Here is a 247,963-nt window from a genome sequence, read left to right on the forward strand (position 1 = left end):
ATCTAAATTTAAGTCAGCACTGCCTCTGAGTGGTCAAGACTTCACATTGCAGCTGAATTAAGCATCCAAGGCTCAACCAAAGATGGACAGACATGAAGGGGGTGTGGGGATGATCTATTAATATTATATTAAACATACTGTACAAGGGAGAGTGCACTCACTGGTGTACTCATTACAAAAAAATCAAGGCAGAAGCGCACTCCCCTGTGGTCGAAAAACACGATAAAGTAGTGCAATAAAATGTTTTAATGTTCCCAAGAGTTAAAAAGAGAGTTGCTTTTTGTTTTTGTTTATTCAAAATGACATACCGATATCTATGACTATTTTATCTTTGCAGAAGCACAGTATTATTTCTACTACAAGAAACATTTAAATTATGAAAACAATGCTATGCCAGTAATATCTTTCGGCTTTAAGCTCATATAGTACATTAATTTAAGTGTCACAATTGTTCCATGCTTGATTATTACAGTATTCAAGGCCATTATTCTTTCTTTTTTTAAGCAAATGACAATTAGCTTTAGCAACATTGTTATTAGCCATTAGCTCTTTTTAGTTAGCCGCTGTTTTACAGTAGCAGCGGGCTAGCCTCACTAGCATCCAAGCTAGTGAATTTCGGATGAGAAAAATCTTATCAGTTTAATGTTTTAAGCATACTTTAAGGAGATTGAGCATTTTAAATGAGGGTTTTTAAAACTATAAATCTTGTATGGTTCTTTTGAGAACATGCGGTTTTTATTTCTGTGTTTTGACTGTATGAGAGATTAATTTGTCCCTGTCATTTTAATATTGTAATACTGTAAAGCCTGCCGGTTTTTATAAGAATGAGAAAAAAGGAAAGATAAAAGAATGATTTTGTCCTTAAATATAATTTAATCATAAAATGTAAACATGATGATTGTCAGGGTTGAGTGCAGCAGGCAGGACCCAAATGTAGATTTCCAAGAATATTCCTTTAATCCAAGGTACAAAGTAGACAATAGAACACTTCCCTGTGACACACAGTCAAATACAAACAAGGAACCAACCATGACAGACAGAAAAACCAGAACTAAAATACACACAAGACCAATCACACAAACAAGACACAGGTGAGGAGGGAGGAGAAAACACAGGGGCACCAGGTGAACACAATCGGGCAATCAGGCAGGAGGGAACACAGAGACAGGAAGCAACAGGCAAGACGGGGGTGAACACTTTTCAAAACAAAACAGGAAACCAAAGACAGAAAAAGACAAGACAAAACACAACACAGACAGACAGATCGTGACAGTACCCCCCCCTCAAGGGACGGATCCCAGACGTCCCAAAAAGTCCCCAAAAGTCCAAAAAATTCCAGCAGGGTGGGTGGAGGGGGTCTGGAGGACGGGTTTGGGCTGACAGCCCAGGGGCACAGCGGAGGACCCGGAAGGGGTCTCGGGCGGACGGCCCGGGGGCAAGGCAGAGATCAAGGAGGGGGTCTCGGGCGGACGGCCCGGGGGCAAGGCAGAGTTCAAAAAAGGGCGAAGACCACAGCGGGCGAACTCAGGGGGCCGGGCATGAGAGCAAAGGCAGCGGCTGAAAAAGTCAGGAGGCCGGACTCGAGGGCGAAGGCCACGGCTGGGGAAATCAGGGGGCCGGGCTCGAGGGCGAACAAGAAGGCGCCGACGGGACAGCTCCGGAGGCCGGACAGGAAGGCGCCGACGGGACAGCTCCGGAGGACGGGCAGGAAGGCGCCGACGGGACAGCTCCGGAGGACGGGCAGGAAGGCGCCGACGGGACAGCTCCGGAGGCCGGGCAGGAAGGCGCCGACGGGACAGCTCCGGAGGCCGGGCAGGAAGGCGCCGACGGGACAGCTCCGGAGGCCAGGCAGGACCCAGTATCGGCCGGACAGGAACCGGAGCCGACGGGACAGGTGTAGACGGGATCCTGAACATGACATGGGCTGGTGTCAATGGGACCCCGGATGGAGCAAGGGCTGGTGTCGACTGGACCCCCAACGGAACAGGACACAGAGTTGGCAGGACCCCCGGTGGAACAGGTGTCGGCGGGACCCCCAACAGAACAGAACATGGAGCTGGCAGGACCCCCGGCGTAGCACGTGTCGGCGGAACCCCCAACAGGACAGGATATGGTGTTGGAAAGACCCCCGGCAGGAGAGTAGTCGGCGGGACCTCCAACGGCACAGGAAATAGGGTTGGCAGGACCCCCGGCAGAAGAGTAGTCGGCGGGACCCCCAATGGGACAGGACATGGAGTTGGCAAGACCCCCGGCAGAAGAGTAGTCGGCGGGACCTCCAACGGCACAGGAAATAGGGTTGGCAGGACCCCCGGCAGAAGAGTAGTCGGCGGGACCCCCAATGGGACAGGACATGGAGTTGGCAAGACCCCCGGCAGAAGAGTAGTCGGCGGGACCTCCAACGGCACAGGACATAGGGTTGGCAGGACCCCCGGCAGAAGAGTAGTAGGCGGGACCCCCAATGGGACAGGACATGGAGTTGGCAAGACCCCCGGCAGGAGAGTAGTCGGCGGGACCCCCAACAGAACAGGACATAGGATTGGCAAGACCCCCGGCAGAAGAGTAGTCGGCGGGACCCCCAATGGGACAGGACATAGGGTTGGCAGGACCCCCGGCAGAAGAGTAGTCGGCGGGACCCCCAACGGGACAGGACATGGAGTTGGCAAGACCCCCGGCAGAAGAGTAGTCGGCGGGACCTCCAACGGCACAGGACATAGGGTTGGCAGGACCCCCGGCAGAAGAGTAGTCGGCGGGACCCCCAATGGGACAGGACATGGAGTTGGCAAGACCCCCGGCAGGAGAGTAGTCGGCGGGACTCCCAACGGAACAGGACATAGGATTGGCAAGACCCCCGGCAGAAGAGTAGTCGGCGGGACCCCCAACGGGACAGGACATGGAGTTGGCAAGACCCCCGGCAGAAGAGTAGTCGGCGGGACCTCCAACGGCACAGGACATAGGGTTGGCAGGACCCCCGGCAGAAGAGTAGTCGACGGGACCCCCAATGGGACAGGACATGGAGTTGGCAAGACCCCCGGCAGGAGAGTAGTCGGCGGGACCCCCAACGGAACAGGACATAGGATTGGCAAGACCCCCGGCAGAAGAGTAGTCGGCGGGACCTCCAACGGGACAGGACATAGGGTTGGCAGGACCCCCGGCAGAAGAGTAGTCGGCGGGACCTCCAACGGGACAGGACATGGGGTAGGCGTCGGCCGTAGAGCCAACAGGATACGGGGGGCTGGCGTCGGCCGGAGAGCCAACAGGTGACGAGATGCTGGAGTCGGCCGGACCACCGACAGGACACGAGGGGCTGAAGTGGAATCCACAGGTGGATTGGAGGAGGCAGGAAATGCAGCAGAAGACGTCCAAGTTGAGACCTGAGCAGCAAGGTTTGACATGTGTAGAGCCAAGGACTGATTGCTTTCAGCTAAGGCTCGCATCATCTGCTCATGTTGGCCCAGAAGATTTCCCTGAAGAGAAATGGCGTGCTGGACCGGAACAGAGGCCGGAACCATGGCTGCTGGGGCCAGAACTGGGGCTGAAACCATGGCTGTGTGGGCCGGTTCTGGAGCCGGAACCATGGCTGTGTGGGCCGGTTCTGGAGCCGGAACCATGGCTGTGTGGGCCGGTTCTGGAGCCGGAACCATGGCTGCTGGGGCCTGTACTGGAGCCCAAAGCATGGCTTCTGGGGCTCGGGCTGCTAGCCTGGACTTGCGACTCATTCTCTTAGGAGCCTTTTGGAGGCTCCGTGGACCTCCAAAAGCCAGACGAGTGCCCGAGAACGGCTCCTGGACAGGAGCAGGAAATGGGGAAGAAGCAGGGGTTGACTCCAGACGGAACACACCGAGATGTATGGTGTCAGGTTGGGAGTTGGGAGGCAGGGGGCTAGCATGCCTGGGGCTAGCAGGCCGGGAATCACACGTCGAAAGGAAATCCAAAATCCAATCAGGTAAGAACTTAACTAAAGGTTGATCCACTGTTGCCACCTGGTGAGCCTCTGCCAGAGCAGCCTCTTTCTGCTGAACACTGAACGCTCCCCTCCACCTACCATAGCAGCAAGCCAAAGAAAAGGTAACATTTTGTAAATCCACCTCAAATGGATCTGCTGGGCCCATTTCTGGTTGGTTCCTTCTGTCAGGGTTGAGTGCAGCAGGCAGGACCCAAATGCAGATTTCCAAGAATATTCCTTTAATCCAAGGTACAAAGTAGACAATAGAACACTTCCCTGTGACACACAGTCAAATACAAACAAGGAACCAACAATGACAGACAGAAAAACCAGAACTAAAATACACACAAGACCAATCACACAAACAAGACACAGGTGAGGAGGGAGGAGAAAACACAGGGGCACCAGGTGAACACAATCGGGCAATCAGGCAGGAGGGAACACAGAGACAGGAAGCAACAGGCAAGACGGGGTTGAACACTTTTCAAAACAAAACAGGAAACCAAAGACAGAAAAAGACAAGACAACACAGACAGATCGTGACAATGATCTCTAGTTTAGATCATAGTATTCAGATTTTTGTGCATGCATGCTTGTGTGTGTGCATGCTGTACGTTTGAGTGATTTACACTGTCGTTACTGCGCATGTGCCCTGAGATGCTAGTGCATTATGCAGGAGGCTTATGAGAAAGTATTTGGCTGGCTGTTTCACTTTTACACCAACAACTGATCCTGGCTCAGCATCCCAAACTGTGGAGGTTCCATTAAAACCTGGAAGTGGACCGCCTGCCGGAGACTTTTAGCATGAGAGGGTAACCGGAGATTACCTCTGAGTCAGGGAGAGAAACTGGGTGATCAGGTGTCAAAAGAAGAGAGAGCTGAGGGGGAGATGGAGTAATGAAGGAGTTATCATGGTGGATTTGAAAGGAGAGTTTCGATGCGTGTGTTCGTCTGAGCCAAGAGAGAAACTTTCTGCACTTTCTTGAGACTTTGTTTGGGCTCATTATGGGACTGCGTGTGTCTGTTTGAGCTGTGATGGAGATGAAAGGAAAGGCTGACAGGTAAACACAGGGAAACGTAGGAGAAGAGAAGAGAAGACAGGGGTAAGGATAGAGGGGGAAATGGAGAGAAGTTAAGAAACGTTAATGCAAAAGGAGAAGCTGATTTTCTACTACGGACTGCCCCTGCTCCGGATCATAAGCCCTTCAGCCTGCCGTGGACTCAATGTAAGCTCCTTACTTCTATACTTTTCATACATTTTAGTTTGATAATTCTTAAAAAAAAACAGCTGCTTCATAAATGTACACATTGCAAACTCTAATACACTGCACCTGCTGAAGTTTCCATGCAGGTCAAATGCCACTGATTTATGTCAGAGCTTCACCAGTAATGAGCAATCCTGTTAAGATTTAGGTAAAAAGGTGTGGAGACAATTCAACAAAAAGCATAATCTGCTGACCGTGTGTAGGAATAAAGAGAGTGTGATAATGCGGCGCAGTTTAATCTGAGTAATGGTTCTGTGCCTCAGGTTACAGAGCATTGTGCGGCACTGAGGCAAACACAGGCCTCATGTTTTAAACATGTTTTATAGAATGCAGTGCACCATCTAAAATAGGACATTTTAGATATATAGGAACAATTTTTTACTTTCTTCAAACCCATTTATATATTAATTAATTGCAATTTCCCTTCTGATGACTATTCCAAACAAATAAAGTTATGGATCTTTTAAGCTAGGCTAGGCTTACTGTCTCCCAGCTGTTGCTTTATATGTTTGATGATATCAATCTTATTATCTACTTCTTGTAAAGATAGCTAATATTTCTTTTGATTGTATATAAGGTCTGGAGCAATAAATAGGCCTTAAGGTGAGGTCAGTCATGATAAAGATGACATTTCTTTACAGATTAAGAGAAATATTTGCCTGGTAGGTTGAACTCAGGACAATAATGGCCCTTTACCTGCTGCAAATAGTGATAATGTGTATATCCCACTCATATTATTTGATTGCCTGTGTTAGTCGTTTAAATTTAAGGTATTTATTTAAGTTCCTGGATTTAATTTAGAATATTCCACTCCCACCCGTCGTCCCACCATTATTTATGCTTTCTATGTCAGATACTAAAACTCCAAATCAATGTAGAATCAGCAGAATCAGAAACAGGTTTATTACCAGGTAGGTTTACACATACGAGGAATTTGACTTGACGTCATGGTGCGTACATACAAATTAAAATAAAACATGAATTAAAAACACAGGTAGGGAACTAGAAAAAATATAAAAAATAATACAAAATATAATACAACTATAGTAAAATATAAATGGAATGAAAAACGGAATAAAATATGAATAAAAATCGGCTGTAATAAAAAAGACAAGAAAACAGATATAGTGTACATTGTGTGTGCATTAATGTAATGCATAGAGTCTGCGTTGTGGCTGAGGTAAAGTGTCAGTGGGGGGGCCGGGCTTTGTTTAAGAGGCCGGTAACAGAGACGAACAGATGAACTTCTCTCTAAAGACAACAACACTGACACAGCTGAGGTGTTAAATGTTAACTGTCAGCCTACGCCCGTCCCAGGGTCCAGGCAGGCCAAAGGTCCACGGCTGAGAGACTCCTCCTCGGAGAGATAACCTGCCTCTCTTCAGCCTCTCTGGGATCCGGCTTCCGGTCTGAAGCCTCACAATCTCTGCAAAACTCCAGTCCTGCATTCAGTCCAGAGGGATCTGCACCGAGAGGCTCCACACGGGACTAACAGGGAACTCTTATGAAGGTACTCGTCTCTGTCCTTTAATCCAGCACCAGACACTTTTTTTTTTACACTGCTATGGACACACTTGCAATAAATGCACATTGACTGTTATTCATATTGATTGTTGTGGTTTTTATCTTAATGTGTGCATATGTGTAAATGTGTCTATAGGATATACATATCTTATACATATTTGTATACATATCTGTATATTGTATAATTGTATTTTTGTATTCGGGGTTGTTGGAAACGTCATTTCGATCTCTCTGTCTGTACACACAAACTGAAAGATTGACATTAAAGTTGACTTTGACTTTATCGTGTCCTTAAGTAAAGAACCACAGGGATACTTTATCGTAAAAATGCTACTGCCTCAGGGGTTTTATGGGGAAACGAAGGTGTGTTCACGTGCCTCTATGTGTGTGTGAATAATCAGTGTCACAAGGCTACCCTGAACAAATTCCAGTAAATAACCTGACACTTCCTATTAGTTCTACCACCTTTATTATCCAATCTCTCTTGTTCAACTCAGTTTTGGGTATGTCTATTAGGTTGAATGATTTCTCCAAGTGTGTCTACATGTTTGCCTGTGTCGTTAATATTGATCAATCCTGCAAAATCTGATTTGACTTTGCGTCCAAAATGATCCAGAGCTGAGCAGGTGTGTGTGTGTGTGTTTCAGGTGCACCACTGAGAAGCTACAATGGAGAGTCACGTCACACAGATTTCCAGGGACGACCTGGAAGATCTCAGAGAGGCCTTTAATAAAATCGGTGAGTTTCTCACACACACACACACACACACACACACACACACACACACACACACACACACACACACACACACACACACACACACACACACACACACACACACATACACACACACACACACACACACACACACACACACACACACACACACACACACACACACACACACACACACCTGACCTGACACCTACAGTTGTATTGGCGGATGATCTTGCCTGATTTCGACCTTTACAGCTGACCTCAATGACTCTTATATAAGATATTTTTATTGCTTGTGTTGTTAAGTGCATGTGTGAGGTATTTCAGAAGTAATAATGAGACGTTGCAAGATGTTATCAGTGAATCATAAGTACATAGGTGTATAATTGTAAAAAATGCTGATAATAGTGAGCCATAAAAAAAAAGCCCAAAAGATAAACTTGTAAAATTGGGTCCGATATTGTGCAGTTTAAAATGACATGTAACACTTTATTTTACTCGGCCCAGTTAATGTAAATTCCCACAAAATAACGTTCAGTTACACTAGCCGCGTTCACACCGGAGTACTTTTCCCCGTACTTTTCGCCTTTAGTTCCGTTAGTACCCCTTATGACGCGTTCACACCAAAAAGAGTACTGAGTGCCGGGAACTTTTACCCCCATTTTTAGTGCCTGCTGAGAGATGGTACTTTCCTGGGGGAAAAAAGTGCCCCAGTTCCAGAGATGGGGTCGTTACTAAAAAAAAGTAATATATTACATATTACATATTACTTTAAAAAAAAGTAATATATTACACTACTTCGTTACTCTCTACATAAAGTAACTCGTTACTTTACTCGTTACTTTACTCGCAGGGCCGGCCCGCCCCTCCCTACAGGCAGATCACGCAGACTGCTAAAGTTTCAAATGTTCTCTTTAGTTCAGTTTCCATTGTCGCATAAGACTGATCCAGATAGCTCTGACTATGGCTGTCCTCTGTCTCCTGCTATCTGTATTTTGCGCAGTATATCTCTGAACGATGCGATGGTGATTCCACTGTGCAAATGGGCAACATTACCTCTACTATGAAGGATGCTACAAGCCTGTCCATCTCTGCTTTGGTTACCGGTCCTCCAAATTCTAATTTGTGCTGCTTCGGAGTCGGCTGCGGCGACTCACAACATCCGCACTCTGGGTTCGGGGGTCCTTAGCTATTAGCTTCACCTTAGCATGTGTTCTTTGCAGGTGTTTGTTGAGGTTTGACGTGGTGTTTACAGCAGTGGATAACAGCTTCTGGCCTGGACACAGTTTGCACCTCACCGTCACATTCCTGTCTATTCTTCGGACAAACTCAAAATAATGGGCATACCTCCACCCCTCGAAAGTTATCGCTGACTCAGCCATGTTTATGCAGCACTGCACGTGGATATGTGGACGCGCAAGTCGCGCAGATTACGTACATATAAACCTGAGGCGGAAACCCCTCTTGTCTGTCAGTGTGATTATGACTGATTTTATAAAAGTAACGAAGTAACGCGTGTCGGGGCAATGTTAGTAACTGGAGTGTGATTACTGAATTATAAAAGTAACGCGTTACACTACTCCGTTACCGACAAAAGTAATATTATTACAACTCTGCCCAGTTCTGATTGGCTGGGTGAATTGCAAACCACGCCCCGTAAAACTCTGAAATGTTTTGTAGAGCCGCCATTTTATTAGCATTATTAGCATTAGCATTCGCCCAGCACACAAACGCAGAGAGACTAACTTATGGCAACACAAAAGAAAACATGGGAGCGGTGGAGATGAGGAGGTGTCGGCGTTCTGGCGATTTACTCGGAAGGCTTCAGTAGAAGCTGCTGGGAGTCCCAGCAGCTTCTACTGAAGCCAGTCCCCAACTCCGGGGACTTCCGGCCGGGGACTCCGGGTGGCAGTATACATGTACGCCGTGAAGTGGTTTGCGGCCTGCCAGTAAACCCAAAGCAGAAGAAGACGAAGTGACGTCAGCGGCTCATTTGCGTAATTTTCCCTCAGGGAACTTATTCCGGTGTGAACGCGATCTGTACTAAGTGCCCTGGGGCTTAGTGCCCCGGCACTAAGTACGGCAAAGTACTTGGTGTGAACGCGGCTATTAAAGGGACTCTTATTTGTCCGAATTATAACTTAAATGCATCCAAGGTTCAATTGGTGCACGTCCAATTGGATAAATTCCAGTTGAATTGCTCTCATAACCAAGAACAGCTTTGTCAGCAAGCCGGCGTTTCAGCATTTGTTTTTTATCTTTACCAACTATGAGGAAGTATGGGCAATAACTGGCCGATGTATATTGTCAAATAAAAGGATTTGGCAACATATTATACAGAAAAAAGGTTTATCATTAGTTCAGCACTTCAAATCAACTGTGACATTTGATCAGAATCAGGTTTATTGTCCAGTAGGTCGACATATACAAGGAATTTGCTTTGGACCATAGTGGTGCAAACATAAAAGCAGTATGAGGAAATACGGTGTAAGAGAATGACTAAGATTGAACAATTAGAAATAGAAAGTATTTCAAAAACGATTTATAGGAAGGAATATACATTTTCAAGTAACTAGGTACTAGGTCAATATGACAAAATACAGTATATTAGATTTTAGAGTAAAGGGCATATTTTAAAAGTATTTATGTAAGTATATTTGTATGTAAGTATGTATTATATCATATAGTGTTTGGGTTGTGAAAATGAACTGGAGAGAAATGGAACAAATGCATTTTTGTAAGTGTGTATTTTTAAAAGTGGGACACCAGAGGCAAAATCCAAAAAACGTTTTAATATGCTTATCAATTTAAGGTTTTGGAATATATTGCCTTCATAACATTTATTCTTTCACACTAGTGGGAAGAGAAGATCCAAAATATTCCAAATGTTTTCTATTTATGTCAGTATATTTCTTATAATGTAGCAAAAGTTAGCATACCATCATATACAACGTAATATTTGGCACATTTAAATACACTTTTCAGGAAACTTGTCATACAAAACCGATTGCTTTAATTCATGTAAGTGATACATTAAGGAAGTTTCTTGGTGTCATCTTCTCTTTCCATGATTTACTCTTCACCTGGAGTGTCTTTCTTTAAGCACATGAAGTATTTGCAATATATCTGTGTCTTTAGTTGTCATTTCTGTGCAGTCTAAACAGCATCAGTGTTTTATCTTTTGTTACCATCTAAGTATTATCATGCCAAAGTGCAGCTGAGGTATAAGCAGATAATTAAAGAAGATGGAGTGACAATAAAGCAATAACTGCTTATAAACTCAATACACTTCATCCAACTCAAAGATCGGTCTTTATTGTCCTTGTATAACCAGTACCAAATTACATTTAATTAAATTATTAAGAAATGACCTTTTAATGAAGCCTTACCAGTCCTTTGTTTGTCTTTGCTTTTATCATCTGTGGGCAATATTTACCCAGAATATTGAGGGCATCATCATCAAATTGACTGTGTGTGTGTGTGTGTGTGTGTGTGTGTGTGTGTGTGTGTGTGTGTGTGTGTGTGTGTGTGTGTGTGTGTGTGTGTGTGTGTGTGTGTGTGTGTGTGTGTGTGTGTGTGTGTGTGTGTGTGTGTGTGTGTGTGTGTGTGTGTGTGTGTGTGTGTGTGTTCAGATATTGATAACAGCGGCTTTGTGAGCGACTTTGAGCTCCAGGAGTTGTTCAGAGAGGCGAGTTTCTCCCTGCCGGGGTTCAAGGTGCGAGAAGTCATCGAGACCTTCGTCAGCGGAGACACCAACAAGGACGGGAAGATCAGCTTTGAGGAATTTGTTTCTGTGAGTCATGTGCAGATTGTGTGCAAATATGTTGAGATACTATCTTTAAAGGTCACCTATTAAATAAAATAATAAATAAATAAAATCCACTTTTTCATGTCTTTCATACATCAACATATGTCCCCTCTGTGTAAAAAGATGCTGACATTTTCAGGAAAAAAGATTCTCTCACTTTTTGTCCTGATCCATTTATATAAAAACCTGTCTGAAAACGAGCTGATCAGATTTTGGCCACTTAATGATGTCATAACGATTTTTGGCTTGTGTAACCATTAGCCAATCACCAACCAAGGTAACCCCCCCCCCCACCTTATCACCTGAATCTCCTCCTAGAGCACCATTGTGTTCTTTGTAACCAAATCTCTCTCAGAGGGGCGTGGGGAGGGGCTCCATATTTTCATCTAAAGTAACAGACAGAGAATCAGCACTTTGGAAACACGGCTGAAACAGAGGGGATTATGGGATGCTGCAATGATCTGTTTGGTGTTTGGAGCCAAACACTTCAGAGACATGTTCTGTATATATCTGAGACCTATAATATATTGATGAAAAACAGTATATTAGGGGACCTTTAAATTGTGCATGGAGTAACTGTTCAGTTATGTTCAGATCTTCCAAGAGCTGAAGAGCAAGGAGTTCAGTGAGACGTTTCGGAAGATCATCACGAGGAAAGATGGGATTCGCTCCTTTGGAGGAATGTCAAGAAAATCCAGCGAGGGGACTCAGCACTCCTACTCTGGTGAGAGAGTGTAATAATCATTTATAAGTCTGCATTAAGAATGATATTTGAGTATAATCAGCTAAATGTACCTTCAAGTATTAATACTAAAAGTCCATCATGTAGAAATAAAAAAAATACAGTGAACATTTATAATTGTCAATACATTTAATATATTTATACAAAAAAACTTCATTTGTAAAGACTTAGCCGGCCAGAGAACTGAAGTAAAAAGACGTTAATTCCTTCTGAATTTAATGAAGTAGAAAGTAACTTACAAAAGAAAAATCTCAAGTAAAATACAAGTACCTTAAATGTGTAGTCTAGTACAGTCCTTGAGTACATGTGTGTGTGGTTGTGTGTTTGTTTAGATGAGGAAAAGGTGGCTTTTGTCAACTGGATCAATAAAGCTTTGGCCAAAGACCCAGACTGCCAACATCTGCTGCCCATGAACCCAGACGATGAGAGCCTCTTCGCCTCGGTCCGAGACGGCATCCTGTTATGGTAACACTCACAAGGAGGAATCTGAGACATCACATATCTGAAAAACATCATCATTATTTACCCAAACGCTTTGTTGTCTTACAGCAAAATGATCAACCTGTCCCAGCCTGACACCATCGACGAAAGAGTCATCAACACCAAGAAACTGGCCACCTTCACAATGACAGTGAGTGGTAGATTTCCATCATATATATCCTAATAAAAAGCAGCAAATACTAAGAAATGTGTCATGCATTGTAACTTTTATGGTCATCCATACTGAAGGAAGTACTTGCACTAGAATTTAGTGATGGGAATTACGGCTCTTTGAAGGGAGCCGGATTTTATGGCTCCGTTGTTTTCATAAGAGCCGTTCAAAAGAGCCGTTTTTTTTTTTAAAGGGGGCGGGGTTAATAGGTTTATCTGCAAAATAATCACCAGGATAATGATTGACTGTATTGCCAGAAATCTACTTTTACTCACAGAAAAATGTTATTACTTGCTACATCTCTCAGCCAGCCAAACTACTACTCAAGCAGCATGCGTTATGCCATCATCTTGTGTTGTAATGGTACTACACATCTATGGCTAATGTGCATTCAGGAAAGCAAGTTCGTTTAAAGGCGAGTGGATTTATGGCAGGCAGTGAACCAACGATAAAAAGAACGGCTCTCACCAAGTAGGACTCGGTTCCCTTCGTTCGTACCAAAGAGCCGTCACATCACTATTAGAATTGTAAAAGAGTAGTTTGCCATTTTGGAAATTAATGAAGTTTGCAGAAAGGTTATTAAGAAGCCAATTAGCTTAGCTTAACTTAGCATGAAGACTGCAAACAGCTATCCTGGTTCTATGCAAACTACAATTGTGCAAATATACTCACCAGGAGCTTTAATCCTCACACATTTGCCACTTTCAATCTGTACAATAACCAAAGTGTAAACATCCATATTTTGTGAGAGTAATGTGCTGGGCATAGTGACTTGCTGCGGACACTTTGAGGTTTCCAGGAAGCCAGCAGAGACTGTAGAAATGTTGGTTTGAATCATCAGTTTCTGTGTGGATTAAACACACGAGACATCACGTTTTCAAAATCTTCAGATGTGCTGGGAGCTGCATGTTTGTATACCTTTGGACAGAGCCAGGTTAGCTGTTTCCAGTCTTTATGCTGAGCTAAGCTGCTAATACTTCATATTGAACACACACATATGAGAATGATTACAACATTCTTATGTAACACTCTAACCTCATTTCATTTCATTTCAAACCTTTATTTATTCAGGTTGTATCCCATTGAGATCATTGACCTCTTTTTCAAGGGAGACCTGCTCAAGTAGGTTCCACATGAAACATTAAAAACATAAACAGAACAACAAAAGGACATCATACAGTAGCATTACAGGGATTACAAATTACATAACTATCCACATGCACAGGTACCAACAGCTTCCGATTCAGTAGCATCCAACCGAGCTTTAAAATCATTTAGTGGCACCAGATTGCTCAGTTTCCATTTTAATTGCAGACTATTCCAGGACAGTGGAGCTGCGCATCTAAATGCTATTTTCCCTAAGACAGTCCTAGCAGTTGGCACATTTAATAAAACCACAGCATGCGATCTCAGGCAGTAGCCACTTACAATTCGCCGTGAGATCAGGGAGCAGATGTAGGATGGAAGTTTCCCTAACATGGCTTTATATATAAAAATGTACCAGTGACTAACCTAAGTGTATTCACCTAATCACAAGCTATTAGTTTTGACAATAACATTTAAAGAAGACAAGAAAATCTCTCACAGTTAGAAGGAAACAACGTAAATAAATAATATATTTTTATTTGATTGAATTGAGCAGTCAACCGAACGATTCCTCTGGTTACCGGGTAAATAAACTATATATATATATAAATAAGACAATAGCAGTTTTAAGGGAAGGTCTTGAGGACACAGCCTGTAAAATATTAACGTTTACTGCATACTTCCTCTTTTTTGAGTTATTTATGGCTTTTGACTCTGCAGTACTCTGTGGAGAAGTAAAGGGAAAAAGGGAATAGTCCTATCTGTCCTTTTATGTGTTGTTGGGGGATATTTATCCATCCAGCCATCCATCTTTCTCATAAATTGCTCATAATTTGTTTTTTTATAGATTTTAATTTTGGCATCCTCTCTGAAATGTCTGACTTTAAGCAAAACTCTTGATTTACATTGATTTGTAGGAGAATCTGGTGCTGGCGCTGAACTCGGCGTCAGCGATCGGCTGTACGGTGGTGAGCATCGATGCCCATGATCTGATGGCTGGGAAACCCCATCTGGTCCTGGGACTGTTCTGGCAGATTATCAAGGTTGGCCTGTTTGCTGATATAGAAATCAGCAGGAACGAAGGTCAGTGCACACACACACACGCACACACGCACGCACGCACGCACGCACGCACGCACGCACGCACGCACGCACGCACGCACGCACGCACGCACGCACACACACACACACACACACACACACACACACACACACACACACACACACACACACACATTAACTTGTACACTATTAATCTAGATGGAATGCAGTTTATGTTCAAGATATTATTAGATATATAAAACGTACACTACATTTAAAGGTCCCCTATTATACTGTTTTTCATCAATATATTATAGGTCTCAGATATACACAAAACATGTCTCTAAAGTGTTTGGCTCCAAACACCAAACAGATCATTGCAGCATCCCATAATCCCCTCTGTTTCAGCCCTGTTTCCAAAGTGCTGATTCTCTGTCTGTTACTTTAGATGAAAATAAGGAGCCCCTCCCCACGCCCCTCTGAGAGATATTTGGTTAAAAAGAACACAATGGTGCTCTAGGAGGAGATTCAGGTGATAAGGTGGGGGGGGGGGTTACCTTGGTTGGTGATTGGCTAATGGTTACACAAGACAAAACATCGTTATGACATCATAAAGTGGCCAAAATCTGATCAGCTCATTTTCAGACAGGTTTTTATATAAATGGATCAGGACAAAAAGAGAGAGAATCTTTTTTCCTGAAACTTTCAGAATCTCTTTACACAGAGGGGACACATGTTGATGTAGAAGAGACATGAAAAAGTGGATTTTGCATAACAGGTGACCTTTAATAGAGACTCTTTGTGAATGTGTTTCCAGCCCTGATCAGCCTTCTGGCAGATGGCCGGGAAAATCTGCAGCAACTGATGTCCCTCTCCCCCGAGGAGCTGCTGCTCCGCTGGGTCAACTATCATTTACGCAACGCAGGAACCAACACCATCAGCAACTTCAGTGAAGATATTAAGGTCCCCTTCAGAACACACGCGCACACACACACACACACACACACACACACACACACACACACACACACACACACACACACACACACACACACACACACACACACACACACACACACACACACACACACACACACACACACAGGTGAGTTTAACCCCTTCTTGTGTTTCATCCCTGTAGGACTCGCGAGCCTACTTTCACCTTTTGGACCAGATTGCTCAGGAAGAACAAGACGGCTACAAAATGAGAGTGAACATTGAAATGAGCGGCCTGAGTGTGAGTCAGTGTGTCTTTGTACAATTGAATATGTGTATTTTGTGAACCAGACACTGACATATGACAGATATGAGTATTTATTTGTAGGGTTCATTGTTCATTTCTCTGTTATTATTAATAATTGTGATATTGTGTGTGCACCTGCCGATCGACTGCATTGACTAAAAGCTAAAACTGGCATACTTTTGAGAATCATTATTTTTGATGCATGGTCCTTTTTTGATGAAGACTAGTTATAATAACAACACAAATGTAGAGTATTTTCCTTTTGGATTTTGGCATGGTTATAATAATAAAGCTTTATTTATATAGCACTTTTCATACAACACATGCAGCTCAACGTGCTTTACAAAATGACACATCACAAGTTGAAAGCAAACAACAGGAAATTCCCCTCAGATTATCTGTTAAGAACTTTAAAAGGTACATGCAGCAAAATATAACATTTTATCAGAGGTCAAATGTATGATAATAAAAATAAAATAAATAATGGTTTCTCTCTGACACATAAGACACAAGACAACTGAGTCGATGCAACAATATAAAATATAAAACCCCATAAAACAAAGTGAACATATAGGTACAACAGAAATACAAAGATGAAGTCCTTTAAAAGATATACACAGTGTCTGATACCAAGCATGTCTGTTTGATGTGCATGTGTAGGAGTGTAATTTAGACAAAAGGGCGGAGCTGATGCTGAAGCAGGCGGCGCGGCTGGACTGCAGACAGTTTGTTTCTCCTCATGACGTCACATCTGGAAACAGCAAACTCAACTTGGCCTTCGTCGCCAACCTGTTCAACATGCACCCTGCCCTGCAGAAGACTCACATCAACGGAAACGGCATCGACCCGGCAGACATAGCACGTGAGACATAGAATATAATCATTCATCCAATATAATTACGCTGCATCACGTTATAGCATTGAGGCTTGACATGAAAGTTCAGTCATAAAATGCTGACATGCACGATCCAGTGCAAATAGTACTGCATGATACAAGCAATAAAAACTCAAAAGCAATTTATATCATCCATAAATCCATATCTGTATACAACCTATAGCTGCACCTAAAAGTATCCTATCAGCTGACAGTAAATGTGTGGGAGCAGCTGGAGAAGGAGGAAATGTTGATGTTTTTTATGTATTTACAGCTGAGACCAACGAAGAGAAGACATTTAGAAACTGGATGAACTCTCTGGGCGTCTCTCCATACGTCAACCACCTGTGCTGGTATGTCATGTTATACATTAACCTAATAAAGGAAGTGCAGGCCTATTAAACATCCCTACATTTACATATTTATACCCAGAAGAGCCATTGATAAGAGTAGTAAAGAGGGGACAGTTGTACCTTACATGTATTACCTATACCTTTGAACTTGTTTTTGAATGGTGCCATGAATTCACGTTATTATTGCTATTATAGTATCATATGGCTCTACTGGTAACATTGTGTCTTGCTCAAGGGTATAGCAATTGTATTTGTGGGTTTACTGTATTTTCTTTTTACAGCTTTTCTTACCAGCATCCTTATCTTAAACTAACCTTTAATTTACTTTAAAATAATGGCTATACTCTGTACTGTACTCTGTAGTCCCTTCAGAATGAGTAATTTCCTCATCTGTAACAAGTGTTAACAAGGCAATATAACCAAGATTTGAAACAGGCTGGGGTCATTGTACCTTGGCAATTTAGCTATTGTACTTTTTGAGTTAATGTAGGCCTTGTTACTAATTCACCAGCACTTACTATACGATACGATACGATACGATATACTTTATTGTCCCCGTAAGGAAATTTGTTCTGGACTCCGTCCTGCAGTGCATACATGTACATATACAAACATAGTGGACATTAAAAGACATACACATATCATCAGTCATACACCGTTTGAACAAACACAATACACAGACGCACATACTGACAATGGCGACCTATTGCACAACCATAACCATACTATGGTATGAACTCGCTTGAAGTGAATATATCTGCACTATCCTTGTTTGATTCTTTATGGTTTTTGCACTTATTGTAAGTCACTTTGTATAAAAGCATCAGCTAAATGATATGTAATGAGTCTATCTGAATCTGGTATGGAAATATTGGATTCCACATTGATTTATTGGCTAAGAAGAAGTAAACATGTTGATTTGACAATAGACCGAAATTAGCCTGTGTAATATCCACAAAGGGTTAAACACCTGAACAAGAGCTCCATTTGACTTCTAAGTCATTAGAAAAGCTGATACTGAATCAAAATTAGTGCAGTGAAAACTTTTCAGTCATTTTTGGCTACTGTAACAGAAAAAGCAACTGTCGCTGCACTGATGTTCATTTTCCTCACTTTCTCTGTTTGTCCTCTACAGGGACCTTTGTGATGGTTTGGTGATCTTGCAGCTTTGTGAGAAGGTTAATGTGCCCGTTAACTGGAAGAGAGTCAACAACCCGCCGTATCCCGTCCTGGGCGCCAACATGAAGAGGGTGTGCACATAAAACAGAGAAATAGAAAGCTCGTAAACTAAACTACATGTTGATGTGAACATAAAAGGAAAGTAACATTGTTCTTCTTCACGTGTTCTAGCTGGAGAACTGTAACTATGCTGTGGAGCTCGGCAGGGACGTCGCTCACTTCTCTCTGGTCGGCATCGGAGGAGAAAACTTGAACTCTGGGAGCCGCATGCACACGCTGGCGCTGGTCTGGCAGCTGATGAGGAGGTTCATGCTCCATCTATGTTGTTTGGCAAAGACAAACTGTGCATAGTGAATACGATACGATATGATGCGATAATACTTTATTGGTCAGATCAAGTCTGAAATGATCAAGTCTGAAATGTGACTTGCTTCAGTCTGACTTTATTGAATCTCCCATTAGATGGTAGCAGTTCATATTTTCTGTTCAGAGCATGCTTTGGGTCCCAGATGATGTTGTTGGACAGCCTCACGAGGTTATTATGGTCTGCTGAGTCAAAAAGTCTCTGACAGGGTGGAGCAGTTTTGATTTGAAAGCGGTTGACAAACATTTGTACCAGGTAGTATTGCAGTACTCTGGAATAGACAAAATCACAGATGTAAAGAACAACAGAAGAATTTCTCTGCTCGCCCCATTTGAACAGTTTTTGTTCCTTGCACACTTTGAGTTATCCCTCCTGCTCGTTATCCTTCAGGTACACGCTGCTGGTTTTGTCAGATCTGGGCGATGGAGAGAAGGTCAAAGATCAGATCATCCTCGACTGGGTCAACACCACCCTGAGCCAATCAAAGAAGAGCACACAGATCAGCAGTTTCAAAGTGAGTGTGTATGTTGGGGAGCAGAGGTGGGACGTAGTGGAGTACAAATACTTCGTTACTGTACATTTTTCTGGTATCAGTACTTACCTCCACTACTTATTTTTCTGACGACTTTTACTTCTTACATTTTGAACACAAATAAATGTACTTTCTACTTCTTACATCTTCCAAACAGGCTGGTTCCTTTAGTTTTAATGTGTGTTTGGTGGCGTGATCATTATTATTTAGAGTCATTGCGTGCCTATTGATTTGAACACGATCCGTGTATCCATCATTTCCTGGTCTTCTCTAAAGAAGAGGGACCAATGAAAACGTTGTCATGTTGCCGTTGTTCAGCATGGAAACATTCATTAGCTAACAATGACATTATTGTTCTATTAATATAAAGGGAGGTCAGGTACTCTTTAAAACAGCTGCTAGTTATGGGTACTTTTTACTGAAGTACATTTCAAAGCCCTCTTTACTTTGACTTGAGTAAAGAAGTTTAGTCAGTACTTCTACTTTCACCAGAGTATTTTTAAACACGAGTATCTGTACTTCTACTTGAGTAAAGGATGTGTGTACTTTTGGCATCTCTGTTGGTGAGAGAGTACGTGGTGTGAGTAAACAAAAGGCTGTATTTGACACTGTTTCCTTGTTTTCTGCAGGACAAACTGATCAGCACCAGTCTGCCGGTGATTGATCTGATCGATGCCATCGCTCCCAATAACGTGAAGTGGGACATGGTGAACAGAGGAGTGAAAGGAGTGCTGAAGGCGGACGATAAACTCAACAACGCAAAGTAAAAACACCAAATCTCAACAGGTTATTGTTCTTCATGTTCTTCATTTTGGTATTTGACTCTTCCTCGTTCCTCCCCCAGGTATGCGATCTCATTGGCTCGTAAGATCGGAGCTCGTGTCTACGCACTTCCTGACGATTTGGTGGAGGTGAATCCAAAGATGGTGCTGACGCTGTTCGCCAGCCTCATGGGCTACGGTTTGAAAAAGGTCAACCGCTAAAACAAAAAGAAGACAAGAACCAACCACCAGGAAACCAACCACGAACATCCATTTTGTTTCTATGCGCTTTTCCTATTTTTTCCCATCTTTTCCCCATGATTTTAATTGTTCTAATTGTAAAATCAGAACAAGACTGTTTCTGTTTTCATGCAAACAATAAGCCTCCCTAAAGTTGGAAATCACTTTTCATCAGCAAATCCACTTCATTTGTTTGCTATCTGTGATTTCTAGAACAATCTCCTAATTGTTCTTTTTTATATATTTAATAACGCATTACATGTATTTACTTTTTCTGCCATATAAACAGAAAATAAGACTCATGAAAAAAACGGAATCATGAACATAAATATCATTTATGTCTGTAAATGTTGTGCATTGAATATTGCTATTTAATTAAAGAGAGAATCTATTGAATGTATTGAGCAGCCTTGTATTTGTGTGTGTTGTGTCTGGTTAAATAAAGATGAAAAACAACAGGTTGATTTTGAGATACTGAGCTACCTTTAAGGACAGTAGGACATTAGATAGGATCATATCGTTTTTCCGACTGACATAGGTGAAGAAAGAGAACAAAACAAATGTCAGCAAAACAAGTTTATTTTATTGCTTTTTGTGTATGTGTTTTTCCCTAAAAATTGCAAATGTACTTACACTTCACAGCTTCTCTCACCAGCATCCAAATCTAAAATTGACCTTTATTTTAAATATATGTTTATGTAATATGTTTTCTCTGTACCACTTTGCCCATTAAGCCTTGATAACTTAGCAATTTCAGAGTTAGGGTTAAAGGTAGGGTAGGTAATTCACTTCAGAAACACTTTTTGTTATATTCCATGGAATGCTCTTAACATCCCGATAGCAATGAATACATTAAATGCTTAGACAATAAATACATACAAAAATGTCATCTGTGGAAGCCGTACAGTAGCGCTGTAAAAAGCACGACCAATCATCTGCCTCAGCCCGGGTCAGATAATGGGATGGCCTACCTGCCTGTCAGCCTTCCATCTCGTGCACAAACTTATCTCGTGCCCTCATTGGTCATGTGCGCGTTCGTGTGTGTTGGAGGAGGGGCTCTGTAAGGAAGTGGCAGATTTGTTCTGGCTGTGTATTTTCAAATTCTAGCGCACTCGAGCTGGTTTCTCCAAAATTACCTACCCCACCTTTAAGTGTCAGGACTCCACATTGATATAATGGGCCAAAATTAATCAATTGTAATAATATTTAGACTAAAATAGAATGGACTAAGAGACTGTAAAATGCCTTAATATTTTTTTGCACAAGCCTGCTGTGACCGTGGCATAATCAAAATAAGGTAACTTCTTCAGGTTTAAGATAAGATGCAGCAACATAAAAAAAACAAGGCATTGCACACAAAAGAGTAGAAATAAACAATTCTAAAATAGAAACATCTCAAAATAGAAAAAGAAAAGGCATTAGAGATCAGAAAATGTACAGTAGGCCTTGAAGATAAAACATCTGTAAAACAACAAAAACGTACTTACAAAAGTCACTAACAAAAAGCCAGACTCTTCTATTACTTTGTTAATTAGAATTCATGATACTTACCCCAACCGAGGTCGTATTTTTGTATTTATCCCAAGTAAAGTCTCACTACTTTTCCACTGTATTCATATTTAATGTAAGCAGTTCACATGTGCATCGCTAGAGGGAGCAGTTTGGAATTCGACTTTAAACAGTGGCGTAAATGACCCTCCATGGCTGCCGTACCAAAACAAAAAAGTCATTTTGGAGCGAAAGTTTTCGAAAGACATGTCAGGATGAACCGCACATGTAGGGGGGTGCTGGCTAAAACTACATTAGACACATTAACTATTATATCTTGAAGAAGTGACACACCAAGCTGCTTTAACAATGGAGGGACTGGAGATGTCAGCGATGATACCGGCTCTCCAGGAGCTAGCGAGGCGAGTAACCGGCTATAGTTGGTTAAGCTAACTCTAAACAGCATGTCAGACTCTGAAACTGCTGTTAATTAAACTTAGCATTATTTGTGATGGTTGCCACAGTATTGAGTTGATAAAAAACCTTCTCTGAAGCATGTTTCCATAAATAACGTTTCACCTTGTTGATGTGTTTTCAGTGCCAATGCTGCTGAATACGACCAGGCTGTGCAGAAACCTCGACAGATCCTGTGTCAGTTCATTGACAGGATACTGACAGATGTGGATGTCGGTAAGGTTCACTGAATCTGAAGCACGTACAGGAGGAAAACACAATAATAGAAACCCCTAACATTACAGTGACGACCTATAGTAGTAAAACACACCTTATTAAAGCTGCACAAGTGTTCTGTTTGTGTGGAGTCTGTCAAACGTTTTTGCTAAGTCTATTCATCTAAGGATTTGGCCTACTGTACCTACTGTTCACTTTCCAAATAGCTACTTCTGAGTAGTTTTTAACATCCTAATAAATGTTAAGAATTTTCCTCTTGCCCCAATTTTGTCAATTTCCCTTTGCAAACAATAACCAAACAATGGCACATGGCATGACTAAATAACACCACATGTTATTTAAACAAAGGATTGATATTCTTAATAAATGCCAATTGTCACAACAAAGTAAGTTGGCTTCACACGGGCTATATGGAGTTCAAGAGATGTGTCTGTAATTGAGCAGTTCAATTTAAGAGAGGTGTTTTATTCAAAGATGTACAGGTCTTCAGAAGAGACGTATCAAGAAATTCACACAAAAAACACGTTAATGTGTGTAGAATAGATAATGGGGTCTTTCTTTTCTAACACTGTTATCATACTGTGACTTTTATGATTAGTCTTGCAACCCATTTAGGGGTGGTGAACCAGTTCAATAAATCAAATCTATTGTCTTTTCTCATCCAGTTGCTCTAGGACTGAATAAGAAGTCCAGTTCAGAGCCGGCCTGTGTGATGTTGCTGGACTTTGTGCAGCATATCATCAAATCCTCGTCTCTGATGTTCGCTAACCCCGCCTGCCAGCCCGCTGAGTATCCAGACACCACACAGAGCTGCACTGGTAAGAGCCTCTTTAAAAAGCTGCAATGTTACTAACAGCTGCATTAAGTTGGAATCAGGACTTCAAGTACCTGGGCTCATGGGTCAACTCAACCGAGCAAGATCTTAAGGTGAGGAAGGCACTTGCATGGCGGGCCCTGAACGGCATGACCAGTGTATGGAACTCCAACCTCCCCCGACAAATCAAAATCAGCTTCTTCTATGCAACGGTAGAGTCTGTTCTCCTCTATGGCAGTGAATGCTGGACCCTGAAGCCAACCCTGCAAAAGTCTCTAGACGGATGCTACACCAGAATGTTGCGAGCAGTACTTAACATCAGCAAGAGTGTACATGTAACCAACAAGATCCTGTACGAGGGAATACCAAGGGTGAGCGAGAAAATTGCAGCCAGGAGGAGAATGAGACTAGCAGGACATTGCCAAAGGCCTCAAGAGCTGCCAGCCAGCAAATTGGTGCTGTGAAAACCAACACACGGGCATCGGTCACGAGGACGTCACACACTAACATACGTGGACGTACTCAAGAATGACGCAGGAGCACAAAGTACCAATGAACTGGCCAGATGTATGGAGAACCGGGATGACTGGAAGCGACGATGGAGGCCTCGTCTGAGGACGACCTAGAGAGAGGTGGATGGCAGACAGCAATACTCATGGATGGACCTCGAAAAACAAACACAGTTATCAAAGAAATTATCAACTTCTCATTGTTCGTGTTTTCTCTTTGTGTTGGGGTGTAATGTAACATCTACTTGTTATTTTCGTCGTGGAGGATGCTAACATTTTTAACGTTGGATGACAATAATGTCTACCATGATTGTTGCCAGTATTCTCCTGCTCTCATTAACTTCCTACCGTCTGCTTGAATCCATGTACAGTAAATGCGGCATCTTCCTATCTACTGTTTTATCTGGTGCTTTTCTTCTCCTCTCCATCTGGGATTTTGTTTGGATGGCAGCAATACTCATGGATGGTCCTAGAAAAAACACAGTTATCAAAAGATAATGATCAACTTCTCATGTTTTCTCTTTGAATGGGGGGTGTAATGTAACATCTACTTGTTATTTTCCGCGTGGAGGATGCCAACAACGTTTAATTTGTATCTTTTAGATGACAATAATGTCTACCATGATTGTTGCCAGTATTCTCTGAGTCTCATTTACTCAATGTCCTGCTCTCATTCACTTCCTACCGTCTGCTAGAATCCATGTAAATGCAGCATCTTCATATACGATACGATACGATAATACTTTAATGGTCAGATCAAGTCTGAAATGTGACTTGCATCACAGCAGCTCCATGTGTAAGATAAGATAAGATCTTTAATTTGTCATTGTACAAGTACAACGAAATTACAATATCAACTCAAGGTGCCAGCGCGCAACAACAAGACAATATAAAAACAAGAAATGGGACTTAAATAGACATGATAGGGAATATGTACATAAATAAATAATAAATTAAATTGCATGATTCCCCTCATATTGCACGGAAGACATGATAACTTAAATATTAGCAGCGTTAAGTGCACATATGGCCCTGGGAAAGAAACTAAACTTGAGTCTGTTTGTCCGGGAAGACATGGTACAGAAGCGCCTGCCTGAGCGCAGCCATCACAATCACTGAGAGAGAACATTTTCAATGACCCTTTAGCGTGCATTTGATCTGGGATTCAGCTCCGTATTTACTGTGAGGATTGACTGATGCACATATCTATTGTTTTATCTTTTCCTCTCCTCTCCATCTCTGATTTGTCCTCATTCCTCTCTCCACAGACTTCAGTAAGTGGGTGGCGGTGCGTTTGCTTCGCGTGGCAGCGGCTCCAGACTGTGACATCATCCACGTGCGAGTTTCTGCCGTGTTGTGCTCTCTGCTCCACACCCTGAGAGCCAGAGCGCCTTTCATCTGCAGCCGCCTCACTCAAGACCTCATCTTCTTGTCCCAGGACCTCAGCAACGTCCTGTACGCTCACATTTCCACGCTGTCAGGACATGGATATTCTCTTGGTATTCACACACTGAAACCATGGCCTGTAACGCTCGAGTGCTTCAGTATCTCCCCCCTGTGTTCCTCCCACTACCTCACCCCCTCTCCTCTCGTTCTGTCCTCTCCTGCCGCCCTGGAGTCGCTGACTGCGGTGACGCTCGGTGTCGTAACGGACGCCCTGCGAGGAGTCGTCTCTCGTCAGGATATCAGTGTCGCCTGGGAGACGGCGTGTTCTTTCCTGGCTAACGGCAACACCAGGTTGAGGAAGATCTCCATGGTGATGTTGAGTCGACTGGTGGAGCTTGGAGGGTTTCCTGAGATGCACGGCCACGAGTTCTTCACGGCTTACCTTCACCTGCTGGAAACACACTCCTACACGTACACAGCAAACTCAGAGGAGAAGGATCCGTACGCAGGAGAGCTGCTGCAGCTGACTCGCTGCATGTTTCAGACGACCGCCGTCTCTCACACACACTTTGAACCCATCTATCTCTCGCAGATGTTCGAGTGTGTTTGTACTCTTGGAGGGTCAGATGTGAAGTTGGGGGCAGAGGTTACCGAATCGCTCTGCTTGCTGTTCGGCTTCTTGCTCTCTGGTGCAGTGGTTTATGAAAGTGCTGCGTTGTTGCGACGGCAGCGAATCACAGAGGTCTGCAGGACGCTGGCACGCACCGTCGGAACGGAAAATCAGGCTGAAGTATGAGTCACTTTTAAAAAAAAACCTCTCTCTTTTGTGCTTTTTAAATGTTGTTACATCATTTTAAATTCCACCTTCCTCACAATATCTGTATTTGCAGTGTGCAGAGGGGTTTCTCAAAGTAGCGCTGAAGGCTGAGGCCGCTGTCGTGGTGCAGAAGACCGGAGATGGAGAGACGGCAGCCAAGAAATCCTGCAAATCTGCCACAAAGTCAATGAGCAAAACAACCAAAACATCAGCAGCGTGAGTTAGTCAACCTTCACAGCTTCTTACGAGAAGTAGATCCCTGTGATGTAGGAAACTGGAAATACAATACACTGCATACGGTTAGATGCAGGATTATTTTCTCACTTGTGTAACAAATGTGTTTAAAGCTGCTGTTCTGTAGTACTTCAGTTTTGTGTATCTCTGTATATGTTTCACGTGGTAACAGCTGTGGCCAGAGGCATTCTTTGTGTTGTTGTCCATCCCTTTCTTGTCTTTAGGGAATTTCTTCAAACATTGCACAATCTTCCACTTGAACTAATTTAAGAATTTCGGAAAGGTCGCTTAGACCTCACAAACACATCTGGCCATAACTCAAGAATTCGTATGCTAATATCATTTGGACGTACGTTGATGTAAACTGCCACTTGTTTAGAGACGGTAAATCTAGTGTAAAGACATTTTTCTGACCTTTCTTAAATATTGAAAGCAGATCATTAATATGTGACAGCGACTGTGGCTGTGAGGGGGTGCGGTCGTCTTTCAACCAGAAGGTTGTGGGTTCGATCCCAGCCCGTGCAGCCAACATGTCGATGTATCCTTGGGCAAGATACTTAACCCTGAGTTGCTCCCGATGGCATGGCCATGTGAATGTGTATGAATGTTAGTTCCTAAAGTAAGGTACACTGCTCTGTGTGAACCCTGGGTGAATGACATGTAGTATGTAAAGCGCTTTGAGGGGTCGTAAAGACTGGATAAAGCGCTATATAAGTACAGTCCATTTACATCACGTCTTGTTATAAAGGTAATATGGTGTACTTATCTGCTATTTAGTTTTTCTTACTTATTGTGTTATTAATAACGTGTGCATACTTAGTTAGTACTCTATTCTCCTCGCTTTATCTGCACTGCTATATTGTACATTTCCCCGTTGCGGGACAAATTAAGGGTTTCTGATTGTGATAACGTGTCTGTTTCTGAAGCGAGGGGGACATGCGTGCTGGCAGCGATGTGTGGGCCGTGGTGAACTCTCGTCTGGAGGAGCTGCTCACCTTTCTGATCTCTGACGGCCCCGAAACCAAACAGACTCTCTGCGCCCTCGAGGGTCTGGCCCTCATCCTCCACCTGGCCGCCCTCTGCTCCGCACCCACCAGGTGAAACACAAACACTTACACCTGCTGTCCCTCCAGAGCTCGTACTATATGTCTCACACACAGTATTCAACGTAACACAAAAAGTAAGGCAATCCCACAGGCCATACGACTGTTAAACACCTGAACTTTTGAAACAACATCCACAACATTAATCTGGCTGCAATTTAGAAATTATTGATCTAATACTCTTATTGCACTATTCCAGTATTTCACTTTATTCCCATTTTTCTTTTTGTATTTACTTGCACTATTTTTTCTGTTTTTTCCTGTTTTATTATGTTGCACTGTTGGAGGAGCCTGTGACCTAAGATTTTCATCGTCATAACTACACTGTAGCTACGTACCAAGCCCCCAGGAAGTGCGCTGGACTCTGATGAAAATATTCGTTGTGTCCAAACGGCGGTACTACAATTTCCGTATCAGTCTGTGACGTCACTGGGCCCAGAAATACTTTTTCCCATTGACTAACATGGGGAAAGAGACGTCTGTAAATCAGCGGATACTTTTTTAAAAACTAATTAAACTACCCAGTATGAACTATTTTATAGCCCTTATCATAATCATTAGGTCCTTAAAGTTGTAAAATGCACTAAAAGCCCAATCTAGATTTATTTTCTGTCTCCATTCATTCTACTGAGCCGAGAGTGGGAGCTCCGGGGGGTGGGGCTTAAGGGGCGCATGCTCTGTGAGCGCACATACGGGTTCTTCTGCTCTGACAGACAGGCATGATGGGTAATCTGTGACGTTTCGCTCTCTCAAAAGTTGGGCCATTTTGTCCTCATGCGCCAATGAGCAGCTCTCATAGGAAAGAACGAGACCCCCGCCTCCCACGCTGTATCCAGTTCTTATTATACATCCATGCTATGCACGCATGACCAATAAAAGCCTTGAACCTTGAAGCCTTGAACCTTGAATTTGTGCTTGGTAGATGATTTCTATGTTAGAAGGATTGGCTGCTGTTTGGCATTGGCAGAGGAGATTTATCACATTTTTCATGGGCGCACCCCACATACTCAGCTCTGCTGCTCATCCCACCAATGCTTGTTCCTCACAAATGTGGTACCATAGGAAAGGTAAGAAAACAGGCTTTCCAACGGTATAAGAACGTATTCGCCAAAAAGCATTGAAATCATCTACCAAACACAAAATGCCTTACTTTTTGTGTTACGTTGATTTGTTCTGCCTATCAAACACCTACTTCTTATGTTGCTGCAGTTTTGTGCCTTTCTTTGACTGAGATCGTTTCCTTGTTTTTGCATCTCTTTCTTGCTTCACAGCTCTTCTCCCCTCCTCTGGTTGCCCACGGAGACTCTGGGCAGGTCCCTGAAGAGCTGTCAGGCGGTTTTAGAAAGAGGTCCTCTACCTGACTCGAACCAGGATTACTTTCAGTCTGCTGTCCGGGCCACTGTGAGGGTCCTGGACTCTGTCCTCTACCTGACAAGTAAGTATACACCCACAGAAACAAACATTACAGATGCTTTTCCTATGGTTCTCTTTGTTTGCTGTGTTGTGTTCAATATTAATGTATTTTTAAATCATTACAAAAGCGTATTTTACGTTTTCTTTGCTGTAATTCCACATTAATGAGTTTAAAAACAGGAAGTTAATGACAGAAATCAACCCCAAAGCACATCCCTCAGAGTACAGTTATTGTCCCTCACTGTGTGTGTGTGTGTGTGTGTGTGTGTGTGTGTGTGTGTGTGTGTGTGTGTGTGTGTGTGTGTGTGTGTGTGTGTGTGTGTGTGTGTGTGTGTGTGTGTGTGTGTGTGTGTGTGTGTGTGTGTGTGTGTGTGTGTGTGTGTGTGTGTGTGTGTGTGTGTGTGTGTGTGTGTGTGTGTGTGTGTGTGTGTGTGTGTGTGTGTGTGTGTGTGTGTGTGTGTGTGTGTGTGTGTGTGTGTGTGTGTGTGTGTGTGTGTGTGTGTGCAGTGAGCAGCCACAGTGAGGACGGGCTCCAGCGGCGAGTGTGTGCTCTGCTGTCTCTTCCCTGGGTGTCTGACAACAAGACCGTCTCAGCCTATAAGAGTTCAGGATTCCCCTCCACGCTGCCCGCCTTCGCTCAGAGACTCAGCCTCTGTTACTGTGAGTATCTGTCCTTATACCATCTTAGTAACATCACACAAAAATCAAATATGAGATAACTTCACCTGTGGTCACCTGTATCTGATTCCTTTTGTGTCAGGAACTACATTTTTTAAAATCAGTTTCAGTTGCTATAGAATCATTTGACCAGGCCTTTACCATGATGAAAACGTTGTGTTAAAGTCAAACTGTGTGTGTGTCTTCCCAGCGTCTGAGATCACAGCAGACTGTGTGTCGCTGCTGGCCCTCCTGCGCCGAGGTGTGTGTGACACATGGCGTGTGCACGTGTTCTCCAAGACGTTGCAGAGTCAAGATGAGGTGGTGAGAGCAGAGGCAGTCAGGGCCTTCCCTCTTCTTCTTCACCACCTCGGAAGCTCACACCACAACCTCATCAACACTACTCTGCTGTAAGAACATCTCACAAATATAAACAAGGACAAGTTCTCTTAAAAGTCCCCTATTATACTGTTTTTCATCAATATATTATAGGTCTCCAGATATATACAAAACGTGTCTCTGAAGTGTTTGGCTCCAAACACCAAACAGATCATTGCAGCATCCCATAATCCCCTCTGTTTCAGCCCTGTTTCCAAAGTGCTGATTCTCTGTCTGTTACTTTAGATGGAAATAAGGAGCCCCTCCCCACGCCCCTCTGAGAGAGATTTGGTTAAAAAGAACACAATGGTGCTCTAGGAGGAGATTCAGGTGATAAGGTGGGGGGGGGTTACCTTGGTTGGTGATTGGCTAATGGTTACACAAGACAAAACATCGTTATGACATCATAAAGTGGCCAAAATCTGATCAGCTCATTTTCAGACAGGTTTTTATATAAATGGATCAGGACAAAAAGAGAGAGTCTTTGTTCCTGAAACTTTCAGAGTCTCTTTACACAGAGGGGACACATGTTGATGTAGAAGAGACATGAAGAAGAGGGGACACATGTTGATGTAGAAGAGACATGAAGAAGAGGGGACACATGTTGATGTAGAAGAGACATGAAGAAGAGGGGACACATGTTGATGTAGAAGAGACATGAAGAAGAGGGGACACATGTTGATGTAGAAGAGACATGAAGAAGAGGGGACACATGTTGATGTAGAAGAGACATGAAGAAGAGGGGACACATGTTGATGTAGAAGAGACATGAAGAAGAGGGGACACATGTTGATGTAGAAGAGACATGAAGAAGAGGGGACACATGTTGATGTAGAAGAGACATGAAGAAGAGGGGACACATGTTGATGTAGAAGAGACATGAAGAAGAGGGGACACATGTTGATGTAGAAGAGACATGAAGAAGAGGGGACACATGTTGATGTAGAAGAGACATGAAGAAGAGGGGACACATGTTGATGTAGAAGAGACATGAAGAAGAGGGGACACATGTTGATGTAGAAGAGACATGAAGAAGAGGGGACACATGTTGATGTAGAAGAGACATGAAGAAGAGGGGACACATGTTGATGTAGAAAAGACGTGAAAAAGTGGATTTTGCATAATAGGTGACCTTTAAGCTTCAATATCATTGTTTCATAATTCTTTAATGGTGTATTTAATTTGTTTCATTATGTCCATGGTGTTCTTTGACCGTTTGCAGTCCCAGGCTGGAGGACAGTTCTGAGACGGTGAAGAAGGAGCTTGCGAGGATCATCGGTCAGCTGAGCTGTATCCAATCAGATCTCTCCCAGCTCAGTGACACCCAAACAAAGTCCACTCCTGCTCCTGAGATCCTCTGCCACAAACTCAGCCTCGCAGCAGAGCATGCTGGGAACACTTTGCCGTCCCTCAAGGCGACTTTTGTCAAACCTTTCCTGCCACTGCTCAAACCACAAGCTCCAAGTAGTGTTAAGCAAGGTATTTTAGGTTTTCTGTGGGAGGTTTTCTTCCATATGAGCTTTCAAAACAAGCACAAGCTTGATAAATGATTATTATACATACGGTACTTTGCTGTGATCCTGCTATGGATGGTTTTACAGTAATATTTCATTTCCTTATTTCCCTTTCCTTTTAAAGCTTTCCTAGAAGCTCTGCCTCACCTCTGCCAGCACGTCAATCTGGTTGATGGAGACAGCGGCTCCCAGGCAGTTCTCTGCGCTCTGATTGGTCTAATGGAAGACTCGGATCCAGTGGTCAGAATACGCTTCAGCCAATCAGTGCGTTTCCTTCTAACAGAGACCACCAGGAACTCAGAGCAGGGATCCCTGAGTGAGGTGAGCACTACAAGTCTAAGCTCGTAAAGGCAGTCATTTCTTTCTTGGTTATTACTTTTTTTGAAAGCTGACTTTTTGGGGGTTGTAAGTTGCTTCATTTGTGAGAAAATGAAGGGGATGTTTGTGTTTCTTCCCCCTATCCTAGCTCCTAGTGGCCCGTCTTAACGAGGCTTTCAACAACGCTAAACTCAAGAGAGACGACGACCTGCGCAACACTCTCATCCTCACCACTGGAGAGATCGGCAGGTAAAGAACAGCCCCAATCAAATCCAATCCAACTTTATTTATATAGCACGTTTAAAAACAACAGAGTTTACCAAAGTGCTGTACATCAATAAATATATAAAAAGCAGCATCAATACATTTAGACAAACCGATAGGACAAAAAAACTAATGTAAAAGCACGAGACAATAAAACCATACTTATAGCCACAGACTGAACAACTCTCATACACGATGTAAAAACAATTTAGAAAACACAGACTGATACGTCTTATACAAAGGTCTTTAAACAAGATTGACTGATGAATAAGGCCAGAAAGGTGACTGTATATCATCTGTAAATACATGATTGATGTAGAATTCTTGATAATATTTCCCCTCATTGTTATTTGACATTGATTATTGTCCAATTCTGCCTGTTGTTGTGTGTGTTTTCAATCCATTACTTTTTAGATAATTGTTAGGAATATATCACTCGTCACCAGCTTCAGTTTCAATATCAGGATCCATGTATTTATTATCCTCTCAAGAATGGAAGTAGTCATCACATACAGAGCATTTGGTACAACTAGTTCCTGAACAGTGTCCTTCACATGCTGATATACAAGAGAGGGAGTTACACAGTCACGAGATGGAGGAATACCAGGTCTTGTAGGTAATCATACATCCTGTCATGTACTAAATACTGAGTTTTTTCTGAAAATGTTGGCTTTTTTCTGAAAATCCCACATTCTGACTTTCTCTCAAAATTCTGACTTTCTCAAAAAATTCTGACTTTTTCTCAAAATTCTGACTTTCTCTAAAAATTCTGAGTTTCTCTCAAAATTCTGACTTTCTCTCAAAATTCTGACTTTCTCTCAAAATCTCAAAATCCTGATTTTTTCTCAAAATTTGGACTTTCTCTCAAAATTTGGACTTTCTCTCAAAATCTCAAAATCCTGACTTTTTCTCAAAATTCTGACTTTCTCTCAAAATCTCAAAATTCTGACTTTTCTCAAAATTCTGTCTTTTTCTGAATACTTAAAAATGTTAATAATCACTGGTCTTGAGCTTCAATCTCAGGATCCATGTATTTCTGATCCTCTCCAGAATGGAAGTAGTCATCACATACAGAGCATCAACTAGTTCCTGAACAGTGTCCTTCACATGCTGATATCCAAGAGAGGGAGTTACACAGTCACAAGATGGAGGAATAGAAAGCAGTATTCAATGTTTACTTCAGATTAGCTCCACGTCAGAAATGATCATGCTTGTCATATGTCTATCTCCATAGAGGCTGAATCATCATGTTAATCACATAGCTATCATATGCCTCAAACAGTCCTGATGCTCTTCTAGGTAATCATACATCCTGTCATGTACACAGCTACAGTTGGGATACCTTTGTTAGCATGTGCACTCTGATATTGGAAGAGGACATTCAGTATTTTCCCAACAACAATGTAGAGTTTTTTTGGTGAAATGTTTGTGTCCCCCTCTCCTCTCCTGTCAGAGCGTCTCAGGGGAGTTTGGTGTCGTTCTCTCTGCTGCGGCTGCTCCACTGTCTGCTCTCCAAGTCGTCCCCGGTGTCCGTCGCTGCCTACGCTCAGATCAGAGCTCTGGCCGCCGCCAAAGGACTCAAACTACAGACCCTCTTCAGTCAGTACAAGAACCCCATCTGCCAGGTAGAATAATAATAATAATTCATTTCATTTATATAGCACACTTTAAAAACAACGTCATCTCAAGATGCTTCACAACGCTATAAGGAGAAAATAATAAAACACATTTAAAAAAAGTTATCTAAGGTTAAGAGCATAAAATAGATGGATAGGTAGAAAATCTTTAATGCTGCTTAAATAAACTTGAGCTGTTAGCTGATGGAGACTTTCATCGATTCCCAGGCCGTAATAATAATAATTTCACAACAATACAATTATAATATAATAATAATATATAGTGTTATTACTAAAAGAAAAGTGAAGCAATGATGTCTGCAATGTTCCTGGAGGTTTAAACCACTATCTCTTGTGTTTGTATACCATTTTAAAATGTACACAATAAGTGTGGTGTAAAAAGGTTTCCTATTTATTGTGTGTATTTATAGGTTTGTATAGAATAATAAGAGACATTTCTTTTTCCTTTCTGATTTTTACACTGAAATGAATTACTTTAAAATACATTTTGAGCTGTGTGCAGCGATTCAAAGACGTAGAGTACCCTGGATCTAATTTGTTCGTTGCTCTATGTCACATGTGTCAAACTCAAGGCCCGGGGGCCAAATCAGGCCCTTGGTGGATTTCATTTCGGCCCGCAGGATAATTTCTAATTACTATTAGATCTGGCCCGCCGGTATATTGCACGCACACCTTCACTCCATCCTGAGGGTCTCCTCAGCTCAGAGCCTGAGCCCAAACATTGATGAACTTGCACCCAAGATGAGATGCCAAGTATCTGGCTTGAGCTAGCATCACAGAGCAGCACACTGAGTTTACATGGATGTTTCCTTCTGCACTTTTTCTCTCACGACAACAGGGCATGTTTGGTTTTTTCTTTGCGGGAAATAGTTTTTTTGAAGCTGTTGTTGGCCTGTGGAAAAATGTAATCATAAGAAATGAATGCAACTGATTATTTCATGTTTAATGTTGTTTTTATAGGCAATCATTTAAGCTTTGTTAGTTCCAGGTTTAATATGTGCAATAAGTTCATTTCAATACGTTTTGCAATAAACATTGAACCAGTCCGGCCCTCGACGAGTACCCATTTTTTTATTTTGGCCCACTGTGTATTTGAGTTTGACACCCCTGGTCTATGTGATTAGTTCCTGGTGGAGTCGCTGCACTCGCGTCATGTTTCTGCTCTGCGAAGCACACCGGATCAGGGCAGCGAATCGGCCAATCAGAGAGAGCTCGCCCTGGACATCCTGGCTCAGATCGCACATGCTTTCGATTTCCCAGACCTCCACCGCTTCCTCACTGTAAGTCATACCCCAAAACGCCACAAAATGAACACAGTAAACAGTATATTGAGACAGTATTATGTGAGAACTATTTATATGTTCATGATAAATAGTTGTTATGCATTCTTGTGTATACAGAGGACCCTCCAGGTGCTCTTGCCCTACCTGGCGGCCAAAGCGAGCTCTACAGGCTCCGCCCTCATCCGTACGCTGGCCAATGAGCTGAAGGCAAACAGGAGAGAGATCCTGATCAATAACTTCAAATACATCTTCAGCCACCTGGTCTGCTCCTGCACTAAAGAAGAGCTAGAGAGGGCCTTCCACTACCTACAGGTATTAATAGCATCACAATAACTAGCTGTAGTCTGCCATTGTTTACACATTCAAGCTTCAGCAAAATACAACTAACAATTAGTCTTGTTTTGTGTATTGCCATCGTTTTAGTGGTTAGTAGGGAATTAGGGTTGGCATTGGCATTGTCAAAAGAATAGATAAATAATAAAAAATGCAGATTTCATCATTAAAAGTCACTCCCACCCAAATAAACGTTATAAATGTTGTTTCCTAATATTCTCCCAGAGTGAGACAGAGATTGAACTCGGCTCTCTGTTAAGACAAGACTTCCAGGGTCTTCACAACGAGCTGCTGCTGCGCCTGGGAGAACACTACCAACAGGTCCACACACACACACACACACACACACACACACACACATACACACACACACACACACACACACACACATACACACACACACACACACACACACACACACACACATAAAACAAGTTGTTACAATTGCCAACCAGGAATCATCAGATATGGCAAAAGCACACACATCCTTTACTCAAGTAGAAGTACAGATACTCGTGTTTAAAGATACTCTGGTAAAAGTAGAAGTACTGACTAAACTTCTTTACTCAAGTAAAAGTAAAGAAGTATGGGCTTTGAAATGTACTTCAGTAAAAAGTACCCATAACCAGCTGTTTTAAAGAGTACCTGACCTCCCTTTATATTAATAGAACAATAATGTCATTGTTAGCTAATGAATGTCACACACACACACACGTACACACATACATATACACATACACACACACACACATACACATACACACACACAAATAATGAATCATTACTAGTACATGCGTCACATTTCAGTTCTTGGTTGTGGTTGTAATTTAATACAGATGATTGTTAAATGGTCTGAATGTTTTATTTAGGTATTTAATGGTCTGGCAATCCTGGCCTCCTTTGCCTCTAATGATGACCCGTACCAGGGTCCCCGAGACATCACCACTCCAGAGCGCATGGTAAGAGTTCAATGTGCTCGTACTGCCTTATCTTGTGCTTTAACCATATAGAAAGTTCCTTTTCGGATGTGTAATTAAGTAGATTATTTGTTTATATATAATTTAGAATCAGTAATAATTTTGTATATCAGTTTGACATTGCTTCATTTTGTATTGTATAATAATTCTCATGTTACATTTTTGTATTATCGTTTTACACATTCTAAATAAATCTAATCAAATCAAAGTTCTGACTCTATTGAACTGTACATGGACATTTAAATAGATATAATATAAAATATAGTATAATCATTTTAGGTTAATCAAACCAGGAGAAAAAAAACTATTGTTTGACCCTCATACATGTTTTATTTTCAGCCAAGTTTATAAATATTACGTAAATAATACTGTGATTATAAATTATCATCTCGTTTTTTTTCAAATGTTTCTTGCTTGGTATCAGGCGGACTACCTGCAGCCGAAGCTTCTGGGAATTCTTGCCTTCTTCAACATGCAGCTGCTCAGCTCCAGCGCAGGAGAGAAAGACCGCAAGAAGCTGGTGTGTGATCTGCTACTGGCACTGATGTGATATCTGAGAAGGTTTTCTTTCAGAGGGTTCAGAGTTACTATTCGTTACAGTCAGACGATTCTGTTCACAGCAAAACTGTATCTTGTTTTGTCCACTGCAACTTAGCCTAGCTCGTATTAATGTGAAAATAAAGCTTCTGGCTATTTTTGGGTGCAGGCTTTGACGAGTGTGATGGCTCTGATGCGACTGATGGGCTCCAAACATATCAGCTCTGTCCGGGTGAAGATGATGACGACGCTCCGCACAAGCCTCCGATTCAGAGAGGACTTCCCTCTGCTCTGCTGCCAGTCAGTACACACACGCACACGCACACTCACACACACACACCTTGTGTTCAATAAAACACAATTGTCTTACTCATTCATGCCAGAATCCTGTGCGATTAGCTTGAAGCCCTGCCTCTGATTCTGTGTTTTAATTCCTTCCTCCTGTACTGACAGGACGTGGGAGTGTTTTGTTAAGAGCGTAGAGCCGGCACAGTTGGGCCCCCTGCTGAGTCATGTTATCGTTGCACTCCTCCCCCTGATCCCTCTGCAGCCCAAAGAGACCGCGGCCATTATCAGCTTCCTGATACTGGGCAACAGGTAACACCATCCAAAAAAAGTTTTAAAATGCTCAAACTGTGCATGTGCTAGAGTTAAACATCATAACTAAGTGCGAAATCAAGAAAAAATTATATCTAATCTGTTTCTGGCTGGATTCAAATGTTCATTTTCACTATTTTAAGAACATTTTATAACCTCAGTACTTTCTAGGGTTATTTTGTAGCCAATTTAATGCCATAAAAATAGCACTTTATTCCAGACTTAACAGCGATCTTATCACCTAATATCCCACAGGGAAGAAGTCAACGACTACCTCCATGAGATTTACTTTCTTCCAGACTACCCTGAGCTGAAAGACATCCACACTGTTCTGCAGAACTACAAGAAGGTCAGTATGGACAAGAGATGAAGTAAAGCACCTCTCCTTTGGAATCGTCTTCCATTTCAAATCCGCAAAGCTATTTCCGTTTAAAAGCAAACTCAAAACCTTCGCATCCGTCTTCCTTGTAAAACTAGATTCCATCACCTAGTTTCCATCTACATTAGCATCACTTCAGTCACATGGCAATACTTATGTTGATGTATAATGTTTTTATAATTGTTATGCTATGACGTTTGTATTTTCTTTTTGTCTTTGCTTTGTACAGCCCTTCGAGGCATCTCTTGTGATTTGGGGCTATAATAAATGTTGATTTGATTTAAAGAAGGGATGCAAATGGTGACGAGGGTTATTGGAAATATACACTCAGCGTTAATACACACTGTGTGATTCCCTGCAGCTGACAGCCAGCAGCAGTGACCTGGCCGCGGCGCTGCAACTCTCCATGAGAGCCGTTCAACATGAGAACGTCGACGTCAGGATTCACGCGCTGACCAGCCTACGGGACATGATGCACAGCAAGCAGGTACACACACACACACACACACACACACACACACACACACACACACACACACACACACACACACACACACACACACACACACACACACACACACACACACACACACACACACACACACACGGAGAAGTCATGTCATTTCAAAGTTCAGTCCTCGAAAAGCCATGAATTAAGCAACATTACACCAAATATAGTTGCTATGGTTGTTGAAATATTGTATATGGGTTGATGCATGACCATTTCTTTGTTTACTATCACATACGTTTCATAATTTTCTCTCCGTTGATCCCTCCATGTTTGCCAGCTTGCTTAAACTATGTTTGAATTATGCAGGGCGAGTGTAAGGTAATTTTTTTGTGGATCCCTAATGCCCAATGCTCTTTCTGTTTGTAAACGTTTAGGTAGTGAATGGTCATGGAACATTTAATATAGGTCTCTTAAAAGTCATCGACAAAAATGTTGTAACCCTTATTGTCAGACAACTACCTCTGCATAAAACTACAGCAGTAGCTTCCTGTTCTCAAGTTATAAAATATAATTATCTAATGTCAGAGATGGCAAAAGTACACACATCCTTTACTCAAGTAGAAGTACAGATACTCGTGTTTAAAAATACTCTGGTAAAAGTAGAAGTACTGACTAAACTTCTTTACTCAAGTCAAAGTAAAGTAGTATGGGCTTTGAAATGTACTTCAGTAAAAAGTACCCATAACTACCATCTGTTTTAAAGAGTACCTGACCTCCCTTTATATTAATAGAACAATAATGTCATTGTTAGCTCATGAATGTTTCCATGCTGAACAACGGCAACATGACAACGTTTTCATTGGTCCCTCTTCTTTAGAGAAGACCAGGAAATGATGGATACACGGATCGTGTTCAAATCAATAGGCACGCAATGACTCTGAATAATAATGATCACGCCACACATTCAAACTAAAGGAACCAGCCTGTTTGGAAAATGTAAGAAGTAGAAAGTACAGGTATTTGTGTTCAACATGTAAGAAGTAGAAAGTACAGGTATTTGTGTTCAAAATGTAAGAAGTAGAAAGTACAGGTATTTGTGTTCAAAATGTAAGAAGTCAAAGTAAAAAGTCTTCAGAAAAATAAGTAGTGGAGTAAAGTACTGATACCAGAAAAATGTACTTAAGTACAGTAACGAAGTATTTGTACTCCACTACTTCCCACCTCTGTCTATTGTACAAATACTGTACCATACCTACCATAATGCTCCTTATTATTGTCTCATGTTCTCTCTGCAGGAGTGGCTGCTGCGTCACGTCTGTGCGAGTGAGGCGGTGGAGCCGGTGATCTCCAGCCTGGTGTCGGTGCTGCTGAAGGGTTGCCAGGACTCGTCCCCCGAGGCCAGGCTGCTCTGTGGGGAGTGTCTGGGGGAGCTGGGGGCCGTGGACCCTGGACGTCTGGACCTGTCACACACACACACACACGGAGACCGCAACACCTTCGTGGTAATTTAGACAAGACCAAAGCTGTGCATTTATAAATCACATGTAAAATATAGAGCTTATGTGAAGGAAGCAGTACTTAAAGGTCCCCTATTATACTGTTTTTTTTACCTTGGTTGGTGATTGGCTAATGGTTACACAAGCCAACAAATCATTATGACATCATAAAGTGGCCAAAATCTGATCAGCTCATTTTCAGACAGGTTTTTATATAAATGGATCAGGACAAAAAGAGAGAGAATCCTTTTTCCTGAAACTTTCAGAGTCTCTTTTCCACAGAGGGGACACATGTTGATGTAGAAGAGACATGAAGAAGAGGGGACACATGTTGATGTAGAAGAGACATGAAGAAGAGGGGACACATGTTGATGAAGAAGAGGGGACACATGTTGATGTAGAAGAGACATGAAGAAGAGGGGACACATGTTAATGTAGAAGAGACATGAAGAAGAGGGGACACATGTTGATGTAGAAGAGACATGAAGAAGAGGGGACACATGTTGATGAAGAAGAGACATGAAGAAGAGGGGACACATGTTGATGTAGAAGAGACATGAAGAAGAGGGGACACATGTTGATGTAGAAGAGACATGAAGAAGAGGGGACACATGTTGATGTAGAAGAGACATGAAGAAGAGGGGACACATGTTGATGTAGAAGAGACATGAAGAAGAGGGGACACATGTTGATGAAGAAGAGACATGAAGAAGAGGGGACACATGTTGATGTAGAAGAGACGTGAAGAAGAGGGGACACATGTTGATGTAGAAGAGACGTGAAGAAGAGGGGACACATGCTGATGTAGAAGAGACATGAAGAAGAGGGGACACATGTTGATGTAGAAGAGACATGAAGAAGAGGGGACACATGTTGATGTAGAAGAGACATGAAGAAGTGGATTTTGCAGAATAGGTGACATCTAAGTAAAAGTAGAAAATGCAGACTTTTGAATGTTTGACAGAGGATAATTCCCCCATATTGGAAAATCTCTGTCAGAAACCAAATGGAAATGTTATTTTCTTTGAACAGAGTGGAGTTGATGATCCTAACTTCGCCTACGACCTGCTGACTGAGCTGACCAGAATCTTTCTGGCTTACGCTGATGACGTGCGAGCACAGGACTCGGCTGCTTATGCCATTCAGGTACTCACATTGAGCAAGCACTCCATTTGCTCCTAAACTTGTGGGTGTCTTTTTTATTTGATGAATTAGCTGTAATATGTGTTTGGGTTGTTCCTGCACTGTAGGAGCTGCTGTCGATCTTTGAGTGTCGCGAGGGTCGGACCGACTCACCGGGGCGCCGTCTGTGGAGGAGATTCCCCGAGCAGATTCAAGAAATACTGGAACCACACCTCAACAGCAGGTATGGTGTATTATAGTTATAATAAAAATATTATACTTCAATAAAAATATCAGAGTACTTCAGTCCTGCAGCGAGTAGCTCTGCATGACGGCAACACACTGAGTCAGTGCCAGTAAACACACAGGAAGAGCTCTGAATGATCTCATCACACACACACAGACAGACACACACACACACACACACACACACACACACACACACACACACACACACACACACACACACACACACACACACACACACACACACACACACACACACACACACACACACACACACGCACACACGCACACACACACACGCACACACACACACACACACACACACACACACACACGGGAACATTCTAATTGTCTCACACATCCAGTTATTCACAAGATCAAATCCTCCTTAAAGGTGGGGTAGGTAATTCTGGAGAAACCAGCTCGAGATCGCTAGAATTTGAAAATACACAACCGGAAAAAATCTGCCACTTCCTTACAGAGCCCCTCCTCCAACACACACGAACGCGCACATGACCAATGAGGGCACGAAATAAGTTTGTGCCCCGATGGAAGGCTGACAGGCAGGTCGGCCATCCAGTTATTTTAGCCGGGCCTGCTAAAATGATTGATCGTACTTTTTACAGCGCTACGGCTTCCACAGATGACATTTTTTTATGGATTTTTTGTCAAAGCACTTAAGATATTTATTGCTATCGGGATGTTAAGAGCATTCCATGGAATATAACAAAAAGTGTATCTCGAGCCGGTTTCTCAAACTTACCTACCCCACCTTTAAGTAAAAGTTATTTTTTTCTTTTGAGTTATTTTCTGAGCTTATCTCTCCTCCCTCTCTATCTTCAGGTATAAGAGCAGTCAGAAGGAAGTCAACTGGTCCAAACTGAAGAAGCCGGTGTATTTAAGTAAGAGAGGCAGCAAGTTCTCTGATTGGTCAGCCACCTGGGCCGGATACCTCATCAGCAAGGTTAGCCAAACGGATACAGATCTAATGAATCATGTATCAATCTAAAAAAAAGCAGACGGGAAAAATCCCTTTCTTTGCATCTTTGAGAGAATAAACTGAACGGGTTTTATGTGTTACAGGTGAGACACGAGCTGGCCGGCAAAGTGTTCACCTGCTGCAGATTCATCATCAAACACGACTACAAAGTCACGATCTACCTGCTGCCTCACATTCTGCTCTACATGCTGCTGGGCTGCACTCCTTCAGAGCAACAGGAGGTGAGGAAACATCATGTTGGGAAAACACTGAATGTACTCTTCCAATATGAGAGTAACATGCTAACAAAGGTATCCCAACTGTAGCTGTGTACATGACAGGATGTATGATTACCTAGAAGAGCATCAGGACTGTTTGAGGCATATGATAGCTATGTGATTAACATGATGATTCAGCCTCTATGGAGATAGACATATGACAAGCATGATCATTTCTGACGTGGAGCTAATCTGAAGTAAACATTGAATACTGCTTTCTATTCCTCCATCTTGTGACTGTGTAACTCCCTCTCTTGGATATCAGCATGTGAAGGACACTGTTCAGGAACTAGTTGATGCTCTGTATGTGATGACTACTTCCATTCTGGAGAGGATCACAAATACATGCATCCTGAGATTGAAGCTCAAGCCGGGGACGAGGGATATTTTTCGAACACATCAAAAGAAAGAAATCCAGCGTTTGTCTTTTTTTCTTATTTGTTCATTAATAATAACATACCTCCTTCCAGGTAACCGAGGAGATGCTGGCTGTGCTGACAGCAGGAGATGGACAGGGAGAGGGCTGTGGTCAGGTGACGGCCTCCAGCCTATCACAGCTCAGCACTCAGACTGTGTTCAGCATGATTTCTCACCTCACGCAGTGGAGCCGCTATATCCTCTACACCAAACCCAAACACAACGGTTAGTGACACACACACACACACACACACACACACACACACACACACACACACACATACACACACACACATATACATACACATACACATACACACACACCACCACCACCACCAGACTCAGGGACAGTTTTATCCCACAGGCCATAAGACTGCTAAACACCTGAGCTCTGCTAAGTTCCCCAATAAACATTCCTGTTTGTCATCTTGCAATATACTTATTTATATAAATAGTTCAGGGTCCCCGCGGATCCTTAAAAAGTCTTACATTCATTTTTTTGATATTCAAGGTTTAAAAATATCTAAAAAGGTCTGGAATTTTAGGAGGGGAGGTATTAAATGTTATCTGGGGCAGAATGAACGAGTGCAGGGGGGGACATCGGTTTCCATTGGTCTACTGCCATAGAAAAATAGTTTTGTTAATGCGAAGGCAGTCATGTTGGGCTGAATATTTCCCGTTATTCAAATGCAATAAAACTCAGTAACGGTTTATACTGTTGTCTAGTTCATCGATTTCTTTCTATTGGTATTTTTTTTTCCTTTTAAAGGTTTTAAAAAGGTCTAAAAAGTAATTAAAGTTGTACTTAAAAAATGTGCAGATACCCTGTAGTTATCAACGCAATAAACCGTATTTAATTGAGTCTTAATTCATATTATTTCATTTCTTATTTTGTTCTTGTACATATCATATTCTATTTACATGTATATACTTTTTATTTTGTATTTTATATGTTGGATTGTTTGAGGGGCTCAGGTCAGAAGATTTTCATTGCCATTTGTACACTGTAGCTTTGTGCATATCACAATAAAACCTTTGAATCTTAAAAAAAAAAAGGGGGTTGAAGTAAAAGACCCTGAACTGTCTTCTTGCAGAGAGCGGGGAGCACCAGCGCGTGGTGGCCTTCCTGAGAGGAATCCCTCAGGACGTCCTGGCCAAGGCCTCGCTGCGGTCCAAAGCATACACTCGGGCCCTCATGCACTTTGAAGCATACATCTTAGAAAACAAAGAGAACATTCAGGATCACCTCACCTTCCTGCAGGTCAGACAACAATCAATAATCATTTTAATAATAACAATTCTCTTTGTTCGTCTGTCCAACTTTCCTCTGCTTTTTTTGTTGTTGAAGTAACTAACATATAACGTCATTTCATGGTACTGTTTTGAACCAATTTAAATCAAGGTCAAGTTAATGTAACATTTGGGTGACGAGCAGTCCTAAAATGTGATTTGGACAGGAATCGAAATCTGTCATTGTAGTCTGCTTCAATTGTTTGGGTATTTAGACGTACTTTAACTTATTAAGTTCAGTTCAAGTATTACTATTTCTGGTACTGTCTAAGACTGTCTTTAAGACTTAAAGGTGGGGTAGGTAAGTTTGAGAAACCGGCTCGAGATACACTTTTTGTTATATTCCATGGAATGCTCTTAACATCCCGATAGCAATGAATATCTTAAGTGCTTTGACAAAAAATCCATAAAAAAAAGTCATCTGTGGAAGCCGTAAAAAGTACGACCAATCATCTGAGCCGGCCCGGCTAAAATAACTGGATGGCCTACCTGCCTGTCAGCCTTCCATCTGTGCACAAACTTATCTCGTGCCCTCATTGGTCATGTGCGCGTTCGTGTGTGTTGGAGGAGGGGCTCTGGAAGGAAGTGGCAGATTTTCTCCGGCTGTGTATTTTCAAATTCTAGCACACTCAAGCTGGTTTCTCCAAAATTACCTACCCCACCTTTAAGAGGACTAAAATATCAAACTATTTAAATCTTTACTGAGAGATTTACCTAAGGACTGCAGATGGAAATTAGCTATTAGCTCAAATCTGGCATATTTAGTCTCTTCTCTTTTCTGAGATGAATGTATTTGTATGCATGGTCCTTGTTGAAATAAAGACATAATAATAATGATAGTTAACTGCTCACGTTATTTGTTAAGTGGGGAGTTGCAGCTCTCAACTGTTTAACATTTCTTATAATTGACTTTTTGCAGACCCTGTACGCTGCGATGCACGAGCCAGACGGGGTGAGGGGGGTCAACGCCCTGAGGAGGGAGGAGCCGTCGCTACGGGAACAGATTCTGGAGCACGAGAGCATCGGCCTGCTGAGAGACGCGACCGCCTGCTATGACCGGGCAATACAGCTGGAGTCAGACCAGGTACACACACACACACACACACACACACACACACACACACACACACACACACACACACACACACACACACACACCGGGGCTGCATTCCTTTTCAGTTTTGTATCATAAATCTTTTAGACATTCATGATGGCTACATTTTATAAGTGACTTTCTAAAATCGTGCCATCGTTGAATTGTGCATAGGCCACTATATAAATGATTAGGAAAACATAACTATGTGCTGTCAGCTTTTGTTTGTTTCAGTATTGCATCGCTTTCTAATTATTTCCCTATTTCATAACTTGTTTTTTTCCCTCTGTGTACAGATTGGTCACTATCACGGGGTCATGACCTCCATGCTCGGCCTGGGACAGCTGTCAACAGTCATCACTCAGGTCAATGGAGTCCTGGCAAACAAGTGAGACACACACACACACACACACACACACACACACACACACACACACACACACACACTTTATACGATGGCCCATATCAATCTTATAAAAGGTGCTTTTAATCTACTAATGTTTTCACTGCTAATTAACCCACTAGCTGTGTGTTATATTCATTATCCTCTTGAGTGTTTCTTTACTAATGCACAACTGTATTTTATTCTTATAATATGTATGTCAATTAAGATCCACTGAATGTAGCTATGTACACATTTAGGCACCAGTGGAAGTCGGAGCTGAACACCTACAGAGTGGAGGCGGCCTGGAAGCTCGGGAAATGGGACCTGCTGGAAGATTATCTGAGTTCAGGTAATGAAACGCACAGATTGTTCCTGGAAGCTGCGACATAGTGAAGCTTTTGTTGTAGGGCGAGACAATTACTTGCACTATTTGTTCTGTTTTCCTGTTTTATTGTGTTGCACTGTTGGAGGAGCCTGTGACCTAAGAATTTCATCGACATAACTACACTTTAGCTATGTATGTATTAAAGGTCACCTATCATGCTATTTTTAGGCAATAGCATAGGTCTAAGATATATAAAAAATATATAAAAAACATGTCTATGAAGTGTTTTGCTCAAAATACGAAACAGATCACCCATTCCAGCCATGCCTCATATCCCTCCATTTCACTTCCTGTTTCAAAAGTGCTGATTTGGTGTATACAGCTTTAAAAAAAAAAAAAAAAAAAAAAAAGGGGGGCTGAGCTCATGCGGGACCCGGCAGCTACTGTCTAAACTAAATACTGCGGTGAAGAAACGCCATATCATGGATTATCAAGGATTATTTCTGAAACAGTATGGAGCTCAAAGGCTTTCTCTCTTGCCGGTTATACCACAAGGTGAGTTCCTTTTTATTTCCTGCTTCTTCACACACATGCTCTCCAGTACAGGTTAGCTCTGAGTGTTAGCGATGCTAATGTAAACACCGACCATATTACGTCCAAAACAGTCGGGCATTGTTTCTGATAGCAACGTTTCTGATAGGGCCGTGGGTGTAAAGCCCGCCTACATTTCAGATATTACGTCGTATCGGACGCATTTCTGGATCAGCTCCGTTGTAACCCCGTTTTTAGAGATTTGGGTACGGAGGAAAAGAGAGAGGGTTTTATTTTCTGACGCTGCGTGAATTCCCAGACACACCGGGGACACATCTTTATGTATAAAAGATATCAAAAAGTGCATTTTGCATGATAGGTCCCCTTTAAGCAGACTATTACCTGAACCACAACATGGACGGGTGCAATATCTACAATCGCAGGAGGCGCAATATTTGTTAAAGGAGAAATATGTGTCAAAAAATACTCAGAATTTAGTATTTAAAGCAGCCGACAAATTGTATTCAACAGACTTTTTAAAAAATTGGCTTGGTAGAGATCCTATAAATAAATATTCTTCAAAGGAAATAAGGAACAAGGATTCCAAAATGATTTTCCCTCAAATATTCAGCCCTAATTTGTGGCAATATATGGCAGAAATAGATATGGTAAGGTACGTTTATTTATATAGCACATTTTCAGACACAGAGGCAATTCAAAGTGCTTTACATCATCATTAACACTTAATAAGAAGACAACAGAGTGGAACACAATAAATAAACAATTTAAGTAGAGACTTAAAAGCCTTTTGTTGATTCCCATTGTGTCTCCAGACCTTCAGTCCAATACGTGGGGCGTGCGGCTCGGCCAGTTGCTGCTGTCAGCGAAGAAGCAGGATGGTGAGACTTTCTATGAGAAGCTGAAGCTGGTGAGGAAGGAGCAGGTCATCCCTCTGTCGGCCGCCAGCTACGAGTGTGGAACCTACCAGAGAGGATACGAGTACATCGTCAGGTCTGTGTGACAAACTTCAAATCTGTTTTAAACATTTTGTAGTTAATTCCCAGAGGTGGGAAGTAGTGGAGTACAAATACTTTGTTACTGTACTTAAGTACATTTTTCTGGCATCAGTACTTTACTCCACTACTACTTATAAGACTTTTTACTTTTACTTTTTACATTTTGAGCACAAATACCTGTACTTTCTACTTCTTACATTTTCCAAACAGGCTGGTTCCTTTAGTTTGAATGTGTGTTTGGTGGCGTGATCATTATTATTTAGAGTCATTGCGTGCCTATTGATTTGAACACGATCCATGTATCCATCATTTCCTGGTCTTCTCTAAAGAAGAGGGACCAATGAAAACGTTGTCATGTTGCCGTTGTTCAGCATGGAAACATTCATTAGCTAACAATGACATTATTGTTCTATTAATATAAAGGGAGGTCAGGTACTCTTTAAAACAGCTGGGAGTTATGGGTACTTTTTACTGAAGTACATTTCAAAGCCCATACTTCTTTACTTTTACTTGGGTAAAGAAGTTTAGTCAGTACTTCTACTTTTATCAGAGTATTTTTAAACACGAGTATCTGTACTTCTACTTGAGTAAAGGATGTCTGTACTTTTGACATCTCTGATGATTCCTGGTTGGCAATTGTAAACAACTTGTGTGTGTGTGTGTGTGTGTGTGTGTGTGTGGGTGTGTGTGTGTGTGTGTGTGGTGTGGTGTGTGTGTGTGTGTGTGTGTGTGTGTGTGTGTGTGTGTGTGTGTGTGTGTGTGTGTGTGTGTGTGTGTGTGTGTGTGTGTGTGTGTGTGTGTGTGTGTGTGTGTGTGTTGTGTGTGTGTGTGTGTGTGTGTGTGTGTGTGTGTGTGTGTGTGTGTGTGTGTGTGTGTGTGTGTGTGTGTGTCAGGCTTCACATGCTCAGCGAGTTGGAGCACAGCTTCACGGAGCTGCAGACCCAGAGGCAGAGCTCCGCCCCCAGCCTCAGCCAGCTGCCGCCTCACTTCACTGACCGCCTGGAGATGACCCAGAACTCCTTCAGGGCCAAGGAGCCGATCCTGGCCCTGCGCCGCGCCCTGCTCAGCCTGGGGCCGCAGTAAGGACGTAGAAACATTTGTATCAAGATGTCGCTTTTGACATTCATTTCATTTACAGTATGACCATTGTTTTTAGTTTTTTTGTGATCACATTTTTATTGAGATGAATACACAACATGTACAACCTTTTCCACAACATTTTTTCTTTTTTTTTTAAATAAACAGCAATTGCTTACAAAATATAGAAAATACAGAATACATATGTAAGCTAAAAATAATACAGACAAACAGAAATAAAATGAAATGACCATTGTTTTTTGACTTTCTCTGAGCTCAGCTATTGAGTGCCTTGACATCAGAGACAGTGCAAATCTCATCTCACTGCTTTATTTCAAGCGTCTGTGACTTTTTAGTATACCGTTTAAAGCTATCAAAGAGCCAATAAAAGCTATGCAATGTTAATCTAAAAGAAATCTGTGTAAATTATTATAGTCAAGGCCACATCATAAATCAGTCCCTCTTGTCTGCTTCAAAGGCCCAGGAGCAAGGAGCTGGTGGGGGAGTGCTGGCTGCAAAGTGCCCGCGTGGCCAGGAAGGCGGGACATCACCAGACGGCCTTCAACGCTCTCCTGAACGCAGAGAACACACACCTGGCTGAGCTGGTGACCGAGAAGGCCAAGTGGCTTTGGTCCAAGGTATGAATAACTTTAAAGGTCACCTATTATTATTATTATTATTATTATTATTATTATTATTATTATTATTATTATTATTAAACATGTGTCCCCTCTGTGGAAAGAGACTCTGAAAGTTTCAGGAGAAAAGATTCTCTCTCTTTTTGTCCTGATCCATTTCTATAAAAACCTGTCTGAAAATGAGCTGATCAGATTTTGGCCACTTTATGATGTCATAACGATTTTTTGGCTTGTGTAACCATTAGCCAATCAGTAACCAAGGTAACCCACCCCCCCCCTTATCACCTGAATCTCCTCCTAGAGCACCATTGTGTTCTTTTTAACCAAATATCTCTCAGAGGGGCGTGGGGAGTGGCTCCTCACATAAATACACAAAATATCACTATCACGTCTGCATTAATGTGTCGTCAGGGCGATGTACACGAGGCGCTGATCGTGCTGCAGAAAGGTGTGACCCAGTGTTTCCCTGACGACCAGCCGCTGACGGACCCCCGCAGCCTGCAGACTAAAAGCAGGGCCATGCTTCTGGTGGGACGCTTCATGGAGGAGACGGCCAACTTCGAGTCCAACGCCATCATGAAGGCTTACAAGGTACCAGGCGTGATGCGATATGAATAGAGAAAGTCAACTTTATTGTCAATCTTCCAGTTTGTGTGTACAGACAGAGAGATCGAAATAACGTTTCCCACAATCCCGAATATAAAACAAATGTATATAAAAATATGTGTGCAAATATGTATATATATATATACACAGTCAAAGACACATTTTTACATGTGCACACATTAAGACCTAAATAAAAACACAACAATCAATATATACAAATAACAGTCACTTAAATATTTGAGAATGTACATTAGTGCAACATTGTCCATAGCACTAACCACTGTGCAGGAAGTCATAGGCTTTGATTAAACCTTAATGATGAGATGCAGTTTACAACCTGTAATGGCCCGTCCACACAGCGGCGTGCGTTGAAAGCTTCACCATTCACTTGAATGGGGTGACGTCACTTTTCGCCGAACTGCATTGTGGGAAGCGAAGCGGAGCTTTGCTGGCGTGGCTCGCTGCAAAAGTTGAGAAATGTTCAACTTTTGAAGCTTCGGTGGAAGCGTCAGCCAATCAAATCCCGTTTATGCAAATCTGCCAGTACAAGCGCTAGCCAATCAAACCGCGTGTATGCTGGGAAGCCAGACACACCGCAGGTCATTTCCTCATATTCCAAAAAATGGAGCAAGCTTCAACGCACGCCGCTGTGTGGACGGGCCGTAAGACACTGCAGAGGCACTCAAGCACAAATGATACTGTTACATTTTATGAAAAATAAACCCTAAACATGTCCTGTTGCAGCTATTCAATTGTAAGGATTTGCTGCCTTTCTTTGCCTTTTCTGATAATAAATCAAATGTTTTCAAGGCCCTTAGAAAATTGTGATGGGTGTTTATTTTTACATTTTTCAGACATTTTTTAGCCCAAGCAATGAACTGAATAATAAAGAAAATGTTTTTCAAAAGAAGGCAATAACTAAAAAAAATTAAAGATTACTGTAGTTGCAAGAAAAGAGCCAAAGACAGCTTAATATTAACCAAGAAGCATGCATAACAAATATTAGAGATACAATAATTACACAATTTACAAAATAAACAGTTCTGAGAGATATAGCTGCCAGGTATATATTGCACAGCTATTAACGGGATATAAATATATTGCACAGCTTTTAACAGGATATACAAATATTGAACACTGTTGTGTTTCTTAGGATGTGACCAACCTCCTGCCTGAGTGGGAGGATGGAAACTTCTACTTGGCCAAGTACTACGACAAAGTGATGCCAATGGTGACTGATAATAAGCTGGAGAGACAGGGGAACCTCATCAGATACATTGTGACGTACTTTGGAAAGTAAGTTATTGTTCTTACTGCTGAGACCCAGTCCTTGGGTCTATGATAAAGCTGAGAAAATACCTGTCTTTCACCAAAAACTCATTCATTTTGTGAATTTAAATTTGTGTTGTTTCCCTCGCAGAGCCTTGCAGTTTGGAAACCAGTACATCTACCAGGCCATGCCTCGCATGCTTTCTCTCTGGCTGGATTTTGGAGCCAAAGTGTGCGAGTGTGAGAAAGGTGGGTGTCCAGAAGCTACTGTAAAAGTAAAATAAAGATACACACAGGGCAATGGCTGCTCCCAGTGTCTGGCTGATTCACTAGATGTTCCAACACAGTCAACATGTATTTAAAATGTACAATAAAAAGCCGTATTAGGCCGTAGTAAGAAATGCAATTATTCAGTTGTATAAATTCTCAATCAAGAACTAATCTGAATCTTCTTCAAGCGATTAATTGGGAAGCATGTTTCTGTGTTTGTTATGTGTTTTATTTTACCTGTATTTAATTAATAAAATATTGTCCACTCTTCCCTCCACCCCAGCTGGCCGGTCGGACAGGCAGATGCGACAGGAGCTGGGGAAAATCAACGCTGCGGTGAGCGAGCACTGCGACAACTTAGCGCCGTACCAGTTCCTGACGGCCTTCTCCCAGCTCATCTCCAGGGTCTGCCACTCCAGCGACGAGGTCTTCACCGTCCTCATGACCATCGTGGCCAAAGTCTTCCTGAAGTACCCCCAACAGGCCATGTGGCTGATGACTGCTGTCTCCAAGGTGTGTGTGTGTGTGTGTGTGTGTGTGTGTGTGTGTGTGTGTGTGTATTTTTGTGGGGTTTTCTCCTTACCTACTTTCCTTCACTTTTTTTGTTTTTACAGTTGTGCACATTTCAAAACCCTTATATATTTTTGTGTGATTGATTGTCCAGATGTTTAAGCACATGCATAAACTCACAAAACTACTTCATTGCTTTTCTAAAAAATATGTCTGTCTGTGTGTTTGTTTCAGTCTTCCTACCCCATGCGTATGAACCGCTGTAACCAGATCCTTAAGAAAGCAATAAGTCTCAAACAAGCTCTGGAGAAATTCATCGGGGACGCAAACAGGCTGACTGACAAGCTGCTGGAGCTCTGCAACAAGCCGGTACACACACACACACACATGCACACACACACACACACGTTATATATATATATATATATATATATATATTGTATTATATAATTAAAGTAATAAAGCATGTGTTCATACTTAGATTGTCTGTATTGCATGGCTTATGTAGGTTACTATTGATTTGATGAATGCATCTTGTTTAATAATTAATTTTAATGTAGTTGAGCCTCAGCTTAACAATATAGCTGTTCACATTCTTCAAAAGCTATAAAATCTCCAAGTGAATTTTGACCAACACATTTTATGGGTAGATAAGATTAGATCAACATTTATTGATCTCCTTCAAGGAAAGGGATTGCTTGCAGCAGCCAGGTAAAGTAGATATAAAGGTCGCTGTAAATACATGTTTGTGTGAATGTGTCTCTCAGGTGGATGGGAACAGCACCACCCTCAGCATGAGCGTTCACTTCAAGCTGCTGAAGCGCCTGGTGGAGGAGCCCACCTTCAGTCAGATCCTGATCCCTCTGCAGTCAGTCCTCATCCCCACGCTGCCCTCTACTGGCGGGGCGAACCCGGAGCACGACGCCTTCCCCGGACACTGGGCCTACCTGGACGGCTTTGAGGACACCGTGAGAGAGGGGGGGGGAGAGACGGGGATGGTTGTTGTCATAAATAGTTTAGTAGGACGGCGCCTGGTGACAAAAAGAGTTATTTTGAAACACAATACAATACGGCTCCAGACCAAAGTGCTGTACAGTCAAATAAACACACATACTGTAACATACACAAATCACACAGCACAGCTCACACACCATAACACAAGTACAAGTAAAAACAATAGACAATTTAAAAGCAACAATCTAAAAGATGTCAATATGCTGAGGAGAAGACGGTTATAAAGGTTACATTTCAGGCAAAGAGCAGTCATAAAGCAACGTTATGTGATTTTATTATCACAGAAATCTTCCTGAGGTTGGTTATGCCACATAACTCTAACCTGTGTGTGTGTGTGTGTGTGTGTGTGTGTGTGTGTGTGTGTGTGTGTGTGTGTGTGTGTGTGTGTGTGTGTGTGTGTGTGTGTGTGTGTGTGTGTGTGTGTGTGTGTGTGTGTGTGTGTGTGTGTGTGTGTGTGTGTGTGTGTGTGTGTGTGTGTGTGTGTGTGTGTGTGTGTGTGTGTGTGTGTGTGTGATTGTGTGATTATATGTGTGTGTGATTATATGTGTGTGTGTGTGTGTAGGTGGAGATCTTGGCCTCCTTACAGAAACCTAAGAAGATAAGTCTGAAGGGTTCAGATGGGCGGAGCTACACCATGATGTGTAAACCCAAAGATGACCTGAGGAAGGACTGCAGACTCATGGAGTTCAACTGCCTCATCAACAAGGTGCGTGATACTGTAGAACTGCACAATTTGTTATATTGGGAGTCATTATAATATAGCGAAAATAATGACTTGGTATCTTAACCATTTTATTTTTTTAAACAGTTAATATATTGGGAAAGATTGTCATTAAGAAGAAAAAGAACATTTATTTTATTTGTATTATTTATATTACAATTCAGGTGTTCACTCAGTTGTTCCACACACATGCACAGATACACACACACATACATATACAGTACATATATACAAACAGTATACACATGCACACAAAGTTACACCTTGAAAAAAAGGTTAATTTCTCCATAGATTGTTCTAGATTTGTTTTGTACCTAATACATTGGTAACTCAGCAGTATTTATAGTATGTGTACGTGCTATCTGTGTGTGTAGTGCCTTCGTAAGGATGCTGAGTCGAGGCGGAGGGAGCTGCATATCCGTACCTACGCTGTGATTCCTCTCAACGAGGAGTGCGGCATCATCGAATGGGTCAACAACACGGCCGGTCTGCGACACATTCTCACCAAGCTGTACAAAGAGAGAGGTAATAATAATAATATTTTATTTGTATAGCACCTTTCATACAACAAGTGCAGTCCAAAGTGCTTCACATAGACATTTCTCAAAAAATACAGATACCAGTAAAAGACATAAAAACAAACTAAAACTAGCATAGAGTAGACATATGTAAAAAATACATTTAGATTAAAGGTACAACGATGAAGTTGTGCATTAAAAGAAGGATAGTGCAAATTCAACACACAATCAGGTGACAGGTTAAAATGCATTGAGGAAGTGCAGGAGTTTGCTTCCTAAAAGGCTCAAATGTAAAAATGTGTTTTGAGTTTATTTATTTTTAAAGACTTCCACCGAGCTGGCTTCCCTGATGTCTACAGGTATTTTGTTTTATAAAGAAAAACAATAACGGACCAAGGCACAGGGTGCGTACGGGTGCTGGAAATCCTTGAAAATGCTTGAAAAGTGCTTGAATTTGACTTTGGAAAAGGTGTAAGAACCCTGAAGGCAGCTCCCTTGTGGAACCCCATGGAGATACACTCACACATCAAACCACCAGTGAGTAAGATACATGTTATGAAAATATTTAATTTGGTCATATTTGTGGGTGTGTTTTCTAGGTATTAACTTATCAGGTAAAGAGCTCAGAAAGCTTATCCTGCCGAAGACGGCCCCCTTTCAAGAGAAGCTACGAATCCACAAGGAGGTGCTTTGTGTTCGACACATTCCTGTTTTCCACGAGTGGTTCCTCCGGACCTTCCCCGACCCCACATCATGGTACGACCCTAAATGCAACTCCACAATTCATGAGGGTCTCTGTTTCAAAGCAGTGTAAATGATATTATTGTGTTGTGTGTCTGTGTGTTATGATTTTTCAGTTGGTTAAACGTTTAAAAAGGGTCAAGATCAAGTTTGAGGTTAAATTACTGATAAGGTTTACATTTTTCATAATGTAATATCTCTCACTGTGTGTGTTTACAGGTACAGCAGTCGCTCTGCGTACTGCCGCTCCACTGCTGTGATGTCCATGGTGGGCTACATCCTGGGTCTGGGGGATCGTCACGGAGAAAACATCCTCTTTGACTCTTTCACCGGGGAATGTGTTCACGTCGACTTCAACTGCCTCTTCAACAAGGTTTGTGTTTGTCTCAAATTGTCTCAAAGGTCCCCTATTATACTGTTTTTCATCAATATATTACAGGTCTCAGATATATACAAAACATGTCTCTGAAGTGTTTGGCTCCAAACACCAAACAGATCATTGCAGCATCCCATAATCCCCTCTGTTTCAGCCCTGTTTCAAAAGTGCTGATTCTCTGTCTGTTACTTTAGATGAAAATAAGGAGCCCCTCCCCACGCCCCTCTGAGAGATATTTGGTTAGAAAGAACACAATAGTGCTCTAGGAGGAGATTCAGGTGATAAGGTGGGGGGGGGGGTTACCTTGGTTGGTGATTGGCTAATGGTTAGACAAGCCAAACAATCGTTATGACATCATAAAGTGGCCAAAATCTGATCAGCTCATTTTCAGACAGGTTTTTATATAAATGGATCAGGACGAAAAGAGAGAGAATCTTTTTTCCTGAAACTTTCAGAGTCTCTTTACACAGAGTTGATGTAGAAGAGACATGAAGAAGTGGATTTTGCATAATACTGTAGGTGACCTTTAAGTAAGAATGATATATTATAAACCATGAAAGAAATCACAGAATTTGTTTTAAATATAGTTTTAACCTTCTGCTAGTCTTATCTGTACCTGTATTTCTGTAATGCTCCTTCTGTCCCTCTCCATTAGGGGGAGACGTTTGACGTGCCTGAAGTGGTTCCCTTCCGTCTGACCCAGAATATGGTCCACGCCATGGGGCCCATGGGCACCGAGGGTCTCTTCAGACAGGCCTGTGAGGTGACCCTGAAACTCATGAGGGACCAGAGAGAGCCGCTCATGAGGTACACGCCAAAAATATACTCTTGAGTACAAACAAAAATCTATTTTAAAGGCCAGGGTTTAAAGCAAAAAGCATAAACTTACTTACTACATTTGGGTTTAAGGTTTTTCTCTGTCCTAAATGTATATACAGTAACTCCCTTTTTAAAAAGATTCCAAATTAAACATTTCTATTTTTATATTTCCTCTAAGTGTGCTTAAGACCTTCCTTCATGACCCCCTGGTGGAGTGGAGTAAACCAGCCAAAGGAGGACTTTCTAGAACGCAGGCCAACGAGACAGGAGAGATAGTAAATGAAAAGGTGAGTGCAGTCTACGCCTTTCTATGCAAGTATGTTTACACGCCTCAGAGCAGCATACATAATATAACACATAAATGCCATATTTTTGCCATTACTATAAATGAATTGTATATATTTCGCCCTTCTTCTCTGTCAGGCGAAAACCCACGTGTGTGACATCGACCAGCGACTGCAGGGAGTCATAAAGAGCCGGAACAAAGTGCTGGGTCTACCTCTATCCATAGAGGGACACGTCCACTACCTCATACAGGAAGCCACTGATGACAAGCTGCTCTGTCAGATGTATCTGGGCTGGGGACCCTACCTGTAAAACATGCCTTAGTTTACCAAATGAAAGTATTTGAAATCAAGTTCAGGAGAATTTAAAATGTTTTTCTGTTATCCAAAGCCTACACAAAACAACCAGGAGTGCCCTCCAAGGTGGCTCCGAACACCCACGACTGTTTGTTGAAGACCTCTTTATGATTTAACCTTGTATGTTCTAGTACTTCTATCCATGTTAAGTTTCCTGTTTCTGGAAAAATATATAATTTTTGTATTCATTCCATGCACTTGTAATAAAGGATTTGTGTTTTTCAGATTTGATGTTGGAGGTAAATGTGTCTTCTAATCTCTTAACCCTCCTTAGATTCTCTTCAGCAGTCAGATTGATTTAATCCTGTGTGTGTGTGTGTGTGTGTGTGTGTGTGTGTGTGTGTGTGTGTGTGTGTGTGTGTGTGTGTGTGTGTGTGTGTGTGTGTGTGTGTGTGTGTGTGTGTGTGTGTGTGTGTGTGTGTGTGTGTGTGTGTGTGTGTGTGTGTGTGTGTGTGTGTGTGTGTGTGTGTGTGTGTGTGTGTGTGTGTGTGTGTGTGTGTGTGTGTGTGTGTGTGTGTGTGTGTGTGTGTGTGTGTGTGTGTGGTCCAATCAGCTGATCCTTCTCACAGGAGCACCAATTACAGCAAAGTGTTTGCTCATGAAAGCCTTAAGAGGCTGAGAAAGCCTTTGTGAGGTTAGTAGTGTGAGGGATGTTGGATTTCTTTTGTAAGCAGGAGTTGTGTTGTCTAGTCATGCGTTCAGACACTCAAGCGGTCACTGTATTTTTTGTAATTATTTTTCTTATTTTTGTAAATGCCTGGCTGCTGTTCCAGCTTTCTTTTGGATAACAGTATTGTTTTTCTTAATGAAGAGGATCTTTCCAATCCAGCACTGGATATATGGGCTATTTTTGAGGATTTTAAAGATTCACTGTTGTCTTTTTACTTGATGGCATATTGTTTTCGTGTCCTAGAGATTTTCTCGTTGAATAGAATTCACATTTTGTAAATATGTCACTTTTTTTATTGTATCTTTTGTTGGGTGGCTCGGCGCGTTGAGATTAAGTTTTTATTTTGAAAGGCTCTACCGGAAGTTTCGGGGAATCTTTTTTTGTTCTCATTATCGGAGATTTTAAATCATATTTGTTTCTTATTTTCACCCAGGTAAAGACCGTTATCAGATCATATACTCTCATTAATTTTCCGCCAAACGTACTTGTATTTTTTTTTAAACAAAACACGTTGCGGTGACGCTAGCGTTTAAAGCAGCAAATGAAAAGCCCTAAGGAAACGGAGATAACGGTAAAGACAATAATACATGGATGTATAAACCTGACATAAGGCCTGTTTGTGTAATTAAAAAATCAGCCGATACAGCCTAACAGACGTTGTAAACAAACAAACAGCCAACTCGTCAGTGAAGGAAACACACGGCATGTCTGGAGGATAAACCCACAACAACACACGGTGCCTGCTGCTGCACGCGCGCCGTCTTCATGGGTTCGGTTGCTCGGTGATAACAGACTGTAATCTGGCCGGAGGTTAACGGTTGTTGTTGCCATGGCGAGGTCAGCTGCTGGTTGCTGTCGTGGCTCTCTGGGCTTTTTATAGTCCTGCTGGACAGTTCACGTTCTGTAGGACAAACCGAAGACAGCGCGCGACCTTGGAGGACGTTGCCATGGATTTAACGCGGCTGGCTGTGGATGCGGGTCAGTTCATCAACCGGGCCGTTCAGGTAATAAATGAACGGTCATGTAGGAAATAAGTAACGTCAGTTCTAATTAAACACGTTATGATCGCTGTCAATTGTAACCAAACCGTGTTAAGACGTTAATGTCACCCTAAATGACGGGTTTAGGACAACCAGTCACTTTCATAGCAGCAGGTCAATAAAACGATACATTAAAACGTGTTTTTGTTTTTCTGTGATCCGACCCAGTACACGGAGGAGAGTCTCGGCCAGGCGGAGAAAACAGGGCTGAACTCCGGGCTGGAGGAGCGCCTGGCCCTGGTAGAAGCCACCAAGACCTGGACAGACCAGATCATCTCCCAGACTGAGGTTCTACTGCAGCCCAATGCAGGTTAGAAACTGTAAAAAAAGCCTTTTTATTCGTGTAGTTTATTTTAATGTTCAGCAGGTCCTGAAAGTATGTGATGACTGTCAGTTTTTGTTGCTTATTTGACAGATATGCACAGACAGTCGGCAGTCAGAGGGTTAGCTCACATCCAAGCCCTCATGCAAAGTGACTATCAATAATTGGTTTAAATCACATAAAATATTCATCCGTGATAGCTTGCCCATATTAATGAAAAATATGCAAAAATAATATATTTTATTATATTACAAAAACCTATATTAAATGTTCTTTTATAAGAAACACCTTTTTTTCATTACTGAGTTGTTATGAATTGATTATATGATAAGAAAATACATTTTAACGATATTCTAACAGCATCCATGTCATGTATGTAACTCTAAATTAATATCAGATATTATTACTACACTGGAAACATACTGTAGCTTCCATATCATGTGAATCTAACTGAACCCAAGTTGCACACACCTATTTGTATTTCATTTGAGTGTTTTCTATTATCATATGACAATATCAAAACAAATATAGGTTGTATAATATTGTACTGTATATAAGCCAAACAGTTTGCTCTGATGAACACATCCGTTATGGCTGCACCAAACTAAAAACCAGTTTAAAACAAAGACGTGTGCTTTATTTCCAACTAATTGCTACTATACATTTACACTCTACATACAACCACTGAATAATGACTCTGCTGTTTGCTCTTCTACATTAGAAACATCCCCTGTGTGCCCTTCTGTTTGCTCTGCTGTGATTGGCCTGTTCAGATGAATAGGGATGTTATTCTTTTGCCTCCACTTACCTCCACTAATGGAATCATGAGTGGTTGTGGTCTGCAGTCTATCAAATAAGGGGGGCACTCAGATGCTGTAAAAGTAAACTCATGTTTGTTCAGCATCGAGGATATAATTGAAGATCGACCAAGGGCTTTTAGTCTCTATGAAGAATAATCTTTGTTTACACTACAACATATACCTCATGGGCCTATTGCAGAGACCAGCCATTTGCATTCTGTCCACTGTCTCACATTATGTCAGGTGTCAATGCTTGTCCTATAGAACATAGAGGCATGTAGTGGTCATGCTTCGACAATAATTGTTTTCTACTTTTATTTAACAGTGTTTTTTTTAAAGATTTTAATTGTAATCTTTCTATTATATATTTATGTTTTTGACTTTTGCAGTGCTTTTTATCTTAATTGGTTTATTGTGCATAAAATATAAAAACACATTCTCAGTGTTTTTTTAGAGAAGATAAACCTAAATGAAGCTCTTGATCCTTGATGACCAGGAGCCCGGTTGGAGGACCGGCTGTATGAGCAGCTGGACTGGAGCGTGCCCCCTCGGCCTCATGCTCATGAGGTCCTGGGAGACCACATGACCCAGGCTGGGCTGGAGATGGGGTCCAACACACCCTATGGTGAGTCAAAGTCAACTTTATTCTTTCAGTTTGTGTGTACTGTACAGACAGAGAGATCGAAATACCGTTCCCCACAATCACGAATAAAACAAATATAGATAAAAAATAATATATGTATGCAAATATCTATATCCACACAATCAACAGACACATTTAAACATATGCACACATTAAGACCTAAATAAAAGCACAACAATCAATATATACAAAAATAACAGTCACTTCAATATCTGTGTACATTTACATTAATAGGGATAGTATTGACATCAGTAATAGCCAGTGTGTGTTCTTCGATTAAGAACATCAGTATGTTTTGTGTTCAGGAACTGCACTGCTCAGGTTCGGAGAGACTCAAAAACGGCTTGGTGAGACGGAGAGGAATTTGGTCCAAAGCACCAACATCCACTTTCTCACCCCTCTGAGGAGTTTCACCGAGGGAGAATACAGAGCCATGCAGGTGACACACACACACACACACACACACACACACACACACACACACACACACACACACACACACACGCATTGCCCTTCTGATTGTTTGGATGTTATTCCCGGTAATTGCCTCTCTAATCTCTCCCTTTGTTCTATTGTAATGCAAAGTTTATAGATTGTTTGTATACCTAATAGCACAATGAGTAGGATTTTCCTCAACAAAAAAAAAATGTAAAGACCCATGCCAACATAATCCCTACTAGAAGTGTGTGGCGGCGTCTGCCTTTCTCCTTTCCTTTTATATCTGCTGTGTTCTGGACATTTCTGGGCGTCACCCTTTATAAAAACATAGCCACCACATGCAGATTGTCAACATGCAAACAAATGGAAATCTAGGAAAATGGAACACAGGCAAAATTAGGCGACTCTGAGGAAGACTTTTCACCTGCTGGCGAGCACTGTTACACTGTGTTTACAAACCACACATCATACCAATTGTGCCTTGAACATGGCTTTAAAAAGTGTTTGTTTGTTCATAGGATGAGCGCAAGATGTTGGTGAATAAGCGTTTGGACTTGGATATAGCTAAGACCAGACTGAGAAAAGCCCACGAAGCCGACAGAGAGGGCAGAGTGAGTAACGAGTCTTGACCTTCACTTATACAGTAAATATCAGTGTCCTTCAATACATTTAAAGGTCCCCTATTATACGGTTTTTCATCAATATATTATAGCTCTCAGATATATACAAAACATGTCTCTGAAGTGTTTGGCTCCAAATACCAAAAAATCCTTATGACATCACAAAGTGGCCAAAATCTGATCAGCTCATTTTCAGACAGGTTTTTATATAAATGGATCAGGACAAAAAGTGAGAGAATCTTTTTTCCTGAAACTTTCAGAGTCTCTTTACACAGAGGGGACACATGTTGATGTAGAAGAGACATGAAGAAGAGGGGACACATGGTGATGTAGAAAAGACATGAAGAAGAGGGGACACATGTTGATGTAGAAGAGACATGAAGAAGAGGGGACACATGTTGATGTAGAAAAGACATGAAGAAGTGGATTTTGCATAATAGGTGACCTTTAACATACTGGCATCAATTTAAAAACACACCAAAATCCTTAGTTTCTTTTTTTAATCATACAGTAATATTCTCCCATTCCACGTTCCTGCTTTTCTCTTTGTCAGAACCTGAATGCAAACCCGATGGAGGACGACTACATGGCTCACGTCTCTTACATGTTCAGCTTCCTGCGGGTCAAATGGCTAAAGGTCAGTGAACCTAAAGGAACACGAACATTGACAGGCATGGCCGAACTTGCTGTTTGGTCACTGAATTAGTCACTTTTCATTCTCTGTCTCTCTCCTTCCCCAGATGTGGGCTCAGGAAATCTCTCAGGTGAGTCCATGCTTATCGTTTCATGCACACAGGAACTGATACAACTATTCTTCATGCTGTTATAGAGGGAGACATTTTAAATTACACTTCCAGCTGTTATATAATTGTATAGAATAAAGCATGTTCCTGTTATGGCGCGTTTCCACTACAGCGCGGAGCACGGTTTAAGAGGGCTGTGACGTCAGCGGCCCGTCTTTGGTTGCGTTTCCACTTGGCCGAGTACCGGCTGGCGGGTCCTAATTCACAGTTTTTCTAGCCTCATAAAATCGTGGGTCTAGGGCCAGAGACAACGAGGCTGAGTCGGGCTGAGTATGCTAAACTAGAGAGAGCATCGCTGGCAAGGGGGCTACAACTACAACAAGATGGACATATTTGACCGTGATTTAATTGTAATACACGTTTCAAAATGATGCCGAAGTAACAACATACTGATACCGGTTAGTAAAAACCATGAATTAATGCTTTGACAAGTCTGCAGACAGACGGCAGGGGAAAAACCTTTTAAAATGCTTGTTTTCTAAATGGAGATTGGCTAAGCTAACGCAGTATATGCTCCGACCGTCCACACTCACAACAACGGCCTATACAGACATAAATAAAGCAGCGACTGTATTCGCCATGACACAGGCAGTCTGTGGTTTGTACTTGTTTAACTTTTGTCTAGTTTCTGAACATATATGAGGAGCTGTGAGCTCTGAGTGCTAACAGCTAACGGCTGTGTTGTTTTTCTGGGGTTCTCATTGAAGATGACGTCACGGCTCCGCCTACACTGCGTTACTATAGATACTACCCCAGTTCCTAAACTGTAATGGAAATGCGCCATAAAGTGAGCCAGTCCTAACGAGGCCTAGCCATACCGAGCGAGGCCGAGCGGGGCCGTGTAGTGGAAACGCGCCATTAGTTTCAGTGATAGCTTCTATTGTTTGGCTCATTTGGGCTTAGTTCTGGGTATTAGTTTTAGCTACAAAGTTGGACATCTTTAGAAAATATGACCAAAGATGATTTTGTGTGTGTGTGTGTAGGCAGAGATGGAGCTGGGTATCTGTCAGAGTCTGTTCAATCGACAGACAGAAATTACAGGACGAGTTGTGGAAGGAATCAGCAACACTCACGTAGGTGCACACAAACACACACAGAAAGAGAGAGAATTCACATCTCTTGTCTCAACAAAGTTTTGTTTTTATTTCATGGATTTTAGAGTTGTTGCCTCTATAAATGCACTGTGTGCCATCTATCTTGTGTTTTATGTGTCTTGTATGTTGGTTTTCCTTTTTAAAGACCAACCACATGCGGAGCCTGACGGACTTTGTGGAGGCTCAGGCCTGTTACTTCGACCAGTGCAACCAGCACGCTCAGGAGCTTCAGAAGCAGCTGGCCAGGTCTGTATATATGATTCACAACAGATAAAGACTACATTTTTAAGCCTTAGGCTGCCTCCTTGTTCTCTTTCAATATTCTGTCTCAATGAGAGTCCAGTTTTTTCTTAACTAACTACAATTTGCAGTTGTTGGGAAAACACTGAATGTACTCTTCCGATATCAGAGTCCACATGATAACAAAGGTATCCCAACTGTAGCTGTGTACATGACAGGATGTATGATTACCTAGAAGAGCATCAGGACTGTTTGAGGCATATGATAGCTATGTGATTAACATGATGATTCAGCCTCTATGGAGATAGACATATGACAAGCATGATCATTTCTGACGTGGAGCTAATCTGAAGTAAACATTGAATACTGCTTTCTATTCCTCCATCTTGTGACTGTGTAACTCCCTCTCTTGGATATCAGCATGTGAAGGACACTGCTCAGGAACTAGTTGATGCTCTGTATGTGATGACTACTTCCATTCTGGAGAGGATCAGAAATACATGGATCCTGAGATTGAAGCTCAAGCCGGGGACGAGTGATATTTTTCTAACAGCAGTTATACTGGGAAGATTGTGATTTTGAAGCTTCTCAATTTTCTCAACCCATGTAGTGTTTCTTTCAGAAAATTATACTATTTCTTCATCTTAAAAAAAGGTCACAAAACTGAAACACATAAACGTTTATGCTTTGGAGAATTGGGGTTTATACAGGACACTACAAAAATGTCCTATTAATGAGCTCTCATGGAGTGAACATACTTTTTTGCCCATGAAAATAGGAACATGATTTAAACTGTTAGATTCAGAAGCCAAACACCACCTCAAAATGTATGTAGTATGGCATGGGATCCAACTTTTTATATTCCAAGCTATAACTCTGGACATCTGGGCTCCCAAAGAACACAAGACTATTGAGAGCAGTATTAAAAGCAAATGAATATATTTCGCCATTAATGACTTATGTTCTGATTTTGTTTCTCCTTGCAGCATCCCAATAGTCCTCTGCTCCAATAACTGGCAGTTAGCCATTGGTGATGAAGTTACGCAGCTGTCCCCAAACAACCACGTAGCCAATGAGCCTGTCGGGTTAAATCAGGTCACTGCAGTTCCCATCGAAGTTCACAACAACCCAGACTTCAGCCAGGATTCATGGACTGCGAATCCACCGGCCTCCACTGAAAAATCAACAGCTTCCACTGTAACCACACAGCAAAATAACAATCACAACAACAACAACTTATTTTCTGATCGCCCAGCAACCAGCCACTGTTCAGTCGTCAATCAAGCACTTCATCATGTCTCTACAGCTAACTCGGACAGTCATTGCACCAATCGCAGCGCAGCGCTCAGCAGAACAACGAGCGCACAAAACACCGCCGCAACTGGTAGGGGGACAACAACAGTTCCCCCACCTTCTCATCTCACTGGAAATGAGTCTCACAATGGGAATGCATCAGCCAGTGACACCGCAACAACCGATGACATGACAACTGAGACTTTAACAACCAATGGCATGTCGGCTGAGCCCCAAACAGCCAATGAAATTGCAAGCAAGCAAGCAACCCACCATTAACGGAGAAGATGTCCAGGAGTCATCAGCCAGTCAGGATATGGGTCAGTAGCTGGGACTGACATTAGATTGAAGCTTGAGCAGTAATTAGCAGTCTTCTTCAAACAATCAGACTGCACTATAAGGAGCAGATAGACTATCATTAGACAACATTAATTAATCCCATAGGGAAGATCATGTGAAGTGGTTGTAAAAGTGCTTATTTTTCTAAACGTGATATAGTGCCACATTCATTTTAGCCTTTAACCATATAATATTCATGTTGTATGGAAATGATGACTGTTGTGTATCAGTCCCCTCTTGTGGCAATGGCTGTAATATTTTGGACTGAAAAGTGGATTTCAGACTCTTTAGATAACTAACCAAACTAATGAAGCTTTGTGCCAAGTATAAATGATCAGTGTGAAAACATTGATTGATGTTGAAGTGAATCTGTGTGTTTGTTTCCATGTGCACACTGTCGCTTGTGTTTACAGCTTTTGCCAATCTCTTACACCTTTAAAAGGAGAAGTGTGCTGTACCTGTTTGTGACTCTGCCACCTCTGAACTCTTGTTACTGCCAGTTGAGCTCATTTTCCATCTGAAACATGTTACTAACATGTGTTTGTGACTCCGGCCAGGCGCCCAAACACCAGGCTGAACAGGACCTTTATGCTGCAGCATGGGTTAACATATGTTGCCTCATGCACAGTCTGGGTGTTTCCCCTCACACACAGTCAAATCAAAATACGCTCTTTTACCCTTTTACCCCATTAGGTGAACTGGGTAGAAGTTTCCAAGTCCAGATGTTGTTAATTCTCTTTGTGAGGGCAGAAAGGCTCTAACTGTGGTGTGGGTCTGCTCTGGGGACCCGGGATGGAAACACACACACTAATGTAGCAATGACCCTACTGATGTAATCATGAATCAGCGCTTTGCTCTTTGTCGCAATACATATAGATGTGTGTGTGTGTGAATAAATAATCGCTGCCAGTTCTAAACTGTGTGTCCATGCAGTCATGTTGTACGTTGAGCTGATGTCAGCGTGAGGTTTGATTCATGTAAAGATGTGGAAATAAATATGCAAACAGTGAGGTCATTTCAATCCAAGGCAAGTGTGGATCTTTTTCTGTCCGGTCGAGGTGTCATTTCCTCGCCTTTTGCTAGTGCTATTTCTTATAGAACTTACACACACACACACACACACACATTCATTTCCTTGTTGAGGTCTTGATCCTGCTTCCCGGACCAAGACCAAGTTATATTTAAAAACAATTTCTGACGCTGTAATGCTTGGCTTCCTTCACTGATTGCAACATTATGAAAATTGTATCAACCGGATAATTGGGTCAGATGGTGTGTGACGTTCGCCACAACCTCTGCACACACACTGAAACACTACTCCAAAAACGTGTGTGTGTGTGTGTGTGTGTGTGTGTGTGTGTGTGTGTGTGTGTGTGTGTGTGTGTGTGTGTGTGTGTGTGTGTGTGTGTGTGTGTGTGTGTGTGTGTGTGTGTGTGTGTGTGTGTGTGTGTGTGTGTGTGTGTGTGTGTGTGTGTGGCTCTTATTTCACCACCTCTTTCCTGTCTGTGGTTGTACAAACAGATTAGATCAATCAAGCGGCAGTTATGTGATATTGATCCGAGGACGGTCAGCAGGCTCTTGGTTCAATAACGCTTTTATCACACCGCTATATCACCGATACATGTTAGAGGGGCCTCACAGGGGGCACAGCCAGTGCTTAAAGAACAGATTCAATAGTGTTTCATTCCTGTGACTTTCCTCTGACTCAGCAACACAATAATAGATTCTCCTCAATCTGTCCCTAGCTGCTCATGACTGTGTTTCCACCACACTGACACAGCACAACACTGCTATGTTCCCAAATCAGTTTTATAATGTCCGGTACAAATCCTGTCCGTCAGCAGATGCGGCAGATGTCTCTCTCGCTCTCTGTCTCTGGTGCTCTTGCGATTTCCTTCTCATCTGTGAAGCAGGAAGGAAGAGAAAGTTGAAATGATGTTTTGCAGGTCTGGTTGAAATGAGTGAGTTATGGAAGCAGAAGGGAATTGGGATATTTGTAATTATATTTGTCTCGGTCGTTTCCTCTACCTGACGAGCAAAGACACAGACGAATAACATTTCTATGTATAGAGGATATTTTGTTATTTCTCATTCAAGTTACATTTACCCGGTAATTCCCACTGATGATGGAAAAATATGATGTTTGATTTGGTTACAAATATCAATCTGTGACAATATCAATAGTTCAAAATGGGTAGACACTATGCCAATGAATAAATATACGACAAATCCTTATACTTAAAAATCAGTATAAATGTGGTGGATGATATACATTAATCAGACTGAATGGCTTTTATATTAAGTAACTTATCTGCTCTTTCCCTGATCTGTAACAATATATTTAGGCTTCCTTCAAGCATTCGACACAACGTTGGCTTAGATTTGTGTGCATTCAACACACGTTTGAGTTAAGTGACTGCTAAATACTAAAGGCTGACGGTCATTTGTAAAGTGCGTCCATGCGAGAAGATCCCCAGGTATACAAGACTGCATAAAAATGTATATTAATTCCATGTGCTTTAACAGCTATTATTTATTTAAAGAGAAATTAGGTTCTCGAGTCAGTACTGAAAGCCAGTTTCAACTGAGCCCATTGACTTGGACATATACAGTCCTACCTGAGAGATCATTGCTAAACCTGCAGTATTCTTAGCTCAGATATGTATTATTTTGAATCCTAACTGCACTGTTAATAGTGAAGCAATAAGTTATAACATACCAACCAATGAATGCAGCATTTTAACATCATTAGACATCATTATAAGTCAGCTATATTCTTACAATGGCTCTATTGTTTTACAGAATGCTGTATTTCAATCACGTCTCCATGGTTTCTTCCACTCACCTTCCTACATATTGCGGCAATAAAAGGGATACACCCAGTTCTCATTAAAACCGGCCCGTGTTGGCAGACTTTGCTGTGTTAGTGTTAGTGTTAGTTTGCGGTTTATTCATCAGTGCGGTCCTGTTGCTGTTTTTAGCCGATGAAGTTGTGCAACACCCACTGTCCCAGTTTCAACCCAGTTTCAAGACTCTCTGTTTTCGTCAGGATCTTTTTCCTTTCTAATCCTCTCAGGTCTGGATTTAATGAGAGCTAATACACTAGAAATAGTCTCCTTAAATCCAAAGGTCATCCTCTGTCCGTGTCTTTTGCCTCTCCATCTTCCTCTCTCGGCTTTGCTTTGCCAATCCTTTCATCAATCATCACTCCTCCTCCTCATCACTGTGTTTCTGACAGCTACACTGGAGGTGTGTGTGTGCAGACCTGGGTAGTAAAAAGTGTCTGGTGGCTGCTGATAAATGTGCCTTCTCTTTTATGGAGGCATGATCCTGACCTAAATAGAACAAAACATTGAGACCAGTGAGAACAGGATGATATCACCAACTGTTTCTGACATGCATACACTGGGTTTTATATAACACCTGCAAGTTATATTATATAAATGTATTGCTTTCCTAAGGAGAATTATTGCATTTCCTGGTTTCCTTATTTCTCCTAATTATTGTATTTTATGGAAGTGGGCCAGGGAACTGCGCACACTGGAGTGAGAGTGAGAGTGAGGTACTTTTGCTGCCACGAGATAATAAAAAATCAAACTTTCCTCACCAACTATCCTCTCTCTCTCCAACTCTCTTTATGCCACTACTTCCTCTGCAGGTGCTCTCTTTTCCTGAGACAAACCTGCCAGTTTCCACTAGAATAAGTCCCTCTGCTCCAATTGCAAACAGCCAAACAGGTAAAACAAACATAGTTACTGCAGACAGACTGCCATCCGCAGGGGGAACTCAGTCTGGAGGTCTGCAGAGAGAAGGTCGAGGCTTTTCCTCTAACCTTGACACGTCCTTCTTCTGCTGCTTAACACCAACACCTGTTGACCAGAGCCCTATCAGGAAGGAAAAGGTCATTTGGCCTCACTGAGAATTCAATAACTCTTAATTCTAACTTGTTGAATACCTAATCGACCAGGCAACAAAATACAAAAAAAAAACATTTTCCAGAGTTGCTTGGCAACAAAATGTATTTTAAAATGGTAAAAACATACTTCTTATTGCGAGCTTAAATAACAATCCAGAGTCTGAAATGTTGCAATTTATTTTGGTTAAGGGCTCTGGTGTTGATGTGCAGGGAGGGACTCTGACTCATCAGTTAAAGGTTGAGAAGGCAGACAGACCTACAGAGAGTGTGTGGATTTAAATGTCTTACGAACATCATGTAAACTCTGACTGTGAAGGGCTGTGAAATGCAACAAATTGGCTTCTCGCCATAAATAAAAAGGACCTATAAGTCATTAGATCTTGGCCATTGATATAAGGGTTAATTTAATATAACATAGATTGTGTTTCTATATAGTTTAGTTTCAAGTATTGTATAGTAGTTTTGTCCTTTACTTCTACTACTCCCCAAGTATTTTTTTCATCTGTGCCGTTTTCATTTTAAAACAATTATACATTTTGTTCTAATTCAGTTTCTCCGTCTTATTTATACAATTTCTATTCTCCAAGTATAGGAGCTACAACTGCATTTTATAGGGCAATCATCTATTGTACAATTACAACATAGTTGAATGGTGACTGATTTAATAAATGCCCAAATATCAAATGATATGGGGACAACAAATATATGTAAAAAAAAAATATGTATTGTGTTTTTGTAATAGTTGTCTGGGTGAGATGTTATGATGAACAGCAGCATACGTGACAATTTGAGGATAATATAAAATCGTAAAACGTACTGTTATCGTAGTGTAGAAAAGTCATTAATTCAGCGAACTGACCCTGTCATATCAATCGCAATATCTATCTAAAGTTTGATACCTTTAGCTAACTTTATCCAGCATAAGCTCAATAAAGTAAGGCTGTACAGTGGAGGGGAATGACTATTTCTACAACAGCCTTGCTTAAAAGACAGTAATAAAGCAGTGTTTTGTTCTGCCTGGTGGTGGGTCTTTTCTTTCTCCCTGTTTTTCTACTTTTTCTGTTTCCTCGTCTCCTTTCATCCCCCCCGAGCTTTCCCCGTGTCACTGTAACGCTGCCTCTCTTTCCTCATAATGCCCCTTATTTCCCACTCGGTTGACATTTGACATATTACCTCCACTGAAGCATTACTCACCCAACCTCCACAGCATCCCCCTCCTCCGTCCCTCCCTCCTTCACTTCCCTCCTTCTGAGTTTATAAGTCAGCAGCAGCCACAGTTGGCTCAGTGTAAAGAGCTGTACATTTAGTGAAGGGGGAGAAACTGGGTGACGAACACATCTGATATAAACACTTCACATTCGGGGCTTCATCATGCATGTGTTCGGGATGTGGCGTGTGCTGTGTGTGCTTGGCTTTTTTGGAGCATCCTTGTGTGTGAATGAAGTTGAGTTTGAAGGGAACTTCGCAGACAGCTACGACAACGAAATCTCTCAGGATCAGCAAGAGGGTGAGTTTTGTTTATTTGTCCTTTTGTCAAATTTCTCTCTCTGCTTGTTTCAACAGATGGCTCAGTGTGAATAATGTGTCCACAGCTTCCATGCATGATTTCATTCAGACAATAACATTTGAATAAGAATTCTTAAACACACTTGGATTTATTAGCTTTGAATGTAAGTAACGGTGTCCCGCAAGGGTCTATCCTTGGTCCTATTTTAATCACAAAATACATTTTTATTAAATCACCACATTGTCATGTACATTTTATGCAGATACCATCTTAAGCCTTTATAGAAGAGACTATTGTATATTATTTATGTGAAAACTTTTAATGCTAAACACATTTTGCGCTCTCATATCAACTGAAAAAAATCTGATGTCATGTTCGGGGTTGATTTGATTTTAGATGCAAAGGAAAACAGTTTTAAATATTACATTATGTAATAAGTAACAAAAAGTTAAATGCAGTGCTAAATTAAAATGCTTTTATTTCTACAAACGTTGTTACTCATCCCATTTAAAAATATTTAACACCCCTTTCCGCTTTGTTTGAACTTGCATTGCGACTAAAGTTGAAATGATCTGAAACCTGACATAAAATGTACTCTATATTCCTGTTTAAAAGGAATACAGATATTTGTTCTTGTTATAAAGTGCATTTAATATGTGCTATAACATGCTTGTTATATTATGGGACTGTATAACTGATGCATCCCTGTTGTTGTTGTTGTTGTTCAGAAGAATCTCCAGCTACGCCATGCCAGCATGCAGGTTTCTCCCGCTGGGATAAGCTCTTCATCGCTCTGGAAGACTCCCACATGAGGCAGAACATGTTGCTGCAGTCTCTGGAGCAATGCTGTGGAGGAATGGCGTCTCTCAGGACCCAGGTGGACAAACTGGGTAAGGGGACATGTCATCAGTGCCGACCCAGCCTGGAGTCAGCATGCAAGGCACAAGCTGAGCAGGCGAGTGTCAAGCTTCAACATGGCTTGCTGAAACTCCACAGTGAGGCAGAAGAGAGGGAGAGGAGGTTAAACGATACCTTGCACCAACTCATGCACATCGGCCATGACGGTAATGCCCGGTTGAAGCGACTTGAGGAAAATAGAAGCCAACCAACACCGAGACCCGGGGGTTTAGGGGCATTAGCATTTGGCCTGGGGATAAAGCCATTCACGTCAGGAGTGCAAGAGCAGGAAGTTACTCCACCAATGGACACGGCCACAATGGAAAGGGCCCTGGTTGCCATAGCAACAGAGCTTCAGAAGGTTCACCTGCAGCTGAGCAGCGTGATCGAGCGGGCGGGATCACTGAGGAAGGAAAGAGGGGACACATGATTGGCCCAGAGGGGGGAAACGAAATTACAAAATAAGACTGGGGACGCTCCAGTGCTAATGCTTTTGCACATGCTTGTTTTTTAATGTTTGATTTTTATGTAAGCTTGTTTTCGTCTGATGACAATGAATCTAAATGTACCATAAATGTAGTGGGTTTACAATAAAGAATAAAAGCGAATTAAACAATCTAATCGGCCTCATGGAAAGGTTTCCTCCCTCCTCCCACACAGTCAGTTTTAGAACACTTTTGCCCACACTTTATTTGTCAGTGTTTTATCCTTTTATGCACGTGCCAGAGTTTACACCACTGTCTCAATGTTTGTTTAGATGTGGCGGTTTCTGCAGATACCGACAACCGCAGATGTTTTGGATTGTCTTCAATGCAGGGCTTGTCTTCCTCTCATTAGTTGCTTTAAGAGTGTCTGAATGCAAAGAAACCACAATTTACAATGCTCAGGGTGTTTATGATTTGTGAAACCCTGCCAAAGCTATTCCTGGCACAACACACACACACACATTAAGTGTTATAACTTTTTGCAGACTGGAGGTTCTTGCTATGCATTTTTACAGTTTCTGTGTGGTGGTCGCTGGTCCCAGATCACCTCTTTATTCATTTTTAAAGGGTTCTTTTTTTTGTTTTGAGGAGTTTTATTAGCGCTAGAGTGGAAATGGGCAGAATGCTGGGAGAAAGCAGCAAAAGGAAGAAAGAAATAGCTTAAAACTGAGGGGGGAAGACAGGTCTACAGGTTTATTAACCTATATGTGATAATATTATTGTGTAGGAAAGTGCTAATTTGACATTTATAAACCGGTCATAGGTTTTTTTATGTCGGATTTGAACCTGCAGATTTACTAGTTACAGCAATCAGATACATGTGGTAGATATAGAGGTCTTACATAGTAATGAGTAGCATTACATATTATTCAAGTCAATTATAACACCTACAAATTGTGTGACTGAATGCATATATTTCACAACTTGGAAAAATTGAACAAGAATGGGGCTTTTGAGCCTTATGTGATTTTAATTTGGCTAGCGCACTGACATCACTCCAGTATGTTCACTAATGAAATGCTTAACACCATGGCGTGTGTGTGTGTGTGTGTGTGTGTGTGTGTGTGTGTGTGTGTGTGTGTGTGTGTGTGTGTGTGTGTGTGTGTGTGTGTGTGTGTGTGTGTGTGTGTGTGTGTGTGTGTGTGTGTGTGTGTGTGTGTGTGTGTGTGTGTGTGTACACCTTTCCTTATAAATGTGAAGCTGGGCGGAGAAATATGGGCTAAATCTGAACGGTTTTTTTCAGGCCTTTTTCTTAAATGTCACACCTAACAAGATGCAGTAACAGGGATACTAGCTATTTCATGTCAATACTTCCTACTACCCCTGTTCCATACTTCCATACCCAGCATGCACACACACACTTTTCTGTTCAATGCGGGGGCAATTGTGTTCATGAGCAGTCTCCATCTGTGCAGTTTGTGTGAGGATTTTAGTGAATGGAGGCTTAGTCATTTCCTCTCATTCATTTCTTAGCAAAGAGAAAGAAAGCAGGGGCTACTGCTGATGGAAAATAGAGGAGAAGAGGCCGGGAAAACAAGAATGACAGTGCTTCTGTGTCTGACAGGTAGTTATCAGACGTAATGACTGCTCCCCACACATCTTTTTATCTGCCAGCTGGCCAAAAGCAGCACAAAACCCACCCAACGTCAGCCCCCCTTTCTGGTCTGGCTTCCTCCTTTTTCATCTCTGTCATCTGCCATCTCTCCTTTCTCTCCGGCTTCTTATCTGTATGCCAATCCCATCATCTTCCCTCCCTCTCCCCCCATTTATCTTCGCTCTGATTATGAGCCTTGCTTCTCTCTCTTGCCTCCCATCTCCTGTGTTTTCTCTTCCTTGCCAGCCTCCAAATAGATGTCGTCTGTACTCGGCCAAACCTCAGCTGGCTGGTTAAACTGATTGACATTACAGTGTTGTGAAATGTAGCCAGTATATTACGCATACAACAGGAACACACACACACACACACACACACACACACACACACACACACACACACACACACACACACACACACACACACACACACACAGTCATCGGGAGGTGACGGACTGATGGCAGAGTGCATTGTGTTCATCAGAGAGTTTTAATTTCACGTCACATAGTCACTATAACACACAACACAATATTGGCACTTTCTCAAAAGCAACGAGGACAATACAAAATAGATTAAGCTCCAATAAACATTTAGCAGTCTCTTATTTACACTTGATTGAATCTCATGAAGGAGGGGGAAGACCGGGAGGAGTTGTGGATAGGTGAGAAGAGATGTCTATTTGATGGGTGAGTCCAGAATCTCCTCATACTCTTCCCTTTGACGCCGCCCTCCCCCACGAGCCGGGAGCAGCTTTATCGCCACCAGCCAACCGACGCTGAGGATGACCATCACGTTCCCGACCACCTCCGGCGCGGTGGGAGCCAAAGGCAGCACGGCCAGATGCAGCAGCATGGCCACAGGCACCTCCAGACTCTGAGAGGCGGACACCAGCGACGGGTGGAGCCGGGTGAGGGCGTGCGTCATCCCCAGGAAGGCTGCGACCGAGCAGGCAGCCAGGCCCAGCACCAGGCCCCAGGCTTCAGCACTCATGGGCCAGGACAAGCCCTCCTGAAGCAGAAACAAGGAGACCGGGGCGAGCACGCAGCCCGTCCAGCTCACTGTGAACAGAGCTGTGCCCACGCCCACCCTCTCCTTCAAGGAGCGATACCCCACCAGAGCCAGAGCCATCCACAGCCCCGCAAGAGCCGAGAGAGACCATCCGAACGCACCCCGCCAGAACTTAACCGGGTCAGTCTGTGAATCTGAATTGCTCTCGTCTGCCGTGGGAAGTAAGACTAGCCCCAAACCACAGAGTCCTGCCGCTATGGTGATCCCATCAGCCAATCCCAGCCTCTCCTCCAGGAGCAGGAAGGCCAGGATCGCCGACAGCGCCGTGGTGGCCAGGCGCCAGGTCGTGGTGCCGTCTCCGGGAGAAACGAAGGTGAGGGAGGCGTAGGCGCAGCAGAGGGAGAGAGAGTAGGCCACGCCGTAACACAGCAGGCGGAGACGGTAGCCCTGTGGTCCTAACGGGTTCTCCCCCCTGTGCAGCGGGACCGCCACTGAGACCAGCTGCACGATGGATCTAACCAAAAGCAGAAACAGGGGGCCGAGGTGGAAGCGTTCGGAGGCCAGGCGGGTCAGAACAATCAAACATCCGTGAGCCAGCGCCGCACCTAGCAGTCCCACCCAGGTGAGCCGGGACGCAGACACAGACGCCTCCCCGAAACTGGCCAGCTGCTCCCCTACGCCTTTCCCAGACACCTTTGCTGCTCTGGCTCCCCCCTCACTCCCCTCTGCCCCCCCGAGAGTTTGAAGTTTGTTAGCCGTGTCCTTTTCTTTGGAGCCGAACACAGTCAGACGCCACTTCCTGCTCTCCGTCAGCTGCTTCTTGTCTGACGTCTCCTCCAGGAAGGAGCCAAAGTCCTCGAAAGACGGAGCGTCATCGTAGCCCTCGTCCCCCGGTTGAGGGAAGTGCGCGTGTACTCCGGGTTGAGGGGAGTAAGGGGCCTGCGTGGCGTATTTGGCAGTGACGGTGTGAGGGTGGATCTTTACTCTCTTCTTGGAGGTGTTCAGGAGGTGAGTGGACTCCATTTCAAAGCTGCAGTGACGGCAGGCACCTGCGAGGAAGGAGGAAGGACACTTTTAGAGCCACATACATACAGGATATATTTTAAACTCCTGCAAATCCTCTCTCTGCTTTCTCCCTCACGCTGTCCCTCTCTGGGTTGCAGCATCATATCTTATATATTTTTAATATCCAGGATAATAATAGCAGTGACTCACATCTCCCCGTGTGCCTGCGTGTTTGGCACAGATTGTACGTAAGCTCTGCCCGTCACCAGTTTTAATTGTTTTTTCTGCTTAATGAGAGTTCACATTAAGTTCATATTAGCAGAATCATGCAGAGCCATAATGGAAGGAAAACAACATTATCACACTCTTAGTCTTAATGGATAACATGACCTTCAAGGGTTGATAGAGACTGTTTGCAATGTCAGTTACGTAAGCAAGCGCTTCCTGCCTCATTTGTCTGTTATCTCTCTCTTTCTCTTCCAATGTATTTCTCCCCTTGTCTCTTGCCAGAGGCTGTATATTTAAGCAAGAAGAACTGTCATTGAAATGTTCAGCTTGTCAAAACATGTCAGTTTTTACATAAATAGCAATTGAATCCCAGGTGCACATTATGTCTAATCTAATACCTCCTCCTCCTCCTTAATCTCCCTCCCCTTCTGTAATTCATTTCTCCATCTCTTTAACTTTTCCCTTCAAGGTCCTGCTCTACGGATGACTAACTTTTAACTGATGTAGTAATAGCTCTCTGCAGCAGAGTGATACGGCTATGCAGGTGCTGTACGGCACACACCCACTGCTGCATTTCAGGTTGTAAAACACTCAGCAGTCCACTGGTTTCTCTGGGAAAGGGGAATACTTCCAGATTGCACAATGTGTATTCATGCAAAGGCACATGAAGCGTAGCGCTCAGTTATTATCCTGGTATACCTGTATCTACATAATCAATCACAATGGCAATGCTAACATGCTGATTCAGGTATGTTCACTATCTTACTATAACTACTATACCATATATATACTACTCAGTGTAGTGCTCCCTATCATATGTTTCCCATGAATAACCTATCCCTATCTTTTGTGTCCACTTTAATTGTCTTCTCCATGATGGTATGTTTGTGTTTTGATCATGTTGTGTTGCTTTTACCTCTTAGAATATTTAACAAATTGTACGGTGTCCTTGGGTGTCATAAAGGCGCCTTAAATCAAATGTATTATTATACCAGCATGATTAAGTTAGATTAATAATACAAAGTACGGCTGAGGCTGATGGTATAAATGGATAATAAAATGAGTTTGGAAGGTATTTGTTTACAAAGTATTGAACAAATCGAACTCTCAACTGATGATGGCAAAATATTCAAAGTTAAAGGTGGGGTAGGTAAGTTTGAGAAACCGGCTCGAGATACACTTTTTGTTATATTCCATGGAATGCTCTTAACATCCCGATAGCAATGAATATCTTAAGTGCTTTGACAAAAAATCCATAAAAAAATGTCATCTGTGGAAGCCGTAGTACTGTAAAAAGCACGACCAATCATTTTATCCGGCCCGGCTAAAATGACTGGATGGCCTACCTGCCTGTCAGCCTTCCATCTGTGCACAGACTTATCTCGTGCCCTCATTGGTCATGTGCGCGTTCGTGTGTGTTGGAGGAGGGGCTCTGTAAGGAAGTGGCAGATTTGTTCCGGCTGTGTATTTTCAAATTCTAGCGCACTCAAGCCGGTTTCTCCAAAATTACCTAACCCACCTTTAAGGGATCACCAAAGTGATTACAACTCATCCTAAGGGGAAAATGGATATCTATTTCCCTGCAACATGTCCAATAGTTTTACACACACTCAAAACTGCAAAAGTCAAGGCCTTGATGGCACAAAAGGAAAAGATGATCAAAGTGCAGGCAGAGCAGAAAGCAGGTAGTTGTGGCAGCTCACTGCTGCTTCTCACATCGTTGGTGGTGCAGTCCTTTTGATTTGGTAGGAAACGGGGAAAGCTGTGAATTAGTGGCTGCCTGTGTGGCCTTTACTCTCCTGGAGGTGTGGAGTCTCTCCTCGAATCAGCCTGAATTGCACTGTTATAAAATACACAGAAGGGTCATGCTGTGAGTGCTGCTATAGCAAAGAGCTCAGGAACTATTACAGTATGTGTTAAAGGGAAATTGTGCTTATTTTCAATGAATTTAATCTGAAAGGAACATTTGCTCTACGCTAAAATGAAGCATGAATCAGGGTTGAATGAAAAATGTGTCAAACTTCACAGCTCGCTGAATAAAATGAATGAAAAGAGTTTGCATAGATGACATTTGAGAGGATCTAGTCGTTTACTACCACCAAAGGTTAGAGGACACCCGATCTGCGGCTCTGTGAAAACACAAAGAGCGTAAAGAGGCCAGGATGTTCCAGTCTGACTCCTCTCAGTCGTAGTATTTACTGATCAGGATTGATGCAGCTCGCCTCTGCAATGCTGCTGCTGCTGCTTCCACTCTGCTGCTCTCAAAAGCTTCTTCACACCTTACACAACCTTACAAAAAACCTGCACACTGTCCACCTTGTCTATTTACATGTATCTTCTTCTATATCTGAATTGAAACGAAAATACATAATATTGGGCTGTTTGAAGGCAATTCTCTTTATAAATAGTACACCTACTGCCAACACGTCTAAAAGCATTGTGTGGTTGTTTAATTCTCTCAAGTGAGACTGACTAGAGCTAATATTTGCATCATATATCCTTTTGAAGGTCCATATAGTAGGCTATAGGTGTGCGTGTGCGTGTGCGTGTGTGTGTGTGTGTGTGTGTGTGGCATGTAGCATGTGATTTGTGTTTCAAACAGTGGGCGTCTGTATGAGTGAGATGTTATTGTCAAGGTTGTCAAGGTTCCTCAGTAATGCACCCCTGAGGGTTCACACACACACACACACACACACACACACACACACACACACACACACATAGTTTAGATCCAATTAAATTGTCATTTACATCATTCATACAACAGCAAATAGCTAGTCCCTGACTACATGACACCTGCACCTGCACATGCACGTGTAATGGCCCCCGTCACATTGAGGGTCTTTTTAAGCGTCCACCGACAGCATGTCTGCAGGTCTGATTGTTTATTCTACAGTGACAGCCCGATCCGTAACCCATGACGAAATCTTGAATGGACATAAGCGCGCGCTCGCTCACGCACACATTGGCACACGGGAGCTCAATCAATGATCCCGGTTGAGTCCTTCCCAATTAGTAACCTGCTGTAATCCCGTGATATTGCATTAGGTCGTTCAATCGATAAACCGACGTGGGGGTTATTTATAGCCTATGTTTAAAAAAAAAAACCTCCTTGACTTCAACTCACCTGCTTTCGAGCGGAAGGTTGAACTTCACTCTCGGTCAGCCTCAGTCATTTACCGAGCATCTCCAAAGCTCCATCACCCCTTATTGGCCATATGTTCTTCTCCTCTTTCTCCTGCTCCCCTCCTCTTTCTCCTGCGACAATCGATAGTCTCCTCAAGGGCAACGCGACACGCCTCAGGCCGGCCAGCTCACTGCTCTCTGCGGGGGGGAGACGTGTGTTTTATGGCGTCCTGCTGCTCGTCCATCACGCTCTGAGCACTGATACAGATGCTCCTCCTCAGCTTGATCAAGAAAGAGAGATGGAGAGAAAGGGGGGAGAGGGAGGGAGGGCTAATCATAACGTCTGAGCATGCGTGATATCCACTGAGCACCAGCATGTATCATTGCATGTTATCTGTCATCCCCTACTTGTAATGATGAACCTCGTGAGTGCTTTTGCCTCATTGCATACTTTAACAAACAATTAGATTGTTTTTTCCCTCTCTCTTCTTTTTTATGTTGCTATGATGCAAAAGTCCCAATGAGTTGTACTCTTATTTATTGCAAATTAGTTTGGTAATATGCAACATTAAGCTACAAAATGTAAACCATGGTTCTGCATGTCTACTTCATCTTAGGGACCATATTCTCCTGTGCCCTAATGGTAAAACAAATGCAAACATATCTCCTTAATGTGTTCAATTAAAGGGCACCTATTATGCAAAATCCACTTTTTCATGTCTCTTCTACATCAACATGTGTCCCCTCTGTGTAAAGAGACTCTGAAAGTTTCAGGAGAAAATATTCTTTCACTTTTTGTCCTGATCCATTTATATAAAAACCTGTCTGAAAATGAGCTGATCAGATTTTGGCCACTTTATGATGTCATAACGATTTTTTGGCTTGTGTAACCATTAGCCAATCAGCAACCAAGGAAAATAGCTGGAACTAAGGTCTGTGGTTGAGACACATTGAAGAGACGGATCACGTTTTGTTCTACGACATTAAATACATCAGCAGTGACCCCACTGGTGATTCTTGAAGAGTTGACGTGTCTGAAAAACGATGGTTGTTAACAAGTGGCTGAATAGGACTACAGAAGTTGTCGAGGACGTTGTACGTCATTACACCGAACACGTAAACACTCCCGCTAAGTTTGTTCGCCCCTGTTCTGCTTGAAAGCAAGTACCTGCCTCCTGCAAACTGTTCAAACAAACGCTTCAACTTGTACCATTTTTAATCTGTATTTTTGAATATTGATCTTAAATTGGCGTGACGTTGAAGTCGTGCGACCCTGCTGTACTCGGCTGTAGTTCGTTTATAGCATAACGTTAGCATTTTGCTTCTGGCGATTAGGTTTATGATCCGAAAATTATAAAAGTAGGGTAGATATGTGAAGATTATCCGGCTGAACAAAACGTGCATTTATCAAACAGGTTCGTCTTCCACACATCTTATTTTTTACAATATTCCAAAATCCTATGGAGAAATCCCATTGCTTTTTTGTCGAGGGAACCCATGCAGCTTACTTCCGGGTCGGCCTACAAAAATACGTCATCCCTGCACCACTCTATGGGCATCCCAGATTAATCAATGGAAGAAATGTCTTGTGGAACGCCTAAAGATGAGTTATAGAAACATGTAAGTGTCAACAATATGTCAACAATTACAGATTGGTTTAATCTTTTTGTGCCTGACCACATACTTTTATTCATGCAATGTAAGGGTAAAAGCAGTGATGGTGAGGGGGGATTTAATGACGCAGATATCGACAGAGTTTGACTCACAAACATCCCCCACACTTTCATCTTTTTGCAACCTGACAGTAATAGCTTTGACATTTTTTCCGCCGTAGCGCTCGTGTGCCCTGCCCCGTCTCCAGCTGTATTAACCTTTGCCAAATGCTGCACTGTTGTCAGACTGGACTAATTAATATCAGCAACACTTCCTGGAACAACCTGTCTCTGCACGGCATGTTTTTCTTTTGAGATATCTGTGGTGTCTCTAAATGAGAGAGTGGGCATGTTTCCTTGCCTAACTAATTACACTTGGTGATTTCTCTAATTACCCCTTCATGGATGAGGGTATGTCAAAGTAGTTATCTCTGTCAACAGAACGGTTCTAAACTTGGAAACAATTATATTTAATCTGCGCTGTTGACGTTTATCTAGTATTGACTGTTGTAATTAGGCATCTGCAGCAGCAAGCGAACATTTGCCTAATTACATATTAGGCAGACACAAAGCAATGTTAGTATCTATTTGGAATGATGTCTCTGGCCACCAGACAAATGTAAGTCTAATATACATTCCCCTTCAAGCTCTGGTTTAGCCTTTTATAACAACTTAGGGGAGTTTTCTGTCTCTAGAGCTGCTATATTCTTTCCTATGTTGCTAGGAGCTTGCTTGTTCTCTCTACTGTTTGGCACTGAGCAGGAAGTTGTGGTTTTTAAGGATTGACACCCTAAAATAGCTCAAAAGACATAGTAAATACAAACAGTAAAGCCATACAACAAAATTAAAGAGTTCATTTTGACATCGCTGACATAAAGATATTGATAAGTGCAGCTTTAAGTCGTTCAATTATTAAACATTTTGCACTGCGGCTGAAAACTTAAGATCTGCAATTCAATCAATAGTCAACACATTTTGTTATGTTAATTAAATGAAGCCACCCATTTGAAACCCATTATCTGCCAGCAATGTATTGCCATGCAACGATGCGTTCAAGATCTGATGTCTAGTTGGAACATGCTGTATTACAACAGGAATAATGGATTTTTATTTTGCTATTTTCTCAGATGGAGCTCAAAAACGACCTTGCTCTTTCAAAAAACTGAATTGGGTGTTATTCTCGGGAGCCCCGTTCTCCTTCAAAATCTTGAACAACACTGTGTAAATCAACGAAGCCAGACTGTACATTTATACTGTTTATTTATTCAACACAACGCTGCTGATGTTCTCACATAATTGCCCTGGAAATGCTGCCAAAATTGGCTGTTGAAAATGAGTTCAATATGGTCAAATTGAGCACTACTTTCCCTCAGGCTATTTTTATGGTGGCCTCGCTCGAAGAAATGAACTGTGGTCGAGAATTCAACTGACTACGTATGTTTCTTTCTTTCTCTCTTTTATCACCCGTACAATTGCTTTATGCTATGTCTCTGGGGATAAGGGGGAATATCTAGTGTTTCCATGGTTACAGAGAATAAGAGTGCATCGGACCCATCTATTTAGGGCGCTGTTTAAATCCCATCCACTACTGTGCAGGCCGGCTTTTTGGTACTAATAGGTTCATCATATCCAGACTGCAAGGAGGAGTTGGTGACTTGCTGTGATGAGAATATGCTAAAGGGAGCAGAGATGAGCTGACAGCGGGGGGAGAGGGGGGGGGGGGGGGGGGGGAGAGGGGAGGCAAATGGGGCTGAGGAGATGTAGTGGAGAGAAGAGGGAGACGACGGATGGGTAGAGAGAGGCAGAGAGATTTTCAAATAAATTCAAGCGCATGTGAGAAGCAGAATGCAGAGGCTTGTCTCCCTCGCTGCATCTCTTGGCACGATGAAATGAATTATAGAGTAAGGTGAAGTTGCAGCTAAACTTGGGTTTTTCTTTGAGTATCTTTCACTGTCCGCTGCATCTGTGTTCTCCTGAGTTAAAGGGGCCATATTCTGCTCATTTTCAGGTTCATATTTGTATTTTTAGCCTCTACTGTGACATGTCTCCATGCTTTAATGTTCAAAAAGCTCTTTATTTTTCACATACTGCCATCTCTTTTCACCCTCTGTCTGAAACCAGAGCCCAGTCTGCTCTGATTGGTTAGCTGGCCGGCTCTGTTGTGATGTCCCGCCCCTTATCCTATCACGCACAATGTGTTGGAGCGTTAGCCAACAGGAGCACAAGTGTTACATTGTGATGTCACTATGAAGTAAACAAAGGAGTCCAATGGAGGCGTTTCAGGCAGGGATTTGGGACTTTAGCCTTTGAGACCATTTATGGCGCATTTCCACCATGGCGCGGAGCGCTGTTTAAGCGTGCCGTGTCGTGCCGGGCCCGTTTTTGGTTGCGTTTCCACTATGCCTAGTTCCGGCCCGGGGCTACTTTTTCACCTTTTTTCTGGCCCGACAAAATCGTGGTTCTATCGGGGCCAACAAACAGGGCTGAGTCGGGCTGAGTATGCTAAACTAGAGAGAGAATCGCTGGCAAGGGGGCTACAACTACAACAAGATGAACATATTTGACCGTGATTTAATTGTAATACACGTTTCAAAATGATGCCGAAGTAACAACATACTGATACCGGTTAGTAAAAACCATGAATTAATGCTTTGACAAGTCTGCAGACAGACGGCAGGCGAAAAACCTTTTAAAATGCGTGTTTTCTGAATGAAGATTGGCTGAGCTAACGCAGTATATGCTCCGACCGTCCACACTCACAACAACGGCCTATACAGACATAAATAAAGCAGCGACTGTATTCACCATGACACAGGCAGTCTGTGGTTTGTACTTGTTTAACTTTTGTCTAGTTTCTGAACAGATATGAGGAGCTGTGAGCTCTGAGTGCTAACAGCTAACGGCTGATGTTGTTTTTCTGGGGTGCTCATTGAAGATGACGTCACGGCTCCGCCTACACTGCGTTACTATAGTTACTGCCCCAGTTCCTAAACTGTAATGGAAGCGCAGCATTAAAGTGAGCCGGGCCTAACAAGGCCTCACGAGGCCTAACAAAACCGTACTAAGTCGAGCGAGGCCTGCGGTGGAAATGCGCCATTACAGTACATGCACAAAAACCTATATACAGTAACACACTACAGGAAAGGGAAGACCCAAAGAAGCATACTAGGGCCCCTTTAATCATTCTTCCTCAATCTCAAACACACACTATCTATGTCTGTTTCTCACTTATTCTCGAACACATTAGTACAGTAGGCTGGGTATAGTTTTTCTGCCAATTTCTCCCGTTTTTGACGCAGGAGGTGTGATGAATCTCAGTCTGTCAGTCACATAATACCATTCATGGGCATTTGCATTTTAACAGTTTCATCAGCTGTTGGTGATTTCTGTAATGAAGGGAAATGGAGGTATTGACTCATTTCCATCTAGCATCAATTAGTATTCCTCTCACTGTCGCAGGGTCATTAAAAAGGTCTGTTTTGGGCGTTCAGTGTTGTTATGAACTATAAACAGGATATCATAATTCAAAGCTCTGGTCCTTGGATGACTAACCGCATGTTCTCATTACAGCAGGAGCTGATGAGAGCAGAAATAAGTGAACCGCAGCCTCAGACAGGACACATTCATCACCGGGTCTCTGCAGTGGAGGGGAGGAACGAGGGAGTTTAAAACGAAAAAGTGTAAAAAACCTCGGTACCACTTTACAATAAGACTAGGATTCATAAGGGGTTTATAATTAGGTTATTAATTAGGTTGTAAACACTTTATTAATCATTAAGAACCATTTATAAACCAGTTCTAACATAGTTTTCATACATCAACACAGGCTCACTATTTGGCAAGATGACTAAGCCTTAGGGGTGGGAATCACCAGTCTCCCTACGATACGATAATATCGCGATACTTAAGCCACGATACGATAGTATTGCGATTCTACGATATGCTAAATATTGCGATACGATATATTGCGATATTGCAAATCACATGGGTCATATATCCATGTCCGTCTTCCCTTCCTGGTTAAAAAATGTATTTGCAAATTAATAGTTTATGTAAATAACCCATTTGTGTTCTTTGAACCTGAAAAGGAGATGGCATTATTTTTGTTACTTTCATTGCAATTGTATACATGTCTTAACGTAACTTCCTGTTTTATATATACGACCATCTGTCGGAGGGATATGCTACAGTTTATATAATAAAATATCGATACTTGGCATCCGTGTATCGATACAATATCGCCATGCAAAGTATGGCGATACTATGCTGTATCGATTATTTCCCCCCTTATATTGGCTACTTAGGGAGAATCAACTCAGTGAACAACAGATACCAAGGATGCTGGCTGATGAAGATGAAGTAAGCTAAATAGCCAATATAAGACTTAGCAGTACAGATAAATGTGGGCTCACTATTTGGCAAACAACCGGTTACAGTTTCCCTGTTTATCTCATGTCTTATAAAAGCTTATTAATGATTTATAAAGTGTTCACAACCTAATTAATAAATGAATTACAAACTATTCGTAAACCCTTTATAATGGTAGTCTTATTGTACAGTGGTACCAAAATCTCTGTAGAGATGAAGAAGGGGATAGGTTGAGGATATGAAAGGAAAATTGAGAGCCTCGGCTGTTGGTGCTTGACACACAGCAGAAAAATACAAATAAAAACCTTGGCTGTGTTCACTACCATCTGCGTGTGTTCCAGTGTGGGAGGTGGGTGTGACGGACGATGACTGTCTGGTTCACAAAGTGGAGTTGTGATAGACTGTGATGCTGATAATAGCATCCACCTCTCATACATAATTCATTTCATTTTTATTTGTTCCGTTCATGGTTGTGTCTTCCCATTTCGCCCCTTCCCGTTTCGCTCCTTCCCATTTCGCCCCTAAATTATTCCCATTTCGCCCCTTCTCCATAGCGCCCCTTTCCCATCTGGCCCCTTCCCAATTCGCCCCTTCCTAATTCGCCCCTTCCCAATTCGCCCCTTTTTACATTAGGCCACATAAGAAATTATACTTGTTTTGCTTGGTCGTGGGTTTTAGGGTTAGGGTTAGAGTTTATAGATCTAATGATACATCCCATGAAGCATTGCATGAAGTCTGTTGACGAATCAGAGGCTGTTGTTGGGGCTGCATGGGACAGGGGGCGAAATGGGAAAGGGGCGAAATGGGAATAAACCGTTCATGGTATGCACAATGTAATGTATAATAATTGTTTACAAAACATGTCTCTATTAACACACCATTGACCGAAAAGTATAGGGAGAAGAAAATACTCTTATATTATTTTTCTAGAAAAAACACAAAATAAAAGGAAATAGATGGTCTGTCCTTCATATTTTCTTATTCACACAGTATCGTAGGAAAATAAGAGAAACACGAAAACTTACTACAAAAAATACTTTGTTCCCACTTGACAGTTAACGGAAAGAAACAACACCGAAACATCACATGTACAAAGAAAAAGTGCAACACCCTCATCTGAGTCCTACTGGAGAGGAAGGGCGAAGTATTAAAAGCCAGTGCAAAGATGTAATTTTAAAATAACAATAATAATGTTGTGTTACAGGTTACAAGTAAAGGTAGGGAGAGGAAGGGGAGGGAGAGTAAACAGGGGGTTACGAGAGAGACATGTGGAGAGAGTCAGAGACGGGGTGTCAGAGAGGTTGAGAGAAAAACATAAACAAATATATATGTAGGGAAAACGCTGCGAGCAAGGTCAGAGTATTACAAATAGAACCACGTAATGCCTCATTGTAAGTCAACAGCCCCAGAGACGAGATAAATAAAGCAGACCTTCACTGCATGACTTTCAATACGTCAAATGAGTGTGTTTTCAAAGCACCTCTGACGCCCCCCCGCCTCCCTCCCTCCCTGTTTGCCCACAGATTTAGATGTTTGTCACTGCTCTTGACTTTTTGAGTGATGTAACCTGCAATTACATTGACACTACTGTATATAAAAGGGTTATTTGCTACGCTGATGACGGTGCCAGACAGACTCTGTTGTCATGGTTACAGCCTCTGGAAAAGTTTTTATATTATGGTGGATGCTTTGATTTATTGCATTATGCCTGGTCTTTCGTGCATGGCCATGTTTGTGTGTGTAACCACAGTTTTAGCTCCCAGACGATGCAGACATGTGGACGTCTACTGGTTATGTATCTCAACACTGCAGTGCATACCTAAAAAGTAAGGTGTAGTCAGAAAGAAATGCCTTCATGAGCTCAACACTGGGTGGGTTTAAGACAGATTAACCTGTGCAAGTGTCTACAGCAGGGGTCTGCAACCCCTGGCACGCGTGCCACCATTGGCATGAGGCACCGTAACCAGTGGCACACTAGGAATAAGTGGAATAAGTGTGCAAAATATTTAAATTTGTATTTTCGGATCCTGAACGAGACCGCCACCAGAGCGCGTCTCCCCGTTACCTGCAGAAGGAAGCCATGCACGCAACGCAGCCCCGCTCTCTTTAACTCCAGGCGACTTTCTGCCGCTTTCCTCCGTAGTGCAGTGCTGATCGTTTCACCACAGAAGAAAGCACTTCACAAATTGCAGTACCCATAAGGAGCTGTACAAATGCCGCAGTTTTTGTGTGGCTGTGTCTTTAGTTGAAAGCCCAGTGGCGATCTGCTCATCTCTCATCAAAATAACATGCTACACAGGGACGGACTGGCCATGTGTGTGTTCTGGAGAATCACAGAACGGACGATCGTCCTTATTATTATGCCGTTTAAACCAGTTATTTAAATGTGTTTGTTAAATTCGGCATCATGTAAGTTAGGGATGCTCCGATATCGGCCGATACTCACTCTCTGCCGATCGATCGGTGCTCTCTAAAAATGCCGATCACGAGAGCCGATCGCATGACGTAAAATACATGACACTTTTCTCTGTGCGGCAAAACAAGCTCGCCAAAATGGCTTCACCGGTCTGGCAGTATTTTAAGATGTCCGAAAATGACAATAAAATAGCGGGATGCAACGTGTGTGTGAAGCAGAAATCCTGCAGCTCCACCCGCTGTGACGGAGCAAAACACACAAGAGTTAGACCTAACACACTTAGCTATTTACCTCTGGAACAAGCTAGACTAGTTATAAATATATTTATTCTTCACTGTCGGGTCACTCATTACTGGATCAGTGAGCTGCATGAGATACTGACAGGCTGTCAGGAGAGAGAGAGAGGGGGAGAGAGGAAAAGAGAGCGCTTCCGCTAATTTCTCCCGTGTTATTATCCAAAGTTAATGTAAACTTGAATAATGTAATTCATGAGTCTTTGAATTTAGCATGGATGCTCTCATGATGAGGCATGTAGTCATACAGTATGAGGCATGTAGTCTTCTCTTTCGCTGATGTGAAAAGAAATTCATGCTCCCATTCCGGGTGGAAATAATACGTTTTTGATTTCTTTTTCGGCGGACCCTCAGCCATATCGATGTTGGTTAAAGGTTACCCGAACTTGGTACAGTTTAAGCTAGGTTTAAAAAGCTTGTTAAAACAACCAACCAACCAGAGCATGAACATTTATTTTAATTTTTTATATTTTAATTTTTTTTTTTCATGGGAAAATGCTAGGGATCGAAGATCGACCAGTTGATCGCGATCGACCTGTTGGTTACCCCTGCCCTATACGATCATTTCCTGAAAACGATGACGCCATAGCCCCGCCTCTCCCCACCTCTCCTGCTCACCCCCGCGTCATTGCTGATGCGTTTCGCCAACAACAACAATGGCGGATCACAGGGTTGCGTTCGTGCTCCAGACGCTACTGACCATGATACAGATTTTAGTGCAAAATCTCCTCTACCACAACCATCAGAGCACCATTGTGTTCTTTTTAACCAAATATCTCTCAGAGGGGCGTGGGGAGTGGCTCCTTATTTTAACAGACAGAGAATCAGCACTTTTGAAACAGGGCTGAAACAGAGGGGATTATGGGATGCTGCAATGATCTGTTTGGTGTTTGGAGCAAAACACTTCAGAGACATGTTTTGTATATCTCTGAGACCTGTAATATATTGATGAAAAACAGTATAATAGGGGACCATTAAAACATACAGCAACATTCTGCAATATGATGCAACACCCTGCACACACAGCCCCCTTTTGTTTGAGTTTTACTGAATGAATAATGTTGAAGACAAGAGGATAAACAGCCTGACAGTATCATAAGTGGTGGTGTGTGGTGATTGTTTTTTGTTTTACTGCCTCTGGGCTTTATTGTGTATGGCATGGATCTAAGTGAAGAGAGAATTTCTCGCAGCAATATGCAGAAATATGAAAGTATATATTATTTATCGGTTCATGAATGTATGTTTATTGCAGCCTACATCACTGCTGTGAGTCAATGTGTGTGTGTGAGATCAATAACAGCCATAAAGTTGTACATTTAAGACATGTAGTATATAAATTACTGCATTATGAGGGTCAACAGCAAGAAATATAGCATGGCTACAGCTGGGCTCAAACAACCCAGTCTCAATAGCTACGTTGTTGACAGGGCAAAACGTAGTATATTCACAAATAACCCTCTCAAGACGTGACATGGATACAATATTTGTTCCTATTCATTTCTAATGAGCAGTGTCCATGTCACGTGATCGCAAACTTTCCCAGTGAGAACAAAAAACGTGGCGGACACCCGATTTATTTTGAGTGGAAAATCCTAAATAATTGTAGGATAGTTTGGCCGTTATAATGCTTTTTGATTACATTTCTATCAAGAAGTTTACATTGTACTTCTAGAATCTACGTCCAGTGGATGTGTAGGATCCATAGTTTGATAGATATTACGAAGATTATTTGAGCCCCATGTTATTCTTTTACAAAATATTGTATCCATGTCACGTCTTGAGAGGCTTATTTTCCGAATATACTACGTTTTGCCCTGTCGACCAACGTAGCTATTACACGTTTTTTTGTGAGACTGGGTCAAACATGTCTATAGTGGAATGTGTTTTTAAATGAAGTGCAGAAATAAAATGCCTTTTCAGTAACGTGAAACAGGTCCTGGCAATAAAAAGTGGTACTGTACATAAACCAGACAGAATTGTGTACAAAACATTGCTGCAGGCACTCAAGATAGGCTACAATAAATATGTGGGTATTCTACTCGTACTCACTTTTCTTGCATTTTATGTATTTGTACTGCTATGTTGTAATTTTCATTTTCTTAATGTGAGGGATGGAAAGTAGCTCAAAGCTAAATCCGGTATATTCACTCTTGGCATATTTCATGTTTTAAGTGTTCATTAATCTGCAATGTCCCCGCCAAATAAACAAATAAATATAAGATACACATCTTAAAATGAAGCCATCCCATGAGTAATACTCTGACAGGAAACAGATCCTCTTCCTGTATTGAAAGATATTTGTATTTCTGGTACAGGTGTAATTCATTTATTGGGTATTTTCTGTCTGGACGAATATATAATGTCATCTCTGTATGTTGCTGTTCTGACCCAGTTTCTTACATATGTAATGCTGGTGATCTATACAGTACATTGGCTTTAAGATAAGATAAGACTTTGTTGTACCAGAGTAACAAAAATACAATAAACACAGCAGCATAATAGTAAAACTGTACACTAAAAGTGCAGTAAAAAGAGCAATTAAATACAGAAAACATGTAGAGGGTCACATAATTAATGTAATTATTACCAGTATTTAGTAGTGCAAAAAATTAAACGTGGTGGCAGATACGTAATAATAATAATAATATTGCACATGTTATATAGCAGCGAGTGTATTGTAATGAGGGTAATGATATTCATATTGCACACAATGTAATTTGCTTTAGAGAAGGACAAGTTCTCTACAGGATCCTTTAGTAATAAGAGAAGGAACAGTCATAATGATTCATGTAACCTCATAAATAAACTAGACACTGAATTTCTCCTTTCTCTTATTTGCTTTTTCTGCAGCTGACCTCGTATCTCTCAATAGAATACAAGGAAAGAAAAAAATATGTTTTTTAATGGAAATCTTAAATGGATCTTCAACAGAAATGTGAATCACCCCTCTGGTTTGGATGCATTTGGAGCGACTGAAGATGGGGCTTCACTGAAGAGCCTTTCAGAAAAGCACTTCACCAAATGGCTACCGAGAAATGTGTTTGCATGAATGTATCTTCTGTTCTCGTGTAGAAAATAGGTGATGATGTTTACTATATTCACATCTTCTTCACATACTCATAATCCTTTAGTGTTTCTCAATGAATGCATAGGGTTATTTGGGGGAAAAACTCAAAATAAAACAACGATATAACATATTATTTTCGAGGCGTATGCCGCAGTGGAATAGTGCGTTGGTGTTCGGATCAGGGGAGCACAGGTTCAAACCCCACTCGTTGTGTCCCTGAGACACTTCACCCCAAATTGCTCCTGTGGGGATTGTCCACAGTATTGAGTATGTAAGTCGCTTTGGATAAAAGCGTCTAACAAGTAACATGTCATTTGGTTTGTCGAGATATATATACACAATTCAAATTTTACAGAATGCTTCTCTAGAAGATCATCTGGAGGGAGTTTTAAATGTTTTGTTTTTCACGTTGATGTTGTTTTGGTACACATGGCACCAAAATGATTAGAGAATAATTGTGTGTATGTGTTTGTATGGTGTGTGTGTGTGTGTGTGTGTGTGTGTGTGTGTGTGTGTGTGTGTGTGTGTGTGTGTGTGTGTGTGTGTGTGTGTGTGTGTGTGTGTGTGTGTGTGTGTGTGTGTGTGTGTGTGTGTGGTGTGTGTGTGTGTGTGTGTGTGGTATGGTATGTGTGTGTCTGGTGGTGTGTGTGTCTGGTGTGTGTCGTGTGTGTGTCTGTGTGTGTGTGTGTGTGTGTCTGTGTGTGTGTGTGTATGTGTGTGTGTGTGTGTGTGTGTCTGGTGTGTGTGTGTGTGTGTCTGGTGTGTGTGTGTGTCTGGTGTGTGTGTGTCTGTCTGTCTGTTTTTGCAAAACAACCCTGGGGGGGGCTCTGGCGGCAGCTTTTGTGTGGAGGACGTGCTGTTGCTATGGCGAACAACAATGCGTCCATCAGATAAAACAGCACCAAGTACATTTGTGTGTGTGTGTGTGTGTGTGTGTGTGTGTGTGTGTGTGTGTGTGTGTGTGTGTGTGTGTGTGTGTGTGTGTGTGTTTGTGTGTGTGTGTGCGTCATTGCTTTAGCTAGTACAGATTTTTTTTTCAATACACAAAATCATTTTCTTTTAGTTTTTTCTCTCTCTCTCATAGATGTAATGCAGGAGTTTGATTTCCTCCTAATGACTCTCAAGTGGGGTAAATGTAATTAGCTAAACCCTTTCCCTTTTCTTTTTTTCCGTCTCTATCTCTATCTCCTGGCAGTAGTGAGCAGGAGTGAGTAATGTGAGCACACCGCGGCTCTGTAATTGGGTTTATGCACGTCCAATCTCAGCCCAAGGACCTCATGGAGACAAATGGCATAGGAGTTTGTCCGTGTGCACACACTCACTCTCCCTCTTCCTATTCCTTTGTATAAGCTAGAGAGCTGGAGGTTTAAATAAAAAGTGTTGAGAAAAGCAGGAAAGGTTCAAAGGTCACTACTGATTTTTAGGCTGATTGGTGTTAAGTGATGTTAAGTTATGCATACCAATACAAATATCAAACATTTTCTGGTTTCAGCTTCTCCAATGTGAGGTTTTGTGGCTTTTCTTTGTCATATACAGTATGATAGTAAATACAACTTATTTTGGGTTGGATGAAAACAAAAGATCTTTAAAAATAATGCAATATTTTATGTGTTGATCAATTACTTTTTGACATTTCATAGATTAAATGTTGAATTGATGAAACAATTAGGAAATAAACAAGAACAAAATTGGTGTAAATATTAATATATATAAAAGCTTGAATTAATACGAAATTAAATAAGCAATCCACATTTAAATATTATATAACAATGTATATTGTAAACTCCTATGATATTGCTTAAGGATTTTGTTGTGTATTTTACCTCATAGTTGTTGCATTTAATATATTGCGATGTAGAAAGTGTGAAATAATGTGTATAGTATATATATATATATACATAGTAATTAGTTTACATTTTTTCTAAATCTAAAAGTTTATGAATGTTTTTATGTCGCCTCATAGGTTGGTCTGCTAGTGTATTCTAACTTATTCCATATATTTTATGTTGCATGTATATATATATCTTTCTAATGTTGAAATGGATATTTTGACAATTTCAAAACATTTTTTAAATTTGGGATCAATTAAGTTAACCCTCAGGGGCGCATTACTGAGGAGCCTTGATAACCTTGACAATAACATCTCCCTCATACAGACGCCCACTGTTTAAAACACACATCACATGCATTGCAACATGCCACACACACACACACACACACACACACACACACACACACACACACACACACACACACACACACACACACACACACACACACACACACACACACACACACACCATCTAATATAATCAAATGTAAGTATAATGAATAGTTGGTTGTATTCACATTTGCACAAGAGAAAGGGAATAGTAAGGGAGTTAGTATACCGTGCAATATTAATATTCTCTATAATGCAATGTGAATTTACTGTAACCACATTTTGTTAATGTATTTAATTAGACAGTCTTTTGTCAAAAGAATAATTGAACTGAGAGAGAAGGACGTGGCACATCTCAAGCAATATTCTGGTTGTCATTAATAATATCTTTATTAATGCTTTTTACATGACTGTATATGTTTTAATAAACATATTTCAACATATTTATTGTTGTTATATTTTGTAGAGCAATGTGAACAATGTACCTAACTGCATAATTTAATATAACTATTTTTATTCTATGTTTGTATATGTTCTTTTTGCACATTTCGAACATACAATAGCAAAGGTACAGTTCAGATAAAAGGCTAAATACATTTTAATTTAAAATATGTTTATTTATCACACATATACACACATATAAAGAGGCAATACATGTTAAAAAATACATTTGATGATCCATCCAGCGATTTTAAGAAGTCAGTGACCATATAAAAAAGCATTGAAGTAGCCAGTGCCATTAACAAATTGTAAATTCATTGTAAAAATAAATTGTAAACAGTATTACGGTTTGTATTTTTTTGTGGTTTACCAGGGACTTTGTTAGTTGTACAGTTCTTGTGTCTATATGGATATTTGTATTCTAAGCACATCTTTACTTCAACTTACAAATCTGAATCAAACATCCTTTATGTCTCCTGTGGGATATTTACAGTGTTGATTATATGAATATTTGTATCATATATTAGTTAATAAACCTAATTCACCCCCATGATTTTAAATAAAGTATTTTGATTATCTCTACTCTATGCGCGTACTCACACATATTTACACATATACACACATATTAAGCGGCAATAAAGGTTAATAAAAGTATATATTAAAAAGTACACACGTGGTCAGCAGCAGCATTTACAAAAGTCAGTGAACTTATACAATTATTAAAGTATTATTGTTGTATTTGTATTGCACATTTTTACTTAGACTTTCAAATCTGAATCAAACATCCTTTATGTCTCCTGTAGATGGGATATTTACAGCATTGATTATATGAATATTTGTATCCTATATTATTTAATAAACCTAATTCACACCCACACCTTTGTGCAATATGTGCAATATATATATATATATATATATATATACATATGCCGTTAAAAACTGGGCAATATATAGCTGGCTGCTAAATCCTAAGTATTGTTATAGGATGTGTATTTGTGTATGTGTATGTAACTTTTTTTATTAGGCTACCATTTCTTCTTTCATACTTTTGTATGCATGCTTAGGTAACATTAAGCTGTCTTTGGCTCTTTTCTGCTGTAACAATGTAAGTGTCCCCTCTGTGATACAAATAAAGGTATTCTGATTCTGATAAATAAAGTATTTTGACTCTGATTATCTCTGCTTTATGCGCGTCCCCGTGAGTGTTGTGCTGGCGGGGTCTCGCGGTCCCTCCCTCGCCCCCCGAGGCGCGCGCCCACCTCTCCCCTCCGTGTCCGCGAGGGGGCGCTGCGTGTCGGTCTGAGGCTGCGCCGCTCGCGCTGCATCACGAGAGGAAAATACCACCAGATGGCGGTTTAGGATTGCTGCTCTTCTCTCAAGGCGCGGTTCCGCTCGCACGGCCAATTTTCAATATTAAAATACGCACTATATTAAAACGATAATCGATTTATTATTTCGGAAGGTGATAATCGATTCGGCGATGTTCGTTAGAGGTGAGTGTCTTGTGTTTTTGTCGTGTTTTGTGCGGTGGGGAAGGGAGCACAGATTAAAGATGGTGGACACAGACAGGGAAGACTGGTTGGATGGGGGGATGGGCGTCGTTAGCGGCTAACGGAGGTGCTTTCTCTCTCTTCCTCACTCTCACTGTAGCCTAGCAGAGCCATTAGCTTTGTGAGCTAGCCACACAAAATGTCGCCAAGACAACTTGCTACAGGGTGCAAGAGGCTGTCGCAGCTCCAGCTTCCAATTTCTATCCGGCTCTTGAGTTTGTCTTGTCAACAAATAAAGAGCCATGCGGTGTGACGTGTTTTCTTGCTCTTTGCAAGACAGGAATCAGAGCATCACCTTCTCCCATTTGCACAGCCCTATTATGATACAGTATTGCCCTGCTGTCATTTATGCAAATTCCACGTTGACTTTGTTGTTATCATCCCGTGGTAGTTTGGCTTTTTTGTTTCATGTACAATGTGATATATGAACCTAGGAGCTACTTTTCCCCCTGTGTCAACATCGCCACCCCTTTCAAGTTTCTTAGGAGTAGTGGTGACTTTTGACACGGCTAATAAACGTGTTGCTTTTGTTAATGATTGACAGCTGGTGGATGCTTTTTAATACGTTTGCAAGGATCGACTCTGTGCATGATAAACAATATTATTATGGCGCTGCTTTCCCCATCTCCGCCCCCTTCTGTGCGGGAAGCAGGCAACACTGAGCGGGGAAACATGAGTCACATTAGGGGGGATGGGCTCCAGTATCTCCTCCATCTCTACACAGGCTTCAGTGCTGGCTGTCACTCCTCTGACCTATGAGCAGCTCAGCCTGTGCAGGATAGTCAGTGATAGTCGATAGTGGGTCAGAGAGCCTCCTGCAGTCTGCATGAATCTCACATTGTTGCATAACCGCTTTGTTTACAGTCGGCCATGTGATTGTCTTGGATTGCAATCTGCAGCCTGCTCGCCTGCCAACTTATCTTCCATTTTCACTCACTGTTTCCTCTTCATACTGCACAGCCCATATGTTATACATCCCTTAGAAGCTAGGCAATACATGGTTGAGATTGTTAGAATTACAGTTGTATTGATTTAATTTGTAATGGCTCTAAACTAGAGATCTTATTATGAACTATTGACTTTTTTTGTGTGAATGGAAGCGGGGAATTGTGTGATTTTGTTTGTTGGGTAGAATATTTGACCCATAACCGTATTCGAAAGCACACAAACATTGAAGCCTCTTTGTATTAAATACATTATTGTTAGAATTACAGTTGTATTGATTTAATTTGTAATGGCTCTATAGAGATCTTATTGTTACTATTGACTTTTTTTTGTGAATGGAAGCTGGAATTTAAATGTGAGTATTGTTTCTTGGGTAGAATATTTGTCCAAATGAATGGAAAATATTCCCATAACCACATTTTGAAAGCACACGAACAATGAAGCCTCTTTGTATCAAACACACCAGAAAATATGCAATCTTCATGCATTTAATTTACCGAACATTACCGGAAAAAAATGGTAATTTACAAATGATTCTTCCTCATTAAGAACATTTTAATTGATAGAATAATAACAGATGTGCATGTCTGCTTTTGGCAACGCTGTAAAAGTTGACATATTGAGTACTTGATGCAAATATCATATATAATTATATTTTTGCTCATTGATTTGCAGCATAACACACAGAGACGTTGAATTGAAAGGGCTAGCTACTCTTATAAGTGACACATATTGTCTTTTAAACGACATATTTAGAATATCCCTAACCTTATATAGAGTTTAGTTTTCATGCCTGCTTATTTTTATATATTTAGTCCACACATTAATGTGATTTACACGAACAAATGGCTATAGTCGGGCGCAACTACTGTTTTGCATGATTGTTAAAACAGATCCTGTTTTTATGGGAGTGTTATGTAAAAGGTTAAGAGCATGCAGTGTTTAATCTTTCCATACATAACTTTTATTTTGGTGACCTGCCAAAAAGAGATATTTTCCTCTCCAAAAAAACACATTTTCGGGGTTATTATGTCTTTCAAAATGTAGCGTGGAAACGCAATTGAAGGTGTGAGTTTATTAACAACTGTTTGACTGGAAAATATGACTTCTTAGAGTAGACCTACACATAACTTTGTTAACTGATAATATCTAGTGTGCTCTTTTATTACAAATTATCAGATATTTTGTAGTTTTATGTATGTCATTTGATTACTCCCACACACATAGTGACCTTTGCACTTATTCTATGCAAGTAGGATGTTATGTTTTAATGCCAGAGCACACTTACAGGTATATTATAGACATCCACCACTATTTTATCAGTTTATTGTGTTGCACTGTTGGAGGAGCCTGTGACCTAAGATTTTCATCGTCATATCTACACCGTAGCTATGCACACATGACAATAAAAGCCTTGAAACTTGAAGGAACACAAAGGTTATTTAGCTTGGAAATAGGTGGTTTAGACATATCCACGTTAACAAGAATGTAATATAGTTAGTCTGACGCCCAACAGAATCGCTCTGTGTTTTGTTTTGTCGTAGATACATATATCTTTGGACCAGATACCAAGCTGTTTGTAGCCCAGAAGAAAAGATAACCACTTTGATGAATGTTCGGTAATCTACCACACTGTACTTTCCTCAGGTGATGAAACCGGTTGACATGCAGTGCCATTTCTTGCACACCTTTTAAAAAGTGACTGATGTAAAGACTATATTGTTGTGTAATCCTTTTTCGACAACATTGAGGGTTAACAGAAATGGTGAATAATCGCCCTGCTAAATAGCTTGGCTCTTTGCCCTGGCTCTTTCCATAATAAGCCAATAAAAGGCTAAGAATCACATCATGTATCATACTAGTAGTGTACATGCTACACTGTGTTGGGTAATGGATATATAATAGTTGTTTGTTTTAAGGTAATTGCTTTCAGGCAGTTAAGCAAATGGCCTTTCCACATGTTGAATAGTATTGTTTGACGATGAATCCAATATTAAAGAGCAGACCTGGACTGTGTGTTATGAATTGTGCCGTATAGTGGTGACTTAGCTGGAGGTGCTCAAGTGTAGAGGGCTTTTGTCCGAGCTATACGCTTATAATGATACAGCTTAAGAGATTACGTAATGGGGTTTGACATTTGTCGAAGCCCATTACACGGCAACTTTGATTCAAGATGTTGGCCGTAGAAAGAACAATATTTCCTGGTCGTATTATTGGCTTTTTGCACCACAGTGAGAGACATGTCAAAGCAACATTAAATAGGCCTTCATTAGCTTGTTTTAGCGTCTAATATATTTAGCATTTAACGCATCTAAAAACAACAAAACTCACTTAAGAAAAGCAGATTGATGAGTCCACTTCCTTCATAATTCTGTTGTGAAAAATATGGAATAAAGCAGATTTACTAAATGCATTCAATCAAATGTTCTAAAGCAGGGTGTCCGCGGGGTCTTAAAAAGTATTAAAAGTTGATAAATCAATTTAGCGAAAATGAAGGCTATTAAAAAGTATTAAACGGCATTTTCCAAGGTATTACATTTTGTAGCTTGTTTTCAATAAGTATATAAATTGTCCAAAGAGGTTGTATTCTACAGTCTGCCTGAATGTAATCATTGCGTAGGTGTGTAGTGTGATTCTGTGTAGTTTATTTATGGCATCCCGTTGGATTTGACGTCATCTGAACAGGACATCGCACGCTCACTGCTTGATAGCGCGCAAAGGCCCGTTTACGCCGGTTGTTAAACAACATCGTTATGGGGAAATGCAAGTTTGCGTCCAAATGGTTGGAAGATAAGGAGGAAGGACAATCAATACTGTATATAGTCAATGTGAGGTAAAGTGTGTCGCCAATGTAACCGGTTAAAACTCAAAGTGGCGATGAGGTCTTAAAATGTATGGAAAGGGTCTTAAAAGGTCTTACATTTGACTTCAGGATTCTTGCATATACCCTGTAAAGGCAGATTTGACATACATTTGCAATCCTAGCAATCTCCCTTTTAATATATTGGTCTTATTGAGCTGTATAATGTGTTTCTACTACTTGCTAAAATGACTCCAGTATATGAGTGAGATAATGTAAAACAATAGTGCGATCTTTGTGGGTTTCTCTTCTTCAGGACAGCCCTGCTCGTGTTAATATGCAGAGAGAGCTGCGTAACACTTTCTGAAATAGTGTTGTCACCCGTGGCTGAGTTGAGGTTTTCATTGTGATGTGGTTTCCTGTTATGTAATTAGCTGCATAGCTGGTGTCAGAGCTGTTGTCTGTCACTTTGTTTTACACAGGGCAAGTAAGGAGTTACATTACCTAAAGTCAAGTGGATTTAACTTGTTATCATTTTATGTATTTGTACTATGCTATGTTTGTAATTTTCATTTTCTTAATGTGAGGGACTGCGGATGGAAAGTAGCTCAAAGCTAAATCCGGTATTTTTACACTTGGCATATTTCATGTTTTAAGTGTTCATTAATGCGCAATGTCCCTGCCAAATAAACGAATAAATACAACATAAATCTAAAGGCTGTTGAGATGAGGCCCTTCAGTATTTCTGAGCATTTTCTGCCTTTCTATAAGCCCGTAATAATGTGTACAACATTTGTAAAGAAGATGCATTGCAGGCAAAATAAACATGCACAAACAAACACAATATAAACATGATTTTAAAACACTTTATATACCATTACAATTATTTAAAAAAACTACAGCATTCGCGACTTTTAAAGCTGGACTTATCAATTGTTGACAAAGCTCTTGTTTTTAAAGTTTCACAGTGTAATTTACAGATTAATTTGCAATACAAAGGCAAGGCACGTTTATTTATATAGCACATTTCAACACAAGGCAATTCAAAGTGCTTTACAAAAATGAAAGGCATTAATACACATATTATGAAATGACATTTAAAAACACTCATTTAAAAGCAAAGATACATGAATAAAAGTTACAGTGCAGTGTGAGATACAAACATCTGAACAAACACACTGTATTTCTGTTGCAACCTCTTACACAGCATAAAGGCCCTGACACACCAGGCCGAAATCGTCCGTTTTCGTTAGTCGGACGACGAAGCGTGCCCTGTCGCCCAAACTCAATTTGGTGTGTCCCGCACCGTCGGCCGTGACACGCCTTATTTGGCCTTTCATGGCCGACGCACGGCCGATTCAACATGTTGAATCGGCCGTGCGTCGGCCACAGGCAGTCGGACAAAGAGATCACTCTGATTGGCTGTTCAGCTAGCGAATCAGTGCTTGAGAAGCGAAACGGTTGCTTGAGAATGTCTTCCACAAGCAACACTCCAATGGCTGATAGCTCCAGTACCGCACGAAACATGTTTCCGATGGACGAGAGTGAAAATGGAACGCACACGCTATTTGTTGTTTGTTTATATCAGTCTGTTCTTCTTCTCTGTCTTCCGGTTGTTGCCTCTTTTGAATGGCGAATACACACTACCGCCGCCTGCTGGTAAGGAGAGTTATTGCCACTCACGCATGCGCAGTTCGTACGTGCTCGGCTGAAGTCTTTGCGGTGTGTTCCAGTGCGACACATGGCCAAGACGCAGGAGAACACGGCGACGCAACAGTCGGCGTCGGCGAGTTCTCTGGTGACTGCTTGGTGTGTCAGGGCCTCTAGAGTGATCGCCTGTTCCTTCTTGAAAGACATTACACTCACACAGAAAACTCAGGCACCAGTCAGTTAAATATTGATTGTGTAGATGCGATCCATCATCCGTCTGGTCGTTAAGTAACTTTCATCTCAGTGTTTCCCATACATTTTCTTTTTACATTTTTATTTTGGTGGTCTAATGGACTGATGATCTGAAGGTTGCGAGTTCAAATCCCGCCTGGAACACCACTACTAGTGTGCCCTTGAGTAAGGCACTTAGCCCTCAGTTACTCCAGGGAGAATGTCCCTGTAATAGGTCATTGTAAGTCGCTTTGGAATAAGGCGTCTGCTAAATGCCTAAATTGTAAATTATATTTTTGGGAGAATAAACCCCACAGATCCTCAACTCCGGTGTGTCTCGCTCATTAACAACGCAACACAGAGCAACAAGAACGTTGTCTGCTACAGTAGCCATGAACTCGCATGTATTTTGTTATTTGGGGGGGAGGGGGTGAATGCGTGAGCCACCCTAATAGGTTGAGGGGCCTTTGGCTTTTCTTGCCGGGGGGCGGGTGGGGGGTGCGGTGCCCCCACAAATAGAATCAAATTCTGTGGGAAACACTGCATCTATTATGAAACGTGCATATTTAAGGGAAGGAGATGACTGTCACTGTTACGGTTTTATCCAAGTAATAACATACTTATGGGCAATGCCTTGTCTTTTAAGCTGCTGCAACGCAAAAATGTTCCAATTCGGGATCAATAAAGTATATCTTATCTTATATACGCATACAGCTGGATTATAGTTATGATGTGCTTCTAAAGTACAGCAGAACTATATAAACAGTCAAATGTTAGTTACATTGACTAAAACAATGGCACTAAATACACCAATTAATGGCTATATAACATTTGAATCAACAGCAATTCCTAAGACATTTATTTCTCAGTGTGGAAATCTAACAGTATGTAAGTCTTTATTCTTAATGAGAAATTTGAATTGTATTTGTATTCCCAGAAAGTGCAGTCTCAGAGTAAGAATGGAAAATTGACGAACAAAGCCCTTAATTGTTCATACAAACGTTTTAACGGTCACAATAGTTTCAAAGTGCTCAAGTATACGGTGGCAGCATGTAAAGAAAACTTGATCATCGTAGATTTTCTGTATTCAATACAACAGACTCACAAAGGACAACAAGGTTACAGTATCAGCTGGTGAGCGCTGGGAAGTAAATGTTTACTCGCATATCACAACAGATGGATTTCCTGCCTTACTGCATGAGGTTGAATTGTATGTGCTAAAGCAGGGGTGTCAAACTCAATTTCATCTCGGGCCACATTAGCATCATGGTTGCACTGAAAGGGCCAGTTAAGACTATATAAAAATACATATATAAATATTTAATATCTATTAAATAATGTATTATATTACATTATTGCCTCTGCATTGGATTATTATCGGATAGGGTAATAACTTCATAATTAACTACGTCTGAAAGCAGAAGTCTAGGGCAAATAATTTATAGTCTCTTCAGTGAGAATGTCACAAAACGATTTGAAAAGAAAAGCCAAATTCTGGAAAAAAAATCAAAATCAAAAAATACGTGACATTTTGGGGGAAAAAGTAACATTTTGAGAGAAAATGTCAAATTCTGAGAAAAAAATAATATTTTGAAGAAAAAAAGTCAAATTCGGACTAAAAAGTCAAATTTGAGATGCATTGTGGGACATGTAGTTTATGGGCGACGTGCTTCTATAAAGCGGCATGTAACCGTTTAATAAACATATCATATTTTTTGCAAGCTCTTGTGGGGCCAGATGAAATGAAGTCACGGGCCGGATTTGGCCCCCGGGCCTTGAGTTTGACACCCCTGTGCTAAAGCATGCTAGCTGATGGTTTGCGCATGGTTTAGTGGTGTAATGATGCAGCATACATCTAGGTTGGGTAGCTTAGAGATCGAAAAGGCGGTCTGCAAAGTAAAACGGCATGTTGTCAGATAACATAGTGAAGCATTGTTGACATAATGATGAGAATCAGAAGAATCAGAATCAAAGGTAGGTTCACACGTACGAGGAATTTGACTTGATGTCGTGGTGCAGATCGAGAACTAGAAAAATATAAAAAAATAATAAAAAATATAGTAAGAATATAACAGTATTTACATAGGAATGGAATGGAATAGAAATATGGAATAAAAATCGGCAGTCAGATAACATAACGACACTCAACGAGGGACAAAGATGAGTTGTAGGTTGGTTTTAGTTTAGGTAGCCTAATGATATTCAGCTGTCAGGTTGAGCAATAATGATACCAAGTGCGTCATGTAGTGTGTAGTAGGTGTGAGTGTGTGAGTGTGTGTGTGTGTGATTTCTCCCTGGTTCTCCTTCACGGCTCAGTGTTTTCTCAGCTGAACAACCTGCTCTACCTGCAGCTGACGTGTGTTTGCTGACGCAGCTAAACTAACAACTGGCAGAGACTGGTACTAGTCTTATAAAGAGTAAAGAATGGAAAGACAAACTAAGCCTTTGACTTTCCCAAGTAAAAACACATTGACTACATGCCTACATTTAAAAAAACATGCTGCTTCTTTAGTGTGATTATAACCGTTAGCTTCTTGAGCTAACCCTTGGTTCCTTGTACTGCTTTAAATGTGAAATATTGCAAACTCAAATGAGGCTGATTGACCTCTTGTAGACTTGAACACGCGGTGTGTACTACTGTAGTTTTACACTGATCTCTGAAAAGATGTTAAAAGTATCAGTCTAACTGAAATTAAATGGATTTATTTGTGCTCAAATATGATATTTTCTGCCCACTCTAGGGTCGTATACCAGTTTGAAGAAATGCAATCGTATGAAAGTGGATAATTCTTTATGATAATTTTATGTGGCCAGCAAGAGCTTACAAAGAATATAATAAGTTTATTATACGGTTACATGCCGCTTTACAGAAGCACGTTGCCCATAAACTACATGTCCCACAATGCCTCTCGTTTTGTGACATGCGCACTGAAGAGACTTGCAATTTTTTGCCCCAGACTTCTGCTTTCAGACGTAGTTAATTACGAAGTTATTACCCTATCCGATAATAATCCAATTCAGAGGCAATAATGTAATATAATGCATTCTTTTATATATATATTTATATTTATATAGTTACCACTGGCCCTTTGAGTGCAACCTTAATACTAATGTGGCCCGCCATTACATTACATTACATGTCACTTGTTAGACGCTTTTATCCGAAGCGACTTACATACTCAATACTGTGGGAAATCCCCTCAGGAGCAATTTGGGGTGAAGTGTCTTGCCCAGGGACACAACGACATGCTGACTGCAGTGGGGTTTGAACCTGTGACCCCCTGATCCGAACACCAACGCACAACCCACTGCACCCCACGCCTCCCATGAAATTGAGTTTGACACCCCTGCCGTAAACAATTGCTTTTTCTCTGAGATTGATATCGTACCTTTTTAAAAATGTCCCTCTGTTGCATCCCAAATAATTTTCGTGTTAATTTCTTTCAAAAGACAAAGGGTTCCGTTTTAATATCAGGGATCTTATTTCAGTAGACTCAATACAACACAAGTCACAGATTATTATTACACAAACAAATCGGTAGCTTACCTTCTGTATCTATCCTCTTAACTAACTTATAAACAGGAACCCCGCCTATTGTCCCTGCACCTAAAAGCTGTTTGAAACACATTTTATATATACATAAATACATTTTACAGAACTATAAAACCACGCAATTGTATTATTTTGTGGGCTAAAAATTATTATTCAAGTATTTCAACCACAATCATGGCAAGATTTTATTTCTGGACTAGTACAATTAATGCAGCGGTTTTATATCCCCCCCCCCTCTACCCCCACAATCCCCATCCCCACACCCCCCCACCCACCCACCCCCACCCGTTGCCTGGACAACTCTAAAAAAGCATATATTGAATCATAATCTCGACCCAACACAATGGCTCAATGGGATGTGAACCATAGCGTAATGCAAGAGCACAAAACAACGTAATTACTGTTATTCTGAAATATGTATTTTGTGATATTGTTGCTTCACATTTTTCAAGTTGAATGCAACCTCCATCTTTCCTCTCACTGGGAGAATAAGAAGTGAAACATGACTGTGTTGTTATTTCCACTCTTGAAAGTCATCCAATTAAAATGCAGAAGGCAGGAGTATTTTTTCACTCAACAATTCTGTCTATAAAGGAATGAAATCACGGCTAAATTAAGCTCATAAATGTGATGGTATTTCTGGATGTGTTACTCCACATGAAAACAGATGGTGTGAACATATTGAAAAGCTAGTATTCATTGAAAAAAATCATATTTAAATAATTGAAAATTGTGTTTTTTGGCATTTATTGTAGAAAAACTCAACTTTATTGTCAATCTCAAAATATGTTTGTACACACAGAAAGATCGAAATACTGTTTCCCACAGTCCCGAGGTATAAAATAAAAGGATATACAATATATATAACATACCTATACCCCAACATATTTACATAACTATATATCCATACACATTAAAGTACAAGAACACTCAATAATTACAAAAAAACCCTGTTTACTATAAACTAGTTTAAGATGGATGTTTTGTTTTCTTCCCGGCTGTTAGGACAATGAGGAAGGCTCGCTCTGAGAGGTGTTACTGACAGCGTTTTATTTGTTAACTTCAGTGCTTCAAAGTGGAGCTTTGTGGGCTCGAACACCTTTATTAAAGACTCAGAAAGAGCTCAAAGGACAGAACTGCCACCAGGGCTTCACTCAAATTAATCTCAGGGGAGAGCTTAAGGTGGTCTGAGCAGTAAGTCTCTGTGTGAACTACATACTCTGTATATTATCCACATATTAAACTGTCGGCTTTTGTAAAATATGCTTTGGAAAAGACTACTGAGACTGTAAATAAAACATTTGTTGCCTAACACTTAAATTAATCCTACACACTGTACACTGATTGTTTACGACACGTTATAATTTGTTGTCTACAGCAATTAGTGTTTATTGTTTTAAGAACTATAACGTCACCTGTGAGGCATATATAAGTGGCTGCTAGTGTTTCTACTTATGTGCAATGCCTTGTTTTTTTAGCTGCTGCAACGCAAAAATGTTCCAATTCGGGATCAATAAAGTATATCTTATTTTATCTAAGCATACAGCTGGATTATAGTGTGATAAACTCCTTATGATGTGCTTCTTAAGTAAAGCAGAACCATATAAACACTCAAATTTTTTTTTTTTTTTTAGTCAATTTATTGAACATGTCAGAAACAAAACATACAACAATAATAATAATATATATATATATATCATTTTCTTTTTTCTTTTTTCTCACTCATAATAATTATAACAAGGTACAAAAACAATTATAATACCTAAAAAAAAAAAAATTCTCAAATAGTCTGTCATGTTCAACAGGAGCAAGAAGAAGCTTAAAAAAAACTTTTCTGGTCCTCCCCCCTCTAGCATACATTTTCCTTATAAATAAAATATTAGGTCATCGTCATCAGCAATATGTTTGTCTTAGGGTTTTTACAAAACAATCAGAAAGAAATTACTTTTACAATTACAAGAAATAACAAATGGGATTTTACAGGTCCTGTTCATAACCATTAATGATTTGGCTCCTAAATAATACGTTCAGTTTAGATGGACTTGTACAATATCTCAGTGCATCAGTACAGTTACTCCACAGACTAACACCTTTTGATGAGATGCAATGGAAGTTTGGCATTTGTTCGTACGGGTGGTTTTTTGAAAATGCAGTTTCCTCTCAACATGTGCATGCTCTCTCTCCGGGTGAAAATCTTGCCAACAAGAAAGAAATAAAAACACTATGATAATAAAGTGAAATAAATACAGTTATATTGACTAAAACAATGGCACTAAATACATCAAATAGACCAATTAATGGCTATATAACATTTGAATCAACAGCAATTCCTAAGACATTTATTTCTCAGTGTAGAAATCTAACAGTATGTAAGTCTTTATTCTTAATGAGAAATGTGCATTGTATGTGTATTCCCAGAAAGTGCAGTGCAGTCTCAGAGTCTTGTAAGAATGGAAAATTGACGTTATGATAAATTATTGATGTATTTTGGGGGTATTAAAGAGTTGCCTCCAGTTTCAGAGGTAGACATTGATCTCCTGCTGATAGAGTCTCTAGGGTTTCATGTCTGCAGGATAAATCCATTCTCACCTTGGCTTCGGAGGAGTTTGACTTATGTGCTCTCATAGCAGCCTGATCTAAATTTGGCACAAAACGAGACCCGCAAATCCTTCAGGTTTCCTTTTATACAGTCGCGGTAAACAAACAGCTTGAAGCATTGGTTGTGTGTGTCTTGGCGGTCAGTGTTATTTGTACACACTCCTTACTTAATATTGATTTACTGGCCTGTGCCAAGTCAATTCTGTGGCTCTAATACAGAGTGGGAATGAAGTAAGTGGTCGCAGAATGAGGGAAACATCTGGGCAAATAAGCTACTAGACAGGGCTTACACGCAGATCTGGAAGTACGCGTAACATGTGTTAAAGGGGATGCAAAATCCACTTCTTCATGTCTCTTCTACATCAACATGTGTCCCCTCTTCTTCATGTCTCTTCTACATCAACATGTGTCCCCTCTTCTTCATGTCTCTTCTACATCAACATGTGTCCCCTCTGTGGAAAGAGATTCTGAAAGTTTCAGGAGAAAAGATTCGCTCACTTTTTGTCCTGATCCATTTATATAAAAACCTGTCTGAAAATGAGCTGATCAGATTTTGGCCACTTTATGATGTCGTAACGATGTTTTGTCTTGTGTAACCATTAGCCAATCAGCAATCAAGGTAACCCCCCCCCCACCTTATCACTTGAATCTCCTCCTAGAGCACCATTGTGTTATTTTGAACCAAATATCTCTCAGAGGGGCGTGGGGAGGGGCTCCTTATTTTCATCTAAAGTAACAGACAGAGAATCAGCACTTTGGAAACAGGGCTGAAACAGAGGGGATTATGGGTAATGCTGCAATGATCTGTTTGGGGTTTGGAGCCAAACACTTCAGAGACATGTTTTTATATATCTGAGACCTTTAATATATTGATGAAAAACAGTATAATAGGGGAGCTTTTAAGTGGTACTGGAAATGTTTTACCATGTAAAAAAAAAAACGTCTCTGCATAAAAATCGAGGTCTTGAAAAGTAATTTAGATCCTGAAAATGACTTTAAAGTTACTGCGACTGCGGCAACAAGGCTATCTATGTTTCCATGGGTTTCAGATGAATCCCATCGAGGTCTACTACAAGTGGAGATGTGGCGGTAGATTTGCTCACTGCGCCGCCCTGAGACATCATTAGTTTGTATCACTCGAACCCCATCTGCTGCTTCGGTCAGTGTGCAGAGGATTAAGGGTTTTCCCTGCCTGCACTGTCTCACTCCAGCAGATTATTTACCCGTAAACCTCTCTCCTTATTCCCCACTGACTGCGTATTATCATGCCAGCGTTATCCACCACATGTAAACAAAACACAGAGTCAGACAATCCCTCGGCTTACAGCTGCTGGACACTGTTGACGCTTGTAGTCAAGGTTAGACGGATGTTTATTGAGCACCATCTTCTCAGCTGTCGATGGACTTTAATAGCGCTTAGAAAAAGATGACCGTTCAACTAAATGGGATTCATCATCTAACCACTGCTATATGTTTCATTGATTGATTTAGCAAGAGGAGAAAATGTCCTTAAATCAACACAAATAGTATATTCGTGTAGCCCACATGCTTCTGATATATTTAAAAAACCCAAAACTGTGTCTTGCAGCGTTTCCCCAGGGGGGCGTCTTGCCGTCATTTGTCGCCCTTATTCAGCTCGGAACGCCCTGAACTCGAGCCGAGGGCGTCCAAAAAAATTAATAATTAGAGAGAAGATCGAGTTTTTATCGCTTGAAATTACGAAAAGGAAAAAGGACAAGGACATCCCTCTGTTGGAGGGGCAAAGGAGTCTGGTGGGATTATTTTCGCCGCCAGCAAAGCGTGTTCCTGTGACGGAAAGTGTACTGCCGGCGAGCCTTGATGGGGGGTGCTAGTGGAGCACGCGCGTGAACTGCTCTCTCGGGGTGGACGCCCTCTCAGCTCTGGTCTGGCGGAAACACTGCTTCAATCCCTACAATATAACCTTAATGCCTCACAGAATAATGCATATTCATGATGTTAACAAACTGTTAGTGTAGGATAGGAGGGTAGCTAACAAATACTTATCAATTATTCAATATCTAGAAAAAAAAGTGCATTTTGAGGAGACATGGCAACATCTTGAAATGTCTTGCTTTCCAACATTTAAAGTTATTTAATTTGAAGCAAACAGCCAAAACAACCCACATAGTGTTGCCTTTGCAAAGCTGGTAGCACACATGTTTGATTTAAAAACTCTTACAGTTAACTCATCAAAAGCAAACTGGGACAAGAAAACAGCGGAGAAGTAACGGGGCAGAAACCCTCCTTTTTACGCAACGGTCCAGACATAGACATCAAACGGCAAAACATATTCAGTTGCCAGTTACTTTGGCATTAGGGCAGGGATATCTAGATACTTCCCAAGGTTTGACATAATGAATTGTGCTACTTTTAAAGCAAGCAACGATGTTTTCAAATCTGTAATCAAAAAGCTCCGCAAAAACGCCATCGAAGCAGTTCCTGCCGTTGCTACGCAGTTCAAACGGTAACAACGGACTATTTTTCTTAGCGGATGTATATCATTTGAAATCAATAATAGCCTACTATTTTTTTAAATCAATAAAAACATTTTCTAAATCTATAAAAAGCATTTCAATTAATATTGGGAGTCATATCGTTACTTTGTTGAGAATGTGGCCGTGTAATAAGCGGGATAATGTGCAGCGACTTGGTCATTATGGAGAACACCCTTCATGCTCATCAAGATCCCTCCGCTTCGCATCGGGTGTTCTTTTCCACAGAATGACCGCCTTGTATCCCTTACATATTCCATCCCTCACATACTTATGTATATATAATAACTAGTTTTATATTTAGTTTTTGTTATTGTTAATTTGTAAATTCAACATGTATATTTTCTACTTTCTTGTTTATTTCTAGTCTTTTACATTTTTATTGTACAATGCCATTTCTTTTTATGCTGCTGAAACACAAGCATTTCCCAAATTGGAATCAATAAAGTACTATCTATCTTAAAAAAATATATATATTATCATGATAGCGTGTTTCGGTGATTTATCACATCCCTAATCTGCACGCATTATTTATCTTTCTGTTGATTTTCCTCAGCTCAGCAACTTCCAAAATCCACTCAAGATTCAACAGAGCAAGCAGCTTACAACTATTTCTATTGCTTTTCATTTTCATTCCTCTCTTTATTAATCAGTCGGTTTAATAAATGTCCTTTTACAAGCTTGTACAGCCCAAGGTGATGTTTTCAACGGTCCATGTTTTTGTCCAATCAGCGATCTAAAACCCAAAGGATATTCAATTAACTATCTCAACAACAGAAAGAAAAGCAGCAAATACTCACATTTGAGAAGCTGTAACCAACGAATAACTGGCATTTTTGCTACTTAGATGATTATGACGACTAATATCTTGTATCTAATATCATTCAATGTCAAAAAAATAATTAAAAACTCAATCCAAAGTCAATATAAGTGTTCTAAAAATGCCTTTTTCTGTTTGAGCAAGCTCTAGAAGTGATGAAACGATTATCAAAATGTAGTTCATTACATTTTCTGAAAGCTCTCTAATTGCTTAATCACATTTGTAATGATGTGTTGTCTGAAACACTCCAACAGTCCACAGTACACAAAGCTATTTGCAGGAGAGATGAATCCCAACACATTACTGAATGCTCGTCTCACTACGAATCCAGCCTGCTATATTACTTCCATTTCCTCTCTTGTCTTTGTTTCTGACACTTGGCTGAGATTTAAATTCACTTTCTCCTTGAAGCACAGTTTTAAATGAACCATCTGCTCCAGTTGCAGCTCTCTAGCCTCTTCTTCTGATTCCCTCCCCATCACTTTATATCAGGAGGGCCGTCATTATTCCCCTCAGCTGCCCGTACATTATTGCTCCACTTAAAATCATCTCTCTTTGACATCTGCCGACACGATAAGACGGCTTCTACCGTCGTGAAGAGCTTTGACGTGCCGCGAAGATCATTAGGAAGTAATAATGGGGTGTTAGGGGTAATGGCCTCCGCAAGTGTGGGGTGTGTGTGATGTGTCAGTCCTTGTGTGGGTTCACTCGTGTGTGTGTTGTGTGTGTTTCAGTCTCTGTGTGTGTGGTGTCAGTCTCTGTGATGTGTGTGTGTCAGTCTCTTGTGTGTTGTGGCAGTCTCTTGTGTGTCGGTCAGTCTCTTGTGTGTGTCAGTCTCTTGTGTGTGTGTGTCAGTCTCTGTGTTGTCATTCTCTTGTGTGTGTGTTGTCAGTCCTCTGGTGTTTCCAGTCTCTTGGTGTGTTCAGTCTCTTGTGTGTGTGTCAGTCCTCTTGGTGTGTGTGTCAGTCTCTTGTGTAGTGTTGATCATCCTCTTGTGTGTGTTCAGTCTCTTTGTGTATATGTCAAGTCCTCTTGTGTGTGTCAGTCTCTTGTGTGTGTGTGTCAGTCTCTTGTGTGTGTGTGTCAGTCTCTTGTGTGTGTGTCAGTCTCTTGTGTGTGTCAGTCTCTTGTGTGTGTGTCAGTCTTGTGTGTTTCAGTCTCTTGTGTGTGTGTCAGTCTCTTGTGTGTTTCAGTCTCTTGTGTGTGTGTGTCAGTCTCTTGTGTGTGTGTGTCAGTCTCTTGTGTGTGTGTTTCAGTCTCTTGTGTGTGTGTGTTTCAGTCTCTTGTGTGTGTGTCAGTCTCTTGGTGTGTGTGTGTCAGTCTCTTGTGTGTGTCAGTCTCTTGTGTGTGTGTGTCAGTCTCTTGTGTGTGTGTCAGTCTCTTGTGTGTGTCAGTCTCTTGTGTGTGTCAGTCTCTTGTGTGTGTGTGTCAGTCTCTTGTGTGTGTGTCAGTCGCTTGTGTGTGTGTCAGTCGCTTGTGTGTGTGTCAGTCTCTTGTGTGTGTGTCAGTCTCTTGTGTGTGTGTCAGTCTCTTGTGTGTGTCAGTCTCTTGTGTGTGTGTGTCAGTCTCTTGTGTGTGTGTGTGTCAGTCTCTTGTGTGTGTGTCAGTCTCTTGTGTGTGTGTGTCAGTCTCTTGTGTGTGTGTGTCAGTCTCGTGTGTTTCAGTCTCTTGTGTGTGTCAGTCTTGTGTGTGTCAGTCTCGTGTGTGTGTGTCAGTCTCGTGTGTGTGTCAGTCTCGTGTGTGTGTCAGTCTTGTGTGTGTGTGTCAGTCTCGTGTGTTTCAGTCTCTTGTGTGTGTGTGTCAGTCTCGTGTGTTTCAGTCTCTTGTGTGTCTCGTGTGTGTGTCAGTCTCGTGTGTGTGTGTCAGTCTCGTGTGTGTGTCAGTCTTGTGTGTGTGTCAGTCTTGTGTGTGTGTCAGTCTCGTGTGTTTCAGTTTCTTGTGTGTCTCGTGTGTGTGTCAGTCTCGTGTGTCTCGTGTGTGTGTCTCAGTCTCGTGTGTGTCTCAGTCTTGTGTGTGTCAGTCTTGTGTGTGTGTGTGTCTCAGTCTTGTGTGTGTGTGTGTGTGTGTGTGTGTCAGTCTCGTGTGTCTCGTGTGTGTGTCTCAGTCTCGTGTGTGTCTCAGTCTTGTGTGTGTCAGTCTTGTGTGTGTGTGTGTCTCAGTCTTGTGTGTGTGTGTGTGTGTGTGTGTCTCGTGTGTGCTCCCTCTTTCTCCCCCGTTATTAGGAGTGAGGCAGACAGAAAATGTGGGCCAAGGTGAGAGAAGCAGCCCAGACAGATGAGAGAAGAACAAATGAGTATTTTTCTGCCCCACTCCCTCTCCTGCTGCTCTCCCCCTCTGTGCTGCTGTCACACTTTTCTCCCCCATCATTCCCCCTCCTCACCCTCCTCCCATTTACCCCCCACCACCATCACCACCACCAACTCCTCTTCTTCTCTCAGGCTCCATTTTGCATCAGCTGCAGCCGAACAGGCAGGCAGCCATTGCACAGAGAGGAGGAAAAAACACTTTGCTTGTTCCCTGCTTTACCCTCCTCTTGTATGCCTTTCCACAGCCTTGCCCTTTTTTCTTATGATATCCCTTAGAGGTAGTACTCGGGAGAATAGGAAATAAATCTATTTTTCCAAAAGAAATCTTATCAGTTTGTGCAGTTCACACACAAGCATCCTTCCCCCTCCCCGCCTCTTCGCTAAGATCAGACTTTGAGCTGCAGAGATTCCAGCGTACAGTACTTTGTGGCAATAACAGATGGCTGTGTGTGTGTGTGTGTGTGTGTGTGTGTGTGTGTGTGTGTGTGTGTGTGTGTGTGTGTGTGTGTGTGTGTGTGTGTGTGGTGTGTGTGTGTGTGTGTGTGTGTGGTGTGTGTGTGTGTGTGTGTGTGTGTGTGTGTGTGTGTGTGTGTGTGTGTGTGTGTGTGTGTGTGTGTGTGTGTGTGTGTGTGTGTGTGTGTGTGTGTGTGTGTGTGTGTGTGTGTGTGTGTGTGTGTGTGTGTGTGTGTGTGTGTGTGTGTGTTAATCTCCTGTGTGACATAATCATAATCTTTTTAATCATAATCTTGTTAAACCAGACGACCACAGTCGGCCTCGGGCGGTTCAGCGTTGCAGGGCCGAGGCTCTTTGGTCTCAGTTGGTATGGAAGCTGGCAGCAAGATGATGATGATGATGAAGTGCAATTATTGTCTTGGAGGTTTTGCTCGTAGAGACGGACCAGAGAAACCAATTGTGGTCAAAACTCACGAGTTAAGTTACTGGTCGGCTTCATAGCGGGGAGGTTTGAGATGTTGCTGATTCCTGTTGATCTGTCTTCAACGTAGTTCAGAGTTTTCAAGCTTTTTGTTCTGACTTTGATGAGTCAGCATTTATGTTTCCAAACTCCTTTGACGCAAAAAAAAAAAAGGGACATTTATTTGCATTAAAAACACACAATTTAAATTATGAATGAATTGATTGTATTTATATTAAAGTATTTGCTTTAATAAAACAAAAATCTAAGCATTAGTTAGCTGCTTAGACCTTGTGTTAGGAAGTCGCAGAAGTTGTTAGCATGTCGTAATTCCCTTCCTATTGCTTTGAAAACAACTGTTTATTTGTGTTTCATCGCCAAAAATTACATTGAACAATATTACATACAACATGATAACTTTTTAAGTTTGACTGAATAAAGCTTGAACAATTCATAATGAACCTCAACACAAACTTGTTCTGTTCACGTTAGGCATTTTGTATTTAGCAAAGCTAGCCTGAGCTGCCCACTGGCTGCTAACAGCTAATGCTAACTAGCTCTCCTCGTGTCAATTCAAACACAGATTTGTTGTAGCGTTATCAGGTTAATAAACAGGGTGTGGCATCTCAGCTTTTGTAGTGCCACCCTTTTGAGTGTTTTCTTGGCTCAGGTCCCAAACCAAGTCAAACATGATGCAGCGTGCACGTGGAGTATTATTGTGCATGTTTTGTTATTGTTGACATGCCAAAAACAACAGAAATGCCTCTTGTATTTCTTGGAGCCTAACCACTTCCAACAATACAGAACACACTGCAACGACAGGAGCACTTTTATTCGACTGCACCCGGTGACCCGCGTTATCATAGACTCCATGCATTACATTAATGCACACAATGTTGACAATAATGCATACTGCACATATTTTATATTCTATAATGTATTGCATTCTATTTCAATGTAAATGTCTGATTTATTTTATTGCTATCTTACTATATTTGTATTATATTCTTCTTAATATAGTTCGCTATCTGTGTTTATTTGTATGTATGCACCACGACACCTAGTCAAATTCCTCGTACGTGTGAACCTACCTGGTAATAAACCTGATTTTGATAGTTGCGTAAAAGTGAGGCTTTTAGGGAACCAATCTAAACGCAGGTGGTTTCATATATTATATAGCCGACACATTGTGCAATCAACATTTACATCATAGTTATACAGGAAGTAAAAAACATTCTGGTTCCTCTTTAAATAAAGCTCTGCAGTCAATGGTATACACATTTTCGGGTGCTTGTTAAATCAAAAGTCAACTTTATTGTCAATCTCAGAATATGTTTGTACACACAGAAAGATCGAAATAGTCCCACAGTCCCGAGGTATACAAAAACTCACACATTAAAATGCAAGAACACTCAATAATGAAAAAAACACAAAATAACCGTTTACTTCAAGTAAGCAGGATATATATTAAACAATATGATGTACATAGTGCAAATGGGAGTGCAAACATTTCCATAGCAGTGTAAAAAATTGATAAAACATCCTTATTTGTTCCTTGTTGCAGTCAGACACCTTTTATATCAGTAATGACACATTCTCACCCTCCGGCATCTCACCTCTGGCTGTAAACCAATTCAGTGTTACAATAAAGAGAGCGTGAAAGATATGAAAGAAAACACTGTCTTTATGTGAAGATGTCGAGTTGAATGAGCCTCTCGTGCTGGTGGAGTTCAGTAAAGTGCACACAATATAATTTAATTAGCAGCAGATGAATGATCACCACCCATGGCTGATGTATCACCCGTCCTTATGTCTGCCTTCGGACTTAACTACATGTTTCTGAATTGTCAAGGGCACGTATTTCATATATTATTAGTCCACGGCGGTAAAGGCGTCACTTTATTGCCATTTTAATTCGAGCCGACAGGTGCTGTGTTGAATGCAAAATGGGTTTCAACTCCCAGATCCTTTCTGTAACACTTGATTCAACCTACAGCAGAGGCATGATAAGTAAGTATGCAAGGCTTCGTCTAGTTTAGGTTGAGATGTGCAGATGAATCAAAGCTTTTGCTCCGACATGATGTAGGAATTTGTGAGTTACAAAGACGCCTACATTTCCTGTTTGTTGTTTTTTTAATGGTGCATCATGTACAGATCATACAGGTTGTCATTTCCTGTGTTTCATCTCTGTATAATCTCCCAGTGTGTCATTACTTCATCTGTCTCGATATGTCTTCTCTAACTGCCTCTTAGTCTCAAATGTTTCACTCAGTCATTTCATATGAAGCCTTTTCCCAGTTTTATTTCACACGTTGACAGTCTGAGTTGCCATCAGATTATTTTTAAGGCTGCAGCAGCGAAAGCAGACAGAGAGAGAAGGAGAGACACTAAATGCACATTGAATAAACTTAGAAACCCTGTGAAAGAGCCAATCTAAGTAAGTAATCAGTGTTTAAAAACGATTTTCCTCTCACAGTGCAACCAGCAACAAATCCTCTCATAATAATAAGATTTACAGTCTCTCCGTGTATTTACAATGTTCATTCATGCCTGTCTGGATGTTTGAAATGAATAGCCGGCAAAACGCTTTACATACCGCATGTGAGCAGTAGGGATTATCTCAACTCTTGCATAACGTTCATTCATGGTTTGTTGTTCTGCTATTGTGAAACAGGAATTCACGACATACCAGTCACGCATGTTTGAACAACAAAATGCCCCTCACTTTAACAGATAACAAATCCACGACAACTTGACTTGAACCTAAAGGGTTAATGAATATCTTCCAGTCAAACATTTATTATAATTCAATGAAAGGAACTACTCTGGTTGTTCGTGGCGTACCCTATCTTTCTCCGTCATTTGTTTAAACTAAAATGTGCAAAGTCAGTTGTTCCAGGCTGCAAAGAACTGTTTTTATTGTCGATTAATTTGCAGATTTAAAGGTAATGCCTTTAAAAGTATTTTGTTATCTGATATAAAGCAGGAAATATCCACCATTTGAGACGCTGAAAACATTTTGACATGAACATTTACATTACATTTAGCTGACGCTTTTATCCAAAGCGACTTACCAATTACAGGGACATTCTCCCTGCTGTAACTAAGGACTAAGTGGGCACTCAAGGGCACACTAGTGGTGGTGTTCCTGGCGGGATTTGAACTCACAACCTTCTGATCTTCAGCCTACCTCACTATCCCTAATAATTAACCAGTTATTTGTTATTGACTTATGATTGCAGCTTTTATTTATGTATGTCAGGGTTTCCGCTAGGATTTTTTCTTGCCGGTCAAATGTCCGGACAGAATTAATTTTACCGGACAAATTTGAAACTTACCAATCATGTTTCAATAATAATAATAAGAATTGTGTAGCAGAGTTTCCGTTAGCAGGTAATTACCGGACTATGACCGGATGTGCTGATGTTTAAAACTCAGTTAATGGGAGTCATTTTTATATTGCTTCAGTTTATAATCGTAACAGATCGAAAAGTTCAGATTCATTTTTCAATAAATGATGCGCTTCCACAAACAACAAAGAACATAATTATTACATTCAAACAAACTACCTGTAGTAGATGAAGTACATTATTCAAAAGTTTACATTAACTTTGGATAATAACACGGGAGAAGCGGATCCTCTCTTTTCCTCCCTCCCTCTCTCTCCTGACAGCCCGTCAGTTTCTCATGCAGCTCGCTAAACAGTGGGCGGAGCTTCAGGTGATCATGCAGAGCTGCGTGTCTCCGTCAGACTCAGCAGCTGATCTGATCTCTGATCTCTCTCTCGCGTCCGGTTATACTTCACTCGCGTTTATGTCCATATCGATCAGATCCAGCTCTCCTGATCGGCCTTTATAGAGAGCACCAATCAAACTATTAAGAGTGAATATCGGCCGATAATGACCGGCGGCCGATCGATCGGAACATCCCTAATTATTACCGGACATTTTGACCGGCAGGTTTTGAATTTACCGGTTTTTAATCAATTTTACCAGCTAAAAAAACGGTAATTACCGGCTGACGCAAACCCTGATGTATGTATGTAGTTAATCAAGGAACATGCGGTGAGGTGACGTGCAACAACAACAACAACATTAACCTTTCTGTTGGTCGCTTGTGAGCAGACCCTTCACGCGATGGCAGAGCGAACAGGTACAGGCAGGGCCGGACCGAGACAATAAGTCAGGCCGGAAATTATACACCCAGCCAGGCCACTACCAGTTTTTTTTTGTGCCATTTTGCTGGATTTATTTGTCAATATTTACAGTGTTGCTGCCCATAGTGATAGCCCTATAGTTTAAATCTACTACCCACAAATAAATATATGGACATGGGTTACTATTACTATTTTGCAAAAACAATGGCTAGGTATTTTAAATGCTAAAATGTAGTTTAGTGCAGCTCATTATACATCCAGTGAAGGGCAATGTGGTATAGCATAACAACTGTGTAGGCCATTAATGGCACGTTTCCACTACAGCCCGCAGCCCGGTTTAAGAGGGCTGTGACGTCAGCGGCCTGTCTTTGGTTGCGTTTCCACTTGGCCTAGTACCGGCCGGCGGGTCCTAATTCACAGTTTTTCTGGCCTCATAAATCGTGGGTCTAGGGCCAGAGACAACGAGGCTGAGTCGGGCTGAGTATGCTAAACTAGAGAGAGAATCGCTGGCAAGGGGGGCAACAACTACAACAGATGGACATATTTGACCGTGATTAATTGTAATACACGTTTCAAATGATGCCGAAGTAACAACATACTGATACCGGTTAGTAAAAACCATGAATTAATGCTTTGTCAAGTCTGCAGACAGACGGCAGGGGAAAAACCTTTTAAAATGCTTGTTTTCTGAATGGAGATCGGCTAAGCTAACGCAGTATATGCTCCGACCGTCCACACTCACAACAACGGCCTACAGACATAAATAAAGCAGCGACTGTATTCGCCATGACACAGGCAGTCTGTGGTTTGTACTTGTTTAACTTTTGTCTAGTTTCTGAACATATATGAGGAGCTGTGAGCTCTGAGTGCTAACAGCTAACGGCTGTGTTGTTTTTCTGGGGTCCTCTGAAGATCACGTCACGGCTCCGCCTACACTGCGTTACTATAGATACTGCCCCAGTTCCTAAACTGTAATGGAAATGCGCCATAAAGTGAGCCAGTCCTAACGAGGCCCAGCCATACCGAGCGGGGCCGAGCGAGGCCGTGTAGTGGAAACGCGCCATAAGGCTACTAACAACTTTTATTACACGGCATAGTTGAATACTCGATTCTGATTGTAAATTCTTAACATGTGACACGTTAATACAGTAGTACAGACCACTGTCAAGGACTATAATGAAGGTTGCTAAGGAGGATCAAGAAAGAGAAAGGAAAAGAGGTTAAAAGACGGAGCGCTGGACGTCAGATAAATCACCAGAAGAAGGCAGAGAGGAAGTAAACAATAACAGGAACACGGAATGGGCTCTGTAGTTTGTTTAGTATATGGCCGTGTAATAAGCGGGATAATGTGCAGCGAGGCGGTCATTATGGGGAAAAGAACGCCCGACAGGCTGATCAGGGAACCCGACGCGAAGCGGAGGGATCTTGATGAGCCTGAAGGGAAAACACCAGGCTTACTAATCTACCCGCACAATCTTTCTCTGGTGTCGGAATGTCTCACGATGTTAGTGAATTCTTAAAAAACAAAACACCATTTCATTTCGGGTTAAAATGTGTTGCAACTGCGTTACTGAGAATTGTAACGGGTAGTATATTACCCAAATGTCATTAGTAATGCGTTACATTACATCGTTACAACAAAAAGTAATACATTAATGTAACTCCATTACTTTTGTAACGCGTTACACCCAACACTGGATGGCGCACGCCGGAAGTTTCCAGACACAACCCTGAAATATTTCAATTCGGCCTGTTTTACTTATCGTACCATTGAATGGACCTTGTTGGTGTTCAACCCCAGTAAAATAAATATTAGTCTAAACTGAGAAACGGCTCTTATTCAAAGTTGAACTGCTGACTGGATGTTGGCCGCTCGTGTTATTGGAACAGAAAAATCCTTATTTCCCTGCAGTAGTTTGTGAGTACAGGGAATATACTGTTATATTTAATTACTGAAGTAGATAGATAGATAGGTAGGTAGATAGATAGATAGATGGATGGGTGGATAGATAGATGGATGGATAGATAGATAGATGGGGAGGTAGATGGATGGATAGATAGATAGATAGATAGATAGATAGATAGATAGATAGGTAGATGGATGGATAGGTAGATGGATGGATAGGTAGATAGCTAGGTATGTAGATAGATGGATGGATGGATGGATGGATAGATGGATGGATAGATAGATGGATAGATGGATAGATAGATAGATAGATAGATAGATAGATGGATGGATAGATACATAGATAGATAGATGGATGGATAGGTAGATGGATGGATAGATAGATAGATGGATAGATAGGTAGATGGATGGATAGATAGATAGATGGATGGATGGATGGATGGATGGATGGATGGATGGATAGGTAGATGGATGGATAGATAGGTAGATAGATGGATGGATAGATAGATAGATGGATGGATAGGTAGATGGATGGATGGATAGATAGATAGATAGATAGGTAGATAGAGTAGGTAGGTAGGTAGGTAGATAGCTAGGTATGTAGATAGATAGATAGATAGATACATAGATAGATAGATAGATAGATGGATGGATAGGTAGATGGATGGATAGATAGATAGATAGGTAGATAGATAGATAGATAGGTAGGTAGGTAGGTAGGTAGGTAGGTAGGTAGGTAGGTAGCTAGGTATGTAGATAGATACATAGATGGATAGCTAGGTATAGATAGATAGATAGCTAGGTATGTAGATAGATGGATAGATAGATAGATAGATGGATGGATGGATGGATGGATGGATGGATGGATGGATGGATAGATGGACCTTTATTAATCCCCGTGGGGAAATTCAGTATTTTAAACAGCATCAGGGTAAGATTGAAAAACAGGACAGCACAGATTCTCACAAGATTAAAGATGAATACAATTAAAGATACAACTAAAATGATATACAGTTAAGTATCTTTTGAAAATAAGAAATGAAGCACATCATAGGTTAGTAACAACCAGTGATTGATGTTCACTTCGATCTGAAACCATTCCTCTGATCGTTCTCTCTGGGTTTTACAGCCTCTCACTGAGTCTCACGGGCATAATGGAGGCGACCTTGGCTAGCTTATAAAATGTAATCTATAATATTCAATCTTAATGTAGCTCTTAGAAACTGTCTGAAAAATAATCTGTTTTTGATTGCTTTCTCTTTTCTTGTGCGCATAAACCTCATTCATTTACATTCTGTCTCGAGCTCAGAAACATTGATGTTTACAGAAGCTGATTGATGTAATTATTGATCAGCCACTATCACATTTATAGCTTGATTCTTTATTTTGTGAGCAAAGATCAGTAAATGTGTTTATTTTAAAGGGCCTGCTTGTACTAAATTCAGCAATAACGCAGGTAATACAACAGTTTTAACCCGAGATATATTTGATAAACATGCTGCTTGTTTCTTTAATAAAAGATTGCAGGTTTATACTCAACATTACATTGTTGTTAAAACCCTACTAGTCACAGTTGGTTAGCTTGGGGTCGTTGACTGGCTCTCTACGCTGCATTTTTTGTAAATATAGCATGAATTTAAAGAATAGAAATTGAATAGTGAATAGCAGAATAAAGTTGTGTTTCCCCTCTGTGTTGAAAGTGTAGATCTGAGTTCACACGGTGTTATATAAACACGTCATTATCAGAACACGCCGTGAGGAAACTGGCACTTCCTGATTTTTTTTCCATTTCAGATCTACACAGCTGTCTGACTTGATAGCAGGTTATTTGTCTTACTTTCAGTTTCTATAATGTACTTTACACCTCTCTCATTACAGGACATGTCTGAAGGGCAGGTGGTTGAGACAGTTAGACATCCCAGAAATCAGCACAACCTCAGCTGATTATATATGTCACTCATAAGAGACTTATATACACTATAATAGGGGATATTTGCCCATAAATTAAAAAAAACGTCACATTAACATCAAGCAATACAATTTTTGAAGGTGGTGAGGTCAATGCAGTCTCTGATGGGTTGAATACATTAATTGGACAATGGGATAAATACATTCATCTCCGAAAAGAGAAGATATGTTTTATGCCAGATTTGAGCTAATAGCTAATTTCCATCTGCACTCCTGAGCCAGGTAACAATCAATAAACACTAAAAAACATTGCAAAATCTCTATCTCACAAACAATTATAAAACAACATTAAAGTACATGTAGTACTTGTAGCTTGATCGTGTAGTTTGAATTTTCACAAATGCTCCAGAAGGATCCGTTATTTCTTCTCTTAGCACTCCACGTATTATACTCCTTGTAGACATCTCTAAAAAAAGAAAAAACGGAGCTTGAATTGTTTTGAGACCGCAGAAACACACTTTAACACCTCAGCCTGTGCACATTTGATTGTTAAATAGAGAAAGAATAATACCTTCCCATTGTCTTCTCGTTGAGTTTCTTTTAGCCCAGCTCTTACCCAACTGTAATCTGCTTCAAGGACAATGTTTGAGCTTTGTTTATTATAAGAGTACGACTGTTGCCTGAAGACCTGAGATAGATCACATGCATCTGTCTGACTTGATTGCAGGTTATTTATCTTACTTTGAGTTTCTATAATGTACTCTACACCTCTCTCATTACAGGAGATGTCTGTAGGGCAGGTGGTTGAGACATTTACATACATTATTATCTATTTCAAGCTTTCTTCCTTGTGGCATTTGCAGAAAACGGCTAATTCAGCCCTGCCAGATATCATCATCAATCAATTTATGGATTTTTTTTTCATCAACCTTTTTCCACTCAGTTTTATGCACACTGTGCTTACGAATTGATTTCCCTTTAAGCGAAGAGCACTTGAACTAGACATACAGTCAGAGTAGCACAGGATGAGGCGTTTGCTGATTTTTCAGAGCTTTCCAGGCGCTTTGACCCGCCGTCTGGGGGCTTTACCGTCTCATCTTGCAGTCATGGGATGATCCCTGAGGCCAGCAGGTCCAACTTAATTAAATCCATTTAAATACACCCGGGTTAAACTAAACCTCTGCGAGCAACCGGCGTTCGCCCCTGACACTGCTGCACTGCTCTTAAAGGTCCCCTATTGCACTGTTTTTCATCAATATATTATAGGTCTCAGATATATACAAAACATGTCTCTGAAGTGTTTGGCTCCAACAGATCATTGCAGCATCCCATAATCCCCTCTGTTTCAGCCCTGTTTCAAAAGTGCTGATTCTCTGTCTGTTACTTTAGATGAAAATAAGGAGCCCCTCCCCACGCCCCTCTGAGAGATATTTGGTTACAAAGAACACAATAGGCGCGTTCACACCAAGTACTTTGCCGTATTTAGTGCCGGCACTAATTACCCCAGGGCACTAAGTACAGATCGCGTTCACACCGGAATAAATTCCCTGAGGGAAGATTACGCAAATGAGCCGCTGACGTCACTTCGTCTTCTTCTGCTTTGGGTTTACTGGCAGGCCGCAAACAACTTCACGGCGTATACTGCCACCCGGAGTCCCCGGCCGGAAGTCCCCGGAGTTGGGGACTGGCTTCAGTAGAAGGTGCTTCCGAGTAAATCGCCAGAACGCCGACACCTCCTCATCTCCACCGCTCCCATGTTTTATTTTGTGTTGCCATAAGTTAGTCTCTCTGCGTTTCTGCGCTGGGCGAATGCTAATGCTAATAATGCTAATGCGAGGATAATAAAATGGCAGCTCTACAAAACATTTCAGAGTTATACGGGGCGTGGTTTGCAATTCACCCAGCCAATCAGAACTGGGACACTTTTTTCCCCCAGGAAAGTACCATCTCTCAGCAGGCACTAAAATGGGGGTAAAAGTTCCCGAGATGAAGTGCTCTTTTTGGTGTGAACGCGACATAAGGGGTACTAACGGAACTAAACGCGAAAAGTACGGGGAAAAGTACTCCGGTGTGAACGCGGCTAATGGTGCTCTAGGAGGAGATTCAGGTGATAAGGTGGGGGGGGGGTTACCTTGGTTGGTGATTGGCTAATGGTTACACAAGCCAAAAAAATCGTTATGACATCATAAAGTGGCCAAAATCTGATCAGCTCATTTTCAGACAGGTTGTTATATAAATGGATCAGGACAAAAAGAGAGAATCTTTTTTCCTGAAACTTCCAGAATGTCTTTCCACAGAGGGGACACATGTTGATGTAGAAGAGACATGAAAAAGAGGGGACACATGTTGATGTAGAAGAGACATGAAGAAGAGGATTTTGCATAATAGTGGAAGAAACCACAAATGAATTCACTCTGCCTCTTCCTCCTTACAACATCATGTACACTGTAATGGGGATTTTCATAATAACCATCAACTGACATGAGAATATTAACAGATGAATGCTAAACACACAAAAACTGCAAGACGAGCGTCCTTTAAAGACATTTTAAAGATCAGCCCTTCTTATTTTATCACTAACTTAATGGCTAACCTTGAATACTTGAATCAGCGGTGGGTAAGCAAGACACAGCTTGGTTTGAGTTTTGAAGAGTTGAGGCGGCAAATAAACGACACTACACACACGGCACACAATGTTCACAGCTATAACATCGCTGCTAACTTTATACTTGCACTATTTGATCTGCACTTGCACTATTCTATCTGTTTTATTGTTGGAGGAGCCTGTGACCTAAGATTTTAATTGTCATAACTACACTGTAGCTATGCACAAATGATAATAAAAGCCTTGAATCATGCTCTTACTCTCCAGAGGATGAACCAACTGGCTTGTTAGGCAAGACACTTATCTAGTAGGTAGTAGTAGGATTGATGTCAATGTTCAATTATTGGTCAGACATGTTCTTCTGTGGTGGGAAGAGTATATTAAAGCGACCACAGTCGGCCTGGTAGGAAAGGAGCAAGATTTACAGTTACAGATAACAGCAGAGCGTGGATCGAATGCACCACAAGCCAACCGCTTCAAGATTAATTGTTTTTGAGAAATACTAAAAGTGGTAAATGGCTGTGGAGCAGAAAGTCCTTTATTTCAGGTCTCTCTGGGCATGTTGCTGCAACCCTGTAAAGACTAGAGCTTCACACAGGCTAACAACAGTTTTTTAAATATTCAAGCCTGCCAAATAATTACACCGACCACGTCTGAGTGCAGCCACAGCGCGAAAGAGAACATGTAAAAAGGAATCCTCTCCAGCCTGAGATCACTAACATCAGCAGGTCAGCAGTGTTAACCCTCGGAGACCCACATAGGACAATTCCGTTTTTGTATATTTTTGCGTTTTGCCTTATAAATTGTCATTTCTTTACAGTATAATCAAGTTTGACACATCCCAGAAATCAGCACAACATCAGCTGATGATACATGTCACTCATAAGAGACTTAAATACACTATAATAGGGGATATTTGCCCATAAAAAAGGGTTTGAATTCTTTTGACACCGCAGAAACACACTTTAACACCTCAGCCTGTGCGCATTTGATTATTAAATAGAGAGAAAATAACATTCCCGTTGTCTTCTAGTACAGTTTCTTATAAGTGTACCACTGTTGCCTGAAGACCTGAGACACTGAGGAATCTTTCTGACTGCACTCTTCACTCAAAGAGGCTCCTTATTATTTTTGCAGATCTGTTGAGTATTGGAGGTAATGATGCAGGGTATTTTCGGTACAAAGCATAAAGAGGAAATGCTTCTAAGCTGAATGTTCATTTATTTATATCGTAAATATTTTGTTATCCATTGCACAAGATGCTGCCAAGCGATGCTCCATCAGTCTGAAATGGGTCATGCTGTAACCACAGATGATCAATTTTGTGTAATTTGTATTATGAACTATCGCTCTTGAGACTATGATGCTCATTCCTGGAGAACTCTAGACATTACAGAGTACTCCCAATCATCTACTACTACTGCTACTGAAGCTTGGATACAGTTAATTTAATAAGGACATTGTAATTATACTTCTCCAGTTTGAAGTTTCTCAGCAGACTGTAGATTTTGTCTCGCTTTAACGTGTTTTATTAGTCATGCTTTTGGCTGAACTGTTGATGCACTTGTGTGAAGTCCTCTTGACTCGCTTCCCTCTTGTTTCCCCCGCAACACTTTGATGTTTTGTTTTGTGCTGCAAACCTACCTGAGGGGACACAAACTCTGTTAAATCACCCTAATTATGTATTGTGTCTTAATTAACATGAAAAGCAGTGTAAGGTATTTTAGCTCTGAGCGCAGGATTAGCTGAAAAGAGTCCAGGAAACGTATTTACAAGTTAACAGCGTTTTAATTAAACAATGATACGGTGATACAATGAAATTGCAAAGAGGGTGAACAGCTGTGCTCCTCCTTCCTCCGTTGGCGTGGGATCAGAAAAGAGACCGAATTCCTGTTTCCATCACATGTTAAAGTCTAAAGTCTTCTCCCATTGGTCAGCGTCGACGGGGCGGGTCTAAGGCACGTCCTGTCGTTTTCTGAGGGTCATTTTACAATATTCTAACATCTGTTGGTCATTTAAACATTCCTTAATAATAGTATTGCAGCGTCAATAAGTGAGGCTTAAAGACCGTGTGTTTAGTGTGCAACACCACGTGTAATTTCTCCTTAAATTCACGTACACAAAACATAATATTAGCTACATGGTAATGCTAACCGAAAGTTGACGGTATTTACTCGCAAAAACCGGAAGTCGAGTGCGTGAACATCCGGTTTTCAGAATTTTAAATTAGAACAGTGTATTAATTTAAAGTTACAGTACATAATATTGATTTTATTTTCTTACAGCAGTGACTCGCACTCGCTGGTGACTGTCGACACAACACACTGCGAGACTTGTTCTCCGTTACACACCAGCGCACTGAAGCAAATGAATATTACTTAGTGGGTTTAACTGCATGAGGAAACATTCATCTCGGCCAGGTTGTCTTGTCTAATTTCCATAGACATGACTAATATATTATAAAATGGTGTTCTCGTCTCAGGAATTATTCTTCCAGTTCATTTTTCCCAATATTTACTGTTTTTGTCGTGGCTTCCTTCCTTGTTTATCTATCAAGCCACTAGACGCCTTAAACAGACATGTTCTAACTCGTTTTCTGCCTTTATATTTGTGTTACTAACGGACCGTCTCCACAGCAGCGTTAAAAAAATCTTGGAGGTGGGCGTATCTGAGGCTTGGGGATTTTTTTGCGATCAACCAATCACATGAATCTCCCGCCCGCGACATACGAAGCCAAAAAGCCCGAAGTAAACTGGATATAAACTCCCAAAACAGGTGAAAACCTACCACTGTCTCTGCCACCTCCCTCCATGCCTGGCTCCTCCGGTTTGTATCCCGGTAGGTAAATAGGGACTGGTCATAAAGCACAGGGTGATTCCCTACCGCTAATTTCTCCTCCATTTTTTGGAATATGAGGAAATGACCTGCGGTATGTCTCTCCCAGCATACACGCCATTTGATTGGCTAGAGCTTGAACTGCCAGATTTGCGTACACGGGATTTGATTGGCTGACGCTTCCACCTCAGCCTCAAAAGTTGAACATTGTTCAACTTTGAATCTTGAAAGTCCTGAGAATCTCCGCTCGCCTGCCCACAATGCATTTCGGCGAAAAGTGAGGGAAAGTGACGTCACCCCATTCAAAGTGAATGGGCAGAAGCGTTTCAAGATATTTTAACGCTGCTGTGGAGACGGCCCGTTACAGTTTGAAGAGTTGCTTGGCGTCCGATGGTTTGGATGGTATTAAGCGATGTGTTTGCTCAAAAATTAAATAACAAACTTTTACATGTGCAACAAAGAAAAGAGGCCTTTACAATATTCAAAACAAATAAGCAAAAATAAAATAACAAACAACTTAGGTATTCTTTCTTCTTGATAAGGCTTATATAACTTAATAACTTAAAGGGTAGTTTAACGGTTAAAAACTGTTCCTCGACGGCGTCTTTCTAGCAGGTTGCTGCCCATCACTGTCCCTTTAAAGGAGGCGCCGTGGGATTTGTAGTCTTTTATAGTGCGTTGACTACAGGCGTCACAATTAGGTGGCCTTTCTTATAAAATCAAAATATTGGCTCTAACAGTTTTGTTTGGTTATCTTTCCACTTGTTTTTGTCCTAATCCTCATACATATTCTTGTATATTAAAGGTGGGGTAGGTAAGTTTGAGAAACCGGCTCGAGATACACTTTTTGTTATATTCCATGGAATGCTCTTAACATCCCGATAGCAATGAATATCTTAAGTGCTTTGACAAAAAATCCATAAAAGAATTTCATCTGTGGAAGCCGTAATACTGTAAAAAGCACGACCAATCATTTTAGCCGGCCCGGCTAAAATAACTGGATGGCCTACCTGCCTGTCAGCCTTCCATCTGTGCACAAATTTATCTCGTGCCCTCATTGGTCATGTGCGCGTTCGTGTGTGTTGGAGGAGGGGCTCTGTAAGGAAGTGGCAGATTTTTTCCGGCTGTGTATTTTCAAATTCTAGCGCACTCGAGCTGGTTTCTCCAAAATTACCTACCCCACCCTTAAGTAGCCCAAGTGGGAAAAGCTATATTTACTCCGCAGTTCGCAGTAGCACCACTGTCTCATATCGAGGAATATTGACTGTAGAGACAGAAATAGCACAAAGTCTCGATTGGCTAAATCCATAGAAACACAACCAGTAAGACATAAGAGTCTGAGAAACCTTTTTTTATTGGCATTTGGTGTCAAACATTGTCACCGCTTATTGTACATTGCATCTTCTTTACATGAATGACATACATCTGTTCATAGTTCTTTTCAGCAATATACACACGACACAAAAAACACAGATGAGAAAGACATAAAGAAAAGAAATGAAAACAACAGTGAACAATTATGGGAGTAGACATTCCTTTACAGCAGAGTTATGAATCTGTGAAAACAAAATCAGGCCTATAGGGCTTTACAAAGTGAGTCCACTTCTCCCAGTTTGTAGTAAATTGTTGAAAAACCTTTCTTTATTAACATATTTTTCCCTTGTGATGTTATTACTGGTGAGTGTTCTGTTTCTGTCTCACTTGAAGTCCACAGTGTTGGAAACACAGGCTTCGTCTCACCAAAAAACGTGTAATAGCTACGTTGGTCGACAGGGCAAAACGTAGTATATTCACAAATAACCCTCTGAAGACGTGACATGGATACAATATTTTGTAAAAGAATAACATGGGGCTCAAATAATCTTCGTAATATCTGTCAAACTATGGATCCTACACATCCACTGGACGTAGATTCTAGAAATACAATATAAACATCTTGCTAGAAATGTAATCAAAAAGCATTATAACGGCCAAACTATCCTACAATTTTGGATTTTCCACTCAAAATAAATCGGGTGTCCGCCTTGTTTTTTATTCTCAATGGGAAAGTTTGCGATCATGTGACATGGACACTGCTCATTAGAAATGAATAGGAAAAAATATTGTATCCATGTCACGTCTTGAGAGGGTTATTTGTGAATATACAGTTTTGTGAGACTGGGTTGCCTCTGGAGATAATGGCCAATTATAGCAGTTCAGGTTTTTAGTCATCAGAAGAAGCATCCTGCAGGGACCGAAACAGCAGGAGTCCATCGGTGGTGTGTGCACATATTCATGTCCTATTAAAGCATCGCTATGAAGGAAGCAAGAGTCTCTAGCCCCCTGACATCCACCTTGCTGAAGTGTCATCATTAAAAGTGATGTTGAATCGCTGCCAGCCACAGTGGCTCTGTAGTGGGATCGACCCTGCAGAAGGAGGGAGAGAGCATCGGTTACACAACACTTTAAAAATAACCTGTGTTCTTTTAAGATAAGATAAGATAAGATGGACCTTTTATAGAGTGGTGCAGTGACGAGTCCTAAAACCTGGAAGTGAGTTAGCATTTTACCACTTCCGGTTCCCTCCTCTCAGAGCCAATGGGATTTCTCCATAGGATTTTGGAAAATAGCTGGAAATAAGGTCTGTGGTTGACACAAAGTCAAGAGACGGATCACGTTTTGTTCTACGACATTAAATACATCAGCATTGACCCCACTGGGGATTTTGAAGAGTTGACGTGTCTGAAAAACGATGGTTGTTACCAAGTGGCTGAATAGGACTACAGAAGTTGTCGAGGACGTTGTACGTTATTACGCCGAACACGTAAACACTCCCGCTAAGTTTGTTCGCCCCTGTTCTGCTTGAAAGCAAGTACCTGCCTCCTGAAAACTGTTCAAACAAACGCTTCAACTTGTACCATTTTGAATCTGTATTTTTGAATATGGATCTTAAGTTGGCGTGACATTGAAGTCGTGCTGCTGTACTCGGCTGTAGTTCGTTTATAGCATAACGTTAGCATTTTGCTTCTGGCGATTAGATTTATGATTCGAAAATTGTAAAAGTAGGGTAGACATGTGGAGATTATCCGGCTGAACAAAACATGCATTTATCAAACAGGTTCGTTTTCCACAGACCTTATTATTTTTACAATATTCCAAAATCCTATGGAGAAATCCCATTGCTTTTTTGTCGAGGGAACCCATGCAGCTTACTTCCGGGTAAATACGGTAAATTGTCCAAAGAGGTTGTATTCTACAGTCTGCCTGAATGTAATCATTGCGTAGGTGTGTAGTGTGATTCTGTGTAGTTTATTTATGGCATCCCGTTGGATTTGACGTCATCTGAACAGGACATCGCACGCTCACTGCTTGATAGCGCGCGAAGGTCCGTTTACGCCGGTTGTTAAACAACATCGTTATGGGGAAATGCAAGTTTGCGTCCAAATGGTTGGAAAATAAGGAGGAAGGACAATCAATACTGTATATAGTAAATGTGAGGTCAAGTGTGTCGCCAATGTAACCGGTTAAAACTCCAAGTGGCGATGAGGTCTTAAAATGTATGACAAGGGTCTTAAAAAAGGTCTTAAAAGGTCTTACATTTGACTTCAAGATTCCTGCTTATACCCTGAAAAATTATGAAAAACTATGAAATAAGAAATGAATTAAAATGTGCATATATACATATTGGGTCATATAAACCATGAAGTAAGAAATGAATTCAAATGAAAATGAACATAGTGTATATACAAATTGGGTCATATATACCTATTAGATATATTTACATGAATGTGTGGAAACAGTATTTTATGTCCAGTAATTTTAGTGACCATCTTCAATGTTGCCATAATAGTGTAGATATTTTTAGTTTAGGGCTGTTAAGATGTGTTGAAATAAAGTGTTAGTGCTGCACTAATTGGTCATTTCCTTTTAATGAGATTGCTCTATTTTTAACCCAAGACAGGAGTAGTGTTTTTATGGAAAAGCCAGATTATTCTACAAGGGAAAAAAAATGTATTTCACATTTGACGGATATGAAGTGACCATGAAAGACACTCACTCTGTAAAACAAGATTTATCCCTTTCTGTCCGGGTGTTTGAACTCACCATTTCCTCTGGCACTGGAATTGATTTATTACCTTGAATACATTTTCATGTGTAGATTGTGATGGCACCACTGCATCATAGCTGGATGTGTCCTCCTACAATATCTGGTTGCGTCACACTTTCACCATCCCCAAACGCAATTCTGTGTTCACTCTATAATTAGCTTAGAGACACGGCCTGATGACAGAAGTTTGGCTTTAGGAAAAGGTTTTGGCTGCAAGCTAAATGTGTTCAGCTCCTTCAAGAGGAGACCATTGCCATGCAGTCTTTCTTTAGCAAAAGTAATCCTGTTTCTTTATTTAACTTCTTAATCACAAAAACGTCTCACTTGAGTGAAGAAGCAGGAAATAAAAAGGAACTCCCCTTGTGGTATAACCGGCAAGAGAGAAAGCCTTTGAGCTCCATACTGTTTCAGAAATAATCCTTGATAATCCATGATATGGCGTTTTATCACGGCAGCATTTAGTTTAGACGGTAGCTGCCGGGTCCCGCATGAGCTCAGCCCCCTGTTTTGTTTTTTTTGCAATTTTTATTTAAAAGCTTTATACCCCAAATCAGCACTTTTGAAACAGGAAGTGAAATAGAGGGATATGAGGCATGGCTAGAATGGGTGATCTGTTTGGCATTTTGAGCAAAACACTTCATAGACATGTTTTTTATATATTTGTATATATCTGAGACCTATGCTATTGCCTACAAATAGCATGATAGGTGACCTTTAACTTCTTAATCGTGACACAAAAACGTCTCACTTGAGCTGGCTTTACAAGAACACAAAGTACTAACTTGTGCAACATCACTAAAGTAACAATTACTGTGCCTGTTTTTTAACTCAACAATCTGGTGGTTGATAAAGGGTGTTGCAGTTTCAATTAGAGATCAAGCATAAATGATCCAGTTTAAAACCCTTTTGAGATGAAATGAACAGACACCAAATAGTCTGTGAACCACCTGGACTTTCAGGACTTTCCCTTCAAGTAGAAAATAGCTGTACAACTGCACTATTGCCAGAGTTAGATTCCTCTGCAAGCTGGCATTCAGACCTGTTTTTGTTGAAGTGTCACTTATTAAGAACATGTTTTTCAGTACAAGAGAAGCCCTGTTTTGTTCTCCTTAATAACAAATGTTAACTTTCCACACTTTCAGTGTTTAATGACACTGCAAACCATGCGGGATTTCAAAATGGCAGGAAACCGTTTTAGATTGTGTGGCTTTCCTTTCATCGCTTTAGGAAAAGGTTTCGGCTGCAAGCTAAATGTGTTCCGCTCCTTCAAGAGGAGACCATTGCCATGCAGTCTTTCTTTAGCAAAAGTAATCCCGTTTCTTTATTTAACTTCTTAATCGTGACACAAAAACGTCTCGCTTGACCTGGCTTCACAAGAACACAAAGTAATAAGTTGTGGGACATCACTAAAGTAACAATTACTGTGCCTGTATCTCAACAATCTGGTGGTATTGAGTTGTTCATGTCGCCGCTGAAACACCCTGATGCACGATGCTTTCAGAAAATAATAATGCGTTGGAAAAGCAACTAGTATACGTTGATAAAGGGTGTTTCAGTTTCTAACTTTGTTCTCTTGTCAGGACAATTACAAGAAAGTTGTAGAAAGTAATGCAGGGTTTTTCTGGATGCTCCTGCATTGTGGCAACGTTTAACGATAGGTTTAACTTTTTTCAGAATCATAATACCTTTATTTGTCCCACAGAGGGGAAATGTGCATTTGTTACAGCAAGAAAAGAGTCAAATACGGCTTAATATTAACCAAGAAGCATGCATACAAAATATTAAAGATATTTTGACTGGATAACAGGTTTATGAGTTTTTCCAAGCACTCAGCCTTGAGGCCATCGTCTGTGCCGTTGTTTTATTTATATTTCACACAGTGCTGTCATGTGACGGGATATCGCCCGAGGGGATGTTACGGGCCTCTGTTCAAAAATGCATGTAGCTGCATCGTTGGGTTTATTGTTTAAGGTACAATCCAGTTTGAGTAATAGATCAATGAATGTGGAGGCGTATTGGTTTCTTATATAAAAAAAGTTACACATTTATTGGCCAATGCGTGGCCTTTAAAAGTTACGACACTAGTTTTAGATTCTGGATATCATAATATTGTTTGTTTATGTCCCTACTTTATATACATTTCTGAATGTACTGACTGTTCTAGATGTGCGGTAACCAACTTAAATCCACATTACTGACGATTATTTCTCACTCAATTATATGGTATCAAACCTAATGAAATCAATGCACCAGCACTTCAATGGTTTGGCTTATTTAAAGCAAATGAACCTGTACTTTTTCTTGTTGTTCTGAGTTTGTATCTTTATGGTTTATTGCATTTGTTCTCCTCAATTTGCCCGGCCCAACATGATGATAATAATTCATTACATTTTTTATTAGAGCGCTTTTTAAGGCACTCGAAGTGCTTTACAATTACACATTAGACATGTAACAGTTATTACTGTGGACACTACCCACAGGAGCAAATACAAAGAAACCAAAACTGGATCAAATGTATACGATGGGACAACAACACAAACTTTGGTTCAGACTCTCAGGTGTCGAAATGCCCTTAAATACAGATGTGTAACTAATGTGTAAAAACCCCCAAAACTTTTTACAGTACGTTCTGTCATATTTCACGATTGGATGTTTCAATCCAATCCAACTTTATTTATATAGCACTTAAAAACCTCAGACCAAAGTGCTGTACAGAGAGATACATAAAATATGTATATATATTAGGGCTGTCAAGTTAACGCGTTAATAACGCGTTAACGCAAAAAAAAATTAACGCCACTAATTATTTTAACGCAATTAACGCATGTGTATTTTTTGTCCACGGCCGCCGTAGTTTCAGAGCGCATCGAGTTTAAAATACCATCTACAAGCTGATGCTGACAGCCCCGCTCCTGCTGCCCGCTTGTGGCAGACCACACTTCCACGCTCACTGGCAGGCCCGGACTGGCCATCGGGAGGACCGGGAGGGAGTGTGTATGTGTGGCGCGAGCGAAGCACAACTTACGTGTTGTTGTTAGCATCTGGTGCTAGCTAGCTGAGCTAACGGATATAAGGAGCTGTTTCAATGAAAACAGAGGAGCGACATTTCGCCGACAACTGCGCCGAGCACTTGACTTTATGCAGGTAGCCAGACAGCACACTCAGCACGGATAGTGCGCGCAACACAGCTCATACACACAGGCATATATGCCTTGAGCTGCACATAGCTCACACACACACACACACACACACACACACACACACACACACACACACACACACAGTATTATTGTATGAGAGAGGTTCTAGGTTGAATTGAGGCGAATATTTGTAATGTTCAGGTTGTTGTGTTTAATATTCATGAGAATATTTGTCATTGTTCAAATGATAATAAACAAACATATAAAGCATAGTTGTCCACTCATATGTTGATAAGAGTATTAAAAACTTGAAAAATATCCCTCTAAGGTACATTTAAAACAGATAAAAAATGTGCGATTAATTTGCGATTAATCGCGATTAACTATGGACAATCATGCGATTAATCGCGATTAAATATTTTAATCGACTGACAGCCCTAATATATATATATATTCTCAACCCCCCCCCCGGAGCCGTGACGTGATCTTCAGAGAACCCCAGAAAAACAATACAGCCGTTAGCTGTTAGCACTCAGAGCTCACAGCTCCTCATATATGTTCAGAAACTAGACAAAAGTTAAACAAGTACAAACCACAGACTGCCTGTGTCATGGTGAATACAGTCGCTGCTTTATTTATGTCTGTATAGGCCGTTGTTGTGAGTGTGGACGGTCGGAGCATATACTGCGTTAGCTTAGCCAATCTCCATTTAGAAAACACGCATTTTAAAAGGTTTTTCGCCTGCCGTCTGTCTGCAGACTTGTCAAAGCATTAATTCATGGTTTTTACTAACCGGTATCAGTATGTTGTTACTTCGGCATCATTTTGAAACGTGTACTACAATTAAATCACGGTCAAATATGTCCATCTTGTTGTAGTTGTAGCCCCGTTGCCAGCGATGCTCTCTCTAGTTTAGCATACTCAGCCCGACTCAGCCTCGTTGTTCCTGGCCCTAGAACCACGATTTTATGGGGCCAGAAAAACTGTGAATTAGGACCCGCCGGCCGGTACTAGGCCAAGTGGAAACGCAACCAAAGACGGGCCGCTGACGTCACAGCCCTCTTAAACCGTGCTCCGCGCTGTAGTGGAAACGCGCCATTAGTAAGAACATGTTTTTCAGTACAACACAAGCCCTGTTTTGTTCTCCTTAATAACAAATGTTCTCACTTTCAGTGTTTAATGAAACCATGAGGGATTTCAAAATGACAGGAAGCCGTTTTAGATTGTGTGGCTTTCCTTTTATCGTTTTGCATCGCTTTTCTGGTTCTCTCAAGCTCTGTTTTTTTTTTTACCTTTTCTCACTTGCAGTAGTGGATCAATAGTGAATCATTCAACAAGTTATGTGACTGCCATCTATCAGAATAATTTCAACCTCAGCTGAATCTATCTATCAATCTATTTTGCCACTTTTTTGAAGCTAAAATCGTCTTTCTAGCTGCTTGGATGTGAATACTTTACTTGATTTTACTCTTCTGTGTTGGTAAAGATAATACCTACTAAACCTGAATGACATGTTGATCAGGTAACACAGGTGACATTTTTTCATTTTTGCAGAGCCATTATATCATTGCTCAGTGCAGTTATTGGATTATTTTATTGTTATTCCCATGTCAAAGTCACCGTGCAGCCAAAAAGTGCTTAGCTGAGTGAAGAGTAACTGGGCTGTACATGTATTATTAATTATTCTGCTTGTTATTTTTAAGATAGTGGGTTTATTCTTTGAGTGAGTTTGTTTTCTGTCTTGCAGTAAGAGTAAATGACATTGCGCGAGAGAGGTGGAAACATTCGGCAGCTCCTAGCCTGTCTTCCAAAATTGAAGAAACAGTTTGGGAGCTCACTGCAAATTATTCATAGCCTTCTGTTAAAGATTGAAAAATCTGTGTGTGTGTGTGTGTGTGTGTGTGTGTGTGTGTGTGTGTGTGTGTGTGTGTGTGTGTGTGTGTGTGTGTGTGTGGTGTGTGTGTGTGTGTGGTGTGTGTGTGTTGTGTGTGTGTGTGTGTGTGTGTGTGTGTGTGTGTGTGTGTGTGTGTGTGTGTGTGTGTGTGTGTGTGTGTGTGTGTGTGTGTGTGTGTGTGTGTGTGTGTGTGTGTGTGTGTGTGTGTGTGTGTGTGTGTGTGTGTGTGTGTGTGTGTGTGTGTGTGTGTGTGTGTGTGTGTGTGTGTGGTGTGTGTGTGTGTGTGTGTGTGTGTGTGTGTGTGTGTGTGTGTGTGTGTGTGTGTGTGTGTGTGTGTGTGTGTGTGTGTGTGTGTGTGTGTGTGTGTGTGTGTGTGTGTGTGTGTGAAAACAAGAGAGTGCCAGTGTTGAGAACACGAGGAAAGCCAATGTGCGTCGAGGATGATTTAGTTGTTGGTCGATAGCGGGTCAGAGTTTTATGCTTTTTTCCTTTCGCTCTATCTGAAGAGTTGATTCAGAGGAAGTTAGCTCCCTTTTCTTAGTAGAAATATAATCTCAACAAAAACCCATTATCCCTATTACTGGGGAAAACACCAGAGAAAATACAAAAAATGTGGTAATTAGAATAGCGATCATCAAACAAATTACAAGGAATTGGCTAAAAGATAATAACTTATGTTTACACAAGAACGTAAACGGGTTGTATCTGCTACCTTTCTCTCGCGTATAGCCCGTTCGTTCACACGAGGCCGTAACGGAACCGAGGAAACGGACCCCTCAAACGATAACGGGTCCCAAGGTGGATAGATCTGCGACCGGAACGCTCTGGGGGGCCAAACGGCTCCGTGTGTACGCCCTATACGATCATTTCCTGATAACGATGAAGCCATAGCCCCGCCTCTCCCCACCTCTGCTGCTCACTGCTGGAGCATGGTCAGTAGCAGTAGCATGGTCAGTAGCTACTGCTACTGACCATGCTACTGCTACTGCTACTGACCATGCTACTGCTACTGCTACTGACCATACTACTGCTACTGCTACTGCTACTGACCATGCTACTGCTACTGCTACTGACCATGCTACTGCTACTGACCATGCTACAGATGTTAGTGCAACATCTACAGCTCCTCTACCACAACCATCAGCAACAAGTGGACATGGAGAACTACATGAACTACATGTTGCTAAATCCACAGCGGAGAATAAACAGAAGGGCAACCATGGCAACCATGGCAACCATGCTCGGGGGTCTTCTTCGCTGCTTTTGCTGTATTTTGTGGCGGAAGTACAGCGCCACTTACAGGCCCGGCATTTGTACTACAGCGTCTCCAGCGTTTCCAGTGGTCTCGTGAAGGGACACGTTTATTGAGCCGTATCCGTGTGAACGGAAGACTTTTTGCGTTCCCGTATAAATGGGGCCTGAGTAAACTCACAATGGAATAAGATAGATAGATAGATAGATAGATAGATAGTACTTTATTGATCCCAAATTGGGAAATTGTTGTTGTTACAGCAGCATAAAAGGCATTTTACAATAAAACAAAACTACAAAATATACAAGAATAGAAAGAAAAATTAAATAAAATATAAAATATTCATGTCGAAATAGAAAATATACATGCAGATATTATATATATATATATACAAATATATATATATATTCAAAATATATGGAATATGGAGTATAAATATTGAACAGATTATAGAGTAAAATGTACAACGTGGTTTTACTTAGTAAATGAAATCTATTTAATATAGAAAACAACTGTGAGAATTAGAAACCACATGCTTATCTTTGAGGAAAGGGGGGAAAAATGGGTCAAGTATAGAACAATATAATGAATGTATACCTGAGTATTAACAAGTATTATTACTCTTATTTATTTTCGTATTTGTCATCTGTTATGTAGTTAATCTTTGTACCTAGATGTGTTTATTTTTGGTATGTATGCTTTGTGAATATTTTCTTAAAATGCAAAGGAAAAAAAAGGATATATAATCTGATAATTAAAGGGATGAATATTATCGTTGGGGGAAATGAAATGATGCAGCTGAGATGTGACGGGGTGTGAAGGTTAGCAGGTGGAACGATGGTGAAATGACATAAGATCATCCCAAAGCTGCACGACTGTGGCTTTAATCCAGTATCATCTCTACATGTGCTTATTATGAACTGCTCATAGTGTGATTAACAGTCTCATGTGTCTCAAGCTACTGGAGGAGCGTTATCATTTAGTTTTGAGTATGTTGTCCTGCTCCATCTTGATTATTATCAGCTCTCTCAATGAGGTGTGATGTGTTAGTGGGATTAGTCCGCTAATTAAATTCAATCAAGCTGATTACACCAGATGAAATGAGGTGATTATTCATAAAGTATCTTTGGTCATTGTCATGTCAATTACAGCAAGGCAAGGCAAGTGTATTTATATAGCAATACAAGGCAATTCAAAGTGCTTTACAAAAATGAAAGACATTAAGAAAATGGCATTTAAAAACAGTCATTAAAAATGCAAAGATAATCAAATAAACATTAAGCAGGAGCTACATAATTAAAACTACACTTAGCATGTTTTATCATGTACAATTTTAGAAAAGTAATCTGTTTAACGGGTCTCTTTGTTTACCTTTTACTATATTTAGGTATCAAAACTCACATCCCTGTGTCCCAACTCAAATGAATTGGTTTGTTTGTTCTTTATCAGTGCGTCTTGCCTTAGTGGGTGGACTTTGTAGAGTACAGTATAGCCAGTTATGGCGCATTTCCACTACACGGCCCCGCTCGGTATGGCTAGGCCTCGTTAGGACTGGCTCACTTTATGGCGCATTTCCATTACAGTTTAGGAACTGGGGCAGTATCTATAGTAACGCAGTGTAGGCGGAGCCGTGACGTCATCTTCAATGAGAACCCCAGAAAAACAACACAGCCGTTAGCTGTTAGCACTCAGAGCTCACAGCTCCTCATATATGTTCAGAAACTAGACAAAAGTTAAACAAGTACAAACCACAGACTGCCTGTGTCATGGTGAATACAGTCGCTGCTTTATTTATGTCTGCATAGGCCGTTGTTGTGAGTGTGGACGGTCGGAGCATATACTGCGTTAGCTTAGCCAATCTCCATTTAGAAAACACGCATTTTAAAAGGTTTTTCGCCTGCCGTCTGTCTGCAGACTTGTCAAAGCATTAATTCATGGTTTTTACTAACCGGTATCAGTATGTTGTTACTTCGGCATCATTTTGAAACGTGTATTACAATTAAATCACGGTCAAATATGTCCATCTTGTTGTAGTTGTAGCCCCCTTGCCAGCGATTCTCTCTCTAGTTTAGCATACTCAGCCCGTCTCAGCCTCGTTGTCTCTGGCCCTGGACCCACGATTTTATGAGGCCAGAAAAACTGTGAATTAGGACCCGCCGGCCGGTACTAGGCCAAGTGGAAACGCAACCAAAGACGGGCCGCTGACGTCACAGCCCTCTTAAACGGGGCTCCGCGCTGTAGTGGAAACGCGCCATTAGAGGGAAACTAGTCTCTTCTAGGCTTCATTTATAATATACTGTATACTGTAAAGCTGGTCTCTCCATTACAATTGTTACATGATTTTAAAAATAATTGTGATTTTTTTTTTGTCCAAGTGAACTATCCATTTCGTTAACGAACAGTCTTAACGACTTACTTACATGTAGCTAAGTAATCTAAATCTAAAATTCAGTGTTTAAAATGATTTAATGGCAGTGATAATTGCATTATAAAATCCTAAAAAGTATAGGCCAAATATGTGGATACTTAAGGGTACATGAATAAAAGAAATGAGAGATGAAAGCGGAGATATCGCTTTTTTATGTAAGCTTAAAGGTTATTTTACTTTCTTGTAGAATTCCTGTTCTTTATTTTTTGTAATTTTCTAAAGTATTTGACTATTATTTATTGATTTGAATCGAGAAAGGAGAGAATAAAGCTTCCCATGTAGCTTCAAGGCCAGAGGTGCACTCATCTCTTTTAACTTGTTTACCTGAGCAGGTGATACAAATATCAATATCATATTTGCTACTCTTTATACTCTTGTATTCTCTTTTAAGTTGAACTGTTACTTTCCCATTACTCCACGTCCTGCCTCGCTCCCCTGAACACACACAAGCATCGATAATAACTTTTGCACATAAGACGTTATAGACCTACAGAATCGTAGAGGCTGCTATATTAGCCTCAGAGTTTGTGTTGTATTCTGACTTTATTTACCTAGATAACTCATTTGATGAAATATCATTTTCTGACACAGAGCGTGCACGACAACATATAACGTGACATAAAAATGTTTTTAGAAGCTGCTCAATCTCTCATTCAAGTACAAAATTCATCCAAATGTACGAATGCTGCTCCACAGACAGCCAGGATTATTTCTCTCTCCATGTCTATGTGCAGCCACGTTGGCAGCGTCAGGCCTCTATATCTTATCTGTGTGGAGTTTAACGCAGGTGCAGCAGGAATATCAAGTGTCTAAATCGGTCAGATGCTCATGTACGTGCATGCGGGTCAAATCAAGTCGAAACTCTCCTGTCTCTGTGAGCGCTGCCTTTTGAAGTTCTAACATGAAAGTAAGAAGAGCAACTCCTGATTGTATTTAATTAGATTTAAACCTGCTAAAAACAATACAGTGTGTGTGTGTGTGTGTGTGTGTGTGTGTGTGTGTGTGTGTGTGTGTGTGTGTGTGTGTGTGTGTGTGTGTGTGTGTGTGTGTGTGTGTGTGTGTGTGTGTGTGTGTGTGTGTGTGTGTGTGTTGTGTGTGTGTGTGTGTGTGTGTGTGTGTGTGTGTGTGTGTGTGTGTGTGTGTGTGTGTGTGTGTGTGTGTGTGTGTGTGTGTGTGTGTGTGTGTGTGTGTGTGTGTGTGTGTGGTGAAACAGGGGGGCTCTCCTGCCCATGCTGTTCCTCAGTACAAACACTGTGTGGATGATAGTATTTAAATACACACTCTCTTAGCCTGCCCCCTACTGTTGCCCAGACCTACTTTCAAACACACACATATACACTCACACACACTCTGGGGAAAATACACCCTTTAAACACTTTGTAGATTATCAGAACTGGACTAAATATGAGCTGTGAGCTAAATGAGTGTTGGGGGATTTTTCTCAACCCACTTCCCATCAGTTAAAACTCAATTAAGCACTTTGACATAGACTTTGGCCAGAGGACTTTGTGGATCATACTGCCTCTTGTGGTGAAGAGCGGTGTTTCTCCTCCTCTGCTCTTTGCTCTCATTAGCATATGAACAGATCAGAAACTAATGTAAAAATGAACTTAGCTGCTAGTCTTCTAACTGAGAAATTACCATCACTCTTAGCTCTGGCTGCAAAGCATGTTGGGATTGTTTCATTGAGTTTGCATCATATGCGCCACCTGGGAATGTTTTGCAACTCTGGAAAGGATTTCTGAAATTCATACGAATCCCACGCCTCTTACAAAGACTTTGTTTCATTTTTTTTGTATATATACCAAAAGGCATTACGTTATAGCACTGCTCTTCCTTCTATATAATACTTTAACACAGTTTAAAATGGTCAAATGTAACGATAACAGGATTTTTCTCTTGAGTTAATATAGAAAGCTCATTTGGTTTCTGTACTTTATCAAATCTCAAATTATTCCCAGTGGATTACTGACATTTTTTAACAATAACAACACTCATGTGCACAAACCTTCACTACACACCCCTCAATATTTAGCTGTTGTAGTTCTCAAAGTGTCCAGTTGGTGTCCTCCTCTCCCCATTTCCCCTCCACATCCTGAGTGACAGATGGAAGTGATTCTCTCTGCTTTTTCACAACTGTGACACTTGGGAGAAGGACCCCTCACATCATACAAACTGTCCTGTGTTACCTAATGTTAAAAACAATGAGAACATGTATTTATCACAGTTTAAGTTAAAAAAAAAACAAGCTTCCCTTTGACATATTTCAACCAGGCTTGTATGGCACATGTTTAACAATTGCTGAACACTTCTTGTTGTTTTTGAAATGAATGTTTTAATAACCATCCTTCCTTTCTTTCTGTGTGTTTTTCTCCAGGAGCTGATGAGAGTTAAGTGCCGTTAAGTCGAGTGCAGTCCGTCCTGCAGCCTCTCCTCCCTGCCCTTCCACATCTTTCCCCCCCAACCGAGCTGCTGTTTTGTGCCTCCATCTTTTGGACCTGAAACACACTAGGTCCTGAAGTCACACACACACACACACACACACAGTTACACTCCTCACCGCCAGCCCCACTAACCAGGATGATCACCTCGGAGCTCCCCGTCCTACAGTAAGTGAAACAGTTCAAATGCACTCTTCTAAAGCGGTTCTCTATGTAATTTTGTACTGTAGATAAAGTTCATATTTTAAAGTGGACGTTTGTGTGACTTCATTTGTGTCTTCATAAACAAACACGATGTTGTTGAGTGTGTTTCTTTTTCATAGAACTTCCTGAATATTTGCCCCGTGGACGAATGAAAGCTTTCAAATGCAAAGTCTTATGTATTTTGTGTTTTCTCTCTCTCTCTCTCTCTCTCTCTCTCTCTCTCTCTCTCTCTCTCTCTCTCTCTCTCTCTCTCTCTCTCTCTCTCTCTCTCAGGGACTCGTCCAATGAGTCTGGGGCAACAGACGCAGTGGGCTTAAGTATGAGCATCAGTGAGATTGAAGAACCAGAGGTCAAAGGCAAGAAGAAGAGAGGGAGGCCTGGAAAAGCAGCCCAGGTATGAGCCTCTGTCAGCAGAGTGTGTGTGTGTGAGGAAAGAGTGAGAAAAGCCTTGTTAACAATCAGACTTTTGGTGTAACCATCTCCGTTTGTGTGTGTATTTGATTGTGTTGAATCATTGAAGAAACAAGCCGTCTCAACCCCCAGTTATCTGTTTCTCAAGTAAATAAAAGTGGTTTTTCTTACCCGTGTTATTGACGTCTCTGCTTCCACAGTCAACCAATAAGAAGCCTCGTAAGGCGCCGGCGGAAAAGTCTGTGAGCGTAGCACGAGGGCGAGGAAAAGCCAACGGAGTGGTTCAACATAATGGAGACGGAGGAGACCCCGTCACGCTGTTTGAAGTGGTCAGAATGGGGAAGAGCGCCATGCAGGTGGGTGGGATACAAGCTTCTAAAACACATAGTCAAAAGTCAAAGCCAACTTTATTGTCAATCTTCAAGTTTGTGTGTGCAGACAGAGAGATCGAAATACCATTTCCCACAATCCCGAATATAAAAACTAATATATATATATAAATATGTGTGCAAATATGTATATATATACACAGAAGAAGACACATTTTTACATATTAAGAAACAGGCAAACATGTAGACACACTTGGAGAAATCATTCAACCTAGTAGACATACCCAAAGCTGAGTTGAACAAGAGAGATTGGATAATACAATATACAGATATGTATAAAAATATGTATAAAATATGTATATCCTATAGACACATTTACACAACAATTTACAACAATCAATATATACAGAATAACAGTCACTTCATATCTTGAGAATGTGCATTAGTGCAAGATTGTCCATAGCAGCGTAAAAGTGTCTCACAAGATGCTTAAAAACACCAGTATTGCATTTCCAATTCTAGTACAATTTGGCTGATCTCATGTCACCCTGTACTGCGATTTGTAATGCTGTGAATTGAGCAACTTTGTATTAACAGATGTTTGTGTTTGTGTGCGTTCAGTCTGTGGTGGATGAGTGGATCGAGTCGTATAAACAGGACAGAGACTTGGCGCTTCTGGATCTCATCAATTTCTTCATCCAGTGCTCGGGGTGCAAAGGTAGGACAAAGCAAAACTATTAAAAAAATCATGTCCACGTGTCAAATAGAAATGTGAATCTGATTGAAATCCTGTCCATATTTCTCTGTGACCAGGCACCGTGAGGATTGAGATGTTCAGGAACATGCAGAACGCAGAGATCATCCGCAAGATGACCGAAGAGTTTGATGAGGTAAGTTCAGACGGAGAATTGTTAGAGTTCAAAGGGTTATCTTGTGAAGGATGTGTTGCTGTATTTATCATAATTATTAGCATATCAAATATGTTGCCAGTCTATAGAAGCGATACACAGTGTGTCCTCTTCTCACGTTCAGGGATAATATGCCACAATTTACGAAACATATAGAAAATAAAACACACTTGATACCAAATCCCACTGATAAATAATATTATTAAGATCAGATCAAATCAAAAATCACCTTTTCAGAACTGCTTTTAATATGTAATTAATGTTGTGTTTGATATATTTTAACTATGTTTTTATTAATTTTTACTCTGTTAAGTGTCTTTGAGTTTCAAGAAATCACGCTCTATAAATAAAATGCATTATAATATATTATTATTAAGATCATTACCTCTATTTACATCATGAACATGTAGACCAAACACTGCAGCAGCAGCATAAATGGCACAATAAAAGTTACTCTGACCACCCACCGCCCACCTCAGTTATATATAAATCACACCGCATTGCACAACAACAACAACAATAAGATAACAAACAAGATCTGAGGCCTGTACTACGAAGCCGGATTTTCGCTTAGCGGGCTAACTTCAGGGAAAACTCGGGGTTTCCGGTCCTACGACGCTGGTTCTCTTTTTAGCAGGCTAGATCTCCATGGTAACTTATGCTGAGCGGCTAACCTGGTCCGGAGCAGGTTAGGTTGCAGGCTAAGAGATCAACTCAGTGAAAGCACCGCCTGCTGACCAATCAGAGCTCCGTGTGTGCGGAGTTTAAAGCGATCAAGTCATATTACAGGATAGAGGAAATACAGAAAAACTGCCGTTGCAGGAAAGACAGCCGGCAAAAATCAACTGACTGTGTGAACGTGAAAATTAATAGAATATCCCCTCCCATCGTCAGAGCAATCTGACTATTATAACATTAGCGTTAAGAAAGCTTACTTAAATATCTGCCACGACATAAGTAACCGGATCAGAGTAACATTAGTACAGTCCGCGGCACTGTGAGTGCAGACGTCGATGTGTCCCATTATCATTCATATCATATCACATCATAATGTATCATATATTTCCTTATCTGAGTCAGCTTCTTGAGCCGTATCTGGCCGTGCAACACTCACAGTGTCACATACTGTATGCAGAAGTATTATTTTAAGCAACACATTAAGTTGACGAAACACTCGAGTCAAATTCTCCTAATTAAAGTCAGATCCACTCGTGTCTTGGACGGGGCAGTGATTTCATAAACCTGTTAATGTACGCATTCAAACACTTTTTCTTTTACCAGCTGTATTCACCTTGCAGGTGCAGCTATGTGGCTTTTATCCTGGATAAAGTGTTTAAGTCATGGATGTTTAAAGTTTAACTTCTTCATATGTCTAATATTATAGTTGACTTGAAAAATATAACACAGTTGACAGTAAAGCTTTATGGGTTGTGGAGTTCGCCAGCTGAACAATATTTCTCCAAAGTAACTCCAAAACTGAAGTGATATTGTTGCCAGCAAAGAGGCTTGAACAAGATACCTCTGATAAACGATGATGAAGCCGCTCTGATCAGGATGTTTTGTGTTAAGAAAATATCACTGGTCACCGGCTTGAGCTTCAATCTCAGGATCCATGTATTTGTGATCCTCTCCAGAATGGAAGTAGTCATCACATACAGAGCATCAACTAGTTCCTGAACAGTGTCCTTCACATGCTGATATCCAAGAGAGGGAGTTACACAGTCACAAGATGGAGGAATAGAAAGCAGTATTCAATGTTTACTTCAGATTAGCTCCACGTCAGAAATGATCATGCTTGTCATATGTCTATCTCCATAGAGGCTGAATCATCATGTTACATCACATAGCTATCATATGCCTCAAACAGTCCTAATGCTCTTCTAGGTAATCATACATCCTGTCATGTTCACAGCTACAGTTGGGATACCTTTGTTATCATGTGGACTCTGATATTGGAAGAGGACATTCAGTATTTTCCCAACACTCTGTCAACAGGACAGCGGGGATTATCCTCTCACGATGCCCGGGCCGCTGTGGAAGAAGTTCCGCTACAACTTCTGCGAGTTCATCAGCGTCCTGATCCGCCAGTGTCAGTACAGCATCATCTACGACGAGTACATGATGGACACGGTGATCTCCCTCCTCACCGGGCTGTCCGACTCTCAAGTGCGAGCCTTCAGACACACCTCCACGTTAGCAGGTAAGGACGGCAGCAACAGAGGTCGTCATTACAATGAGACATTTTGTTTTGAGTAATTCTGTGAGTTACACACCTCCTAAACAGTCAGCAGTGAATGACAACACCACTAGTGTTTGTTTGGTAGCGCAACATCTTACAAGTGGCATGTCATTACATTGTTGAAAAGTTGTTTGATTATTAACAGCTTCACTTTTATATCTTAATGCTTCTGATAAACTGTATTTGCATCTGACTGTTATACCTGCAACATAAAAATTCATTGGAATTCCTTGGTTGTAAACTTGGTTTTGTTTTACAAATTGTTTACAAATAGTTTACAAATTGTTTCCTGTGATGCAAGTCTGAGGCCTTTACATGTATGTGTTTCTGATCCTTAAATGTGCTTCTGTGTGTGCGCAGCGATGAAGCTGATGACGGCGCTGGTGAACGTGGCGCTGAACCTGAGCATTCACCAGGACAACACGCAGAGGCAGTACGAGGCCGAGAGGAACAAGATCGCCGGGAAACGAGCCAACGACAAGCTGGAGCTGCTTCTGCAGAAGAGGAAGGAGGTGGGTTGATGTTTGATATTAAAGGGCACCTATTATGCAAAATCCACTTCTTCATGTCTCTTCTACATCAACATGTGTCCCCTCTTCTTCATGTCTCTTCTACATCAACATGTGTCCCCTCTTCTTCATGTCTCTTCTACATCAACATGTGTCCCCTCTTCTTCATGTCTCTTCTACATCAACATGTGTCCCCTCTTCTTCATGTCTCTTCTACATCAACATGTGTCCCCTCTGTGGAAAGAGATTCTGAAAGTTTCAGGAAAAAAGATTCTCTCTCTTTTTGTCCTGATCCATTTATATAAAAACCTGTCTGAAAATGAACTGATCAGATTTTGGCCACTTTATGATGTCATAACGATTTGTTGGCTTGTGTAACCATTAGCCAATCACCAACCAAGGTAAACCCCCCCCCCCCCCACCTTATCACCTGAATCTCCTCCTAGAGCACCATTGTGTTCTTTTTAACCAAATATCTCTCAGAGGGGCGTGGGGAGGGGCTCCTTATTTTCATCTAAAGTAACAGACAGAGAATCAGCACTTTTGAAACAGGGCTGAAACAGAGGGGATTATGGGTAATGCTGCAATGATCTGTTTGGTGTTTGGAGCCAATCAGAGACATGTTTTGTATATATCTGAGACCTATAATATATTGATGAAAAACAGTATAATAGGGGACCTTTAAATAACTAAAGCTTTTCACGCAGAGTTTTTAACACATAGTCGTGAAACCATTGCTTAACTGAGTATTTTATGGTTTGTTTCTCATATCTTACACATTTTTTATTTTGGTTTTGCAGCAATATAACATGTTGTCTTGTGTGATCATTACTTGTCATGACGTTGGTAGTAGATGCCAACATTTCCTAAGATTTTCTCTTATGTTTTTCATCACGCTCTTGTAGTAAAACTTTGCATTTTTGTCGTTGCAGCTTCAAGAAAATCAGGATGAAATAGAGAATATGATGAACTCGATCTTCAAGGGAATCTTTGTGCATCGCTACAGGTACATTTGATTTAATTTGATGTATTGATTTGTTTGTAACTTCTAGAAGATAATGTTACTTACATGTTCAAATGAATTACTAACCAGACATGATCAGCTTTTGTCATATGTTGTCTATCATAGCCGTTCGGAGACTTGTTTTTCACCATTATAAATGTAATAACAATTCTTAAACTGATAATAATAATGTTTTTGTGCTACTCTTGGTTTTCTAGGGATGCGATTGCTGAAATCCGAGCCATCTGTATTGAAGAGATTGGAGTGTGGATGAAAATGTACAGCGATGCTTTTCTTAATGACAGTTACCTGAAGTATGTTGGCTGGACACTACACGATAGGGTAAGAACACATCCATCACATCTGACTGAGCTATTTCCCCTCGCACTTTTTTAAACAAGGTTAATGCACCACAAACACTTGAAATCTTGCCAAGTATATTTGTGTAATATCTAGTCAGAATATGTGTCTACACCTGATATAAGACATAATAACTTCAGAAGTAACACTGCAGTGAGATATCGGCTCTTGTTTTTAGACAATGCATCATCTTGTTAAGTCAAAAAATCTTATTTTGAGTTGTATCTCAGATGAAACACATATTTTTTTACATATTTATTAGAAAATCACCAACTAACATCAGAACACAGAACACTTTTGAGTATTTGCGGGTTATAGTGTAACACAACATTTCCTGATTCTGGTCAAATATAGGTCAAAAGTAGTTATCTAAATATCCCTTCTTATTTTAAGAAATCTTACCAAGCAGATTTTCCCTCGTTCTATTGGCCGATTTTTTAACATATTTGAAGTGAAAACGGCTTATTTTCATTATTGTTTAAATTGTTTTTGGAGTAGCATTTTTTCCAGTGTGTGCCCCGACACTAAACTCATTCAATGGTTTTGATAATGTTCACACAAAGAAAGAATAGCCTTTTAATGGCCGCTCTATCTTTCAGCAAGGAGAGGTGCGTCTGAAGTGCCTGAAGGCTCTGCAGAACCTGTACACAAACCGAGAGCTGTTCCCAAAGTTAGAGCTTTTCACCAACCGCTTCAAGGTAACACACAACGAGAAATCCTGACTGCTTTTACATACTCAAGAGCAGAACTGAGCAATGCTTAGATTGTGTTGCATTTCAGTTGACTTATTCCTGTATTTCTCTCTGTTTCGACAGGACCGTATCGTCTCCATGACGCTGGATAAGGAGTATGATGTGGCGGTGGAGGCCATCAGACTGGTCACACTCATCCTGCAGTGAGTCACTTCAATGCTTTCAACCTTTTTCCCGTACCTACACAGACTGAAGTGTTGCTCTATTTTTAACAAGATTCATTTATAATTGATCACATAAATGTCAAGCCATTAAAAGTACACGTCTAAGGTCACAAGTCAATAACTAGACAAGATGCTTCAGATGGGGATCAGGCTGCATGTGCTTTTAATGTTTATTTTATTATCTTTGCTGTTTTTAAATGCCATTTTCTTAATGTCTTTCATTTTTGTAAAGCACTTTGAATTGCCTTGTGTTGAAAGGTGCTATATAAATAAACTTGCCTTGCATTCAGTGTTTTAATAAACAAGGAACTAAGGATTGTTCTACAAAGCCAGTTTACTGATCATCACGTTTAGCCTCACAAATATTCCTTTATAGATTTACAGGGTTCTTATGGTCATTACAAACCTGGAAAAGTCATGGAAATTCAAAATGCTAATTCCAGGCCCTGGAAAAGTTATGGAAAATAATATTTTTCCCAAAGTTTTGGAAAAGTTTGGGAAATGAAACTAAAGTTGCATCAAATATAATTTATATTTGATCTAATCGCCGAAATAGTAATACTATAATGATAATAAATACTGTATCGTATAGTAATGAAACGTAAAATGGCATTTAACTGACGAGGTATTTTGCTGGTGAGAGATTTTAGTTGCTTTAGCGTGTAGAAGCTAGTAAGCCTATTATTTGATTTGTTTTAGATAGGCACAACATGTTTCAGACCTTATTTTCCTGTTCCATGTTAAAATAAACCATTTTCAGTGGGACCGCTGAGACAGAGTCATGTTTTTGGTCATGGAAAATTAGGTATAGGTCATGGAGAAGTCATGGAGAAGCATTGGGGAAAAAGTGTATGAACCCTGGATTTAACACATTTAGTTTCTTGCAAAAGTAAAGAAGTATGGGCTTTGAAATGTACTTCAGTAAAAAGTACCCATAACTAGCAGCTGTTTTAAAGAGTACCTGACCTCCCTTTATATTAATAGAACAATAATGTCATTGTTAGCTAATGAATGTTTCCATGCTGAACAACGGCAACATGACAACGTTTTCATTGGTCCCTCTTCTTTAGAGAAGACCAGGAAATGATGGATACACGGATCGTGTTCAAATCAATAGGCACGCAATGACTCTAAATAATAATGATCACGCCACCAAGCACACATTCAAACTAAAGGAACCAGCCTGTTTGGAAAATGTAAGAAGTAGAAAGTACAGGTATTTGTGTTAAAAATGTAAGAAGTAGAAAGTACAGGTATTTGTGTTAAAAATGTAAGAAGTCAAAGTAAAAAGTCGTCAGAAAAATAAGTAGTGGAGTAAAGTACTGATACTAGAAACATTACTTTAGTACAGTAACGAAGTATTTGTACTCCACTACTTCCCACCTCTGTCTTTTACTGAGGAGACATAAACGTCGGTTTGTGTTCTTGTGTTGAGTGTAACTCATTTTGATGATCTGTTGCAGGGGCAGTGAAGACGCCCTATCCAATGAGGACTGTGAGAACGTGTACCACCTGGTCTACTCGGCCCACCGACCTGTGGCAGTAGCTGCCGGAGAGTTCCTGCACAGGAAGTGAGTCCATCTCCTAATTCAACCTCAAACAATTCTGACTTGAAATAATGTTGAGATTCATTTAAGTCGGATCTATTTGTCATTTTATAGTGATTTGAAGATCTGCCTTTCTCCCTGTTCTTCCTCCATTTTGCTCACTGATACGTCTATTCATCTCTCTCACATTTCCCTCTCCTCTTCTCTCCCTCCTCCCTCTCAGATTGTTCAGTCGTCATGACCCTCTGGCGGAGGAAGCGTTGGCGAAGCGCAGAGGGAGGAGCAGTCCCAACGGAAACCTCATCCGCATGCTGGTGCTCTTCTTTCTGGAGAGCGAGGTAACACACGATTCCAACATGATGGATGATATGAACTGAGCATGAACTGAAGAATTTATATTTGCAGTTAAAAATATATGTGTTATTTTATTGGCGAGTTGGTGTATTTTTGAAACTGGCCCACTTGCAACATTAGAGGAAGAAAATCATCAGTCACAGACAATAAACTATATAATTAAGCTTTTTTTTAATCAGCTCTGTAGAACAATAACAGTTGTGAATATGAATTATAAGAATCCTGATTTTGTGTGTGTGTGTGTGTGTGTGTGTGTGTGTGTGTGTGTGTGTGTGTGTGTGTGTGTGTGTGTGTGTGTGTGTGTGTGTGTGTGTGTGTGTGTGTGTGTGTGTGTGTGTGTGTGTGTGTGTGTGTGTGTGTGTGTGTGTGTGTGTGTGTGTGTGTGTGTGTGTGTGTGTGTGTGTGTGTTCGTAGCTCCATGAACACGCAGCATACCTGGTGGACTCGCTGTGGGAGAGCTCTCAGGAGCTGCTGAAGGACTGGGAGTGTATGACTGAGCTTCTGCTGGAGGAACCTGTGCAGGGAGAGGAGGGTACGACACACACACACACACACACACACATTAAACTGTTCTCTCCTTAAACCCTGTGAAACAGCTTTAGGCCTCTTCTTCACGTCAAGCACAACATCACAGCCATGTCAGCTAGAATATTAAGAACTATTTCTATTCTATTCTGTTTTATTTGTATTTACTTACACTATTGTATCTGTGTTGTTCTGTTGCACTGTTGGAGGACCCTGTGACCTAAGATTTTCATTCTACACATATAACTACATAACTACACTGTAGCTATGTACCAATGACAATAAAATCCTTGAATCTTGAATTGAAGAGATGATGTCATGAAATCTTGCTAATTGAAACTCTCTGGTTGTCTTTTATTCTCTCTCTCTGTTCCTGACCTATAATGACCACTGACTCTCTGCTTTATCTCCTCACTGGTTTCTCTGACTCTCTGTCTTATCTCCTCACTGGTTTCTCTGACTCTCTGTATTGTCTCTGACTGGTTTCTCTGACTCTCTGTATTGTCTCTGACTGGTTTCTCTGACTCTCTGTATTGTCTCTGACTGGTTTCTCTGACTCTCTGTATTGTCTCTGACTGGTTTCTCTGACTCTCTGTATTGTCTCTGACTGGTTTCTCTGACTCTCTGTATTGTCTCCTCACTGGTTTCTCTGACTCTCTGTCTTATCTCCTCACTGGTTTCTCTGACTCTCTGTATTATCTCCTCACTGGTTTCTCTGACTCTCTGTATTGTCTCCTCACTGGTTTCTCTGACTCTCTGTATTGTCTCCACACTGGTTTCTCTGACTCTCTGTCATGTCACTGACTGGTTTCTCTGACTCTCTGTATTGTCTCCTCACTGGTTTCTCTGACTCTCTGTCATGTCTCTGACTGGTTTCTCTGACTCTCTCCTCCTGTGTTTGCAGTGTTGTCGGACAGACAGGAGAGCGCTCTGATAGAGCTGATGGTGTGCACCCTCCGTCAGGCAGCAGAGGCTCACCCACCGGTCGGCAGAGGCACCGGCAAACGGGTAGGTCGAGTATACACACTGTACTACCAGAATTCACTTTAACTGTACACATATTGACACAGTTGTGTTGAGATAGCAGTCCGGTGCTATTGTCCTTGGTTACTAAATGAATGTAGATGTCTTAATATGCCAATTTCAAAGAATAGATTTTCACATGACTTTTTTTTACAGATGGTTTTCTTCATATTTTCAGTGTTTCAGAATAATACAATTCTCCCCCCCTTGGTTCAGACACCTTCTGTTTTTCATTCATAGATTAATTCAGCGTTAAATTGACACAATTTCTAAAAACACCACCTGTGTGTAACCGGCTTAAGTGTTCAATTCAAGTGCTCAAAGTTCAAAATGAAAGTGTGTATTTCTTGTCAGCAAGCTTCGGCACATTTATGAATACATGCTGAGATTGCAAAACAGATGTATTTGTTCTATCCATGAACAACTTTCTTGGTCACAATGAAAGAACAGAAGACTCAGAAAATCCCTGTTTATTTCCCTTTTTCATGCATTTTTTTACACATTTGACATTCTGCTTGTCCAGGTGTTGACAGCGAAGGAGAGGAAGACGCAGATAGACGATAAGAACAAACTGACAGAGCACTACATCATGGCGCTGCCCATGCTGCTGTCCAAGGTAAAACCTCTATGAAGCTCATCCTGCAGCAGACACTGATTAACAGGCGGCGGAGTGACTGATCTGTTTGTCCAAATAATTGATCAGGGTGTTATTTATATAGCCATGAGGAGTGTTATTGAATGAAAGCCAATCTGGAGAGGTGGGCTGGCCAAATACTTGTCTGTTTTATTAACTGGGAAACAAAAAAAGAGATTGATGGGTTTGTTTTTTGTCTTTTCTGCATCTGAATGTCGGCTTGTGACTTTTTTTCTGTATAGATCCCGGTAAATGAGCATCAGAGCAACCCATTTCTCAGCTTTTCTCTATTTTACAATGTGCTAACTTATCTGATGCACTAGTAGCGGTGCTTCTGGAATAATTCACATTGTCAGGACGCTTATCTGATTCATTATGTAATTAAAGCCCATTCAGTCTTTTACAAAAAGCACCTCAAAGCTTTGTTATTTTAAGATGAAGAGTTGAAGAGTTGAAAAAAACTGTAAAACTGTAAAACTCCAGGGGGTCACAGGTTCAAACCCCATTGCAATCAGCATGTCATTGTGTCCCTGGGCAAGACACTTCACCCCAAATTGCTCCTGTGGGGATTGGCCACAGTATTGAGTATGTAAGTCGCTTTGGATAAAAGAGTCTAACAAGTGACAAGTAATGTAATGTAATGTAATAGCCGCGTTCACACCGGAGTACTTTTCACCGTACTTTTCGCATTTAGTTCCGTTAGTACCCCTTATGTCGCATTCACACCAAAAAGAGCACTTCATCTCGGGAACTTTTACCCCCATTTTTAGTGCCTGCTAAGAGATGGTACTTTCCTGGGGGAAAAAATTGCCCCAGTTCTGATTGGCTGGGCGAATTGCAAACCACGCCCCGTACAACTCTGAAATGTTTCGACTCAGGCTCATTTGCATAATCTTCCCTCAGGGAATTTATTCCGGTGTGAACGCAATCTGTACTAAATGCCCTGGGGTAATAAGTGCCGGGGCATTAAGTGCCAGCACTAAATACGGCAAAGTACTTGGTGTGAACGCGCCTAATGTTTCCTGACAACTCATTTGACCTTAAAAGAGATATACAACTATGCTGCAGAAGGCTTTTTTATGAAGTATTATAAGCTATACATCATATTGATTACATTACAGTACATTGTGCTGACTCTTTGATCCAAAGCGACTTACAATAAGTTCATTGTAAGTCGAGAAACAAACTCAAAAGCAAGAATCCTGCAGGTACATCTCCTATCTATAAACCCAACCAGATGAAGTGCCACTGCATTAGCTTCACTCAAAGCCAAACCTACGTACAGAAGATCATTTTTCTTGTTAAATTATTATTATTATGATTCAATTCAATTCAAATGTAGTTATATAGCCCAATATCACAAAACACATTTGTCTCAGAGCGCTTCACAAATCAACAAACATGAATGATAATTTAAGATGCAGTGGAAACAAGTGAGTTTTCAGCAGGGCCGTTCCTAGCTTTTTGGGGGCCCTATTTGATCTGTGGAGACGCATCAATCTGTTACACTTTAAGAGGAAAACAGGCTAATTTCACGAAAACCAAGCAATTGAAACTTTATCAAATTATATTAAAAAGGGTAAACAATAAGGCTCCTCTACGTCAATAAATGCAAGAGATGCAGCATTTTCTCAACAATGTTTAATTTACATTTTTCATCTTCCTCAGACGTCACTCATTGGCTGACAGCCCAGGGATGATTTGGACGTTATTACCCCACAAACACAAGCCACAGCTTTGCTATCATTGCAGTTTAGTTGTGTTTATATCCTACATTTGATTTTAAGCATATAATGCTTCACCGAACACAGGAGGGGGCTTAGCTGTCTACAAATAAAGATGGCTAATTTTAATTCTCCAAATATATTGAGGCTGGACCTGAACTTTCAGCTTGGGGGCCCCCTAGTGGCTGCGGGGGCCCTATGTATCCACATAGTCCGCCTATAGGAAGAAATGGCCGTGGTTTTCAGTCTGCGATGGAAGGTGTGTAGACTCTGATGTCCTGATTATCTGTTTCTCCCCTCTCCATCTCCTCACAGTACCAGGCGGACTCTGAGAAGGTGGCCAACCTGCTGCAGATCCCTCAGTTCTTCGACCTGGACGTGTACAGCGCCGGGCGGATGGAGAAGCACCTGGACGCCCTGCTGAAGCAGATCCGCCTGGTGGTGGAGAAGCACATCGAGATGGACGTGCTGGAGGCCTGCAGTAAGACCTACAGCATCCTCTGCTCCGAGGAGTACACCATCATGAACCGCGTGGACATCGCCCGCTCGCAGCTCATCGACGAGATGACCGACCGCTTCTCTCACTCCGTGGAGGATCTGCTGCAGGAGGTATGAGTGGATATGGATATGGGGAGGTATGAGGGAAGAGAAGCAGGGGTTGGTGCAGATGCAGGTGTAAAAGTAAGCACTTAATGTCTTTGAAGTGAAGCCGCAAGATGCACAGGAAGTGTGGACAATTAGAGGTATGGAATTCTTAAGTATAAAGGTAGTAACACATAACTAGGGATGCCTGATATGATTTTTTATTATCTGATATAATGAACCATTCATTAGATATTTAATCCATCATTTCACATTTTGGTGAAATTCTCTTCAGAGAATATGTGAGTGATCAAAGAGAATGTATGATCGCAAAGCTCTGATCTAACCAAATGCAATTGACTTGTTAACAAAAACACTTCACACTTGCTAACATGCTAATTTTAATGATGTTCTATTCATCTAAAGTTGTGGACTAAACCATTTTGAAGGTGCTTGTTATGTCAATGAAAGAAAATTATAATAACATTTAATTTAATAATATAACATTTCCCATAATTCATCAGACCAATTTATATCCAGCATCCTCGCATATGACCCCAGCATCCGTAGTCTTTGTGCACTAACAGGTGTTTGTTATTCTGCAGGCGGAGGAGGCCGATGACGACGATATCTACAACGTTTTATCTACGCTCAAGAGACTCACAGCCTTCCACAAGTAAGAGAAGAGAAACTGTTATGTTAACTGACTGAAAGCACTGGATATCACTTCATTAAAGCTAAATGACAGATACTCTATGAATGTGATTTATTGACCTCTTGTTTCCTGTTTCAGCGCCCATGACCTGACCCGGTGGGATTTATTTGGGAGCTGCTACCGGCTGCTGAAGGCGGGCATCGAGCAGGGCTCCATGCCGGAGCAGATCGCCGTGCAGGCCCTGCAGTGCTCGCACTACTCCGTCCTCTGGCAGCTGGTGAAGGTCACAGAGGGCTCTCCCAGCAAGGTGACACATGGATCCTGAATAATACTTACCTGTAGATACATTTTCTGTCCTTAGCTAATCACTTATTTGACCAGAGGTGGGAAGTAGTGGGGTACAAATACTTCGTTACTGTACTTAAGTACATTTTTCTGGTATCAGTACTTTATTCCACTACTTATTTTATTTCCACCTTTATTTCGAACAGATTATTTAAAAACAGAATACTGTATTGGTAGAACACAACACTTTTTGTGTCAAACAATATTTATATATTCAACAAAAATAATAATAATTAATTATAAGTGTCCGAAAAGGAGCAGGAGGAAGCATAATGTTTAATAAGATATTTACTAAGGCAAAATGCTGCTGGTTTTAGTGTGTGTGTGTGTGTGTGTGTGTGTGTGTGTGTGTGTGTGTGTGTGTGTGGTGTGTGTGTGTGTGTGTGTGTGTGTGTGTGTGTGTGTGTGTGTGTGTGTGTTGTGTGTGTGTGTGTGTGTGTGTGTGTGTGTGTGTGTGTGTGTGTGTGTGTTGTGTGTGTGTGTGTGTTGTGTGTGTGTGTGTGTGTGCGTGTGTGTGTGTGCGTGTCACTGTTCGAACTGTACCTAATAACGATTTTCTTTTTGTTTATCTGCTAGTGTGGCTGCTCATTATTTGTGACACTTATGATGTGTGTGTGTGTGTGTGTGTGTGTGTGTGTGTGCAGGAGGACATGTTGGCTCTCAGGAGAGTGGTGAAGTCGTTCCTGGCTGTGTGCCAGCAGTGCCTGTCCAACGTCAACACAATGGTCAAAGAGCAGGTAACAAAAGCCATCTGAAACAAGCTGCGCACACCTTTAGTGAAGAATAAATGTGTGTTGAGAACAGGTGAACAATTTTAACTTATAAACAGTGTACAGCTTTCATTACAATTCATCAAGTCAAAGTCAACTTAATTGTCAATCTTTCAGTTGTACAGACAGAGAGATCGAAATACCGTTTCACACAATCCCGAATACAAAAATACAAATATTGATAAAATATGTATATCCTATATATACACAATCAACAGACACATCTATACATATGCACACATTAAGATGAAAACACAACAATCAATATACAAAATAACAGTCACTTCAATATCTTTGGGAATGTACATTAGTGCAAGACACGACTGTCACATTTTGTGATATATGACAATTTGAGGTTTGATATGTAATCCTGGAGAGGATATAGAAGGATAGACAGATAGCAAAAATAATTGTAGTGTTAAAAAATCATTGAAATGTTTCCCTGTATTTTCGTCTGTCATTTTTCATATTTTGACATTTGTTGTTGAGTTACTCTGGGAAATAGTTTTTTGTTTCAATTGCTTTCAAATGTATTTGTTTCCCCATTTGTTTATGCTAAAAGGCTAGTTACTAGTAAAGGAATAGGTAGAATAGACAGTAATAATAATAATAATAGATTACATTTGTATAACGCCTTTCAAGGGACCCAAGGCCGCTTTACATGGTGAACAAACAAACTAGCAGTAGGGGACTGTGATGGGTTAGGGGTCAAAGGCCATGGTGAGAATGATGACTTGAGGTAGGTTTTTTTACTCAAATCCCAACCCTTCATTTGCTCCTGCATCAGGCGTTCATGCTGCTCTGCGACCTGCTGACGATCTTCAGTCACCAGCTGGCCTCCGGCAGCAGGGAGGGGCTCCAGCCGCTCGTCTTCAACCCGGACGGCACTCTGCAGAACGAGCTGCTCAACTTCGTCCTGGACCACGTCTTCATCGACCAGGACGAAGAGAGTCAGAGCATGGGTGAGAGTCCAATGACGTTTAAGGAAATACATAATAATTAAATACTGTTAAAGGTCACCTATTATGCAAATATGCTATTCATGTCTTTTCTACATCACCATGTGTCCCCTCTTCTTCATGTCTCTTCTACATCAACATGTGTCCCCTCTTCTTCATGTCTCTTCTACATCAACATGTGTCCCCTCTTCTTCATGTCTCTTCTACATCAACATGTGTCCCCTCTTCTTCATGTCTCTTCTACATCAACATGTGTCCCCTCTTCTTCATGTCTCTTCTACATCAACATGTGTCCCCTCTTCTCCATGTCTCTTCTACATCAACATGTGTCCCCTCTTCTTCATGTCTCTTCTACATCAACATGTGTCCCCTCTTCTTCATGTCTCTTCTTCATCAACATGTGTCCCCTCTGTGGAAAGAGACTCTGGAAGTTTCAGGAACAAAGATTCTCTCTCTTTTTGTCCTGATCCATTTATATAAAAACCTGTCTGAAAATGAGCTGATCAGATTTTGGCCACTTTATGATGTCATAACGATTGTTTGGCTTGTGTAACCATTAGCCAATCACCAACCAAGGTAACCCCCCCCCCCACCTTATCACCTGAATCTCCTCCTAGAGCACCATTGTGTTCTTTTTAACCAAATATCTCTCAGAGGGGCGTGGGGAGGGGCTCCTTATTTTCATCTAAAGTAACAGACAGAGAATCAGCACTTTGGAAACAGGGCTGAAACAGAGGGGATTATGGGATGCTGCAATGATCTGTTTGGTGTTTGGAGCCAAACACTTCAGAGACATGTTTTGTATATATCTGAGACCTGTAATATATTGATGAAAGACAGTATAATAGGGGACCTTTTTAAAGATCAACACAATTCATTTGATTTTTACCTCATCTTTTCTCTTCCTCCCGCTCCTTCTTCTCCTCTTCACTTCTAACTTCCTCCCAACTGCAGAGGGAGACGAGGAGGACGAGGCCAATAAGATCGAGGCTCTCCACAAAAGGAGAAATCTGCTCGCAGCTTTCTGCAAACTCATCATTTTCGACATCGTAGACATGCCCGCTGCGGCCGACATCTTCAAACACTACATGAAGGTGACTGTTCTTTACATAAACACTGAAATAATCAATATAAAATAAAAATAAATTGCAATATGAAACGGATACAAGTTGGAAGTCGGCAGATTAGGAGTTTAGGATAAGATTATAAGTGTTAAAAGACAGTGAAAGATCTTTATTCTCGAGTCAAAATACTCAAACTGATTTTGCCGCATTGTCCCTTAGCAAATCTTTGAGGTCCTAACATGATATCATTATAAAATAGTGTAACATTTTGGGGTCTTCTTAACCCTTGTGTTGTGTTCAAAAGCTGTGACCGTTCATGGTGTTCGCAGGTCAATTTTGACCCATGATTTATCTCAGTCCAAAACACAAAAAGAAAATGACTATCATCCAATATTGTTTTAACTACATCATAACTAACTTATAATGCATTCATAACCGTACAATCCTGTTGTAATTTAACGTCATGGCCCCAAAACATATTACACCACATATTGCACACGTGCATATGTGAGTTCAGGTTCAAGTGTTAGTGTACATATTCTTTATGAAAGGTGGAGTTCCCGTGGGGGGAGAGGGAGGGGAGACCAGGTGCATGTTGCGAACAATTATTGTTACAGTGGATGAAGGGGCTGGGGGAGGGGTCTCTAAAGTCAAAGATGAATCTTGATTGGGCCAAATTTGACCTCGAGTCACCCAAAACAATTCTGCTGGGTCTCCCCAGACCAGAACACCAAATTATACACTTTTTTTTTTTTAGAGACCTTCAGACTTGGCAAAAATGGTCAAAATCAGTTTTGTAGTGTTTATATATCTGTTGTGGAGGATATCATGAAGCCTTGTTCTGATACAGCGTAGTTATTATATCATTTTAACTTGAAACGGGAGACCCGTCCCGAACACAACATAAGGGTTAAATGTGAAAAATATGACTGCTCTCGGATTTATCTTTGTAAAAATGTGTTGGTTTGCAGCGAGATAAAAGCATAGAAATGAATTAATGCAATAATTACAAAATAAAGGAGTTCTTATTCAATGGAAATAAATAAGAAAATCAAGGAAAACAACAAATCAACCTGAAATTCTCTGCACATAAATCAGGTTGATGATGTAAACCTGTAAAGGATATCATAATAAATGCACTAAACTGTCCCCTTGCTTGTTGTTAACCGCATGTTTTGTTTTCTCTGCTTCAGTATTATAATGATTACGGCGACATCATCAAGGAGACTCTGAGTAAAACAAGACAGACGGACAAGATTCAGTGCGCCAAGACGCTCATCCTCAGTCTGCAGCAGGTGAGGCTTCAACAACATCACATGACAACATATCGCATTCTTTAAAGGTCTCCTATCATGCGAAATGCACTCCTGTCCTTTATACATACATATGTGTCCCCGGTGTGTCAGGGAACTCACAAAGTGTCAGAAAACCAAACCCTCTCTCTTTTCCTCCGTACCCAAATCTCTAAAAACGGGGGAACAACGGAGCTGATCCAGATTTGCGTCCGATATGACGTAATATCGGAAATGTGGACCCACGGGCCTATCAGAAACGTCGCTATCAGAAACAATGCCTGACTGTTTTGGACGTAATATGGTCTTTGTTTACATTAGCATCGCTAACACTCAGAGCTAACCTGTACTGGAGAGAGCATGTGTAAGAAAGCAGGAAATAAAAAGGAACTCACCTTGTGGTAAACCTGAGAGAGAAAAAGCATTTGAGCTCAATACTGTTTCAGAAATAATCCTTGATGTGGTTTGGAACATGATGGCGTTTCATCCCGCATTTAGCTGAATCTGCCGTGTAATTCTGAGCAGGCACAAGTTCCCCCTCTTCCGCTAAGGACCCAGAATCAGCACTTTTCTAACAGGGCTGAAATAGAGGGGTGTCTAAAATGCATGATCTGTTTGGTATTTTGAGCAAAACACATCATAGACATGTTTTTTATATATTTGTATATATCTGAGACCCATAATATATGCCTTAAAATATCATGATAGGAGATGTTTAAGTGATGAGAGCTTTCATCAATGCAAACCCACAAACACTGTGTCGTCTTGTGTGTTCCAGCTGTTCAACGAGCTGCTTCAGGACCAGGGCCCCACTCTGGACCGCACCTCCTCTCACGTCAGCGGGATCAAGGAGCTGGCCCGCCGCTTCGCCCTCACCTTCGGCCTCGACCAGATCAAGACCAGAGAGGCGGTGGCCACGCTGCACAAGTAAGACCTGAGGCTGTGTTTGGACTCACAGCGTTTATCAGACGGAAAGAACGTGCATTAGATTATATATACAGTATGTTCAGCAGAGATGGCAAAAGTACACACATCCTTTACTCAAGTAGAAGTACAGATACTCGTGTTTAAAGATACTCTGGTAAAAGTAGAAGTACTGACTAAACTTCTTTACTCAAGTAAAAGTAAAGAGGGCTTTGAAATGTACTTAACACTAGAACCGCCAGAGATTTTGTATACCTAAAACCGCCACCTGGGTCAAATTGAGCCGCTATTAGAATGCATTGATTTTCAAGGTAAAATGTTCTTTTATTGAACAGTGAGTTTTGATTGCACAGGGATGAAACGTATACCAATATAATCTGTGGACTCTCAGCTTTTCATATGACAGGGCTCGACATTATAAATGGCCCGCTGGCCCGGAAGCATTATTTAGACACCGCGGCCAGCATAACGTACTTTCAACTCGCCCCACAGCTGTTTGCTGCGGAGCGCAGCGCGAGCAGTCTCCCGTGAGCGGCAGCGCACTCCTTCACTACAGACTGTCTCTATCTCTCTCTCTCTCTCTATCTATAACTATCTATCAATATATCTATCCATCTATCTCTCTCTCTCTCAATCTATCTCTCAATCTATAAGGAACCGCAGTAGACAAAAGGCGTTGCTATAGCAACATGTCATGTTTATATGAAAAGGGGTGGGGTCAATATGACCCGCTGGGCGGAAATAGGTATAATGGCAATTTTTTGGGCGATTTCTTCAATCTGACTTCATATTGACAATTTTTAACAACATAGGGTGCTACATAACACACTTTCAGGAAAAGTGACGAACTGGAAGACTTTAATATTTTATTGAAAAAAAGTTACACACAATAATAAACAGCTCTGGGTCAAATTGACCCGATTGGCGGTTCTAGTGTTAAGTAAAAAGTACCCATAACTAGCAGCTGTTTTAAAGAGTACCTGACCTCCCTTTATATTAATAGAACAATAATGTCATTGTTAGCTAATGAATGTTTCCATGCTGAACAACGGCAACATGACAACGTTTTCATTGGTCCCTCTTCTTTAGAGAAGACCAGGAAATGATGGATACACGGATCGTGTTCAAATCAATAGGCACGCAATGACTCTAAATAATAATGATCACGCCACCAAGCACACATTCAAACTAAAGGAACCAGCCTGTTTGGAAAATGTAAGAAGTAGAAAGGACAGGTATTTGGGTTCAAAATGTAAGAAGTAAAAGTAAAAAGTCGGCAGAAAATAAGTAGTGGAGTAAAGTACTGATACCAGAAAGATGTACTTAAGTACAGTAACGAAGTATTTGTACTTCACTACTTCCCACCTCTGATGTTCAGTCATGGAAGTTGATATCCTCTCAGCTTTACATCAATTAGAAAGTGTACAGATGACTGGGCTGCAATTTAGTGATGCTGATTAAAATCTATGTAAAAATGTCGTATAAGAATTTACAAATTACCATATTTTTATTTCGATACAACTTTTTGAAGAAGCTAATTCCTATCACGATTCTTAAATGCAACTCAAGTCAGAATAAATTAGCAAAATATGTTATAACCTTTTCACAGGTGTAAACAAATGAATAATCTGGAGTTCATTGAGAATGTTCAGTATTATAGCCTCCATTACAAACATAGGATGCTGTGAGGAAGAGGCCTGAGTTTCTTCTATCCTGAGGAAAAAAAACATATTTTATTTCAGCCTTGGGAAAGTCTGAAGTCGAGCTTTCTTCAAAGGTTTTATTTGTCATATACACAGGAACAGTGTAGTTGTGCAATTAAGATCTCGGCTCAAATGCAACATAAATATGTATATAAGACATATTTATATAAGGCAATAACTAAAAAAACAATAAAACTAGTGGCAGCAATTTAAAAATATCTTTTGGTGTCAGACGCTCGTTTTTCTTCTGCCTTCCATTTCTTTTTGACTTTCCTTCTTTGTCTTTCTCACTCCTAATGAATTGTTCTGTCTCCACTTTCTACCTCTTGCTCTCTCTTGTATCAGGGATGGAATAGAGTTTGCATTTAAGTACCCGAATCCTCGAGGAACCGAGTTTCCTCCCCTCAACCTGGCCTTCCTGGAGGTTCTCAGTGAATTCTCCTCTAAACTCATCCGCCAAGACAAAAAGACGGTGTAAGTACTCCCTTTCATCTTTCTGTTACGTCAGGCGAACCTCATTCTGTCACTGAAAACATCCATAACTTCATTTCAAATTAAATGAATCGTGCTGAAATGCTCCTCAGCCACTCGTACCTGGAGAAGTTCATGTTGGACTCGATGTCGGAGCGCCGGGAGGACGTGTGGCTGCCGCTGATCTCCTACAGGAACAGCCTGCTGACGGGCGGGGACGAGGACCTCATGTCCGTCACATCGGGCTCCAGCAGCAAGGCCGCCTCCGTGCGCAGCAAGAAGGCCCGGCCGGCAGTGCACAAGAAGCGCATCGAGGGTGAGGGGACACACGCACACAGATTTGTTGTGACTGGCGAAGTATCTAGTATTCTACATACTTATCTCATCTTATTCTCCTTCTTCCGCCACAAATGTCGTCACGCTACTCGTCCGGCAGCATTGACACGAAACACACAAAACACACATCAAAACGTGCGGAATGACCGGGGTCGGGTTGCTATGTCTTTTATAAGAGATTCGCCTAGCCGTTGCGCAATATTGTCAATACATTCTCTGTCAGGGTGTCTCTCGTTCACTGGCAGGGCGTTGCCGTGGAAACGCTTTGATCTTTGAACACACCATGCAGAAACGATGCAGGAATGTGGTACAAGAATCCAAAAATGTAATAGATAAACAGTTAAAATAGTCTAAAAGTGAGCGGAAATTAATGGATATTCTTTGTTGTACCTTAACAATAAAACTAATGCTCTTAATACTTACAAAGCGGGGGTAATGTTAGCATCTGGATGCGCACCCAAGTTTCAGTCACACAGTCAAAATGTCTCTGTATTTTCTAGTTCATTATACCGTGTTTAATCTGTTTTGGGAAATGAGACATGTTCATGGTTATCTGCTGTTGTGTTTATGAGCTCTCTACATTTTTCAGAAGAGAGTAGTGTTGACAGCTCGTGGCTGCTGCGTAACGACACCCTGCCGACACCGGGGGCGCTGCAGACGCCTCAGCTCACCTCCACCGTGCTCAGAGAGAACAGACCCGCAGAACACCTGCCCGACCCGGACTCAGAACCCGGCTCGGAGAACGACTTCGTCCACAAGTGAGTGAAAACACATGATAGAAGTACACTTTAACATCAAAGTCAGGGTTCCTACGGTCTTAAAGCAACTGGAAAAGTCCTGGAAATAGCTGTTTTTAAGCCTGGAACGTTGCTTGAAAAACATCAAATCCAAAAAGTTTTGAAAACTCACAGAAATTGGTACCAAGTTTTCGGTTTTATTTTCACTTCTATCCCAAAGCGTACAAAAGGAAGACAGGTTATGTACTGTACATACACTTATTTACCAATAAGCATAAATAATAGTCTGGAATTATACACCATAACTACATTCATACATACATATTATATAGCACTTTTGTAAGTACTGAAAGACACATTACACACATTTTTTTTTTTTTTAAATCAAACAAAGTTCACGATTTACCGTTTTCTCATCCACCTACACATTGACACCTGACTGTAAACCTGTTCATCACTGATGTAGCTCCGCCTCCTTGTTATACCAAGTTCATAGAAGTCTTTTGAAGGTACAGTATGTTGACCCTGTGTTGTCTCCAGTCCTCAGATGCAGATGTCGTGGCTCGGCCAGCAGAAGATGGAGGAGGTGAACCGGAAGGACCGGACGGGCATGAACTACATCAAGGCGCGCAGCAACCAGGGCGTCCGGCAGACTGTGTAAGAATCGAACCGGCTAGAAAACTGATGACGTTTGATGCCTCCATTACTAGTTCTTTTTTAAAGGTCCCCTATTATACTGTTTTTCATCAATATATTACAGGTCTCAGATATATACAAACGTGTCTCTGAAGTGTTTGGCTCCAAACACCAAACAGATCATTGCAGCATCCCATAATCCCCTCTGTTTCAGCCCTGTTTCCAAAGTGCTGATTCTCTGTCTGTTACTTTAGATGAAAATAAGGAGCCCCTCCCCACGCCCCTCTGAGAGATATTTGGTTAAAAAGAACACAATGGTGCTCTAGGAGGAGATTCAGGTGATAAGGGGGGGGGGGGGGGGGTTACCTTGGTTGGTGATTGGCTAATGGTTACACAAGCCAACACATCGTTATGACATCATAAAGTGGCCAAAATCTGATCAGCTCATTTTCAGACAGGTTTTTATATAAATGGATCAGGAGAAAAAGAGAGGGGACACATGTTGATGTAGAAGAGACATGAAGAAGAGGGGACACATGTTGATGTAGAAGAGACATGAAGAAGAGGGGACACATGGTGATGTAGAAGAGACATGAAGAAGAGGGGACACATGTTGATGGAGAAGAGACATGAAGAAGAGGGGACACATGTTGATGTAGAAGAGACATGAAGAAGAGGGGACACATGTTGATGTAGAAGAGACATGAAGAAGAGGGGACACATGGTGATGTAGAAGAGACATGAAGAAGAGGGGACACATGTTGATGTAGAAGAGACATGAAGAAGAGGGGACACATGGTGATGTAGAAGAGACATGAAGAAGAGGGGACACATGTTGATGGAGAAGAGACATGAAGAAGAGGGGACACATGGTGATGTAGAAGAGACATGAAGAAGAGGGGACACGTGTTTATGTAGAAGAGACATGAAGAAGTGGATTTTGCATAATAGGTGACCTTTAAAGAATAAAGAGCTTGAGATAAAAAGATTGTAAACGGTGTGTTTTGTGTTTTCTCTCTTAATGATTTCCCGTCAGGCGTGGGTTGATGGAGGATGACGCAGAGCCGATCTTCGAGGACGTGATGATGTCATCGCGAGGACAGCTGGAGGACATGAACGAGGAGTTCGAGGACACGATGGTGATCGACCTGGTCAGTGACGCCACTTTCTCCCAGGGCCTTTCATTTAGGGCAAATAAAGATAGGAGCATTGTGTTTAGTCATTATTGTCTTTTTAATTCAATTTTGTCTTATTTTGTCTTTCTTCCTACCCAGCCGCCATCGAGGAACAGACGTGAAAGAGCAGAATTAAGACCAGACTTCTTTGACTCTGCAGCGATGATTGAGGACGAGTCGGTGAGTAAAACGTTGACAATTTGACTCGGGAAAGTAAGAACAGCTCAAACAATTAGGCCGTTAAAGGTGGGGTAGGTAAGTTTGAGAAACCAGCTCGAGTGCGCTAGAATTTGAAAATACACAACCGGAGAAAATCTGCCACTTCCTTACAGAGCCCCTCCTCCAACACACACGAACGCGCACATGACCAATGAGGGCACGAGATAAGTTTGTGCACAGATGGAAGGCTGACAGGCAGGTAGGCCATCCAGTTATTTTAGCCAGGCCGGCTAAAATGATTGGTCGTACTTTTTACAGTATTACGGCTTCCACAGATGAATTTTTTTTATGGATTTTTTGTCAAAGCACTTAAGATATTCATTGCTATCGGGATGTTAAGAGCATTCCATGGAATATAACAAAAAGTGTATCTCGAGCCGGTTTCCCTACCTTTAATTGATTAGCCAACTTACACAAAATAAATCCTTTCTTCTATCAATAATTGTAATATTTTGTACAAGCTAAAATGTAAAGAAGAATTGCTTCCAGCCTCAAAATGTGAGCTTTGAGTTTGTTTGTTTTTATACTCTCAATGAAAGTCTGAATATTTATTAAAATGTCATTTAAGGCTCTGGAACATTTTAATGGACATGTTTGACTTAAAGTGGACCTATCATGCTATATTTGAATAATATAGTGTAGGACCATACCTATATAAGGCATATTTATACTTTTTCTTTTTCAAAATACCAAACAGATCATGCATTTTAGCCATGCCTCATTTTGCTCAATTTGACATTTTCTAGCTCTGTTTTTGCAAGGGCTGATTCTGTGAGAACAGCACCATCTAGAGGCCTGGCATATGTACTACAGCGTCTCCAGCGCTTTCGAACGGCAATGGCCGTGGCTGTCTCCTCCTGATTGGTGGAGTTGGCCCAATAGCCGTAGCGCCACCGTCCTGACGTCAGGACAGTGTTCAAATCTGGATCAGCTTTTATCAGATCTGTTGCAGCCCCTTTTTTAGAGATTTGGGTATGGAGGAAAATAGAGAGGGTTGTGTTTTCTGACACTTGGTGAGTTCCCTGGAACACCGGGGACACATATTCATGTATACAAGACGTACAAAAGTGCATTTTGCATGATAGGTCCCCTTTAAGATTAGTGAAAACAATTGTTAGTTTCAGCCCAATGTGCTAATCAGTCATCTAAAATAAGTTTCATACCGTCAGTGATTTGATTCTGTTTTAAAGACACAATGTGTAGAATGTGAACTTTTCAACTCTAGCGTCCTCTAGTGGTATAAAAGAAAAGCAGACCTTCTGAGACCTTTTCCGTTTAAGATCGTCTGACACTCTCTCTCTCCCTCTCTCCATGTTTTTAGGGTTTCAGCATGCCCATGTTCTGATCCAGGAAGAGGCAAAGATCCTGAGCTCAGGATCCACATCAGGAGTCAACAGAAGGGAGGGTCTGGGCCGTCTCACCCAGAAAACCTGCCAATCAAACTCTTAAGAATAGGAAACAACATTGTTGAAACACTTTTCTCTTTCTGTAAGACGGGATGGAAGGATTGTTTGTCAGGTGGATCTGCTGATGGACGTGGAATCAGCCGGATCTCACCTGGAAAGTGAAGCGAGGATCGGCTCTGTTCTCACAGGCCGGAGGATCCAGAACCGAGTCCGGATTATTCAAGAGCTTCGTCTTCTCTCTAAATCTTCCTCCTCTTCCTCCTTTTCCAGCCTGTTGGTTTAGCTCTTGTTAGCGGTAGCTCGGATGGCCGACGAGCACTTGCAGTTTTTACGGTTCCCTGTTACACAGATGTACAGTTGTTGGTTCAGAGCAGCCCCCCCCCCCCACTCTCCCCCCTTATTTTGGTGTCGCACTTCGAATCCGTCTGGTAGAATCTGACATAGAGAGGATATCAATACTAAGTGTTCTATATCTGTGCTCTTATTACCACCCAACAACCCCTCTCCGCTCTCTGTTCGCCATCACAGTCCTCGTGTGTGGTGGTGCTGGTGTGTGTGTGTGTGTCTGTGTGTGCGTGTGTGTGTGCGTGCGTGAGGTGGTGATGGTTGAGTAGTTGCGTGACGTCAAAGCAAAAGAGAGTGTTGTCGTTTGAAGGAGAAGCCACCCTCCCCCCCCTCTCAGATCTCGGATAAGTTTTTTGAAGTTTAAAAAATAAAAGAAAATAAACATATTTTGAATTCTGTAGCTTTAGTACTAAAGTTTTAAATCAAGTGTGTCTTTGTTTTTGTCGGATGTTTGTACAGCTTTTTCTCAAATATGTATCTTGTTTGTTGCCAAATTGTGGCCTACATACTTACGGTATATTCCAGCCCCTTCCCCTACACCTGTGTCTCATATCTAACGGTTATCAAGCTCAGAGTGTTGCTGTGGGATCTTTTTAAGCGCTGTATGGTCTGATTGTAGTCGTTTCACAGTTCAGTATTACAGCAGACTATTTGTTCATTTTGTTCATTTTGTTCATTTTGCAGGTTACATTTCGACGCCTGCCTCAGTGTTATCTGATCCAAGATGATTTGTTGTTACTCTGACAGATTTGTTTGAATGTGTTTTGAATGTTTCCAGCCATATCGTTGTTCACGCTCCGTCGGTTAATCAATCATCCACCTCCCCCTGGCTGGCTTGGCAGTCCTCCTGTAAATATCAGAGACAATTGGATCTTTCCTGCAGTGCAGTTGACATCAGTTGCCCTTAAATGCTCTAAACGCCTGTTTTTTTTTTTTCTGTGAACCTAAATTCTTTTTAATAAAATAAAATCTGTATTCGATTTATGGACAAGTGTTTGAGTGTGCCTTTTGTTTCACAGCCCAGCCCAGAGTTCAAAAACTTTGCCAACGTTGACCCATTACTGTGTAGCACCTCATTTTCACCCTGGATACAGTTACATTTCACAAAACAATCTGAACTCAAGTCTCTTGCCCTCAAACTAGATATTCAGGCCCAATCCCAAACCGCCCCCTACACCCTACCCCTCCGTTTGCGCGTTCGCGCGGAGGGTCCGCCTCATTAAGTGCTGTTCCAAACCAACGAGTGTGGAGCAGTGTGGAGGGGGAGTGGGCTATCAAGCCCTCAAACAGCGAGTCTGCATCGGTGCTGATTTGAGACCGGTCTCTACCTGACCGGGCTCAACGCTGTGTGTGTCCGTCAGGAAACGCGCTGTTAACAAGTAGTTCCAGCAAACATCCACTGATAAATTGCGATGTTAACAACCTCATGATAACCTCATATTTTTTTAACTTAGGATCATACCTGTGTTTAGTCTAGAAAAAGGTAAATGTGTGCATTTTATTATAAAGTTGTGTATATTTACAGACTGTTGCAAAAACTAAGAAGCTTATAAACATCAGGTTTAAAACTAAAAGAGCTTTACAAAAAAGTAACACAATGAAAGATGTTTGGAGTTTTATTTGAGTTATTAATTTACATTTTTTGTCTAAGAGATGCTGATTTGAAACCGTTGTTACATACAGTTACGGCATTTCCTGTTTCTGCCGGAGAGAGGGGAGTTTGTCCCAAAGCTTGCCGCTGTATTTACTCCCTCCATCTGACAGGAGGGAGCCTCGTTGAGCTGCGAGTGTGGCTACAGACGGAGTTCACTCCGCCACGGAGGGGTAGGGTCGAAGGAGTGGTTTTGGATTGGGTCTCCGTGGTTTTCTGTGCTCTTCTCATCCATGATGTCTGAACTAAAGTTGGCAGAACTGATCTCCTGATGAAGACGGTGTGATACAGTCCAAAGCTCCAGGGAAAGTAAGTGAACCTCGAGTCAAAAATATTGTACAAATAAACTGTATAATACAACATGTTAAGTTGTCATAGAATAGCTTTTCATTTTAAGATGTCAAACCTCACTTTTCCTTTAGCTCCAAGGATTTAACAACTGCAATGAAAGCATTAAAGGATTTGTTTAACCTGATTTGTTTCTCGCTCACTGTAGAACATCTCTTAACAGACACAAGCACGACATCTTTTCATCAAGCTAGATATCTCTGCAAAAAAATCTTAAAGGTAGGGTAGGTAAGAATGGAGAAACCAGCTCGAGTGCGCTAGAATTTGAAAGTACACAACCGGAAAAAATCTGCCCCTTCCTTCAGACTGCCTTACAGAGCCCCTCCTCCAGCACACACATGGCCAATGAGGGCACGAGATAAGTTTGTGCACAGATGGAAGGCTGACAGGCAGGTAGGCCATCCAGTTACTTTAGCCGGGCCGGCTCAGATGATTGGTCGTGCTTTTTACAGCGCCACGGCTTCCACAGATGACATTTTTTAATGTATTTATTGTCAAAGCATTTAATATATTCATTGCTATCGGGATGTTAAGAGCATTCCATGGAATATAACAGTGTTTCTGTACCTACCCCACCTTTCAGTGCATTTCCCAAACTCTTACTTCCAATTCGTTGTTTTAACATTTCTGCTCTTTGTGAATTTCACTTACACTCTCAAAAACCAATATTATACTTATACACTCTTGTAATTTCTGCAGATACAAATCCTTGCATTGGTTGAAGTGAACAAAAACAGAAACATGATATTGAGTCCATGATTTATTTTACAAATGGCAGAGGCTGTCAGAGGAGAAAGGCACAGTTCCAGGTTGTGAGGATGACCTAAACACAGGGAGTGTCTAAAAACACTACGGTTCACACCACAAACTTCAACAACTAAATACAGAACATGAGCAACACTATTGTCATGAATAGACTGCAGCATGTTTGCATTTCCACTCTACGATCATGTGACAGTTTAGTTGCTCGTGTCCGTTCAGCTTCTATCAGTGACACATAATCTACTCCTTTTAGATCAAATCTTGTTCTCAAACATGTCAAATCAAACCAACAGTAGTGTCCAATGTGGTCACTACTGACATACAAGTATCTTGAATGTGAGTTGTGTCCAATGTGGTCACTACTGACATACAAGTATCTTGAATGTGTATAACCACTTTTATCCTGGTCAGGTACTGGAAATGAGTTAGGGTTTCCATATCAAGGGTAAAGTTGTAAAGATACACCTGCTGATTTTGTTGACAGAGCACCAATATTTCCCCCAAAAACTTGAAAATGACACTACTAATGCCATATTACAATATCCAAAATCTAGAATGATATTTAGTCTGATGTCCTGATATCGACATATTGCCCTAGTTCAAAACATAATCTGATTTGATTGGGATGCTACCACGCACTAACAGAATCAGGTAGTGTATATTTAAGTGCTGCTTCAGTGGAGTGGTGAATGACAGGCTACCCAAGTCCTAACCACGGGAACTAGTGCAGTTCATTCAGATGTGAAGTCAGTATCAGTAAACTCCCACAGCGAGCCTTCAGAGAGTTAATGTGGAGACAGTTTGTGTTGGATCACAGAGGAATGTTAGCGTGTTTCTTCCAGGGGTTGATCTGCTTCTTGCTGGCCAGCACCTCCAGATCTCTGCAGATCTTCTTGCGAGTTGTTGCCGGTTCGATTATGTCATCCACAAAACCTGAAACAAACCATTTCAGTTCAAGGTCAGTACCAGGTGTGTATGCTTTATATTTGTGTGTGGAGTCTAAGCACAATCAGGGATGATGGGTGAGAGATTTTGCATCGCTATAAAGCCGTAAAAGGTTACCTCTGACAGCAGCTGGGAAAGGGTTGGCGAACTTCTCCACGTATTCAGCCTCTGCCTCCGCCTGGTTCTCCTTTCCTCTGAAGATAATCTGAACAGCACCCTGAGAAAGAAAGAAAGAGACCATCATGCACACGGTCGAATCGAACAAAGGGACGATTGAAAGAACGGAAACAGTGACTGTTCGTACCTTGGCGCCCATGACAGCCACCTCAGCTGTGGGCCAGGCGTAGTTCATGTCTCCTCTCAAGTGTTTGGAGCTCATCACGTCATACGCTCCTCCGTAAGCCTGGGACACGGACACACGGACACACACGGACACACACACATCTTAAAACTCAACAGTGTGCCTGATTTACTCGGACTGACCTCAAATCACCCATTTAAAAAGAACACACACATGTTTGGTTATTTTTTACAACACTCATTCCCTAGCCCCAGGGTTTCACATCTGATTTGCCAGGTGTATTCTCAAACTCACACAAACAAATGTGTGACATTCATGCCTTGAAGTTATTACAATGCTTAGATGTATAATGTAGTGTTAAGCACCTGCAGGAAGTGTTACAATAAAGTCAGTAGGGCTCACTCAGCATTCAAACATCAGGTTTCAGCAAAGTTTCATAGTCGCTCTTATTCTCCATGTTGGTCAGCGGATTAGTTTTATTCATCAGCACTGCTCAGGCAAAGAGCGACAAATGCTTCTTTAGCAAACCTTTAACTTAAGAGCTTTTCTCTTTTCATGTTGTTCACGCACCTTTCTGGTGATGATGGTGATTTTGGGGACGGTGGCCTCTGCGAAGGCGTACAGCAGCTTGGCTCCGTGTCGGATGATGCCTCCGTACTCCTGAGCGGTTCCTGTGGAGCCCCGGCACAGCAGTTATTACATAATAAGCATAAGAGGAAATGGTCAGATGTGACAGTAGCTCGATTTCAATGCAATAACAATGTCTGCGCACATGTGAGGTAACCCCGTTTTTGTCTTGTGTGTATAGTTGACATTATAGCCTGGTTAGGCAATATTATGAGATAGATCCCTGACTTTATCCCTTATCAAAACTGTAGTGTGTATTTACCTTTACTTTATCAATGATCTTGTGATTACTCTCTACTGAGCTGGCAGCTAAATCTCTTTCTGCTTTTGTGCAGGCAGATATTATCTGTGACCAAGACTCACCTTGTAGACAAAAGCATTCTCTTGTATAATTCACAGCAGCAGAGAGACTCACAACAAAATCCTTGGTACATTCCTAACCAGATTAAGATGTAAACTGTATGTATGGCCAATTACTGGATTACTCCATGCATTGTACAGTACATTTTCAAAGAGTACCTGGCAGGAAGCCCGGCACATCCACAAAGGTGATGATGGGAATATTGAAAGCGTCACAGAAGCGTACAAAGCGCGCTCCCTTCACTGAGGAGTTGATGTCCAGACAGCCTGATGAAGGAGACGGACATTAGGACTGAATAGCAAGAATATTTCCCCCCCATCCTATTAGCCCTCTTATTGTTGGTCCGTCAATTATTTTACTTACCAGAAGCTACTTTGGGCTGGTTACCCACAATGCCTACAGTGCGTCCGTTCATGCGGGCGAATCCCACCACGATGTTTTTGGCGTAGTTAGGCATGATCTCAAAGAAGTCGCTCTCATCCACGATCTGAAGAGATGCAAGAAGAAAGGAAGCTTTTACTACCCGAGGAATTTGAATGAGAAGTGGTTTCATATTTCAGAGTGTGCACGTACTGCATGAATGATGTCCAACATGTCGTAGGCTTTAGTCGTCTCAAACGGGACGATGGTGTCCAACGAATGTACAAGACGGTTGCTGAAATGGACAAAACAAACATATATTTCCTATTAATGATCATTTCTTTTTTTCTCCTTGTAATTGAAGGTCAGCTGATTTGGCTACCTGCTGTCGTGGCACTCCCTGATGGGGGCGGGGTCCTGATTGCTGAGCGGCAGGAAGTTGAAGAACTCTCGCATGTTGAGCAACGCTTCAACGTCATCCTCAAAAGCCCGGTGAGCCACTCCTAAAAACAACACATGACATTTTTGTTCAGACTTTGAACACATTATTTCGAACTAGGTTGAAATAAGCACCAGACACTTTTTACGCTGCTATGGACAATCTTGCAATAATGTACATTCTCATAATATTGAAGTGACTGTTATTTTGTATATATTGATTGTTGTGTTTTTATTTAGGTCTTAATGTGTGCAGATGTAAAAATGTGTCTTTGATTCTGTGTATTTATATACACATTTGCATATATTTTTATATACATTTGTTTTTATATTCGGCATTGTGGGAAACGGTATTTCGATCTCTCTGTCTGTACACACAAACTGAAAGATTGACAATAAAGTTGACTAATGGCGCGTTTCCACTATAGCGCGGAGCACGGTTTAAGAGGGCTGTGACGTCAGCGGCCCGTCTTTGGTTGCGTTTCCACTTGGCCTAGTACCGGCCGGCGGGTCCTAATTCACAGTTTTTCTGGCCTCATAAAATCGTGGGTCTAGGGCCAGAGACAACGAGGCTGAGTCGGGCTGAGTATGCTAAACTAGAGAGAGCATCGCTGGCAAGGGGGCTAAAACTACAACAAGATGGACATATTTGACCGTGATTTAATTGTAATACACGTTTCAAAATGATGCCGAAGTAACAACATACTGATACCGGTTAGTAAAAACCATGAATTAATGCTTTGACAAGTCTGCAGACAGACGGCAGGGGAAAAACCTTTTAAAATGCTTGTTTTCTAAATGGAGATCGGCTAAGCTAACGCAGTATATGCTCCGACCGTCCACACTCACAACAACGGCCTATACAGACATAAATAAAGCAGCGACTGTATTCACCATGACACAGGCAGTCTGTGGTTTGTACTTGTTTAACTTTTGTCTAGTTTCTGAACATATATGAGGAGCTGTGAGCTCTGAGTGCTAACAGCTAACGGCTGTGTTGTTTTTCTGGGGTTCTCATTGAAGATCACGTCACGGCTCCGCCTACACTGCGTTACTATAGATACTACCCCAGTTCCTAAACTGTAATGGAAATGCGCCATAAAGTGAGCCAGTCCTAACGAGGCCTAGCCATACCGAGCGAGGCCGAGCGAGGCCGTGTAGTGGAAATGCGCCATTAGTGTGTGACACAGAGACATCAGAAGCTAACCGGAGACGGTGGTATGAGTTTTGGCTCCGCCGAGCTCCTCTTGGGTCACGTCTTCATTGGTGACAGATTTCACAACATCAGGTCCAGTGATGAACAGGTATGATGTGTCCTACACACACACACACACACACACACACACACACAATGAGGAAAGTGAGGAGAACATCTTAGATACTGCATCATTTATTGTATTCAATATTAATATTCCATATGTCATATATTTATGTATATATATTTGTATATATAATATCTTGTCAAATTCAACATGTATATTTTCTATTTTCTTTTCTTGTTTATTTCCATGTCTTTTATGCTGCTGCAACACAAAACATTTCCCAAATTGGGATCAGTACCATCTTATCTTATCGCCTTAAACTGTAACTTTTGTGTCCACAATTAACTAAAATTAGAAGAATGCTACTCTATGTATGTAAATTCACTGAGGAAATGATTGCAAGTGACGGATATTTGATCAAAATTCTGCTAATATCCAGCAAGAAAGCTATCACTAGGCATTGGGGTAAGGAAGCTATCACTAGGCATTGGGTTAAGAAAGCTATCACTAGGCATTGGGTTAAGAAAGCTATCACTAGGCATTGGGGTAAGAAAGCTATCACTAGGCATTGGGTTAAGAAAGCTATCACTAGGCATTGGGTTAAGAAAGCTATCACTAGGCATTGGGGTAAGAAAGCTATCACTAGGCATTGGGGTAAGAAAGCTATCACTAGGCATTGGGGTAAGGAAGCTATCACTAGGCATTGGGTTAAGAAAGCTATCACTAGGCATTGGGTTAAGGAAGCTATCACTAGGCATTGGGTTAAGGAAGCTATCACTAGGCATTGGGGTAAGGAAGCTATCACTAGGCATTGGGGTAAGGAAGCTATCACTAGGCATTGGGTTAAGGAAGCTATCACTAGGCATTGGGGTAAGGAAGCTATCACTAGGCATTGGGGTAAGAAAGCTATCACTAGGCATTGGGGTAAGAAAGCTATCACTAGGCATTGGGTTAAGAAAGCTATCACTAGGCATTGAGTTAAGGAAGCTATCACTAGGCATTGGGTTAAGGAAGCTATCACTAGGCATTGGGTTAAGGAAGCTATCACTAGGCATTGGGGTAAGAAAGCTATCACTAGGCATTGGGGTAAGAAAGCTATCACTAGGCATTGGGGTAAGAAAGCTATCACTAGGCATTGGGTTAAGGAAGCTATCACTAGGCATTGGGTTAAGGAAGCTATCACTAGGCATTGGGTTAAGGAAGCTATCACTAGGCATTGGGTTAAGGAAGCTATCACTAGGCATTGGGGTAAGAAAGCTATCACTAGGCATTGGGGTAGAAAGCTATCACTAGGCATTGGGGTAAGAAAGCTATCACTAGGCATTGGGTTAAGGAAGCTATCACTAGGCATTGGGTTAAGGAAGCTATCACTAGGCATTGGGTTAAGAAAGCTATCACTAGGCATTGGGGTAAGAAAGCTATCACTAGGCATTGGGGTAAGAAAGCTATCACTAGGCATTGGGGTAAGGAAGCTATCACTAGGCATTGGGTTAAGAAAGCTATCACTAGGCATTGGGTTAAGGAAGCTATCACTAGGCATTGGGTTAAGGAAGCTATCACTAGGCATTGGGTTAAGGAAGCTATCACTAGGCATTGGGGTAAGAAAGCTATCACTAGGCATTGGGGTAAGGAAGCTATCACTAGGCATTGGGGTAAGAAAGCTATCACTAGGCATTGGGGTAAGAAAGCTATCACTAGGCATTGGGGTAAGGAAGCTATCACTAGGCATTGGGGTAAGGAAGCTATCACTAGGCATTGGGGTAAGGAAGCTATCACTAGGCATTGGGATAAGGAAGCTATCACTAGGCATTGGGGTAAGAAAGCTATCACTAGGCATTGGGATAAGGAAGCTATCACTAGGCATTGGGGTAAGGAAGCTATCACTAGGCATTGGGATAAGGAAGCTATCACTAGGCATTGGGGTAAGAAAGCTATCACTAGGCATTGGGATAAGGAAGCTATCACTAGGCATTGGGGTAAGGAAGCTATCACTAGGCATTGGGGTAAGGAAGCTATCACTAGGCATTGGGGTAAGAAAGCTATCACTAGGCATTGGGATAAGGAAGCTATCACTAGGCATTGGGTTAAGGAAGCTATCACTAGGCATTGGGGTAAGGAAGCTATCACTAGGCATTGGGGTAAGGAAGCTATCACTAGGCATTGGGGTAAGGAAGCACCACCAACGAAAAACCAATGGGTAACAATTGTGCAAGAAATCTTTTTGATGGAAAAACTGACTTATAAAATTGAGATTGCAACACAACTCAACAGAAAGTGGGAAAAATGGACTCTTTAAGACTCAAAACAAAGACATTTGACTGGAACAATAGCTAATACATACATGTAACTTCAAGACTAGAATAGCATGAAGACATATCCCTAGCCTTTTATCTTATTTGTATTTCCTTGCTGGCCTCTTGTTACATGATTGTAATGTTGTTGTAACCAGCGTGTTATTGTCATGTATAATGTGACAATAAAGATTTAAATTCAAAAATGTAAATGTTTTGAAGAATGCTGACACTTTAATAGCACTGAAACATTTTAAACAATAACATGATGATCAATGGATTGTTATATTTTTGTATATAAATGGATATGTGTTTTAGCTGCCTACCTTAACCATGAAGGTGAAGTCTGTGAGGGCGGGGGAGTAGACGGCTCCTCCGGCACAGGGCCCCATGATGAGAGAGATCTGAGGCACGACTCCTGAAGCCATCACATTCCTCTGGAAAAGAAAAAAAATGTGTTTCAATTGTTCATTCATAGTGCCCAAAAACCCTTTACCTCCAGCTGTGTGGATTTAATAAAACTACTAAAAACAAGAACAAGGACATTTGACCCCGGACTAAGACTAAATAAAAAGAAACATAGCTAACTAATTGAATACTGATTTGTAAAAGTATTACATTCAGCATTATACAGAGATCTTGAAGCATTACTGCAATACTACCTGGTACAAGTGTTTGCCAACCGCTTTCAAATCAAAACTGCTCCACCTGTTAAAAATGTGCTCAAAGATTGTTGGTCAACCCTGTCAGAGACTTTCTGACTCGGCATACCATAATAACCTCGTGAGGCTGTCCAACAACATCATCTGGGACCCAAAGCATGCTCTGAACAGAGAATATGAACTGCTACCATCTAATGGGAGATTCAATAAAGTCAGACTGAAGCATCCTTTGTGCTCCAGTCAATCCTCTCAGTAAACACAGAGCTGAATCCAGATCAAATGCACGCTGAAGGCTCTTTGAGCAGGTTTTCTCTCACTGATCGTGTTGTTATGTTAAATGTTTGTTTTTCATGTATTGTGTCCATGTTGATGTTACATTACATTACATGTTACTTGTTAGACGCTTTTATCCAAAGTGACTTACATACATTCAGTACTGTGGACAATCCCCACAGGAGCAATTTGAGGTGAAGTGTCTTGCCCAGGGACACAACGACATGCTGACTGCAGTGGGACTCGAACTTGCTACCCCGTGATTCAAAGTTCAGCGCACTAAATTCAGCGCGCAATCCCACTGAGCCACAGCCTCCCCCTGTGACACATGGAGCTGCTGTGATGCAAGTCAAATTTCAGACTTGATCTGACCAATGAAGTATTATCGTATCGTAACGTATTATAAGTATGATTTTTTTTAATATCATGATTTAAGTCAATGAGCAGTCTGATGCAAAGGCTCTTTCAAAAAATAACCATACCAGGAAAATATCTGCATATCCAGCCAGAGACTCCACTCCTTCCTGGATCCGAGCTCCTCCAGAGTCGTTCAACCCGATGACCGGCGCTCCAACCATCATGGCCTGGTCCATTATCTGAGCACAGAACATTTAAAAACGTTGTTCAGCGAAAAAAAAAGATTTATAAAAGGTCTGAGAGCAAACAGAGAAAACCCCAGATAAACCCACAGACATATAGCAATTCCCTTTGTTGAAGTGAATGTTTACTGAGGGTATAGACATGTTGAAGAGGCTGATTTCTATTTATTGAGTGTTTGGTTCACACACTGAATTTTTGTTTACCTTACAAATCTTCTGTGCATGGGCTCCAGACAAACTGCCACCAAACACTGTGAAGTCCTGAGAGAAACAGAAAGATGGAAAGAATATTAAAAAAGGTGAAACAAAGCTTACATGTTTGCAACAGTGTATGATAATTGCAGTATAGTTAAACATTGTACCTGACTGAATACATAAACCAGCCTGCCGTTGATCCTGCCATGGCCCGTCACCACGCTGTCACCCGCGAACTATGACAGAGATAAAGACAAATATGTATATTAAACCCCAGAGGAGAAGGTATTGTCTAATTTCCAGTGGATAAAACATGATGCTGATGATTTGTGTTCTTTGTGTGAGCTGTTACCTTGTTCCTATCCTGCTCCATGCCGAAGTCAGAGCAGCGATGCTCCACGAACATGTCCGACTCCACGAAGGACTCGGGGTCCAGCAGAAGCTCCACTCGCTCCCTGGCTGTTAGCTTACCCTGCAACACAGAACGCCAAACAACACATTTACCCAGAAGCACAATGCACTACAGTAGCATGCTTTGACAATACACACCATGACACCACCCAAATGTGAAGCTGGAACTAGGGCTGTGCGATTATGGCAAAAATCATAATCACGATTATTTTGGTCAATAATTGATATCACGATTATTAAATACGATTATTCATTGACTTTGAAAACGTCCATTTATTGAACTTTAAAACAAATACAAATAATAATTTGAACAGTATCTTTTTAACTGTTGATTACCCTGAACGTATAATTCAACTGAAAAGCCAATACAAAAATAAATGATACATAAATAATATCAAAATAATAAATACCAATAAACAAGATCAGCAAATATTTTGGAGCGCACTTCAACAAGCTACTAAACATATATAAATATGATAAATACAAATACATTTGATCAAATATGTTGCAGTGCACTGTCACAACCTAGCAAAGCAAAATAATCGTTTTTTTCGTAATTGTGGCAGGCCAAAATCGTAATTGCGATTAAAATACGATTAATTGCACAGCCCTAGCTGGAACCCATTCATTGATACATTTAATTCATAATCCTCAATCCGATTTCAGCCACCACCCCTTTCTACTTCTTTAAGGTCATGCTACTATTTACATGCCCCACCCCCCCCCCCCCCAGGATACATGACTATTATATTGTTACTCGTATCATTTTAATTATAATTGTGTCATTTATTACTCTCTTTTTGTCTAATCCCTCAAACGCACACACACACTGTTTGTTTTCTTTTTTTGTCTCCATGTATATTTTGTCATTTGTTATTTGTCTTTACTTGTAAATGCTCCTTATTGTCTTCTGTCTATATGTGACACTGTACTTGTATGCACTTGTCTTGTAATTCCTATATCACTACATTTAAAATTTAAAAGAATAATAATATATTTTTTTTAAAGGAATGCTGCTTTATTGCGAAGTCAATTTTGTTATAGAACTAGATATATATATCTGTATAACTAAATACATATTAACTTATGCAAACGTATCAATAATAACAAAGCAGCTATATAATCCAATGATTCAATAGATATCAATATTGTCTAAATTAGTTAGTAAAAAAGGAAAACAAATATTCACAAAATAAATGATGTGCAATAGGAGTGCTATAGATTAGTTGTGTAAACAGAACAAGTTGGCTATAGTAGCCAAATGTTGTTTGAGGTGTTTGAAGACATGATATGGAAATATGTCTCAATATACTGTGTTCTATATCTAATTTGTCTTGATAACATTGGACACTGGAATGTTATGGCACCGGAATCTAATGCATTAACAACTGTGGGAATATTTAGGATTTGTCCACATGAAACTGCTACAGAACTTGCAAGGGGGAAAGTAAGCTACTTTGTTCAAGATGTTGTTAACTAGGATAATTGGAAAGTTACTGAAGAACCACTGTAACTGTTAACCATAGCAACGTAAGAAAGTTGGTTTAGCCCAGAAGCAACCATTGACTTTGAGCCTTCGGGCCAGGCAACTCAACCACTTCAACAACCAGTTTCAGTGCTTTAAGTCATAAAAGCAGCACACATGTTTCCTTAAAAGCAGGCTAACATTTATAGGATATCAAATCTATGTTAGCTTATTTTACCTTTTTGTGTTGTGCGTCTATTCTCTGTTGACCTCCCCCGAGCAGCGCCGCCGACCGTTTCTTGTCAATCCTCTCCTTAACGGACAGGTGGCTGACAGAATACCACCGGCAGTCCCGGTACAGGCTCGTTTGGGGCATTGCGGCAGCGACTGCGCCATGTTTCACGGGAGTCAAACTCCTGAAAGATGTCCTAATCCCGTTTAACAGACCGCAGCTTCTTCGAGCCACACTGAGAGCCGCCATCTTTGCGTCTGCGCTCTCGTGTGACAGTTCGGGCAATTTATGAAAGGCAGAATTTTGGGCCAATCGGAAATAGGGGGCGAGCCTTCGCAGCCAATAAGATAGAAGAAAGGTGTTCTGAAGGTTGAGGGGCGGGACTTGGAGAGGATCCGGTTTGTTCCTGTGGTTTATCTCCCCCCACTTTTTTTTTTTAAATAAACCTCGTTCTGTGCTTGTCACTAGGCTTGTTTGAGACACACACAAACAATTTAATTGACAATAAATATTGTTGTTTATGAATTGTACTTTCTTTATTTGATTGGCAGTCAGATGTTGATTACATGCAGACGTTGATACAGCTACAGGCTACTTCAATATATATCACACTAATTCATAAAGCAAGTTAGACATTTTGATGTTCCGGACCTTCACATGGGGAGATTTTCTCTAACTGGACCTTGCTGAATTTTAGTTGAATACCCCTGCTCTACATGCTCCCCCTTGGCAAAATCATTCGTTGCCACAACCTTCAATTTCACTGCTACGCTGATGACATCCAACTTTATATCTCAACAAAAACCATCACCCCCACAACACACTCCACTCTCACCAACTGTCTCTCAGAAATAAAAGCATGGATGCAAACAAACTATCTCCAACTGAACAGTGCCAAATCAGACATCATCATCGGCCCCCATCAGGGATGCAAACTCATCAGGTATGAAAAATGTGACAAGGATCCGAGCCCCCCGACCCCACGGAATATCGGCTTTAAAATGAGGATTAACAGGATGTTAGCAGTCAGAACAACTAAAGCAGTTAATAACAGAAACGCCAAAGAGTCACATCTAATAGAAATGTATAAAAGCATTTATTTTAATTGTGTAGCAGTCAGTTTATAATTTTGGCAGCACTGTTGAGCATTTTGAAAATGTATTTTCATGCAAGGCTGTCTTTCTATCTTTATAGCCAGTGGTGTAAAGTAACTAAGTTCATAAACTCAAGTACTATACTTGGGTACAATTTTGAGATACTTGTACTTTATTTAAGCATTTCAATGTTTTGCTACTTTGTTCTTCTTCTCCACTACAGTTCAGAGGTAAATGGTGTACTTTTTTGTTAAATCAGACTTTAGTTCCACCTGGAGTAAATCCACAAGCTACCCTGCAGTATACAAAGTCATTCAAACTAGCTGCACCTTTACCAGCTTTGAGAACACTTTCATGATCAATCATTATAAAACATATCATATATATTATTCTGAAATGGACCAATCTGCACAATGACTACTTTTGAGGAACATTTTGAATGCAGGACTTTTACTGTAACAGAGTATTCCTACACTCTGGTACTTCTACTTTTACTCAAGTACAAGACCTGAGTACTTCTACTTTTACTCAAGTACAAGATCTGAGTACTTCTACTTTTACTCAAGTACAAGATCTGAGTACTTCTACTTTTACTCAAGTACAAGATCTGAGTACTTCTACTTTTACTCTAGTACAAGATCTGAGTGCTTCTACATTTACTCTAGTACAAGATCTGAGTGCTTCTACTTTTACTCAAGTACAAGATCTGAGTGCTTCTATTTTTACTCAAGTACAAGATATATACTTATACCACCTCCGTTTATAGCCTATGAAAAAAGCTATTTGAAAACGAAGGCTAAAGCTAACGTTAGCAGATAGTGACAATGTATGCTAGTTAGCTAGCTCAACGATTATAATATTGCGACAGAAACACTTTTCAGTGCACGTTCTAACAGCTGTTCACCAGCGGTCCAGTCTGTGCCACAGTGACTCCGAACCGCACAGTTAATATTAACGAACGCACCAGTAGGTAATGTAGCTGCTGAAGCTAGACCCTCATCCCGGAGCGGCAGAGCCTTATTATACATCGATGAGCAGAGCCGACAGGCAGGAAGACTCGAGCACACAGCTCGCGCTTCATTATATAAAAAAAGAACACCATGCGTGTCATGATTGCACACAGCTCGCGGCCGCAGATTACTCCGGGTCCCAGACCCCCCCTATACCCCAAAAATATTTTTATTGCAGATCTACATGAATCACACAAACGACCTATTTTGGATTCAAAACGGCGAATTTCGCCGAAAGGTGACAAGTTTGCATCCCTGCCCATCCCGTCCCAAAACCGTCCAGAATTTCAACTTCACCATTGACAGCCACACTCTATCTCCCCCCCTCACATCCGCAACCTCAGAGTCATCTTCAACAGTCAGCTCAAATTCAATCACCACATCAATCACATCACCAGGACCGCCTTTTTCCACCTCAAAAACATTGCCCGTCTCCGCCCATCACTCTCCTGCTGAAACCCTGATTCATGCATTCATCACATCACGACTCGACTACTGCAATAGCATCCTCTACGCGCAGGGGTGGGCATTTTACGGCCCGCGGGCCACATCCGGCCCGTTGGCCGGCCTTGGCCGTCCCGTGTGAGGTTGATCATAAATTATAACATAATGAAAAAAAACAGCAACCTTTTCAAAATAAAAGCAACACAGCTGTATTGCTTGCATGGCGTAAATACTTTTCTAACTGTGTTGCTTTTATTTTGAAAAGGGCGCTGCTGTTTTTTTAATTTATTTACGTAAACGCTTACGCCGTGAACAGCTACGAGTGATGCTGGCCGGCTAGTCCTCGAAATGTCCGCTAAGGGGAAAAAAAGAAAGATCGATACTGAATGCCGCGTTTTCAACAAGACATGGACCGCTAAGTATTTATTTACAGAAGTGAAAGGTAAAGCTGTGTGTTTAGTTTGTGGTGCGCAGGTCGCTGTGTTCAAGGAGTACAATTTGAGTCGCCACTATGCTACCAAACACGCAGATAAATACAAGAACCTGTCTGAGGAAGAGCGGGCAAAGGGGTCGGATGCTTTGCTAGCTAAGCTGCAAAGCCAACAACACATTTTCACAAAACATTCCACATCCAGAGATGCAGCTGTCAAGACGAGTTATGTCTTAAAAGTTAACCGTTTTCGGAGGGAGAGTTCATTAAGGAGTGTTTGTTGGACACTAATATGCCCGGAGAAAAAGGAGGCATTTGAGAAAGTGCCGCTCTCCCGACGCACTGTTACGAGGAGAATTGAGGACATCGCGGGAAATCTGGAGCTTCAGCTGCAGAACAGAGCGGTCAACTTTGACTTTTTTTCCTTGGCTTTGGATGAGAGCTGCGATGTACGTGACACTGCCCAGCTACTCATCTTCCTACGTGGGATAACTACAGACTTCAAAATCACGGAGGAGCTGGCAGCCATGCAGTCAATGAAAGGGACAACAACAGCGAGTGATTTGTTCACGGAGGTAAATGCATGTGTGTAAAAAAGTTGGGACTGAAATGGGACAAGCTGGCAGGCGTGACAACGGATGGTTGTCCAAATCTGACAGGGAAAAATGTTGGACTATTGAAGAGAATGCAGGATAAAGTGACAGAAATTAACCCTGAGCAGAAATAGGTATTTTTGCATTGTATTATACATCAGGAAGTGTTGTGTAAGTCAGTGTTAAAAATTAACCATGTTGTTGATGTTGTAACTAAAATAGTTAACTTCATCAGGGCAAGAGCATTGAATCACAGACAGTTTGTTGCACTTTTGGAGGAAAGTGAGACTGAACATCGTGACATACCCTACCATGCAGCTGTCAGGTGGCTCAGCCTGGGCAAAGTGCTGAAAAGAGTATGGGACCTGAGAGAAGAAATTCAAGACTTCTGTGTGAAGAAAGGAAACGACATCCCACAGCTTTCAGATGCAGACTGGAAGGCAGACCTTGGTTTTGCTGTAGATGTGACTGCACTAATGAGTGAACTAAATGTCAAACTGCAAGGCAAGGGCCTTTTTGTGCATGACATGTACAGTGCAGTGAAGGCTTTCATGAGAAAGCTGCAGCTTCTCTCAAGCCAAATGGAGGACAACATTCTCACGCACTTGCCTACACTGAAGGAAGCCACACCATCAGCTGATCACCTCCAGAGGTACTCATCCATGTTAGAAGCACTGCATGGTGAGTTTTCAAGGCGATTTAAAGACTTCAAAACAGTTGAGAATGAAATGAACATGATCTTTTCCCCATTTACATGCCATGTGAATGATGCACCCAGTGATGTTCAGCTTGAACTCATTGACCTGCAGTCTGACACACTTCTGTCAGAGCACTTTAGGTCAGTCTCACTGCCTGAGTTTGACTTTTCCCTGAAAGAGGAGAACTTTCCACACATCAGGAGACGTGCTCAGAAGATGATGGTCCTCTTTGGATCTACCTACATATGTGAACAGACATTCTCAGTGATGAAGTTCAACAAATCCAGATACAGATCCTCTATCCCTGATGATCACCTCTCAGCTGTCCTTCGCATATCCACCTCAGACATTGAACCAGATTTCCGTGCACTTGTTCAAGCCCAAGACAGACTGGATTTTTCTCACTGAACAAGTCAAATTAACTGAAAAACAAAAATCAAAAGCACTCATTTCTTTTTGTATAAAGCTGATTCATTTCTTATCTTTAACATACTGTAAAACACCTTTTCAGTATTGGTATATTGAGCAGAATTAAGTTCAACTTATTTTTGATTCGGCCCCCCAACACAGCTCGAGTTTCTGAAGTGGCCCCTTGTAAAAAATAATTGCCCACCCCTGCTCTACGGCATACCATCCAACCTCCTCAATAAACTCCAACATATCCAGAACTCTGCTGCCCGCCTCCTCACCCACACCCGCTCCCAAGACCACATCACTCCCGTCCTCCAGAACCTCCACTGGCTCCCCGTCCGTCAAAAAAATTGACTTCAAAGTCCTCCTGATTACTTACAAAACCCTCAACAATCAGGCCCCTACCTCACAGACCTGCTGCACCACCACACCCCTTCCCGCTGCCTCCGCTCATCAGAAGCCAACCTCCTATCCATCCCCACCCGCACCAATCACCGGACCTGGGGGGACAGAGCCTTCTCCGTCGCTGCCCCCTCCCTCTGGAACTCACTCCCACAACCCATCAGAGACTGCACTGACCTCACCACCTTAAAAAAACTCACCTCTTCAATCTGGCTTTTAATGTGTGATTGTTGTTGTATTGCTTGACTTTAACTTTAACTATATATATTTATTTGTTGTTCTTTTCTTTTCACTATATCTGTAAAGCGTCTTTGAGCACCTGTAAAAGCGCTAACAAAATAAATCTATTATTATTATTATTACATCAAGTGTGCAAGAAATAGCATATTCAATTAAATATAAATGTTCAAGGTACAGTGTGAAGACACTATACTGATTGGTGACAGCACAGTAGTGATCACAGTTTCTTGATTTCCTTGTTGCTTTCAGAACTTGAATGAATCGATAAATGCAATGCTAGCTTTGAGTTTTTTGAATGTCAGAGTTTGAAGTCAGTGATTTGGAACTCTTGATCACTATCAGCTGTCTGGAGTGTTTAACGGAACACAGGCATTCCCTCATTTGCATAATTCCATAACAGGGATTCTAGAACCTGTTGTAGAACATAGAGTGTCACAAAGGGCCCCTGGCTTTGATCTGAGAATGCATAGGAACCCTGGGAGACATAGGAAGCAACAGTTGTTAAGATATCTTTAGTCAGACAAGGTGCAAAGTGAGAGTCGAATACAAGAGGAACGATTTTTAGTTTTTTAGTCATCCTTAAGCGTCTACTCGCTGTCTGTGTTGAGAGCTGAATTGTTTCAACATTTGAGTTTATTTAAAGGAACAAATCTTGAAATTCTTGCTCTCATAGTTGTTATCTCCGATTTCTGGAAAATTGGGAACCCATTGGGTTATTGAAAAAGATATTCTCTTCTACATATTCACCCTTTCACGGATAAATATCTCAAAACCGAGATGGCCGACAGAACGCCAGTCAGACCTTTAAGAATTTTCCAATCCTTCTATGGAGAGCGACTCTTGCAGGTAAGAAAATGTTGGTGACATCAAGTAACAACTAAGGAAGGAAGGAGGAAGTTGTCCAAGTATTGTTTTATATCGGGAAGAAATTACGATTAATCCTATGTCCACAAACTTTGACATCATGCATCACTTGCTATATTTCAACTACAATTCATACTACTACTGCTACTGTTGTTGTTGCTGAAAAAACGTAATCTATAGTAACCTTTTTAGCTGTAAATCAATAGACTTATGTTATTAAGGACTGCAGATGGAAATTAGCAGTAAACTAACACACACGGACGACTGTTTTACAGACACACCAAAGTAAGAATTTCTTGAATAATCTGATGAAACAGTGTTGATATCTCCAATACATACAGGCAACCCTGAGCTGCACTAACATGGTGTTAACAAAGTAGTTAATAATATGGTTTTAAGATTAACAGAAAGAAAACAAAGGACATTGGTTTTGGCTCCCCATCTGACTCATTAAGTCCTTATTGTTATCCAAAAAGAAAAAAATCAAGCAGGTTATTTTATATAAATACTTCAGTGTAAGGTAGACCATCCGTTATCTTTTAAAGATCAAATTAATAAATCTGTAAAAGGACACAACATAGAATTATATTTTTCTTTTGGTCTCGTCCTACCATGTTCTGAACAATGAAGTGAATCCTAGATCAATTGTTAGTTAAAGGGTCTTGAACATATTATAAGTGAATGTTATATACGATTATGTTAAAAGTCTGTGCATATGTTTCTTTGCTTAAATTATGTCAATTTATTGCTGATCATATAATCATATCATTTTCCCAAACAGCAAGGCTCTCAGCCCTTTTTTGGCTGGTTGCGTGCGCCAATGTTTGCATCTGAACATAGAGATATAGTGCAGGGTCACAACAATGGAGATCATTTTGCCATGTCACCTAAATCCCTGCTGCAGCCTCTGGATCAAGTTCTTCACTCCGCTGAGGAGAAGCTCAAGAAGCCGAGCCTTGAGAAAGTCGCCTTGAGGGAGGAAATTGCAAAGTTGAAACTGAAGCAAGTCAGCACCTCTCAAGCCCTCAAGGAGCTAATGAGCCTTCAAACCCAGGCCAAGACGGAGAAGGAGGAGATGGTGGCCAAGATGAATGAGATGGAGGAGGACTTTAATAAGGGGAAGGCGAGCTTAACGACGGATCTGTCGGATGCTCAGTCACACATCAACCACCTGAAGGAAGAAAGTGCCCAGGCCAAGATGGAGAAGGAGGAGATGGAGGCCAAGATGAATGAGATGGAGGAGGACTTAAATAAAGAGAAGACAACATGGTCTGATCTGTGCTGCCAACGGCTGGAAGAAATGAGTGGCTTAAGGACGGAGCTGTCGGATGCTCAGTCACACATCGACCATCTGACGGAAGAAAATGCCCAGGCCAAGACGGAGAAGGATAACAGCACCTCTGAAGCCCTCAAGGAGCTAATGAACCTTCAGACCCAGGCCAAGACGGAGAAGGAGGAGATGGAGGAGGACTTTAATAAAGAGAAGACAACATGGTCTGATCTGTGCTGCCAACGGCTGGAAGAAATGAGTAGCTTAAGGACGGAGCTGTCGGATGCTCAGTCACTCATCGACCATCTGAAGGAAGAAAGTGCTAAGCTGACGATGAAGGATGACAGCACCTGTGAAGCCCTCAAGGAGCTAATGAACCTTCAGACCCAGACCAAGACAGAGAAGGAGGAGATGGAGGAGGACTTTAATAAGGGGAAGGCGAGCTTAAGGACGGATCTGTCGGATGCTCAGTCACACATCAACCACCTGAAGGAAGAAAGTGCCCAGGCCAAGACGGAGAAGGAGGAGATGGAGGCCAAGATGAATGAGATGGAGGAGGACTTAAATAAAGAGAAGACAACATGGTCTGATCTGTGCTGCCAACGGCTGGAAGAAATGAGTGGCTTAAGGACGGAGCTGTCGGATGCTCAGTCACACATCGACCATCTGACGGAAGAAAATGCCCAGGCCAAGACGGAGAAGGATAACAGCACCTCTGAAGCCCTCAAGGAGCTAATGAACCTTCAGACCCAGGCCAAGACGGAGAAGGAGGAGATGGAGGAGGACTTTAATAAAGAGAAGACAACATGGTCTGATCTGTGCTGCCAACGGCTGGAAGAAATGAGTAGCTTAAGGACGGAGCTGTCGGATGCTCAGTCACTCATCCACCATCTGAAGGAAGAAAGTGCTAAGCTGACGATGAAGGATGACAGCACCTGTGAAGCCCTCAAGGAGCTAATGAACCTTCAGACCCAGACCAAGACAGAGAAGGAGGAGATGGAGGAGGACTTTAATAAGGGGAAGGCGAGCTTAAGGACGGATCTGTCGGATGCTCAGTCACACATCAACCACCTGAAGGAAGAAAGTGCCCAGGCCAAGATGGAGAAGGAGGAGATGGAGGCCAAGATGAATGAGATGGAGGAGGACTTAAATAAAGAGAAGACAACATGGTCTGATCTGTGCTGCCAACGGCTGGAAGAAATGAGTGGCTTAAGGACGGAGCTGTCGGATGCTCAGTCACACATCGACCATCTGACGGAAGAAAATGCCCAGGCCAAGACGGAGAAGGATAACAGCACCTCTGAAGCCCTCAAGGAGCTAATGAACCTTCAGACCCAGGCCAAGACGGAGAAGGAGGAGATGGAGGAGGACTTTAATAAAGAGAAGACAACATGGTCTGATCTGTGGTGCCAACGGCTGGAAGAAATGAGTAGCTTAAGGACGGAGCTGTCGGATGCTCAGTCACTCATCCACCATCTGAAGGAAGAAAGTGCTAAGCTGACGATGAAGGATGACAGCACCTCTGAAGCCCTCAAGGAGCTAATGAACCTTCAGACCCAGACCAAGACAGAGAAGGAGGAGATGGAGGAGGACTTTAATAAGGGGAAGGCGAGCTTAAGGACGGATCTGTCGGATGCTCAGTCACACATCAACCACCTGAAGGAAGAAAGTGCCCAGGCCAAGACGGAGAAGGAGGAGATGGTGGCCAAGATGAATGAGACGGAGGAGGACTTAAATAAAGAGAAGACAACATGGTCTGATCTGTGCTGCCAACGGCTGGAAGAAATGAGTGGCTTAAGGACGGAGCTGTCGGATGCTCAGTCACACATCGACCATCTGACGGAAGAAAATGCCCAGGCCAAGACGGAGAAGGATAACAGCACCTCTGAAGCCCTCAAGGAGCTAATGAACCTTCAGACCCAGGCCAAGACGGAGAAGGAGGAGATGGAGGAGGACTTTAATAAAGAGAAGACAACATGGTCTGATCTGTGCTGCCAACGGCTGGAAGAAATGAGTAGCTTAAGGACGGAGCTGTCGGATGCTCAGTCACTCATCCACCATCTGAAGGAAGAAAGTGCTAAGCTGACGATGAAGGATGACAGCACCTCTGAAGCCCTCAAGGAGCTAATGAACCTTCAGACCCAGACCAAGACAGAGAAGGAGGAGATGGAGGAGGACTTTAATAAGGGGAAGGCGAGCTTAAGGACGGATCTGTCGGATGCTCAGTCACACATCAACCACCTGAAGGAAGAAAGTGCCCAGGCCAAGACGGAGAAGGAGGAGATGGTGGCCAAGATGAATGAGACGGAGGAGGACTTAAATAAAGAGAAGACAACATGGTCTGATCTGTGCTGCCAACGGCTGGAAGAAATGAGTGGCTTAAGGACGGAGCTGTCGGATGCTCAGTCACACATCGACCATCTGACGGAAGAAAATGCCCAGGCCAAGACGGAGAAGGATAACAGCACCTCTGAAGCCCTCAAGGAGCTAATGAACCTTCAGACCCAGGCCAAGACGGAGAAGGAGGAGATGGTGGAGGACTTTAATAAAGAGAAGACAACATGGTCTGATCTGTGGTGCCAACGGCTGGAAGAAATGAGTAGCTTAAGGACGGAGCTGTCGGATGCTCAGTCACTCATCCACCATCTGAAGGAAGAAAGTGCTAAGCTGACGATGAAGGATGACAGCACCTCTGAAGCCTCCGATGTTCTAATGGAGAAAGAGGCAAATATAAATGAGATGGAGGAGGATGGCTAAGCTAAGCTAATGTTGCAGTTTTAGCTCCGTCAAAAACAGGCATAAGTATTGAAGTCTTATGCAAATAAGTGTATCTCCTAAGATGTCAAGCAAATTCCCTCCTAAAAAAGAGCTGTTAAAAGCTAGGCTAGCGGTTTTATCCTACTTACCCCCTTTTGAAAACCAGGGCTTTTTTATCTCAAGACATTATAAGTATTACAGGAACAATTTCTTCGGAAACAGCAGCGATGTCTTGGGTGTGACAAGTTTTGATTGGTGATTTTTAAATGTGCTTATACTGTATAGGTTTTTGAGGTTTTGGCTGGTTCCACCTAATTCCAGAATGTATGCTAAACTTAGATAGTCTTGCAGTTCTAGCTCTGTCAAACACAGACATGAGTGTAAAATACATATTTTCATCTAACTCTTGGAGTAGAAGAAAATAAGTGGTGTTCTTATCTGATGCCATTATAAGCAGGAGGACACAATTGTTTTCCTGCTTTCCACATTTTTTTCCAGCGCCTCAGTTAGGGTTTAAACACCCTGATATCTTCCTTAAGATGACATCTGTCTTTCCACCTCACAGTTTTTAAAAGCACAGCCGATAGTGCTCTGTGAGTTTGATGACAAACCAAAATGTTGGACCACACTTTCACTGGCTAGCTGTATTCAGATTGCTATTCAGTTCATTTAAATCAGAAAGCAAAAAATATAATACATAAATGTTTTTTTCAGATGCTTAAAAAAAAGCCGGAAAATAAATGGAGACAATGGAAGAGACAACTTCACCTCAGGAGGCATCGAGCCACAGCTAGTACCTCCAGAGAGAACCTCATTCTAAGTAGTGGTTCATCTTAACCCATAATTACAAACTAATTGCTTGCTATTTCCTACATTACACCCATATTACACTTTTATTGCACCCATTTATTTTACCCATATTACTATCGCACCCAAATTACACTGTTACTACATCCATATTACACATAAGTACACCCATGTTACAATTGTTATTATACTCACATTACACTTTTATTGAACCCATATTACTACATATTGTACCCATATTACTACATATTGCACCCATATTACTGTTAATGCACCCATATTACACTTAATACACCCATATTACACTATTATTGCACCCATATTACACTATTAATACACCCATATTACACTATTAATACACCCATATTACACTATTATTACACCCATATTACACTATTATTACACCCATATTACTCTTTTATTACACTATTATTACACCTATATTACACTATTAATACACCCATATTACACTATTATTACACCCATATTACACTATTAATACACCCATATTACACTATTATTACACCCATATTACACTATTAATACACCCTTATTACACTATTAATACACCCATATTACACTATTATTACACCCATATAACACTGTTAATTCACCCATATTACACTATTATTACACCCATATTACACATATCAGATGTATCATTTGAATTTTGAATTTAAACGACACCCATTGCACGTCTGTCCATCCTGGGAGAGGGATCCTCCTCTGTTGCTCTTCCCAAGGTTTCTTCAATTTTCCCCCATTAACTGGGGGGAACTTTGGGAGTTTTTCCTTGTCCGATGTGAAGGTTTAGGGACAACGGGTGTCGTATTCTGTGCAAACTGTAAGGTTTAAATAGTTTTTATGGTATGTTTGGTAATTAAGAATAAATACACTCACTTATAAATCCTTCAAGGTATTTGTTCTTGTGTTACTGTTTCCATTTTTAACACTAAATAAAATGGCCTAATTGAAGAAAACCACTACTCTGAGAAAAAACATGTGTTTTGTTTCCTCTATTCTTGTCTTTTACAGATTACATTTTTTTTCAATGGTGGGAAAGAAGTTAGCAGCAGATCATTACAGACAGCTCAATTTATGACTGAACGGGTATAGCAGGGGCCAAAAACATGCATTTAAAAAGTTTTCAAGTAGAACATGTACAGCTTACCTCTGCACATGCACCTGGGAGATCAACAAATAACTAGGGAGACATGGGACAGTTGCAACACTTTTTGGGCTTTTCCCCAATAAGTAAAAAACCATTTACAATAGGATAGCCATTTTGCTATATTATTCATTATCAATATGTCAGCTACTGAAACAATGTATTTAAGATGATTTTATGAAATAAGTACAGGTTGGAAAATGTATTTTTTTTTTTAAACTCAACTGTTACAACTGTCCTTGTGTACAGGGACAGTTGTAGCACATGCCAGGCACGGTTGTAACATGTTAATAACGGTTACCTTTTTTCACACTACATGACAACAAATAGGGAAAGCTGTCAAATTCTAAGGCAACAAGATTTGAATGGGGTTTCACACATCCTCCAACAAACAATGAACAATGAACAGGATAACAGATAACACACACAGCATCATCCTCTGTGAAGGATTAAACTGTTCTCTGAGAGGTGCTTCGACCTTAATTATGTAGACCTACCTCCTTTGAGCTGAGACCATAGTATAAATCAGCTGCCTCCATCAGATAGTCTCTCAAAAGCATCTCCTGCTCTGTTGAGAACACCTTCTTTGGTGTCCAGTAGCCTACTCTTGGGGGTGTTTGTGATCCCTGACTCTCCAACCTCAGCCTCTTTGTATGGAACCGGTACAGGGTGACATGGCATATCCAGGGACTGTGCCACTTCCCTGAATGATTTGCCCTTCTCAACTTCATTTGAGGCCCTCTGCAGCAGAGCAAGTGGCACTCCCGTCTGTCTTCCTCTTTCTGACATTTGGCATACTGTAAACACACACACACACTTTAGGCCTACTGTACAGTATTTTATTCTGTTTATTTTTACAGGGACAATGCACACCAATCAACAATACAACTGTATGCTTGAATGAACAATTGATCATTCAAGCAAATGTGCCATCATTGTAAATGTGCCATGTTACAACCGTCCCGTTACAACCGTCCCAGGACCACCAGTCTTGCTTTCACCCCCTGTGAACCTGCCTGATTGCGAGCTTGACCCATATTTAGCTAGTTATATTTGTAGCTTACAAAACAGTGATTCTAATAAAGTGATTCCTAGACATTTGAACTCAAGACAGTATCCAAAAAATACATCATATAATTGTAGTTAATATTTTACCTCAGAAACACACTTTTGCTGATATCTTACGCGAGAAATTCAAACGTGGCTCCTTTTTTTCTCAGCGATTTTACCATCTATCTGCGCATGTGCAGAGTGAGTTTCATCACTCTAGCTTGTTTGTGATTGGAGATATTGAAGGTGTTACAACCGACCCGTGTTGCAACTGTACCTGGTCTCCCTACTCCTAAAATCAGCTCAGCCTTCAACTTGACCACACACTGTCACTAAAACAGGGATTCATTTCCCTTAATGATCCTTTCTAGACTTGAATCTCTACGATACACGGATTGTACACGGACCACCTTCGTCCTTATTGTTGAGCTGGACTGTATTATGTTTAAGGGGGTTACTATTGTGTCCAACCAATTCAAATACATGAGTGGGACAGAATATTATTATTGAAACAATTAATGAATTACACATATAAGTTATAGTTTTTGACAGTGTATAAAAACTGGATCATTATTCTTTGTTAAAGGTAGGGTAGGTAAGTTTGAGAAACCGGCTCGAGATCGCTAGAATTTGAAAATACACAACCGGAGAAAATCTGCCACTTCCTTATAGAGCCCCTCCTCCAACACACACGAACGCGCACATGACCAATGAGGGCACGAGATAAATGTGTGCACAGATGGAAGGCTGACAGGCAGGTAGGCCATCCAGTTATTTAGCCGGGCCGGCTAAAATGATTGGTCGTACTTTTTACAGTATTACGGCTTCCACAGATGACATTTTTTTAATGGATTTTTTGTCAAAGCACTTAAGATATTCATTGCTATCGGGATGTTAAGAGCATTCCATGGAATATAACAACAAGTGTATCTCGAGCCGGTTTCTCAAACTTACCTACCCTACCTTTAAGGTTGTATTTAATTAAAAAGTAGCAATATGTTTAACATGTAAGGCACTTGCGTGTCTAACTACCCAGAGAGAGTACATTTTTGCACAAAAAGACATTATTTGTATTCGTGAAGTAGGATACAATTAATTTATTATTTTCGGCCTTTCTTCTAAAACTGGCAAAAGTGTTGTACCGTGGACGTATCTGTATGTACATTCACCTGATCAAAGTTTAACTCGTGTTATATAATTTCTTCATACTGTTACTACATGTTTATAATTATGATTATTTATTTTATTTACTCTTATTATCCCTGTGTATATTTTCATGTGTAGCTTATCTATGTTTATTCTGTTATAATAACACCTGAATTTCCCTACGAGGATAAAAAAAGGTCCATCTTATTTTATTTATGTTTTCTTTTTATAATTCCAGACACTGTTCTCGCCCTCTTCTTCAATTAATGTTGTTGGTTGTTGATGACAGACAGTGAAGAAAGTGAATGAAGCAGCAGAGGCTGTGTACCCTCCGCTCCGTACACTACGGTAACCATGGCAACTAGGAGAAATCTCGCGTGATTATCATGTCTGTGGAGAGGGGCTGATGAGAGGCAAAGTGGCAAATCGAATGATTGATGCATTTGTAAAACGGATAGTTAGCTATGTTTCGATCGCTGCTCGCCAAGTATTATAGTAAAACGTATCAGAATTGCAAGATTCCAATTTATACCTTGCATTTCCCTCCTACGCCGGAGGCATAAGGCGGCCCTAGGGGGGGTTATTGATACGGTTACATTTTCGCTAGCTATTTTGGCTAGCCATGCTAACTCAAGCTGGTTAGCTTTGTTTACATCAAGTGCGCGCCTGGGATATGTTAGCTCATTGCTAACCAAACAAATGTGAGATATTAGGAGCAGCTCTCCGTTCATTTAGCTATCGACTGGAAGACAGCGTTGGATATTAAATGGGCTCTATGGCTATCATCTACCACCTCTCTTGTAAAACGTTTGGCTGAAGTCGTAAGCTAACTCGAGCTACATAATGCTAACCTTTTGATCATGGATCGTCTTATCTTTTGATTCAGTGTTAGCTGTAAGGCAGCTTCGGAGATAATGTGAGTAACTATAAGCTAGGGTCTTATTGGTCCTAATTATCAGGAACTGAAATAGTGATTAGGAAGGTCTCATTGGTGTATAGTAACTACTATTACCGGTGATGCTAACTTTAGCCAGTCGCCCGCCAAGCTAACTTGCGCGTTCAATGGTTCAGTGATAACCGCTTCAGCATGTTCGTTGTCTGTTGTTGTGTCTATTATTAATTCATGTGCCTGCATTGACTCACTGGAGTGGCTCATTGTTGCTCCACCAGACCAGTTTATATTTCCTCCATCCACCCTGAGACTTGGCTATCTTTAGTTCCGACTGGCTGGATTTTTTTGCCCAGGCCGTGCATCACCGAGGCTGCGGAGTACCGCTATGAACCCCGTTAATGCTACCGCTCTGTACGTGTCCGCCAGCCGGGCCGTGCTGCAGTGTGACCCACGGCAGCCTCACACCTTCGCGGATATGTACACGCTTCTCCCCTTCTTCCGACAGTCCCTCGCATGCCTTGTCTGTGGTAAGCATCCTGTAAATATCAGGGTATAATAGCAATGCATAACACTTTAAATAATGTTGTTTTGTGTCACCTCACTGCAAGATTATCCAATTGTTCGTGATGCAACATTTGTTTTTGTTCCTGAATTAAATCAGTGTTTCATAACCTTACTTTTCATATTGACTTTGTGTCCATGGGCGTGCGTGTGCTCGCAACAGTTGACACGATTTGTGGTGCTCACAATCGTGGTTTCCTTAGCAACCGAGCCTGAGCAGCAGTCATCTGTCCTGTTGTCATGATAGATGACTCCTCTGTTGTTGTGTCTGCTCTGCTGCAGAACCATGTGTTTCCTATTCATGCTTTATTTACTCCGCTTAGCTAGAGGAAAATCAACACTGGCACAGCTTGCATTTAGAGATGAGCGATAGTGACAGAATGATATACTAGTTCTGACCTCAGCCGATTATGTAATAGTGTTTCTGTCATGATTACTTCTGCTTGCATGCAGTATTTAACTAAACTACATGTTTGGTGAAAAACAATACATGATGTGAACATAATGATTATGTAGATTGGAGTCTACTTTGTTTATATCAATACACTGGGACAGATACATTCTGAAAAGAACATGCAAGAAACACAAACATTTAAGGTATATAAACCTAAAATCCCACATTAGGATCTTGGTATTACATTTATTAATTTCCTGTATTGGCTTGAAATGCACTAGTACTGAAAATGTATTTAGCATCTAATTTGGATTGTTGGTCATACATAACAAGCTATTTGAACAAGAACCTTAAGTTCTGGAAAAAATGTGAAATGACAATTCTAATGTTTTAAATACCAAATTGTTCGAAAAATAATTGTCAGATAATCATTACAATTGGTCAAACGTTTCTATAGAGGTATAGATAAATTCACCACCCTGCGGCATTAACAAAGGATTTTAAATGATGGTGAATGTTGATAACTACACTGACTGTAGTCCAGCTACTTAAATGTGCCATCGTTGCTTCACAGTGGTGCAAAGTGGATAAACACATGGATTAACATCTCGTCCTGTTTTTGTTTTAGGTAAATTGCTCCAGGATCCCATTTCCCCAACACATGCGGAGTGTCAGCATTTTGTCTGTTTGGGCTGTAAAGGCCAGAAGATGCAGTTAAGGACGCCGTGCAGCCGCTGTAAAGACTATTCCAGCTTCCATGAGAACAATCAGCTCTCTTTGCTGGTACAATGCTACAGGAAGCTCTGCCTCTATGTAACTCACTCGCCGTTGCTGCAATCGATCAGCACCCATCTGGGAGGCTCTCCAGAGGTTATGGCCTTGCTGGAGGAGGTGCTTATGTCACATGAGGAGGAGATGGAGACAGATGACCCGAGCCTAGCCCAGGAAGATGTGAATCCATCGGCCCCCGAGTCCCTCACCCCCACAGAAGCACCACCTGCTCCTGCAGAGCTCTCAGCTGTGCCCCAGAGCTCCTCCTCTGACCCTCCCCATTCAAATGGACCACAAGAATGCAATGGAGAAGTGCTGGAGGACCTGGATCCCTCTTCTCCTGAGCTGGAAGTATGCGAGCTGGTAGAGGAGCAGCCACAGGCAGGCCTATCTGTGTCCAATACTGGTTGTGGTGGTCTGGAACTGAATTTGACCACTGGACCTTTAGCCCCTACTCCAGGCACTGTGTGCTCACTCAGGGACGGGGAATCTAGCAGCAGGGAGCTGGAGGAGGGGGAGGTGTTGCTCCTCAGTGTGGAGGAGGTGTTACAGACTTTGGATCCCCTCCAGCCCGGTCGTGATTCTCCTCATACACAGCCAGAACATATGCACACTCACACACGCATCACAACGGACAGAGCACACGCTCAAATGTACATACAGCTGGACGCAGCTCACAATTACACACAGATTCAAACAGACAGGACTAACACAATGGCGAGTCATGGTGCTCACATACACGCATCCTCTTTTGTTCCCCCTCTGACCTCCAAGCCCCCGCCAGTCCGCCTTAAACGTAAGCGTTCTCGTTCAGAGAGTGACAGGGAAAAGGTGAAACCCCTTCCCATTGCCTCCATCCTACAGGGCCCCTCCTCACATTCAAACACTCCAGTCCCCTCTCAGACACTGTACTTGCAACCGCCTACACCCTCCCTAACTGTACAAGCACACTCATACTCGTCCCTTTCCAATGGTGCACCCCCTAAACCCAGCCGCCCTGCGCCAAATAACAATAAAGCTGCCAGGAAGCATGTCGATGCTGGCCCTAAAAAGCCCCATCCGAAGGCCCGCAGCGGTGGAGGCTCCAAAACCAAGGACGGAAACAAAGAGCAGAGGTTGATGTCCGGCTGCCATGTGCCCCCTGCTCCTGTTAGGCCTCCCTATAAGAAGCCAGTGGAGAAGAAGGGCTGTAAGTGTGGCAGGGCTACCCAGAATCCATCTGTGTTGACCTGCAGGGGGCAACGTTGTCCATGCTACTCAAACCGCAAGGTAAGAGTAATCTTTGTTTGGCCTATTTTTAATACTAATATTAATGGCATCATTATGTTATTGGGTGTAGATCTGTGTAAACTTTTATTTTATAAAACTATAATATTTGTTTTATATAAGTAGAAAATGGCACCTGAAAACCTGTCTTTATAATGTAATGTCACTGTTTTTACAAATATAGGTTTATTGCTCTACTGAAAAACACAATTTGAGAAAATGTGTCTTTTGCTCATTTATCATATGCACAACTGCTGTTCTTATTTAAACCTGACTACCTCCTCAAAATTGCGTGGGTTTAGATCAGTCATTTGGCAGCCTATCAGACACTGGTGGGATGAAAATAGACTAAACACTTTTTTTTATCACCTTTCTCAGGCATGCTTAGATTGTATCTGTCGAGGTTGCCAGAACTCCTACATGGCCAACGGGGAGAAGAAGCTGGAGGCCTTCGCCGTGCCGGAGAAAGCCTTGGAGCAGACGCGGCTCACGCTGGGCATCAACCTCACCAGCATCACGGCTGCAGCGGCACTCCGAAACCCGGCGACCACCAGCATCCGCACTAACACCCTCCTCAATGTCGCCACGGCAACAGGGACCCCTGTTACCACGGCCTTCCTGTCCCCCAGCCCCCCACAAGAGCCCACCTATGAGGACAGCCTGGAGCTGCTGATTGGATGAGAGGCTGGGACTCCAAAAATAAATGGCTCGATGCTGATTGAATGTGATGGCTGATCATTGTTTCTGTCAGACAACCTGTCCCCCCCCCCTTCCCCCTTCCTCAATCTAAGGCAGCTATGGGTCTGTCCTGTTCTGTAACCTGCTCTTCTTCTGTGTTGGAAAGTAGTAAGACTAGCATGGGTGTGCCAAAGCCTCCTGTATTGTGCCTGTGTGCCGGTGTGTATTGTTGCCTGTCTGTAGTTAATCACCTATACTCGGTTCCCAGGCTGTCCTGTACTCCAGAGGTGCTTTTTGTTCATAAACCACAGACATACTGTAAGAGGCAATAGGAACCCATAATACCAGGTTTTGTGTTTGTTAGTGTGTGCGCACCATAATATATTTCAGTGTGCGCAGCTGTGATGATACCTGCATCATCTCAGTCACCTGTCCAGTGCTTTCTCCCATGTGAGTATTACTCCATGTATGTTAAAGAAATGCATTACTGGTATCAGGATGGCCCTTACTAATCCCTAACCCCTGTGTGTGTTCACAGCGTAATGGTGAATGAATCTTGTGACTAATCTATGGAGAAGTTATGTCCCACACAAGTCTCTATGCCTTTTCTATCTCATTAACTCACTCAATCCAAGTACTGTCGGCCGATAATGAATTTGTCTTAATGAACTTGACTGATGCAGGCATTGTACACGCAGCGAGATAATGTCAAAGCACTTGGCTGGCTCCACGGTTTCTGTGCGTGTGAGAGAGTGTGTGTGTGTGAGTGTGTATGCGCCTGCTGAGATTTACTGTAATGTCAGTGCGGAGGCGGCTGGTGGGTTGAAAGCACTTAGTCTGATTGATCGGCCAAAATAAAACTGAAACCATTCTTGGTAACCATAGCAATAGGAGCATCAACAAGGAGCCTCCCAGCTCTGGTGCACACATGCAGTTGTTTACAGTATTGCCATTAATATAGACTATACCTGGCTATCTTCTAAACATATTACACCATTATGGATATGACGTGCGTGTGTGTTTAGATAAACTGAAGCCATAGATTGTCATTAACAAGACAAAGTATCCTCTGCGTGTGCATAAACCCACCCCCAGTTGTAGTGTCCCGACTGATTAGTGACCAACTCAGAAGCTATTTTTGATACCAAGTATTAGAGATTTGGTAACACTTGTCTTTTTTCGTGTTTTGGTTGAAGCACCTTGAAGCCCTCCTATAACTCGAGGCTGTGTTTTGTCTGTGTTTGTGTTTACTGTCTCAGCTGTAACTACAACATGTTTGTCAGTCCAGTCACGGCGACCAAAAAGAGACTGAAGGAGAGAGCGGGAGGACTCAGGCTGACCAAACTTACACCGTGGTCCTCAACTCATAGACCAGGAAGTAGCAGGAGGATGACAGTACGGTCAGAAATCTGATCCATCTTCCTGCGCGTGTGTATGTTTCAAAATGTATTTCTTTTGGGCATTACTTGAACCCTGATTAGTTTTTGGTATTGTTTTTTTTAATGTAAAAACTCTTGTTTGAGGAGTGACTCTTATTCTTGCTGAAACATTCACTGCCATAATATGGAAACATGTAATACAACATGAATTAAATGATAGTTTTTTACTTTTTCAGTATTGTGGCTTTTTTGTGCAGCGGGGACATTTATGGGGATTTGCTGTTCAGAGCTGCACATAATGATGGTGTCAAGAAAACACTCTTGAAACCATTTACGGTATTGAAGAGTCACATTAATCCTGCCAATGCAACATTTCTCCAATTTCTATTAGCCTGATAAATATGACAGTCTTCAATACTACAAATTATACGATTTCCCTTTAAAATCAACCCTAAAGTTGATATTTTCCTCACCTCTATAACATATATAAGCGTCTTTGAGCATTAGGAAAAGCGCTATAAAAATCCTATGTACTATATCACATACTCGTGTACAACAGAAATCTTCAAATTAGTAAAAAAACACCTGAAAAAAAGTAGCTTTAAATTGTAATCTTTATAGCAATCGTGTATCCAGCATTCAAAAATATATTGGTATCCCTTGGATATAAAGTGTCAATGCGTAAGAAAAAAAAAAACTCAGTCCATTGATATTAGATCAGTGCTTCTCTTTAAGGCCGCAGGACATCATGATCTGTGTCACATTTATAACAAGAAAATTAAACAAAAAAAGTAGTGTAAACCTGAAAATCTTGAGTCTTCTTTGGCATGTTTGAAGCTTAAGTGTCAATTCTTAAGTGAGGATGACAACTTGACCGTTTGACCTGCAGGCGAATTAGCTTTCTCAGTCCTCAAAAAGAAGTCAGCTTTGCCTCTATTGTCCTCCAAATCCCCTGTACTCTGGAAGCACTGCATAATCCATGTTTGCTCCGTCAGATGGTACATCCTGGAAAACAGAATTATTTACCAGCTCTGGCTTGGCTCTGCAGGAGTCAAAACACAGCTCTTCTTCTTTGCCGTTTTGGGCCACTGGAGCTCTGTCTGGTCATATCCTTGGTCCAGTAGACATCCTTTGCACTACTCAGAGTCCTTCCTTCTTCTCAAATCCTGAACCCTCGGCAGCTGCTCGTATCATAAAGCACACCCCTGACCATTGGGTCTCCTTCTGATGATGATTTCTAAATCAAGTCATCCCAGTCCCGGACACTTCGATCCGGGAGTTTTCCCCCCCCCCTTTATCCCACAAGGAAGGCCCCAAAGTAGCTCGCTCTCCCGTCCATCTCCATGGCGCTGGCGTTGCTAACGGTGATGAAGAGGCGGTCAGCGGGCTGAAGGAAGGCGGTACTGGCCTGATGCAGCGAGAAGAGACCGGGCTCCGGACCCCGAGGCCAGCAGGCGCTCCGGGACGACTTCATCAGCAGGATGGGCACCGTGTAGGAACTCATCTGTGGGTAAAATACTAAATCAAGATCACATTTCTCCTAAAAAGTACACTATCATAACCTTGTACACATCGTATGGTTGTATTGATGATTGCATGATATCTTTTTGATACCAGATACAATGGTGAGTTCAAATACACCCGAGACATTTTATGTTTGATTTAGTTAATTCTCTATTTCACTTTTTAAGTATTTGTATTTTAATGTTGAACACACTGCTTCTGGAACTAAATAATTTCCCAAATTGGGATCAATAAAGTACATCTATCTATCTATCATGACTCATAACAAAACCATGCACCACGTTAAATAGACAGGAGTGGATGTGGCTCAGAGTGAAATAGGCATCGACCAATCAGAAGGCCAGAGGTTTAATCCCCAGCCCCTGCAGTTAACATGTGGAAGTGTCCTTGTGCAAGCTAATAAACCCCAAATTGCTCCCTTATGCATGAAGTCAACGGCAGTGATGTGTATGCAAGTAGCTTTGGATGCAACTTAACTAGATGTGAAAAGTTGTTTCACAGTGGGATATTAGATCCATATATAAATCAAATTTGTTGTCAGGGGCCATTTGTTTGTGCTCTGAGCCCAACAGGATCTGTAGATGTTCTTCATGCCAATCGATTATTCAGCAGAGACGTACCTTCTTGTAGATGTACTGGACAAGCTGTGCTCCCTCCTCCTTGGCCTCCCCCTCTGTCTCCCCTGTGGAGGGCAGTCTGAAGTATGTCTGTCCGTAGATGTAGTAGAGGCCGGCTATGGGCACCAGCAGCTCCCCCCCCCTCAGCTCCATGTTCTGCAGGAAGGACAGACCTCTCCGTCCCTCCCACGCTCGGATTCGCTCTCCCAGGTACCCTCTGCTGCTCCGTGGGCCTGCAGCAGCACATAGGACATATTATGTTATTATAGTTTTCTTTAAATAGTTCTCTATCTGTGTTTTACAAGTCAAATTCCTCGTACGTGTCAACCTACCTGCTAATAAACCTCAGGGTTCATACACTTTTTCACCAAAGATTTTCAATGACTTTTCCATGACCTTTACCTAATTTTCCATGACCAAAATATTTACTCTTTCTCAGCGGTACCACTGAAAATGGTTTATTTTAACATGGAACAGGAAAATAAGGTCTGCATATGAAACATGTTGTGCCTATCTAAAACAAATCAAGTTGGCTTACTAGCTTCTACAGGATAAAGCAACTAAAATCTCTCACCAGCAAAATACCTCGTCAGTTAAATGCCATTTTACGTTTCATTACTATACAATACAGTATTTATTATCATTATAGTATTACTATTTCGGCGATTAGATCAAATATAAATTATATTTGATGCAACTTTAGTTTCATTTCCAAAACTTTGGGAAAAATATTGTTTTCCATAACTTTTCCAGGGCCTGGAATTAGCATTTTGAATTTCCATGACTTTTCCAGGTTTTTAATGACCGTAAGAACCCTGAAACCTGTTTCTGATTCTGATAACAACAAGAAAACACACACATCAATTAAGGCCATTCACTATGATGCAAGATAATTAGATAATAACGGAGTGTTATGGATAACGAGCAGTCAATTATTTTCAAATAAGAAACAAATGTTGAAAGAAATTCCCAGTGTGTAAATAATGCTCACAGATGTGCTCAAAGACCACCGGCTTTTTTAAATTAATTGACGACAGCCACATGTTTAAAAAACTAAAAAGGCAGAAACAGATTAAATCCAGCCACCCTGAGGAGTGTGTGTGTGTGTGTGTGTGTGTGTGTGTGTGTGTGTGTGTGTGTGTGTGTGTGTGTGTGTGTGTGTGTGTGTGTGTGTGTGTGTGTGTGTGTGTGTGTGTGTGTGTGTGTGTGTGTGTGTGTGTGTGTGTGTGTGTGTGTTTAACGAGAGAATGTGGGCCAACGTTCTTGTTTTATGACATTCAGATATTTATTTAGGATGTTGTTTTTTTTTTATATTGTCCTCAAATCCAGTAAACAAAAGCAGACAAGCTCAACACGATTTGAAAAATGCTTTGAAACCAAGTGAAACCAAACTAACTAACCTCTGCTGATGTAAATCTCTAATAAGAAGTGCTAATTTGCTTGTATTTAGGGACTTAAAGGTGGCGTAGGTAAGTTTGAGAAACCGGCTCGAGATCGCTAGAATTTGAAAATACACAACCGGAGAAAATCTGCCACTTCCTTACAGAGCCCCTCCTCCAACACACACGAACGCGCACATGACCAATGAGGGCACGAGATAAGTTTGTGCACAGATGGAAGGCTGACAGGCAGGTAGGCCATCCAGTTATTTTAGCCGGGCCGGCTCAAATGATTGGTCGTACTTTTTACAGTACTACAGCTTCCACAGATGACATTTTATTAATGGATATTTTGTCAAAGCACTTAAGATATTCATTGCTATCGGGATGTTAAGAGCATTCCATGGAATATAACAAAAAGTGTATCTCGAGCCGGTTTCTCAAACTTACCTACCCTACCTTTAAGTTATATAATTTCCCACACATTATTAGAGGTGCATGTTTCCAATAAACATTAATAATTGTTTTGGATAATAACTTTCTGAAAATGCTGTATACGTTTTTTGACAATCCGAGCAATTGGCAATCGGACTGGTCACGGAGACAACTATAGAACATTTTTGAAAAAGATAAGGCAGCTGCACATCTGCATGTCCTGACAAACATTTAGGTATGAAGACTTTACTGAATCCTGGGAAGCCTTGAAGCACATTCCTCACCTCTGGCCCTGGAAATATGTCAGTGAAGCAACACAGCACTTACTGCTGTTTGAGCATTGTGAAATTCTGTCGTGAAATTCAATAAGTTGTCCGTTATTCTTTCCAGGACTCTTACTTAGTATACACTCTGGATATCATTCCTGCACTACTTTTAAAGTCCTCACCATCTGCTGTTGAAGGCTCTGAGGACGAGAGGACACCCGTCACATGGGCCGCAACTTTAGGAAGAGGGACCCCCGAGCTCAGGAATGGCAACACTCCTGTTAGCTTATCTGTGAAACCAAAAATAGATAAGAAACACATACAAAACGTTTTTTTTGTGAAAAAAAAAAATAGTTTACTTCTATTAGTAGCAACTGATAGTCAATGGAGGCATTGTTCTCACTTGTCATGGCTGTAGATATCTCCTTCTGGAATCTGTCAGCCATCGTCTGAAAGAAAAACACCCAGAGAGACAGAAAGGAACGAGACGGGGGAAAGAGAGGGTGAGTAGGCGGCAGGTTACAAGCATCTTGACCTCTTCAGTTATTATGGATGTTAGCTATCTTTAGATCTTAATTGGCAATACCGGGGACCTCGTCACCCCCCTCTGGATCAACAAATATGTCATCAGTAATAGCGATACTCCCCTTAGGGTGATTTATAATGTGGAGTTGCATCATTATTCAAGTTAAAGGTCAAGTGATTAGTCAATTTTTCTTAAAATGCTGTAACATCTTGGACAGAATGTGCTGTGTGGACAGCCCTGGAAAAACGTTGCATCTGGTTTAACTAAATATGCTAAAAATAACTTTCTAACACATCTTGTTATCAGGGAAGATAAATTGAAGTTAGATAAAACATAAATAAATCAAAAACCTTCTCTATGCGGTAGTGGAGCTGTTGCAACACTTGCCAGCAGGGGTCGCTCTTCTTGTCCTCGGCTGAATCTTCGGCCTCTGAGCGCAGATTTGCGTTAATCAGACAGGAAACGCTACTGCGGGAGAAACTCTCTTGCATCTGAAAAGAAAAAACAACAACTTACCCATCATTACTTTCATTCTCGATAGTTGTTATTCTTGAGTAATTTATTAGTTAGTTTCTACCCTACACATGGAGATTCCAAAACAGAAAATCGAAATTACGTAACAATTAATCACATTTTTTATTAACTTATTGTTTCAATCCGCTTGTTTTTGAATAATTCATTGAGGCACAGTGCAAAATGTTATGTAGCTAATTTCTGCTAAGCTAAGTTTCATGTGGCTTTTTGCTTTGACTTTGTTTGCAACACATAAATATATAAAAAAAAAAAACACATTTTAAATCTTGTCCAATTAAAAAAACCTTTGCAAGAGAAATACAGTATAATCTACGGAGCCCCCTAGGGGACATGGAGAAGAAAAAATGTTTGGCGAGATCTCGAGATTTTCATTTATCAAGCCCCCAGGAAGTGCGCCGGACTCTGAGGAAAATATTCGTTGTGTCCAAACGGCGGTATTACAATTTCCGTATCAGTCCGTGACATCACTGGGCCCAGAAATACTTTTTCCCATTGACTAACATGGGGAAAGAGACGTCTGTAAATCAGCGGATACTTTTTTTTAAACTAATTAAACTACCCAGTATGAACTATTGTATAGCCCTTATTAGAATCATTAGGTCCTTAAAGTTGTAAAATGCACTAAAAGCCGAATCTAGATTTATTTTCTGTCTCCATTCATTCTAGTGAGCCGAGAGTGGGCGCTCGGGGGGCGGGGCTTAAGGGGCGAATGCTCTGTGAGCGCACATACGGGTTCTTCTGCTCTGACAGCTAGGCATGATGGGTAATCTGTGACGTTTAGCTCTCTCAAAAGTTGGGCCATTTTGTCCTCATGCGCCAATGAGCAGCTCTCATAGGAAAGAACGAGACCCCCGCCTCCGACGCTGTATCCAGTTCTTATTATACATCCATGCAATTGACTGGGGGGGCCAGGCTGGGGCCAGCTATTTTCTGAGGGGGGCACAATAAATGCAGGACGAAAAAGGCAAAGACAGTATAAAGTAATTGCGCATAAGAAAACAATGCAATACAGTTATTGGTATTTGTTTCAGTACACATATTTATTTCAGATACTTATAGTTACAGTTTTTACGCTCTAATGGGTCCGACTAGAATGACAAATAGCGTTAGTTCCGCCTATTCCGTCAGCCAATAAATCGTTTAATCATAAACTTTGAATTTTCTTTTCATTTTCAGGGGGGCCACAGGGGGGTCCAAAGTCAGTGTTAGGGGGGCACTGGCTCCCCCTGCCCCCCCCCCCCCCTAGAACCGCCCCTGCTTATGTGAAACCCGTGCCTATTGCCAAGCACTGATGTTATCTTTATATTTTAGGCCAAGCTCAAAGTAAAAATCGATGTCCCGCTCCATTGTTGTGGTTTCTGTGTTGCCAAACTGACCCGGAATTACATTGAGCTAAATGAAAAGTTTTGCGAGATCTCGCAAAGGGGTTTTGCGAGACCTCGCAAAACAATTCATATTTTATTTTTTTTAACCTATTTTTTTTTTCTTCTCCATGTCCCTTAGGGGGCTCCGTAATAATCTCTTGGTTGTTCAGCCAAAATACAAAGTGATGGTACAGGTGGATGACAATTAGCTAATTGACATGCAATTAGCTCTGAAGTGGTCACAGGTGATGTGGGCGTTTTTTAATAGCTTCTTAGCCAATCAGAGCTCAGCACCAGATCTATCAGCTCTTTCTATTTGTCATAATATCAGCTCAATTTTATGATATCTTACTTATGGGCGTAAACACCCCCATAATCCTTAGTAGTCTCATTTCCTGACATTGTCTTCTGTTATCTACTCTTGCAAATATCTGCCCTCTCATTGTCCAGCTTCATACAGTTATTGCATGCCAGTAAGCTGCTTTTTACCTCATATCACCCAGTTACACAACTTTAAAATATGAAGCCTGCGATGTTTAGTCCCTTAGATACAGGAAGTAGATCATTCAAATTGATGACCACTTCATGACATCATTTATTATGACAAGATTTTACTAAAACGTTCAATACTGTTTTACCAGGTTTGCATATTAGTCTTCGTACTATATGGTGAGTTGTCAGTGATACATTCAAAGTCACATTGCTATGCTATATGCGTAAGTGTGTCACTTGTTGGTATCACTGTTAAATTCATGGTAGATTATTATGAAGTGTATTTGGCCTCCGTAAACAAGTGTCAAATCTCCCCTCTACCCTGTAAAATGGCAGTCAGTTAGCTGTTATCATTATCATTTAGATAAAGGAGGAAGACAGGGTCCCTTCTTACCGTGCTCAGGACTTTGTTGAAGTAGACAAAACTGACCGAAACCGCGATGGTCTGCAGGAGGATCGCTGCGAGCAGGATGAGCCCCAGACTCTGGAGGGAAACAGAAACAGCCATATCTCAGCCTGAGTGTTGCACTAAAATCAGTTTCCGAGAGGCAAGAAAATACTTCCAGCAGCAAGGACAAGTCGGATCAGGCTCTGCTGCATTTCTGCTCTGGAGAGGGAGAGAGGGAGAGAGGGAGGGGCGGGGGAGGTTCGGAGGATTACAACAACCTCAAGATGTCACTGTTATTAGAATGAAATGAGCTGGGAGCTTAATGCTGCACATGCAACTTCATGTCACCTTCAAGTGCTCTTGGAAAAGTGGAAACTTGTTTAAAGTGCATGTATAACACAAACCTTTATTTTCTTCTTAAATGGTTGAGATATTTTACTTTGATTTTTGATTCACATGCCATTAATAATGAAAACCAGTATGACAGATAATTTATTTAGAACTAGTTTTGACCGTTTTCTCTCTGCAAGGTCCATTTATAAGTAAATAATCTGGAGTAATAAATCATATAAGATGCTATTTGCACCCGGGTGTCTATAGTCAACAATACTATTTGTACCTGGGTGTCTATAGTCAACAATGCTATTTACACCTGGGTGAAAATAGTCTACAATGCTATTTGCACCCGGGTGTCAATAGTCAACAATGCTATTTACACCCGGGTGTCAATAGTCAACAATGCTATTTACACCCGGGTGTCTATAGTCAACAATGCTATTTACACCCGGGTGAAAATAGTCAACAATGCTATTTTCATCCCGGGGTGTATACAGCATGCCAGAGAAACGTGCACAGAGGTATCCATAGTAGACCCGGGCATACATTTGATTATGTATGCCAATACATTTAGTTTTCCTATAGTTACAATGGAGTTATATGTATTCAGATTTCCACACTTCATAATTGAACATTAAGATGTAAAGTTCATTTCATTAGGCTTAAAATAATTACACAAAATATAGGCCTATACAAAATAGATACATGATCTAAAATGTTTACTGTAATTGATGTCTTGCATCTAATCGGAGCGATTTGTGATACATTGGGAATTTTCAAGCATATAGAAGTTTTACATTTATAGCAAATGTAAATGTGCTTTCTATCAAGTAGAACAAAAATAATTATTCTGAAGTTTCATCTTTAAAGTGTCAAATCCTTTGAGTTTTGTGTAGCAGATGCATAGACTGTATATATAAAGAGCAGATGTTGATAAAAGGCAGTGGTTTCTCGGTATTTGAAATTGTTTCCTTTCTGTTGTTCGGAGTATCTTTGTTCCTCTTTAATGCCTCTCCCAACATCTGTTGCAATTTGGAACTTGCCTAATTGAATTATTACTTCCAGCCAAAAGGATTTTAATGCAGAACAAATTGTTTTTACTACTCCCAGACTTCTTATTTAGAGCCACAAAGGTAGCTATGGCGTTTGTCTGATGCATTTGAGGTGAGCATTGAGGCTCTGGAAACACTCAGTGATGTCTTTTGAGATATTTGTTTTGCATTTTTTCTCCATTTGAATGGGTGTTGCTAAAAAAGATAAAACAATGTCATGGTGTCATAGGACCAAAAGCACTTAACTGCCGTGCAGACAGCAGATAATCAACATCTGAAAACAAGATGAAAAAGGCTTTTCTCTTCTCTATCCTGCTATTGTGAAGTGATCTGAGAGCACGCTACTCGATAAGTGCCAAGTGACCCGCCATTGTTTTGGTTATGTGTAGCCCTAAGTAGTGTTTGTCTCTCCGGGGAGTCATTCAACCTGCAGAGCTTAACCTTGAGTGATTCCTGCAGGTTCCTTTACTTTCATTCCTTCACCTCTAACCCTGCGCCATTGTCAGTGTGAGGAAGTGAGAGTAGAGCTGAAGGAATTCACGGCTCCTGGATGTGCACGACCCTCCCAACAATCAGGACCAGTGTTAAAGCATGTGCCGCTCACTCACACTGGCACACATGCAGCTGTTAAGTTCACACAGATAGTAGTGCTGTAACAGTTTCAATTACATTGTTGGCATGGTAAGCAAGTTCAGGAGGAATTTAAGTATTTGGTTAGTTTCCTTTGCTGATTAAAATCTCAAAAAAACGGAAGAGACGGTGATAAAAGGCTCTTGTGTTCCCTCAGGTGCGTCAATTCCCAGGCTTGTCAGAGAGGAGCCGGGGAGAAGGTGAGTGATATCTGAAGACTGGCTGGCCTCGGGCATGGAAGATGACACCCTGAGAGACATGCCTGTCTACAGTCCCATGGCAAACCAACACAGACAGATCAAGAAGGTATGTGTGCAGAAGTGAGTCATTTTAAGCCATGTTTAAACCTTTTTTCCCCCCATAATTTGATTAGTAATTATTCCTTTTATCAGCCAATCAGTCATGACTTTTGCCCTCTGTCAGACACGTCAACATGCAGCAGGCCCCGACTGGCTTTAATCCTCAGGTGTTTTAAAGCTTAAAGTTAATGGAACAACATTTTGGGTAATGTGCTCATGTATTTTCTTTTTCAGAGCAAAACTACAAGGTTGACACACTACAATACAATACAGCTTTATTTATAGAGCACTTTAAACCTCCAGACCAAAGTGCTGAACAGTCAAATAAACAAAACAAAACAAAACATACAAAAAATAACACAGCACAGCTCACACACGCTCATAAAACAAGTACAGGTAAAAACAATAGACAATTTAAAAGTAATAAAAGCAACACTCTAAAAGATGTTAATACGCTAAGGAGAAGAGGTGGGTTTTAGGAAGCGATTTAAAAGCAGACAGTGTGGCGGCCTGTCTGATGTGCAGGGGCAGATCGTTCCACAGTGTGGGAGCCGCTACAGAGAAGCAACGGCCCCCTCTGAGCTTTGACTTGGTTCTGGGCACATTCAGGAGCAGCTGATCAGCTGACCTGAGATGGCGGTTGGGCGTGTAAGGGTGTAGCAGCTCAGAAAGATATGGTGGGGTCATGCCATTTAGGGATTTAAAAGCAAATAAAAGGATTTTGAAATGAATCCTAAAATGTATTGGCAGCCAATGGAGCGAAGCCAAAATGGGGGAAATGTGGTCATATTTCCGTGTGCCAGTTAAAAGCCACACATAAGAAGTTACAGCCATCATCCCAGCTAGCTTAGCCTAGCATAAAGACTTAAAAACATGGAGAAACCAGCACCTCCAAAGCTCATTAATTAACATGTTAAATCGTGTTTGTCTAATAATGACAACCAAATCAAACCACCTTGTGTTGCCTTCAAGCTTGTTTTTTGTCACATATATTTATATTAATCGGCTGTGGAGAGGGAGAAGGTGATTGTTTTTGTGAAACTTCCCTGAGTTTGAAGGAAATATAAATCAATTGCTTGAATAGCAACTAATCATGAAAACCAATGTTTATAAAAGTTAACTAAAAATATCAATACATCGCATGGCATTCACTATACATGAAAATGTGCAAACTGTAAGCTTAAAAAACTGGAACTAATTGTGTTCCATCATCAAATACCTCTGTTTCTCTTTGGTTACCACGCAATACACAAATATTTTTAGACTCGGAGACTCATGATGACACTTTTTTGCCAAGCCTTTAAATCTGATACAAAAATTACTTGGAAACAGAGAAGCAAAGGGGAGCTGCTGATTTTCTGGGAAATTGAAAGCAGCTTCCCCTTGAAGTTAAAAGGTTAAAAAGACCCTGAAGACTTATAATGGGTTTAGAGGAAGGATCAAACTCGGTGCATCACCCTCTGTCCTCCCCTCTTCACTCCCCCAAGCTTCTCCTCCCAACGTTCCTCTCCATAAAGTCATGGAATCTCCCTAAACTCCCGCCTGAGCATTACAGCTGCTCATTGTCTCATTTATAAAACAAAGACTATATGCTGCAGCAGCACAATTGCCAGTGTTAGTGAGTGTGTCAGTGGAAGGGTGTTTCCCTGATAGGAAACTACTGTATGTGAATGTGGAGTCTTAGAAACTGAGCCAAAACAGAGGTTAATATTCAACTCACAATACTTCATTTCCAATATTTTACCTTGATCAGTGGAGGAATATCTAATTACAAGTACCACATTCAAAATGTTACTTTATTTTACTTAAAGGGGTCTATTATTGTTCATTTTTATATTCATATCTGTATTTTGTTCCTCTACTGTGACATGTCTCCATGCTTTAATGTTCAAAAAGCTCTTTATTTTTTCTCATACTGCCTGTGCTGCAGCACCTCTTTTCACCCTCTGTCTGAAACCAGAGCCCAGTCTGCTCTGATTGGTTAGCTGACCGGCTCTGTTGTGATTGTTCAACCGCTTATGGCGCATTTCCACTGCAGCGCGTAGCACGGTTTAAGCATGCCGTGCCAAACCCGGCACGTTTTTTGTTGCGTTTCCACTAGGGGTAGTTCCGGCTAACGGGTACTTTTTCACAGTTTTTCTGGCTCTCCAAAATCGTGGTTCTTTCCGGGCCAACAACCGGGCTGAGTATGCTAAACTAGTGAGAGAATTTCTGGCAAGGGGGCTACAACTACAACAAAATGAACATATTTTACCGTGATTTAATTGAAGTACACGTTTCAAAATGATGCCGAAGTAACAACATACTGATACCGGTTACTAAAAACCATGAATTAATGCTTTGACAAGTCTGCAGACAGACGGCAGGCGAAAAACCTTTTAAAATGCGTGTTTTCTGAATGGAGATCGACTGAGCTAACGCAGTATATGCTCCGACCGTCCACACTCATAACAACGGCCTATACAGACATAAATAAACCAGCAACTGTACTCGCCATGACACAGACAGTCTGTGGTGTGTACTTGTTTAACTTTTGTCTAGTTTCTGAACAGATATGAGGAGCTGTGAGCTCTGAGTGCTAACAGCTAACGGCTGATGTTGGTTTTGTGTTTCGCATTAAAGATGACGTCACGGCTCCGCCTACACTGCGTTACTATAGTTACTGCCTCAGCTACTAAACTGTAATGGAAACGCAGCATACAGTGAGCCTGGCCTACCAAGGCCTAACTATACCGTACTAAGCCTTGCGAGGCCCTGCAGTGGAAATGCGCCATTAGAGATGTCCCGCCCCTTAGCCTATCACGTACAATGTGTGCAGCGCTAGCCAATAGAAGCGCGAGTGTTGCATTGTGATGTCATTATGTCACGGAAGTTATAAAAGGATTCCAATTGTTGTGTTTCCTGCAGGGGGAGTGTGTGGGAGAGAAACTCCCTCTCGAGGTAACTTTTGGATGTTAGCCTTTGCAGACCATTTACATGCACAAAAACCTACAGTATAACACACTACACGAGAGGGAAACTATAAAAAAGCATAATAGGGCCTCTTTAAAGTCAACAGAAATATCTGACAGGCCTAAAATTTGACCCTGAATGTTGAATCAATATAGGTTTTTATTATTGGATTGATGTTACTAATTAATTTAAGTAGCATTTAATTGTTGTAGATGGTTTAGGAGTAACGCATTTGAATACTCTTAATTTGTAATCTATAATGATGTATCATATTTTAGCAATCACAGTATGCTTATATCAGTAGTAGTAGTGGTAGTGGTAGTAGTAGTATAGTAAAAGTACAATATGCTTCTGAAATGTAAAGTAACATTACATCTCAAAGTGTTTTTATGTACAGTACTTAAGTAAGTGAAGTAAGTTGCAGCAGTAGTTATTAAATGTGTGTTTGATGAGGCCGTAAAGCTTCATGATGTTCTCTGTCCACTAGAGGGCGGTGATGCATTGATAATGGCTGCTGCTGGATTTTTTTTATTGACCCAGAGATTCACCCTGAACATCCGAAACATGTCTGAACATGAACATGACTGCGAGCTGGTGCAGATGTTAGGGCTTGGGAGTCGATACATTCCCTAAAATAGCAATGTAGAGGACACGTGCACCATAAATGATCTATGTTGCAGCTGGATAATCAAAACCACCCTGTTATTAAACTCTTTCTGCTGTGTCGACACATGTGTATGAGTGTGTGTGTAGCCCTATAGGAACTCCTTTCCTCTTTGTTAGTTCTTATTAGGGTTAGATAAACAACTTTTGATCACTTCTTCTGCAATTTTGGGACTGCTTCTGCCAAGTAAACCATCAACTACAGTGATTCATTCAAGTTTAATAAGTGCATTCAGGCATTTCAATCAGAAAACATTTATTTTATAGTAAGTGCATGGTCCGATACAGAGTGTAAGTAAAACACAATGTGAATGACACATGAAGCTAAATAGTGCATTTAATCAGTGATTGTCAAGGAATCTGTTAGGAAAGACATTACTTCTTGTATTGCAGGGAGCACAAGATGACTACTACATTTCGAGAACACAGAAAAACCACAGAAGAAAATTATTCCCTGAAATATATATTTTACAAATGTGTTATGTGTCCCATGTGAACTCGTTCTTTCCTACTATATCAATTGGTATTCAAATGAGTGCCAACAATGACAACACTGAAGTCCTGATGCTTAGCAGATAATGCTCTCCCTGTAAACAATCTGAGTTTAGGGCAAATCCAAATTTTAACCCGATAATTTAAAGTAAGGGGATCACCAAAGTTATATAAAAGAATTCACGACGGTTGATAGTTGTCAACACATTTAACTCAAAACCACAAATGTCAACCTTGTGGTGCCGCGAGAGGAAAGGTCAGAGAATCAGTCATTAGGATTTATCCTCCAGTCTTTACAACATTTCATGGCAATCCATATAATAGTTTTTGAGACATTTCAGTCTGGACCTAAGTGAGGGACAAAAGGTTACTTGTTTGGACCCATAATTAAACAAAAAAGTGCATCAAACAGTGTAAATGAAAGTTACATAAAACACGAATTACAATCCTTGTGAAATATATTGTGGCTTAAAGATCCTCGTAAAAGCTTGTGGCTGTGAATCTATTAAGTATGTTTGTTAGCTGGTCACAGTGTTAGCCAAGTTAATGTTAAAATATGTGCCCTTCTCCGCTGTCAGCAGGGTTAGCCATTACACTGCTAACAGACCTCAAATACTCCTCTACCAAGAGTGTGTGTATCTGCAGGAACAGGAGGACCCTGAGCTTAAGCTTGAATATTTAAATCAAAAACGAGATGCGTTAGCCCTTGTATGATTCATAAAGCTAAAGGACTAGTGCGTTTGTATCAGACCACACACACACACACACACACACACACACACACACACACACACACACACACACACACACACCACACACACACACACACACACACACACACACAACACACCACACACACACACACACACACACACACACACACACACACACACACACACACACACACACACACACACACACACACACACACTCACTCTTACAAGTTGTTCTGCAGCCAGTCGAGGTAACCTCTGACTGCTCTCTTCCCTACTTCAAAATCCATCGGCCAGGTAACAAAGCTGAAACACCCGTGGAAGCCGTCCAAGTAGTGGTCGGCGGTTACCGTGACACCCGAGTCCTGTAAGCGCCGTGCGTACATCAAACCGTCATCCCTCAACACGTCATGCTCGCATGTCAGGATGTACGCTCGGGGGCTTTTAGCCAGAACCTCGGGTCCTGCTAACAGAGGAGAGGCCCTCACATCTAGGAGCCCCGGCACCTCCCTCACCCCCCCCTGGGAACCTTTCTCCACAATCAGAGGCTTGTAGTTCTTCTTGTATTTCGGGGACAGAAGGACGGTCCAGTCTACGCGCGCCCGCAGCTCTGGGGTGATGTTTGAGTGCTGTAAGGAGCTGTGGTTGTTCACCAGCAGCTGGGGCAGCAGGGAGGGGTCGGCACCGAAGTACTGCAGCCAGAAGCGGACCATGATGGGCCGGTAGAGGATGGGAATGTGTTGGTTCTGCAGGTAGGAGGGCGTGTTGAAGTCCAGAGCCTGGAGCACGGGGTAGATCAACACCTGGACGCTGAATTTCACACTCATAGTGTCATCTGTGGAAATCTGGGAAAATGCAAGAAACATAAGGCCACAATCTCTCAATACTGACAGAACGTTAACTAAGTTACTTTACTCAATCCTAGTTAATGGTTTTACAAATAAAAACACATGATATGCTTACATAGGATGCAGTACTGTAGTACTGAAGTACCCAGTATTTTTCACGCAATAAAAACAGGATAAAATAATGTACTGTGAAAAGTGCTGTTTTGCCTTTTGAGTACTTTTACCTTTGATATTTCAAGTCAATTTAGCGGATAACCCTTTTACCTTTACTTCAGACATTTTTTGTATTTAGAAATGTACCTGTCATGGAGAATCTAAGTATTTCTACTTTTCATGAAGTAAAGGATCTGAGGACTTTTTCACAGGAGATCTGGACCGTACCTCCTGAGTGACCGCAGCAGCCAGGTTTCCTCCGGCACTGTCCCCGGACAAAGCGATACGCTCCGGGTCGATGGCATACCTGGCCCGAACCTCTGCAGACAGGAAGTGTTTGGCAGCAGCGAGGCAGTCTAGATACGGCACCGGGAAGTTCACCTCTGGATACATACGATACCTAGACAGACAATGGTTGCAAATTACAAGTTACTGGAGGCATAGAAAACTTTAGAGAATATGATTATATGGACTCTTTCTGTAGTTATGGGGTTGTCATAATTTCTACAGTGTGAGTAGAGTGTGTTTCTTTCTCTATGAGCAGAAACAAATTGTAGATTAGTGTTGCACACTTACTCAACAGAGACCACAACGGTGTTCAGCTCGTCCGACAACATCCGGTTGATCACATCATACGACCCCTTCTCTGAGGACGTGATAGAAAGATGGGGAACAAAAAAATCGTTGCTGAAATATGCTTTTTTTTTAAAGATTTACAGCAAGGCACAAAGTCAAAAGTTACTACACGGACTCATTTTGTGAAATTTAGACATCTAGAAATGTCACTCAAGGCAGAACATTTTACATAAAACAAGTCAAGTCTGAGGAGCTTGTTATTGCATTTATAACCTCTTTAGAACACAAAAAGCTAACAAAACTCGCCTTTTGCCAACTTTAAACAGAGATAACAGTATACACCATCACCACCATTTGTAGAGCCGAAACATCTAAGGAAATACTTCTTCGGTCTTTTTCTGTTTCAATTTCCTCTATTTGCCCTGAAAGGCGAGAGGAATGTCCAAACTCACTGGTAGTGCCGAGGGCCCAGCCTCCTCCGTGGATAAACATCAGCCCTCTCCTCAGATGACCCTCCCCTCCAGCCGGGGGCTCGTACACACGGACAGGGACGCCGGCGAAAGTGATGTCGCAGACTTTAACTCCCGGCATGACCCCTCCTTCGGACTGAGAGCTGCACATCCCCTGCATAATGTCCTCAAAACCTTCTGTCGACTGCCTGAGGGACTGGATGTAATGATCAAAGCCTAGCCAAGCTTTCAATGACGCCTGAGGAACGAGAAGACATTTAAAGAGGACATGTTATGATAATGTTCAGGTATCAGATTTGTATTTTGTGTCTCGACTGTGACATGTTTACATGCTTTAATGTTCAAAAAGGTATTTATTGTTCTCATACTGCCTGAGCTGCAGCACCTTTTTTGACCCTCTGTGGGAAACCAGAGCCCATCTCTAATTCAACCGCTTAGAGATGTCCCGCCCCTTAGCCTATCACGTACAAATGTTAGAGCTCTAGCCAATAGGAGTGTTAGTGTAACATAGTGATATCGTTATGTCACGGTAGTAACGAAGTACTCCAATCACTGCGTTTCAGGCAGAGGGGAAGCGTGTGGGAGAGAAACTCCCTCTGGAGAGAACTTTTGGATTTCAGCCTATACAGACCATTTACATGAATCTATATAACCCACAACAGGAAAGGGAAAACGCCCAAAAGCACAATATCTTTAAGGTGTATTTAAGCAAAGAGTGAAAAAGGAAAATTGGGGAAAGATCAGATGTGTTCCTCTCTTGGGATGGACTTGAGAAATAACTGTCTACCCTAGTCACCTCTCTCCTCCTGCACTTTGTGTTACTGATGTGTCTCAGTGCGTCTGCCCTCCTCCCCACAAACATCTCAGACTGTCTCAATCCTCAGGTTCAACTAAGGCCAGCAGACACAGCTGTTTGACACATTGGGGGCTCGAAGCCACACTGAGACATTTGTTGTTGGATTTCCAGCCCCTATCTGTTCCTGACCTCGATCTCTACCTGCTTGCCTGTAAGCTTATGAATCCTCGCTTCCTGAATAAATCACTGAACTGTTCCTGCCTGGATTTTCTGCATTTGGGCACTTTTTCTTCTGCATCCACAACTGTTTCCATTTTGATTTTCTTTTAAAAATGTTCATCGTAAAAGCAGCAATGTTAGTTCAATGCTGTAACGGTGGAGTACTCGATACGTCCCTTATTTAGATGTATTTTAGTAAAGCTAGTTTCGGAGTAAAGGCCTTCATTGCAATTGCCATCAGCCTTAAAAAAAACAGAACAAAAGCACTACTACACCCCATGCTCCACAGTATTTAATTGACTGTTTTAATACTTTGTTAATGCTCTATTTTAGGGTTTGTTATCTTGTTTATTGAATTGTTTTGTTTGCATTTGTTGTGTGTCTTGGTGTGGCTGCAATCTTAAATATAGTGGACAATGAGGTGCATTGTATGATATGATCAAAAACACCTTCACTCTAGTTTTTAAAACTCCCTCATCCCCAATGATAGTTGTTAATGTTATATAACAAGACATTACATCACAATGGTCAGTATACTGTGGAGCTACAAGGGCCCTATAAGTAGAACATTAAGCTCTCTCAGTTTGGCTATTTCCATAGTATCAAATGTAGAACAAAGGTGAGGTGAAGAGCATGTTGTAACCAGAACAAACTCTCTGATGGCTGCTTTGCAACACATTAATAGTGTGGAAACAGCTTCATTAACTGTTTGTCCTGAAAAAGCTCTTTCACAAGGTTTGTACATTTCTCCCTGCTGTTACTAATGAGCCTTAACTTATTTAAGCATGAGACGACAAAGAGAAGCACTGTAAACTACCCATAACTGAAATCCATAACAGAGCATAATGCTGGGGTTTTTACAGGGAAATGTACTCAGTGTGAATCAATACATGAAGGTTACAGGTCATGACATCTAAACTGAAAATACACTGCTTAACTAAAAACAAATTGTAAGACATTTATATATGCAATAATAACTGAACTGATCTAAAGGCAGTCATTGCAGGGTTAATATTATTCAACACATGGCAGAGTGGGTAGGATCAAACTCCGAGTGTGCACACAGACTAAGTGTGCTACTGTGTTGTAACGGCCAGAACAAGCAATACGGATTTTCTATATCTGGAAAACTACTGTTGTATAGCATTTTTTGTGCAGATTAGATCATAATCATAGCTGAAAATGCATTACAGCACATGTAGCACAATGCATTCCCAATAAAAAAAAATCTCCCATCTCTCACCAGGTGCATCGTTGTTCGGAAACCAAAATCCAGTATCATCAGCCTCCAGGGCTCCTGGATGGTTTCAGGCAGCGGGATGTACACATAGTAAGCGAGGGCCACCGTCAGGGACAGAGAGACAGCAGCTGGCAGCAGCCTCATGGTGTGTGTTTGTGTGTCTGTGTGTCAGCTTCAGTGTCTGCAGACTGACTGCAAGACAACCTGCCTCCAGAGATGGCACTAGAAATGACTTTATGGGACCTTTAAGAAAAAATACTTCCGGATAAAATCCTTCAAAATAAAACCCTTCAAAATAAAACCTTTATTGACATCCGTTTGACGTGTAGTCTGAACCAAGCCGATCAATCAATGAATGGATTGATTGCTATGTGATTGGTCATTGGGCTTTAATCGATTCAGGTCTGATCTTTTTATAGCAAATATTTCGCCATAAATAAATCATCTATGTTAGATATTTTTTATTTGAATAGCCCCATGCATGGTATATGAAATAGATATAGTTTCATTTTCCTCCATGGCGTGTAGGACAGAGAGTGAATACACATACTCAGAGATGCTGTATGAGAAACCAATATGATTTTGGAACATTGAACAATGTAAATCTATTCTAGTAGAACTCAACAATGGAATTATGATCAGTAGAAATGGCCATGACATGTGACCTTTAAATCCAGCTGTACTTTGGTGAAAAGTTGTATTACATGTATGTGGCCACAGAGAGGCACAAGAGAGCTGCAAAGAGGACTCCATAGCTCCATACAAACACAGGACACAGTACATAGCCCACATCTTGGCTTGTCTATCAGTTTTACCCTACATTGCAAGGGGGAAATGTTATCTCTGACACAAGTAGTTGGCTAGAAAACTGCTTTAATCATTGAGAAACATTACTTGAATAGCCTACAGATCTAATCCAATTGTTTTGCTGTATTGTTTTCTATTTGAAAGAAAGACAATTATCCCTGAAAAGATACATATTTATCTTAAATGTATAATCTCAGATGGTGCCCACATTGTCATTGATTGCTGACAGCTTCGAGGCACTTGTTGTGGGTCTAATTAAACCACATATACGATTAAATCAAGTTTCTGCTCCCACTCAAGCTTGTTGTACATCTTCCAGAAAGAGAACAGTCTGTTGTTTGAAAGTGCAGCAAAGACTGGTAAATGCATGCCCTGTATATCAGGTAGAGTCAGAAGTGCAACTCACTATTGATGTCTTTTATGTGCACAAATCAATACTGGAGCGAAGTCTTTGGACAGAGAAAAGAGATCAGACTCAGCGTGATTGTTCAAAGGCTATTGATTCTTACACCTCCAATCTTTCTGTCTGATCAAAGGTTTTTGGTGTGATTGTAACAGCCACGATTTGGCCTAATATCTTTGATTTTTTTGGGGGTACATTTTTGCCGTCTGACAGAGTGCAAAGAGAATCGGGGAAAGATGAGTTCAGAGAGAGACAGGGTTTCATCAGCAAAGGTCCCCGCCGGCCAAAATCAAATCAAGGACGTTGCAATTAAACACCATGCATCTCAGACCAAGGGTCAAAGAGTGTCGGTGTCACTGTCTCACTCTCCCTCTGCGCTATGTATCACCCTGTCTCTTCCCACGGTTTAATTTTTAAATGAACACTGGCCGTCCCTGGTGGCCATGTGGGAATATGTAAACAAACATCAGAGATGATGAGGATCTGACCCCGGCACTGGACTGGTTTTCCAAAACACAGCAGCTGGACCACCAGACCATGTCAGATTAGCTCGTTTGAAGAGCTGTGGGTGGTTCTCAGGAGAAGACATGGAAAGACTGTGGAAGGTCAGATGTCTTTACTTTAGAAAAATGTAACCACCAAAGCTTGTAATATTATAATTCATGAATTGAGTAGATTGTAAATGCAAGAGTTCAGATGTTTAGATAAATGCAATCTGATTATGACCCAATACAATTCTCTAACTCCAGATGGATTTCAAGACCTAGATTTCAAGTTAGATTAGATTAGATTAGATGATTTTATTGTCATTACAAAATGGAAGCACAGTGTAACGAAATTAAGGAGGGTCTAACCAGAGTGCAAAACAGTCCGTTATATACACAATTATCAGTAGTATGTACAAATAAATGATACGAAAATAAAGGTAAATAGATGGGAAATGTATAAATAAGAATAAATACACAGATAATAATAAATACAGTGAATACAGTACTGTATAATTGCGCTTCAGCACAGCACACGACAACAACTAGGCAGTATGGGACAGCGTGGGGTTCATTGTCAGCAGTCTGACTGCTGAAGGGAAGAAGCTGTGCGTAGTCCTGTTTGTTCTACCCGGGAGGCTACGGTCCTTTAAAAAAATAAGGCTTCTCTAGCTTCTTATGACTATACAGACAATAGAAGGGTGTCTATCTTCTTATCTTACTCTTGGCATAAAATAACTATTGTAAACGATTTAATCTATGCTATATGCTATTTTAGGTAAGCACACAGTATCGGTATAACCTGTTATAGAGAGAAGGCGAAATGGTATAAGGATGAGCAGCAGAAGGTGGATTGTTTTTATGTTTTCCCCTTTACTGCAATCTAAACAGCCAATACACTTAAATCAGACCACAGCTGGTGTTCCTCATGAGTCACTCGAAACTACAACTCTTTGAGGACATGTTGAAATCTTGCATCCAGCTGGGTGTCAGTGTTACACACTTAAAAGATCACTTTTAGTCCGACACGAATGCCATACTTGATATCTTTCCAGAAAGCTGTATGAATGAGGGCGTCAGCAGAAAGCTTAAATTGTAAACGTTAATGTGATATATGTGCTTGAGTATGTGTGTATGTGTGCGTGTGTGTGGGGTTAAGAGTGTGCATTAAAATTCCCTCTTCCTGCCACCCCCCCCTTCCCCCTGTGTGTTGGCGTCTCCCTGCAGTCTGTGGTATGGAGGGCAGAGCGAGGGCCTCTCTTGTGTCGCCGACTGGAATTACACTTATGGTCATTTAACATGACTTAACGCATGAAGATAAATGGAGGTTTTCCATTTCAGACAGTCCTGTCTCGTTGTTCTGCTGCTTTCTTGACACTGCCTCTACATGTGTTATAGCATGTACAGGCAGTGTCCATGGCATACTCCCCCCAGTAATGTCTTAATAATGTCTGTACGGTAAAAGATTGACTCATAAACAGGAACTTGAAATAGCTGCTCTGCATCTGGTATTCTGATTTTCTTGGGGAGATGTGAAGCAACAACTGCAAATGAGAGAACGCAAACTAAGCATTTATTTGTCACCATTTTTGACACAGGCACTGTTAAGTCGATTAACTTCAACAAGACGTCTTTGTCTTCACTCGTTTTTAATCTTTAAAATCTGTTTCAGCAGTGACCAAAACATATTTGCACAGTTCGTTGACATTATCTGGATAACGTGTATGCAATAGCAGGAATGTTCTCGCTGCACATGAGAGGGAGAGACCATAAAAGTGGGATGCTGACGGGGTCTAGACCAGGGGTTCCCAACCTTTATTGTGCCAAGGACCGGTAGATACATTAAAAAAAATCGCGGACCGGTTGTCAATTTTAACTGATTTTAATATTTACTCACCACCAGCAGGTAGCAACAGAGGCTAATTGTATGTAACAGCCTGAACAAATACTAGAACAATATGCATCCAAAACATATTAACAAAGTTTAAAAAAGAACCGGTGTTGTTTTTTGGTTTTTCGGAAAACCAAAAAACCGACGTTATTCAGTTTTTAAACCAAAACGGGAAAACAGATAAATCAACGTTTTGGTTTTGTTTGTATGATTTACGGATAATCCAGTGAATGCTGGGAAAATGTCGTTCGTTCCGGTGCACTCCCGACAGCATTTAGCACTACATCAAGATTAAGATTAAACTAATTTATTTTGGGAACAGCCGCATATATGCCGGTGTCGGACAGACACAAACACACCGAACACACAGAGCTGAGCTGAGCAGAGCACATACACACACATCATGCGCCTTGGTGACTGACTGGACATCTCCTTCAAAAAACTAATAAAAGGGGGAGTAATCGGGCAGTTCGATGTGTGTAGATGTGTGTGTGGTTAACACGTAGCAGCCTGCAGTCACTCTTAAACTGTTCTGATTAAGTTAAACACAGCGAAGGCGGTGCGTAAAAAGGCACAGCTCTTTACCGAGTATACGTCCCGCTGCCTCCTGATGCTTCAGCCATTTCATGAAGGAGGGTTTCCTTCTATAAAACAGCTGCGGGCAGCAGATCGTGAGAGTCCCGGACATTAATTCATAGATCAAGGCAGACTGGTTTACTCTCCTGTTTTGCCAATCCGGTGCTTAAACAAATAGCTCTACACCCCTGGCCGACATGTCCTTAAAATGAAGTCCGAGTTTGAAATATATCTCAAATAATGTATGCACCACCATTTCCCCACATAAACATAACAGTCTGCAATCAAACGGTTGTCTCCTGTGCGCTCCTCTTCCTACTTGGCGCACCGGTAACATGCTCGTGTGCACAAGAGGCTGAGACCTTAGGCTGAGCCGCCGAATCCCTCGGAACATCATAAAAGCCATTTTCAACGGTTTTCTGGTGAAAGATTAACTAGCTACTGGATGAAATAATATGACTGGTGGCATAGGTGCGAAAATTAAATACTTTTTGAAAAAAAGATTATGATAAAATATTTTTATATATTTATAATTCTGCAAATATTACGATAAACTCACAGCTATTTCGCGGCCCGGCAGTAACACCTCCGCGGCCCGGTACCGGTCCGCGGACCGGGGGTTGGGAACCCCTGGTCTAGACGACTGCAGAGGGATGAGTTCACGTCAGGACATTTGTCAGCCTCAGACCCATGAGGTAGAGCTCTACTTCAAGTCCTTCCTGTCTTCTTCGTGTCAAACGTTTAAACAGAGCACCGGTCCCTGTAGGAAAAGTGTAAATAATTTTAAAATAATAGCTCAATTACCAGCCAAACATTGTCAAACTGTCTTGTCTGTCTGGGACACCTGGTTATAACGATGACATTGTCAATGTTATAAGTAACACCTGATTTTTCTATGACAAGTCAAAAAGACCTGTTTGGAGGATCCTTGAGCACACAATATCCTCACAGGAACCCTTTCATGAGTATAGGTGACTGTGGGTGTAACCTCCAACCAGTGTTTCATGGAGGATAAAGTGATTTTACACCTCAAAATGGCAACTTGAAGGGTTTTCCACAGCCACTGTTCTTTGTAAAGGAGGAAGCTACCAGCCACCTCTCCTGCTGACAGGAAGTGAGTCTTTGTTCTAAATATGGAGGCCGAAGTTCGGTGGGTTTCCTTTTCTTTCTTCTCTCTTTTGAAGCATCACTGATACAGATTGACAACATCCAACAACATAGATCATTATCGACATCCTAACACATTTTGGCTGTGGCTCAGTGGATAGTGTGCTGGACTTTGAATCAGGGGGTAGCAAGTTCGAGTCCCACTGCAGTCAGCATGTCGTTGTGTCCCTGGGCAAGACACTTCACCCCAAATTGCTCCTGTGGGGATTGCCCACAGTACTGAATGTATGTAAGTCGCTTTGTATAAAAGCGTCAAACAAATGACATGTAATTTAATTTAATTTTCAAACCAGAGATGTGGGCAGTGATTCAAAGGAGCCAGGCTCTTTATCTTTGAAAATGTTGTCTATGTTGCCATTGTAAAAACTTTAGAGGAGCGGCATTGCTGCTTACCTTTTATAAAAAAGAATGAGAACCTGAACCAGTGATGGAAAGTTTGTTTTGTACATTTCCTGATATACTGTACCTAATCTGAATTTTGAAGTATTTCGCCATTTGTTCAGACTTTCACATTTATTCAAATATGTGTCACAGGAGATTATTGTAGTTTTATTGTCTTCCATATTGTCATTAACCTTCGTGACTCTGGAGGACTTTTACTTGTTATTGAGTCTTTTAACACTCTTGTATTGTTGCATAGTGTGGCATCTGTGTGGTATAGAAAACACTCAACCCTTTCTTTGGCACAATTAGAAAAACATTGTTTGATTTCTTACTTTATTTTATAGATCATGTTACACACGTCTCACATATGGATATGGGGCATTGTCTGCTTGTGCTTGTTGGGACACACTCGACACACACACACACACACACATATACAGTGACAATCATGTATTGTGGTATTCAGGAATGTCATGGACAGCGGGCCAGTTGGTGTGCTTCATCTGCAACACAGACTATTTCTGAAACGACAAACAACAACCTGCTCTGCCCTCTGCAAAGCAAGGTGTCCCGTCAAAAGCAGGCTCAGTTTTGTGTCAGGCTGTTGTCGGCGTGAAGTTCAAGTGCTTATTGGTTGAATGCTATTGGCTCTGCTGCTGCTTTATCATCTGTACATTTTCAGCAATAGCATCATGCTGTGATGCTGCTAATCTGTTTCAGAATGGCATGAATAGATTGCTTACATTATCTTAGTTTGTGTGTACTTGGTGGCATGCTACAGAAAAGAAAGGTGAGCACCGACTCACTAATTGTTCTCATAATCATGTTTAAACACCTTGTGCTTGGCTATTAACACATTAGTAATGAGAGTCGACTCTGCTATGTCTTCTCTGTCTCATACTGTAGTACAAACTCTAACCAGCTAACAACAGGTTGGAAAGATTTTCCGAATCTCATTTATTGTATTGAGCGCCCACACAAAATAGCCAGAAGCAAAGAAAGGATCTGACTAACAGTTTCTTCGGGATTTAATTAAAGTCTTTGCATTACTGTAAATGAGAGAAGGAGATAGTGAAACTGAAAACAACATCTGCTATGATCTGGTCTCTGCTTTTTCAGAGAGACAATAATTCATTCAGTTGTAGAGGTTGGAAACGATTTCACCTGCTCTTCATCACCGGTTTCACAATTTCTCTCCCCATTTTATTTCCAAACCTTTCCACCACCAACTCCAGCTCATATCTAGCTTCTGTCAGACTCATTTTTTCCTTTGAGACTGTTCTTGTGTGTCAAGTACATGGGCCAGAAGCAGCCATCAAACAGGCCCGGGGGGGGGGGGGGGGGGGGGGGGGGGGGGGGGGGGGGGGGGGGGGGGGGGGGGGGGGGGGGGGGGGTTGGCACTTTAGAAGACTGATGGTGTAGCTCCGTTCAGTGAAGCCAACAACAGATAGCACACCAGTTTCCTCGGTCGTTGCATCCCCACAGTCTGGAAAAAGCATCAGGCTGGCAGCCGGCCTTGGCAGGGAGCGAGAGGTCAAAGGTGAAGTGTCAAACAAGGCCTGATGTGGACAGCCCACATGCCTCAGCCCTGACCTTTAACCCCGCAGTGCGCGATGACAGTGCTTCAGTGTTCTGCTGCGGAGATCTGCAGCGCTCACACCCCCACAAACAACGGCACCACGACTATAAAAAGCGGCAAATAAAAACAAACCACATCGAAGACGGTCCAGCAGGGCTCCGACGGCTGCACAGATTAAACAGAGCAGCCATGATTAAGCATGCATTCATAAAAACTCATGCAGACGAACTCGCACACTCACATGACCTTCCTCTTCCTCTCATGGCATACTCGGCCGACGCCCGTCCCACTCCCAGGAGCCTCACTCCGGTCCAAATAGGATCCTGATGTGCTGTTAACCAACACTCCCACCCCCTCCCCGCGTTCCCTTCAGCCAGAACCGAGGCTGTTAAACGCGGTTTCGCACTCCGCCCCTCGCCTCAGCTGCTGCCCTGCAACGATGACAAGAGGCAGCTGTTGTGGCGGCGAGAGGGTGTGATTGATGCAGTAGGCAGCAACCAGAGCAGATACACAGATAAATGGGCAGATATACTCACACATATGGCTCGGGGTCACTTTCAGAATTTACACTACAAATATGCAAGTGATTGCCAGTTTATCAGCACTTGAATCTGTGGTGGTTGGATTGCTTTGAGCTAATTTGTAGTTTGAGTGCCTCATACGGGCTGGGATGAGAGCATTTGGACACAGGAGCTGCAGCGGAGGACTACGAGATGTTGAGAAGCAGCTGAAGAGTCTGGCGGCAGCTTGAAGACCGGAAGATAGCCTCTTGGTCTGGAGATGGGGGCCAGTTTAGACAGCTGGTTTCATGTAACACTAATAAAAACTCTTCTCCTTTCACTGACATTTCCCTGTGGAGAGAGAACCCAACTCACAGGGTCACACAAAGATGCAAATGTGCGGGTGCTCAAGCTGATAATGAGCACACACACATCCGAGGCGAGAAGGCTCACCTTGTGAAAATGCACGGGCAGTCGAGGGTTTTATTAACTGTGGCTTCATAATAAGCTCGCCTCTGTCTGCCAGATTCAGCCCGGATAGATAGACTGTGTTGTATATGTGTGAAAGTGTGAGTGACCTCTTTGTCCTTGGCTCTATACGACGCTGTATTTCTGGCATCTGTTGCTTTCAGCAGAAGCTTAGATGTAGGTGCAAGCTCTCATGTACAGCATATACGTGCGTGCGTGTAGTGAGTGTGTGTGTGTTGGTGTGTGAGGTGTTGAGTGAGACTCCCTGTTCCATTTTGTCAGGATGTGTCAGCACCATCATCGCCTTTCCTTTTTACCCCTCCAGCCCTCTGTCCTCCACCTCTCTCTTCAGCTCTCACCAGGATGGCTTGGTCTTTTTTACATTTAGACAAGGTGTTTTTTTCTGGAATAAAGCTCATGCTCTGCTCCTCAGATTTCCTGTCACAAATGGCTTCAGCTGTAATTGGTTTCACAAAGTAGTGCTAGCAATTTATTTCTATTAAAACAACTGACTTAGACTTACATTTGCTCTCCTACTGTTACAAAATGAGCTGGCTAAAATGACTAAGCTACCATCACTTGCAAGTCTAACTTTTTAGCTACCATTCTTAAGACTTCAGTTTGGTTTTGTCTGATCTAGTAAGGAAGTACGCTACGTTTATACGAAACTGTGGTGCTAACAGCATCTGAAAACATTGAACAGCAACATGTCTTTCAAGGAACAAACTATTACTGTTACTCTGGATTAACCACAGCCTTCACTGTCCAATATTATAAAGAGTAACTTGGTAGAAAGTATTTCCAATGAACTGTCAACGATGAGGTCTGAGGATCAGCGGGTGCCACCAGGAAAAATATTTCTGGACAGTTATGTCACTTTATATATATTATTTTTACAGTGACGTTCAATGCTCTGAGCAAAACAATATGTATTAGTAATGGGGAAGAAACACAAACCAGAAAGATAGTGCATCTAAAAGCTGTGCAAAAAAAATCCAATTCACTCTGAGAGACCACTTACCACGAGTGGTAAATGAGAAAATGTGTGGGTTTCATGACTGATTTGGGGGAACTGAAGCTGTAATGTTTCAGTTTACAGCTGCTCTTCACTGTGTTCAATACATGTGGTCATGTATTTGTGGGATTGGCAAACTAAATGAGATGCTGGGTCATATCGGATTCTGCTCTCTGCTGCCATCAGGGACTTGTTCTGTATCCTAAATGGGTTAAACATATAGGGAGCTTCTTATTATCTCGTCCTCTTTCTGTAACTCCTGGACAGACTCCTCCACTAATTGGGTGTTAGTGTTTATTTTTAACCTGTACACACACACACACGCACGAACACACACACGTCCAAGAAGTATAACGACACACGCACAAACGGACCCTTCTTGTCATGTGATGCGGGCCTTGTGATAGTAATGTTGTTAGAGACAGGATTTGGAGGGGGATCCTAGGTGTGTGAGTGTGTGTGAAGAGCTGGGGTGCTTTAAATCAAATCCAGCGCACATCGTTCATCAGCAGGTCTCACTCTCACTCATCAGGCATGGTAACTTCACACCGCCAGCGATGCAACCACAACCCATACCCTCTTTTAGCTGGTTTCCCCCCCCTTCTTAGGTCATCCGTTAAAACTGTGGTTTCATGACCACGATCAAGCGGCGCCGGTGCTCTCACCCCCTCTCAAAACATTGATGGAGGACACAGGTCATGCATGTGTAATGGGATAAGATTGCCATCACTTTCTCTTAACAAAACATACACTAATAACAAACCAACCTGCAGTATAGGCAGCGTTTTCCCCCTGAAGTCACTGCTGCTTATTGTATCCGTATTGAAGCTGCATGAGGATGTGCTCTCCGTGCTTTTACTCCACTGTCTGGTCTCCATAGAAACTCACATTTTGAGCACAGAAATCTTGCACTTGCACCACATAAGTTGTGTTTAAACCTGCAGCCTGATGTGAACACTGTGTTTATCTTTTAATAATTAATAATTCATTGATCATTAAAGGAAGCCCAAGGCAATAAATATCACACAACCAGATCGATTATTTCATGCACCATTGAGGGCTAAGAAAACGCTCTATACAAAAAGCTACACTCAAGAGAGGCGCATACATCAACATATGAAGTAGCCGTCTCCATTACTTCCTAATATAATCCATAAAAGCTTCCTGAATCTCAAATGTACGGTATTAGCCAGATTACGAGTACTCTCCTTCATTTTGAGCTAAAACCAGACATATTTCGAAATCCTGCTGTTTATGTCAGTTCTAGATTATATATTAAACATTTAAATATTTCCTCACCCTTTTGTATGAAAAGATGATTTATATATGCAGGTGAAACTGAAGGGAAGATCATATCTGCCACAAAGCTGTACATTTGAGAAGTATGATCATTTTGTTAAGAAGGAAAATATATTTCAAACATTACAATATACAATTCAACTGCAGAGAATTATTCTACAACCACTTTAATAAGTTCATGTTATGTGTTATAGGCAAACGCACCAAAATTGACTTGTTCCACCATCTCAAATGTGAATATATTCACACAGGACTCTCTTGAAAAATAGATTTTTAATCACAATGAGACCTATTCTGGTTACATAAAGGTAAAATAAATAAAATAAATATTCTATTTCCCCTACATTTCTAATATAGGATAAAATACGTCTGGGTTTTTGGACAGATTTGACCTTATTTATGATAGCAAAATTATAGATTGATTGAAAAAGTTGTCATCATATTGATCAATAATGAAAATAAAGTCAGTTGCAACTTTAATTTATAGCAATGCCATGTGACCTTGCTGTAAAATGATGACCTTTGACATTGGCTAGCCTTCAGAAAATTATAGTAAACATTTGGGCAAATAATACCATGTAAATCAGCCACTTGCTTTATCATTATATGCAACAATAATAGACTCTAGTTGGCTGCATATGCACTAATAGGGTTTTGTTTGATTTGATTTGATTAGATTTATTTCGAATGTGTAAAAACAATAATACAAAATGAAGCAGTGTCAAATTGATATAGCCTACACAAATATTACTGATTGTAAATTATATATAAACAAATGATCTACTTAATTACACATCAAAAAAGGGGTGGGAAGAAGTTTACACTTATTTAATCCCACCCCTTCTCCCCAAAACTAAATTATTAACATATATATATTTTTTTTTCTTAAAGAAATACATTTGTTATTGAAAAACAAACAAACAAAAACATAAAACAACAAGATAATAAACAAACAAATACATAAACAAACACATAAAAGAGGTGAATGGTAATCAAGGGTAAATGTATTTATCACCGTTTAACCTCATGCTGAAGAATAAATACTCCAGAAATGAGCTGAGAACCTACAATCTCTCCCGCCTGTCACTCTCCCGGAGCCCCCGCCCCGCCTGCCTGTTAACGGGAACTCCCCCTAAATTCCCCGGTTCTCCTCTCTCTGCTCATTCTCTCCATGAGCTGTCACACACACACATATTCCCACACACACACACACACACACTGAATCATACGGAGTCGTTGCATGTTGGAGCAAACGAGTGAAGGCTACTCTCCGCTGCTCCCCGGTTACCGAAAAGCGGCGTTTTGGTTTTCGCAGTCTGCGGCGAGGCTCGTCGTGACAGAGTTTGGAGACGGCTGAAGGAGCAGTGAGGAGCGGGGGAGGAAAAGGTAAGAGATGGTGTCAAATCTGTGTTTTCTCCTCGCTCTGTTTGGAAACTTTACCGTGTGTGTGTGCGCGGTGTTCTCCGCCTGTATCGTCAGCTGCAGGTTTTTTAAACTAGGGCGTGTTTATTGGAGTGTTTCTGTAAGGGCGTGCGTGTGTCTGTGCGCATTGGAGAGGGGGATCCTCTTGTCGTGTCACAGGAAGTTTGGAGATTGTATCGGACCATTGGAGAGGGCAACCTGCTCACTGGGCAAACTAGCCAAAAACTCATGTGAGTGGAGGCTTAAAGAAAGCTGGTCTTGAAGTAAGCACAGGTAACTTGGTTTTTCAAGTTGAGTCAAGTGCCTGAATCCAGCCATGTGTTGTTGTCCAGATTCAAGAAAGTTGCAGAAGTTGTGATTTGAATCTAAGCACATCAAGTAGAATTTCTTCTTGATATACTTTGAGGAGAGTATTTAAAGGTTATCGGTGTATTAGAAAACCAGGATCATATTAATTTGAGTCTAAAAGCTTGACATCTGACTTTAAATCACAGTTACGTCACTGTACTGCTTGAGCACCTTTTTAAACAAAAGCAATTCATAGTTCTCCAGTTTACACAACACAAAGAAATGCATTTAAAGGCATTTAAAAACACATTAAACTCAAACCTAGGTGTGGCTAGCCAACATACTGCCTGTGTTTGTATGCACTTCAACACGCCCATCATTTGTTTGTTTCTGTGTGTATGTGCATATTTATAAATGTGTATGTGTGTGTGTGTGTGTGTGTGTGTGTGTGCGCCAAGCTGGTGATATCCTGTCAGATCCTGCTAGGTGGGGGTCAGTCACAGGGTCTCCCCTCTGGGAATTCTCCTAGAATAGATGCCACACACACACACGCACACGCAACACGCACACACACGTTGAGCACATCTTCAGTCAAGCTTAATGTCCTTTCTTTAATGATATGTCTGCATCGTTTGCAAGGGTGCTAAGCTCCAAGAATAGAAGGATGTGACAAAGTTAGACTGTGCTCTTCTGCTTGATGCTGACAGTGATTCTAATCTCTTTCACATGCAATTGTTTAATCATTGAATGTCAGTACCTTCCATGTGCATGTGGGAATATTTGTAATTTTTAGTCTTTTTCTACACCTACCTACTACTACTACTACTGGACAGTGAAGAATAGCAGCAATGAGTCAGAGTATGGCACGTTAGGAGAGCAACAAACCATGATGATCGTGTGTGTGGTGTGTGTGTGTGTGTGGTGTGTGGTGTGTGTGTGTGTGTGTGTGTGTGTGTGTGTGGTGTGTGTGTGTGTGTGTGTGTGTGGTGTGTGTGTGTGTGTGTGTGTGTGTGTGTGTGTGTGTGTGTGTGTTGTGTGTGTGTGTGTGTGTGGTGTGTGTGTGTGGGTGTGTGTGTGTGTGTGTGTGTGTGTGTGTGTTGTGTGTGTGTGTGTGTGTGAGGATCTTGTCTGCTGTACACCTGAGCTCGACTGGACACACTGACTCTTGAAAGGCCACAAAGACAGAACTGCATACGCTGTGGGGAATGTGGAGGAGTGAGTGTGAGAGAGTTATAGGTCAAAAACATCCCATCAACCACCAACATATTCACACACACGCAACATTGACACATCATAGTGATACACCCAATCAATGACATGGATCAATCTCTTTCTGTCCCACTACCAATTATACAACTGAAATGCGAAGGTAGGGCTTTATTCCACAATTCTTTCCATTATTGATGATCCTGCGGATATTTTCTGAAGCACAGTTTCGTGATTCCTCTTTTGTGTTGGACTAAACATACTCAAATATGTCAAGAAAAAGCAGCTAATTCTCCAACTGTTTTGCTGGAGTAAAGGATTGCTAGTTATTTCTAGGAAGAAATACCCTTAAATAATGAATCTACTCTGAACTGAATGAAAAAAAAACATGTCTTCCATGTAAATTGAATATTTCTTGAGTATTGGACAGTGGATGAGATATAGTAAGACATTTGAAGGTGTCCCTTTCTGCATTGTTTTGGATGTTTTCTAGACTTAAAAATGACCTGGTTAATAGACCAAATCATGAAAACATCATTAAATGCATCCCGACATAATATTTGTGAGTGTCAATGGAAGTGTGATTGCATATGCATGAGAGAAACAGTGTGAAACATGATGTTCTACTAGCTCAGGGCATCAACTCTGTGTGTAAACGTATCTCTACCCACTGGGGGAAAATGAGTAAACTCACACTTCCAGTTCCGCATCCTCCGTCATCCAGTGATCCGCTGTGAGAGTGATCTTTCTCATATATAAGGATTTCAGTGCACATCCCGAGCCAGAACTGTCATTCTTGATAAAAAAAAGCATGACATTTCATTCAAAGATGTCTGCCTCATCAATGTTTAAGGGGCCACTGACATCAATTGAATCCGTTTAAATGAATTAATAATAGCTTCAGCATTTCTCTTCTTGTCTTAGTGTTCTTCTTCTCCCCTCTCCTCTTCTTTCCTCTACACATTGCGGAGGAGGTTTTTACTTCCAGATAAATTGACTGATGATAAGCAACTGTTGCCTTCCAGCTCGAATGGATGGTCTGTGGGCGGATTAGTGGGCGACAGAGTCTGTTTTGGAACTGCATTATATGAGCGATGGTTTCTCGCTGTCCCTCACAGATGTGTGTCTTCTCACAGGTGATCGTTGTTCCCATGCTGTGTGTGTGTACAACTCTGTGGTGTGTGTGCAATGCACGTGTGATATTAATCTGGGTTTCATCCATTTATCACATAGGTGTAAAAGAACAGTAAGTGCCTGGCAGAGATTTCTCATTGGAACATATTGGGAATGTCCTGCTGTAATGGAGTAATAGCTGTGGTTGTGGGGTTTAGTGCAGACAGATGTAGGTGGGCTGAGTGGACTGAGTCACTACACGTAGACTTACTACACCCTTTTTTATTCATGTTGTGGATCCGTCATGATCTGGCTAAAAGGATTCGAATTAGTAATGGCAAAATTCCTCTATTTTCTGAGTAAATTAAACTGCAACGACTGCCATTTAAAAGCTGTTTTTATAAGAAAACACAGCAGACATTTGATGGTTTCTCAAATGTGGTTGTTTAACAATAAGGAGGTAGGGAATGTGTGAGTGCTGTACTTTGAATTATGCATGTAGCACAGTGCAGTATGTTGTCTCAAACTACCTCTGTTGGCATTATGGGAAATTTGATCTAGTTTTTAAGAACAAATATTTGGTTCGCCTATTCATCTCGTCTTATTTACCGCGCTCTTGAGAAATGGTAGCATAAAGGTTACAGTAACATAACCTTCTCTTGTAGTTTTCTAATAAAGGGAGAAGAAGCAAAGAAAACAGTTACATACATTCAATAGATACAGATGTTATGACTCTGTGAGTGCAATACTAGCACAGACATGCAAGGTAACGTTCAATAGGAGAGCAGTCAATCAAAGCGTTATATCATATCAAAAGAAAAGAAGTGGAAGCTGTGTTTGAACTCAAATGGACAGACACACACCTCTTTGGTTAAGTCTGGACAACTCCCTCATACTGTGTTTAACTCTGGCAGACAGCTTCTGTGTGTGAGTGTGTGTTTACGTAAGGGGGGGGGGTAATAAAAGATTAACAAAGAAAGATGCACATGAAGAGAAGACAGAATCCAGTCAAATACAACATTAAGTTTCATTTTTGGATTAGTTTCTTGTGTAATTATGAGTTACATAACGCCCACACCCTCACTGTTTGTGTGTGTCTGTCTTTCCGTCTGGATGTGGTGTGTGTGAGTGTTGTTTGGGTGTGGTGTGTCTATAATTAAGCCAGCATTAAACTGTGTACCAGGCCACCGACTGCTATAGAACTTCTCACATTTATGCTTTCTAATTGAATCAGAGTGAGATTTATGAGGCACTCTGCACCCACATGTGTGTGCCTGTCCTTGGTTGTTCAGCGCACCAAAAAAGCACACACACACACATACACACAGGGACACACAAAAGCTCCGAGTTACTCACCACTGCAGCACAAGGCGCTATTGTATTTAGCATGTTCATGGCACTTTTAGTGACACAGTCATTCACATTTCCCAGCAGCATGTGTGTGTGTGTGTGTGTGTGTGTGTGTGTGGGTGGTCGTCTCGTATTCCATGTAACACTGCCGGGTGCTAAAAATGAAGACCTGACAGGGAACGTGTGAGTGTGATAGTGAGAAGTGGGTGTGTGTGTGTTGGGAGGGAGAGGGAGCTGCGTCTTAATAAACTGAGGTTACACACTCTGCTTGGGTTATCTTTTGCCATTAGTGTCAAAAGAGAATTTCTAACTTCTCTATCAGATTTGATTTAGATAAACTCATACTGGTGGCCTTCATATTACAAATTCAAATGAGCTAATATGGAAATGCATGAAAGTAATGTAATACAGCATCAATGAAGGGAGGTTGGGAATTTCAAAGATAGAGAGGAGATACTTCAAAGTTACCCGACAAGCACTTCACCTGTTTTTACATGCTGTGGTTTGTGGCGAGCCATAAAAGTGGTATACTGTTGGAGGAAACAGGTTGAATAGGGTTGATGCATTATCAGTTATGGCGGTAGCCTGAAGCTGACTTGAAGTAGTTGTGGGTGATGTGGGAAGAACTGGTAAAGTTGCTCCTTGTTTTTGACAACATTGAGTACCATGTCAAGTTTTAATTATGTGCATCTTACCAAGTGTTGTCTGACTAGAACAACATCCAAAAGTCTACACATTGTTGAAGAGTAATTCTATTCTAACACCAAGTCTGAGTCTTATATGGCCGTAGTTGTGACCGTTGTTTCAGTTCTGATAATATTGCAATCACAAAAGTCATTACTGAAATCTGGGAACGCAAGTACGATGGGGCCAGAAACATGAGCAGCAATGTGATGAGTTTGATCAAATCAAATTGAGTTTCAAATCGGGTAGAAATCGCCCCAAACCCCAGAAAATCAATGAAGTTAGAGAAGAAGTAAAGGGACGTTTAAAAGGGAGATTCATGTATTTCTTCATCATTAAAAAAGATAATTTAGGGCTTCTGCTTGTAAGTTGTGTTGGGGAAATAAAGATTAAACGAGTCTCTTGGTTCAGTTGAGATTTGAACAAATAGACTTTGAAAGGATTGGTAATGCCTTCCTGTTTGGAATTGAATCTTGTATTTCATTTCAATCTTTATTTCGAACGGATTAAAAAAAAAAAAAATAACAAATGTGAAAAACAGAATACCGTATTGTTAAAATACAGTATTTATCCACATTCACGATAATATTTATATATTCAACAAAAAAAGTCTTCATATTAATAATAATAATAATAATTTAAAAAAATCACATGTGTCCGAAAGGGAGTAGGAGGAAGCAAATGCTTATTAATTCCCACCCCTTACTTGATCAATGATTGTCCTTTAAGTCATTATGCAAGTTATTCCTACTTACATTTACATTTATACATACATATACAATAATTTCTCATCTTCAATCACCTCTCTTCATTCTCATAGTTTTCCAAAAAAGTGTTTCTGTACATCCTTTTAAACTAAATTATGCTTGTGTTTTGTTTGAACTCCTGCTCCAAACCATTCCATAAAATCACCCCACAGATTGTTATACTCATACTTCTCAGAGTTGTTCTGACCTTGAGTTGTTTAAAATGTAGATTTCCTCTCAAATTATACCCACCCTCTCGGTCTATGAACAATGTTTTTAATTTCCTAGGAAGTAGATTATAAGTGTAAAACAGTACTTTTGCTTTAAAGTTGAGTTTCCCGTTAAGGAGCTGTTATGAGTTGTGTCAATGTACTCGCCCACACATGCAAACAGCAGACAATGTTTCCAGATTAGCAATAACTGAACTTCATTTGGCAGTAAAACCGAAGTGAGCGCACCTTTTTGTCGGCAGTAATCCGTCATTGCTCAGGAAAATTGTGTGCATGCTCACGAACAGTATAGGTCAAAGTTGAACCAGGATGTTCTCGATGACGAGATGTAGATAATATGTAACTCATTCATATACCTCTGAGATACTCTGACGTGATTTACAGCAATACTCAAATATTGTTTGGTCCTATTGTGCATTAGCTTTTGATTATTTTACTTCTACAACACAAAACTGCAACTGCTCACATGTTGGTTGCATGTTTTGGTTTAAAAGGAAGTGTGAGAATTGGAATCCAGTGCACAATGGGGTGATTCATACATTGAGTGGGAGGTGGACTGTGCCCGATGGCCTCTTCTAACCACCTTTAACCAATGAGAGATGCACCATGGGAAACAGGAGGAAAGGGAGAATGAAAGGAGAAGGGCGAGAGGGCGAAGATTAGCGAGACAGGGATGAGGAGCCGGACACTTTGATTCACAGATCTCCCATCATCCTCTGCTGCTCATTGACTGGCTCCATTGTGGCTGCGTTACAGGCGTCCTGATTGGTTGGTTGGCTCTGAATGTCACTGCTTCTCGTCCGTGGACTCTGGAATTTGTGTGTGTGTGTGCGATGAGTTAATAGCTGTCCATTGAGTGGTTGATTGTGTTCTGTTGTCCACACTGGTTCTCTTTGTCCAGCCTAGTCTACACACACATACACACACATGTGAATCTGAACCAGGCATTCCTCCAGTGGCAGGACACTTGCCAAGAGAGAAAGAGAAGAAAAAGTACTAAGTAACTAACGGTACCATTCATAGTCATGGCAGTGCGGTTCCTCCTGGCCCCGGTTGGAGACATGAATGGGTCTGAGAAGCTACAAATATTTTACGGCTGCTTTTTATGCTCCTTGTACCCCTCCTGCTTCTTAGATTACTTCTCTCCTCTGTTGTGTTCTCTCACAGTGGAAGCCTGTGCTGAATTAGGATGCTTTTAATAGCGTTTCGGTTTTTATTGAGTCTGTCTGTGGTTGCAGTTCTTCGAGGTGTAAATGTGTGCAAGTAACCCCCTGGGTACAAAAGCATGGTAAACAGAGGCTGGAGGTTCGAAAGATAGCAAGAAAAGCGGATCACACCCTGCAGGAAGCTCATGAGTAATCCAAACTTGTGACATCATAATAAGACGGTATGAGTGCTTTTTCCCGCCGAGGCAGTGGGGCGTCCTGGCCTGCAACGTCCTGAGCTGTATACCAGACGTGCGGACTAAATGATAGAGGCTAAGGGCTGCTTTTTATTGGTCAGTGTGGCTAGACCATGCGTCTCACTGCCTACCGCAAACCGAGAGGAAAGAGACGGAGAAATGGCGGTGTAGAGTAACAATTTGCAGCGAGGAGACATGAAGGTGAAGCGGCAGACACAGAACTCACAGAGAGAGGGAAGTAGAAAGGCAGAGAAGTAGTGGGTAGATTATTTGATCCAACATTAGGAATTCGCTTCACCACCGAAATACCTCCAGCGCAGCATGGGAAACAGGGGGGGAGACTATTTTCAGGCTGCTGTTTGTTATGCCAGCCAGCATCTCGGGCAGATTGAAGGTTTTGCAGAGCGGTAAGTACATTAACATGTGAGATGGGAGGAGGAAGAAGAAGAAGGAGGGGGGGCAGGAGTTTCTCTCAATGGGGGGGGTGAAATGACCCCATTGCACCAGTGTGTGCCCTCTTTTTTCCTCCGTCTCTCAGTTCAATCCAAACCCATTCAAGCGGCTTTATTGGCAAGATAAGATATCTGTGACATTGCCCAGGCTTAAGTGCCTCTCTCTGGTTGGACGAGCAGGAAGTACAGTAGGTTGGTGGTGAGAGAGGAATGACGGCCTTTATCTCGATCAGTAAACACAAGTCAAGGGAGTCCCTACAATGTGTATACTGTGTATTTAACTCACCCACTCCCATGCATACACACTTGGGAGGACACACAGTCGCTCACACAAAGACACGCACTTGTGTTAACGGATACGAAGGCCTGCTCACAAAGTCAAGGTCACACTCGCATGTAGGCACACACATGTATGGTTGGACACAGCAGCGGTGTGTGTTTTGTGTGTGTGGTGGACTGTTGGCAGCCAGTATACGGTGCACTGGTCAGATCCCAGCACACAGGCTTCCCTCCTGCCTGCCAGTCTGACCACTAGCGTGTTGTGTGTGTGTGTAACTGCTCTACAGCACAGTCGAGTTCAATGCGACTGCCATAAACCCAAGATAATTTCATACAAAACCGTGGTGTGGATGTGCTCTGTATTTTTCTCTCATAGCTGCACATTTGGCACATTTGATGATACTTATGAAATATTTTACATGCCTTTCATGCTTGTGTTTGTTTTGCATAAGTTTGTGTTTGCAGCTCCTTCAAAGCAAAGCAAGGCTTAATATTTAAATCCCAGAGCTGCTGCTGTTTTAATGGCACTGTATGGAGCATAAATAAGAGGTCAAAATAGAGCATTACAGTGCAGTTTAGTAGATATTTTAATGGCTTCTTTCTTTCTGTCTTCCCCCCCATCTTTGCTGTCTTCACCGCCTCATCGCCCGTTATCTGTCCTCTGCTCAACCAAGTGTGCCTAATCCAAATGATCCATCTTTCTCCTCACAACTTAACACCGATTTAGGCTTGACTGATCATGTCTGCTATAAAGCAAATTACCTTTTGTCTTTTCCCCCCACTTTCACAGCATTACTGCAATATGAGGCAGCATACAGCGGCACAAAACAGAAAGGAAATGAAAGGGCTATAAAATTCAACCTCACGTATCACATGAACATAGTTTGAATGTTTATTTATAAAGGAGGGCTTAGTGGTTTGATGTTGATGGCTGTAGCTGATGAAGCAGGACTTCATCATAACCAGGAGACGGCTAGCTTGAGAAAGGCAGGGCGAGCTTAGACGAGGGAAGTGAACGGGTGTAAAGTAAACAGGTCAAGACGCCCTTGAGCCACACGTCGAGTTGCTCTTTTGCCAGGAGATTAGCTGTGAAGCAGGCCTCCATCGGAAGTGAATGTCCTTCGCTGTCTTTCCAACAGAGTTTATTTAACAACACGAGTCACAGCGGACTCTTGAGGACGCTGATTGTGTGACTTTTCTTCTTACTTTGATCATGGGAAGATGGTTTGGGATGTGTGTGTGTGGCATTGGTGTAATAATCCCTCACTTCCCCTAAATGTAAGCGCTACATCCTTGTAGTTTCCATGGCTACAGACACTGCTGGATCGCCGCTGTGAGACATACGTTCACCGACACCAGACAGATGAATGTAACTTCAACCGGTAGTTAGAGCAGAGTCGTGCTGAGAGCTGAGACCCAAGAAATCCTCTAACAAGGCTATTTAATTTGTCGTCTCCCTTCTTCTCGTGTGTTGGAATAACATCAGAGACATTTCCGTCTCTACTGTGTGACAGCAAGGCTACAATTTATATCAAATCGCACCAAACATGCAGAACAGTTTTCTGACTTTTAAGTGGATTTGATTTAAAGATCATATGGGTTTGCCGTGATCTGAGCGTGGTTCAGCTCCATCGCACTAAAGCCCAGAAACGTCTTGAAATGTTGTCTGTAGGATTCTTCAAAAAAACTCCTAGGCTGTTTCTCAGGTCGATTAAATGGAATCCTTGCGGTCCCTCACTTGCGTCGTTCCCCTGCAACTACTTTCCCAAAGGAAAACCACGAGAAGCAGGGAAATGAATTTTAAGAGCAATGGGACGTCCTTTCCTCCGGAGCGTCACGTGAAGCGACGTCCGTTTGTGATGACACCGCACAGCTGTTCGTCTGACAGCAGCCAGCTCTGTCCCCGTTGTTTTCACACACACCCCCGCCTCTGTTAGTACACATTTACTGACATATACATTTGTATCATCTGTTGTAGACCCAAATAAATAAAATAGAATAAGAACTCATTTTCAAAAAAGATAAATGCCATTCTTAAAATGTATAAATGAAAAAAGCGATCATGAAAATGTTTCCAATAAATGAATAACATGATTTTTCACCACTTTGTTGTTCAGATATATCACATATTTGTAACTAAATGATACATTAATTGAAACAAAACACAGTATAAACTGAGGAGTGAGTCCCGTGAGTTTCATGTGTTTTCTTCACTCCGCTGGGAAACTGCTCTCATGTCAAGAAGCATCAGATCAGTGCAAGCGCTGCATCGTCCAATCAGTGAGCGATACACAGTAAGGGGGCGGGGAGAGTATTTTAGGATTTCAGCGGAGGATGGTCTGGTGGTTCCTCGGTTATCCCTCCTCGCTCCTCGCTCCTCGCTCCTCTGTCCTCCGTCAGAAATAAGCGCCATGGGACGCTACTCAAGATGGCGCAGACAAATCAACTTCCGGTGATACCGAGGACCGACGAGCGAGGAAATGAAAATAATCGACCCTGAGATGCAGCCCTAGTTTTCCACACCTGCTGCTGCTTGCACTTATAAGTGTCATTTCCCACTTGTTTGGATATTGTTATGAGGATTCACATTAAAATAAAACTGCATCCCTTTTATGTTTTTCTAATCTTGGAGGAGAGGATGAATTATGTGCAATATTTGCTGACAGTTACACAATAACAGTGTGTCCCCTTCCCATTGTCCTTGTGGATGTTGTTTTCAGGAAGCATGTTTATTCACTTAAGCCCAGCTGTTGGGAGAATGCATTGTTGAGACATTTTGTGAGTTTACTCAAAATTCCCTTGACAGTTTGATGGAAGCATACATATCCCTCCCCTTTCTTTATTTTACATCTCTGTTAGCAGCCTGCAACACGGATAAGGACTGAGGACGGGTATGCTTTACTGATTTTTAGAGTTGCAATATTCCGGGAATTTCAAAGATGGAAACTTTCCATGGGAATAAACTGGGAATTTTCAAATTGAAGGTTGGCTCTTCATAGGGAAAGTTATATTTAGCATAATCTTGACTAAAACAAACAGATGCCATTCAAGTACACTTGAATATCCATGCCATAGCACACTGCTTACTGCAATGGCTATTGAGACCCACACCCCCTATAGGCACTGTGCATTCCTCCATCACATGCACAGATGATTTCTAGAAGACTGGATCACATTTTTGAGCCCAAAGCAACAAGACAAATGAAGCCACACATTTGAGCCTGTGGACTACACAAAGTGAAGTGAGTTGTGATGATATTATGGGGTAATATATTTATTTAATGTTTAAATTGCAAATATCACATACAAATGTATTCATCTAGTAGGCTTTCTCAAACTTTTTTCTACCAAGGACCACTTAAACCAATACAAAACACTCGCGGACATCCTAACTCCCCAAATATCCAAAAACACATCGTTTTTCTAGAACAGATTACACATCGCCTGCAAATGGTACAAACAAGTGGCAACACGTGGACAAGGTGCTGCGCTGGGCTATATCATGCAATCGAAAGTGAAAATTAAGCTCGCTCGCGGAGATATTCCCGCCAGAGTGCGGAAAACTTAAATAAACACATTTATTTCAAATATGGAATATTTCCAAAATTCCCCAGCTTAACTTCCCATGGAAATTTACCGGAAACTTTCCGGAAATGTACGTACATTGTCCGCCCCCTTTGCCAACCCTACTGATTTTACATCACCTTTCTTTCTTTTTTCTTTTTTCTCCCCTCTTTTCTCCCTACCGGGTGTTCTCCATCTCCTTCATCTCTCTTCTGATCTTCAGACACTTTCTTCCTCACTTTCCCCCCCCCTCCGTATCTTCTTCCTCTGACTTCTCATCTGTCCCAGGTACCGGCCCCTCAGGCGGAAAACACCAGACACTTTAGTGAGTCACTAATCTTTACCGTACAACTGGATTTATGTGTAAAACCATTTGTCCCCATCTTGGGCCTTCAAACTCTCTTTATAATGCTGGTATAAATATCCTCATGCTGTGTACGTGTTATTTCTTTGTGTGTGTGAGTGCCCGGTGCCTGGAGAGCTAAGATGTGGTAGTTTGATATCATTGGCGCTCTTTCATCAGTGAGGTGATTCTCCTGCTATGTGTTTGAAACTGAATCAAAGGCAGCCTGTTGTATGGCTGCAGCTGTAGCCACCATCACCTGCCCGCTGGATCGACTGGACCTTTCTCTCCCTCTTCTTTCCCCCTTTCTGTTCTTTTCTTGCTTTCTTTGTAGCTTTTCTGGGCATTGTTCATGTTTCCCCCCTCGTCTTTCTTTCCCCAAGGGTTTATGAGGTGGGCTTCAGAAACTAAACTCACGCCGACTTCTCTTTCATCTGTTATCAGCCATGTGTCACTCTTTCTTCAGCTTACACTTATTACAGCACGTATTCCTTCTCATATTATATTTCAAGCTGTATTGAGAGTTTTTCAAATTCCTTCTTTTTGCTCACGGACAATGTTTGCTTGTTGAGTTTTATTTAAAATGTGATTACCTGTTCTTCATCTCTCGACTTCTATTTATTATATAATAACTGACACCATGCAACACCTTCTTTTATGAAGCATACAGAACAATTGATATTGAAAAATAACATTAGGGCAGGGATAGTTGCATCTTCACTCAATGGCCTTCTGAAACTGAATCATTGTCACTTTTAATATTAGCATTTTGATATAACTGCACGAACTCTATCTGTTGTTTTGAACTTTTAAAATAAGCACTTTACCCTTAAAGAGTACATATTATGCTCATTTTAGTATTTGGTCCAGTCTGCTCTGATTAGTTAGCTGGCCGGCTCTATTGTGATTGGTCAACGGCAAAGAGATATTCCACCCCTTAGCCAATCACGTACAATGGGCTGGAGCGCTAGCCAATAGAGAATGAAGCCTAGGGTGTTTCTCAATCGCGAGTACGCTTGCTTGGTAGCACATGTCTGCCGAGCATCTTGCTTCAGAAGCGATGTCAAGAATACTTCCTGACATTTGGAAAACAAGAGTGGAACAGGCTAGCAAGTGTGCAGGTGTGGCGTCATATGAGAGGCCCCCGCCTTACATCTTCCGCCACAGATTTTGGAAATTGGTCCGTGCGCAAAGCATTGTGGGGATTTTTAAGACCGCGGAGTCTACTCATGTGCAGCCTCGATATTTCTCCAAACGGAGTACGCCGGGCTCGGTAGATTTCCAAGTATGCTGGAGATTGGAACAGTACTTCGGCGGCACTCGATGACGTAGTATGCTTGAAATAGTGGCTCTGGAGCAGCTTTACTCGACATTGAGAAACACCCCTAGTCTTTGCTATCGGCAGGTAACTATCTGTTGGAGTTTAGCTCGAGGAGAGTCAATCTGTTACTCCTGATTATACAACGATAAATATCTGGATTATCTGGATCAGTTTGGGAATGCAGGGGTCTTATCTTTGCTTGTTTTATTTTTACATTTGCTCGTGAAGTTGCTCCATTCCCCGTTTCGTTCTGCACTTTTTCATGATCTTTTTCCACGTATGCATGAAGTCATAATAAAAAGGATTCAAGAAGGTCATGCATGTTGATTTTTTTTAACAATGATTGATGTCTTCCCTCTGTGTGAACTATACTCCTGCCTGACAGTGACAGCTCAATATATCTTATTATGAAATGGAAATACAAACATGTTTCTACTCATCACTCTCCTAGAGAAAAATCTTTTGTTATGTTTAGAAGTTGCACTGTTTTTACAATGTCAACATACTGCACTGCAGGATGAAAATACAATCCCTCTCTTTGACTACCCAGTCTGTACTTTTATGATTGTGTCCTGATTAAAGACTGAGTTTTTTTTAAAGCATTCATCTCAGAAATAAGAGCGACAGGACCAAGCTCACGTCGACTACACTGATGTGGCTGGGGTGTGTAATTATACTGTAATTTCATCATCGTAACCTTGTGATTAAACAGTGATCTACTGCTTTATTCGTAGCAACTTTGTATAGAGTTTGACAATAGAGAGCAACACAATCCAATGACAGGCTGCGTGGGCCGGGCTCATGGGAACCAGAGGGGCTTTTAGTGCTCGGGGCCTTGTTGTTGTTGTTGATAAAACTCCCTCCCACAGTTTAAGAGCCAAAACATACAACGCACGCACGCACGCACGCACGCACGCACGCACGCACGCACGCACGCACGCACGCACGCACGCACGCACACACACAAGGACAAGGACAAATCCCTGCCTGAAAACCACTTAACGATGCAGATGGTGAAAATGTACTGTAGCATGATTATAATCTCAACTTTCAGGAAACTTACTTTTCATAAAATCATGCACACGCCTCGCATGCTTTCCTTGCCTAAAGCTTATGTTCACATGCAATGAGGAATATATATACAGTTTGAGTACACACACCCACACACACATATATAGATGCACACTAACACTTGAAAGCTGGAATTCAGAGACGTGGAGCGGAGCCAAAAAACACAAATAGAATAGACGGAGCCTTTTTCTCCTCCGTCATCTGCCCTTTCAGTCACTCAGGGAATATTTTGGTCGCTTCCTTATTTCTTGATTCCTCCTCTAGCCTCCTTCGTCCCTCTTCGACAGTGGAGAACATACGGATACATGTTTTCACTGGGAACCTTGTTATATACACCAGTGCTTCCCATTTGTTTGTCACTCCATATGTTTAGGGTAGCAAAATAGTCAAGTGGTTAAGTACAAAATAAGTAATATGTATGAGAAGTACAATTATGCAGGTATTTGCAAGCGGGAAAACAAATATAAGAGGAAAGTCTCTAAATATAATTGGGATTTTGTGTTGGAAACCTCCTCTGAATGAAGAAACAGTATTAAAGGTGGGGTAGGTAAGTTTGAGAAACCGGCTCGAGATCGCTAGAATTTGAAAATACACAACCGGAGAAAATCTGCCACTTCCTTACAGAGCCCCTCCTCCAACACACACGAACGCGCACATGACCAATGAGGGCACGAGATAAGTTTGTGCACAGATGGAAGGCTGACAGGCAGGTAGGCCATCCAGTTATTTTAGCCGGGCCGGCTCAGATGATTGGTCGTGCTTTTTACAGTACTACGGCTTCCACAGATGACATTTTCAATCCATTTTATGGATTTTTTGTCAAAGCACTTCAGATATTCATTGCTATCGGGATGTTAAGAGCATTCCATGGAATATAACAAAAAGTGTATCTCGAGCCGGTTTCTCAAACTTACCTACCCTACCTTTAAGGACATCTTGCTGATACTCCGTTTATACAATTAACTATTTTTTCCAAATTGTATATGAACTTTTGGTACTAAAATCTGTTTTATATTCAGCTAATGTAATATCTTTGGACAGTTGTGTTAAACAAACAATGACATTTGAAGATTGAGGAAATTGCATTTGGCCTTCTCATGCTATTGCCATTTTAAACACAATCTAAAAGTCAGATGAATAGAGGACGAAAATAGCTGAAGGGCTACATTAAATTAAATGTTGCAACAGTCCAATCCTGTTTGTTACATCCTAAAAAGACATGTGCATGAGACATGAGATGCACTTGGGTAAAATGATTAAGTGGCACATTTCCTGGCATGCATTGGCACAAAGGGGCAAAGGAGGTGAGGAGAGGAGTGTTAAGATCACCCTCTGGCAAGTCGGGCTGATAGAGAGACGGTGACAGTGAGAGTAGGTATCCATCATTTAGGCTGAATCAGGGGAATGCGTGCTACTCTACCCGCGGGCGTCAGGACTTTAAATATAGAGGCCGCACACTTCCCTACGTCAGCGCTCCCCTCTGTACACCCTCCTCCTATGGATGCAACATACACCTACAGCACATTCATCACACTGTCCGACTGTTTTCCCATAATTCATGTCGAAGGAATCTTAAGTCTGCCTTGTTGTCACGATGAGAAGCGATGATGATGGATTGCAAATTTAGAAGGGGTAAAACGAGAAGCCTTTCCCTGAACAGAGA

At 41.4% G+C, this 247,963-nt stretch overlaps 11 protein-coding genes across 14 annotated transcripts in view; 7 read left to right on the forward strand and 4 right to left on the reverse strand.

Annotated features, from left to right (window-relative positions):
- Window positions 1-5,125: 5,125 nt before the first annotated feature.
- On the forward strand, window positions 5,126-20,763 carry LOC117493803 (plastin-1-like). The gene is made up of 17 exons (XM_034144390.1): window positions 5,126-5,169; window positions 6,526-6,718; window positions 7,380-7,470; window positions 11,082-11,242; window positions 11,852-11,981; window positions 12,332-12,464; window positions 12,549-12,630; window positions 14,655-14,820; window positions 15,596-15,741; window positions 15,920-16,015; window positions 16,682-16,883; window positions 17,170-17,248; window positions 18,384-18,498; window positions 18,599-18,732; window positions 19,182-19,305; window positions 19,953-20,086; window positions 20,168-20,763. The coding sequence occupies exons 3-17, from the start codon at window positions 7,401-7,403 to the stop codon at window positions 20,304-20,306; spliced, it is 1,911 nt and encodes a 636-aa protein (XP_034000281.1). The 5' UTR covers window positions 5,126-5,169; window positions 6,526-6,718; window positions 7,380-7,400; the 3' UTR covers window positions 20,307-20,763.
- A 1,282-nt stretch (window positions 20,764-22,045) lies between these two features.
- atr (ATR serine/threonine kinase) lies at window positions 22,046-56,707 on the forward strand. The gene is made up of 48 exons (XM_034144391.1): window positions 22,046-22,234; window positions 22,411-22,502; window positions 23,168-23,320; window positions 25,094-26,001; window positions 26,102-26,244; window positions 27,189-27,359; window positions 28,637-28,800; window positions 29,286-29,438; window positions 29,647-29,845; window positions 31,036-31,292; window positions 31,452-31,648; window positions 31,794-31,894; window positions 33,363-33,534; window positions 34,671-34,826; window positions 34,947-35,141; window positions 35,388-35,483; window positions 36,032-36,121; window positions 36,564-36,659; window positions 36,846-36,976; window positions 37,130-37,273; window positions 37,529-37,622; window positions 38,014-38,139; window positions 39,399-39,605; window positions 40,632-40,745; window positions 40,850-40,965; window positions 41,811-41,931; window positions 42,051-42,188; window positions 42,695-42,866; window positions 43,736-43,902; window positions 44,851-45,015; window positions 45,321-45,412; window positions 45,667-45,758; window positions 47,099-47,276; window positions 48,175-48,360; window positions 48,837-48,996; window positions 49,408-49,587; window positions 50,756-50,898; window positions 51,023-51,120; window positions 51,425-51,654; window positions 51,886-52,020; window positions 52,419-52,619; window positions 53,228-53,371; window positions 53,761-53,911; window positions 54,504-54,660; window positions 54,865-55,018; window positions 55,677-55,828; window positions 56,019-56,127; window positions 56,264-56,707. Exons 1-48 carry the CDS (start codon window positions 22,182-22,184, stop codon window positions 56,435-56,437), a joined length of 7,827 nt encoding a protein of 2,608 aa, XP_034000282.1. The 5' UTR covers window positions 22,046-22,181; the 3' UTR covers window positions 56,438-56,707.
- A 441-nt stretch (window positions 56,708-57,148) lies between these two features.
- On the forward strand, window positions 57,149-64,723 carry LOC117493827 (endophilin-B1-like). Its single transcript, XM_034144398.1, has 10 exons — window positions 57,149-58,155; window positions 58,360-58,501; window positions 59,810-59,938; window positions 60,262-60,395; window positions 60,913-61,005; window positions 61,568-61,651; window positions 61,755-61,778; window positions 62,801-62,890; window positions 63,057-63,157; window positions 64,138-64,723. Exons 1-10 carry the CDS (start codon window positions 58,099-58,101, stop codon window positions 64,721-64,723), a joined length of 1,440 nt encoding a protein of 479 aa, XP_034000289.1. The 5' UTR covers window positions 57,149-58,098.
- A 5,283-nt stretch (window positions 64,724-70,006) lies between these two features.
- On the forward strand, window positions 70,007-71,724 carry LOC117493866. The gene is made up of 2 exons (XM_034144432.1): window positions 70,007-70,206; window positions 70,935-71,724. Exons 1-2 carry the CDS (start codon window positions 70,071-70,073, stop codon window positions 71,531-71,533), a joined length of 735 nt encoding a protein of 244 aa, XP_034000323.1. The 5' UTR covers window positions 70,007-70,070; the 3' UTR covers window positions 71,534-71,724.
- A 1,910-nt stretch (window positions 71,725-73,634) lies between these two features.
- slc35g2a (solute carrier family 35 member G2a) lies at window positions 73,635-78,815 on the reverse strand. Its single transcript, XM_034144375.1, has 2 exons — window positions 78,551-78,815; window positions 73,635-75,239 (listed from the first exon to the last, which is right to left on the reverse strand). Exon 2 carries the CDS (start codon window positions 75,211-75,213, stop codon window positions 73,858-73,860), a length of 1,356 nt encoding a protein of 451 aa, XP_034000266.1. The 5' UTR covers window positions 75,214-75,239; window positions 78,551-78,815; the 3' UTR covers window positions 73,635-73,857.
- Window positions 78,816-94,295: 15,480 nt separating this feature from the next.
- stag1a (stromal antigen 1a) lies at window positions 94,296-168,774 on the forward strand. Of its 4 annotated transcripts, none has more exons than XM_034144435.1 (32): window positions 94,296-94,440; window positions 141,415-141,646; window positions 141,956-142,076; window positions 142,294-142,449; window positions 143,044-143,140; window positions 143,236-143,312; window positions 145,326-145,530; window positions 145,930-146,081; window positions 147,011-147,084; window positions 147,300-147,423; window positions 148,041-148,139; window positions 148,257-148,336; window positions 149,821-149,928; window positions 150,128-150,242; window positions 150,673-150,790; window positions 151,688-151,791; window positions 152,330-152,422; window positions 154,480-154,773; window positions 155,352-155,422; window positions 155,540-155,708; window positions 156,391-156,483; window positions 157,304-157,478; window positions 158,427-158,569; window positions 159,733-159,834; window positions 160,610-160,758; window positions 162,804-162,932; window positions 163,043-163,245; window positions 163,855-164,023; window positions 164,543-164,659; window positions 165,675-165,789; window positions 165,913-165,993; window positions 167,354-168,774. In XM_034144435.1, the coding sequence occupies exons 2-32, from the start codon at window positions 141,618-141,620 to the stop codon at window positions 167,375-167,377; spliced, it is 3,786 nt and encodes a 1,261-aa protein (XP_034000326.1). In that variant the 5' UTR covers window positions 94,296-94,440; window positions 141,415-141,617; the 3' UTR covers window positions 167,378-168,774. The 4 variants fall into 4 exon arrangements, with proteins under 4 accessions (XP_034000326.1, XP_034000328.1, XP_034000327.1 ...); XM_034144437.1 differs by having other exon boundaries at window positions 163,858-164,023; XM_034144436.1 differs by lacking the exon at window positions 94,296-94,440 and having other exon boundaries at window positions 141,618-141,646; window positions 158,430-158,569; window positions 167,354-167,377.
- A 1,755-nt stretch (window positions 168,775-170,529) lies between these two features.
- Window positions 170,530-181,255, reverse strand: pccb (propionyl-CoA carboxylase subunit beta). Its single transcript, XM_034144429.1, has 15 exons — window positions 180,973-181,255; window positions 179,211-179,330; window positions 179,026-179,094; window positions 178,868-178,924; window positions 178,547-178,660; window positions 177,456-177,566; window positions 174,784-174,892; window positions 173,521-173,641; window positions 173,352-173,433; window positions 173,142-173,265; window positions 172,937-173,044; window positions 172,361-172,461; window positions 171,794-171,892; window positions 171,607-171,706; window positions 170,530-171,477 (listed from the first exon to the last, which is right to left on the reverse strand). Exons 1-15 carry the CDS (start codon window positions 181,213-181,215, stop codon window positions 171,356-171,358), a joined length of 1,680 nt encoding a protein of 559 aa, XP_034000320.1. The 5' UTR covers window positions 181,216-181,255; the 3' UTR covers window positions 170,530-171,355.
- Window positions 181,256-195,757: 14,502 nt separating this feature from the next.
- msl2a (MSL complex subunit 2a) lies at window positions 195,758-201,539 on the forward strand. Its single transcript, XM_034144422.1, has 3 exons — window positions 195,758-196,769; window positions 197,826-199,237; window positions 199,613-201,539. Exons 1-3 carry the CDS (start codon window positions 196,628-196,630, stop codon window positions 199,913-199,915), a joined length of 1,857 nt encoding a protein of 618 aa, XP_034000313.1. The 5' UTR covers window positions 195,758-196,627; the 3' UTR covers window positions 199,916-201,539.
- Window positions 201,540-201,887: 348 nt separating this feature from the next.
- LOC117493858 (tumor necrosis factor ligand superfamily member 10-like) lies at window positions 201,888-209,073 on the reverse strand. Its single transcript, XM_034144424.1, has 6 exons — window positions 208,823-209,073; window positions 206,389-206,529; window positions 205,916-205,961; window positions 205,695-205,802; window positions 203,436-203,665; window positions 201,888-202,795 (listed from the first exon to the last, which is right to left on the reverse strand). Exons 1-6 carry the CDS (start codon window positions 208,934-208,936, stop codon window positions 202,586-202,588), a joined length of 849 nt encoding a protein of 282 aa, XP_034000315.1. The 5' UTR covers window positions 208,937-209,073; the 3' UTR covers window positions 201,888-202,585.
- Window positions 209,074-216,134: 7,061 nt separating this feature from the next.
- Window positions 216,135-220,463, reverse strand: nceh1a (neutral cholesterol ester hydrolase 1a). Its single transcript, XM_034144352.1, has 5 exons — window positions 220,259-220,463; window positions 217,983-218,238; window positions 217,531-217,600; window positions 217,183-217,354; window positions 216,135-216,798 (listed from the first exon to the last, which is right to left on the reverse strand). The coding sequence occupies exons 1-5, from the start codon at window positions 220,397-220,399 to the stop codon at window positions 216,178-216,180; spliced, it is 1,260 nt and encodes a 419-aa protein (XP_034000243.1). The 5' UTR covers window positions 220,400-220,463; the 3' UTR covers window positions 216,135-216,177.
- An 11,552-nt stretch (window positions 220,464-232,015) lies between these two features.
- Window positions 232,016-247,963, forward strand: part of ppp2r3a (protein phosphatase 2, regulatory subunit B'', alpha) — a 63,855-nt gene continuing 47,907 nt past the window's right edge. The window contains 1 exon segment of the mRNA XM_034144439.1: window positions 232,016-232,215. The gene's annotated coding sequence lies outside the window, so the exon portion shown is untranslated.

The sequence above is a fragment of the Trematomus bernacchii genome, unplaced genomic scaffold (assembly GCF_902827165.1).
Source record: "Trematomus bernacchii unplaced genomic scaffold, fTreBer1.1, whole genome shotgun sequence".
Lineage (NCBI taxonomy): Eukaryota > Metazoa > Chordata > Actinopteri > Perciformes > Nototheniidae > Trematomus > Trematomus bernacchii.

Excerpts from the sequence above, each read along its gene's own strand:
- LOC117493827 (XM_034144398.1), top strand. The coding sequence starts at position 58,099 with ATGGATTTAACGCGGCTGGCTGTGGATGCGGGTCAGTTCATCAACCGG. Across the intron at positions 59,939-60,261 it reads GGGGTCCAACACACCCTATG|GAACTGCACTGCTCAGGTTC; the intron begins GTGAGTCAAAGT and ends TTTTGTGTTCAG. Across the intron at positions 62,891-63,056 it reads AAGGAATCAGCAACACTCAC|ACCAACCACATGCGGAGCCT; the intron begins GTAGGTGCACAC and ends TCCTTTTTAAAG.
- msl2a (XM_034144422.1), top strand. The coding sequence starts at position 196,628 with ATGAACCCCGTTAATGCTACCGCTCTGTACGTGTCCGCCAGCCGGGCC. Across the intron at positions 196,770-197,825 it reads CCTCGCATGCCTTGTCTGTG|GTAAATTGCTCCAGGATCCC; the intron begins GTAAGCATCCTG and ends TTTTTGTTTTAG. Across the intron at positions 199,238-199,612 it reads CATGCTACTCAAACCGCAAG|GCATGCTTAGATTGTATCTG; the intron begins GTAAGAGTAATC and ends CACCTTTCTCAG.
- pccb (XM_034144429.1), bottom strand. The coding sequence starts at position 181,215 with ATGGCGGCTCTCAGTGTGGCTCGAAGAAGCTGCGGTCTGTTAAACGGG. Across the intron at positions 179,095-179,210 it reads TGGAGCAGGATAGGAACAAG|TTCGCGGGTGACAGCGTGGT; the intron begins GTAACAGCTCAC and ends TCTCTGTCATAG. Across the intron at positions 171,893-172,360 it reads TCACCATCATCACCAGAAAG|GCTTACGGAGGAGCGTATGA; the intron begins GTGCGTGAACAA and ends TCCGTGTCCCAG.
- LOC117493803 (XM_034144390.1), top strand. The coding sequence starts at position 7,401 with ATGGAGAGTCACGTCACACAGATTTCCAGGGACGACCTGGAAGATCTC. Across the intron at positions 11,982-12,331 it reads GACTCAGCACTCCTACTCTG|ATGAGGAAAAGGTGGCTTTT; the intron begins GTGAGAGAGTGT and ends GTGTTTGTTTAG. Across the intron at positions 20,087-20,167 it reads GATAAACTCAACAACGCAAA|GTATGCGATCTCATTGGCTC; the intron begins GTAAAAACACCA and ends TTCCTCCCCCAG.
- slc35g2a (XM_034144375.1), bottom strand. The coding sequence starts at position 75,213 with ATGGAGTCCACTCACCTCCTGAACACCTCCAAGAAGAGAGTAAAGATC.
- LOC117493858 (XM_034144424.1), bottom strand. The coding sequence starts at position 208,936 with ATGGCTGTTTCTGTTTCCCTCCAGAGTCTGGGGCTCATCCTGCTCGCA. Across the intron at positions 205,803-205,915 it reads GATATCTACAGCCATGACAA|ATAAGCTAACAGGAGTGTTG; the intron begins GTGAGAACAATG and ends TTGGTTTCACAG. Across the intron at positions 202,796-203,435 it reads TCCAGTACATCTACAAGAAG|ATGAGTTCCTACACGGTGCC; the intron begins GTACGTCTCTGC and ends TTTTACCCACAG.
- stag1a (XM_034144435.1), top strand. The coding sequence starts at position 141,618 with ATGATCACCTCGGAGCTCCCCGTCCTACA. Across the intron at positions 147,085-147,299 it reads ATCTTTGTGCATCGCTACAG|GGATGCGATTGCTGAAATCC; the intron begins GTACATTTGATT and ends TTGGTTTTCTAG. Across the intron at positions 152,423-154,479 it reads TGCCCATGCTGCTGTCCAAG|TACCAGGCGGACTCTGAGAA; the intron begins GTAAAACCTCTA and ends ATCTCCTCACAG.
- atr (XM_034144391.1), top strand. The coding sequence starts at position 22,182 with ATGGAGGGACTGGAGATGTCAGCGATGATACCGGCTCTCCAGGAGCTA. Across the intron at positions 36,660-36,845 it reads AGAAAGACCGCAAGAAGCTG|GCTTTGACGAGTGTGATGGC; the intron begins GTGTGTGATCTG and ends TTTTGGGTGCAG. Across the intron at positions 42,867-43,735 it reads CACCAAACCCAAACACAACG|AGAGCGGGGAGCACCAGCGC; the intron begins GTTAGTGACACA and ends GTCTTCTTGCAG.
- nceh1a (XM_034144352.1), bottom strand. The coding sequence starts at position 220,399 with ATGAGGCTGCTGCCAGCTGCTGTCTCTCTGTCCCTGACGGTGGCCCTC. Across the intron at positions 218,239-220,258 it reads TCCGAACAACGATGCACCTG|GCGTCATTGAAAGCTTGGCT; the intron begins GTGAGAGATGGG and ends CTCGTTCCTCAG. Across the intron at positions 216,799-217,182 it reads CTGCTGCGGTCACTCAGGAG|ATTTCCACAGATGACACTAT; the intron begins GTACGGTCCAGA and ends GCATTTTCCCAG.
- LOC117493866 (XM_034144432.1), top strand. The coding sequence starts at position 70,071 with ATGCATGTGTTCGGGATGTGGCGTGTGCTGTGTGTGCTTGGCTTTTTT. Across the intron at positions 70,207-70,934 it reads CTCTCAGGATCAGCAAGAGG|AAGAATCTCCAGCTACGCCA; the intron begins GTGAGTTTTGTT and ends GTTGTTGTTCAG.